The sequence below is a fragment of the Halichoeres trimaculatus genome, unplaced genomic scaffold, assembly GCF_033239565.1.
Source record: "Halichoeres trimaculatus isolate MK-OKI-2021-1 unplaced genomic scaffold, fHalTri1.1 fHalTri1_scaffold_19, whole genome shotgun sequence".
In the NCBI taxonomy this organism is placed as follows: domain Eukaryota; kingdom Metazoa; phylum Chordata; class Actinopteri; order Labriformes; family Labridae; genus Halichoeres; species Halichoeres trimaculatus.
In genome coordinates, this window is record NW_027437197.1 from 17,064,311 (window position 1) to 17,311,733 (window position 247,423).

The window sequence follows — 247,423 nt, forward strand, 5'->3', positions numbered from 1 at the left end:
TCCATCCTTTGATCCTCTCCATGATCTTTTCTTACAATTGCAACAAATGCTTTATTAGTGTCAGCTGCCTGAACCCGTTTGGTAACATTTCGTCATTGGGTACATCTCAAAGCGATAATTTCATGCCTCCTCTCCCCTCTCTCCTCCACGGCACCGAACTGTCCCTAAGTGATAATTGTGCTCGGAGAAGTAGAGAGGATGGAGGAGACTGATCTGAGGAACTATGATCAAGGAAACACAAGAGCTGGATTTGCAGAATTCTTTTTTACTGACAGACACACCCCCATATAGAATATCACTCTCTGATTGGACGCTGCAGCAGCTCAGACTTCTCTTCATGAAACTTTAGAAACACAACTAAGTTTAATGAGAGAAAAGACGAGCTGAAAACAGACACTGAGGATCATTTAGAAATGGGTCATAAAGCTTGGATTAAAGTGTTTGTTGTGAGTTTAAAGCACAAAATACTTAACACAACCATCACGAAATCAATATAACGAAGGATTAATACAGAAAACTAAAATCTAATAATAATATCTTCCTGAAACACAACAGGGTATATGCTAAAATCCTGAGGTTGATTTCAATACCTTTTTAAGACTTTTTCAAAAACCTTTCAAAAAGTTTTAAGACTTTATTGCAACTTTCAGTTGTTGTTGGCATCCACTTTTTAACAGTTGTAGTTTACATTTTACAGAAATTATGTAAGCTAAGGAGAAATAAAGCTTGAAAGAACAAATGAAACTAAAGGCAGGTTTATCGACACTCCCCCAACAAGTAACAGGAGTTATTCAAGGCCAACTTGCTAAAGAAAACGAGAAATTATTTAATCATTTTTAAAATTTAGGACATGTGCTGGAGATTGTGTTATTTGCTTTAATGTTGTATCTAATTTCTCTTGATGAAACTAGAAATGACATTAATTTATAGATGGTGTTTATACCGCTCACAATCCTTATTGTTGTATTTTATTGTAGTCTTTATGTATTTTTTTTTATTTTATTCTTTTTTATATTTGTATTTTTTCTACTGACTCCATCGATTTCTGCTGTTAACGCAGCAATTTTCCACTTTGGGATCAATAAAGTAACTCTATTCTTTTCTATTCTTTTCTTTTTTTGATCTTTATTGGCTGATTGTTTAAAGTTCTTATCAGGGGACAGTTGCAAGGAGGAAAATAAATATTCATGGATATTTTTTGGGTCAAAGCTTGAATACCCATGAAACATAATACCTCATAAAACCACGATTAAGACTTTTTAATACTTTTTAAGGGCCTTAATTTTCCTAATTCGATTTATCAACTTTTAATACTTTTTAAGACCCCGCGGACACCCTGCACAATAAACTGGTTTTATTAACACGTTTCAGAGTTCATGATCAGATGCGCTCTAGATAAAAGATAAATAGGTCATAAATCGAATACTGACGCATTTTACCGGTAGAGTGACTGACAGCTTTTTAAATGCACACAGAATAAACAGAGAGCAGGTTTTCTTAGTAGAAACGTGTTTGTTAAACAGGCACACAAACATGTCAGCTGTAGCTGTTAGAGCTGACTGACAGATGATCCAGAGGTGATCAGCTGAAGCCGTCATCCCTGAAACATGTCGCGTCTTGTAAAGCATCAGAGGAAAGGATGTCCCATTGCTCTAAAAACGAATCTCCTCCATCCTCTCTCCTCTCTTTATTTCCTGGCGTCTCTCTCATGCATCTCTGGTGGGAGGGACTAAGACGCAAACGAACAACGCAAGTGGAGGAAGGAAGGATGATGTCCCTTTGAGATGCACCCATTGTCTCTCTGTCATCTTCTCCTCATAATCTTTGCTGATCTCTCATCCAAATAAAGCACTGCTGCCACCTACAGAGATCAGTTTGTCAGTTCACGATGGACAAGCCAGACCCCCAGCACGCCCTGCTTCAAAACACAATTGATGTCTATCAGAGTCAATGGCAGCCAAAGAGTTAACATACATCGAAAGTGTTCTCCTTCTCGTCTCAAGGTCTGGTCACCCCGTTCCAAAGTTTCCAAACCCGGCCCCGATCTCACAGAAACATGTGTTCAGAGTTGCTGTGAGAGGCGATTGCATGCTGCGTGGTGTCCAGACTCCTCGGCCCCGACCTTGGCTCCATTCATCCGCATCAAAAAGAGCTTTTCATTGGATGGTGTTGTCGTCCCACAGGAGCTGGACTCAAACCTCCCCTCTCTCTTTACTTGGACTTTACAATAAATCCGTGCCAAGGGACAAATATCTTTTTTATACGGTAAACCTTATATAAGCTCACGCTTGGATAAATGATTTTCTTGCAGAAGTTAACCTGACATTTATGATTTGATCCAAAGCACATGTGGAGAACACCTATGATTTGATAGCCGTGGTCGTAAAGTGAAACAATGCGTGATGATTTTTTCTTTTTGTGGTCAGTGGAGTTGACATTCTTTCAATGACAAGCTGAGATGGTTTTGCTTCCCTCTCCATGACAGATGCCCGACAGGAAATGTCACTTCCAGAAAAAAAAGAAAAAAACACACTGTCACTTTAAGGATGCACTTCTCCCACAGTCTAAAGCTCTGATCAGCTTCACTGTGTGCTCCTTCCTCGGTGTTCGTACAGGCGTCACAGCACAGGCCCCTCTGCCCTCATAAACACATCCAGAAGGGAGTAATTATTTCTCAAGATGTGGAGATCGAGGACCTGCCAGTTCATGCCTCTTTATGAGTGTTTTGGCATGACGGCTGGTTCCGCTTCACAATGCTTTTGTTCGTCTTGTTAGAGGAGATGCGTTACCCAGGCAGCCACCCTGCGGGCCATGTGTCTCTGTCACCTTGAGGCAGAGACAAGCAGCGCTGTGTTTTTTCTTCTGCGTTTGCATCCCTCTCTAATAAAACGCTCTGTATCGAGTGTCTCCAAATTAGTAACAGTATTGCAGGTCATAAAACATTGCATCTCCTTTAATCCGCAGTGACACGACCATGCCTGTGTCTTCTAATGCTGCAACATCAGGAATGCATTTCCATTTAATGTGAGGCTTCACAGCCATGTTCGTGCATTTTTGAGGAGACCAATTTGTCCCCAGATTGTGAAATTTGAAGATGTAATAAATCAGGACGTTTAGTGGGGATATAATGAGTGGTTGAAGTGTGGGCTTTGGAGAAGGATTAAAAAAATATGCGCTCTGTCATATGAAAGATTTTCTACTTTTTCTTTCTTGGAAAGGACCCTCTGAATAAATGCCAAGGAGCCGGTTTGTCATTAAAAGAGGCCCCGATAAGCTTTGATGAGTCAGTTCTGAGAGCATAACTGTGTCTAACCTCATCATCTCCCCTTCAGATCTGCACTAAGTGATAAAATATAATTATCCTTCAGCTTCCTACCAAGAAAAACTGAAGAAAATTTATGACGTAATATTTCTGATCGTATCTCCAAATGCACACCTCTGATTTGATTATATTCTGATGGGGAAAAAGAATTGAAGCAGATGCTTTTGCATGACAACTGAGCAAACTATCTGCAGGAGGTCACATGAGACAACTGTAAGCTCTTTAAGGTTACCTAGTGGTGCTTTATTGCTCAAAGTTCCAAATTTAAAGGGGACATATCTTGCTCGTTTCTCCTTTTCACTATGCCAGACTAGGATGCCTGTAAAGCATTTCAGCCCTCAGTACAAGTCATTTAGTTCCTTCATTGCCCCACAATAGCATTCTCAATATCCTCATTTTAGGCGTTCTGAATATCTCGTTGAAACGCTCCGTTTCGAGAATGACCTCCAGTAACCTCGCAACGTCACAGCCCTTTGTGCTCCAATTGGTCAGTTCTATCAGAGGGGCGGAGGGGGTAGAGCCAGGGGGGGGGGGGGGGGGGGGTTTGCAGCATGGAAGTATTTACAAAATCGCCACATTGAATGGAGCAGACTGAGCGAGTTTGCTGTTTGCCAAAACTTCATCGTAAGGACTAATAAAATGGCAGAGTGTAGGATACGTTCTTTTGTATTGGACCCCGAGTCAGACCCGGACGGTTCTGCAGCCCAGGAGGAAGAAAATCCACCTCAACACAGATCATCTCAGGACGCTTCAGTGTGGTGAGTCAAACCAGTACTGTAACACAAATAGTTTATACGTTTATACTCGGCTCTTGGTGGGTGTATCCCTCGGTGGCGGTTGTGTGACTAACTGACTTCACAGAGGAGGAGCTGCTTCATCAGATTACTCCAATAAAAAGAAAGGATCCTCGTGTCGTCACGACGGTCGAAATCTCGCGGCCAACTGGCAATGACCTATTTTCAGAGGCATCAAATCTCGTTCTAGGATATCAGAAAAAATACAATATCTCATTTTTTGAAAATTCAGGGGGTGAGAGGTCTTATTTTCAAATTTAATATATTATATGTAAGTATTAAATCAGGGATCAGCATGACATGTCCTCTTTAAGAATGACACAAGGGAAAATGAAAGTTTTCTTTGTTATTTTTTAATAAAATTCTTACATTTGGTGTGATTAATTGTATTACATGCTGAGATGTGAAGAAGTAATCCACCACAGCATGGAATTAAAGTATCTCAGAGTGCATCAGCATTACTCATACTGCAGTCTACCACAAACTTTGTGCTCTCTGGAGTCAACACAACTGAATAATGAAATCATCACTACTCATCTGCAGAATACCTACCGTTTTAATTATGTTGTAGAAACACTACTGGCTCTATTCCCAGACCCACAGGTACAGATTCAGTCACACAAGATCGGGCTTGGCAAATGTTTATTTTCCCAAATACCAAATAGGACCCCGGGGATATTATGCTTCATTCCACTTTGTCTCTCACTTCAAAGGGCCTGCTGGGCCGACATGTTACACCAGGGCTTACTGCTCCTATGAACAACTACTTCAACAGAAAATAAAAGCATTATACAACATTCGTTGGATATCCTCATAAAGCGTTCTTCATTAAATAAAAAAGAAAGGCAGTAAAAACGCACTTTCTAAAGCATCTCAACAGGGAATGTGCTGGCTTCATCACTACAAACCTCAAAAATCACTCACGATGACAGAAAGAAGCAGAATGACAGAAATGTGAGCTGTGTGTTTAGCAGCATGCTCCTGGCCTCCTCACTACTCCTCAAACAAACTCTCACACTTGCTTAATTAAATCCTCCGTGGAAAATGTGTTTGTGGAAAGGAAAGGAGATATTCCGTGCAGAAAACACTTCTGCACACAATTCATCGCCCTTTGTTTTCCCACAGACGGCGGCCTGTTCTCACTCCAACCCAGATTGTGTCTGTGTTTGTTGGCCTATAAGTGGCTGAATTTATTTCCAAGCAGTTTTCTTTTTTTTCTTTTCTTTTCGGTGGAAGGCTGGGTGGATTTTTTTATTTTTCACACAGCTGTGAGCCGACAGCCAAGCAGAGACATCGACCGTACACATAGTTCAAATACTGGAGGTGTGGATTCCTTAGCTGACAATGTGGTGGGGTTTTATGACATTAATGACTGGAGTGTCTGTATTAATGTATAATTAATTAAAGATTGTGTTTTTGGTTTAAGTTACAGGCATCTCAACCTATAATTACTCATGTCTCCAGAAAATTCCTTGTGTATTTTAAGAGTACTGATCAGAAGTTTGGTCAAATTCCACTTATTTTACTTGGGATGAGAAGTTTGCAAATGATCCGCCTTGAAACAGAATCTTAATGTGAAGGAAACAAACTGGAAAACACGAACTGATCTCTGAGTTTCTCTACAAGTCTGAATTTACAATTAGCTCTCACCAGCTGGCAACAACAGTGAAATGGCTCAAAAAGCAGGACTCTATCCCACATGTTCCCAGGGATGAGAATCAAAAACCGGTTCCTCTTGAGAATGGATAAGAAATGTTTCAATCCATCGATATCATTAGTCTTTATGCTTAACACTTCTCTTATCAATTCTTTACATTATGCTGGAGCTGCTGGACCATACGTCAACTCGTCTGCTGCAGCTATCTTAAGCTTAGCAGATGATAACGGTTTCCCAAGAAAACTCTAAATCAAGATTTTCAGCTTCAAGTTTTACTGAAGAATTTCCACACACAAAATAAATGAACTTCACTCTTTCACAAGAGATTCCTCTTCATACATACTCATGTTGTAAATGTCCTTATTTACCAGAAACAAAATAAACGAAATACCGCTAGCTTGATGCTAACCTTTAAGGGAAATTGCACTGCTATGCTAGCGGTTAGCATATATCAGTATAACTACAGCTTCAGAAAAGAATTTCACAGTTATCACAGTTAGTCTTTGTAAATGACACCGAGAACTCCAAATGTGTAAATACCAACAGGTAAATGAAAGAAAAGTTATGTGCAGGCTCGTGGCTGACTCAGTAACTACGGCAAGGTTCCAAACAACTCATAGCTTTGCTTTAACCACGAGATGGCCTACTTGAGTTAGTAACATACAATAAAACAGTACATCAACATTACGTGATGTGCAATTTTCACTTATTTCTGTACATTACGCCCAGTGATATCCAGATCCAGTGACCAATTTCACATTCGCTTACTTATAAACTTAACTAAATGTTGCTGACACAGAAAACCTGTAAAGTTACTTTTGGTATTGGGAAAATTCACAAGAGGAAATGATAAGGGAATCAATAAAGAATTGGACTGATAAGCAGACTCAGTAAGGGCATTGGTATCAATAAAATTATAAAATACCCATCTCTACATGCTATAGTGTTTCCTGACTGAAGAGGAGCTTGGTACGAATATTGATAGATATCGGCAGCAGCAAGTGCTCAAATGTATCTCCATCCTCCAACTCTACAACAAGGTTGTAATAGTTATCTAAAACGAAACTAAAAACGAAAACTAAAATTTAAGATACATTGCAGTTAACTCAAACTAATAAAAACTAGAAAAGAAAACAAAAACGATAAGTAAACTAAAACTGTATCTTGTGTTCACAAAACTAACTGAAACTAACTAAAATGATAGACAAAATTCCCTTAGTTCTAGTTTTTGACAATATTAATAGCCTTTAGGATTTAAATTAATCCGACACATTTTCCCAACCAATTTTACAACAGTTTTAGGCAGTTCTCAGTGCTACACAGCGCCATCATAGCGACGTATAGGGACGAGCTTGTTTACTGCACTGACTGGCTGTGCGCTGTGCTGCGACGAAACGTGGTGGAGCAATGAATTAGAGCATCTGTAATGGTTTAATTGTTACAGAGTCCAAGTTTTTATTGTATTTGAGTCTGCCTTTATTGTTACAGAGTCCAAGTTTTTATTTATTGAAGCTCATATTAAATTGTTTTTTCATAATTTATGTTAATATGTAATTTATGTCAACATTATTTTATATAATTTATGCTTATATTTTTTATACTAAGTTTATATTATTTCTTGTGTTTAAGGCAGCAGCCAACATTTCGGTATCAGCATTAACTGAGCAGTGAGCGCTATGTTGGACTTGAAAATAAACAGTATAACAAAATATTTACTCTGACCTTTTTGAATCCTGCACCTGGTTAATAAGGTATGAAAAAAATAAAACTAAACTAAAACTAAGCCTTGTTGCAAAAATCAAAACTAAATAAAAACTAGAATGCCTGCTCTAAAACGAATTAAAACTAAACTGCAATGGAAAATAAAATGTCAAAACTAACTAAAACTAAACTATAATGACAAATCCAAAACTATTATAACCTTGCTCTGCAACAACAAAACTGCACTTCTAAGTGGGGATGGGTGCCAAATTAGGTACTTTTATAGGTTCTGACTGAATTCCGTCTGTAGTGCCGAGTACCGATTCATGTAAAATCAAAAGGTACCATGTTAAGGTACCTAAATGCATCTTTGTGACTGTGAGGGTGTGGAAGAGGTGATTTTCCATGCTAGACACAAACACAGCTTTGCAACTTTATATATTGAGAAATAAATATGTTAAATTGAAAAAAAAACTTTGAGATTTTACTGTTTAACAAATTGATATTTATTACCATATAAACACATAAAAAGTATCAAAAATTGGTACTGATGAGTACAGATACCAATTGCTAGGTACTGGGTTTTTTACCGTATTGGTTCAAATGTGAAAGGTACCCATCCCTACTTCTAAGACCCAACACAACAATCTAGCATCAGCATTAGCATTAGAAAAGTAGGCCATATTAACCAGTTTAATTTAAATTACGTTTTGACTCAAATGGTCTCCAAATGCAGCATTAGGAAAAAGCAGACCAAGAAGTAAAAAAAAGAAGATCGAAAGTTTTGTAGAACATTTTCATCGCATGGGAATTATCTGACAACTTTAGCTCAAACGTTATCAAATCAAGCAGCCAACCATGCTGAAGTCTGTTTCATATTTGTGTAGTGTGACTGCAGGCCGGCAGGGGCAAAATGTGCTAGAGTACAGCTGGGTACAGATGGCAAGTATGAATGTGCCCTCAGTTGGTGTTTCATTCTCAGTTGACTGCCTCCTAACTGATAGCAACTAATAAGACAATCCAAAGAAAAACATGTAGGTCAAAAATCATTTTTAATTACAATGAAAAAGAGCAAACATAAGAATTTGTAATTTAATCTTCTTAGCCTTCTTCACACAGACTGAAATAGTCTGACATCAGTTTGGTCTCTGGGATGCTAAATTTTCCACCAGCCCAAACTCAGGAAATGTCACGCTCTAAAATTCCATCTAATCGCTCCAGAACAACTCTTTCGAATTAAAGATGCAGCTACTAGTAGACTACGAAAGAAAAGTGCTACTTTCTGTTAATAAATAATGGTATAAATCTCTCTCATAAATGAGAAGTTTAATGGTTTGACTCAACATTTTTCCACTTCATGTGAAACTTTCATCTCCTGTTCCAAGACTGACAAGCCAAAGAATAAATCCTCCACGCTGCCGTTTTCTTACACTTGTTTCATGCTTTCAGGGTTTTCATGTTTTCCTTTTCCAAACGGGTGATGTGGTAGCTCTCTGCCAGTTGTGATTGACAGATTTCAAGAGGGATTTGGTTGGGATGGAAGGACCACAAGTGCATTAGGAGCGGAGACAAGGTGCCAAAGGCAACACCTGTAATACGAGTTGCGTGTTTCCAACAAAGTAGCATTACAGTCACTCTTAATCTGACCTCTGCTGGAAAACCAAGCGAGGCGGGTCAGTTGAATCCAAGAAATGTGAGGCTAGTTACGCTCTCAGATGCCTTGACGAGCTGTCAGTCATGATTCTGGTGAGATTTATTCACCAAAACAGAGGGATGATGGGAAATTTGTCGTTTTATTCCATGCACTTAGACTTCTCTGGGACTGCAAAGTAAGATGGAGCCCAGTGGAGCAGAAACAGCAGTGGTAGCTCTGTAGAGTGCATTTAATGTAATGAGAAGCAGACAGGGGGACCTCTGTGCTGCTATTGTTGTGCACAGGTTGCATCGGATCCCTGACTCACCCCTCCAGGCTACAGACCCATGAATATTCAAATAGGAAAGGGACTTCCTCTAAACATCAATCAAAACCCTATCTATTCAATTACTGGCTTCAGATCTGAGATGCTCGACCAACAGCAGCTTCTGATGGCAGGAAATTCAGCCCCGTGGCCATGCCTGCAAAAACCTCAACCACGTGGACAATGGATCAATTAAAAACAGCCCTCAATAGCTGGCAGGCGTTCAAGATACAGAGTCACTGGGTGTGTATTTAGTGATTCTGCACTTGGAGGAAAGTCACCAGAAGTTTCAGTCAATTGAAAAAGGATCAAAATACAGCTGAAAAATTGCAGTAAAAAAATATAATCTCCCGTTTTTAAGAGGAAAAATGAACCCAGTATGAAAGTTTAACTCAATTCAATATTTTCTCATAAAGCATGTTGAATAGGCTCAGATTCAAAGGCACTTTCTCTCTCTGAACACATTTCATCCTTGATAAATGCCAGAGGCTTACACCATTCCTTTTGTATGGAAAGGGCTCGAGAAAGCTACAGAAAAGTGAGTGTGTGGGTGTGTGTGAGAGAGTGGGAGGAGTGCGCAGAGATGGGATCAGATACACAAACAGTAAAAAGAGTGATGAGAGCGAGAAACAACAGCTTTGGACACCTGTTCAAAGAAGTTTCTGCCACGAGAAAAATGAGTCACACTGGCAGCGGATCAGTAGATTGGAGGTGTGTCATTTTGCGGCCCCGACATCTCTGTCAGCGAGCGATTACACACACACACACAAATCCACAGATCTCTTTCAACCACAACAACAACACGGCTCAGCCTGCAGAGAAGCTGTGCTTGACACAAACCTATCCCCCGCTAACAAGAGCCAGACACATCAGCCAGAGTGCTATTCTTGGCAGCCAGTCGGTCGTCTATCAGAGACAGATCGTGCAGAGTCCAGAGGGCTGTGAGAGAGAATCTGCAACAACCACCGCAGTGGTTAGTCTTGATTTTTGAGTTATCTTTATATAATACGGCTTCCTTTTCCTGACTTAGTCACACTAAATGAGTTAATCAAGGATCAGAGTGTTTGTTGTTCTGCTTAAGTTGATATGAGCATAATGAAACCATTGAGAAAGTCAACCCAGCCTGTTGTTGATCAGCCTGCTGTGATGCTGAAACATGAAACTACAAAGCTGCTGAGTGGATTTATTTTTTCTCATTTAACATTCTCTGATTACCAAAGTGTGTGCTTCACTGGTTTGATGTTGTTTCAAAAACAAACTGATGCAAATTTTATAAAGAATGGTCCAAGGACCGTATAACTGTCAAAAAAGGGAAATGTGCTTTGAGACATGCTTACCTGGGATTAAAAAGTTACTCCTGGAGCAGCTGGGAGTCATAACTCACTAAGGTGCCCTCGTGGGAGCCAAAATGTGGTAAAATTTCCTCTTGTGAGCAAAACCATGCTAACATGCTCTCCTGATTGGCAAAATACAATGTCCTTCTTGGATGGTGAGAACACGCTTATTGGCTTTTTTCCTGCCCTTCAAAAAGTCTCTTCACATCACTGCAGGTAAGTCAATGCATTGATTGTCCACCAATTCCTCAATGAACATTTAAAAGATGACTTCGGCCACTTTTGAAAAGTTAAAAACTGAAGGAGACTGCAACATTTTTTTTCCAATGTCTATTTGAAGACATGGATTGAACGACTATTTTTGAACCAGAGAAATCAGCCTCCATCACAAGATTCATCACACTTCTAAACACACTGAGGGTCATTTCAAGCTGCTTCTTGTCCCTAAATTTATTGTATTAAAGAGCAAAACTGTCACAAACATGAATCCACCGTCTATCGTCCTCTCGCTAATATCTGTTACATATACCATCAGCAGCATCCAGGAGTCTTTCTAGCACGGGTGTAGAATTGTGTATGGAGTGTATGGACATTTATTTTTTTTCATTTCATTTTTTTTTTCAGGGAAGGAGAGAAAGATGAATTAATTTCAACAAAAAAGCATAAGGCGCCTTAGAAAAACAGTCCCTCCTCGTAGACAACTAATGACTGTAAAACATCATTTCCAACTATTTTTTTCTTTACTGTTAATAACAATCGATTTGTTACTTTCACTTTTCTCAGGTGACAGAAAAAGCAACAGAACTGTCCTGTTGGTCAGACAGCAGTGGAGTGGCAAGGTTTCAGCAACAGGTGATCTTAATTAAGGACATAGTGGCTAATTTAAAAATGGAAAAATGAAAAAAAAAAAAAAAAGAAAAACGACCAAGGCACTCTGAAGTAAAGCTGTGAGTTTATATAAGAAGCAGGCTGACAACGTGTTTAGGATTGACATGTAGAGATGGGTTCAGAATTAGGTACTTCTATAAGGTACCGACCGAATTCTGTCAAAAGAACCAGGTACCGATTCAAGTAAAATCAAAAGCCGCGTTTCCACCAAGCAGTTCGGGTCGGTTCAGTACGGTTTGGGACAGTTTGGTACAGTTAAGCCTGATCCCGTTTGCGTTTCCACAGCAAACTGTGCCCTCTTGTGGTGGGCGGCGTGTAAGCCGGATGCCGAAAGCTGCAGCTGTTAAACAATAGCGTGAAGCCATAGCAGCTAACCCCCGCTAATAAATCCAACAAAGAGGAAAAACGCGACACAGTAAACAAAGAGCATAGATGGAAAACATGCACGTTTCGCCTTCTCTGTGATTGGCATGTAGCTCTTTGATACAAAGTACAATCAAGCTTCATTTCAGAGAAGTCTGTGAGCCGCCAGGAGAAATGCAGCCGCTGTCAGGAGTAAGTGACGATTCTTTTGACCAATCAACAGTCTGCAGTGTGTTGCTCCACCTTCCGAGAGCGGATCTGTTCAGTCTGGCACCCATGCGAAAGGGTCCCAAAAAAGTAGGCTGGCTAGTCTCGGTTTTTAGGGATCTGTCCCAGGATAAGTCAGTGGAAACGCCACAAAATGCGTGCCGTACCGAGACGAACTGAACTGGTCTGCTTAGTGGAAACGCGGCTAAAAGGTACCATATTTAGGTACCTAAATGCATCCTTGTGACTGTGAGTGAGTTGAAGAGTAGGCTGGACATGAACACAGCATTGTAAGTTTATATATTGAAGAATAAATATGTTAAAATTTAAAAAATGTTTTTTATTATTGAACAGATTGATATTTTCTACCACATAAACACAGAAAGGTACCGAAAATTGGTACCGTTGAGTACCCATACCGTTTCTGGGCATCGGTACCGTATCATTTCAAACGTGAAAGGTACACACCCCTATCAGTAGGATTGTCAGTAGTAGTTCTGATTTAGAGATCCTCACTTTTTACTTTGAGATAACTTTAATTAATGCAGCTTTTTTTTTAATAGCCTGGTGGATTAATTTTGTTAACACCAAGTTCTGCTCCTCAATGCTACAAAGCCAGGATAGTACATGTGAGCAGTCGATGCCTGTGTCTTGTTTATCTGTGTATAATTCAATGTTTAATGAAGTTATTTGCACTATAATGAAATATTATCCACTACTAGTGAAGTAAAGTTTAAACATGGGGCGAGTGGTGCTTGTATATGTCCCCACCAATGTCAAAATCAAACCTACGCCAGTGCTGTTTCACCTCATGGTCAGAGTATGTATAGGTTTCTCTATAACTGGAAAATTACTTTGAATAAATACTGCCATAATATTCTGTCCTCTTTTGACCTAATGTAAGACAAACATGTGTTTTCTGGTATGTTGATTCTGACCAGTGTTTTCACTGGTTGAATTGAGGTGATTCCTCCCTGTTTTCATCTCCATGTGAATGTTGGAAATCCTGGTCAGTGCTCACTGGGTGTGATCATTTTAGCTTAATCGGACCACAGTTAACTCAGTTCACTGTTTTTCTCTCCACAATAATGAGAAATATACTAACTTTATCATAAAATGCATTTATGGAGCTTTCATATTGCCAAGCTTTCATCACTCATGTAGCTGTATCACAGAGTGAGACTAAATCTAATAAGGAAGATGATCAGAATAAGTGTTTCTCTGCAGTTCATGACTTTTCCTTATGCTTGGTTTTGTGCCATCCATGATCAAACATTCACTTTGTTTGAAATAAAGTGTAAAAAGTTGCTTTAGCACAAGATTAATTGAAAGCCAATGCAGAAAGCCACTAAAAAGAAGATGGTGAAGTATCGCTGGAGCTGAAAAGAATCTGCAACGCATTAGGAGGCTCGCTGCGCGGAGGAGCAGATGAAAGGCGCTGCCCTTATATTAAAAGAACTGCTGGGGAGGTGAAGGATTCTCCTCAGGAGAAATCAAAAACACTCTTTTCCCACTGGTGCACTGACAATAACTCATCAGGCTGTCAATCCATTTGAATCAAATTACTGTGATGTTTCAAACAGTCTATTTTAAAACGAGAACGACACAAGGTTGAGAGTTGCACGTTATGAAAGCTGTTTTAAATCAGATCTGCACAATATCTCATTGTCTTTGGCGCTTGGCTTTAAAGGAATGTGAAGCAGAAAGGAGATGAGCGCAGAGATGAGCCGAGTTTGAAAACATCACACAGTAACAGATGTGAGAAAGTGAGGAAGAGGGAAACAAATCACATACAGCAGTAAATTGTTTCTGAGCTGAAAAGAGGACAATGTTTGTTTTGTGGATCTTACAGGAACTGTGAGGGGAGGGTTTCAGGGTCCTTCAGGTGCTCTGCTTCAGCCAAATGACAGCTAATGTTTCACAAGTGTCCCCAGTGTGGAGTAATCAAACTTTCAGTAATTAAAACGCCCAAAGTATGCTCTTGCAGTCGTCACATGTCAGTAAAAGAGGCAGAGAACTGAGCCTGGGAAATGTGCTCTGGTTTTCTGTCAGAAGTGATGAAAAGCAGATTGTCCCAAAAAGTATCAGATAAGTAGCTGATAATGTCATCCGTCCCAAAGGTAGGACGTGGTTAGCAGCCACTCGGCATCAAAGCGTGGAAAAAGAGAGATCATCCCTGGTTCAAACCTCTCTAACATGTAAACCATCTGTTTTTTTTCCTCTCGAGTGTCATAAATGTGTTACAGGCTGCACAGGCACAGTGGCCTGTCCTGACTCTGAATCACACCATTCCCTCTGCTCACCTAAATCTCAGCGCCACTCAACACCTCTACGCAAACGGAACTGTTTATGTTGCAAACACGCTCAAAATCACACATGCAGACACACTTTAGACGCGGGATTTACAGTCAAGAGGGTGCCGTTGTACTCCAAGGGTCCGGTCCACCCACTGTAGCTCCATCCCAGCTCAAACATATGAAGTCAATATCTGTTAATACAGACTATTACCCAGAAGAAGCAGTCATTTTGTCATATGCGTCAGTGGTGTGACAGAGACATATACCATGATGCTCTGCTTCACTTCTTCCTCACCCTCTGAGACAAACTAAACCAGGCTGTGCCTCCAAGCACACTGAGGCACAGGAAACAGTCAGACATCACTGAGGTCATAAATCCATGTCTTGAAAGCATTACATGTAGCCTGAATGCATTTTGGTTTTTGGGACAGAAGATATGATTTTAAGAGCTTTTTCATGGTAAATAACTCTGACTATATTACGACGGAGCATTCAAGACACATGGAGGAGGCAAACAAATTGAGAATTGAAGTTCTAAAATGCTTTCTTTTTATCAGCTCCTCTGAGATGCAGCACACTGGCTTCTTTTTTCACTGTAATATTCATACTTTGTTTGCTCTTCAGGGTTGGATTTCCAGTATCAAAAATTACCTGAACTTTCAGTGTATCATGAATAAAATTGAAATACATTAAAAGACATCGATACAAGACATCTTCATCCTGATCTGTGTGACTGCGATGATCACACGTATGACCAAAATAGGATTTTTCAATTGCTATTTTAAAGAAATGTCTACTCTTGTGGTAAATCTGCAGTTTTAAAGCTCTGCCAACTAAATTTAAGTCTTTTCTGACAAAACAGTAGCCTACCTTTAACTACTGAACTTGCCCACAATAGGCTACAAGCTATTGGCAGCTTCCCATGCTCTAATTTGGACAAATTCTCAATAATGTTCTTCTATTTGCACCATGCGGCTAAAAAGCATCTCCGACAAAATCATCCACTTTTTACTTTTTAGGTCTGTGTGCTCACAAATCAAGAACACAGTTAGCTTGCATAAAACATTAACACAAATCATCCTTTGGAGGCCAGACAGAGACAACGGCTGTGTCCGAAATCACTCATATTCACTATACAGTGCACTATATAGTGAATACGCCATTTTGTAGTGCTGTCTGAAATCTGAGTGAGCATGATCATTCACTATATTGTCCACTCATTGTATCCCACAATGCATTTTGGAAAGTAGTGTATCAGTGATGCTCACTATATGAGCAATATATACCATCATGCATTTCGCTTCAAACAAGAAATGGCTGATTACATGTTTAATAATTACTAATAGCATGAAACAACATTAAAATTAGTCAGATAATAGCACTTAGCTCCCTGTTTAACTTTAGGACGAGCCCCTCTCACAACTTTGAGCTGAGAAACAAACAACACGGACGTTAGCCGTTAAACCGTGCCGCGTGATGCATTCACTGGACCTTGTAATTCTTAAACACAGCACAAGTCCCGCGCAAATATATGGTTTATTTATTTTAAAATAACGTGTAATAAATGGTTCTATTATATTTGGCTGTTGCACACAATAAGCTAAATATAATATTATGTATCACTAAAATAAATACTGTTTTGCAGTTTTTAAGAAAAGATATAACTGTAAATCCCCAGCCGTCCGTGAGCGACGCGAGAGTAAATACGTCACTGTCAGCGGCTTGCAAATGAGTGAGTAGTGTCCGAAATGTTGTTTTAATTTAGCTGATTGAGTGGACTCTACAGTCAACTACATCGAATTCACTATATAGTGAGTAGTGAGTAGGGAATGAGTGAGTGACTTCGGACACAACCAACGTTGGTAGCACCGGAAGTAATGCCACGCTCACTCACCCGCAGCGACCTGACACCTGAGCTTCCACAGACAGTCCATACCTCGAATCTGCAGTGACTTCCACAAAGCATCCTTCCCCAGAAAAATCAGTCAGGTAAGCTTAGTCTTTACTTTGTTTGAGAGTTAAGCCAACGGCTAAGTGTCAGTTAACACCGCGACAGGACCTCGCCGGCGATTCTTCCGCACGTGCTACTGTCCCGCCCATTGACCAATCACAATTAGCGAAACTGGTGCCCCCGATGCTGACCAATTAGAGGCAGGTGATAAAAGACAAACAAAACAAAAATGGCTGTCATTGTACTGAACGTATATGAAGAATGTTGTCTCAAAGTGTTGTAGCCTTCATCTCAACTCTATTGGAGTTGAAAATGAAATAAATCCCAAAGTAAGAAGAAGGAAACGGTGATTTAAAAGCTTTTTCAGCTTTGGGATGCCAAATCACAAATAACACCAATTCTTGCTTGATTTTGCCTGGACCACATACAAAACCAATTGTTACAACAAAGCCCTTGAAATTTATGTCTTTAAAGAAAATTGTGTTTTCTCACAAGCACATGTTGAAAACCAAAACACCGTGAACGACAAGTCTGTGAAAGAGTGATGGGAATGCTCAGCAGCATTAATAAATCAATATTGATAAACAGCTTTGCATGATTTTTCTCACATCCAGAGCCATCTTTTTCTTTTTTCCTAATCATTTGTCAGTGATTAAGCCAAAGTATGAGGTCCAGCAGGTTGAACAGCTGTGCAGAGGCTGGCAGAAAGACGAGCAGAGAGTTGAGAGAGTGGTTTACTCTCACCAGCCGGGTCCTCTGTTTGACATCAGGTTTTTTCTTTTTTTTTTTTTTTTCATTTATTTTAATGAGAGCCAGCTGCCAGCCACAACATCAGCATTCAACTTCATACCAGCGTAAAGAAAACACATGAAAGTTAGTGCTTTAAACATGTCCAGATTCTCTGTACGCCACGGGCCACAACCAGCCTGCTCGTCGGTATTACAATCAATGGTGCCTGTGATCATCCACGGTGGAAATGAGCTCTTAGCCTTGGAGCACACACACACACTCACTCACACACAGATTCAAAGACAGAGCCAGGACAAAGTACTGCATATTCAGTTTATAAACACTGCGGTTGGCTGAGCCATGTGCCGGCTTTTGGTTTTGATAGAATTTAATTAACATCTTTATGCAAAATAAAAACAAAATAATGCCATCCTGGTGCTGTTGTTGTTGTGTTTGCTTTATTTTGCTTCCCTCAGGATAGCAAATGGAAAACTTAGCCCACTAAATAAAGTCAAAAGCATAATTCCTTCACTGTCAGCAATAGCAGCCCTTGTATTTTATACTTTATCCTGTCACAGGTTACAGGAGCAGCAGCATGCAAATCCTGCAGGTAGCAGCTGCCTGCAAGCTGTAGGCATTGAGTCAATGGCAGAGTTAGCTTTCGAGGTAAACTGACAGTAATGATGCAACTCATTCACAATCCCCTGGCTCTCCTTCCTCTTGATGGTCTTTATTATCCTCCAGTGTTAGGCAAAAATACTCCACCACTTTCGCAGTTAGCATCTTTAAAGTAACTGTCATACACTTTTGTCCAATTAAGATCAAAGCTACTGTTTTTACCCAACACATTCAACATGTAAAGCTTTCATCTGGACTTTTAATGGCATTTGATCCCAAACAGCCTCAAGAAGATGTTAATGCCGCTCACTTTTCAGTCACAGGTATCAAAGGTGATGAAGCAGACGTGTTTACACATCCGATTATTTCTGTCATTCTAACCCTTTTTCTCTCATCTTATTAACACCTCTGAATTAGCACGAGTTTGAGAGGTTATTTATCGTCTCTGTTTCTGTGCCTTCACCTTGTAGAGTCTTTAGCGGCAGGGAAAAGGCAGAGCCAACTCCCCCCCCCTGACGATATCCATTCCGACATCCTCCGCGTGGTTCCCATCTGAACTCAACCCCTGACCTCTTCTCTTGTCCCTGGGCCTGGGTGCTGCTCTCAAACTCTACCGTCCACCCTCCTGGGTACACGCTGACCTGTGAACTCTGCCTCGCCTCTGAGGCCCTGGCTACCGACCCTGCATGACGCTGACTTCACAGGAGAGGGGGAACACAAAACGGAAAGTTGCTCCTCATCGCTAGTCACGCCTGGGGGGTGCATTTTTATGAAATGTCCTAAACCAGCCAGAGAGCCCTGCTCTGCAAAGGTCAGCTGTTGTATTTTGAGTTATTACCCATGAATTGTCTCATTAACGGCACATTGTGCTTCACGAATGCTTCAGCAACCGCGGGAAAGAGTTGATAGTGTACCCAACTGCCTAACTTCATTAATTAGGAGCAGGTCAGTCAGGTCAACATGTGTTTATTCTCAGGAAGGAGCATTAAGGGGATTAACACTAATCAGAGGGGATTATACACAGCTATTACCCAGCTGGATGGTACTTTCCTGTCTGATCTCTCCACTTTGTTGGCCTGTGGAGAAAGGATGTTTGGTTTGGAGAGAGGGATGTGGATAATGATTCCTCTGGTGGCGTTTTCTTTGTAAACACAAACACACCGGACCTCTCGCTTACCTTTGACCCAGGCTACAAAGAACTCTTAGTGCTTTGAAGACAGTGTGTTTGAGTTTAGAAAGAGGGGGAAATGTAGGCTAAGTTTCATTCTGCAGGTTAATTGAGTGAAGGTTGAGCAGATTAGTGAGTTGGTGTGTGTGCAGTCGCTGTAAGATCGACTGCCAAAGCTCTGACACTCACACAGTCACTTTGAAGAAACACATTAAAATAAAACTGTTAATTAGATTGAAAAGCTGGTTTAATATTTCCCTGGTAACACATCACTTGAATAATATAACCCATCTCCCGTCCAGCTGCCACAAAGTTACCATAGAGCTGAATCAACAGCTCCCAGGCTCGCTGTCAGCTCCGATCAGGAGAACATTATGAGATTTAAATCAGCGGAAAGCTCTCGTCTTGGACTCCATTTGATTGCACAGGTGCATCTTATAAGCTGGTAACCTTTTCTATATGAAAGAATTTTGTTGTGGTGTTATTATTGCAGCTCGGCCGTGTACAATTCAGGATGGCACATCTTTAATTTCATCCAAAATATACTCGAATGAAATCTTTTCCAGGCACGGAGACAAGGAAACCAACCAAATTCCCTGCAGAGCTTCAGAAACTATCTCTGAAATGAAAAACAGAAAACAAACATATTATCTGTCTGTCTTTGGATGCAGAGATGTTTTTACTCTTACATGGTGTTTCTGCTTTTTTTTTTCTTATCCAAGCAGACACAAGTGCTTATCAGGCGATTCACTTTGTCAACAGGAGAGGAGAACTGAGCGGCGGTGGTTGTATAATGTGTGGCATGCATGTTCTCAGGTCTGTCCATATGTTCTGGTCTTCATTAGGCTTCCACTGAACATCTTTGCAGCCTGACAGCCGGATCCTTTCATGTGTCCCCTGCCTGGTTCCCCGATCACCGGAGCCTAACCAGAAACATGCCACTGCCCAGGGCGAGGTCAGATTTCTCACCATCCCGCCGCATTAAAGCAACATCGCCTTCCTAAATAGAGGGGGGAGGAAGCACTCTGGTTATTTTTCATCAGTCTCAAAGACAATATATTCCTACTCATCATATCAGAGGAGAGATGTGGTCCATGTGGTTGTAATCTCAAGGATGCCTCTCACTGACCTGAAACTCACATGAGAGGCCTTCAGATTGTTCAGGTTGCATCCACAAAAGAGAAATATGAAGTCTTTCCTTTTGATTTTTCCTCCTTGCATACTTCAAAGTCATGCTCAGATTGTTGCTATCATCAAAACTTTAATTCCACCCATCCTTTCAGGACTGATGTCATGCTTGCTCCGTCCCCTCGTTGTAAAATGACCCATAAAAGTGGCTTAAATTTGATAAATAGTGATGCATGGCTCATTGCAATGTTAATCTGCAGAACGGGTGCTAAAGGGGTCAGAGGAAATGTGTGGGAGAAACAGCCCATCTTTGTTGAACTCCTCTGAATGGACTCACTGTGTGATTCTCAATTCTGATAGGATAAGAGGGCTAATGTCAAGCAGGAGACGGGTAAATATTTGACTGACCGGGATTATTCGGAGAGCCAAATGAATAAGACTGTTTACAGAAATATGTGTTTTAATCTGAAAGCCATATCCCCAGCCTGAGTCGGACAATAGGGATGTAATGTCATGCAAAGTGAATAAGCCCTCACTGGCCTTGTACCATCTGAGATGAAGCTTTTTCTGCCGACGGCTAGCCTATTATTTAGTTGTTGCATTTTTTCCTCCTTTCTTTTATGTCCTCTGAGACTTGGACGTCTCGCAACATGCCTGAAAAGAGGCTAGAGGCCCTTTTGTTTGCAGGTTTTTCACACTTGAGGGCCATGGTATTCGCTGTGTGTAGAGAGGGGACTGTGACAGGCTGAAAAGGGAGAGGGGCTGGGCTGGCTCGCACAGAAAGGAGCCTTGGCTAAACACTGGCCCGGCTCCTGGAAAAGAGAGAGAGGGATTAGCGTGCACAGACCAAGAGGAACTAATCTCCTGTGACATAATAGAACTGTACATAAACAACGTCCCTGAGAAGTGAGTGGCAAAGCATTGACTGGCTGAAGAGGCTGAGTGTGTGAAAACAAGCGCTCTGAATTATTTGTGGCTCGCTGCAGAAAAAATGACAAGAGACATCAGGTCCAAACATCTGGACAGACAGTCCTCCTCAAAACATAAACCTGTGACAACAAACACACCGCACACCATATGCAAACATAGGATCCAGATGATCAACTTGATTTTATCCATTTTGACATGTTTGAAGGTCTGATTTGACACTAATTAACCAAAACAGGAAACCATGTGTTCCTTGGGAGAAAGCTGGAATCATATTTGACTGTTAGAAATAAGAAGAATGAGAAATAACCATTTTTGGATTAGGATGTTTTCGAAAATGCTCATTTTAATATTGACCATTTTTTAAAATCAGAGTTTTGAATGCAAGATTTGAATATGAAGCACAAAGATGAATACTGAAGCTAAAAAGACAATACAAGGCATTTTTTGCTCACTTTCTGCTCATTTTTCAACATGGATTACAACAGGTCCATGTCACAGTCCACACGCTGAGCTAACTTTTTTTGGTTCGAGTTGTGAACTAACTTTTCAGGTTCCAGGCTAATTTTTTTTCCTGTCTAAACACACAGGTAGGTTCAAAATTAGGTCCAGGAACCAGAACTGGAGCAATACTGGTGTGGAAGCCCTCACAGGGGGCACAGTGAACCTGCGTTGGTTGATGTAGGATACAACTACCGCCAGGGGGAAAAAATGCTGTTGGTGGACACAGGCCCTTAATGACTTTATTTTTGTTGGATTTCATAAAAAGGAGAAGGTCTACCCTAGACTAAGAAACAAAATCAACTCAGTCCAGCGCTGACATATCATGACTGCATGTCCGTCAGTTCTGGGATCCAGTTCAAGATTGTGTAACTTCTTTTTAAACTTTACATGAGCTCATTTGTCTTTCTTTGACAAGTCCATGTTTTTGCTTTTAATTACACTTAAGCCTGACTTCATAGTAATTTGCAGCTTTCTTGTTGCTTTTATATTGTTAGTTAACTCATATTTGTACCTGTATTGTCATTCCATTACAAGTTTGCACATCTGAGGTTGTTTTCAATGTGCGTTATAAGTAAACTTTGACCTAACTTGGGTCAAATCATCTGTAAAATCAACTTAAATGTAACAAAAACAACCACATCTGCAGTTTTCCTCAGTCATAAAGAACCTTTTTAAATCCAACTGATAAAGAATATGAAATAAATGCTCTATTTTTGTGTGTATGCTGCAAGCACTCCTCCGAGGATTATCGTCTGTGTGCTGGAACAGGCTTTCATCCGACATGCACAAATAAGTCAGAAATCATTCCCTGCATGCATAGGCTTAACTCTCAGTGTCACTCTTAGCTTTATTTTCTTGTAAACATTTCCACTTTTCATTTTTATAAGGTTGAGAGGCTGCTGGAGCAGAGGAGGAATTTAATGCTCTTCAAACTCACAAGTGCTCGGAGAAGCGGAGCATTATGTCGAGGGGAGCCCGACCCCAGAGATGGTAAACTCACTCGGGCTGTTGAGCTGGATGACCTGTTTATTTGGACTTGCAGAGCGCATGTCTGGGGCTCCTGGGCCGATCAGTGAATACGCTGTGCACGGTCTGCCACGCTGGGTTTTACAGCCAAAATAAGCAACGGCAACTGCCAAATCGCTGAGCGCTTGGAGGAGAAGCATGTCTATTTGCTGCTCGCTGCAGCTTCAATTAAAGAAGCAGCAAAGAGGAACTGGTTAAGGATTATTTTATTACTTAGCATTTTGTACAGTTTCTACCATGGAAAAATAACATGTAACATAAGACTGTATTTACAATTCCATTTTTACAAAATGTCTTTACAAGATTTTTTGCCGGTTTCAAAAACTTGAGACTTAAACACACAAAAACATACACATTCACACACATCCAAACCAAACTGTAATACACACATAAATAAATATAGACATTCACTGACTGTTCCACGACAAATATTTCTACAGCCAAGAACATGTACAATTCATCGTTTCCACACGAGTTATAATTTCATTAATAAACATTACATATGACTCCCGATATAGTTCTTTGTTAATCTGTTAATGAAATATTGCTAACATAGTGAAAAGAGGTAACACAGACAGTATTTCATGCCAACAGAATGCTAATGCTTGTCATGCAAAACCATTACAAGCTTTTCATTTGAAGCAAGTAATTCATTTACAGGTCAAAAATCAAATGTACTACATGCAACATACTATGCGAAATATTCTGGGTTAGACAACAATGACTTTAGTTACATAATCCATCAGTACTGACTGTTTGCCTAAGCGCCTTTTTAACGGGTAACACAAAATAAATAGAGCAGTTGCTATTTTTATTTCTTCATGAATAAACAATTGATTTACACTTCTTGCATTTCCGAGCATCAATGTTTTTACCGTCTCCCAAAAAGTTGCTAAAGTAAAAGTATTTTCTTGAAATCACCAAATTAAATTTTGATTCGCGGTCGCTGCGATCACCTTGGGTTTACTCTACCTTCTTTTACACGACAGAACTTCCTGGTGAGTTTGGGGGGAGTGTTGAGGAGTTGTGTACGACTAACCGACGCAGAAATATGAGACCTCGCAGCAGAAGAGTCACTGTACAGAGCAACCCGTCAGGTGACACGTATCAGTCAGCAGAGAGGGGTTCAGAAGGAATAGCTGATGTGTTGTGGAGCCTGGAGAGGATGGACCCAGATTTGACGACAGAGGGGGTCAGTTCATGGTCTGGTGCGCTGTGTTTCTGTTTGGTTCCACACATTCCTTCCCTGACAGACAGGAACAGAGAGCTACTGGTTCTTCTCCCAATCGAGGGGTTTAAGCTCCGCTTCAGCTCAGTGTCTCTCTACTGAGGGTTTCTGGTGGTGAGAGTGGTGCTGCCGGAGTCTGGGTCCTTAAAAACACACATAACAGAGAACAACCGTGTGATAAACAACTTTTTAAAGCAGAGCTGATAAAAGTAGCGTTTAGCCTCTTATCTGGGTCATAACACTGTTTCACTTCCTCTGCTTTTGCTGTGCTGAACACCGTTGAGCATCATATCTTGCTGCCTAAGACCAATAAGTTGGCGGAAGAACGGTAATTGGTTTTTGCTGACTGTTTGGTAACCTAAGGCAGCTGAAACAAGCTGTAAACAAAACATGAAATAGTATCTCCTTAAAAAAAAGTCAATACGGTGAAGCTGTGAGCAAACTACTGCCTTCATCCATCCAATAAAAGGGAACATGTATCTGAAGGGGTGTTTCTGGCAAACTAGGGATCAAGAAAATTCAATTTCCTCTCTCATTTCTTTGGTGCTCGCTAGGTCATGATTAATATCTGATTCTTTGGCTGCTTAATCAAGCACTGTGTTCACGAGCTAGTGGTTTGGCTGGGTGAAAGAACTGCAAAGAGAGCAAACAAGAGCAGAGAAACCAAAACAGAAACTTTATCCACGCACAAAACAAAACAAGTCGGCTTACACATGATAAAACACCAAAAAGCAGAAGTGAACTGCTTCAAATAGTTACAGCTCTTTCACTTAAGGCAGGGGTGGGTCATTTAGTTTTATGAGGGGCCACATGAGACACCTGAAATGTGTCAGAGGGTCGCACAATAACGTGAAGTTAATTCTGCTCAATATCAACTTTTGTTGTAATATTGTTGTGATAAACAGCAAAAACAAAAACAATTATTTCATTTTCTAAAACCTGTAAAACTTTATGACCACTTAATAAATAATGTGAGTGTTTTTGACTTGATATTACCTCAGCAGTGAGAAAGATCTAGTCTTGGGCTTGAAAAAGCGCATTAAAATCTGGCTGAATAATGTGAAGGACAGCTGTGAAAGGATCATCAGAGATAGAGGATCTGGATTTGGATATGCTGAACTTTATCACTTGTGAAAAAAAAATTCAAAAGTGACATGCCACTTTAGATGCCAAAGGGCATCTGTGTGGAAATAACATCAAACTTTTCAAAATAAAAGCAATGACCTCACACCAAAGGGCTGGATGTGGTCTGCAGCCCTAATTTACCCAGGTTTGATAAAGGGTGATCAGTTTTTAAGTTCTATCTTTATCGATCTACATTGAGGGAATTTCAGTTTGTGTTGTTTTTGGTGCCCCCTGTGGCCATAGTGATGAGAGCTTTGAGTGTAGTCTATACTTATCCTACTTTCAGAGGAAGTTTGGCGTTTTGGGCATCAACTGGACTGTTTGAAATAAATAACACTGCTGATCAAGAAATAATTTCTTATTTATCAATCTTTAAGTGTATGAATGATGTCTGTTGTGCAGGATGTTACGTGCCAAATTATTTCTGTGCATTTCCACCAAAATTTGTCATAAGATGATTGTTACAGGTTGTTTTGAGTCTTCTGTTTAAACTAAGCTTTAACCTTTAATGTCAAAGTACTGCTTTGAAAACAAACAGACAAAAGATCTACAGTGAGTTGGCTAGTAACAGCCCTTGAATGTTTCATCTAAGTTGTAAAAAAAAATCAAATCCTGCATGAAATCCTCTGAACAGACCCATAAAGGAACAACACCCAGTCCCCGCTGACAGTGACTGAACACTTACGGTGTTGAATGACTGGTAATATGTTCGGGGTCTGGAAGGTCTTGACAGTGGCGGGACCTTCTCCTCCAGTTGTTATGACCTGCACTTCAAGTCTGTAGTAGGTGGACGGCCGCAGATTGGACACTACGAGTAAGTTATGATCCTGCCAAGAGAGAAAGGAAACATGCAATCAGTGGAAATACACCAGAATGTGCGTTTGAATATGACGTGACTTGAATCCAAACGGGCTGTAAAGCAGGGGAGTGTCAGCTGCGAAGCCGTCTTTGCACAAGCCGCAGACGAAAACAAAGACTTTGTTTTCATAAGGCTCACTGTCTCTCTTTTTCGCTGCCAGCTTGATAAAGTGTGCAGTGGGTGGTTTTATTTATAGACGAGCTCCAGAGGCTGGGAGGTGCAGATAGGCGGAACGTGTTGTTGATGGAGCAGATTATGTCAAAGAGCGGCTGTTTTCAGAGCTCTTAGCCAGGATGAAAGAGGTAGATGTAAAGGCAGATGAAAAGGAGGAGGAGGAGAACTTCCAGCAGGACACAACACTTCCTCAAATCTCTCCCTGTGTCTGTCTGCACACCACTGCTTATCACAGGATTCATGCAAAGCGGCCACAACAATCTTATCCTCACATCACCCTCACCTCTGACAGGTGCTGTGAAATGAAATCTGAAGATGGAACATACTTTCCTACTGCAAGGGACAATTTATCGACAATATATAACAGAGCCTGGTCCCTGTGGTGCATAGAAACATTAATCTGAAGTGTTTAAAAGACGCCTTTACTCTATGGCTTTCGCAGACGATTGGAGAGAAAAATCATCAATCTAACATTTAATGAAAACAGACTCACCGGTGGCAGAATCTGGGACTGGGAGATGATGCTGTTAGGAAGGCTGTTTTGTCGGCTTTCGGTGGTGATCTCAGCCCAGGTGACTTGAAAGCCTGTGATTCGCTGATTGGGAGCCACCCGGGACACACGCCACAAGAAGTTGCCAGTGATGTTTCCTTCGTTTATGGTGAAGGACGCAGTCAGGTTCTCTGGTTTGGCCAAAACTTTTGGAAGCACTGGAGCTGTCGGGGGAACCATTGAGAGTTGACAGAGAGGAAACAGATCAGTATCTTGGGAAATTCAAGACTAAGCTGTGAAGATTAAAACAACTCTTAAGGATAATGATGAAAAAGATGCACTCCATTATTTATTCCTTGCCTTAATCAGGGCCAGCTATCCTGTTTCCAGCCTTTGTGCTAAGCTAGGCTAATAGGAGTTTTATTTATATTTTCATTCAACTTTCTGCAAGCAAATCATTTCACATCCTGGACTGTATTTCTCTGCGAGTGCATTGATTTTCTTCCATCATGATGATAATAATACACTGCAGCGTCTGACTGCTGCGTCCACACTAACACGGATCCAACCTCGCTCGATACGCACCTCCCTCCCCGGGGCAGGGGATGTGTTTGTGAGTCTTGCTCCGGATGGTGGCGCAGGATGGGGTGAGGAAGGTGGTGCTCTCGTCCTTGGAGCGTCTCTTCGACTTCAGCATGTGCACAGTGACTTTGTACTTGCAGGAGAACAGCAGGCCGGGGAGGTTGATGTAGTTCTCCTGAGCCAAGAAACACATTATTCAGCCATGATGACTTTGACATGTCACCCAGGTCAGGTCCCACGGAGCTTCAAAGATAATTAAACACACAGCATCGAGGCGGATCACATTCCCACTGTGGACTCGGGAACATGCCCCACATTACAGGAGACTCTGAACACTCACATGACGGGGGTGAAACCACTAATCGTCTATTTAACTTATAATATTAATGATTTTTACACAGCTTCCATATGTTTCACAAAGACAAGACGGTTTCCACGACCAAGCAGTAACGAGATTGAATTAATACGTAATTTAAAAAACGAACAGCTTGTGAGTCCATGTTAATTAGTTCTGTGCTAAACCTTTTACTCATTTCAAACTTTAATCATCTATTGATCCAAACATAAAATGCCTTTCTCATCTCTCCCCTACAAAACAGGAAAGAATCCAGCTGACTCGCGGATTCAGATCTTGCATTTGTAATAAAGAGCCTCTACATTAATGGGCTGTCCCCTGAGAGAGGGTGTGCGTATATTCTCACTGATATGAAACAGCTTTGATTAAAAGTGAATGAGGCGCTGTGCTCACATGAAAGCCCAGGCCTGGAATCCATCCCAGTGATCTATAGAAAAAGGATGTTTATTTCCTAGCAACCAGAGCGCTGGTCCCTGAAGAATGTGTTGATTGCCAGGCCTCTGCCATGCTGCATCAGCCTGAACCCCCCCTCCATCCACAAGACTTCCCCTAAACCCCTGCACCGACCCAGACTGCACCCTCAACAGAAAGCCCCATGCAGGGGCAGTGCTGGGGCCACTGGAGGTGACTGATCCCAGATTCCGGGAAACGCTGTTTAAGTAAATGCACTTTATTGGCCAACACACCACATGGCTGACCACACGACTGACTCATAATATTCAGAACAACAGCCAGTGATTTCAGAGCAAATCAGACGCTTACAGGGTCTAACTCAGCAGAGCGCTTTTCTTTAGAGCCGTCCTCTCTGAGCAGCAGACAAAAGGTTAGGCACGTGCTTTGCATCGCACCGAGCTGCTGATCAGGCCTCTTTCTCTCTGGGTGCACCGCTCTGTGATCTGACTCTCAGTCGGGAGCTGCTTTTACCTGCGTGACAGATTTCTCTGGTCCTCTGGTCTCGTTGTGGCTGCAGTACTCAGGCATCCACTGGACGTGGTAACGACTCACGGCGGGGTCTGAAACAGAAATGACCAACAAAATGACTCATTAAACAATCCAATCTTTGGTTTTGTCACACTGTCTTCAAGTGTTTCAGAAATCAACAATAAGCATGCATCTTGTCTTAAAAACTTTTGGTTTGTGCCGATTTTGGTGCCCCATGTGGACAAATCTTTGTCCTGCATATTGACAGAGGTTTTTCCCAAAACCAATCTCATCCTGCTGTTTTCTAACAATCACATACATCACTAGGGATAAACAGTTTGGTATCAATGCTGGTACCTGACAATCAGTATTGGTACTCAATGGCACCAATTTTAGGTACTTTTGTGTGTGTTTATATAGTAGTACATTTTTTTTTAATTGTAATAAAAGTTCAAAGTTTTTTAATTTTTAACATATTCATTCTTCAATGTATAACCTTGCAAAACTGTGTCTATGTCCAGCATAGAAAATTGCCTACTCTTACACACCCTAACAGTAACAACGATGCGTTCAGGTACCTTAACATGGTAGCTTTTGAATTTATGTGAATTGGTACTCGGTACTGCAGAAAGAAATCAGTCGGTCGGTACCTATAAGAGTACCTAATTCGGTACCCATCCCTATACATCGCCCATTAAGAATATTTGCAACGAAAAATGAAAATCAAAGGTTGTTTTGGCAGCAACATTACATTAACTTAACGAATTACCTTGACATACAAGTGCTCCAGCTAACAAGTTTTTCAAGATTCAAGCTGTTTGTTTGTTTTTTTCTTTGCTTTGAGTCGAGAGCTTCAATTCTGGTTACAAGCCAGCTTCAGATACCACCCTGCTAACACTACAAACGCCACCTTCAAGTCATCTGATTTCCAAGGTACACATAATAAAACTAGCTTATTGCATTAAATTCTATTAAATTTGGGTTTCAAACAATATTTATTATTTAGTAGTACATTTTTCCTATTTAAAAACATAAAAGAATAATAATTTAATAAAATTGCAGTGTTTTGGGGGTCCAGAGCAGATTTATGGCATTCTATTTTATTCCAATGGGGAAAACTGAATTTACATAGGACTAATTTGAGTGACGAGCTCCATCAGAATGAATTAAACTCATAAGTCATGGCACTATTGTAATCATCTTCTACATGGTCTTGGTTTCTTCTGTAGATCATAAGTGGAATCATTTGAGATTATATTTTTTTAGCAGCTTAGCTGAAGAAAAATCTTCACTTTGTTGCTCCTTACAGTTTCTGTTAATTTATAAATTTTAAAACAAGGCGCCCCTTGTGGTGAAAGCTGATTTCACCTGTTTGTTGCTAAAGCTCGCTCTGTTCTGGAGGGTTTTACTGCTTCAGATTTTGGCGTTCCACATCAGCATGTGGAGGGGCAGGGAGCTCCCAGAACAGAGCCATATCACTGAACATAACTCACTGCTTACAGATATTTCATTAAGAAAGCAGAGCGGTGTTACGATGGCAGCGCTTGTTAGTGGAAAAAGGGCTGTAATACATTCAAAGTGTAACTTACAGTGGGAGTTTTAATGTAAGCCGTTTCATCAGTGAACCCTCTGAACTCTAACCAGATATGAAAAGACAATCTGTCAGGCTGAAATGATTAACTGATGAGTATCTCGCAAATTACAACACGCCCTATCTGAGATCTGATATCCCTATCTCCATTATTGATGATCAGGATAACTTACATCTCTGAAAATAAGGAACTTAAAAGCGCATCCTTCGTTATCTTTGCAGAAGTTTATTAAAATGACTTCCCTGCTTCCTAAACCTTTCCGTTTGTGTGCTGACAGCTCTGTTCCCCGACCCAAACTCTTCTGCTTCAACTTAAAGGATTTAAAGTCTCATCTGCGGAGCAGCAGCCCTGGTCATGCTGGGACACACTCGCCTCTCAGCCTCTGACTCCAGCTGCAGCATTCGCTTCATTAATGTACAGTAGCTCTTCCTGAGCTCATCAGCACTGTTTATCTGCCCATCGCCCTCATGTTGCAGAATTTATTATTCATTCATCTGTGTCGCTCGGATATGTGGAATACTTCTCCGATTAATAATTGAGTTATGCTATGTTGGCCCCTCGGCGGGGGCCTGGGTTGTAGTGAGGAGATAAAAGGGGTCCTTTGAAGGCTTAGACACAGATCTGGCAACTCAGAGCCCCTGAGCTCTTTGGAAGCAGAAGAGAGGAATTGCAAGGAAGCAGGAAAAAAATAAACAAGATATGCTCAGGCTGGTCTGTCGGAGACGGGGAGCAGTATGTAAAACATGAAATGGGACATGGAAATCAGGTGGAGAACAGAGCATCAGGGGTGTTTGATAAATGGTAGCTGGAAGCAAGCCTCAGAAGTGCCGCCATGGCAGGACGAGTGCTGTCTATTGTCCGCGCGTTGGGCAGACAGTGATATATTATCTGGGCCGGTGTACAGTACAGCTCTCTTTCGTCTGCTGGAGGGAACCCAGAGCCGGCTGCTTTGGATCACAGAGACAATGAGCGAGAGTTAAATCACGGTTCAGTTAACCTGTCCCTTTAGTCTGTCACACAAACCAGATGTCCAGGGACTCCGACTCTCCTGGCCATCTGCATGTGTGCAGTCAAAGTCAGGGTCATCCCTCTGACTAATGAGTGGCACTCACACACACACACACACACACACACATACTGCAAACAAGACCTGGACCTGGATTAACTCCGCTCTGCAACACTGCCATTCCCCAGCCGCGCTTGATCCTCGTCAGCATCACTCAGCTCTCTGAGCGCAGGCCAAGCTCCGCTAACAGCTCTGGGCCAACTCTATCTTCTCTGTCTCACTCTGATTCAGCATTTGGTGTCTCACCAGGCCTCTCCTCCAGCCAGCGTTTGCATTCTTGACTCTAAGATGTGGAGTTTGGCTGAGGCGATGACATATATTAGCAACATAACATAGACCAGTGAATGGGACTTGACAGGTTACCCTGAGAGCACGGCTTTCAAGGTTTCCATATTTCCACTCTGGTATTAGGGGAGAAGGGCTGGGGAATGGACGCCGCTGGGACAGGCATTCCTTATAGGCTTTAACCCCTTACTGCGCTGCAACCAAAGACCAGTTCTTGTTCCTGATGACATCAGGTCTCGTAAAACAAAATGGGCTGCTTGGACGCGTATGCTCAGGCGAGGATCTATTAAACACAGCTGTCAATAAATCTCATCGCGAAGCTTTAGCTCTGTGTGTTTATTGTTCTTTTTCTACACGGTGGCTCCACTCTAAACAGAGCATGTGCAGGTTTTTACCAATCTTACTCACATTACTCACAGTGCTTCATTTCTCATCTTTACCATCTGATAACACTTTATAAAAAAAAGGATTCTTCCAATGTTTGAGTAACTCAGAATCAGTCACAGCACTTTATTAAACCGTACATGAGTCACAGTGATTGATGGGAATAATGGAGTGCTAATTCGATTTTAACAAAGCTATAAATCAATACAGTAGAAAGCTTACCTCCCCGGTTCTTCCAGTAGACTCGGACCTGAAGCTGGCCATCCTGGTAGAAGGGCGTTCCCACCTCCAGAGGGCCAGACGGGCGTTTGGCCAGGGTCGAACCAAGAGGCGATATCTCCTCCTTCTTTGACTTGAGCGCAGGTTTTACTGAAGAGGAGAAAGCAGAAATGTTTGCTGCTGTATCTAAGACACCAGAGTGGAAGTGATTGTTGTGGCAGCGTAGAAACCAAAACACAAAGGGAATGTTTCTCTGGATGACCACAGCAGCACGGACACGTTCCTGATGAGGACATGTGGTGTGACTGGATGGGTGCACATGGCTCTAACACAGCCAAGGTCAGAGGTGCAAATCCCACAAGAGAGCTCGCAGTATTGAGGCTTCCTCATTGTTTTCTAATCACACAGAAATGAATCAGATCTGCCGTCAGTGTGCTGTCCTGTTATTCACTAATGTCTTGGAGATTGCCTGAAGTCTGATAATTAAAAACTATTGAGCCTTCAGGACGAGTCTTCTCAGTCAGTAGATCCAGGTTTTTCTCTGATTTCAGCCCTGTACTGGATTCTTTTAGGAAAATGTAAACTAGCATATCTGTTCTTTCCCAAGAGTTTACATTCTGTTGTATGTCCTCGTGTTTGTTAAAGTGCCCTGTTCCTATAAAAAAAAAATACTTTAAACTTAAATTTTGTGGAAAAATAACCAAACCAGTGCAACAAGGATCTAAGCTAAGTCAAAGTATAGCCGCAATGACATGCTAACATGCTCATTTTAAGCACTGACCATCTGAATTTGGAATTTTAGCATCTACATTTTTACATTACTTCTACAGATGATGATAATAACAGAGGGATTCTTTAAGTACAGGCTTTAGTCTAAGTTAAAAGAAACTTTGGAAAATCAGATTATTGTGATTTGTCCCTGTAGCAGCAATTTGCCAAAACCCAATTTCTCCAACGAGAGCAACCTATCCAGGAGCTGCGCAGCAATTTCCTTCAAAACCACAAAAGTTAAATCCACGGTGGGGCTTCAGGAAAACTGAGTGGAACATGAACCAGTGGTTCTTGCAGCGTTTAACGTCAGAATTTCAATCAGTCCAAGAGATGTTGAGATATTTCAGTGGAGTACCGGCCGGTGTGACAAACATTTCCAGTTCCTTGGATACAAAGGAGTGACAGGTCTGACAGCTGAGAGATCAAAATAAAGAGAATCAGCACCAGAGCTCACCTGAGTCATTGTTCTGGTTGGTGTTGAAGTGCAGAGATGCCTTGGAGCTCTTCAGACGCACCTGTCCCCAGTACGTCACCGCCTGCAGCTCCACAGTGTAGCTGCTGTTCTGCTGCAGCCCCTCCAGGTCCACCCAGCTCTGAGCCTGCAACGGCACAAAACACACACACATTGGCATTTTGTACCTTACCACAATGTCACTCGAGGCTCCTTTCAAAGCCTTGTCACGGTCCCAGTCACGGTCCCAGCTCAGCTCAGCTCGGACCAACACGGGCCTGTGGGAAAGCCCTGCTTATTGAGAACACATGTGGCGCTGGGGAAGGTATCGTGGCGAGGAGATAGCCTTCAGGGCCCTGTGAGGGAGCCGTGTTATCAGAGCCTCCCAGGGCTTCCTCACTGTGTTTGACTTGCAGCATTCCTCCATCAGCAGGGGCTTGATGAGTTCTTGTTATTGACTGTGGCTGTTTTGACATTCCTCTACCAGCAGGCTGCTTTAAAGCCCCGAGGTGCCAAAGTGGAAACCAGTAGTACATGTGTCAATAGGTGTCTGATGTCTCCCACCTCTATCTCCTCGATGCCACATCTGCTCTGCGTTTCATAAACTAATTCAGGAGAAGACTCTGGAGGTGAGAGTGGACTGCCTAGACTATCTGTCTTCCTGCTTCGCTCTCTAATGAAATGCACAGAAAACAAGTCGGCGGTGTGTGAAAAAAGGTCAAAAATATTGTGAAAAAGTCTCACAAAACCTCTCATACCCAAGATTGAATAAATTTGGTGTGCCAAAGTTTGATTTATGAGGAAAGACGATGATCGCCTTGTATAATTCCACCCATTCAGCTGCGTCTCAACGCATCAACGAGTCATTCTGTATCTAGCGCAGACACAAAAAGAAACAATTTGCAGTACTAACAAAATATTAGTCTGCAAGTTTCCCAAGTCAGGAAGTTTTTCTGAGCCTGTTTGTTCAAGCTTTCATAACAAAACTGTGTTTATCCTTCCTTTGTGATCCAAAAATGGGGTCTTTGTGAATGTGAGAGCGCAAACAAAAGACTGTGAAAACTTTTCTTTCTGCCAAGACCAAATAGTTGAAATTGCTCCAAATATGCAAATCAAACTGTTCCAGAACATTAACAGAGGAAATCAGTTATTTTTTTCATTTAAATACGACATTTATGTAATTTTTAGAGAACATCTGTGTCATTTTTATCCCTGTTCTAGTCCCTGTTAGTTACATAAACAGGCTGATAAAGGAGATGTATACGAGTGCTGTTATATAACCACTTGACTTCTGTGCTACTGAGGTTAAAAATAAGATTATTAAATATACAAATCCTGTAAAAATAGCTGAATTTAACATAAAACCACAGCTTGGGTATAATAACCGAGAAAAGCTTCAGCAGTTCAAGCTGAGACACTTAAGAAACAGACTTTAAGGCTCTGATTTATCACTATAAACAGGGTTATTTATCACACAGAGCGTCTTTCATCAGTTTAAGGAATTAAAACCATCAGGAGCACATTGTTTCAATCAGAAAATGATTTATAGCCTCATAAGTACATGTAAATAAATGCAACTCCCGTTCCATGTTTATCCTTTCTTCTCCTCGTGTGGAGACTTACAGTGATGTCGAACCAAGAGCGGAAGATGCTGAGAGAATCCTGGACCAGACTCTTTAGAAAGGGAGAGGAAGAAAAGAGACAGATCCCTGAGACAGGGTGAGAAGATTACCCCGTTGGTGGTCTTTCTCCTTTTCTTCTTGGACGGCACCATGGACTTTGTGGGCACCGTCCAGCTCCAGAATACTTTGTAGTGGTGAACAGGGATGTCGGGCTCCTCCGGCAGAGTCCAGTTGAGACGGGCTGTGATGAGGCCTTCATCGCCCAGCGTCACGTTGGTGACTCGCAGGCTGGTCGGCGTGGGAGGGGAGGAGGGATCTGAGGACACAGTGAGCAGGGAGGAGATGTTAATACATGTGGAGGACAAAGACGCTTTCAGTGGCAGATTTTAAATTTCCCTGCGAGCAAAGTTTCAGGTTAAATGTAAAAGAAGGAGACAGCTTTCATCAGAGTGCCGAGGCAGACGAGGGGGACGCTGTGTAAAGTAATTAGTCCACCTCTGACAATCTGCCATGACATGTTATGACAGGTGTCATGTCACGTCCATGACAGCGTTCAGCAGGACCGAGAGCTCAGGTCAGGGGTTAACAAACACATGCTGCTCACTTTGGCTCCACACTCAACATTCCTGTACTCTGTGTGTCCACATTAAAGGTGGTTCTGAATCTCCCTGTATGTGCTGTGACCCCGAGCGCGGGCGGCTGCTGATGCCAGACGCCGAACCACGAGGGGATAATGAGAAAATGATCCACGTCACAGCCTCTTTCCTGCCCTCTCCCACCTGAAACACATTGAATCCAACCCTAAAAACACACAACCAGACGCAGCGCTTCCCTCAACCAGCTGATCTAAGATAAACAAGCAGTCAGGTTTTACAAATTGCCCTTAAAAACTGTAGCAGTGCAAAATTGCAATCAGATGAAACAGCCGGGCTGTGTAAATAACAATGGCATGACAGAGCAGCAAGGAGCTCATCAGATCCATGACAGCTCCCATCAATCTATCACCATTCTGGCAATGATTGGCCTGATTGGAGATCGCTTTCCATCCCCGCAGCAGAATCCCTTTCCCACCTGGTGCCTGGCTCGCTCTGACAGCCGTCCAGAACGCTCAGGGGAGCAGATACATGATGGAGGACTGACAAGACGGGTCAAAACACACACCGGCGAGCACTTTAGTGCTTTTTGGATCTGGCACAGGTTTCACAGCATTTGGCAGGAAATGAAGAGGACGTGTGTGAACTCCTCACTGCTAAACAACTACATGTATATTAAAGGATAAATATAAAGTTTAGTAAAGCATGGGTGAAAAGTTAATGACAACAATATTAATTCATAAAGCTGCATGAGTCTAAACTGGCTCCACCTCTACACCCTCTATCTGATCTGGATCACATTCAATCTAACACAATATTACGCTCGCGAAACCTTTAATCCCTGGGAACCGCACAACAATTGGCCGTGGCTTTAACAAATGCCATCTGCAGCACAACGCAGTGATTTAGTGTCACTCAGCTCTGAGAGCTGCAGAACTGCAGCGACACTGGAGATGCCATCGGAGCTCCCTCGCCAGTTAATCTGCGGCGAGGATCTAAAGAGCGTCTCAATTACGTCACTCCCCTCTGGAAGCAAGACAACACTTGCATTCATTTGAAACCTGCAATATCCTGACTAATTCAGACATATTACATTTTATATGGCTGTAAAGAGCGGGGAAACGCCGGCTTTGAAGACAGAAATGAAGATCTGGTTGCTGCTTAGAAGAGAAACGTTCAGCGCACAGTCCCTTCTCATTACTTCCATTCTGCTGGGCTCGGTCGTGAATTAGCCGTCCACTTAGCTCACTGTATAAATGTATGGAAACTTTGAGGGGCATTTAAAAATCACATGCACTTTTGTGTGGGGCAGTTTGAGAAATAAATCTCTTTAGGCTGTTAAATAAAAGTGGTTAAAGGGATGCTCCAAACGTCTTTCAGTTTGTTCAGATAAAATGTCAAATCAGGTTTTAGGACTCACTCAAGTGAGTTTCCACCTGTTCCTAAGTCTTAACCATAACAAATGGAGGGCGTTTGGGTGTCAAACAGGAACTAAGTCACAAAGAAAGGCCACACACACACACACACACACACACACACACACACACACACACACACACACACACACACACACACACACACACACACACACTCTGACCTCTGGAGGAGCGGAAGTGTTTGCTGGGTGCAGTGAAGCCGCGGGTCCCGTGCACGTTGACTGCAGCCACTCTGAACTGGTACCATCTGCTGGCTCTGATGTCGGCCAGTTGGACGCGCTCCTCGGCCGTCTAAAGGGGACAGATGGGGAGGGGGTTAAACCACAGGGGGTCAGGGTTCACTCCGGGTCGCAGCCCCCATGTGAGTGTGCTGCCACATCAGTCATCCGTGTGTTTCTCTTTGCTGGAACTTTCAAAGACGCCACGAGTGCAAGGAATGTGCAAGCGTGTGCAACACTTTCACAGATGTAGCACGTGGCATTCTGGGACATCTGACGCTGTGACGCAAATGTCTGATCAGGACTGGATCTTACAGCCTCATCTGTCATGCTTCAGTGTGTTGGTGCGTTGGTTTCTACCTGAGCCACAGTCTCCCACTCTGTAGCGTCATCCTCGCTCGGGTGGATGCCATAATTCCAGCGGCGCTGCACCACATAGAGAACAGGCTCCACGGAAATGTTGAACTTGGATGACCAGCGGATCTCCAGCTGCCCCGACGGCTGCTCCAAAAACACCAGCTCCTTCCTCGGCTTCAGAGGGACTCCTAAAAGTACGAGCACAGGGGAGGATGCCGTGACAGGAGTTAATACCAGCACTTTGTGGAACATTGTAGTGAACTCAACATGATATTTGTTTTTTCCTTTCTTCTTCTACGGAAAGATAAATGACACCATCAGATCTGGACAGATAGATTTGAAAATGAGACATGACCTCACTGCAATAGATTTAATACATGCTGTGGATCAACAGCCTCATCTTTCTGCCGTGACACATTGTGAGATTTCCTGGCCGGAGTGATGTGTTTTGGTAGCTGCGCCTCTTAGCGATGATACACATAGTTTGCATCAAGCTATGTGAGACTGTGCATGACGTCTTTCCCTTCTCTTCTCTCTTTCAGACGCAAAACACTCCAGCACAAGCTTTCACACAGTATGTACACTTCATTTGCATGGTTGCACTTTGCATCCAGCCTCCCTGATGTGACCATGTGCAATAAATTAGAGATTTATTAAGTGCAAGACTGGGCCAAAGCTCCGCCAAGTCAGACCAACTCTCTCAAGTGGATTTATTGCGTCGGAGACGTAGTGAGTTGTTGATTGAGCGTCGGGCACAGTGATAATGAGATGGAGATTGGAAAAGCAAGTTTGGAAGTACAGGAGAAGGCTGAATCCATCCCACAGTCCTCGATAAATCAACCCGCACTCCAGACCATTACATCGGACCTCTGTCGCAGCCGCATTTTAACGCAGCATCAGGGCTGCCACACCTCATGTCTGTAAACAACATAATCAAGAGTGTGTTTTGTATGCAGAGTGCTTACTTATATTTCCATTCAGTCTTCATGCAGGGCTTGTAAAAATGATTGATTGGCACATATAAAACGCGGAAGATGGAGGAGGGTCTCTGAGCCACACGCATACGGAGCCAGTACTTTGTTTTGTGTCGCTGATAACAGCTTTCTGCATGCTAACAGCTGGGGGTCATTGTGCTGTGGTTTCACAGCTCTACAGTCAAGAGCGCGCGCACGTGTGTGTGTGTGTGTGTGTGTGTGTGTGTGTGTGTGTGAAAACAAAAGTGTCACATTCCCTGCGCAACACGAACACAGCGCAACCGCAGCATTCCTCTTTCACCCTCTGTCTTAGCTCATCTGCAAAAACCTCACACAGATGTATACACAACCTCTTCTGCAACATGTAGGAGGGCACTGAATCCTCTCAGCGTCCTCTCTCCAAAGATAACTTTCAGGTCAGCTCCGCTCCAAGAATCCCAGCGTTCATCCATCGACGGCTGCACATGTTCTGCGCGCCGTGATGTAACTCCGGCTGCACCGTCAAAAGTGTGGCTCCCATTCATGTCTCCATCATGCCAACAATTACACTCTAGGAACATAATTCTCAATCCTCACGCACATACCATCATAATAACGCTCTAATTACAGGTCGAGGAAATCACTACAAATATTGGGATTGTTGCACTGGGGCTTACCGTAAACTTGGGACGAGCTGGTGGACAGATTTTATCGGGCTTGTTATGACAACGTTAAGATACTCTCGCTGGAGCTTAATTCGTTTTGACACATCCATTTCTCACATTTTATTCTCCCCAGACTTCTTTCCTAGTTAGTGCAGAGCAGTGCACTACTTCTGATGAGAAAACACAAACGAACAGAGTGGGATTATATTTGGATGTTTTTCTTGAGAAATAAAGGAAATCTATAAAAAAAAGGAGCCTGACATCTATTTTTATCAGAGGCACACCTCAAATAATGAAACTTTAAATCATCATTACGGAGCAGAAACGGCATCAGGCTCTTGTAGCTCTGTGCCACATCAAAAGCCCAGCAGGGGTCCAGTTCAACAGAGACCCTACACACTGGAACTTTTTCTCCATCAGGGACCTACACATTGGCTGGGGACCCTAACCTGAAGTCTACACACACTCACACACACACACACATGCACATCTGAGAGTGATCTCAGCAGGGGGAAACGCTCCATTTCTCGCTTGTGTTCGCTAATGGCTTCCAGCATCACAGCTCATCGCAGCGAGCGCCGCGTACACACTTTTCGCACACACAGAAACAATTACACTCTCCAAGCCATGAGCGGCTAATTAGACCTTTAACACCGAGCACCGGGACAGGAATCCCATGTGGACTCTCACCAAAAGCGCTGAGTGTAATTCAGGGTAAGTGCAGTGCTGATGGCGTCCCGTCATGAGCTCAGTGTTTGGACTGAATCAGCGGGTCGTCTGCTTGATTTGAGGGTCTCAGAGTACGACGGATGGTTCTCATTCACCGGGTCACCCTATTGAGTTTTTTCTAAAAGTTACGCTCGCTTTCATCTTTCCCCTGATTTACGTGCGGTTCACCTTCTGAGCATGACATGCACCGTGAAGTCCCTCAGGATCTTTCCAAATCAAATCTAAACGAGCTCAGAGTTTAAATCCCGTACTGTACACAGATTAAACATGCTCACAATCACTGCAGCATGATTCAAAGCACACACAGCCATCACTGCTGCGCTTCACAGCTTGATTTAGACTCATCTTCTTCCTCTGCTCTCAATTCAACATCTCCTCAAACTTTGTTATGGCCCCGGGCTGCCAGAAATTGCACTCTGATAGTGTATATAATGTAGTTCCAGCTCCCATCTCGGAGTTCAGAGCCTCTCGGTTCACTCACATAACGACTCAGCACCCTCACATCGTCGACTGCCCAGGGCGGCGCTATTAAACTGTTTCACTGGAGCAAAGACTTTTGGGTGCATCTGTGTCTGTGAAAGCCTGAAGCTCATCCAGCAAATTTAAGACTTTGTGATGTGTGCCAATTTACCGCCAGAAACAGCGTGAGGGATGTGAGGGTGAAGTTCAACACGCAGGGATGGAATCAAGATTTATGATTCTGCGCAAGCTGCCAAAAATAAGTCCTTGTAATCTGCAATTTGCGTCATTGAGATTTAAAATTAATGTTCGACAGAGAGGGATTAATAGATTTTACACAATTATAAAAAAAATTAAGCAGAGTGCAACAGTTAATCACGTTAAAACATGACGTCAAGACACGTCACGAACTGAACAGGATCAAAAGAGATGGAGGATGTACCCGAGATCCAAATGATGAACTCAGTTAATTTGGTCCCTCATGGAAACATTATGAGAAATAATTAACAGAGGAGGTGAGTCGTTAAGGACACGGACGATTAAACGACATTATCACATAACCTAATATTAACACACTTTGCAAGACCCAGTTTGTCTTGGCTTCCTGAGTAACTGCAGACTTCCTACATCGATTAAATGTTTCCAATAAACTTTTTATCATCAGAATGAATCAGGATTTTCCATTTGGGGGACATTTTTCTTTTGGAGGATGAACTTTTCATCCCTTTTTAAGTTGACACAGGGCCTGTGAGCTTGCTCTTCCTTGTTTGTAACATTTAAAAAGCACCAAATACAGTGTTTGAGATAATTTTTGAGGATTTTTACCTTTAGTTAGTTGGACAGATGAGAGTAATGTGCACAAAATCATGTCACAGAAATCAATCCAATGATGGCTCTGAACATGGGGTGCTTACTCTACAAACTGAGCTAAGCCAATGTTTTAAAATGCTGTTTTTTCAGAAAGTAGGGACTTTACATTTGTACCATGTCTCTCTTTAAAGCTTTTTCTCAACCTTTCCTCACTAAACTCTCATGAAACAACTTTTAATATCTCTTGTTTTGGAACAGTCTGAATCTGTGCTCCACACTCTTCTGCTTCAAATTGAAAGAAATGGTCCGCTGAATCACGGGATAAGGCGCTAACCGTGTGAAGCGTGCCTCAAAACTCTCTGCAAAGTAACTAACAACATAAGCTGTGCCCTGCAGTTACACAGAGAGCTCCCACAATCAATCAAATGTGTTTGCTTGGTTGCACCATTTAAGAGTATTTGGGGTATCATTCATCAAAGCAGACTGTTACCGTCAGTGAGCACAGGTTACCCAAAAACCAAGCTGCACTCGAGCCCTGAGGATGAGCAGTTTGTGGTTCCACTTTTACCTTTATATAGATTCTTGGGCATCTGGCAGGTGTGTCCGCAGCCGTTTGAGCAGCACTTCTTCACAGCCGAACACTCTCCATCCTCCTCGCAGCTCTCCACGCAGGCCGCTGCAAAGCCGCTGGCCTTCTCTGGCGCTGGACAGTCGCCTTGCTTCACTCCCTCTACAGACTTCAGGAACTCGCAGCTAGTGAGACACTCGTAGTGCTTCTTAGGGAAGAGGGGCTGAGGAGAAGGAGGAGGGGAAAATGTATGTCAGGTTACTTTTTAAGAGCGACCTGTCTGGCTGCTAACAGGCCGCTCTGTGAGCTAACAGGGATTGTCTTGTTTACATTTCAGCGTGTGACTCAGAGAAGCAGTGAGCACATGAAACAGCTTTGATTCAGTGTTGCTACAGCGCAGAAAGACTTACTTCACACCCTTCTAAAACTTTCCCCTCATTGAATTTTCCCATTAAGCACGAGCAGCTCAAACACTTGAATCTAAGGGTATTTGTGGGTAGTGACATACCTCGCATAAATCCTGGCACTGGTTTTCCTTCAGGTCCCAGGATTCCTTGCAAGGCTCCAGGCACTGTGAAAAGGAGAAGGGTGTCAGTTCTTCAAAGAGGAAGCCACATCAAAGAGCCGCCACTGCTGCCGCTGCTGCGGAGATGTTTCTGAGCTGGCACCACACTCATACACTTCCTTATGAGCAGTCACACCTCTTTCTGTTCGAGATGCTTCAAAAATCTTATACAATCATTCACAAAAGTTAACAGAGGGGTCCATGAAGAGTCACACCCTGCGCGGAGAAATCTACTGATGCTTGGGTTTTGGTTTGCCCTGGCAGATTTCCTTCTTCATGCCTCCTGAAGCGTCTACGCCTCATCCAGCTCATGTCTGGGCCTGATACTCTCTGACACTGGCACCAAACTCACTTTCTTTTCACAGAGAGCGCTAAATAAATGATACAGTTGGTTTAATGTTCTTGGGTTTCCCTTTTTTTTTACCACGTGGAACAAATTCACCGAATGTTTGGCATAAAAGAGAAACTTCAGCAGCTCAGAGTCATGCTGCCAAACATAACGGGATGATAACATTTAGAAATGAAAGTTTACCCATCTAGTCAAACTTCTTTAGGCACTTCTCTGAGCACAACCCAAAGTATCAAATTCAATCAAAGCCAACGTAATGTAACAAAAACGTCCATGCGTGTCCAATAGAATCAAGCAGATGATGCCGCAGGAAACGGGAACGTGAAGGAGCTCGAATCTGAAGCTGGTGTGAAGGAGAGAAGCAGCTCAGTCAAACAGTCCAAACCCTGCCAGGCAGCTTCTGTGCTGCACTGGGAGCAGCCCAAACCACACCAACCAGAGACCTGCCAGAGTCACTCATTCAACTCCATCTAATTTCGACTCCTGCACCGGCTTCAGTCTGAAGACAAGGCACGGCGGTACATTTTCAACACATAAGAGCGCATTCTTCATCGGCCCGGTTTGCCGGTCAGTGGGATGAGGAGGGGGTATGATGGAGGAGATATGGAGATCTGCCATCAGCGGAGGTCGACTTTGGGTTAGAGTGAGAGAAAATGGTCGTGTGGTGTTAAATAACGCAAAGTACGGCACAGCTTTGAATCTGCGTTCTTCTAATAGCCAGCAGGGGGACGCTCAGTGGGTGGCAATACGTATTTAGAGCTTCTGGAAGCAGAAGTTAACCTAACTGTGGTTTACTACATTAGGAGCTGTCCCAGTCCGATATTGATATTGGATATCGGTCCGATATCAGCAAAAAAACAAGTATTGGTATCGTATCAGAATACATCTAAAATCTCCGATATAAGCAGTTTCTGTTACCCATTGGTTAATAATAAATGGGTCAGTTTTTCCTCATACCTGCTGTTGCTGACTACTGTTCTTTGTTTGAATAATATCACTTAATCAAGCCTTTTCTGACATGACAGACATACTACAAAATAAGCTAATACTCAATGCTGCAGTATCGGTATCGTATCAGAAGTGAAAATGTAATATCGGGACATCCCTAACTACATTAATCAGAAAACCACATGCTATTGTCCAACCTGCTACATACTGAACAGTGTGTACTATGGCGAAAAGACGGACGGATGTTTTTTTCAAGGCCGATACCAATACCAACTATCAGTCATCAAGGAAGCTGATAAACGATATTTGGAGTCGATATTCATATTAAACAGCTCCCAGGCTCAGCAGCTGTCTTATAAAGTTTGATGAAAACTCAAAAAGAATTAATAGCTCCCTAAAGTTTTCTACAGTTAGTGAAGTTTTCCAAAATGACGCTGCATGCACCAATCAGATGGTACTGTGGGTGGGACAACGCTACGAACATAGTAGCCACTGCAGACAGAGAGGTGCTGTTGTATTAGAGTCAAAATAACACAGTCTTAAATCTAATTTCTTATTGGCCACCAGATTAAAAAAAAGGCTGATGCCAATATGCCTCAAAATTCTAAATATCAGCGCCAATAAACGGTTCATAATAAAATAACCAGAAAACTACATTTAGAGAACTGCACCATATCAGATAAAGACGACGCATTTAATTATTTACCCGCAGATGTCGCTGGTGTTTCGGTGTAAAGTGTGACTCTCTTAACTGGTGACTCTTGGCCGTTAAACACTGTTACTGTCGACTGAGAGTCACCAGTTAACACAGTCGCTATTAACGCTGAAACACTGGTTGCTCTGTGACGGTCAAAACTTGATAGACGTTGTTTCTGTTGTATAGTCTGATTTCTAAAAACTAACCACAGAACAATCATACATTTTATGCTGATAACAGGTTGAATTGAGTGTTTTAAAACCACTAACTCGTCTGAATGAAGAGAGACTGATAACCCCTCTATAGGCAGACCTTGGTGTTAGAGGGCTGCCCCATAAAGCTGTCAAAAGATCTTTACATGATAATCTTGTCCTCAGAAGTCTCAGGAAGATCTCCTGAAACCAGGCAGCACTGGACCCCAAACCATCGTTGGAATAACTCTGTATTAGGTTGTTGCTTCTTGGGATTGGACAACTCAAACCAGAGCTTCCTAGAGAGTTAAAACTTACCCTGAAAGTCACTTCTAGCACAGAAAAAAAACAAGATCATCAGCTGAAAAGTTGAAACTTGGAATAACAAACAAACAGGCGACCCTGCAGCCGTCGCACCCACACATTCATCCACTCCACAGACAGCACCGACTGTGGAGGCTGCATTTAACACTAAGTTGATGTAAGAATTCTCACAGCTCAGTCAAGGGCAAGGATTGAATTTATGACTTTAATTTGCTCATTAGCCCACTCTGTCATTATCATGCCATTGCCAGTGAAACGTTTATTTGCTTTTTATGGAGTGTGGTGGACGGGCACATGATGAAACATAAACCTTGCTTCTGGAGGAACATGCTGCAATCAGGGCCGCCGCGCACACGCCTGCCAGCACTTGATTCCCCTCGTCTCGAGCAGCGGAGAAGCCTTGTGCAGACGCTGTTGAGCGTTGAACAGCTGGCTCCAGAGAATGAGGGAGGCTGTGCGGGGAGGTATTTTCTTAATTACTTCATAGTAATATAGATATCTCTCCAGTGGTGATATAAAATATTGAGTGCCAGGAGGAAAATTGGACACCTTGCAGAGAGTTATGACAGCTAAGAGCTCCAAAAGAAACTAATGTGGTTTCTGCAGAGCTGATCAGGTGAAACCGCTGCAACACCTCTGAGGTTTAACGTGACATACGAGCTCAATTGCATCGTCCAAGTTATGCATCATCGTCCAGAGCGTCTACGCCGTTCCATCATCATTTGCTATTAATAATGTTGTGACCTTACATCATTCACTCTGTTCTCAGTCGTGTCCTCGTAGGGAGCGGCAGTAGCAGCAGCAACTTCAGCCTCCACAGCTGGAACGATGAGGTGATGAAGCAGTAAGTGTGTGTTGCACCAGCGTCTAAAGGACATTCTGCACATGTTAAAGCCCCCAAATCCCTCTTACAAATCACTGAACATACACACGTAAGCCGGGGGATCAAGCTCATTTTACTCATTGAAAGATCCCTTGTGCATGGGGTGAATGCATTCCTTTGGCTTTTCTTGAGGACGATCCTTTTCTTTTTCTTTCCGGTCCAGCACAATCACAGGAGAAAATAAAAGTCGCTGCTACCTCAGGATTGCAGGCCAAGCAGCATGAATTAACACAGCACATGGTGCACCAAAGACATTGCAACACAGATCAGAATGCTGGCTGTGTGTTTAGTGTTGTCTCACCCCCCAGAGTTTCAGATTTTCATTTTTTCTTTCTCTCTTCTTGGTGAAAGTTTCCAACAAAGAAACTTCAGCTTCAATGTTACCAGCGCAGTAATTTCTTCTCACCGAGCAGTTATATCATAAACGGGACTCTTAAAAGAGATAAGTGTTTGTGCGGAGGCAGTGAGAGCTCCCCACAGGTGTGCTGAAAACCTGACAATCTGTCAGCGATTCTCCCCAGCCACACCCACAACCTGACATTTAAGGAGGAGAGAGGAGGGCTGACGACAGATGTCTCGCCAAAGCAAATGGGACGGCTGGATTTAATTACAAAGGTGCGCTCATCAATCAAGAGCCCTGATTCTTATTTACACAGTTTGGTGATAAATCTAAAGGATTGCACTGATGTTGGGACACAAAAAAGATGCATGGGCAAATGCCAAAACGTAGTTTCTGGGAGATCTTGTGCAATTTTTCATATTGGGATGAAACCTCAACTGAATTACAGGCTGATAAACAACCTCATCAAGGAAGACGTGTTGTGATTCAGGGTTTTATGATTCAACTCTTTCATACCAAATCTGTAAACAAGATGTGAGTCCTGGCTGAAGCAAAGTTCCTAAGTTGGTAACGTGTTCCTGTATCTGAAAGGGGACAAAGTTATTTTTCAAGTTCAGACAAGAGTTTATGTTTACATACTCCCCACTTCAGGATTTGGCATTCCACATAGGCATGTGGAAGGGCGAGGAGCTTCCAGAAAATTAGCATTTATAACTTTTTTGCTTGAAAATAAAAATACTTCAATGAAGTATTACTTTTCAGGAAACCAATACAGACACTGGTATTAAACTTCTGGTATCTATGGTGATATCATTAGCTCAAAGAAAAAGGGATGGACTGATATAAATATTTTGGCCGATACTGATATCCAATATTAATATTGCTGTTATGGCCAATAACCGATATTTACCAATATCAATATTGGTATATCTATTGAAAAAATATTGACTTAGATGATGTGTTGAGGTAGTTCGGAGAGAAAGAGTGGCGTGATCGTGAGACCAACAAACGCGATCAAAAAAGTACATTTTGTCTGTTTTTTGGATCAAAAACAGGAAGAGAGACATAAAAGAAGAGAGGCCACTCTTCTTAGATAGTTTTGGTGTTTACATTGTCATAGAAAACAATATTTTTTGGGTCTTGAAAGATTTTTCAAGATGCTCCAAAAATGACCGGCAACTAATGAGCAAATATCGTCCCACTTTTACACATCGGCCGATACTGACATGTTGAAAAATGACCAACATCGCCCGATACTGATATCGATACCGATATACAAAGAAAGCTTCAAAAACTTTTCTCCAAAATAAAAGACAAATAACATTCTGCATATTAGTAACTGGAGATATCTGTAGTTGAACAGTCAGTAAGAACTGTTGACATTTAAGATTGGAAACCTCAAACTTTTGCACATGTTGCAACAACAAAATCAATTTCCAGTTTTTGACTCTGAAATGCAATCTGTGAAAGCATACTAAGGCAACTGGAGTAACATTTTCAAGTAGACCTACTGATGCTGAATTATTGATAACAAAATCAAATTCAAGATTGAATCAGCTTGGACAATAAAAAAACACACAACACATTCAAAAGAAAAACTTTTTTGTGCCTGTGCCTTCCCATCAGGAGTCCAACAGTTCAGTTTTACTCCCAGTGAGAACTGGGAGCCTCAAACTTTTGCACATCCAGCACTGTCAGTGGCAATTCTAGTGTTTGACTCTGAGATATAATCTGTGAAAGCACACCGTGGAACCAGGGAGGAGAACATAATTGAGCTGGACATAGTGTATCTGCTGGGTTTGGGTGCCAACGGCTTTGTCTCCCTCAAGCAAATCTCTCCTCTTGGCAACCCAGCCACCATCTGTCTGAATAGCATAAGGAATGCATGTCATTATCCTATGAGATGTTAACATATTTCTGGACAAATTTCACCCAAAAAGAAACAAATGGTTTTGCTGGGACGCAAACAAGAGCACGAGTTGCTTTCTATGGACTCGAGCAGTTAGTCCCAACAAAAGAACTTGAGCGGCTGATTTCCCCTTTGTCCCCTTATCTTCGAACCCAATAGTGACACATTCTGCATGGCTAAGTAGGAGCATCCATAGCGCTCTTTCACTCCCCATTTCACGCTGTAATAAAACGCAGCAGTTGTTACTCTGGGGGACCCCTAAAGGCATTCTGTGGGGCCGATGAGAGAGTCAGGCTGAATGGCAGCCAATGCCACAGCCCATCTTCACTTTGTCATGGCTTGGACGAGGTGGGGAGGAAATGGAGGGGGTAAGATGGGGGGTGTATGGGCTGCCTTTCCCCATCATTGGAGCATGGTTCATCAACATCTCCACCCTTCGTTGAAATGCTTACTGGCCCAAGCGAGGCACTGGAATAACATATACAATGAAAAAGTGTTTAGTTTTAGCTAATGAAGCATGAACTGCTACCAGTGCTCAGCGCCCTGGGCTTAACAAAACACAGTGTATACAAAATAAAACATGGGCTGTAGCTCACACAGATGGAGGAGACATTTTTCTCTCTATGTATTTACTCAGTACCCGTTTTCCTCTGACATCACTTCTAAAAGCTGGTTTGTTCTGCTGTGTTTCACTCTGTCAGTCGGCCAGACTTTCTACTCAATTCTGATCAATCTAGACCAAGGATAAGAAAAGAATTTCCCCGGATACCTCTAAATTATGTAGCTAGCCTTAAGCAATCTGTCTTGTCCAGTCTGTATCTCTTATGTGTTCTCAGTGTTGATGTCTGTTTACAGATGTATTTTTAAGCAGTTTGACGTCACCCAAGTGTGAATGAGTTCATACACAGTGAATGTGATTTTTAGATGGTCTATTTTTAAACAAATTAATGAACATTGATGAATTCTTATAGCAATTCACATTGTAAATGCTGATACTTTTTATATTAATTTATGTATTTATTGACATATTTATTGCTTTTTTATGATTCTTGTATTTTAAAAGCCCCTTTGTATATCTTATTCTGTATGTAGTTAGTAGTTACTTGTATTTTTGTGTGTTGTGTATATTGTGTGTTGTATGTTTGCTGTATGTGGACCCCAGGAAGAGTAGCTGCTGCATTGGAAGCAGCTTGACATCCACTATGTGCCAATTTCCTTGGCACATAGTGGCAACCACTTCTTTTATACCTATGGGAAGGTCTGACAGCCAGCAATTGTTGCGTTTGCTCTGAGACCCAAAACTCAGGACACTTTATTGGTTGTTAAAGTATAAACATAAAGATTTTCGTGTTTCACAGGTATTGTTCAATGATTTTTAATAAAATAAGATTGGAACATTGTAAAATAGTATCGGCCCAAATCAGTATCGGCAAGCCAGGCTTTTTACAGATCAGTGATCAGCAAGAAAATTGTGATGGGTGCACCCTTAGTATGATCTAATGGGGATCTGATGAAATGATGAAATAAAGAAATAAATAAAGAAAAGTCCAGGCTTCCCCACTTTGTCTCTCATCTATGAAACCAAAATCTGCCAGATGCCATCCAGGACCTGAACACATCGATCCCAGCCCTGACCGTCACTGTAAAAACCCGAGTGGTGCCCACAGATATTTACAAGGTGCCTTTGCGCTCCCAGGGGAAGCAGCAGCTGCCATCTGCCTCGCTGGCCGGGACAGATACGGAGGAATCTCTGTTGTTGATCATACACATTGTAAATCTCACCTCCAATCTCATTGAGTTATGGCTGTTTTCTGCTGCCCCCGCGCTTTTCACACTCCCAGTGACCGGACTCAATTATTCCAGCAGCTTTCAGCCCTCTGCTCATATCTATCGACCCATCCAGGAGCACGCCACCAGGCTGTGCTCCCCCCTCTATTGAAACGGGCACTTACTTCAGGTGCTCACTCACTTCTCACTCTATTTCACTTTTATTTGGCTGTCGTCTCGCCCTAACTTCCCCTGGTTCTTCTCAGCTTTTATCTGCCTCTCCGTCTCAGTCTCTCCCTCTCTCTCAGACCATGTCCTCTCTAATCCAGATAAATTTGAAAACTCATCTTTTCTCCCTGCGTTGGCCTTCCATCTCACTCTAAGCCCGCCTGATCTTACTCAGAAAATGGATGTTTTCCAAAGCTCTCCCCAAAGTAGATAAATGTGAAAACACCAGGCTTATGTTGCAGTGCAGACAAAGAACAAGCTTTTTATCATGTGATATATCTTTCGCAAACATGGCCAGTGCGCTTTCATTTGCCAGCAATGTTATGAGCCCATGTTTCTGGAGCCTCCAACTTTTCTGATTTTTTTTTTTCCCATGAATGTGTGTTTTCCAAGCGTATAGCCAAACACAGTGCAGGTGATGTCACTGACACATGTTTTGCGTCTTTTGTAAGACAATTGCACAAGTACGAAGAAGTCGTGTAATGAAACATGCCAAACTCAGACTGTTTAAGAAACAAGAACCATTCTCAGGAGGCCTGGATTTGAGAAATCTTGGCAGTTGTAGGATCCAGATACTCTAAATTTGGTCAAAGTGAAGAAAAGGTTTAACAGATCACCATGGCTTTCACATCTGCTTTAACACCCCCTCCTACCCTTTCAAAAGTTATCAAAGAGCCAGATTATTTTTATGCAGTTGCTCAATGCTACTTTTGATGCTGGCTGGGATGAGTTCATGCCACTTTGAGGGCTCCAGATGCCACTTACAATCACCATCCGGGCAGAAAGTGTTGCATACGCTCAATTTCTGCCAATGTGACAATTAGCTATGAAAACAGCAGAATGGAAAATGTCACCAGTGTTGTGAAACCACAAACGGAGAGGGAGTCAAAGCTAAAACTAGCAAAGTTTAAATATAGGACTTTAACCCTGCATTCTTCACTTTGTTCTTAAAGATTTAAACCACTGAAATCTGACATCTGCACCTATTTTTAAATCAAGAAGTCTTTCATATGTCTTGATTTCTATACTTCCTGCTTGGTTATCGGCCACAGAGGCGGTTAGCACAGGTTAACCAGGCTGTATTTCATTATATGCTGGAGCTGTGTCAGAAACAGTGTAAAGTCATATCCTGGAGAGCCTTTCTAATATGTCTCTGACGTGCCGTTAACTTTGAAAGGACTGCAAAAATATAGCGAGTAAATCAGGAAGAAGATATCTCCATCCTGAGCCGTTATGAAGTCTAGACACATTATTTCCTCAACCTCACTCGACCTTTTGTCCCGCTAAGTCTTGGTAGATATCGTGGATTCGGTTTCTGCTGCGCTGTAAATCAGCACAGGTGCGCGGCGAGCAGACAGTCAGGTAGATCACAAAGATTAACAGCAGGCTGACAGGAGATGTGAGTCTGCAACTCTATACGCAGCATGCTCGCTGATAAATATGAAATGAGGTTTTCCATGGAGCAGAAGGCTGCTTATCTAACTGCCACACTTATCAGGAAGAAAAATGGGTGAACGTTTAATTATATTAGAGCTGTTGGACTTATTCCCGGCTGATGTTGATGTTCTTTTTCCTGCAACTTAAGCTCAGTCTGTGCTTTGTCAGGGCGTCTTAAATATTCCTACAAAGTTGTGCTCTGATATTTTGAGGGGTTGGCTTGAATAAAATTATACAGCAGCAGATGCAGAGGTGGGGGTTCAGTGCTGGGATTACATAAGCCTCTGCAAACTCTGCTTCACAGGAGAACATCTGGACTCAGAGCTACGAAAGACAAAGTGTGTTTATTTGACTCCTCTGTTTAAGTGTCCTCAAACAAAGAATCAACACCATGGATTTAATGCTGCTTCTATGATCATGATTTCCTTTACCACTAAATGTCTGCGATGATGTTGCAAAGTTTTTGTAGATTTGGTTAATGGGGTTGATAAACATCTAAGTTTCAAAAAGTTAGACTTTTCTGTAGAGCTGCACGATTTGGGGAAAAGGTGCGATTTGCGATTAGGTGGGAAATATTGCGATTGCGATTGTGCTTGCGATTTAATAAAAAAGGTTGTGTCATGATGAGTCTACAGATTTGCTTGGTTATCATGGAGAAAAATCTGAATTGCATGTGCTGACATTGCAATTGCGATTGCGATATCCTCTTTTGCGATTACGTAATTGCATGTGCTGACATTGCGATTGCGATTGCGATTGCGATTGCGATTGCGATTGCGATAATCGTGCAGCCCTACTTTTCTGGCTATTTTTTGATGGGTTAGACTTTACAGGATTAAAGACTTCCCTATATTGTAGAATCAAACTGCACAGGGACAGATTTTGGTACCGCAGGGATTCTGGTTTCTGTGCGGTGGTTCCTACAAAACGACAAGTGACCACCTCTTTAACCATGCAAAAGCTTGTCCTGCTTCACCTCCGACTGTTCCCCATTTCTTTGTGTTGCTCATATTTTCACAATATTCATCAATAATGTGTTTTATAAAGATGATAAACTCAGAACTTGCATTGGGTTTTCTCCAAGCGGCAACCTCCGGTGGAAGAAGATGAGACAATGCAGAACACTGCAAAAAACTGAAATCTTATCAAGGGTTTTTGTCTTTTTTTTAAAGTAAAAATTGTCATTTTATACTCGATATGAGCCACTTTCAACTTATCAATCCAGAAAAATGTCTTGTTTCAAGTTATCAGAGTACAAAAATGAGGTTTGAATCGCTTGTAACCAGTAAAATAAATCTGCAAATGGAACAAGAAAAAATTGCTTGAAAACTTCCTTGAGACTAGAACAATGTCTTAATTAGAGCTAAAACGATTCTTTGAATGATTCGAGGTACTCGATTACAAAAAATACTCGAGTAATTTTCTCCACCTCGAGGAATCGTTTAATTTTAAAGTGATCAAAGAGTGGTATTTCAAAAAGAGCTGAGGCTATATTAAGAGAGTTTTCAGACCTCTTATACAAAATAGCAACTAGCAACAAATCTAGCTTCTTTTCTGGAGTTTGGAGACTAATCGGTCATTCTATAAAATGGGTCCGCAACATTGTACATGTACCAGGCACAAAAAATGTGTCAAAGTGTGTTTACAAATTTAGGAGCTACCAAAGCAAGTGCTCTTATTGACATGCTGTATCAGAAAAGAGAAAAAATTTCATTAGAAAAATAACTGCCCTAACTAAACAAAAATGTATTTTATCCTATTACTCGATTAATCGATGGGATTGTCAGCAGAATACTTGAATACTAAAATATTCGATAGCTGCAGCCCTAGTCTTAATACAAGTAACTTTTCTCTTGTTCCATTGGCAGATCTTTTTAATGGTTACGAGCAATTCAGACCTCATTTTTGTACTTAAATAACTTAAAACAAGACATTTTTCTGGATTGGTCATGTGAATTTGGCTCATATTGAGTCTAAAAAGGAATTTTCTACTGAAAATAAGACAAAAACACTTGATAAGATTTCAGTTTTTGCAGTGAAGTGCTAAAATCTGCTGTTTCTCAAGTGTCCGCTTGAGGTTGGCTCCAGAAGTACTGGAAGTCACACACCAAGCCAAAAAAAAAAAGTCGTTTTCATGGCAGAACTAAACCTATTTACAGTCTGGTTAAAAAAACGCTCTTGTCTAAAGCGCTGATTTCACTATTGGCACACACTGTATGGGAGGTCAATTTTTTTTTTCTAACTTGCCAGTTTAGAGGATATTTGCTCACCCAATCAGAGGCACAGTACATCTCATGTGACTCATGTGCGCCCTACAGCTGTACTCGAATCCCCTGTCACTTCCAATAAGGCCACTTTAGCCAATCTGCTTCAAAAGTCTGTTTCAGAAACAGATGGGTGATGGGGAGACTATGTCCATTAATTAAACAGTCTGGTGTTTCTCTCAGTGTTATGTTACCTAAACAAGACTTGTTGAAGACCTGTTGTTGATGATGTTATGTTTTTCAACACTAAGACAATGCAGAAGGACACTGGCAGAAACTAACTGCAGATAACTTTTAAATAGCAGTATAAGCAAAGTACTTAAATTCTCCCTCTTTTAGAGCAGGTGTCAGGTGCTGCAAATGATCAGATTCAAGAAGGAGAGAGCCTCGACACCATCGTAACCACTTATGGTGCGTGCTGATTTAGTAATATCTGAATAAAAAAGGTCAGCATTTTCTTGGGCAGCTCAGAAAAACTTGGCCAGCCTGCCGAGGTATCGCCTGTGTGGGAAGCACTGCTGTTTGTAGTCCTGGTGCTATCATCGACAAGCGTTTCTGCAGGTTTTTACTCTTTGTAGAACAAACAGTGGGTGTGGTGAGTAAAGAGGTGGAACACAAACACTCTGTAACGCATCCTGGAGGACTTCAGTGGTCATTTAACGACAGCCTGAGCTTTAAGTAATCTCTCCTGACAGATACCTGCAAGCAAGAGCAGCAAGTTCTCTGATCCTTAATGTCTTTCCTTTACACCAAATCGCTTATCCCTCTTTTTTAAGGTGAAGCATCATGGGGACGCTTTTGGTGTAGATTTGGCCCTCTGTAAGAGAGATTAAAGATCCCTATTAAGATCTGTTTTCTACCTCTTTGGCCTGAGAAGGAAATATCCTGCAGCATCCTGAGAAATGCAAAAAATGTCACTGTGGTTTTGAATACGTCTAGTCGAAATTATCATCTTAAAGTTTAACAGCACAGACTTCTTCAGCATGAGTAATGACACATTTTCCACTTCTCAGAGTGTTTTACGCACACCGAAAATGTTGCCAGCGTCATAATTCCTCCGCGTTTACAACCAACTAAAACACTGTAGCACTCCAGCTCCTGTGGGGTGAGATGAAACGTATACCGTACAAGACTTTCTGTTTTGTTTCTCAAAGCGGGGCTGGAGAGACGGTGAGTAACCTAGCAGGTGGTGTCACAGACATTCTTTGAGCATCACTTTAATTATTAATTTAAATGCAGTTGAGGGCGCAGACAACAAAGAGGCTAAAAAGGAAGAGCTCGGCAGAAAGTGAGAAGAGAAAGGAGGAGGAGCAGGAGGGGCTGTGCATGAATTATACATTCAGCCCACAATCAGAGGTGCCTGCCTTATTTATGAGCAAAAAGCCCACACAGCTTAGCCAGGATTGTGCTTTGTCTGCTGTGGAATGCAATCGGAGTTCACTTAATAGTTAATGACTCTGAAGTTTCACCCAGACACCCCCCACCCTCCTCCTCCTCCTCCTCCTCCTCCTCCTCTGTGAGGGCTCCTTCTCTTACAGGTCCTTTGGCATCTCATGTTGTGGAAGAGTCAAAATTACAGTGGCTGTAAGTGGAGCCGCAGTTATCACCTACCTCTGAGCTCAGTTTACATTTCATGACAATTAGACTCAACAGGATGTATCCATCATGTGGGGTCAGATTGATGATAAAGAGGCCGGCTCTGACGTGGCCTGGGAAAGCCAAACCCTCTGTGCTGTTCTCTGGAGCTAGATCAGATCTGAACCAAACATGACTTACTGTACTCACTCCATCACTGTGAATACTTCTGCGAGGAAAGATCCAGAGACTCAAACAGTGTCATTTCACTGCCCTCAACACTTAGATTTTAACTGTCAGTGCTGTCTGTGCTGGTAACTAAGTTTGACTTAAAGTAAATCACAGTAATCTGGAACAGAGGTTGTACCAGTTAATCAATTCTGAAGATCTCTTCATGTTAAAACTTTATTCTTGCATGAAGATTTTTATTGCACTCAGTTAAGTCAGCAATGTGAGGTTAATGTGCAGCTGTGTAGCTCTACTAGCACCAAGTTGTGATCCTGCTGGCTACCAGAACAGAGCTCAGCCAACGATAACTTTTGGTTTGGACCCTATGGACCAATTTTCAGAGAGTCTGGGAATCAAACCTCCAATAATCAGATGGAGAAATGATCCATAGCCACCAACATAACATGCTCAGGTGTGTCATCCTCTGGGCTCGTAGCTACCCCCTCTTCCATCAAAACAACCAGGTGCTCGTGCTTATTTCGTTATAGGTAGCCACATTCTTCCTAAGAACCGGTTTTGTTTTCCATCTGCAAGGAGCAAAATTGGAGCCATAACATTGTGTCACCGTAAAACGTCAATATGTCACTGCATAGGTGGCGGTATACCCAAGGACACTTGCCACATAAAGAAGCCCACAAAGTAATAATGGAGGGGCTCAAATTTGAAGCATTGCTGCTTCATTTTGACTTCACTTCAAGTTTTAAAGGAGGAAATGCCAACAATGCTTATGGAAACCCTGCCCCCGGCCCCTGACTTTAGCCGCATTTCCACCAAGCAGTCCGGTTCGGTTCAGTATGGTTTGGCACGGTTTGGTACAGTTAAGCCTGATCCCGTTTGTGTTTCCACAGCAAACTGTGCCCTCTCGTGGTGGGCGGCGTGTAAGCTGGATGCCGAGAGCCCCAGCTGTTAAACAATAGCGTGAAGCCATAGCAGCCCAATACAGTTTACCCAACTGATATATCCAACAAAGATGAAAAACGCAACACAGTAAACAAAGAGCACAGATGGAAGACATGCAGCATTTCGTCCTCTCTGTGATTTTCATGTAACTCTCTGATACAAAGTGCAATCAAGCTTTGTTTCAGAGAAGTCTGTGTGCCGCCAGGAGAAATGCAGCCGCTGTCGGGGTAAGTGACGATTCTTTTGACCAATCAACTGTCTGCAGTATGGTGCTCCACCTCCCGAGAGTGGATCAGTTCAGTCTGGCACCCATATGGAAGGATCCCAAAAAAGTAGGCCGGCTCGTCTCGGTTTTTGGGGATTTGTCCTGGGATAAGTCAGTGGAAACGCCGCAAAATGCACGTTGTGGAAACGCGGCTATAGTCTGTCCTTTGCTCTGGCCCAGCAAAGAGTTGGTGCCTGCCAAGCGCCAGTTCATTAGCACCTGGAACTGGTGCTTTGTCAGTGGAAACACAAAGAACTGGTACTAAATCAGGCACTGGCCTGGAACTAGTACCAGCACCACGTCTGTCAAAAAGGGGTAAAGGAGGAGGAAGTGGTGGTGACAGATTTTGCAGCTGAAGGTAGGTACAGGGGTTTACTAGAGGAAGATGGTGCCAGTGTGTAGTGTTAGAGCTTGTATGTCAGACCAGCGCTGCATAAAACATATTAATTTTCCGTTTTTGTCTGGAGGATACTGGTTACTTCAGTTTGACGAGATTCAAAACAAGATTGAATCAATGTTGCCTTCTCCAGCTCATCCTTTCAGTGGCCGCTCAAGCAGTCTCCATCTTAATCACCATCATCCCAAATGAAACCAGACCTGCAGATTGTGTCTTAATGTAGGCCAACAACATGTAAAACATGACACGCCGTCCAAGGGGAGTAAAGCCACCCTAATCCCAGGCTGCCGTCACATTCCAACACTATCTCCACTTGTTTATTTGAGTCTCTGAAACACTTGAAATTCACTAATCCTACTTGGCCTCCTCAGCCTCCACTAACAGCTCCTCCTCAGGTCATCTCTGCAGCTTCCACTTGAGGCGCACATGCACAGGAATAATGCGAAGCCTCATTAGCTGCGTCATAACTTGTTCAATCTGCTTAACGTGATGATTGATTTCTCTTTTATATGGATTTCAAAAGCGGAGAACAAAGAGTTCACAAAGGGAGGGCAGATCTGGGCAGGAAGAGTTTTGGGTTTGTCAGAAAACAAACAGAAGAGCCAGGAGAAGGAGGCGCTTTATATCTGAAGCACTGTGCAGTCTGGAAATCCAAAGTATATCACTCTGCTGGGGGATAAGTCTCTGAGTCAAAGGTTGAAAAAGCTGTCTATCACCGAGTCTTTGACACACAAACATCCTGAAACTGTCACACACAATCTGTGGGATTTATCTGCAGCAGCTTTGACGGAAGCTGGAATAAATTGATAAGCCCGCTCCACTAAGTACATCAGCTTTAAGATTCTTACATCCTAATCTTCCTGCAGTCTATGCCACTCTTGGCACATCTACTTCAGTCGCCATATTTCTACATGAATCACGCAGAATCATTTCCTACTTCAGCATCCTTCAACAAGTCGATACAGGAAAGTTGTGTTTGCAATATTCAGCGAATGCATCCACAGATTGGGAATAAACACTCAGATGACAGCAGATTGTGTCTGTGTGACCGGTCATTATTGCTCAAAGAGGATTTCACAGCTGCTTTAATTACATTAATCCTCCGCCAGAATCAAATCTCCTCTGACAGTGAGAACATGAGGAATCCAGCGATCTGTGAAAGGTTGATATCTTGGAAAACAAATGTCTGGAAATCAAAGACCCCCCATGCTCCGTTGGATCAATAAAAACACAGTTAGGTATGAGACAGTGAGGGGTTTTCTCCATGTGAAGGATTTCCTGGAGCGCTCATCACTCAGAGCGGCGTTCAGACAGATGTGAACTTTCACTACGGCACATCCACAGCCTCCTCTTCCCCTCTCTTTCTCTTTCTCTTTCTGCGGCCACGTCTTTGCTTTTTCTGCTGTGGGGGGTTTTCATTCTCTGCCACCCACCATGTGAATAATGAGCTCTACAGATAGCAGCCAATGAAGCGACCCCCCCTTTAGCCAATGAAACTTAACAACCATGTCCAGATCAGGTCCTTCCTGCTGGGACTGACCAGCTCCTGCTTCACACTCCGCCGCCACCCACACACACACACACACCCACACACACACTGCCTCAAAGAAAGTTCAGGGATGTCTCTTCGCATGATTTCCTTGAAATTCCTCGACAAACGTATGAAATTAAATCAATCAAACCCTAAAGGACGGACTGTTTCTCAGTCGACCCAGACATGTGCTCACTTGACGGATTGCTTTCCAGTCCGGTTTTGCTTTGAGGTGTCGGGGCCGGTAATGTGGCTCACACAGAGGAGGTGAGACCAGCGTCTGGCCTCAACATGACCAAAAGGTGCTTTGAAGTCCGTCTAACAATCCCAGCCATAAACTGCCAACCAGCGCCCACTTTATCACGTCTTTTCAGAGCGCCTCGTAATATACTACCAGCGATGACCACACAAAAGACTTGTAAACTGCATTGACACACTCGCAAAGCTCCAAGAGAGAGTGATTTGTTCAAAGTATGTGCTTTTATAGTCTGGAAAATGAGGCTGCCTATTTATTAAACATTAAAGGTTCAAGTGACCCAGAAAGAAGATCAACCGGTGGGAAGTTGGGCTGTTTTATTTTGGCGTGAGAAAATGTGGGGGTTGGTAGGATGGGCTTTGAAAGACACTTTTGAATGAGACATAGTCGCATTCCAGTGATTGTTCATTCAGCTCCAAAGCCTCAAACATGTGAAGACGAAAGGAGCATGTAATCCAACTTCTTCTTCTTCTCCAGCTGGAGGACGCAGATCGGGGTGTGATTGGTAGAAAAAGAGGCACCTGGGATTTGAAAGACATCACGACTCAAATGGCGGCCAGACAATGTTAGCATGCTCTGAAATGTACACATTCAAGCCAGAAGACTCAGTAACCACAGAGAGGTTGGTCCCAGTGAAGGGAGAAGTACGCTGATTTTTAAAAATGACCAGAACACTCTGTGTTTTAAAGAAAATATGACACTCTCACCCTCGAGGATTTATACACGATGGCCTCAGTCCAATGACTCACAGGCCAACTTATCCAGGCATAATGCACATGTCCTTTCTTCCCTCCACCCCCAAAGAGAAGTTTGAGTAATGAAGCACGCTGCCTTGTTTCAGCCCGACATTTAGCTGCCTTTAAGTCAATCCTAGCATTTGATTTGGAGCCTGGATCACACCCATGGGGAAAAGCAAACCCGTTGCTAATATCAGCCCCGCTCTGAATGTGGAAAGCTCCTTGGCTGGCTCGGCTGCGCTCCTTCTCTCACACACACATTCACACACAAAATCTATTTTCTCTGCTGCGGCAGAAAAAGAAGAACACCCTGGAGTTTAGAAAACTTTCAGGGAGCGGATCCAAACTTCTCAGGCTCTAACAGTAGGGAAGCAAAATGACAAAAGCTCATAGAAATGCTGCTGTTGTCTGTTCCCTCGGCGTCCCCCAGCTGAATGTCTGCTGGTCCACTGTTATGGCATTATAATGACTCCCCAGCTCTCCAAATGCCACCTCGCTCCGCTCTGCAGAGAGGGCAAGCAGGTTAATTACCATCACAATGGGGACACTGAAAGCTGGGCTGACTCTGGTCATTGCAGACGCAATGACCGGGTTGACTTTCTCATTGCAAATGGCAACAGGAGGCTTTGATTTCTGAAAATGCAGACAGATGGACGAGGTCACAGCATCTTTGTCTAAATTATTAGGCAGACCGTCCTCGCATTTTCCCTCACAGTCAGGGGGCTGGGAGGCTCTTTACCAGAGCTCTGGGTGGACAGGCCTTCTGCCCTCACACACTCCCCAGGAGCCACTGCCTTTGTCTCTCTGTTTGAGTGTGAGCTGTTGATGAAGTGAAGAGGCTAATCAGCGGCTGTAGAGCCATTCACGGGGAGCCACTGTACAGCATGGTGCGATTGTTAGAGCGGCCACAATAGCCCTGTGTTTTGACACTCTGCAAACAGGTCTCAAGTGTGTGTGCTGGAGTCATTCACGGGGATGTGAAGTGTGTGGATGTTTGCTTCCAAAATATTGACTTCTGCCCACAAATGAGACCTCGGCAGCGTCCCCTTAGAGGCGCTGTGAATGGCTCAACTAAAACCTAGGATACAATTAAGTTAATTAAATTCAAAGAGCTCTTGACTGACAGACTGGCCCAGCACCACCGTTACACAGCGGCAACACAAACATATCATTATTTTTAAGGGCTTACATCAAATCCAGCCACATTTATTTACAGCTTACAAGCCGGATAAAGAAGTGTTAAGTGACATGCTTGTTATAGCGAGGAGAACAAGAAGTCCATTGCAAAGTTTTTGGACATTTGAAGAGTTTCAGCTGGTTGATTATGGGAACAGTATGCTGGGATCAGACTCACAGCCAGCAAAAAGTCTTTTCTAAAACATAAAACTCTGCTGAAAGACCGGAGGGCGAGTGGAGCCAAAAGGCAATGTTGGCCATCACAGTGGAAAGGAGAGAACAAGTTTTAGAGCTTTATGGGGGGAAAACAAAGCGGGGTTGCCTTATTTAGAGCCTCTAATGCACTTTAAACTTGTCAGAGGAGATTTATCAGAGCTTGGATGACATATTTCCAATCGGAATCTTAGTTGTAGTGATGATGAGATGAGCTGTGAGCGGATTTTGTTTTGCTTCAAGATGCTTCAAAAACCACATGTAGGACTTAAACTCAACCGCTAAGAATGATCAAAAGGATTAGGACGCACTCAGTAATGTGACGAATCAACATGTTGTGAATAACCGCCACGCAGGAGAGAGGAAATAACCCATACTTATGCAGATGTGACAGAAAGCACGGAGCACAATAGCTCCGCTGTATCCCAGGCAGATGCAAATTGCCAAGGAAACAATTTGAAATTCAAAGAGGGAGTTTAGAAATCAAACACACGAGTTATTTTGTTGAAGCAGTTGATACAAGACACTGATTGTGATTAATTTGTACACCCGAATGTGAGGCTGTGTTAAGTACGCACGAGGAAAAAACGCAACCGTTCTTCTCCGAATTTCCAATTAATCATTTCAGTGCTGCGATTGGCTCAATTTGTCAACATGAGCACTAAAGTCTGTTCATTCTAAAGGGAGAAAACCACAAACACACAGCTGATTTGTCAAACCTGGATGACAGGATTCTCTGTGATGAATTTGTTTTGTCTGCGTCCTATTTTGAGCCCTTAAGGGCTAAAAGGATTGAATCCTGCTTTCACGGTCTGTATTTGAGGAAATGAGAGCTTCTGACAGCTACAGAGAGCATTGCTCACATTTCTTCTCATGACCTGGCTCCTCCAGCGTATCATCCTTCTTATTCGAGCTCCTCTCTGTCTACAGTCCATACAGCACCTCTCTGAGGGTCTTGTCAGCAGCTCCAGGAGGGTCAGATAGACTATGTCAGCGCCATCTTTTCAGGGCAGCTGTCGACACCAGCTTTGAATCAACCGTGGTTAGGACAGAGCACAAGAAACACAAACAAGCCCTGAGGGAGACGTACTGAATTGCATTCGAGTGAAATTCCAAATGACAAGAAGAGGAAAACATGTTTTGCTTTTCATAAATCAACAGACGTTTAACCTTTTGCAAATTGCATTTCATTATATCTCATTTACAAATGAGTTTCATAAAAGCAGAAGCAATCTATTATGAAGATGAAAGAAAAGCTTTTTGTCTTCTTCGTCTACATCAAATGCTTTCACAAAGATTCCTGCAGGCATGACAAAACAAGTCCTGTCGTGACTCGTGCACTTTATGTTAGATTAGCCGCTGATAATGAGGCATGTATGTGGCGTGCGTCTCAGACATGATAGATTATGAAAACACGTTACCTTGGAGCACTGCTTGTGATTCTGGCACCACACCAAGGATCCATTATTCTGTAAAAAGAGAGGAGAAAAACACCATTATCGATCAGAGGAGCACCAATCAGTTTGTCAAATGGATACAGAGACAACATCTCGGCCTTTTTGAGGAGAGAAAGTGCTGATCCGGAGCCTACTTCGTGTGCTGAGTGCGTGTAACCCAAGCTGGAAGAGGGGTCACCAGCACCAGGGCCGGGGCAAACCTCTGGTCAGTTTCAGCCGCACATGGTGACCTCAGCTCTTTCTGACGTCTTGTTTGATCTTTCAACACACGTCCCCAAGGTCACCGAGGCGGGAACTGATGTCAGCACTCCTGTGCAGACTGCAGATACTGCCAATTTCCTCTAATTGCTGGGGAAGTGCCACCTTCTGTGATCCAACGAGGCAAACATTTGGTCCCAGTGGTGCCGTGTATTTCCAAACCCTCTGTGTGTAAATATGGAGCGAAGGACCGGTGGGGTAAATGGCTTGTGCAAGTGGTCATTTCCTGAATCCTAATAGGGCGACGAATTATGCTGTCGTTCTCTGCAAACATAATTGTGTTTGGGAGGCGAGTGCAAGGCTAGTGCTTTAGAATAAATGACAAGTTGATAAACATTAAAGAGCTGCTATCACCTAATGTGATGTGCATACTAAGCAAGGGCACTCAGGTCAATACTTTAAACCTGTGACAACAAAACTCATGGACACCTGCAGATGGAAAACAAGTTGGAGATTTTGAGACTTCATTTTTTAGTTGCACTGAAATGAAATTGCAGGAAGTGATCATCTAATCGCAAAATTCACTCCTCTTAAGGCTCATTTTTGGTCTCCTCCAACTCCTCAGTGAGCAGATAGGGAAACAGGCTAAAAGCAGAACAATGAGGATGATTTTATAATTTTCCTTACATGCATGAAGCGAAATTACCAAAAGTAGTAGTTTCTGCTCAATTTAAGGTTCTTTGTGCAAATTGACTACTTATTGTAGCTCGTTTTTGGTCACCTCCAACTCCTTAGTGAAATACCTCACTCTTCAACAGTTGGCTTTCAGTTAGCTTACTTCTTTGTCTTTTACTTTATATGATGTAACATGTTGCAATCACAACTTTTAGGCTTTAAACAGCCTGAAACAGCACTATGGAAGTCAGGACTGAAACACAAAAAGCTATTTTAAGGCTACAAAGTCAGGTGATTACTCAAATAGATTTGGCACTACAAGTTAAATCTGATACTAAAAAATCATTACATCCACACATCTTCATAAATAACAAATTAGAGGTTTCTTACTGAGTTAATGAACTCATTTTAGTCAATGACCTGAATCCGAGCCTCTCTTTTGGATGTCCCTGCGCTTCCTAATGAAAGCAATGAAACATAGGATCCAGCCAAACTTTAGGGGTCTGAAGGCAAAAAAGTCTGTTTAAGTTCAATGTCAAGTTCAAAGCCTTTTCCCACCATGTAATCCAGAAGAAATTTCCCATGAGACCTTGGGAAAGAACTTATCATTAAAGGGTTTAATTTGACATCCAGTACCAGTGAGTGCTTTGCTTTTAGTGTCAAGGATAATGGTCCAATGGCTTCAAAGGAATCCATGATTGTTTGGTCATGTCTTAGGAGAATCACCTCAACGTACAAAAAAAGTGCAGATAAGGATGAAAAATACATCAGAGTGGGCGCCGAGGAGACTTAGAGTTGTTTCATTTGGTACCAAATGAAAGTGGAAATGAGCGCTGAGTTGGCTGAGGACCTGAATGAGCATCAGAACGTTGTCTGACCTTTTTTGGGTAATAGAAACCTTCTTTGCTTTTGGCCAAAATTTGATTAAAATATGATTTTATCCTCTTGGGTACATCAAGCTGTACTGTATCAAATGATTAAAACCCTTTCAGTGCATGCTTAGTGACTTTTAAAATATCCGACCAAGCCAAAGCCTGCGCTGTTGACACACTGTAAATAAAACCTTGACATTTACACTGGCAGCCATCTTCATGGGGTAATTTATACAGATTGTCACAACTCTAGACCGTGTCCTAAATCATCAATCCTGTTTTTTTTGACACCTTTCTTCACCCATCCATCATCAGCGACAGGGCCGGATCCACAAGGAGCTAATTTTGCTGTGTGACAGCATCCCTGCAGCAGAGACGCTCAGCAGGATGTTGCCCCAGCTGTCCAGGCCTGACCCCACCATGTCAGGGACCAACGGGGGAATAATTATAGGTCAGGACTTCATCCCTCTGACTCACCGTGACATTCCTCTGCAGGCTGAACATAATGCAGTGCTGAGGACTGTCAAGGACTCGGTTGAATGAACGCTTTCCAGATATCTTCCTGTGTGACCCAGGTCGAGGAGGACGGGACCAGACAGCGGCGTTGGAGTGAGCGGCGGAGGTGAAGTCGCTGCTTTTGTTGGGAGTCGTGTAAACAGGGGGTTTATCACACAGATACATTATGGCTGTTGTCAGCTGAGAAGGCAGAGCAGGTGGCCGGGGGCGTGTTGTATTGTCTAGACAACTGAGAGGAACACGGACAAAACCCCTTTTATCTCCGAGGATAGCGTTCCACCTTTTGAAAGTGGGAATCTTTTGTTTCCTGCGAGGCTCTGATTTGGATAAAATAGATCTCAGTTTACACAAGTGAGCGGATTTTCTGCTGTATTCAGTCTGCTCTGCATGATTTTCAGCATCAAACTCCTGCTGCTGCTTTGAGACCTTACATTTGTGAACAGGATGCAGTACTTCAAAGGACAGACGGGTGTCTCTGTGTGTCCTTTAACAGCCAAGAGGTCCTCAGGCTACACCAAAATAACTGATCCTTAAAGGGTGAACATGCAGCGCTATAATAAAGAGCCTGAAGATTTAGGCTCTGACTTGAGTGGGTGCGACTGTGTGGTCATCCTGCTCATTAATAATTCACTTTTTATGAATTATTTGACAGGCGCTCTGAAAGTGAGCTAATGTGCTCCACTGGTATCCAATGTTAACATAAAAGGGTGTTCCACAGATCTCAAACAGCGTCGCTGTAAAGTTGTCCCCACTTAGGAATGAAGGCTATTTGTCAAGGTAGCTAAAAGGGTGTAGCAGCAGAGGAAGGCTGTGATTTTACAGACAGGACTGTCATGGTTTAAAAGCATTTACAGGGAGGTGAGGCCAAGCTACATAGACCCCTATTCATCTGCTGTCTTCACTAATGAAAAACTCCACACATGAGACGAGCGCTGGCTGCGGTTTGATTCCACCGCAGGTTATTTAATATCAAAGGCGAAAACAAGGGGGACACGGAAAAACTACTTTCCAATGTTTTTTCTTCCCCTCGCTCGGAGCACAAATCTCTCAGTTAAGATGCTCAGACGTTGCAGCACAGCACATTAGAAATGAATGAGTGGATTTAAAAATGTTGAGTTTTTATTGCTTTGACTGTAATAACAAGACCTCATGGACACACCTTGTTTTTGGCTTCACACGTCTCCACATAAATAATCCACTACAAGACTGATGCTTTCAGACTACATGATTGCACAGGGGTCCCAGCTCGCTCTTAATATTTCAGAGTGTCCGAAGCTAATATTTACGGCTGGGTGTTGCCCTCTGTCTATCGAAGAGGGGTGACAAGTCCCCCAAATGTGGAGTAAAATGTCAATAAATCTGTATTTGGAAATACTATTGCGACAATAAATCCACAGCTGTAATAAATCTGACAACTAATAAACTGCCCTTGGGTTTCCCAACTCTGCGACTCTGTGCTTCTTTCCATTTCACACTCTTTCATAATTGCGTCAATTAGAACAAAATCCCTGATTTGTCTTCTTGATTCAGCCACTTGAAAGGAAAAGACGCGTGGGTGTTCACAACATCTGCAAGTGCTAAGTTCTTCAGTGTTCACACAATGATCATATTAAAGCTGATATGAAAAACAGGGTCTCTAATTCCAGCTGTCGAACATATTAAGAGGACGGTTTCTCTTGTTGGGTAACCAAAATAAGTAATGGTCCATATAGATTACGAGATATTAAGTAGACACAGTAAAAAGTTTTTAAAAAGTCACATCCAAGCAGTTCTTTCTGGCTCTCTTGGCTTTTTCTATCAAGTATTAAATGACCCCTGAAGGATGTCCGAGTTGAATTAAGAGGTCTGTCGTCTCAATCATCGGAGCGGAGCGCGGAGCTGTAATAAGATCTGGCAGAGGAAGCAGATCCACCTGTAGGTTGTGCTGAGTGAGCATGCTCCAGTGTTGTGGCAACAGCACATTAGAGCTTATCACATTTAGCACAATTGGGCACCGGCGTTTAGCAGGAAGGTGACCTCTGCTGAGCACAGGATCGGTAGCTCAGTGTATATCCTCTGCATGCCTATGAGGTGTGATGCTGGCATTTATTGGCAGGGCCAGGGGGTAGAGGGCAGGGAGGAGGAGGGGGGAGGGTGGGGGCCATATGTTTTTGCAGCTGACCAGACCCCCCATTTTCACATGAAAGGGCTGTGCATAAGACACTCCTCGCAGATTGTCAACAATTGCCTTTTCTATTCTTGGACGTGCGCACACACTCGAGCAACCTTTGCTTATCACCAGCCACAAAAATGCTTTTCTCTTTGGACAAACACCTCCCCTCGCTGAGAGCCAGGCAGCCTCAGACTCTCAGGCTCTGCACTCAATTATATCCACTATCAGCAGTATATTAAAGGTGAGACCTCCATCACTTACCAGACATCTCAGTCAGCTCGTGATTTATTCAAATCCCAAAGTTTGTAATATTCTGCTTCAATCTCTTGAACAAAGCCTTGACTCAACACCATTCTTAATCTGCATGCACAGTGCTGCTATTATCTGTTTAATGCAGCTAACAGCATCAATCCCCTCAACCAAGATGTTCATTCACTTTAGAAAAATACCTTCAATTAACCACAAAAGGTGCATTTAGAACAGATCAATAAGTGCTTTCAAAGGAAAGTTAATTGTTGACGACTCAACAAGGAATGCCCTCTGCTGATTAATTATACCCAATTACAAATTTAACTTGCCTCACAGTGTTTCCAAACAATTAGGGATTCATTAATGCACCTTTGGGAGAAGACAAGCCTTGCAAATGCAAATGAAGTGAGTCTAAAGGCGGTCACCAGATAGATAGCTGGTGAAAGGGAGCAAAGGGGAGAAGGATCAGTGACCAGAGCCTTTTTATTCAGGAGTCCTGGGAGGGGAACAGGGTGTCCAGTGGAGGGTGAAAAACAACTTCTGACACCACATACCAAATCAAAAGAGGGATACGGCTAATTTATAGTCAGCTTACAGCTGCAGCATGCAACATGTTTTTGGGGACTGGTCTGCTTTTTTCCTTTGAAGAGAATAAGGATGCATTCATAAAAAAAACAGGCAGCAGAAAAATAACAGTGTTAAAGCTCTTCTCCTTTATGCTAGAAGGAGTATCTTATTTCTTAGTGTGGCAAATGATGAATGGAAATTGGCTCCACTAACAGACATCCTGAACCTCCTGGAGTGTTACAGAAATCTACACATCTAGCAACTAGACAGGGTGACAACTTTGCAAGCAACTCAAGCCATCACATAGGTGTCTGTATCTGCAACTGGTGTTTTCATTTTTCTCCAGTATTCATGTCAGAGATCATTTCCTCCAGAAAACAGAACTGAGAAAGTAATTCAGCTCCACTGGTGATCTGCTGCTGTCTCCTTACAATGGAGAAACAGGTTTGACTCATGAAGGAAGAATCGTCTCCCCAACATGTGTATTCACTGTCGCTTGGAAGCAGCGTTTATTTCTCAATTTTCAGCACATTTCCAGAACTTTCCGAGTGATGGACCACATGCCCTCTCCCCTACCTGTGAGTGCTTGAAGAAAGCAGAGATGCGAGTGATGTGCAGACTGAGGCATCTCGAGGCGCATCTCGCTCGGTAAATACTGGCAGTGAAGAAAGAGTCGTCCTGCTTCCTCGCGGACACACTCCCCGGGCTCGTTAACGCGATAATCCACAAACACAGGCTCACACACACATTCAGGCTCCTGGAAAACATGGTCCCGCGGTTGTGTATTTAATCCCTCCACGGACCGGACAATACTGCGTGCAGGCTCCGCCGGAGAAACTAAAGAAACTTCAATTATACACTGGGGAGGAGTCACGGGCTCACGTGCGCTGCGATTGGACGGTGGCGCGGTGACTGACAGGCACGAGGAGCGTTGAAGCAGGTATAAACTGCAGCATGGTCCTGCTCCCTGCATTAAACAGGAGACGGTTTACAGAGAGCACTTTTTGATGCATCTTAACTTGTGACAAAACCATGATTCTTTTTTGATTCTCATTATTATTATTTTTAATCTTTCTTCTTATCTTGTTCTAGTGTGCATGGTCAAAATCCTTCTTTTTTTCTAAATTTCTATTTTTTATTTTTATTTTTATTAGTTCCTAAGTATCATCTTTTAAATATTTTGATTACTGCATTTTTGTACTTGGTTGTTGTGAGCTCCTGTGACACAACAGTTTCCCAAATGGGGGATCAATGAAGGATATTTTATTCTATACTACTGATGGATGAAGCTGCTGTGTCCACAGAAATAGTCACACTGTCATTTTATTAATCACATTTAAGTCTTAACCCAGATCCATAAAGTCAATAAAATACTCATTTATGTTCAGTAATTAAGAAATGGGCTTGCTGTCTGCTCTCATACTTGTATTCTGGGTCATTATGGTTTTGCATTTGTCTACTTCCTGGTTATTTTAGTCTCTTTCAGTGTTCACTGACAATTACATTCTATTTTATTTAATTATATTCAACTTTAAAACTTTATTACATACAAGATCTAACTTAAATGCATAGTAATATTACACAAAACAGAGATATATCTACAAAAGCACAATGAAATATCTATCTTTCTTGCAGTTACACAGTCTTAATTAAAGATAAGCTGCTATGATAAGTTTGTCCACATCTGGAAAGTCTGAGAGCTCAAAATAAAGCCATAGTATCCTGGCTTTCACTTCTACAGAACAACTATCACACATTTCCCATTAAACACCCAACTACACCTGATTAATTCCCACACTGAATCAGGTGAATAATGCTGCACAGGGGTTAAATAAAAAAATGAAAATGTAATGATGAGTTAAGCAGTGAATCCAACACATCATTCATTCTGTGCAAAAAAAAAAAAACATGTCGTAATTTGTTTGCGTCCCTTATTTCCGTCACATGTTTTTGGCGGTGGCCAGCTTCACTCTTCATAAAAGGCTCTAACAATACACCCAACCATTACACACAAAAGCTATGTACACACCTGCCTTTTAAAAGAAGCAGAAGGGTTAGACCTACTGCCATCTACTGATGACACAACTCCTCAGAAATGCGGAGAAGCCAGGTCCTCTGTATCAAACTCTCACATATGGCCTGGGTGCAGCTTGCCAACATCCCAGGGAAGCCCTCTCTCCATTCAGTTCCCTCACCTCCCTGTTTAACAGTAGCTTGGAAAAACAATTCCACTCAGAAAACTATTAAAACCATCCTGACTGAATTCCTCAGGATGGACTCCCAACTTCTGGCATCACTCCTTAGCCCAAGGCGTGGAGAAAATATGACATGTAGGAAAAGCTTGAAATCCTCGCTATTTATTGGAGTTTAAAGAGTGAGCGTTTAATTAGAAAGTTCCCTCGAGGGGTTTACAAGACACTCCTGCTTTTGTCAGCTCATGGAGTACTTCCCTGAACCCCATTACAGCAGCAGCATAATGAAGTTTTATAGGTGTTGCTCTTAAACTGTGTGCAGAGTGGGAGTGAACGCACACTCACACACCATCATTAGATTTGGCTTGAGTTGCCATCTTGGCTTCAGCCAATTTTAACAATGTGCCAATAGTTTGACTCTAATATGACCATATTAGGACATCCTGAACCGCAGACACTGGCTTTATGATGGGGGTCATGAAATCAAACTGCGAATTCTCCCAGTCATCCTGTTCAGTAAGAAAGTGCAGGCCACTCTAATGAGAGCTCTGGCTTGTTAGTTTCACAAAAGTATGTCCATGCATCATACAAATCACCCCACAGCTCTCTAATGATAAGATGGGTGTGTGTCCATTTCCCCTGGTGGTCTCAGACACACAATGTACCTCGGAGTGAGAGATCCCTGGCTACTCTTAAAATATTTAAACACGGATGTCTGTGTACCTTAAAAACAGCATAATGGCTTAATTTGTTGCCTTATTACAGCCATGTGTGGTGGGTGGGTTTTATAGTGTGCAGTGAAGGAAACACACTGTCTGTGTGCGGTCCTGATGTCTCCTGCAGCCTGTGGGACACGCACTCCTCCGACGCCATGCTTTCATTGACTGGGATAAGACTCTGCCAATTGTGAACTCAGACTATAAAGATAAATTTGGAGTAGGGAATGTTTGCAGGGCTGGGTTTTATCTCTCACACACGTCACTGCATTAATTCCCACCTATCTTCATAATGAGTCACTGTTAACAGCATGTGTTTATGCATGTAAACAGACCTTTGTGAATATAAGCTGACTCATGAGCCAGAAAAGCATTTGCATGAGAAAAGATGCAGATTTTTCCCACCCATTCAGATGATATCGCCCACAAGAAGTCATTTCTACATCTCCAAACACTTCCTGTATCTTCACTGATTCTTATACTCCAATTCTGACGCTCTAAATCATCAGCACAATGCCAACAAAACTCGGAAACAGTATATGCATGCGCTCCATATTTGCTGGATCTCTCCTTTGTTTGCTCCACAGCCTCCTTCCTCCCTCTCTAGTTGTCCAGATGATAAATGACACTGTATGCTGGTGTTGCAGAAGACTGACCGCAATTCCTAGAGCTGCACAAAAATGTGGGGTTTGTGTCACATGACCTGACAAAGAAAAAATAAAAGGCATCTCAAAGACAACACAACCGGTGTCGCTTTTCAGCCTGCATGCTCCAGAGAAAAGGAGGTGTAAGACGATCAAACACGGGGGTATCTTTGATCCTTGAAGGTGCAGGTGGACTTGGTGGATCACGTCTTTGATGTGTGGCAATCCAGATCAGAGGAGACAACTGGCTTTGTTGTGAACACTAGCAAACAAAAGAGGAAGGGGTTAGTTCAGCTGGAAGACGGGCCATGGTATTGATGATGAAGTCAGATATTTTTGTGACACTTTTTTTCTTCTTTTACGTCAGTCAGTCAAGGAAAAAATAGGGTTGCATATTTAAGATCTAAAACCCCTACAGAACACGTTGTTACTTGCTAATACATAAGACAGACAGTTCAAAGATCTCATGTTTGATTACAGCAAACACTATGAGCCTGTAATTCCACCTCACCTGGCATTATCACCGCTTAATCTGCACAAGCTGTGATTTAATATGAATCAAATTTCCTTCCTGATACTGATGCAACCACAACAGCCTGAAGCAAACAAGCTGCCAGCTTCATATAGAAAACATGAGCCTGCTACAGCGATGACATCATTGCTAAAGATACCTGCTGTGGTGTCACCCAGCAGCAAGAGGCAGCAAAAATCCTGTTCAACGAAACATGCATGTAGCAGTTAATTAAACACCTTTTTATCACATGCCAAGTCAAGATAAGCGCACACGTGCAATCACTCCCACTCACACACATTTTCTCTGTTTCTCCATCCTTTTATGGTGCTCAGAAACATGTTATGACAGTCACAGCTATTCAAGCAGCCTTGAATGAAAGCAGTTTATGAAAAAAGTTCAATCCGTCACATTCACTTCGTTTGATGAAGCTGGAGCAACCTGGTTTGCATTGCAAGGTCATTAATTATTCCATCCCATTGGCAGATTTTTCAGTGTATTGATATGTAAGCCACAGATATGTTCTGTGCATCTCTTGAAGCCTTGTATTGATTCCCAGCATCCTCTCTGAATCCTTCATATTACCTTTAAAACTGCACACCACCAACCTTTCAGAGGATGGTTACATCCTCAGAGCGATAGCACGGTGCACTGATGAAACCTTCTCGCTTTTTCAGTCATGCTTTTGTCTATTCATAATTTGGAGCCTGTTCCCCTCCCCTGCTGTGCTAAGGAGAAATCATAAAATTCCCTGTGAAAATATTTGTCTTGTATATGAGGCTGGAAAAACCTTCACAGCACCAAGGACTTCTAAATAGAGTGCAATATTTCCTGTCTTTCAATAAAACAATGTGACATTGTGCAACACAAGCTGGTATTCATGTTTGAATGAGATAAAATCACATTTTGGTTTAGACAGTGATGGTTGACTGACAGTTGAGTGTCCCTCAGTGGTTGTTAGCAGGCGGGTTGACTGCTCCTTTTTATGGAGTGTTTATTTTCAGATGACATAAATAGACAAAGAGGAAAGGGAAGGATCTTTTAAATAACAAAATATAAAAGGCAGAATGTGTGATTCAAATGGAGATGATTTGAATCCCATTAAAGATGTGGTGTGCTATTTTGCACCACTAGGTGGCAATGTGTCCACATACAAGATTCCCCTCACATGTGCTCTGACACCTCTCTGTTTTTCTCACAATATGTTCCAGGAGATGATCCAGCATTAAAACCCAACAATGGGGAATTTATCAGGAGGATTTTGTTCTCTCGTCTGAGGCAAACAATTATCAGATACGATGGCAAGTAGAAACCATTTTGAAGCTCAATGTAATCTCTTTTTTTCTGTATCTGTCTCACACACAAGCAGGAACAGAGACACAGGCACTCTGATTTTATACACAAAGGTAAACACACACGTCCCTTACAGTGAAGCAGGATTTTAACATGTTTTGTAACATAATTTGGTAGGGAAATTCTCACAAAGCCTCTCTGAATCACTTCATTTTACATATCAGATGAAGGAGTGCTTGACATCTCCGTGTGAATGGCTTTTATCAGGACGTGTGCGATCACAGTATGTTCTTTCCTCCCTGAGATACACACAGCATCATTTTCAGACACATGCAAATCTCCCTGCTTCTTTTTTTTCATGAGCACATATTTCCAGAAGGGACATTAAGAACCATGACGGCCGTGTTTAAATGTTATCTCTGAGAGCAGGTCAGGAGAGTGATTTTTAGAAAAAGGGAGATGTCATAATTTATTGGGTGTCTAAGTGAGTGAAGGCCCATTACGCAGCATTATGTTGTTATGACAAAGCAGGAGGATGAAAGAACAGCAGACATGCCCATCCCCCACCCTGTAAGCTAACAGCACAGTGTCACCAGGAGACTCCTGAGAGATCCTTCTGGCGGTAAATCATAAAGTAGGAATGTTTTTAAAATGCCCTCAGGTTGCACACTGAAAGCTAACCACACCCTGTGTTTCCAGTAAAGCTCCCCTGTGTTGTGACTGTGGAGGTGTTTTGATGGAGCTTAGTTACCTCCAGTGCTTCAGATGAATACATTTAGAAATAGTTATTGTTTTGACATCAGAAAATAAAAGAATGGAAATAATCACTCCCAAATCCACATTTATTTTTTGTTTGTCTGTTTATGTCAATAAAAAGCTCTACATAAATAATTTATTACACATCTCTCTCATTAAGAGACGTCACTTCATTACAGACCATGTCAGGAACATTTTTCCCATTGCATTACTCAAAATTGATGGGTCTACTATGAAGCTGCAGTCCCTAGAAAATCCACTTGAGGCTCCAAGAGCCAAGTAAACTTAGCTTCAATTTGAATTCATGCAGCTGAATAAACTTACAAACCTCTTTGGCTTTTTTTATTTTTATTTTTTTTTATTAATGATGTTTGTTGTTAAAAAATTATTTTGATTGGATTAAGGTACAAAGAAAGACATATTAGGAGATGGGGTTATTTTGACTGACAGAAATGCTAGGAAGTAGCAATTTGAAACAACCCTAAAAACATCTCCTATCTAAATCGCTAATTTTACTATCAGTACACTCACTGTAGAGGGGACAATTTTTTTCTAACTTGGCGGTTTATAGGATATTAAGATTGCGATCTTGCCCAATCCAATCAGAGGCACTGCTCAGGTCACATGACTGACGAGTGCCCTATCGCTGTACTCGAGGCCCCTGTCACTTCCAATACGGCCGCTAGAGCCGATTTAGTTCAAAAATCAATTTCAGAAACAGACAGGGAGACTACGTCCATTAATTATACAGTTTCTGTAAATAATAGACAATGCTTTTCCACAATGTAATACAATCTGTTGCAAGAGTCATAAATTGTTTTAATATTTGAGGAAATGTGTTGATGTGCAGTAATCAAATGTTCTTGTACTTGTGCCAAATGGTTAGCTACAGTATTAAAGCATAAAAACAGTTACTGAGCTCAACTTACTGAATAAAGGAGATCTAGGATTTGAGGGGCCAAAAATGGCTGAACACTTTGCCCCTTGATGTATTACAGTAAATGTTTCCACTAAATGAAGCATTCACTCTGTCGAGTAAGATTTCTTTTATAACAGAAGTTTGACCAGTCAACCTATCAATTTAGCTACTCTCAAGAGACATTTTATTCTGATAAATTATGGCACAAGCAAAGAGATCATATACGAGAAAACACACATAAGTGTTTAAAATCATGTTTCAGTGATGACGGTGAGAATGGGAGTTTGAGTTTGTAAAATTTTGAATTAAACCAATTTAACTGTATTTCCTGAGGTATTAGATCAGCAAATTATTCTTAAATACGTTTTCTTAAACAGTTTGAAAATGAAGCATTATAAAAGGCTAGGGCTAAATTTTTCAGATACCTGTCGTATTTACTGAGGTGTTAGGAGAAAGTGATACCAAGCCACAAATTAAACCCTGTAGCTCCTAATGTTGATGAAACAGGGAACTTTAGAAGCTACTTTTGACGTCCTAAAGCTGTTAAAACAAAAAATACAGTTCAGTTAAATATATCCTCTAACGTTTTTACAGTTTGAGAGTGAAACTATAATCTGTCACTGTACAGATAAAGCATTGTAAAGTCAATGACTGCCATTGTGCTGGAGGCGGAGGAAAGGGAAGGCGAGTCTGTTGGATGCCCAGGTCACCGACCCTTGACCTCTGTCCTTAACCCTTGAATCTCTGACATCTGTCTGCTTTTTCCCGCCTCTTCCCCTCCCCCTGTTCTGTCAAAGGAATTTGATCATGGCGGGGAGAGGAATGTGGCTCCCTGAAGTGAGTGGATTTAAAATACAAGATATGACAATCAATCTACAGAAATCTGGATTATTTTATTGTGTGTTTGGGCTTTTATGCTTTGTTTTTTTTATTAAGAAACTGCATTGTAATTTTTAGTTAACTGCTGTTTTTTCTTTGTTAACAAAAGTATTTCCTCGTTAAAAAAAAGAAAGAAAGTCTTTTGTCTTTATTTTCATTCTTTGAATGTTCTGGGTCTGCAGGCTATGACATAACTATGTACCAAAGAAAGCCTGCTGCTTCTCCAGCCAGTGTAAATGACTGGGGTGGGGGAGGGGACTGAAAGAGAGATAGTGGGGGTGGTGGTGTACAGTGTGTACACACGGTTTGTTTTTCCCTGCAACGCCACAAGCTCCTGTGCGCACACACAAACACACAAACACACAGACAAATAGTAAAGCCTTTTCCTCCAGACTGCTTCTGACAGCTCAACCCCTGTGCTCCCATTCTCTTTACAGTGTAAATAAAGCAGCAGGGCTTAGGGAGCTAAATCCAATATGTCAATGGACACCAGAGTACAATGAGGAAAAGATACCCAACTGGATATTCCCCTGCTAGAGACTGAGCTTTCCACGCGCTTCCCCGGCCTAATAACGACACAATAAGAGTCGTGTGACTGGCTGTGCCCTTCCCCCACCCGTACATATTACCACTGCTCCTCAGTGCTGTCTAGAAAGGTCATGTGACCCTCATCAGCTTCCCGGGTTGGGGGAGGGGAGGCAGATTGAACCTGTTCTTTGTTAGGAGGTCAGCCCCAGCTCTATGGCAGGAAGCACTCCTACCGTAAAGCAAGGAGTGGAAGCGCACGAGGCAGTGCAGAGGGATTAGAGACGTCTGACTTGAGTTTAAGGATTAATGCAGTAGAGAGCATGACTCAGAGTACAATACTACGCCTACGTAATATATGCAGCTTCAAACTGCCAAAAGTTTCAAGTGAAAGAAAGAATTACAACTCAGCACTGACTCAAAACTGTGGGGAGTTTGTCTTTACTGTTGTTTATATAGTGCGATTAAGAAGAGAGAGTACAAATTCCAGCAGGACAATGTCTTTTACAGTAAATAAATATCAATGGTTATAGTCTCTCAGGGGAAACCAGCTACAAAGCCTCAGAATTTTACTGCATCTCTATTTGCAGATGATGTTGTCCTTCTCGCTTCAGCAGACCACAACTTCAGGCCGCCTGCGCTGGAGTGTGACGGGGCTGGGTGAGGATCAACACTTAGGTAACCCCAACTGATGGTTGCCAAAGGGGAAAAGTGAAGGTTGAGGGATCATTGAGTGAAGAAATTGGAATTCTTAATGATTTCAGCATAATGGTGAACTGAGGTAGCAAAAATAAGGCTAAACTATCAATATTTTTTCATTTCTAAAACTGTTATTTCAGCTATATTCCCCCTGCAGTTTATCATATGAATCTTTGAGAGGCTAAGAAATTTGATTTGACAAGTACTTTAAGGCTCCTGAATGTAAATTTCCTTTGTAAAGCAGTATAAAAAACCTTGATTCCTCAATATGCGGGACAAAATCTGTATTTATCACAGCATTTCAAAACATCTAAAAAGAATTAAAAACCTAACATTTTGAAAAAGCATAGGATGAACAGATCAACACACAGGGTAATAAATGTAGGTGTTTCATCATGTACAGAGGGCTGAGTGTTTCAGAAAATCCCATCTTTACAGCATCATTTTCTTGAAATGATTTGGCACCCTTCCTCTTTGAAATAAATACAACAATTTACTGTCAAAATGCTGTGAAAGTGTTATTTGGCTGCCTGGAGAGCCGAGCTCACATATCCATTTATCTGGCCTCATCAAATATAGATCACTCTGGGGAAACGCTCTGACAGGACCCTCTCTGAAGCACATGGCCGTAATACATGTGCACATCAGAGATAGGCCGACATCCGCGTGTCCTCTTTGAACTGTGCGGTTAGTTTCATAGTGTCTCATTCACTTTCAGTCAAACGTGAAAGTCAGAACAGTTATCCTTCTTGAATGTGACGGCTTACTGCAAAGATTATGAACCACGTGAACAAACAGAAAGAAGGAAGAAGAGAAACAGTTTCTTTAAACGGTTAATGATACAAAGAAGAGGATGGATAAGGCTTTCCTTGAATGGCATGGACAGAAAACAAACTGTAAACTTATTATTCTAGTCGTCCCCCTGAAGCCAAACTCTGATATTCATCCATCTGCTTCACAGACCACCATTGTTGTCAAAAACTAATGAGATAACGACACTGAGCCCCACAAACAGACATTCCTGTATTACTATAAACGTTGGCCCTGGAGGTTCAATTAAACCCAGGCAAGTTTTTTCCTAATTGTGCCAACCCAGAAACAAAAGTCTTGTGCTGGTCTCTGCTGCAAATTAATTAGAGATCAGAGTAATGCATTGAGACACCAACAAAAAAAAAGGACAATGAAATATGTTTACTTACTTGTGCAACAACAACAGCAATAACATGTTTAGGAATAAATGCACGCCCTCTCCAGTTATCTTTCCATTTACTGCTCAAGCCTGTCCACAGAGCTGACAACCAGTGGGGGGATGGGTGGGTTGCATGTTTGGGTGGTTCTTCAGTCTGAGTCACTGTGTTGTACAACATCAATGTGTCATAAATTCTCTAATTCATGAGGATTAAATGAAAATATACAACACATTTGTATTTGAGTACAAACTATGTTTTTAAAAAGTCCAGAATGATTGATATGAATGCTGTAAGTGAGGTCATATTTGTGCCAGTTACAGTCATTAAATCAAGCCTCACTTGTCCCTGGGCAGTTTTCTGCAGTGTTATGTGCTGCATAATCATCAGCAAACTTTGCTTCTGACCAAGGAAAATGTTGTCCTTCAGTGTGCAATCTAGGAAAATGGGTCAGGATGTTTTTTGAGGCAGGATCGGGCCCTGGATTGTGTTGATTATGTTATTTTGACCTGCAAAAAACATTTTTCACCCAAAATACATTTTTTCATCCTGCATTCTGAAGAATTTACGCACCAGTCTTGTGTTGTAATTTCACAGAGCTTCACTTTTAAACAATTGGCCCACCCTAACAAAAGAAAAATATATGTACCAATATATTTTTTGAAATGTATTGTAATATGATATTGATATATTATGATATACATGGAATAAAATATTGAGGGCACATATACAATATATTATATATTAATGAAATACATTGCAATATATTGTAAAATATACAAATGATTGCTGCTTTCCATATATTGCAATATATTGGAAAATATAAATACTTAATCTCATATATGGGAATATATTACCCAATATATGACATGATATTTTCCAATATGCGGCAATATATTTTTCTTTCGTAAGGGCATGCACAGTACAGATGTAGTTTTGTGAGACATTACTTAGATGTACTTTGGGGATTATCAGGAAAGGCATATGTGAACATATTTCAAACATGATTATTTCAGTGCCATAACGAGTACATGCCTGACTTTGGACATCCCTGTTGCAATGCTGTGCCCACCATTCAGCTGAAGCTGCAGCCACATTAGCGTGTAATGTGTCTTGCGCCTCTGCTGCCTTTAGTACGGTAACCAAAGGAATGTGTCACACCAGTGTAGAGCCGTAATGATGTCAACTTGTTATTTACTTTCCAAATCTGAATGACTGAGCAAGGCGAAAGGAGAATTAATCAACCGCTGTGTGACCAGGCAGGCGAAAAATAGTGGAGCGTTGGGGGGAGGGGAAGCAGCTCACAGGGCAGCAGATAGGCAACATGCTACAGTGTAGCCTGAGAAACTCCACTCACTGCCTTTACTGGAGGAGAAATCAACATTATAAAACATTTAGCGCGTTTATTTTGTTTGAAACATGTTTTAGGTCGAATTGTAGCAAAATGTTTCATTGTTTCGGTCCAGTTTACAACCACAAGGCGTGAAAGCATACAAAACACTCCATAAGGTATTCTTAATGTAAAATGAGCTCTGTCTGTGGAGATAGTGAGGAAGAAGCTGTTTTATGGCCATAATTTGGTATTATTTGACCGAATTGGGGCATTGTGGTAAAAACTGTTATTGTGTTACTATTAAGAGATCAATTAAGCTTTAAGTTTGTTGTGTTCAGTGCTGCACATTTGTATGAAAACATTATTCAGGTTTAAGGTCAGATAGCTTCCTTTCACCCCCCACCACCCCTCTCTCTCCTGCTCTCTGTCTACGTCTCTCTCCCGCTGCCGATCAGCGCCTGCTGCTGTCTCTTTATGTTCCTGTTCTCTCAGTGAACGGTGAAACTCCCCACAGAGTAGCCTGCAGCCTCCTCAGCTACAGAAACTCGGGTTTATTCCAACTTTTAACCGCCAGTTGTGAGAGTGCCCGAGCGAAATTGCTTCGTAAGCAGCGCAAATTAGCCGACAGTGAGTCACAGGCGTTAGAGCAGCGGTCGGAAATTGAAATATGACGATAAGCAAAATGGGAGGAAAGTCGTTGCTGGCTTACTGAAGTTGGAGGTTCTCCTTGTGGAAGAGGAAGAGGTGGCGGCGGACACCACGAGTTCACTCTCACAATAAAAAGGTAAGCGCGTAAAAGTCGAGTGGCATGGTGTAAGTTGCGCTGCTATTTATCCCTGCTCTGTGTTTCTGTGTGGATTGAGGATTTGACTTTCAGAAATGGGTGATTATGGCGTTGATTATGAGGTTACCGGCTCACATAGCTTCGTCACCCCTTGACTCTACACGTGTGTTGAAATTCTTTCTTGTGCCATTATCATTTCGGCACCCATACTACCTACTTTATCTACACAGTGTGCGTAAAAGCTCCAAAGAAACATACTTCACGAAATACCTCCAAGTTTTAGAGGTTAAAGGTTGTCCCATTTTGGGGAATCATTAGGATCTTTGTCTTTATAGCACAGTAGCTCCAGCATATGAGTTGCAGGATCGCAGATTCAGTCATTGTGTGAAAGCTAAGTTAAAAATAATACGTATTTATACCATTATTCAGACCAGGGGGTTGCTTAAGTTTGAAGAGTAGAAGCCACCAGCTTTCAAGGGACAGTTCATGTTACTGTACAACTTCAATGATAAGCTGCTCCTCCTGTAGCTCTCCTAAGGTATAATACAAGGTATAAAGTGAAACAAAACACAGTTTATTATGAAGCTGCTGACTGCACATGTCCACATGAGAGTTCGTACTTTTGGAAAAGGATTAAAAGACACTTCTAACATTGTGATTCTACTCATTCTCCAGCAATAATGAGAGATCCAGCATGTACAGACACTGTTAAAGCGTCTCGCCTTGTTTCAGAGCATCAAAGTCTTCATTATCTCTTCCAAAGACAGACATGAGAGGGATTAGCATGGAAATACACTGCTGTTTGAATGCTGCCTGCTACTCATTCTACTTCAGTGGCCCAAATAATTAATGCCAAAGTGATGCCCTCATTTTCTTGTTGACCCTGTTGTATTTGTGCTCACTAGACTTGGCTCTTCAGAGATGTTGGAGGCATCTTAACAAAAGGACTCATTGGAGATAAAGTGCTGGCTAGACTTGGTTTGAGAAGTCGGCTAATGCTGCCCTTTCTTTTGGAGTCCCATGAAGGATAAGACACTTGATGACAGCCACTAACATATACAAATCTAATTACTAGAGCTCCATATGACTCCAATTGAGATAATTTTTTTCATATAATGTCCCTGAAAACATTGATGCTGCAATACATCGTTATCCTAACTCTTGCAGTCCAGCCAACCAACAATGGCATCAGTGCTTGGCTTTCTGTATTCTTCGGGTATCATCTATAGTTTTGTTTCCTAAATACCATGCGATTCAAATCCTTATTCTGTGTTTTATAGCCATAACTCCATGGATTACATCTGATTATTTTAGTCCCTTATATGTCATTGCCATGCAGTTTTTTACCCAATGAAATCCATTGAACTTAATCTAAACTAAAGTTATAGTTGAAATTTTTTCTCCTCAAACCCCAAAACTTAAGCCATTGGTGTCTTGGCATCCTGGCCATCAAGAAGAATTGAGTCACAGATAACTATTTGTGGATTATTTGAATCATCTCCTTCCTGGAGTAATAAGAAGAGGGAGAAATACCTATTTAATGACCATGTAAAGATACAGATATGAAAAACATATGGCTATGATCGAGATATTATTAACCTACCTCACAAATATTGGCCCAGCCTTATTTTTCATGTATTTTTGATGCTTTCTCATATTATTTTGAGTTATCTTATGTAATAATGGAAGTTTTTTTCTATTATTTAATTGCAAAAGCTTACCAATTTCCTGCAACTAGGGATGAATTAGGTACCAAACTAGGTACTTTTATAGGAACCAACTGAATTTAGTAAAAAGTACCGGGTACCAATTCATGTAAAATCAAGGGGTACCTCATTTAGGTATCTAAATGCATCCTTGCGACTGTGAGGGAGCGGAAGAGTGGGTGATTTTCCATGCTAGATATGTTGACTACAGATACTGATTGCCAGGTACTGGTAATTGGTACCGTATCGTTTCAAATGTGAAAGGTACCCATCCCCAACTGCAACCATTGTCTGGAGTTTGTTTCACATTAGAACCCAAACATTAGAAAAATACAACTGAAAGCTGTGATAATAGTCATGAAGTAGGCGAATCTTTTGATTCTTCGGCGATGAATCAAAAACTTGAAAATCACGACAAATCCCTGATCACATTTATTTGATTTTTTTTAATGAAATGAATAATCAAATATTAAAAATCAGTGAGTCACCCTTAGTTCTGGGAGCTGTAAAGTTAAACATCGTAGGTTGTAGTAACAGAAAAAGACATGATGTAGACGCCTACACTGGCTTGCTGATTGTTCCTATTTCTTACGTCTTGATGTGATCTGAGTGGTCACTGATAGTATAAAGACTCTTCATTTGGCACAACTATTCCCCACATCTTAAAAAATGAAGCTACACCTCAAGCAGCTCCCACGTCTTTCTCCTTATCAGGCCTCCATGGAGCAGGTCTGCTTTGGGTGAAGAGAGAACCACAGCCTGTTTACACCAGCATGAGCACGACAAGTGCACATAAATGATCATGTGACCGCTCAGACGTGTTGGTAAACATTAGGATTTGTACTAAAATGGTGCCTGTGTTGATGGAGACCTTTTTCATTTCAAGCTGAAAACACATTAGTGTGCTTGTAACCTGAAGCTACAGGGCATGCTGGAGATCAGAGCCCCTGTCAAGTACATGAAATTGCCTTTTGCACTCTCTGTACCTCAGTATATTTAGCTTTTGGTTATGTGCTTTGAAGACAGTTCTCTTTGTGTCAGGATCATTTTGTCACAGTGGATTTTTGAAGTGAACATAATATTACAGGTTTTACCCATAGTACCAATCTGAACCCAACAGTTTTAGCAAGAAGAGGTATTTCTTTTTTTTCTAAACCTCCAAACATTTAAAGACTCTCCATTAAAACAATGTCTTGTAGCTTACAGCCACATTACCGTTCCCTTCCTGTGTGTTTACCAGTTTTGTCACCAGAGTCAGCGACTTGAAGCCAACCCCTAATTACTGCAGTTAAAAAAACAGGTTTAGTGCCGTCCATTTAAGGAACAATAGAAGTTTTACAGCCCAAATTGCAGGTTTCAGGCCTCTTTATGTTTTCCATTAAATGATCCCTAAATGTGTTAAAGCCAGTGTGTTGGTAGCTCATTACTACCTCATGTTTATAGCTCAGGAACATGGTCCAATTTTCACACAGTAAGTAGCTTTAATTTTCCCAGTGTTCATAGACTTTCCTGGCTGACATTTCACTCATTTGGTCATAGGTGGACTCAGTTACCTTTGTATGAGTCTTCAGAAGTCATTAATGAATAATCCTGCAGCCGCACAGTTAATTGTCTGCTTCTTGTGTAGTGACAGGATTCAGTGTGTCTTCAGTTTCAGGACTGCAGCTTTCAGTATGCTAAAAATCTTGATTATTCATTCAGACTGTCCTCAAGTTCCTCAAATGCGTCTACTAAAGACGGGGTGAAATGAAGCGTCTAAGAGACATCAGCAAACCTGTGCTACGTCTTGTTTAGACTGAGCGTATCCTGTGCTCATAAGTAGGGCAAGGAAGTCCCTGAGAAAGCCCATGTCAGGCCTGTGATGCAGTAGAGCTCTGAATCAGGCTGTCCAAATATTTCTGTAACAGTATTTATTTATGTAAGGCCAGGGGGGGAGGTGAGCCATTCTCTCCGGCTAAAAAAGAAACACACAGTGTGCATGGGCTTCAGCCCAACATGAGAGAAGTGGTCACTCTTGTTCAAAGCTATCGTTCTTAAGTGGAGTAGTCTTGGATTTGGGGCACCATTCGCCTTTTGTTGTGTCTTGAGACTGTCCTGTCTGTGTGTGTATTTAAATTAAAACAAGTGGGAGGACGCCGCATGCCTTAAAGGGTGTGTTAGATGTTCAGTTATTTCACCGTCTAGCATCTTATCAGTTTCTATTTCTATTGTGTCTGAAACCAGCTGAGCTAATGATTCACTTTCCCTCACTCAAGCATTTATGGGAAACGGCACATGTTCACGTTCTGGCACAAACCACATCAGATTCAGTCAGTGGACTCGAAACATTGTCTTTCCAGTGACAGTAAAAGCACAAAAAGGGCGACACTACTTAATCCAGTCTGCCTCTAAAGCAGGACTTTATTCTACATTTTCCACTCAAGGCTGACTGTAGCACTATCTGTGTTAATAGATGACTGTTGAGGAAGTTGTGCAAGCACATGCATGCCAGAGTGACAAACTATTGAACTCAAAGGAATATCGTTTTTTCCACTCAGTCCGTCCATTCACTCCCTTCTGAGTCAGCCGTTTAACACGGTGTTGTCAGCTTCTTTGTCTGTTGTCTAGCTGTGAAAAATCAAGAAGATGAAGGATGAGTAGTACAGCCACCAAGAAACATTTTCCTGATACAAATGAGTGTAAAAGCTACAAAACACACAGCTGCAGGTTGTGGGTGTCATCAGCCTGGTGTCATTTTAAAACAGTGCAACCTTTGCTGATTTCAGCCCCTTAGTGGCGTTGCTTTCATCACTCGTCTCTCTTTCTTCTTCCTCTTTTCTTTTCTGATCTCTCTCACACACACATTGCATAAAAATGAAACTTTTGGAGAAATAGACTTCAACAAATGCCATGTAATGTTCCCATTACCCTGCTGTAACCACCTCCGTGGTCTGATCAGAGGCTGAAGAACGTCGCCCCACCATTCAGCTTCTGTGTGCTGCACATTTCAAACAAGGTGTAACAGTTGCTTAGATATCCTGCTTTAAATTGGCAACATGGAGTTTAAAGTTAACAATATTCATTCAACAATACTCCCACCTGCTATACTGAGGTAAAAGTCTCATAAATTAGCTGTTGTCTTAAAATGTGTTATTCATGACACTGAAATTAAGTATGTTGTAAATTATGTGTACAGCTACAATTTTCTGTCAAAAGCACAAACGAAAAAACGAAAATATGTCAAGTAATGTCACACAAAACTATACACACTGCAGCTTAAAATGACCTGAATCTGATAGTTTTGCTCAAATGTGACCCGTCTCTGCTGTTTCTGACAGTGTGAACAGCACAGGTCACATTTCAGATGTAATACTGAATTGAATTTGAAGGCCACCGCAATCTGAACATCCAGGTTGCTTTATAAGTACGACTTTGACGTCACAAAATCTGCGCCACAGGCAAAAACGAAGACTGCCAATTAAATTTGCTTCTCCTCTTCCTCCTTCAACATAATCTACTCACAAATTTGCTGGCTACTTCCACAAACTGTTTTTAACATAAGGCTGTTAATGAGATTATCATTAGAACACTACTAAACAATACTAGAAATGGTATTTGTTTACTGATGTTGACGCAGCTCGTAACGCTGCAGAAAGCTAGCCACTTATCACTCATTGGGCTGCATGATGATTTTTTTATGTCGAAGAATGCATTGATCAGTTTTTCTATTGGTCGATTACTCTCAATCATATGCCATATTATTTTGGATCCCTGTTTTACGTGGCCTGTTTAAGCATGCACATGCATGTTTTAGACTTCTGTAAATGGCCATAGTGCTGCCATGGAAGGAGAGTTTATCTTTACACCGTGCAGCGTGTACTTGTTTCACCAGTTTGTTTCTGATAAAATGCTCCCAAACAGTCCTGAGTTGGCTTATCCGAGCACCCTCCGTGCTGTTAGCCATCATTCAAGTGAACTTCTTTTGTATCTGTGAATAACACAGTGGGAGTGATACTGCCCCCAACATTTCCTGTAGTGAACTGCAAGTACAGATTAAGTCTAAGAATATGAGACAATGTAGAAGTGCTAAAATCTTCTTTTTTTCAAGTGTTCGCTTGAGCCTGGCACCGGAAATACTGGAAGCCACATACACACCAAGCCAAAAAAAGCCGATGTGCTTTATTTTATGTTTCAGAAACAGACGGGTGACGTCTGCGAGACTATGTCCATGTCCATGTTTATACAGTCTATGGTTTTTACCAGCCGGTATTTGTTTCACCAATAGTAAAAACAGTAATAATAGTAATGTGTACTGCCCTGATCATCTAGTTTCAAGAGAAAATTGAGGTAGAGGTGAGTTTTGATTCTGTGAGTCTGTAACGATGGCACAGTGACTGATTTTTACATAAATCATTACAATAGCTAACAAACGTACAGAATTTCTTTCATTTCTCTCCTTGCTGTTCTCTATAAATATTTCCGTGTTAATCTTTAAACATAGATACTGATTGTTACAACATTTCTTCAGTGTGGTTAGAGATAAGGTCGGGTCGTATGATTATGTAAACCTGCTGATAAGGTGTCTGTAACACTTCAGGCTGTCAGAGTCCTCATAAAAGGGCAGAAATGAAGGTGAAGCTTTATTATAATTCTCATAAAAACACGGAAATGGTTTCCGTTCATCTCGTCAGCACTGTTTTATAATGTCAAACCTCTTTTGACTTCCAAAAGCTTCATCGCATGCTTGTATTAACCAGCAGCCCCACATTTGCATCAAAGTCATTAAGATTTCTTTCAAAAGACACAAAAAGATTTTTTTTCTCTCCTTGTTCTTTGTTTAGTTCAAAGTTTTCTGTGTGTGCGTGTCCTTGGCCAGACAGAGCGAGTGAGCGTGTTGTTACAGGAAACCTGTGAATTGTGGCATTGACCACACACACTGAGACAGAAACTAAAAGACCATCTGCAGATCAGGGGTGAAAGTTTCACATTCAGTGTTTAGTTTGTCATTTCCTACCTTATGAGGCTTGTTATGTCACACAGCAGTCTGTCTGCTAAAGAGTTTTTATCCATAAACTGTGGATTCACTGGAAAAGGAGACTTTTCTGTGGTTGTCGTGTCCCCAAACTCCAGATCCTCGAGTCAGAATCAGCAGAAATTTGGACACACACGCGCGCGCACATACACACACACACACACACACACACACACACACACACACACACACACACACACACACACACACACACACACACACACACACACACACACACACACACACACACACACACACACACACACACACACACACACACACACACACATTATGAAGGGGAATCTGTGCTGTGTAAATGCTGGGTAAACAAACAGTCCATGAACAGCTTTCGGCTGAGCACCAGTATTTTAGCTCACTTGTCTGCCTTGTTTGTTTGACCCTGATGTCAGATGGAGGGAAGCTCAAGGAGACTGAGGGTGGGGGGGTATTTAGGGTGGCATGAGCAGCTGTTGACAGAAAAGCAGGATCCTCTTGTCACCATAGCAACACTTGTATTACCCACACTGGTGTGTGCTTGTGTGTTTACAGCTTATTTGTGCAATCCTCATCTCGCTGCAGAAAGAATCACCTGGCTGTGGCCTCTTTGTTGACTTGGACAACCTCAAGGACACTCAGGGCTTTTTCTCACCATCCAGCTTTATATTTACATAAAAATAGTCAAAACAGAATCCTGTTTTCTTCTACTGTTTATCCCTCTTTGTGAAACTCGGCTTATGTAACTCCAGCTTGTTAAGAAATACCGTAAATGTGTCAGTTTCTCTTCCTCTCAGTCGTGGAGGCTGCGGTCATATCTGCACTCTCCAAAAACACCCGCCATGTGTGTGTAGTGATATCTTACACCGGTAATTCTAGATTTCAGATGCAACACACTGACGTCTGTCTCCTTATCATGTCATGCAACAGGAAGGAAAACGTCTGCTCTGGCCATGATTCAAAGCGAAGAGATGAATTATCAGCTACATTTTTGTGAACATGCAGTGATGAGAGTGAAATGTCAGAGTATGAATGAGTGAAGTGTATTCATTTAATGCCAAAACATAAAGTAATAGCATTCTAAAGATTTATTCATCATGTCCTCTACTTAAATCATCTGCACAGCATTAGCAAAGAGAAACTCTATTCTGTCTCATACTGAGCATCTAAAGAGCTCCCTGTGTCCCACAGTCTCCCCCACACATTTATTTACTCACTACCCACCCCCACACAGCAGTATACACATGCATGCCCCACAGCCAATCTGCCCTTGTGTGCCTACATGCACATGTGACGCAAGATTAATGCAGAAAGAATATCAAGATCTGGACGTGCCCTGTGATAACCTTGTGACTGTGAAGGTATCACTACACACGGCTGGTCAGTGCTCAGATTGGTGGCACATATAGAGACGTTAAGCACATATATGACCATGTGAAGCACATAGAGATGTGTTTAGCATGCATCTGAGATTTTTGTATCTTTTGGGTCCAAAAGTGGGAGGTTGTGTATCTTTTAGTGTCCTTAATTGAGTTGATTTTGACTCATTCTGAGGGCTTGTGGGTGAATATCTGTGGGAACTGCCAGATGGTATACAGTAAACCATTACAGGATAAGATGTTGCATGATACAGTATGGTATGATATGATGCAGAATGAAAGATTTGCTACTATACTATACCACAACATTAGACACAATAGGATAGGATACAATACAACATGTTCGGTTAAGATATGGTGCAACACGACACGATAAGATACCACTCAACAAGAGATGATTACACAGAAGCATATGTTAGAAACATGATATGTAGAGATGGGTACCTTTCACGTTTGAAATGATACGGTACAGATGCACGGTACCTGGCAATCACTGTCAGTGCTCAATGGTACCAATTTTTAGTACTTTAGTGTGTATTTATGTGATAATAAATATTCATTTGTTTTATTATGAAATCTCAAAGTCTTTTAATTTAACATATAGAAAACAATATATAAACTTGCATTGCTGTGTTCATGTCCAGTATGGAAAAGCACCTACTCTTCCACTCCCTCACAGTCACAAGGATATGTTTGGGTACCTGAAAATGAAACCGTTTGATTTAATGTGAATCGGTACTACAGATGGAATTCAGTCAGTACTAGGGATGCACAATATTATAGGCACAATATCGGTATCGGCTGATAAAAGCTTAAAAACACGTTTATCGGTATCGGCAGATATGAAAATTTCTGCCGATAGGCACAGCCGATAAGGTGCTATTCAGTTAGGATTATTATTATTTTCCATCTGAAAAATAAGCTCCTTAAATAAAATGAAGCACTTCATTTATTTGCACTGCAGAGCTCTGTGTCTGTCACCAGGTTGTTACAGTAGCTCTAAAATAATCAAATGCAACTTGGTTATGTTTAAAAATGCATTGTACATCTAAAGTTCACGTGATCTAAAGAAATTATTTTTCTGTATTTCAATACTGAATGTCTTGAGTTTGAAAAAATGATACATTTCATATTTATGGTAAAATCAAATGTTTTTTGTCTTGTTTTATGTGTGTTTCTTAAACAAATAAGACCGTCACAATAAGAGTAACATATAAATTCCAGTACAGGATAGACTTAGCTTTCTTTACAGTGAAAAAAACAAACAAACTTGTGATTATCGGTATCAGTATCGGCCGAAAGGGGTTTCGATATATCGGCATATCGGATATCGGCAAAAATCCAATATCGTGGATCCCTAGTCAGCACCTATAAAAGTACCTAATTTGGTACCTGTCCTTAATGATATGAGACCATACAAAGCCACATGACACAACATGATCAATTTCATATGATAAGACACATGAATGATACGTCACACAAACGATACAACACCAGAACAAACGACACGACACATCAAACAAAGAGTAAACACATGTATGAATGAAAAATACAACAAACAGACGATACGGCAGCATGACATGACACAATGTATTCGATACCATACAATACAACAGTACACCATGCCATTTGCATGGCACAATATGATGCTCACACATAACAATACGACATACAACGCACATAACAATATGATACACCTGATATATCCTACCAGACACAGGATGAGATAAACATACAATACTGCACAGGATACGATGAGCTGTAGTAGCTATTCCTTTCTTCTTTGTAATTGTGAAAGCTAGCCATGTCTAAACCTCTTTTGCAGCTGTTTCCTTCCTCTAGTTTCACGCTGCTGCCACTTTCTTCAGCCAGATAATTTCTTGTAATGTTACCCTTATCAGCCCCATCACTAGGAGTCATGGAGAAGTGACACTGTGTGTCTTTTATAAATAGCAAACTCATTATATCTACATAATATACAGATGAATTGAATTTTCGCTGTTGTGTCTTAGATTGTTTCACACAGGTATGGATAATGATGTATGTTGTATAAATATGATGACCCATCCATGTTATACATTAGTCAAAGTATGGAGCCTCTGTGCTTCTGATGCTTCTTTGCCAGAGACTGACAGCACAAAGCAACCATAGCAGAAACAAGTACATGCAAATGTGTGGTAGGCGGCCGGGCTGCATGAGAAGCAAATGCATGGATCAGATTTAATAAAGGGAGACAACTGCTGCATTAATTTAGATGCGTTTTGAATTTAGGCTCTGATAGTAATTCAAGTGCATGACATAAGAATACACATGGTGTGAGGAAGTCGTACAGAAACAGAAAGGATTTATTGTGTTGCTTTTAAACATTGTTTTAAAGCAGATAATGCCGTTGTGAAGATGTAATCTTGTTTTGTTGACATTTGCTTTGAAGGATGAATGATGATTTTCTGGCTCTGTTTCATATTTTAACAGAATCATATTGTTGATCATTCCCACATCATTCCAGGTCCCTGTTGCCTGCTTTCTTTTCCATGCAGCTCTCTATATTTGCATTGTTTCGCCCCTCTTTTGTTTGCAAAGCATTGTCCTCATTAACAGGAATTCAATCGGGGACCTCCTCTTTGAAAAATGCAAAGCCGATCAAAGCAGAATGACACCAACAGACCAGAGGGAGTTGTCATTTTTATTTGAGGCTAATGGGTTCAGTAAGAGGGTGGATCTTTGGTGCTGACACTCCCGGTTAGACACCATTATGATGATCCTCTCAGTGATACCCGATGACTGTCACCATCCCCCATTCATTCCTCAGTGAAGAAATACACACGATGCCTGTGTGTGAGCCATTTGTCATTGAAAGAGAGAAAGAAGCACTCTTTAAACTCCTGTCTTTATGCAAGCATGTACAGATTTTTATCTTCATGAGAATTAAAATATTCCAGCACATTTGCAAATCAAAAGGTAGGGGGTTCAGGATTCTTGGGGCCAAATATGAGCTTTTACATGAATCCATCAGAGACAGATTACACTCATAAGACTCGCCCATCTCCTCAGAGGTGTGTTCATGTGCTGGGCGTCTTTGGTTGTAACAAAAACCTGCAGACGGTTGTCTTTGTTGACACACGGTTGGCCACCCCTGGTAAACACAAGGAGTGTTGCCACCCAAAGGAAGCGTGGGAGAAGTGTTTCCCCTGGAGACTGAAGGCTCCCATCCTCCACTGCTCGCCGACCTACATCGAGTGTCGCTAAGTGACTCATTGAGAGAGGCGAAGAATAATGCACAAATGGTTGTTGTGATTACCTGTGTGGGAATCATTATTTATCACTCCCGCCCGCTCCCCCTCCCCCACCCCCCACCCCACTCGCTCTCACATTCCCCTCCCCCACTCTCCCTCCTCCTCTCCCCACCCCCACCCCCCAAGACTGCAGCCCAACCAGAAGCTTCAAAGGCCGGTTTTTACTCAGCAGAGCAGTTCAAGAGAAAATGGCTGCTGTTTCCAGGTCTTGTTTGCACATCTGTCAGGAGGTGACCGTTCAGGAGAAAATGGGGTCCCTGGTGTGCTGCTTTCCGACATCATTCTTCTCCAAACCTGCATGTGCAGGAGACGACTGGTGCTGGAGTTCTCATTGCTCTATTATTTTTGCAGAGAAATGTTTTGTGCAAAATGCATTTAATGCTATGGCAGTGATGGATGAATACTGTGTGCTTTATGTCTTATTTAGAGAGCTGCTGAAGGAGTTATTTGGTGGTTAAATAGTGAAGCTACCCTCTTACAAATGGAGTTTAAATACACAACCAGCCATGAATTGAATGCTTTATTTCAATCAACCTGTTCCTTTTTTTACAGTTGAGATACTGATTGCACATTCTGATCAACCGACTGAGAAATGATGACGAAACTTTTACTATTTCCTGGTTCGTTGCTTGACATTGAATCTAAGACACTCCTGGAATGTGCACACACCTGTGCCACGTCTCTTGGACGGCATTCAGATATTCCAGATATGAATAATCCTGTCATCATTTCACTAATATGAACAGATTTAATTAGTGTGCATGTTCAAACATAAAGTCAGCAGGAAATGGACTCCAGGCTGTTAAACACACCTGTGTAGGGGAAGTGTGAGTCTTGTGTTGGACAGAAATGTGCTGATGAAATGTGACGTGTGGTTGATGGATATAAAAGACTGATAAGTTTGTCCGTGGTCGACCGAGTGTAGCAGTCTGACGAGTTTTCTGACAGCAGCTCTAAGTGATGAACGTTTGCTCCACATGTGGTTAACATGTCATTGAGGGAGCAGTAAACATCCTTCAGTCAACCCTGATGAGGTTTATAACCACAGCATGACTTCTTTTTTCATCCACAATTGAGGTTTTTTCTATTCTCTACATTTTATTGTTTGTCAGCCTCCATCTGTTTACATATGGGGATGGTGAAATTCATGTGGCTCAGAAGAAAAAAAGTCAGGTTGGGCTACTGTGTGAATACAGCGGGTAATATTCAAACTGTAATGTTCTGCAAGTGGGCGGGACTATCATGTAGCTTAAGCCAGGTTTAAACCTCTGCATTGACTCTAGCTATTACAGACTTGAGTACTGAATACTTTTGCATCACTCTTCAGTACACCTCCACACCACACGAGGTGTCGTGCTACATAACCTTTTTGATTTTCCACATCAGTTTTTGTGTGATACCAAAGCAGATACATGTTAGTATTAAGAGACGTTAGAGATGAGTTGAGGAGATGACATATACGGCTAATGTCAAGAAGTGTTAAAACAGGAAGCATGATCTTTCTCAGCTGACCAATCACAGAGCTTGTGGTCTGCATGTCAGGCTATGTGCAAAGGCTTCTGCATTGGTAAACCGCTACGCCAAACTACAGTGGAGGAGTAGAAGCTGAAATAAGTTTAGCCGCTTTCTTTTACTTTGCGGTGTAGATGATGTCACTTTGATGATGTCATTGCCCTGTATCCATCCATGGGTGTGGTTAGTTTTTTCTACTCATTATGTATGGTAGAGCAGAATCTCAGAGTCTGGAGCTCAGATATTTTTGACTGTCACCTTTCATCGTCTCTTTTCGTCATGTTTATCTTTATCACCTTGGTTCTACCATCATTATTTGTTTAGTTATCATCGAGTATTATTTTCACTTTTTGCCTGAATAACATATTGGTTCGTTTTGGATCGTTTTGGATTTTTGCACAATTAACCCTTTAAACTGATCATTGACCTTCCATTGAACCTTATTGGTCGTGTCACAAGAGAAAAAGCTTCACCCAGCAGCTGAACAATTGTTAGACAGCTGCAACTGGAAGCTTTAACACCAATTTTACAATGAAGAACAAACCAGGGTTTGCATTTAACTGATTTCTGCTTCTTTGACTCTGAACTGCTCTTTTTATCACCAGGTCTTTGTTCTATGAACAGGTTTTTTTTTACATGGCTATGAATCCAAAAATAGACTAATTGAGAGAGGATACTTGACATGCACATTTATCCATTAGGCTGGGCAAAGACGTGTTGATATTTCAGGACCTTAGTATCATACAATTTCAGGAGTTTATCTTCCTAAGTTTTGTCATTTTTCTTTCTGGCTGCTCACTCTGGGTATGTTAGAACAGAATGTTGTCACATCAAGAAGAAACACAATTTTTGTTATTAATTTGTCATTGAGAGGTCATTAAATTAAGCTGCTAGTTAAGAAAAAGACAACCACTTCAAGGAGGAGGCTGTAAAGTTGGATGAAGAGATGGACTAAAATTGGATGCATTGACTCCCGCAGACAGAACTGGATCGTAAACAAACTGAATTTTTAATACAATGTCATGTGACAGATCTGTTTGGAAACTGCAGAAGAGTTTATCCAAAAATCTGAACTACAGCACATTTCACAGTTTACTGAAGTGCCCATCCTGTCTTTAATCAGTTGCAGAGGGAGATTATCACCTCACTAACTGACGTTATTGAATCAATTTGAAGCATCTGAGATAAGATCTAGTTTCTGATGTTCGCCACTTCAGCAGCACCGACATTAAAAATCAGCTCTCTGCTCCTAATTGGCTCCCCGCTGCGCCGTGCTTCCTCCAGGTTTGGTTGCTGCTGCAACATCTGGCTCAGACATACAGTTAATGGCTGTGGGACTTTTCTGGTACCTTTACACCGTGCGGGATGACTCCTATTACTATAGCAACCTAAGCCATGTGGAATAGTTGTTGTTTCTGGCTGTGGGGTTGCCTGCAGTGTTTACAGGTTCTTCTGGGTTTTATTTGAGTTAACTGAAAAGCCCTGCTGTACCAGCGGAGTGTCTGTTTGTGTAAATGTCGAACGTTTTTGAGTGTTATTTGAAACGTTTGCACAACTTTTCACAGAAATCATATGTAAGGAAGTTTGCACAGTCAAACTTTGGTACACCTGGCTGAAAAATGTGTTACTGTCCTTAAGAATGCTGATAATGCTTTGTTGTTGTGGTGGTTTCATCCTCTAAATGTATTCTTGCCCTCAGTGATGTCTTCTTTCACCAAAGACTCATGTCCCCAGACTTTGACTCCACTTGTAACTCAAGAGGATAAACCCTAAAGTCCTTGCAGAGGTTAGCATTTTGTCTGCTTTTCTGGAAGCCACATTGTTCGGTCAGAATAGGCTGGGATGCCCAGGGAGCTGTGTAATGGATGGTGGCATTTCGGGCTCATCTGATTGAGGGATTATTGCTGCTGTCCTGCACCGGTGGGACCCGAGCCCCTCCAGGCTGCCTGTTAATTACGTTTTCTAGTTGTTTGGTGTGTAGCTGCAGCTGTCTGGGGAGCAGCGGCGGCCTCGCTTTGATGCTGCCACCCCTTCCTGCTTGTGGAATATGAAAGCTTAAAGAGAAATCACAGCGGCGGTGGTCAAATCAGGGCACAGTGGCCGAGTTAGACAAGCTCAGAGTTGTTTAGTTTTTTTGGCAGAGCTCGGCAGTGAGCTTTAGCCTCTGATTTTGTTTGTGAAAGTCGCATTTGTTGATGTTTTGTGGGGCAGTTTTCTGTCTTTTGCAGGTGTTGCTTGAACTTTAGGTGTGACCTCAAAGGTAACTCAGAGCCTTATCGTGCTATGAATGTGTTTATTTAAGAGCAGGTCTCTGTGGTGTTTGTCTCAGGCATTCATTCTCACACAAAGGCAGATGTTTGGTTATGAAGGAACACAGGAACAGAAGAAGTCAAGGAGCTGATTGACCAGGGGAAGGACAAAAATATATGGTCACCCTGACGTCATGTGTGATTGGATTTACGATACATTGGAGCTGATTATTGATATTTTACTTATATTTATATTTTAAAGACACAAGCCACTACTCATTTATTAATTTTGTTTTTTTTGCCGGCTGCATATTAGAGAATGCACTGATCTAACTTTTCTGGTCCCGATACCGATACCTGGGCTTTGGGTAACAACCAATACCAATGCTGATCAAATACAGGTGTTAAATAATAAGCTGCATGTCCTACTGTGGGATAAGAGTGGTAATGTTTTGAGCAAAAGATATAAAATGGGTATATATGGAATTACTGGAGTCGATATTTGTTTAAACTAGAAGTGTTTAAATGTTTAATAGCAGTTTGGTTAAAAAGCTTTAGAACTTACAGAATTGACAATTATATTGTGAATTTTATACCCTGTATACTTAATCATAGTTTAGCCTTAGTGTCAAGTTTGGACCGATCCTTTCCCACCGATACCTGACCCAGCTGTAAGGTGCTGGATCGGGGCCAATACCCAATACAAGGATTGGGTCGGTGCATCCCTTAGACATATTAAGCACCTTATAATAAGAGGCCGTTTACACGACAACGTTTTTAGAGTGAAACGCGAAAGTTTTGTTGCATTTCAGCCTCGCGTTTACACGGAAATGGCGTTTCAGCCGACCTAGAATGCAAACTTTTGGAAACGGCCTCCAGAGTGGGATTTTTCTGAAACGCTCCCGACACCATTGCCATGTAAACAGTAAGCTGGCGTTTTCAGTGGAAAAGCTGACGTCACACTCTGCCTTGCGCACGCGCATTCAACAGGACAACAGTCCCGCTGTTACGATCGTCGCGAACTACCATGTTGTGCTTGTGCTGCTGAATCTGCTCAAGCTGCTGACTGTCTTTCAACAAAATGTGCATCTGTTGCTCCACTTTTTAACTTAGTATTCCCCAATACACCAGATGACCGGCTCAACTCTACTTCGGTGGAGATCTCCCAAACGCAGCTTCTGGACAAGACATTTATAGCACCATCTATAGGCCTGGCATGCTTTCTACAGCGTTAACAGTCCATCAGCGTTTCCATGTAAACGCAGATTTTTTTCACTGCATTTTCGCGTTTTCAGATGAAACATTGCCGTGTAAATGGGGCCTTAGATTACCTTTAATATGATTTTTGACTCTGCTTGCCATATATCAGGGCCTTGTAATTTGTCTGTTTTTCCCCATACGTTGTTGATCTAAAAAAATTACACTAGCTTTAGTAACAGTAAAGTAAAATCCAAATTCATGTCAATAACTCTGTTACATACAGTTTGAAAACAATAGCAGCAGGTTACTGAGTCCACAAACGTGATGTGCATTTTTGGGAACATATGGCTTCTGATTCAGTCTGTAAACATCAACATCATCATTCAAATTTTTCACATAGTCTAAGTCTGTTGTTAAAAAGAGAAACTTAAAATTGCAAAAATCTGGAATATTGAATTTCAATTTAAAGTCAAATCAGCACCCCAAAAGTCATGAAAGAATCAAATCAGGAGAACAGCGTATTGTCCCAGCCCTGCTCGGTACTGCTCAGTAAGTCAGGTGATGGAGAGATGTAGAGTTGTTATAGGTAGATAGTTTGTGTCAATTCTTTTTTTTTCTTATTCCCTTATCACTTTTTACACTTTATTTGCTTAGTGAGCTTCTTAATGACTGTTTGGAGACCCCTGCTGTAGACAGCAGCATAGTACTATTGACTGTATGTTAAAATAAACATCACATTACATCAGGAGAAGGCAGCAGAATGTTGGACAGAGGGGTAGAGAGGCTACGAGATATGAGCCACTTTCAGACCCTGAAAGAAGATAGAAGAGGCTGTTCTGTTTCTTCATTCTGGGACAAGTGAAAAGGTGGAGGATGCAGTGAAGTCTGCAGAGAGTTTTACTCACTTGTGATGGTTGGACCACTTGCAAGCTCTTTGTGATATTTACTTTACACTATGATGAAGTGGTAGGATTCAGGCACAAATAGTCAGTTTTGCTATAGAATATATTTTTTCTCAATGCATCTTCAAAAGAACACCAAGTGGTGCTGGGAGAAAAAAATCTATGGCTAAAAATAAAAACAAAGCTGCACCGTTGCAGTTTTTTGTCATTATTCCAGCGTGTCTGCTGTGCTACAATAAAGTCAGACTCCATCTGAAAGATTATACCTGGGTGAAAGAGTGAATAATTCATGTTGAGTAACATGTTGGAGCCCTCTGGCTGCGTGCCCGCTGGTAATTGGGACAACACCATCCTCTGTCTATTTTGCTCGATCTCTCTTGTTGCTACGCTACCAAAGGGGAACTTGAGTGGGCCTGGACAGTGTTTGGAATGAGAGTTGGACGGCAGTGCAGTCTTCATACCTGACACCACCCCCTTCATTTCTCTTTGTGTTCTCAGCAAAATGTCTCTCCCATTATCTCCCAGTGGAGGAGCAGATAATAGGGATATGTTTAGTTTATCATGACTCACTCTGGGGCTGCAGTGTGTTTCTTTAAGCCTTTATTCTCAACCTGCTTATAGCTGCTTCTCTCCCTTTTTATACATACTGTATATTTCTATATGTTGACATTGTGTGCGTGGGTGTGTGAGTAGCATTCTTCTTTTTACCTTGCTCTTGCAAAGCGAATATGTGAGCCATTGGGAAATCTCCGCTGTGTTCATCAGCCTGAGGACAAAACAAGATGGAATTTAAAAAAACATAATTGCTTCTTTGTTTCCTCGACTTGCTTCAGTTTGAGACAGTCTGAATTGAAATGTTAACACCATCTGTGTTAAACACCTCTATATGTTAGAAATCACTCAGGCCGAGAAGGTCAGGCGGGGAATAACCTGCGTCTGTAATTCACTGGATGTGCAGTAGACAGGCTTTTAATATCCTAACTGCTTTATCAGGGCACTTTCCATTGAGATGCTTGGCTGGGTCACTAATGGGAAGCACCACTGGGATCTCAGGGAGAGCCAAATAGATATAGACACTCCCATTAAGTAAGGAAGGAGAGGCTGGAGATGGTTACAGTGAGGAGCAGACATGGATTCACAAATGACCCGTCCATTGACATTGTCAGGGGAGGAAATCAGGTGATGAAGAAAGATGAAAGTGGGCAGAGACCAACCAGGAAGGGTTGTTTTTGAGTTTGTAGATATAATTTGTGACAATATCTTGATCTCTCTTTCTGTTTCTGTTTTCCAGGAGTGAGCCCAGCCTTCCATCATACCTCTTCCTTTTCATCAGGCTAAGATGAGTATAACCAGTGACGAAGTCAACTTCTTGGTCTACAGATACCTTCAGGAATCAGGTTTGATCATCTCACTTTCTTAACACTCTGAAAATGGATCCATTGGACTGTGTGATACATGGATGGAGTTTATATGATGTCACGTGTTAGTTACTGCGAGTACAGTGATCCTGTTTATCATGGTCCTCTACTTCCCCTTCTGGGTGAATCTTGCTTACCGAGACATGCCTAGTCCATCCACAGTCCAATTGCCATTAATAGCACCATCTACTAGGGATGTCCTGATCCGATACACTGATCGGTGTCGGTGCCCGGTTTGGCAATTTTTGGAGGATCAGAAAGCGGATTTCATTACTTGATTGGGACCAATACAGTTTTCCCATGTTTTCAGCACCATAACGCTTTACGGCTGCTGTAAATCAAACCACGTTGGAAAGCAATGATTGTAAAACAGCGTCTTGCAACATTTATACAGTGAGTGTTCCTCAAGGAGGCGTCAACAGGGCTCTCTTTAATACAACAAATATGATTCACCATTTACAACAGAATCACCCAACAAGAGAAAGGAATTGGTATCGGATCGATATCGGCAAAACATATCATAAAAACAATCTGATCTAGTCAGAAGTCAAAAAATATGTATGGGGGCATCCCTACTATCTGTGTCGATCAAGCTATGCTTAGTCTGATTTTGGTCTGATTAAGCTGTCTACATGCATTGTAATAGTCTGATCTTGTGCAGTCTGATTTCTTAAGCTGCATGTAAACGTACTGACAGTCAGTAGACAACATGTATATATTATTATTATTACCTTGATCAATGTTGGAAAAGTAGCTCATCTGACCCCTAATTCAGAGAAACGACGTCTTGTTGAAACAGTGATCTGCAGTTTTTGTGGTATTTAAAAGGGAACAGCTGCTAGCAAAATATTGGTGCATTAAATCATTTTTAAAATAATTAATTAAACTTAAGAATAGGCTGTTGATATCTATCATCTTTGACTTTGGGAAGAATTGTTGGTATATTTATAAACGCAGCAGGAACTTGTCAAATAAAACACGTTTCATAAACCAGTTTGATGAAAAGTATTGTTCTTATTAGCTCCCATTGCATGATCAAATATTGTTTCATCTCTTCCATAAAGACAAATGGTTCAGGGGTGATTGTCTGGGGTAAGAATAAGGCTAATCATGCCCTCTAATGCAGTACAGAGTGAATGTCAACACGCTGTAAACTAACATTTGATAAGAACAGGATCAGAGGATAAAATCCAGGCTCCCTGATTTTTACTCCTGAGACTTCTTCTGAAGCTATTTGGCAGAATCCAAGTTACCAGCTGCCAAGACAGATCAATACAGTCTCTGGTGTACTTTATTAAACCCTCAAATGTCACACTTGTTATGCCGGTCTGTTTCTGTGCTGGATTGCTGTTAGCTGTGTTTGGATCAGAGAAGGCTTCTGTGTGAGTGTTTGTGTCGTGTTTGTGTTCATCTCGTCTCTCCCTGTGAAACATGTGGATGCTGTTTTGTTTTTTAGGTTTCTCTCACTCAGCATTCACCTTTGGCATCGAGAGCCACATCAGCCAGAGCAACATCAACGGAACGCTAGTGCCCCCTGCAGCCCTCATCTCCATCCTGCAGAAAGGACTCCAGTATGTGGAGGCAGAGATCAGCATCAATGAGGTGAGGCTGTGACCTTTGGGTGGTGTATGTTTCTGTCCTGCATTTGGAAGAAGAAAACAGCATTTGTGTCTGTAATGGGAAGTTATTACAGCAAATAAAAGTCTAATCATCTCATCATACCTGCTCTGGCTCTGCAGGATGGTACGGTCTTTGATGGACGGCCGATTGAGTCGCTGTCTCTCATTGATGCGGTGATGCCAGACGTGGTACAGACGCGGCAGCAGGCTTTTCGGGACAAGTTGGCCCAGCAGCAGTCAGTGTGCACCATGTCAGCATCAACCTCTGGTAACCAGAACAACGCACCAAAGAACGGAGACGCCACCATCAATGGGGAGGAGAACGGCACTCACAATATGAGTAAGTCACATCAAAAAACAAGAGGTGAGGTGAGTGTGCCACTGCATTCATGGATTTAAATGTGTCCTCATGTTTGTCCACCCTCCTCAGACAACCACAGCGAGCCCATGGAGATGGACGGAGACATGGAGATACCAGCCAGTAAAGCCACAGTACTCCGAGGCCACGAGTCTGAAGTCTTCATCTGTGCCTGGAACCCTGTCAGCGATCTGCTGGCCTCAGGGTCAGTCTTAATTCATGCTGGATGAGTCAATCCACACTAAAATCTCACTTTGGCTTTTCTTTTGTGGTATAAATAACCTCAAATGAGACTTAGCTGACAGTTTGTACTCCAAAAATCTTGATTCTGTTCAGCTCGGGGGATTCCACTGCCAGGATCTGGAACCTGAACGAGAACAATAACTCAAACTCCACTCAGCTGGTGCTGCGCCACTGCATCCGAGAAGGTGGCCAAGACGTCCCAAGCAACAAGGACGTCACCTCACTAGACTGGAATGTAGGTTCTTCATCTCTCACTAGCATCTTTCCTCTTCTCAGATGAGCAGCTGAAGACGGTTAAGTAACATTTTCTGTTCAACAGAGTGACGGGACTCTCCTGGCAACAGGCTCGTATGACGGATTTGCCAGGATATGGACTAAAGATGGTATGTCCTTCATTCTTCATCTGTTTTTTGTTATTACACAAGAATCTGTGGCGTTTGCCTTAAAGACGGATATTGCTTTATTCATTAGGAAACCTGGCGAGCACCTTAGGGCAGCACAAAGGACCCATATTTGCACTCAAGTGGAACAAGAAGGGGAACTCTATCCTCAGTGCTGGAGTAGATAAGGTACGAAGGACACAAATGATGAAATTCTAACTTTGTATGTTGCTTTTTGTACTTTTTCTCCTGCATGGGCTCATATCAAGGCATTCATTTCATGGCATGTCATTTTACACATAAACAAGTTATTTCCTCCAAATTTTTTTCCCAAGGATGAGGACACCAGTTGTCTTTTATCTATTTTAGCCTTGGCAGACCTTCATAATCTTTTTTATGAACCATTTATGCACTGTGTTGCTTCCATTCCTGCCTATAACATCTTGTACTCATGCTTTGTTGTTCTTAATTTGATTTCATAGACGACAATCATTTGGGACGCACACACAGGAGAGGCCAAGCAGCAGTTTCCTTTCCACTCAGGTAAAGCAAGGCCACCGCTTCATTCAGAGCAAAGATTATTATGATGGAATAAACCGGATGATTCATGTTTTCTGTCTCATTATGATCACACCCACAGCTCCAGCACTCGATGTGGACTGGCAGAACAACACCACCTTTGCCTCCTGCAGCACAGACATGTGCATCCACGTATGTCGCCTTGGCAGCGACCGGCCCCTGAAGACCTTCCAGGGACACACGGTAAACAGCTTTCTCTGTGCTCTGTCCTCACACCATGCTCCATCTCTGGGCTTGATTTCTAACCAGTTTAATGTTTTTTATACAGAATGAAGTTAACGCCATCAAGTGGGATCCATCAGGTATGCTGCTGGCGTCCTGCTCAGACGACATGACCCTAAAGGTAAGACTAAATGAAAAAACTAACACTTCAGAGATAAAATCATGGGAAATGGTTTGTATCAGTCACAGTTTTCTGTTTCCTCCACTTACAGATTTGGAGTATGAAACAAGAGTCATGTGTCCATGATCTTCAAGCTCATAGTAAAGAAATCTACACCATCAAGTGGAGCCCAACAGGCCCCGGCACAAGCAACCCTAACTCCAATATCATGCTCGCCAGGTGGGAAACTCTATTTCAGCTCATACATCATTTGTATTAACAGATTTTAAAGGATCTGTTCCTGTGACACTGGACAAAAAAATGACCTGTGTGGAGAGCTAAAGGCAAACTGCAACACTGTTGGTGGCGATTTGATGTGAAGTGAAACTAAAAATCTCTTCTAGATCATAAAAAAGTTATTTTTTCTGACGCTGTGTCTTAAACAACAATCAGGGCTCAAAATTTCTGCCTCACTTCCACTCTGACCTACATATTCATGCATGTGTAAATGTTCCCGCTCAGGAATTCACAGCTCACACTGACAATCAGCACACCTGCCTGAGATCCCATCAGAGATAAAACTGCCATTATTGCTACTGCTCAGACGAACTTCATCATCGAATCATCATCAAATGCCACTGTGGAACGCTGTGTGTGTGTGTGTGATGCATTTTTAATTAACTTCAGTTTTTCTGCATCCATAATGTCGCTCTGAGTTTGCTTTCGTTCGCTGCCAAGGGCACCCATAGGAGCCGAGTATTAACACCTTGTTGAGGAGGACGTGTTAATAGAATCTGTTGAAAACAGATGAAGACTTGAAACGAGACAGGGTTTCAGTTCCTGGCGTCTGTCACTCTGTGTGTTTTTTTCCTTCAGTGTTGATTATCAGTCATTTACACTTTGAGGGAGAAGAAGAAACAACAGGGAAAAGAGACGCAGGCTTCAAATCGTGCAAATTTCCCAACATCCATCTAAATTAACATTTTTGGTTGTTTTTGTATTTCGTCTCTTCTGTCTTCACAGCGCCTCCTTCGACTCGACGGTCCGGCTTTGGGATGTGGAGCGGGGTGTCTGCATCCACACGCTGACGAAGCACCAGGAGCCTGTTTACAGCGTGGCCTTCAGCCCCGATGGAAAGCACCTGGCCAGCGGCTCCTTTGATAAATGTGTCCACATTTGGAACACGACGGTAAGCATCTTGACTAAACATTAAAACTTCAGACAGTAGAGAAGATTTTCTCCTGACTGGCTTTCTTTCTTTGGTTTCAGACTGGAGCTTTAGTGCATAGCTACAGGGGCACTGGTGGTATCTTCGAGGTGTGCTGGAACAGCACTGGAGACAAAGTCGGTGCCAGTGCATCAGACGGCTCGGTAAGCTTCAATGATTTGTTTGAAGAAGCCACAATATTAACATCTTTTCTTTAGTACCTAATTTTAAAACATACTGCTGTGAGAACAGGTAGTAAAGTAAAGTCTTCCCTCTGCCAGGTGTGCGTCCTCGATATGCGGAAATAGCTGCTTTTGAAGAGGAATCCTGGAATGTGCAGCAGACTGCCTTCTTCTACCATCAGCAAACTGAACTGTCACTGCTCCAAAAGAGCCGTAAGGTGGAGTGAAACAAAAGCCCCCACGAGGAGAGAAACCAGACGACTGCAGCAGCTTCTGAGGAGCCGACACCATCCGACTTCAGCACCTTACAGTCTGATGGTGTGTGTTTTATGAAACACACACCCATCCTTGGGTGCGTCCACGTACTAGAGGGTTTCTAATGAGGAAGCGCTGCGATCCCTCCGGGCTCCAGTCCAGCTGTTATCGGGTTGTTAGGGGTGGAGACACAAAGATGACTTTTATATAAAGAGAGAGGTGTTAATGAGATTGGCTGTGAGAGGCAGGGAACTGTTAAAGAAAGGTTGTACTTTTAGAAATCCTCTGAGGAAATGTTACTTTATGTCCAGCAAACAAACTTGAAAGATAAGAGTAACCTCGATACCGAAGCACTGATTGGTGCTCGGCTTCTTCTCAGTGGAGAGTAGTTTGTTTCGAGTGCTTCTTGCTCTCTTTTGGGGTCTTTATTCCACAGATGGACTTGTAAAGGTCAAAGCTGAATGTCCTGCTTATTGGTTTTATCTAACACGTTTAACATCAGGTCAATGAGAGGGGAAAGAAACCCGCCGTGAAACAGTCCTGACCTCGGAAAAACGACCTGCTCGGGATTGAAAATCATGGATAGACGGACAGGATGTGAGGAGTTTACAAAAAGAGAATATTGTCCCTTTTTTTGGATGTAAATTTAAGAATGTAAAGATATGTAAATTAGATTAATACACAGACTTATATACTGTGTATATGTTTATATACAGCATACTTTATCCTGTAGGAGCTCATTAATGGATAGAGCTGTCACGTGATGGGAACTCTTTTTAGACCAACCGCATGTCTCATCAGCTTCTTTTATTATTTGTTTTCAGCTCGGCCAAGCAAACACACACTTCCTTTGTCTCGTTTTTATTTGATCCTTAAAAAAATGGAAGAATCGTGCCTCTCATAATCAGCGTTCAGCGGCAACCATCACAGTCTGACGAGCAGTACAACGTCTCCAGCTTTATTAGCATTATCCCTGGATTATGGCACTTTTCCTCCTGATTTTTTAGAGCAAAGTAAATTCACAATCCTGGATTGGTCTTAAGACCAGCCGTGTGGTGCCAGCTGATCAGATCTGGTCACACTTCAAACGCCTGTGTTGTGTTGTGAGCCGAGCTTGAGGAAAGTCCGCTTCAATCCACTTACTGGGATCTCATGTTTTGGGGGATTTCAATCTGACTCTCCGATCCGACGCTTTGATTTGCCTTGTTTGTCTTGGTCTTTCCTTTTCAGCTGACTTCTCTTGAACAATGTGAAGTGCACTTTTTTGTAACAGTGGATTCAGCAAATGTTCAGATTTTGCTGAAAGTGAAGGGCCAATTTTTTTGTTGACAGTTTTTTCCTCCTCTTTTTTTTTTTTTTTTTTCAAAAGTCACGTTTGGATGTTAACGGGTGATTCATTGTTTTCAGACTTTGTTCATTGGAGAGCCATTATCGTCTGTGTCAGACTGAGAATTGGGCTGTGAGGTTTGTGGCCGTTGTCGGCGTGCTGAGGAGCCCCTGGGTGTAAAACAAGTGCTGTGACAGCTACTATCTCTCTCTGTCTGTCTTACCCTGATCCAGGGTTTGGTCACCTGTTTCCAAGACAAAACGTTGAAGTCATTCAGTGTCTCAAATAAATCACTCTATTTTGATATCAGAAACAGCCAGCTGAGTGTCTTTTTTTCTGCTTTGGTTTGAATTCAAAGGGAAGCGCATTGGTAAAATAAAGAAAGTACCAGAAACAAATCCTTAAGAAATATTTTTTATATTTAATATAGTATAAAATAAATGTGCAAAATACAAGATGGACAGTTGGAGTTACAGCAACTTACAAAAACACACACTCATGAGCTTATTGCTGTGCATGGGGAGCTTAATGTGCAGAACACAACACTAGTGCATTTCTAATCCTGTGAATCAGCCAGGAGCAGTTTTACCTCCAAACATCTGAGGCACCCAAAGGTCAGCCTGCGAGAGTTACTCTGAAGAAAATGTCACATTTGTTTTGCTGACTGATTGTAGTCAGTGGGTCTGTAATTTAGCATTTCACTGTACTGCTGCGCAGACAGATTTTAAAAAAGCTTAAGAAGAAAAACTTTGAATCAAGAATTACACCGATTCTTCTTGTGAAATCTCATGACCAACTCAAGTCCAAGGGGGGGGGGGGGGGGAATCTCCAGCGTACAACAGCAGCTAAGAGGACACAATCTGAAACAAGTAACTGGAAGTACAGTGTCGCAGGAGAAGCAGAGGGAGGTGGCTGTGGAGTCCCCCTCAGCTAGTGCTTCACAGAGTTCTCCAAGGACTCCCCGTCTGCGTCTACATCCTCATAGTCTCGCAGCTCGCCGGAAATGTGGATTTCAACTGTACTAGACTCTGAACCTAGCAAGACAAAATAGGGGGAGATTACTGCACACGACAGCACTGAGACGATCTCTTCATACATGTGCATTGACAAAATGTATTTTGGGAGTTGACCTGTAACTAATCTGTTCCTGCGTTTGACCAAAAACAAGTCAAGGCTATAAAAATGAATGAAAAGCAAAAAATCCTTTAAAAGGTTTACTTTATTTTTAAAAACTTGTCATTTCAGACACACTGACTGGTTACAATAAAAACTGATTTATAGCCTTTATACAAAATGCACAAACAAGTGTATAAAGAGTTTGGACTGCTTTACAAAACCATCCCAAAATACATTTAAAGTATCAGTGATACACGTTCACAGCAGACATTTGTCATATGAAAAGCAGGTTTCACACTTTCAAATAACAGCGTGACTGTTCTTAAGAATTCAGATGACATTAACCTGATTATCTATGTCTTTGCTTTGGTTTTGCAACACTTGAGAATGCCTGCTATGAAAAAAAAAACACGATACCAGTCATGAAAGAGTTTAAAAATAGAGATTTCTAAGGGGCCAATTTGCACATAAATTTTATTTTAGGCATCAGAACACACTGACAAACATGGGTCTCTGAAACAGCTCTTTGATCGGTCTAATGCCTTCTGATACAGCCCAGAGAAGGAGCCTTTGCAACAAGAAGTTGGTGTGTGATTGTTGTATAAGTTAAAGCTTGGTGAACCTGACAAACTGGCAGCCAGTGGAGAATTTACAGAGAATGGAATGCGGCCGGTAATACTGCAAAGAATTTGCCCACCACCATCCTCCTCCTCAAGGTCCAATTCACAAGTCTACAATCTATCCACATGCAGATCTTAAAGGACACTTATCAGTTTACTACGTCGTTCAATTCATGACAAATGTGACACAAATTTCACAGGTAGTGTTCAGCTAACTTCCCAGCACAAGTTTTAGCAAACAGGAGCCGGTTAGGTAACTCATCTAAAAGCAGAATTTATGTCATGATCACAAGAAATTTTAGCACAACATCCCCTTTAAAGTTATCACCAAATCTCAGCAGATGGTGGAAATTGCAACCTCATGTGCTTGTTTGTTTGGGAATTACTCACGTAGAAAGAGACTTATTTTGCACCCATGGTTATGTTTTTGGGAGAGTTTGTCTGTGAACAACATGACTCAAAAAGTTGCGAAGGAATATTGATGAAATGTTCAGGAAATGTTCAAAATGGGATAAGGAAGAAGTGATTAAATTTTGGAGGTGATCCGGATCACTGTCTGGATACAGGAATTTTTCAAAGGGCTCCTTATCATTGTGAGATAGGGCCGTTTTCACCATATGTGTATATAACTCCACCATAAATGGCTGGATTGCTTTGCCAAACAATACAAGACAAGGTCACCATAATTTCTGACAGATGTAAAAGTACGATCCAGATCCTGGCAACATTCTGGATACTTAGATCTGTCAGGTAACAAATTATTGTAAAGGCCTGCAACTAACACTAAATTGTAGCAGGCTGTCTGCTGAAAGGGAGTATAACATTAAAGTCGGTCAAAGGTGTTGCATGACAATCACACTATGCTTGGTGGAGCTCTGTGCTCTCTGAGTGCTTTCAACCCAAGCACACACAGAGGTGTTTGTGGCTTTCAGAGTGTGTTTTATCAGGGGTTGTCTTTTTACTAATCATATAAAAAATGAAACTCAAAGCTTTGTTGGAGAACTGGCACCCAAGTAGCAAAACTCTGCTTGATATGTATCATTAATTCATGCGGCACCAGTTAAAAACAGCGTCTAATCACAGCTAGCTTCAACTGTGAGCAGGTCAGAGTCTCCAGAGCTTTGGTACTTCACTCAATCACAAAATAAAAAACAAATCATCTCAACTAAAAACAAACAAATATGTCTTTGGACCAGTGGAGCATATTCCTCAGTGAATTTCATGCTTTCATCTTAAGATGCAGTCCAGTATTGTCAGCTTTAGAGCCTCACCAGCCCTGATAAACAGGCGAGCTGTTACTGCCACTGTAAGCTGGATTACCTTCTGAGAGGACACTGATGGCGTCTGAGTTGTGCTGTCCGTTACCCATGAGGCTTTTCTTAGCTTCCTGGATGTGACTCTGGTAGAGCAGAGTGGTTCCCACCATGGGGTTATGGCCGGCTGCGTTGGGAGCCGAAGTAGAAACTGAGTCCCAGGCTAGCTCTCTCCTCCTCTGCAGGCTGAGGTCCACGTCGAAGCCCGTCCAGCCGTGGAAGGCCAGTGTGTTCAGGAAGGCTTGCATGGGGTTCAAGATGCCCTAAGGGAGTGAAAACAGGAGATTTTAGGAGCTGGTTTACTGATAAAGATAGTCTTTAATTCTGTTTTCATGTTTTTAACCCACCATGATGAACCACGTGATGAGGGCTGCGTTTCTTATGTTCCTGAAACCGTTGTCGTTGATGTCTGCCTGTACCTCAAGATAGAAGAGGAGGCACTCGTTGATGATGTTTGGAACCCAGCTGAAACATCACAGAAGAAAAAAAGGTTTCAGTGAATCTTTTTTCTTCTTTTCAACATAAAAACACTAAGCTAAAAATAAAACTATGAGCAATAAATCTTCTCTGTGGGGAACAATCGCTCATTCATTGACCTGTATCAAAGAATGGCACATGAGTTTTCATGAGATCGCCTTGTGAGAGTCACATTACCGCAAAAAAATTACATCACAGCATGGTTGAAAAATGTGAAACAGCCAACTGCCAAAAAACATGCACATATAAAGTCGTGAGGAAAAGTTTTAGGCAGGTGTTCCCTGTTTTTTGCCTTGTGCTACCTAACATGCTAAATAACTTCTTGCATGACAACAGTATGAAATTTTCTCATAAAGACAAATAAAGTGTAAAATCATACTTCATAACGTACCAAATAAAAAAGACCAGCATTATTTTAAAGAAGCGTATCGTGATCTCACTGGCCAGCCGTCTCTCGTTCTCGGTGTAGATTCCCTGCCGCCCTTTTAGTAAAGATGTCACTAGATTTGAAGGTGGGAGAGATTTGGTTATTTTAGTGACTGTTTGTGTCTGATAAAGTCTTCACAGAGAGATTTGAGGGTCAGGGCCTGACCTGCAGATATAGTGCGGTTAAAGAAGATAGGATTGGCGACCAGGACCAGCACCATGGGGGCGTATGTGGTGACGTAGTGAGGAATGGCGTGCTCCAGACCTTGTTCACAACTGAAGAAGAGAAACACTGAAGTTAGCAGAGGACATTACAGAGAGAAGTGTGGGTAAGAGACAACAAAGAGTCTTACTCTGAGATGGATGGGTAGTAGAGCATGGCCACTCCTTCCACACACAGCAGCACAGCCAGACCCCACGTAATCATGTGGTAGAGGATAATGGTGCTGATGGGGAGAAGGAACAAGTCATGAGACTGAGCGCACAACTCATGCTGCAGATCAGGGTCTTTTTTTCTTTTGTGCAGGATTCAAGTGCACGGCATGGGGAGAGGGGGAAACACAACAAGGGACTTAAAATATCAGATTTAGAGAGGAATTTTAGACTGTTTGGTGCAGCAAAATGTTTTCTTCCCAAAATATTGCCTGCTGAAAGAACTTTATCTATGGAAGCCCAGAGCAGACATATATCCATACATTTTATTTACTCCATTTGCCTGTGAATTTCATTTCATTTGTTTCCTAAAGCCCTTTGCCCACCAGATGCATATTTTTTGCATGGATATTTCACATGTTATTTATTTTTTCGAACCTACTTTTTTTCAATGCAAACTTTCACACCAGCAACATTCTTTCACTGAGTGAAATTGTGGCTTTTATTTTTTCCGACCGAGGTCAATTTTTCCAAAGTTTCAATTGCGATGAGCACACATCCAACCAATCAAAACACTCACTGTTGACACGTAAACATTCAGCATTGATTGTGTTCATGTCCTGGCACCTGGTTCTTTACATCAAAAGACATGAAAACTACAAAGACAACAATTATAAATACATCGTTTGGATGAGACTAGCTGCGGAGATTGAATATAAAGCCTCTAAATTTTTTGCAATTTCACCCCGTTAATTCATGTCACTGTTGGTGTGCAAAGGCCTTGAAGATGTTGCCTTTGGGCCAAATAATCAGAAATTATATCCCTTAAATTGATCCCTGTTACCTTGAGTTATTTTCTCAAGGTAACGTAAAAAATCTCGAAGGGGAAAAACTGGAAATTACTTTTTATCACTGGAAAACTGAGTTTATAAAATGTATGGATCCATGTCCACATAGGGCTTCCGTAAATTTCAACTGAAACTGGGGAAAAAAGTATTAAATTGACATTAGGTTCAAGATACGTGTACCTGTACATGATATATTTATGTTCTGGTTTAAATGTGTGCTCTCTGTGTTCTTTGGGGGAGTTTGCAGGGTGATTCAGATAAGATAGATAAAAAAGGTGACGCTCAAAGCACCTGATTCCTGCAGATGTTTTCACCACCAGAAAGACGTCCACAGCATAACAAAAGGTCCACCAAAAAGAAGCGCTGAAAAACAGCTGGATCCACAGCTGGAATACAGAAATGAAGGCCATAAATAATGCAGTCACGACAAGAAAGAGTGCGTGTTACAACAAATCATCACTGTTAACCAAGAGAATCAGGATTTTCTGGGCTAATGCATGATTTACTGTAAACAGCACACTATTTGTTCTCTTGTTTGGTCATTATGAGGTCATCCACTGCCTTTAAGTCTACATGCTGCTCACAAAAAGGCTTATTGTGTCACAAGGTGAGGGGCATACGCACCGCACTGCCAACGCAGAAGACCTCAGGCCAGACATCTGTGTTGTTGGTTATGGAAATTTCTTTAATGATGTTTGGCAGGCCGAGCCACACAGACGACCTCACGATGATGCCTGTGGAGGGGAAGACAACACGTGGGTTTATGGAGAGGGGATCAGAGGGGAAAATGAGAGACAAGAAGAGCCAAAACACAAATAAAATATATCAAAGATGTCTTTTTATAAGATTTAGTCAATGAATCCTTAGAGTAACAGGTGTTTAAACTTATGGCATGGGATAAAATAAGAGATCCCACACAATGCACCCATCAGACAGATAAAAAAAAAAAAAAGATGATTGTTTTTTCTTCAATTTCATTAATATTTCTTTTTCTGAAATAAATGACATGACTGGTTTCTATGGAGAATTCTCCAGACAAACAGACTCAGACATATTTTGTGAATCATGCTGTTCCTCACGTGGGGAGGTCATGATTCATCTTTGGTTTTGCAATAAGCAGCCAGAACGACAGACATTAAATGCATCATTTTGAACAAGCTCTATCAAGGCCTCTATTAAAACTTGAAGTCTGTTTTAACTTTCCTGCTGAAAATAGCGAGTTTTAAAAAAGTTACTGTAGGTTTTGCGCGTTTTTTTATTGAAGTTATTCTGCATAGTTCATCTTGTTTTGATTTTGCTCCCCTCTTTTTTCAAGCAAAACAGCAACAGAAGAGTGAAAAACAACACATTCTTGTTCGTAATTTGGTCCATGTTTCTGCAAACACCAGATTCCAGCTCTGAGTTTTTTCCTTACCTGCACATCCCAGAATGTCACATATACTGACGATGAGGAGAATCCGTGAGGAGGAAGCAGGCCTGGGCAGAGGATACTGTCCCAGTCTCCTGTATCCTTTCCGTTTTGGCAGAATTTGTAAAATAGCGAAAATGAAACTGATACTGGCGCTGCCCAGGCTCAAAGCCCCGAACAAAGTGGGCTGGAAAGTGACCACAAACTCAGACGCTGCGTCTCTGTTCGGGCAGCAGAAGGTCTCCAGGCGCGGGGATGCCATGACAGACCGGAGACACAGAGGAGGGAAAGAAAAGGAGAAAGGGAAAGGGGAAGAAAGAAGTGGGCTACGGTGTCAGAGAGAGGGAGGAGAGGGGTGGAAGAAAAGACAAGAAAGGAGAGGAAATGATTGGACCCAACTCCGTGAGAAATCACGGGGCTGAATCATCATGTGCCTCTATTTAATCCCTGAGCTACAATGCATGAAAGCCACAAAGCACTGTTGTGTGTAGAGTGTATGCAGACTAAACATGCTGTTGTTTGCTGATTGATGACTAATATTCTCATCATTTGGCCTGTAAGTACTGCATCTAATCTGAGAATCCCCATATAGTAAATGTGTATAGTGTATAGAAGGTAGTCTTGAGCAGAGAAATACAGTTGGTTTGTTATGAATTAAAAAAGAGAAAGTCTACACCTAGTGAAATCTTCAATTAGCTGATCCAGCTGGTTAAAGCATCACTGTGTGAGGTTTTAATCTCTTGTTTTGAAGCTTTCCAGAGCCAAACTCTGATAGTGTGAAACATCAGCTGTGGGAGTCACTCCTGATAACCCTACAGCTACACGAGGACACACACAGTTTGGCAGCTAATGGTGCAGAATGATGACCCTCTGTATTTACTATTGTCATGTTAAATTTCTGTGTCCAGAAATGGAAATCTTCTCTGCAGCTGACGTCCAACACGGCCTGGTGTGTAAGGTCACTTGCAGCTGCATGGACACAGATCTGAGCGTTTGAAACAGATTTATTTTGGAAACAAACCATCAAGGGTTTTCTATAATTCAGCACAACACAGAGGGCATTCATTCAGCGCGTACAATGGCATTCTAATCCATGTGCACCTTCTCTGACAAGGCACAAAGTCAATCGTTAGAGGGCTTGTAGCCTGCTGCCAGAGATTAACAGCTCCCTGAGGAATACAGTCTGTATTGACTGGCTGTTTGTCTGCCCTCTGCTGCTGCTGCCCTCTGCTGGTGTGAATATAATTAGATTGTGGCCCTTAAAACAGCAGCTCAAGCTGGTTGTTTACATCAGAGAACAGCAGCGTGTGGGATCCACTTACACTTTATTTACCTCTACATCTAAAAGAAATCAATATCCAAGGAAATTTTCTTCCAATTCCTTAGATTCTTCAACTATGATCACTTTTGGCTGGGTGGAAATTAAAGGTTTGAATTCAAGAACACTGACTCTGATTATAACATTGTGAAAAGATGTTTTCTTTTACAGCAGGGGTGGCCAACCTGTGGCTCTTTGCCTTTCGGTGTGTGGCTCTTTGATTCACTTGTATGAGCAGTTATCTAAAATATTAATATAGATTGATGTCAAAGTTGGGACCAGTATTGATCAATACTTTGGTGATGAGATTGAGATTGATACTGAAGTTTCAGTTTCTTTTCTCTACATGCACTCCTCTTATTACTCATGTGCTCATAGCTATCTATCTCGATAGATAGATAGATAGATAGATAGATAGATAGATAGATAGATAGATAGATAGATAGATAGGTAGGTAGGTAGGTAGGTAGGTAGGTAGGTAGGTAGATAGATAGATAGATAGATAGATAGATAGATAGATAGATAGATAGATAGATAGATAGATAGATAGATAGATAGATAGATAGATAGATAGATAAAGATCAAACTTTGTCTCTTCTGCAGTAGAAACAGAAATGTGTCTTTGACACAGCTCCAAGAATTTAAACATACTTACAAACAATAAATCTCGCTTTGAACATTGGAAATGTATTGATTTTCATTTTATGCTATTTTGTTCATGTGTGAGAGGAAGTGCATTTGTAAGACCACGTGTGTGATGTGGCTCTTTGTAGTACCATGGTAATTTTTGTGGCTCTTGGTCTCTGACTGGTTGGCCACCCCTGTTATACAGACTGTGCCTTAAAGCTCCTATAAGGGATTTTCAGTTGGTTATGAAGCAGGTTGAAATTAACATAGATGTCTCAATGTTTCAGATGAAATAAGAGCATGGCCCTTTGAATATAGACACTTTTAGGTGTGATATCTACTCTCTTAGTATGACTGTCACAGAGGCGTAGTGATATGAGCGAGTCAGCCTGATGCTGTGCTGGTGTCAGAGGCAGTAACTGAGGTGCTACAGGGGCGAGATGAGATCAGTGAAGTTAAGAGAAGTGTGTAAGGTGTCTTGTTGCATGTCTGAGAGTATATATGTTTGTGTGTTTTCACATCAGGCCTTCAGTGCCTCAGCTACACCCTGTAATGCAATGTGATGAAATCACACCCCACCAAACTGTTGAGCTGACTAGACATGGGTAAAGAAGCAGGATTGAAGGGGGCTAAACAGCTACACTCTTCACACTGAGCTAATACCTCCATTTATTGGTGTTTTTTGAGTACGGATGAATAAATCAGCCACAAAACCTAAATTGTGTCCAAACCAGGCCGTGAACTGCTTTCTTTATGAGAATCAGGAACCTCCAATATGCAAATGTTTCTTGTTTAGTCAGTACACACAATCAATCCTACATTACTATAAAACTTTAAGTTGTACTTCAAACCACTCCGAACTCGCTATGATGAAACTTTATCTTAAAACTTAACTACAATGGAAAGTTCAACAAACTGAGAAACTTCCTCTTTTGATGGATAAACTAGAAAAGAGGCTTTAGCTGAAAAGCTGTACAAGTAAAATTTGACACCATGACTTTTTGGGGGTTGGAGTGTGGAAAGGACCTAAAGAAGACAAGCTTTGTACAGACATGTCAGATCAGATCTAAAGTAAACATGCAGGTATGCAACTGACAAACAAAACGAAAAAAGGGACATTTCTTGTAGTTTTAAAGTTTTTGTTAAAAAATGTCACACCCCTTCGGAGGCTGTTAAACACCATGGCGGTGATGTCAAATATCTCAAAGCTGTTTGATCTAATATTTAAGTTATGTCTGGTCAATCATTTCTGCAGAGTCATCCTCAGTCAGGCACAGAGAAAACAAACACTGCTTTAATTATAAATCCAGGAAGTCATGGCCTAATTTCTCAAACCCTCTCCCCAAACACCACCCGTCTCTGTCCGCAGAGGATGGGTGTGACTGCACAGTATCAGATTACACACAGACCTGCTCAACAGGCCCGTCCCAGCTCTCCCTCCTACAACCCCGTCCTACTCCACCTTCATTGGCTGAGGGCAAACCGTTGCTCTCGACCAGCCTGTTTCCTGCATGGCAGAGACTTTTGTCTCAAGAGGAAGTGACATCACTGCACCCAGAGCTGCTGCCACAGATATACTGAAAACAGATGGAGGTCTAATGGCTTTCACATGATTTCTGACTCCTCTCAGAAGTCGTTTTTACAGAGAAACTGCAACAAAAACGGCTTCAAGCAACAAAAATAGGGGAGGAGAATGTCTGCTGAACACAACGGGACTTTGCAAGACTCTACATGTCAGAGGGGGGCTGCTGTGTTCTTCTCCAACCCTCTGATGGGCGGTGAGTAGATGCTCAAAGTCACACATTGTTGTTGTTCTCACACATATGAAACTAAACTGTGACGTACTGTTTCTTTTAACATGCACTTAGACTCCGAATCAGACTGGTCTCTCATTCATGATGCTGCTTTTAATGGACGCCTCCTTGCTCTGCAAAGACTCATAGCTCAGGTAAAGTTTCACAGACTGGGTTAAGTCGCTAATGAACACATTTCATTTGTTTTGCATGAGAAAAACATCATAATCTGATGAGCTTTTGAGAGTATTGCACTCAGAGGAGTAGTCAAGTGGATCCTTAACTGTGTTATGTGCTCTGCTTGCAGGGTTCATGTGTAAACCTGAGCACTCTGGACCAGGTGACCCCCCTTCATGGAGCCTGCATGCGAGGAAATGCTGCATGTGCACAGCTTCTGGTGGAAAACGGTGCAAACGTTAGTATTCAGTCCACCTGGAGCGTGTTTAATCTGAGCCTTCTTCATTATAATCCCTGTGTTTGTGTGGCTACAACCATGTGAATTATTTCTGGGTTTAACTCTGTTTGTGCATGTAAGTAAGAGATTAACCCAACACACTATCTGCGTATGTATCCATGTCAGGTGAATATTTCCACCCTGGATGGACAAACTCCTCTGTCAGAAGCCTGTGCTGGTGGTCATGTCACCTGTGTGTCCCTGCTCCTGAAACACGGAGCAGACCCTGTAGGGAACAGCCAGACCAGCTCTCCACTCCACAGGGCAGCAGCAAAAGGTCAGAGGTCACAGTGTGCTGCATATGCTCGGAAAAATCTTTGCTCACTCTCACACTTTTTTTTTAAGCCTCTAAAACGGAACAAAGGAATCCAAAACAAAAGAGCGGCTCAGAGAAACGTCTAATGTATTCAGAAGTAGTCCGTGTTGTTATAGCCTTCAAAGTAAAATGATTACACATTCTTCCCAGGAGAGTCTGAGTGCGAGCAGATTTCAAAGAAAACCTTTCAAGTGCATCACGTCTCGTTGTGATGGCTCCGTCTAGGTCACTCAGAGTGCATCGAGAGCCTCGTTCAGCACGGCGCAGATGTGGATCATCACGCCAACCAATCGGGTTCTTCTCTGCATGTGGCCTGCTCCAATCAGCAGCTGGGTGCTGTGAGGACGCTGCTTCGACTTGGTGAGAATCCTTCTGAGTAAACTTTTAAACTCTCCAGTAAATGAATTCTTTGAAGTTGATGAGGAGACTATCAGCTGTGGTAATACAGGAGACTTGTAAAAGTTTGTACATCAGAGCTCCAACAGGTGGAGACAAACCAGACACTATTTGTTGCAATTGTTTTGTGATAAATAAATTAGATTTGTCTTCTTCTTTCATGTTTTGGGTAAGAATTATCATTTCTAAACCCATTAGGGCCTATAAAACAACTGAGAGTGATCCATCAAGTCCATTGGCGTGACTGTTTTTCCCCTTTGGGGTCACAGGAGACTATCCCAGCTGTCACTGGCCGTAATGTGAGCACCTCATACCTCATCATCCTGCTCTCCTTCAGGTGCTGCTGTCAACACTTCAGCGTCTGGAGACTCTCCGCTGCACATCGCTGCTCGTCTCTCCAGCCCTGAGCTGGTGTCTGTCCTCCTGGACCACGGGGCCGACAGCTCCCTCAGGAACTCAGAAGGCAAACAGCCGCTGGCCCTGGCAGCTCCCAACAGCCTGGTGGAGAGGCTGCTGAGACAAGCAGGAGGTATTTCATCCAAACTAAACAAGTAGTGGGATTTTTCCACGGCCTTTACACACATCAGGGCTGGTGCCTTCAGTTAATAATGAAAACATCTCTCTGTCATGGCCTCGTCCTGCTTCAGGAGCGTGTACTCTGAAGCAGCTGTGCCGGCTGCTCATCAGGAGGACTGTGGGGAAGCAGAGACTGGGTGGGATTCAGGACATCCACCTTCCCTCAGGACTGAAACACTATCTTCTGTACCAAGCACACCCTGTGGAGGATTTGATGGACTGAATGAGTCTGTGCATTTCACTCCTCAGCCAGCAGGGGGGGTGCTTACACAATGTACATCCTGGCTCCTGAAGATACTTAAAGATAATCCTTGTGTGTGACTGACCTCTGTGCACAAACAAGCTCACAGGGTCAGTCTGGACTCTCCTGTGAATACTTGAAGCAGGCTTGTGTCATTAAAGTTTGATTACAGTTATATGTGTTTGATATGAAGATAAGAGCCAATAAGGCCTTTTTGGATGATGAATAATTGATGCAAAATGAGCAATATTTTCTATATCAGAAGTTTCAATATGAAGATAATATTGTTGAGTGTGTTATCAAATCTCTGGTGTATAAAGTTTTTTTTTCTTACAATAAACTTACTTTCAAATGATATCTTCTGCATGAGTTCCTGGAAATTGATTTTTTTTGCAAAAGCTTGAGGTGAACAGTGTTTCTATTTGTTTATCCAGTCAGAACACAAACAAGTTCTCTGGATTCAGAAACATGAAGACATGCATGGTGAAGCCGGACTGCATGACCAGTAAAACAGCCGTTTTAAACATAAAGGGGACTTCTATGAAGCTGAAAAACTTCTTTTAGTTCCTGTTGAGTTTGGCGCCCCCTGTGGACAAAGCTGTACCTGGATGTTATATTTTTCTGGCAGAATTTTCACTCGCATGTCAGAAATTTCTTCCAGAAAATATGAAAAGAAAGGAAAAAAGTGTTATAATAGCATGCATCTACTGATAACTCCCACATTAGAGGCTGAAGATTAAACAAGAAGTGCAACTTAGCATTAAACAAAGGAAAATTTTGTTTGGAAGATTATTTTTCTTCTGTTGCAATCTTCTTTCTTCTCAGAAATCAATCTTACACCCTTGGAGAGACTGGTGATCTCCCTTTTAAATAGAAAATGGAGTGACATTTGTAAGAAACGTGCATTTGTGCCAAATCTTTTCTGCCGGTGCCAACATACACTCACCGGCCACTTTATTAGGTCCACCTTGCTAGTACCAGGTTGGACCCCCTTTTTCCTTCAGAACTGCCTTAATCCTTTGTGGCATAGATTCAACAAGGTACTGGAGACATTCCTCAGAGAGTTTGGTCCATATTGACATGATAGCATCACACAGTTGCTGCAGATTTGTCGGCTGAACATCCATGATGAGAATCTCCCGTTCCACCACATCCCAAAGGTGCTCTATTGGATTGAGATCTGGGGACTGTGGAGGACATTTGAGTACAGGGAACTCGTTATCATGTTCAAGAAACCAGTCTGAGATGATTCCAGCTTTCTGACATGGAGCGTTATCCTGCTGGAAGTAGCCATCAGAAGATGGGTACACTGTGCTCATAAAGGGATGGACATGGTCAGCAACAATACTCAGGTAGGCTGTGGACTTTAAACCATGCTCAGTTGGTACTAAGGGGTCCAAAGTCTGCCAAGAAAATATCCCCCACACCATTACACCAGCAGCAGCCTGAACCGTTGATACAAGGCAGGATGGATCCATGCTTTCATGTTGTTGACGCCAAATTCTGACCCTACCATCTGAATGTGGAGCAGAAATCCAGACTCATCAGACCAGGCAACGTTTTTCCAATCTTCTATTGTCCAGTTTTGGTGTTGCTGTGTGAATTGTAGCCTCAGTTTCCTGTTCTTAGCTGACAGGAGGGTCACCCGGTGTGGTCTTCTGCTGCTGTAGCCCATCTGCCTCAAGGTTGGATGTGTTGTGTGTTCAGAGATGCTCTTCTGCAGACCTCGGTTGTAACCAGTGGTTATTTGAGTTACTGTTGCCTTTTTATCAGCTCCAACCAGTCTGTCCATTCTCCTCTGACCTCTGGCATCAACAAGGCATTTTGGCCCACAGAACTGCTGCTCACTGGATATTTTCTCTTTTCGGGACCATTCTCTGTAAACCCTAGAAGTGGTTGTGTGTGAAAATCCCAGTAGATCAGCAGTTTCTGAAATACTCAGACCAGCCCATCTGGCACCAAGAACCATGCCACGTTTGAAACCACTTAAATCACCTTTCTCCTCTTTTTCTGTGTACATGCATGAACAAAATCTGCATACAGACAAAGGAGGCCTGTGCTAGTGAAAGTATCTTGTTTTGCAGTTGCTAAAAACAAGAGTGTAACGTGATGGGTTTGTGGTTATAAACAGGATGTGTTGATATATCTCCCTCGTGTATGGAGGATATATTTTTAAAAAGACAAGCACAGCGAAATGATAGGGAAGAAAACATCACATGAACACTTACTCTGCTGAAATAAGGGATGAAACTACTTTTAGATTTCACTTATTGTAGATTATGGGATAACATGAGTCATGCTTTCTTGCTCAGTTAGGTCAAGGACAAAGGATGAATGGTACCCCAGTTTTAGTTCCTGCAGTGATCATCTTATGAGCAGAATTAAACCAAAGCAGCCAGTGTTTTATCTGGGTCACCACTTCCCAAATCAAGGATTTGTGATGTCCTCTTTGATTTTACGGTGATCATTTGTTTTTCCACAGTCTGACCCATGTAAGTGCAGAATAACGCTCCCTTTCTTCCTGATTCCCTAGTTTAGTTCACACAGGTTACAGAAACATGAAGTGTAAGAGGGCTGCTTCTTTGGTGATATTTCTCAAGGTTCAACTTTCCTCAAGATCTTGAAAAGTAATGTTAATGGAGGATTTCTTGCCTTTTTAGTGTCAGAAGTAACCGCTACTTCATCCATCCACACCTTCATGCTCTCATTAACTTCCCATCAATCCCTCCTTCACCAATTTCCCTCTAGAACTAAATCATCGTCCCCTCAAACATCCCACACGAGCCTCAGGGGGGCCGACCGCACATTGAACCAGGCTTCGATCTAACTAGCGTTTCATGTTAAATCAATACAGTGGAGGAGCTTCTGAAGCAGCTGGGGAAACTCATACAGTATCCTCTGTTTGTAATTACTGACATATACACAATCAGGTAGGACCAGTCTTTCTGGTAATCAGTGTCAAATGAACGGCAGAATTTATTTCCCTCCACAGTGACTGATGTCGGTGTTTTGCTGTGTGCACTGCAGCGTGTTGGAACAAGTTCTCAGGTTCAGTCAGGTGCTGTCCGGCACTCTGATGCACTCAAAGAACAGGCAGCCTATGTGTGGTGCCAAAGCTTTTACTTCTCCTCCCAGGAGGCAAACACTCCATTAACTTACATCCTTTTTTTTTTTCAGAGCAGCACTCACTATGAAATGCATTTCTCTTAAAGGTTGGATTGGAACAAATGGTGCAAGTTTTACACCCAGAAAACATGCCTCCTTCTAAGTATTCAGCTCCTTCCACGAAATGGTTATAAATAGAAGTTTGAGAGTCGAGATAATGAAGCCACTACAACAGAGTGAGAAACAGGAAAACAATGCAGTCCCTTGGGAATAAACACTTTGTATCAAAGTCTATAATAAAGGCAGGATTAGTTTGTTCGTTACAGTGTGAGTCATTCCAATCATTCCTCGCATGTGAGCAGCCGCCACCTACAGCGGAGAAATCTGCAAATGTTGATCCAGACACCCTTTTGTGTGCACACATCTAATAACAGAGCGTGTGCCTTCTTTCCTGATTGAGCCGAGCCAGATCTTGTTTTAGATATCAGCGCTTTCTACAAAGCCACAAGTGGGCCGCGCCGTGTGTCTTTGCACTCTGCAGTAATTGCTTTGGTATTTTTAGTTTGCTGCTGTCGGGGTAATTAAAACAAATAGAGGAGATAGCAGAGATGGAGTCCTCCTGTGGCACCTTGGTCCGGGCGAGGAGAGGTTTTAGGGAGGTCGTACACAGCCGTGTTTTCAATGAGATACCTCTCAACTAATGAGGGATAAAGATGATGCAAAACATGACAATTGAGGGACACAAAAAGTGACATTCGAGGATAAATATGACATTTTCAATCTTCTGCTCCAAAAGCTAAGAAAGCAAAGTGAGGTAGATTCACAAAAGTTGTTTATTTTATAATCTTTAGCTTTATACATTATAAAAAAATGTTCATAATGATCAAAAAATATTTTTTCCTACATGTTGTGTGTTTTACAATAAATACAGGTTTATTTTACCAAGACGTCTTAAAAAATACACAATCGATTTGATATTACATTATTAAAAGTTATTTCAACTGTCAAGTGCCAAAAAAGAGACAACTTCAGCCTCAAAGCAACGACTCACATGTTCCCTAAAGTCAGCACCCCTCCCTGAAGGGACAGCAGCCTGTGAAGGGGGAAAAGGAAAGGAGAGGAGAGCACAGGGCGACCTTCTCTCTGGTGGTTGGCTTTTCTCCTGCTGGAGCCGTCTCTGCAGCTGTCTGTCTGTCTGTGTTGGATGGAGGAAGCTGCCTTGGTTGGTCAAGAGGTGCCCAGCAGGTAAAGACAATGCAGGTTGAGCACCACGAGGACGAGCACCAATGTAACGAGAACCTTCTGCACCCACAAACACGTATTCAGCTTCTGCTCCATGCGTGAGCTGCTGGCTATGATTCGCATGAGCTGGGGGGATGAAAAAAAAACACAAAAACAAAAAGTGGTTCACTGACCGGGTTTATCAATCTAACACTCTCGCAATTACAGCCGCGGCAACAAATTAGATACACAGTAAACTCAAGGATTAGCTTGGCGTTTGGGGAATATGTTTAATCTGTTTTTAGCTGAGAGTTAGATGAGACAGTTGATACCGCTCTCATGTCTGTGTGATAAGTGTGGACCTGGAGCAGGGAGGCAATAAGCTCATTTCACATTCAGACTCCAAGCAAGGGAAGAGATTTAGACTGGCTTTCTCCTGACTTCTGAAATGCACTCTAGCAGCGCCGCTGAGGATGTAAACAGAACTGGAACAGAGGCAATTTGTGGTTTAAACGTAGCTTAATGCAACTGCTAGCGCTGTTCTCTAATCAAAGGCATAAAAGCCAGAAAAAATAACTTAAAGTAAAACATTGAAGCAATGGAAGGTAACAGCATCAATACATCCTTTGTAGCAAAGATAAACTAGCATCATTCACTCTCCACAGAACTCACTGTTGTGTTTAACTCCTGATGTTCGTTGCTCCCCGTCTCCACCAGGCTGTTCTTCCGGGGACTCACTGTTGATTTTGCACTCTCCAGAACATGACAGCGCAACCTGTAGGAGAGTCACAGTCTAATGAGCTGCATCATTAGGAAGCAACACGTAGCCGCTGATGCAGCTGGATGAGGCGTACCTGTGCTCCATGATCTTTGTTTTTGGGACTTCTTTCCAGAACTGTGCAAGCTCCTGTGATCCGGCGTTGTCCATCTCTGCAGCCATGACCAAAAATCTGTCCTGAGGAGACGCCTGAGAGCCTGCAGGGCACATTCAGAGACAGTTTAGACCAAAGGAAACATATATATATATATATATATATATATATATATATATATATATATATATATATATATATATATACACGTGGGTGATGACATTGATACTAAAGTTTCAGTTTCTCTTCTCTACATGTGCTCTCAATCCCTCATGTGCTCATAGCTTTCTATGTATTTTGATAGATAGAAAAATAGATAGATAGATGTAAGATGTGGCTCTTTGTTGTACCACAGTAATTTTTGTGGCTCTTAGTCTCTGACTGGTTGGCCACCCCTGAAGTAAGGGATTGGCTGCAGTGTTTCTGAGTGAAAGCTGCTGGTGTTGACCTGCAGTTGACACTGTAATGCTCAAAGGCTGTTAAATGTTTTCACTCGCACAGACAGTCAAATGTTTGATGCTTTGTTTTGGGATTCTTTAGGCACGTTTGAAACATTTTTGTTGGAAAAGAAGAAAAACAAAAAAGTTTCTGCTGGAACTTTGAAATGCTAAGAAACTTCAAGTCAAACCGGACTTGTTTGAGGATTTGCTGTCAGTGAAGGGTGCAAGTAAAGTGCAGTACCTCCATGTAGGGACACGACTATGTCGACTGATGCTCCCGCCTCACAGGTGCTGCTACTTGGCTTCACTCTGTACTTCTCAGGTGCTGTGGTCCGTACCTGTGAAAGGACAAGAGGCAGCCTTAGTTAAAGTCTTTCAACTTGGGTAATAATGAGCTATGAGCCCAAAAATTGTAAATAACACGACAGCTTACTACAGATATGGGAAAAATGCTAACACAGTGATTCAAAAAGCAGGGAGGTCTTTGCCAAAAAAGCTCCCGGCCAACCAAATGTTTTTTAAAAGTTTGAGGTTGCTGCAAGTAGGAAAATTTATTCTTACAGAGACAAATGCTACCCAGTGAGAGAAGAGTTTCACAAGAGAGCCACAGCCTGAAAGCACCTACGGGCATTAAATCTGTCTAAAAAAATCAGACTGGGTGTGAAAAGCACATTTCTAGCCCGCTTGCAGGTAAAAATGCTTACATGCCACAAATACTGAATCAGATGATCTCAATTTATGACCACATGTAGTTTCACAAATCAAAGAGAAGTGACTGACTCAGCAACCCAACCTTTAACAAATCCAAACTGTCATTGATCTGGGTTTTCATTCTAAGATAGATCACCTTTTATTCTCTTTCTTATTGCCCTCACACTCACCTTGAAGGCCACTTGATTTTTGGTCACATTGCTCAGGATAATGAGGCTCTTTTTCTCAGTCTCTCCAGAACCAAAGCTGAGCTCCTCTGCTGGGCTGAAAGGAGAAAGAAGAAAAACACACACACACACACACACACACACACACACACACACACACACACACACACACACACACACACACACACACACACACACACACACACACACACACACACACACACACACACACACACACACAAAATGATGAAACAAGAGAGCAGCAGAAAGCTGTCTGGGTGGAAACCAGAGGCTGAGGTCTTAAAAATACAGTCAATTTGTGCATTCAAGTAGAGATACAGCTGCTGGAGTTCCCTTTAGGTTCACAGTATGCTTTGTTGTTTCTGTCTTACGTAACCTATCGATAGAAGTCTGCTGGAGTTTTTTAGCCTTTCTGTCTTGGTACCTGTAGCTTTCCCCACATCTGACACAAAATTAACTCAATCATCATTTGATTGTAGTTATAGTTTTTGCAAAGACACTAAGCTTTAGTCAATTTCACAAACAGTCCATTAAACTTCTGACTATATTTCTCTGTCACCTTTCCTCAAAGCCTCAGACATGCTGAGATCTTTGATCCATACAGATCTGTGCCGTGTGTTTGGTCTAGAAAAGGCTCACCTAGGAGCTTTCAAAGGCGACGGGAGGATTAAAAAAAGCTGTATTCAAAAGTTTAAAGACGAACCGAAACCAAGTCGAGTTATGCTCTTTTCCTCGTTTTTAAAAAATAATAATAAAAAGGAAGAAGGGCTTTCTGGGAAATATCTTCTCCATGCCAGTGACTGGACAGACAAATTGGTTTCTGTGTTTGATTGACAGCAGCTGGCAGAGAGAGACCCAACGAACCAGTGCTGGAGTTTGAGGTTAGGAGACAGACTTTACATTGTTAGAGGGTGAATGGAAAATCTAACAGCTATGACCTATGATTTCATATTAATGTTAAAAAAAACTAAAAACACATCTTTATATTCTCCTTCTTCTGATATGATGCCACATTTTTAACAGGCCGTCAAATCAATGTTATATTCTTTTGTAGAGGAATGACTTCTTTTCTATTTATTTGTTGGGAAACATGAATCAACTGGAATAGGAATTTCTGAAGAAACTGTGCTGTTCATACAGGAGGCTGAAGCAGCCTAAGTTGATTCGCTAATGCAGACTGCTGAAGATGAGTGAATTGTTGAAAATCTTGGGTTTGGATCGGCCCAAAAATAAAGAGCATTTCCGCAAAGATCTCAGGATGGCTTTACACATGATTTTTGCTTTATATGGAGGTCAAACAGCTCCAAATCTGAACCCAATCTGGACCGGATGTAAGTTCAATTTCCATTCAGACCAGACGATGATGAAAAGGTTTGAACGAGGCTGAAAGATGAAATTTTGAAGATTCTGCATTCATTTGAATGGGAACAAAACAGTGAAAAAAAAATGAAATGTCTCTGAAAGTTTTTCAGTGAAAAGTGCAAATGTCCTGAATGAGGTGAATACTTTGAAGTTGGAACAGTTTGAATTGTTAAAATTTGTTGAAGGAGTAGCAAAGGGAAAAAGTGGGCGGATGGAAAAGATTAAAAACCAAGAACATAAGCCGTGAATGCATTCACAACAATAAAGCTATCCAATCATATTCTCATTAACTTTTAAGTTTATAACAAAGTGAAATTGTCATATAATTCACAGGCAACAAAATTATACTGAAAAATATCTGAACTTTCAGCAGTCACCATACTGTGTCAGTGTATCATTCGTTCATTCCATATCCTTTTTAGAATCCAAAATCGGAAAACGGATAACAACTTATTTCATTTCTTGTTTTCAAATCAAAAATCGGCCTATATTTTTCACTGTTTTGATTTTGTTTTGAAACTAAATGTAGAATATGAGAGAATGGAATTATCATGGATTTTTGTTTTATTTGTTTTTGTATCATTTTTGGTGTGTTGGAACTTCTTTGACTTTTTTTTTTCTCAGGAAGGTCAGCCAGTCTCTACCAGGTGATTCCATTGATGGGTGAATTGAGCGGCACGATAGCTAACGTTTTACAGTTATTAGTTAACATTTTTGTCAAGGATGACCGAAACGTCTGACTGATTGCAGAGCATCTCTGGACACCCATCTCCTGCAATGTCTCCGAAATATCTGTGTAGGTCTTACCAGCTATGAACAACTGCTTAATGACATCGGCGTATTGTTGTAGTGCGGCCATAGTGGTCTGTTTATATGTCACTCAACGTATATCGCCTTTTCTATCTCTGTGAACAGGTTTCAAGATCCGGGCGGTTAAAGATTGGCCTACCTGAGAAAAAAGTCAACAACTCCCGGGTCACAACACATCGAAAATGATACAAACCAAAAACGAATAGAACAAAAATCCCATGATAATTCCATTCTCTCATATTCTATTTCTAACTTCAAAAACACAATCAAAACAGCAAAAAATAGGCCGTTATACGTTTTCCGATTTTGGATTCTAAAAGGGATATGGAATGAACGAATGATACACCAATAATACTGCAACGAAACTCCAGATGATCCCCTTTTGGCTTACATTTCTTGAGTCTCGCATCTTTATTTTCGTTCAAATGAAGATGAGATTTTTGCAGACAAGCTAACTCCTAAAGAGTATGTGAAAGCTTTTCTTCATGATAGGATGTTGTCTGGTTTTAAGTTGGGTCAACATCTGCCCAGAGTCATGGCTTCCTGCAGAAGTGGGTTTGAGTGAGATGACTGATCGAGAAATGACGCCCTGACTACCTTCATCTGACATGCTTATGGACTAAAAAAGTGGAACCTCATAAAAAGAAACAAAAGCTGACTTCTCTTTTTGTTCAAAGAGGATGGAAGACTTGATACCCTGCAGTTTTATTTCATTTGAGATGTACATCAAAAAAAGCTCTTCTGAGTAAATCTGTAACCTCAAACAAGAAGTAACACACTTTCCTTAATGTGACCTTAGATTTAAGTCTGGACTTGGTGTTTTCTCTTATCAGGTTTGTGACACTTAAATTAAGCTTTAAATAGTTTGTGATCAGATAAATGGAGCCTCAGTTGCACCAGTTTTCATCGCAGACCTCTACCAAGAAGACACTTGCAAATGTCTTACAATATCAGCCTGCTGTGTACAGAGCCTTTCATTGATGCCGCCTGGCTGTGCTTCATGGACCAGAACTGCTCTGAACAAAGATATATTTCCTCTTTTTATGTCCTTTACTCAGTAAAACAGCTGTAGAGTCAGGCGCTTGCTTGATCTCAGAGTCTTCAGGCTCGGGGAAACCTTCGGCAAACATAAGATCAAAGCCCCCTACTCCCCTCCAAAGCCCACAGCCCCGAATTAAGGCTAACGCTGCTCAGAAATATAATTGCGTTTAAGGCTCATTTAAATCTGTTTATCACTATAATTCACAGCCCAGAGCTGTCAAAACCCTCACATCAAAGCAGTTTCTCTGAGAAAACAACTCGACGGACTGTGTTGGTGAAATTGAAGAGCAGTATCATACAGTATGTGAAGCGCCGCCGTTTATTTACCAAAGGAGAACCCAGATCATTTCATACCAACACAATTCAATGAATACTTAATTTAAAACACAGTGTGGTTGTCTCCACAAGGAAGAGGTGGCTCAATAATCAGTATCTCTCACTGAACTATTGATTTTTGGCATGCTTAAGTCCTGCCCATGTGTGTCCAGATCAATTAGGCTATAGAGGAACAAACACATCAATAATGACTGTAGGCACCAAGTCGATAGTTGAAGAGAACATTTTGTCAATAAGTGCAGTTCAAATTTGTCTATTTGCATTTGGACAAACACGTGGTATCAAAAAAATGGTCATAGTCCAAACTTTCATCAGAGACTGACTAAATAGATAACATGTCCTTAACAACAAATGTGCAGCAAATGAAATTTTGGAAGAAATGTTTTGGAGTGCTTGAAAAAAAGATTTCAAGAAGTGATTTCTGAACCCTCTTTCTGTCATTTAAGCAGAGGAACTGATATATGGATAACTGTCTTTGGTGTGTTGTGCTGCTTTTCTAAGTTTGTTTACAAAAAAGGTTGCTGCTGAGTGATCTCTGGAATCCTGCAGGGGAAAAAGTCACTCCCCCCCAGGGTAAACTCCGGCGCTTTTCCAGTTTTCCTCCAGGGCTACCCTCTGCAGCCTTCTCAAACAAAACCTAACAGTCATGGAGACGGTGACAGAGTGTGCACCTGTGGTTCGAGCTGCCACAGTCGAGTGTTTTTACACAGCAGCCAAATGCCTCATTGTAGCAGATCCTCATTTAGAGAAGAGGTGTTACATGAAAAATATCAATCTACAGTAATTTGATAAAGTTACAAACAGCTGTTGCTCTGTTTAATTGCATGCTGTTAATAAAACAGTCATTTCCAAAACAGCTGGTCTAATTATTATCCAGGTTTGAACTGATGCAGTTTTTGTCTTCAATCAGGATGATCTTAATTGTCAGAAAATTTTAGTTACACTAGCAAAGGCCAAAAGCAACACCTCAATTTCCTCGCTATAGCAAACCAAAGTGAAGCCTCTTAGTTTTACTAAACATTTACTGTGAAACTGAGACTCAAGACAAATGAATAGGCACAACTCCAAATGGCTGCTTTATTTCAGCACACATCTCTGGAGGGTCTTCACTTACAATCCAAACAAACTATAGCTCCTAAAGTTGCTAAGCTGACTGCAAACAATGTAGGACAGAAAATGAGGTCTGGAAGCTGTTTGTCCCCAACTACTTGCCACACCAGAAATACTGTAAAGTTTGCCATCGCCTCTAGAGGCATATCTGATCATCAGGTGTCAGGTTTCAAGATGCAACAACTGAGACCCTTGTGTTGTACCAAATGTTTGTGAAAAAGGCAAACAAAGGATCTACAAGGGTCAGTATGAGTCATCTTCTGGCTGCACTTTATGCCAGTTTAGAAAACGTACAACAAATAGAAAAGCACTCAGAGAGCACAGACCTCCACCAAGCATACTGTGACTGTCACTAACACTTTAGTCCTACTTTAATGTTATACTCCCTCTCAGCAGACTGTCTGCTACAATTTGGTGTTAGTTGCAGGTGTGTATGATTATTTGTTACCTGACAGTATCCAGAATATTGTCAGGATCTGGATCCTACTTTTACATCTGTCAGAAATTATGATGACCTTGTCTTGTATTGTTTTGCAAAGCAATCCGACCATTTATGGTGAAGTTATATACACATATGGTGAAAACAGCCCTATCTCACAATGTTAAAGAATCCTTTAAAAATGTCCTGGATCCAGGTGGTGATCTGGATCTCCTAAATCCACCTCCAAAATTTAATCACTTCTTCCTTATCCTATTTTAAAAATGTCCTGAAAATTCCCAGAAGATCTGTTTGTTACTTTTTGAGTTATGTTGTTCACAGACAAACAGTCAAACTCTCCCAAAAACATAACCTCCTTGGCGGAGGTAATAAACCAACCTAGAACTGAGTTTGACTGGTCACAAGTGTGAGTTAATGGCAATATTTGTTGAGATATTTTCATCCAGACTTGAGTACTTGATCATCTGACCCACCAAGGCTACCCACAGGGCAGAAATGTTGAAAAATGCATCGTCTGTTTTTGCAGAATTTTCTAAAACAGAGCTCCTTGATTAATCCCAATCTGGAAATACTCTAAATGTGAAAAACAAGCTTTGTGTTATGACCACACAGATAACCAGGGCGACAAACAATTAGTCATAGGAGACGTTGGTGAATGCGTGACCAACCTCACATCCAGCAGAGGGCCTTTGAAGGTGGTTAGTGGTTTCCTGGCCCCTTTGGTCCTGGTACTTGTTTCTCCTTTATCATTGTCCTCTGACCTCAAACTGTCTTCCAGAAAGTTCACCTGAAACACAAAGAGCACGTAATTAGTGGAGATACTGAGAATACTGATACTGTAATCATGCGACCAAGCCTTATCTGTTCCTTTCTTTGAAAATGAAAAGTGCGACCCCTGCCCTTTACGCAGAGAGCTCTCAGTTAACGAAGGTTTGACAGTCGTCTGTAATGATTAATAAAGGGTTCTTGGGCTGGAGGTAAAGGGCAAAGTTATCAAAATAGAATCTTTCTTGGAATAAAATCCCCTTTTTTTCTTATACAGAGAAACCCCCTATGATGATTGCGCCTGACCCTTGTTCCAGTAGCCTTCTGAAGGAAAAAAACAAGCACGTCCATTAGAAAATATAGAAACCCAGAAAAATACCCATCCTCGTGACTTTTTACCAAATATAGAACCTTGAATGAAAAAAAAGCCCAACCTAGCCTGAAGTCATAACATCCCACACTCATGGATGTGTTGACTTCAGCAAAACATGCACTAACATCAAGTCCGATCACAAGACTTCACAACAGCTGACAGGACGTTGTGGGAATTGTGAAACTCTGCGAACATATTGGATATCAAACGTAAAGTAGGCGAGTTTTGGGGGGAAACAGATGCTTTTACTGTGTTGCTGACACCACGTCGTTTAAAAGCAGTTGGGAGAGAGTGAGCGCATCATGGGATTAAGTGGGGGAGGTTAAAAGTGAATGAACTCTACATGTGATTGGGACAATGGTGACTCAGAGGGGAAGTGTGTCAATTGCTGTGATAAGCAACTTCACATGTCATCGTTACTTAATGGCCAACTGTCATGCAACTGGCACAAAGAAGACATGGAGAGATAAAACAGCTGCTGATGAAATGTTTTCATTTATTTGTCATTTGAAAAGCAGGATTCACACAATCAAATCATGACGCAAATTAAAAAAAAAAAGTAAAGCAAGATCAAGTCTTCGGATAAAAATCAAACTTTGAAATCAAAGGCTTCATTGAACAGATTTCAGAATCAAATGTACATTTTTTTAGTGAGAATCATCAGCACTACATCTGTCATATTAGTAATGCTCATACAAAATTATTATACAAATAAAAAACAAAGTATACTGCAAGTTTTGAAAACTTTTTCAAGTTTTAGTGAAATAAAAAACAAACACTTTGACTTTATAATAATAAACAAAGGCAAACAACAGACCAGAACAAAATCTGAGAACTTAAACATGATCTCGAAACACTGCGTTTAAAATATGAAATTCAAAGACAATGCAAAGATTAGTGATCTACTTAATATAAGGCACATCTATAGAGTATAAAGTATACACATAACAGGTGAGAAAGCTGTAGGATCTACAGCATTAGCACTCCTCAGAATCAGTCCTGGTTAAGGAGAGGGTTAGAGGAAGAGGCACGGGCGGCTTTAGTTAAAAAGTAGCCTCAAAGGCGAGGAAAGTTAAAGACTTAGTGCTAAGGGTTAATGGCTTGATCTACTTCATTGTAAGAGTAATTATCTCAGAAGCAATTGCTTAGTGTCTAAGCTTTGAAGATGAAAAAAAATCATGCTGTCTTAATAATGGGCGGCAGTGATTGTGCGACTTGTTCTCTTTGAGTGTTCGGTGTTGAGATGAAACTGTGCAAAAGGTAGGCTGCATCCAGCCTACATCCCCTGGTGACAAAGTCAGAAGCTTTGTGGTCTCAAAACAGTTCAGTGCGATTTGAGGGTCGAATTGAAATGTCAGGCCCAAGACAGGTCAGAGTCAGGGTGGTGACGGCATCGGTAGACTGCGAGGGAGGTGCACTCACAAAAAGTCCTGAGTCGCGCGAGTGCACCTGCCATACCAGCCTGCAGATATCTTCCGGACACTGATCTCCACGTGTGGGTGAGACGCTACACTCTCTTACCACCACCAGCCCTTGTTTCAAAACAGAAAGAGAGGCAATTAGCTTCCTGAAGCCATCAAGCATGGTGCTGCCTGGAACCCAGAGGAAGTCAGGTGGGGGTGGGTGGTGATCGCCGAGGGAGGGGATCTCGTTTAAAAGAAGTGCTGCAGGATGTGTTCAGACAGGCTTGAAGTTTAGACAGGTTCTTACATTGACAGTGTGGTTAAGTTAACAAGTGAAGTTCATTAGGCCACTCATTTCTGTAAACATGAGGATACAATGCTTACGTAATCCCTGTTGATTAACCTGTGTTCTAACGCTCCTTTACAGCCCTCTTATCACCACCACTCCTTTAATCTGTTTCCAAGCACCTACTGCATCTAATTTCATGTGTGATTGTTTTAGATAACCTCAATTTACTTTGCAAACAAAGCACTACGACTTCCATACAAAGCAGCAATCTATGAGAAACTTCTTGGCTGCACTTTTGTCTGAAAGGTGAGGTGTGCGGAGTTTCCAGACAGAGTCGTAACATCAGGGACTTTCCTTTAAATGTTTTGATATCCAGTCTAACTAAATGGACTGTTGTGCTCATTAAAACACAGTCCTTGGGTTTAGTATGCGCTGATAATCCTCTATTAGAGAGCTATGCACCTCCTCTCTGGAGTTGTGCAGGATTTCACACTCATAACATTACAGTAAGACAGCGAGGTTATTCTATGTTGAATCATTTAAAGTAAGAGTCTTAACAAAGAAGTGGCTGTAGATCATTGTTGAGAACAACTGTTTTTTTTTTTTCATCTCAGCTCTGTAAATCTAAATCTGTTGAGCATGACCAATGTGTTATTTATTAACAATGAGGGCAGTGTTGGTTTTCTGGGCTTAGGAGGCTCATGGGAGTAGCTGTGGGTTACGCAGCTCCGCTCCAGCTGATACAGTTTGTGTCCTGTGGGCAGCCAGGCTTCAAAAAACCCCTGACAGCAGCTACAAGAGTCACAACAGCTATGTCCTTGTTTTCACGTCAAATGTAGGTTAACCCCAAATCTGCTGCTCCTAGACCGTAACAGCAAAACAACTAATCATCTGTGGAGGAAAGCTGCAATACCACAGGTAAACAAAAGGAAAGAAAACAACACGTGCAGATATAATGTGCAACAAGTTTTCCTCTGATGGCAAGAAAATCCTGAGATGACCCCCTTAAAGCCCGCCATCTATTTTCATGCAGGCTTTCTGTGCATGCTGGTCGGCAGAAAAGACGTTAAACAGATTATGAAGCGAGGGGATGGATTTTCCTGTAGGGAGGAAGCAGAATACGTGCTATAAACTGCAGTCCTCACTGCAAACAGATCAGTTTTTGGTGACAGTGGGGGAGAAAGAAGAAAGGTTGACAGCGGCTGCAGATATATTCAGGATAAAGCCTGTGGGGTATCTCTCTCTCAAGGTTAGGAAAAGGAAACCAGCTACAGCGGGGGAGAGCTTAAGTAACTGACTCAACAACCCCTGTGGACCAAACGAGAGGCTGAGAGGATGAGGGAAGCAGAGAGCTGGCTGTGGTGCTCCAGCTTTGTTGGCAGGATTTAATTGCAGCCTCAGACATTAGGAGTCACCTTCACTGAGACAATGAGCAAGAGCTTACTGTCTGCGAAATCAAGGCGTTGTTACCAGTCAATTCAGAGCAGTCTCTGCTGAGCAGTTTGATTACATGTGGTAAGCTCAAGCTCGGCTTAAAGAAAGTGAGTTAGAGACAAAACACACAACATCTCTGACCACAGAGCACCTCATCTGGCGGTCACTTGGCTCAATGTTACACATTAGCAGCTTAACTGATCACGAAAACACAGCTCCTGTTAAATACATTAGTTTGAATTGAGTCATTAATTTTACAAACAAACAATTAAACCAGATTAAGTCATTTAGAAACCTTTTCTTTTTTCCTTTGCCAAACTGGAAAAAGCAATCCAGGCTTAGATTGAAACAAAGTAAAATTGTGCACGAAGCTGAGGAGATCATCTCCATCCTGAGAGGATTTCATAATGACTACAAAAAAAAGATGGAAACCTGGAAGAGAAGTTACCTTTTTGGGCTTTACCGCAACCTCAGAGTTGAAGCTGGACTCAAGAGTATCTTTGACCTCCAGTTCACCCTCTTTGCTCTCCACCTCGTCCTCGCTCACAATGGGTCCGTTGTCACAGATCGGCGTTTGGAAGTCGTCGTCAGGGAGAGGAGGGTAGCTGTACTTGAAGGGGTCCTGGAATGAGGCCAGAGAAGTCACATCATTTGAAATGAAGGCAGTCATACTGAGCATTACTGTCACATCCAGGAAAGTCTCATGGCTTGTGTGTGGATGTATACAATGGTAGGGATGATAAAATCGTTTAGCAATTTAACTAATTTTCATCATTCAAACAAGTGATTAATTCAGATTCATGACCTGAAAAAACCCTATCAAGATTTCTTTACAAAGAAAAAGAAACAGGGATGAGCATTTTACAACCATGAAATACTATGCCCACACCATGAATGTCAGCACAGACTAAACACTACTCAACTCAGCAACAACTTTTCACACTGAAAGCTGCTATAGAAACTGGTAATACCGCTCATTTATTTGATATTTAAACTTATGTAAGCAGTTATTGTCACTACCAAAGTTTCTTTAACTGTCTGATGAATAAAACAAGTCACTGAAACGTACCGTTCCACCCATGTGAGCTGGCAGATACTCGAGACCAATGTAGGTCTGAATCTCAGATTTGGATGCAAACTTGAGCTTGCTGATAGCCTCAGGACCCAACCACGACTTCACAATCTTCCACGCAGCTGAAACGGACACGTGTATTTAAAACCAGGAAGTTGGATTCTGGTATTTCTATGAAATGTTGATCCAAGTTCATTTGGACGGCTCATTCTCACCATTCATGATCCAAGGCATATCCACAATGATCATCTTGGCTGGAATGAAACACAACAGACAAAATTAAAATACAGATGTAAGAAGTAAATGGATATTTTTTGTGCTTTCTAACTGGTGGTATTACGTACATAAAAATTTTGGATAGTAAACTTTGAAGCAGTTGATGATGTACTTCACAAAATCCATGTCCTGAAAAACAAAGTGGAAAAAAGCAAAGAGTACAGATCAATATTTATTTACATATGTTTACATCAGGCTTCTGTATGAATAATGTTTTAGTTTAAAAAATGATCTCATCTGTCATTAGTGACACAATTCACAGACAATCAAAATCAATGTTGTCATCGTACTTTGGACACTTTACAACCTTATCTTTTAAAGGGGAAAACCTTCCTGAAAATAACTAATTTCTTCAGGTGAACATGGTAATTAAGCACTAAACTGTGTTAAGTTAATCACAATCATCAGACAAACACCCAATAGGTCAACAGATAAAGCCTCCTATATCCTGCATAGGCTCTATAATGGGCTAAAACCTTCATTGCTATGCAGGAGACTCACTCCCAGAGTCTTAATGAGATCATACAGGCTGCACTTGCTCAGGCACCCAGCACAGTTCTACAGGCTTCCAAAAAACTGCTTCCCAAACCGATCTTTCTATCAATGCTTCTTAAATTTTGGTTGCGTTACTGTCTGTTCAGCCTTTGTTGGTTTATTTTGTTTTAAAATGCAGCATTTCTCCAGGAGAGAACCCAGCCACTTGCTGAAGGAGAGCTGCATCGAGCAGCTAACGTCTGCGACACTGTGAGTCTGAGGATTAGACAGTCCTCTCGAATTGACCAACAGGATTTAAAGGTTACTTTAATCTCTGAAGTGTAAAACCATTGAAAAGCACCAGTCCCGGCTAGATGCCAGCTCTAACAACTAGAAATATGAGGACAGCATTCCAACAGTAGTCACGGCAGGATAATTTTTCAGTTCGGAGAGAAGTGTTAAAATGTCTGTTAACTTGTCTTTGAGAAGTCAAACTGTTTGAAACTCCACTATGAGAAACTCACTATATTACTGAGTCCAGAGTCTGTCATGTCAAACACGACAGTGAGAGGCATTCCAGGTTCTTTCTTTGCATAGCGCTCCAGCCAGAAGGCGACATACTTCTTCTTATCCTGGATTGTTTTTGCATCCTTGACATGAAGCTTCACCTTGAACCAGACTACACACAGAAAACACGGATCAATTATTACAGTGATATCTACATTTTTTGTGGGGCTCATATCTTTTCTGACAGCAAGAAAGACTTAGATGTAAATGTGTTACATTTAAGGCCACTGTAAACCTTTAAAAGATGTAGTTTTGTATAGAAAAGTACGTACAGAGCTTATTGCCTTCCTTGTCATAGCCATGGAGGTAGACAGCACCAGTCTCAAACATCCATCTGGGAATGATGCTCTCGTTGAGATCTGAAACAAGCAGGCAGACACATGTCACACTGTTGTTACCTTTAGCATTTTCTCTATGATGAATATAGTTGTGATGTAAATGTGGTAATACTAGCTGTAAAGCTATTTATGTGTCAAAATTTCATCATACCAGAAAACATTTGTTGTTGCAAGCACCAAGTAAAACTGAAACTGTGCTAAACTTAGATGTCAGTTGAAACATGACTAGACAGCATTCCTTTCTAAGTTACAAGACAAAGTTTCACATATTTTGCCTCAGTTTGTCAGAGAACCTGTTAGTTGACAGAAACAGCTACATTCATCATGAACCCCTTTCACCAGGTGAATAAAAACCCAACAGTCCCTGATGCCCTCACATGATAATGACCTAAATAAATGAAATTTCCTCCAAACAACTGTTAACAAATTGAATTTGTTAGATTAAAGACAAAACAAACAAGTCTGGGAAACTCCTCAGAAAACACATACAGTGGGGATTGTATTCAGGGGTAGCCTATGCATACGGCTCTTTCAACACACAAAGCCACTCTGTCTGGATCCATCCCAGAGGAGCACAAAGACAAGCACAAATCTGTGTTGCAAGCTTACAAACATCTCAATTTGGGGGTTTAAAATGTTTTTGTATATATATATTTTTTTTTTACCAAAGAGAGATTTGGTATTGAACTCCTATGCTAATTTTGCAAGAGATAAGAACACAGCTTCATAATCATGATAACTTTCTCTTGTATCTTTCAGGTCCTGATTACAATTTGACCAATTTTAGATCTGTTTTGCTAAGAAAAGTTTTGGAGTGTAAAAAAACATTTAATATTTGAGAAATTGGCACTTTTGATGTGAATAGGATTTTTTAGAAAGAGATTTCATCAAGGAAAGAAACAAAGTGTTCTAGTGCTGGTATCCAAGTTAGGCATGTATGTTTGAGGGTGCACAGCCTGTCTTATTACAAATTATTCAGAATGACTTCTTACCATTCACACCAAACTCCTTTCTCCATTGAAAACTGTCATCAATCATTTTCAAGGCATCATCAACGACATAGATCCTCCATGTGAGGTAGCCTTCCACCAGATCATCATCTTTTTCAAGCCTGTCCACATCTCTGGAGTCATATTTCTCTGCTGAGTCTGTAAACACAACACAAAGGTTCAACCACATGACATTTACTTCAAAGAAGGTTAAGCACAAGGCTTCACTTTCCTGTGTTAAAAAAAAAGTCCTGTGAAAGTCATAATGACTCCATTGTGCTGTAAACCTAAATTAAGTCAGGTCATGACGTTACACCCGCGGGCTGTTTTACTCTAACTTTCACCATGTGTCAACACAGCTAATGTTAGCTGGTTATTTGCTGGAGCTTATCGCTCGGGTCATGATCAAACTGACAAGGTAAACAAACAGCAGACCCAGTGGACAGTCAACAACATATAACTGTAATTAAAGTAAGGTTAGCTAACCAACAAAAGAGCCTATATTCACGAGCGGCAGCTAAAGAGCGAATTACTCTCAGCTTATCTGTAATAACTCTTTACCTTGGAGGTACTCATTCTTGAATCTCAATCTCGTCTCCTCAATTTTCTTGTCAAGGTCCTGTCAAATGAATTCATTTAGGTTAGATACGTATTACATTCAGACGTAATAAAGTGTAAAATTGCTGAATTAAACTAAAAAGATACCTGTGCTCCTTCGTGTTGCTCAAGTTCAGCCATATTCAACTGCACCCGAGTTCCCTTCTGTGTGGTAGTTCCTTGTTCAGCTAGCAAGTTTAGCCTTGCTTGTGAGCGCTGGATGAATCAGTGCAAAATGTGAAACTGACGTCCGAGGCTGGCCATTTTGGCTCCCGCGTTAGCCCCACCTCTCCGCTTTGTTTTTCTGTTTGAGTCCAACGAACAGAGGGAGTGTTTAAACACACTCGGGCTCACAAATGAAGGAGTAATCGAATCATTCGTGCTATTTAACTACGTGAATAGGTTTTTAACAACAAAACACTTCAGTTTGGCGTCATCTCACCACTGTTTATCAGCTGTCACCCATAATGCACTTGGAGTACCAGGATGTGTTCAGAAAGAGCTACATGGACACTGCATGTGCATAAAGGTATGGAAAAATATGAGAAAAGTTTGAATATTATGAGATATTTAGTTGGAGGAGAGTGGATATATGACGATTGTGTACACGTACATTTAATAAATATTAACAGACATTAAACATTTTAATAGAAAACACTTGTGTTACAGTGCTACAGGTAGTGTAATAGTTGACATAATGACAAAAGAAACCACATATGATGGACAACACGTCTTCCGCCTTTCAGAAGAATTTTATTTACCTTTATGTTATGCTAAATATGTACATATCTTTTTTCTAGCTTATTTCTTCTTTATTACACTATTTAATGAGTTTCTTATCTTATCGCTAGATTGATTTATTGGTTGACTTCACTAGAATGAAAGTAAAGACCATAGTTAAAACAGGATTAAGAGGTTGAATTTCAATGGCTTATTGATGACATGAACAATAAAGCGACAATACTTTGATTAAAATTTGGACATACAGGATTAACCGGTACATTTTACACAATAGCCAAGTGCAATACAAATAAGTTGTGAATTTTGTGGGCAAGAGGAGACAGTAGAGTATGTTATTTTAAACCCAAAGAACAACCCACAGGAGTAAAAGCAGACTTGGATATTGTAGAAATAATCCAGCAGAGTTCTTAAAATGTATGTTTTTTTTTTTTTTTTTTTTTTTTTTTTTTTTTTTTTGGTTTAATACCTTAGACAGCTTAAACTCAGTGAGAAAATGTAAGTTATTGTTATGCAAATGTTGTTATTTTTTTTTTTTTAATTTTTACTTACTTTGATTCAATACCTTGGACAGTTTAAACTCAGTGAGAAAATGTAAGTTATTGTTAGGCAACATTTTTGATTAATTAATTTTTTTTTACTTACGTACAAACCTACTTACTACTGAGAGAGTAGACGAAAAGCTCAAAACTCCATACCAATAGGTGGCGGAAATGAGCTGATTGTGCGCCGCCACTAAACTCCAACAAAGAAGAAGAAGAAGGAAGCGTTTAATTCAGTTGGCGCGTACTGCACATGTCGGAAGTGTCTGACTCTCAAAGTAGCAGTGACTTTCTGCTTCCATCATTGTCATCCATGTACATTCTGAAGCGTCAGTCATTAATTTATGATCCTGAAAGTTAGAAATACCCTCTCCCGGAGCTGTCAGTGCGGAATAATTGGTTGTGTCAGGAACCCGAAACTTCTTTAGTGCGAAATGGAGAGACGACTCCAGGAAGCTGTTTGTCGAAAACCCCTCCGGCTTTCCCACCGTGGAAATATAATCGTGTTTGGATGTAAACAAGCGTCAGACACAAATGAGGGCGATGTAAGTGAATTATTATTAAGCTGCCTCTCATTTCAACGAGAAATCAGCAAGTTCGTGAAGTCGGCTGTCATCAGCGGGGGAAACTCGGGACGAGTTGTGAAATGTAAATGCGTCACAAATGTCCAGACAAGAGTCACTTCTCCGTGTGTTTTTCTGATGAAGAAAAGTGAGGCAGGTGAGATCTTCCAGTACAGCCTGCTCACACTCAGCACTAACCAACTGGAGCCCTGCGTTGAGTTTAAACTGTCTTATGAAATAAAGGATGATGTGTCCATCTTCCATGGCCCCACGGTGATGTGGAGCCATGCTGGTACTGTCTTCTGCACATCTCCACGGGCTGGAGAGGTTAGGCAGGTACCCGTTCAGTTGTCCCATTGTGTCTTTGGGGAGCTACCTTTCCTTAATGACAAACTTTTTATTCTTGGACTGCAAAACATGTCAGAAAGTTTCTCCATTAATCAGCTCACTGGGAAAACCTTGGGATATTTTGTGGAAAGTGGAAACGTGTTTGATGGCAGTATGATAATGCCTCACCCCTACATTTGCATCACGCAGTGCATCCTAGTGCTTTCTTGTGATAAAGAAGAAAACATGTTGAAATCTGCTGTGGTCGCAGCCACTTCAAATAAGCAGCTAGTTTATTTTGAGAATGGGACAGTGAAAGACACATGTCAGCTCCCCTTCGAAGAACCTGAAAACGTACAGGTGTTAAACACAGGTAGAAACGGCTGCCTGTTTGTCGTATCCTCTCACCAAGGGCATGTCTGTGCTGTTTGGAGGGAAACATTCCAGGTAAGTGTAGTTTTCTAGTGGCAGTTTGCTGTTATTTGTAACTTTTGTTGCTCTACTTTCAGGTTGTTAGTTTTCTCACCACATTGAACACCCTTTCCAGATCGCTTCCCAGTGGTCTGAAGTCAGCTCTGTCCACGTGGATGACTTTATGGGATGTGGAACAGACCAGATGCTGTTGATTTTTAAGGATCAGAGCATATCAGGACAACTCGTGGAAAATTTCCTCCTCACTGACCTCTGTGGTATTAGACATGCTGTAAGGCACAATTATTTACCACAGCTTCACATTTGCTACACTACTTAACTGCAACAGTTATTTATAATGCAGTGCTTTTGTGTCTTGTGTCCAGAATTGCCCAGAAAACAGAGCACTGAGGACATCTCCACCACCTGAGAACTATTTCCTCACTCTTCAAGCTTTAGAGTCCAGACTGCAGGTGGGAAATTAATGTTTTTTTTGTTAAAATAATTATCTCCTGATGGTGTTGACATCAAGGTTATAATAGTTAACTAAAACAAAACTAAGAACAAAAACTGAAATTTAAAATACATTGCAGTTAACTCAAACTAATAAAAACTAGAAAAGAAAACAAAAACGATAAGTAAACTAAAACTGTATCTTGTGTTCACAAAACTAACTGAAACTAACTAAAATTAAAGACAAAATTTCTTTAGTTTAACAATATTAAAAGCCTTTAAGATTTAAATTAATTCAACACATTTTCCCAACCAATTTTACGACAGTTTTCGGCAGTTGTCAGCGCCAAACCGCACTATCATAGTGACGTACTGGGACGTGCTTGTTTACTGCACTGACTGGCTGTGCGCTGTGCTGCGACAAAACGTAAAGGAGCAATAAATCAGAGCATCTGTAATAGTTTCATTGCATGTGTGTCTGACTTTATTGTTACAGAGTCCAAGTTTCTAATTATTAAAGCTCATATTATATTGTTTTATATAATTTATGCTTTTATTAATTTATTTAATTAATTTTAACATTATTATATATAATTTATGTTTATATTTTTATATTAAGTTTATTTTATTTTCATGTGTTTAAGGCAGCAGCCAACAGTTCAGTATCAGCATTGACTGAGCAGTGAGCACTATGTTGGACTTGAAAATAAACAGTATGACAAAATATTTATTCTGACCTTTTTGAATCCTGCACTTGGTTAATAAGGTATGAAAAAACTAAAACTAAAACTAAGCCTTGTTGCAAAAATTAAAACTAAATAAAAACTAGAATGCCCGCTCTAAAACTAATTAAACCTAAACTGTAATAGAAAAAAAATGTCAAAACTAACTAAAACTAAACTATAATGACAAATCCAAAACTATTATAACCTTGGTTGACATTAATGACAACTCATTCCAAAGCCTCTTCTTTTCAATGCATCCTGTCAGTGATGTATGTTCTGTGTCATTCAGAGTGGACTGACAGTGCTGCAGGAGCTTCAGAGAGAGAAGAGAGTGAAGGAGAGGGTGCTGCAGCAGTCGCTCCAAGCCCTCGCTGGTGTTGTCTCAGAGAGAGAACCTGTCGTCACATCACCTGAGCAGGTACTGTTTACAGAGGAAAATGCTCACCCGTGAGTTTCTGCCTGAAACAGCCTGCTGCATTATTGAGCAAGTGTTTTTAAAGGGCGAGCTGAGTTTGAGATAGAAATTGTGCCACGGCTATAGTGCTGGAACAAGACTCCTCATGACACTGTTACAAGAATAAATGCATTTTTAATGCCTTTATTTTAGACATGTTAAAAAGAAATAAAACTAGATAAATAAAGGCAGTAGAAAATGTCAAACATTAAATGTTCAAAAAGAAGAATGGTGTAGTTCCCCTTTTCTCAACAATGAAGCTGAACTCTTACAGGTTTCACGCTTGAGCTGTTCCTTAAATCCACCTCTCAGATTCTGATTACCTTCTATCATTTGAGGAGAATTTTTAATGTATAATTTTATAACAAAACACCCATTGAAGTCCCTTTTAAAAGTAGAGAGTCATTAACATTTTTTTAGGAACATTTAGAACTGTTATTTTCAACAACCACCATCTGCTAAGCTTTGTGTGGTCTCCTCAGCACAGAGCTGAGGCGACCATGGAGTAAGATTATAGCTGTTATCAGATAGTGATAAGACTCCACAGTGAACCAGAGAGTCTAATTGTGATCTAATGAATAAATGTTACATTTTTTCAAAGTCAGCCCAAGTGTTTTCTTTTTGTGCATTTTCTGTAAAAAATGGTTCATATTACACAATCACTGTTTCTCTGATATGAATATATGCATGATGTACGATATGGTTTTGTGGCATACCAATATTGCTGTTTCTGGAACAGGCCCTTCACTGTTTGATTGGTTGTCTATTCTTGGATGTAAAAGTTTTTTCTTGTTGAGCTCTCCTGGGAGACTATATGCTTCATCCATAGGGGCCTCACTGTAATTCTTGCTGCTGTAGCTGTGTTTTTTTTCTCACTGTATGTCCTCTCTCCTCTCCCTTCAACATTCCCCGTTTCTCTCCAGCTTGCCGTCTCCGATCCATCACAGCCAAAAATTCTGAAATCTTTATTATCCATAGTCCCACCTACCTTCTCCTCAGTTGTTTAGGTTTTTGTTCCTACACTTGTCACTCATGTTGGGAGGTTGTCAAATTTGAAAAGGCATCTCCCGTGAGGCTGAGGCTGACAGTGTCCCTCAACTAGAATTGGGAAAACAAGACCAACCGCATGCACTGAAAAATCATTTCCCTTTCCTCCATGGTGTCGTTTTCAATGCTTTGTTGATGTTTTGTTGCTAACCCAGAACACCTCAGAGTCTAACTGGTGGCCTCACTGATTGTTCTGTGTTTTGACAGAAAGTAAAACTGCAACAATCCCTTTTCTGTAATAACCTTTAAGAAAGCCTGCTGCATGCGTACCTAATGGGCTGCTGTTCAAATTGAAATGCCTGATGTAAACTGCTATTGCTGTCAATGCTGTCACACACTTGTCATTGCTGATTACAGTCTTTACGCTCTCTGTCCAGGAAGGCCTGGCTGCTCTGTGGGACTGTGATGATGAGTCAAAGGATGAAGGCTCGGATGACAAGAAACAAGACATGCCACCAGTGTCTTCAAAACCTCAAGTTGACAAGCTGTGGCATCGCATCGCTGAGGAGCGAATGGTTGTGGGAGTGATACTAACCACTGACAGCTCTGTGTAAACACATTTTTGTATTTTAATTGATTTTGTCTTTCTAAAATTCAAACCCCTTCCTCTGATCACACCATTGTTTAAAGTCTTAGTTCTGAGTGTTTTAAAATGCTCATCCATACATTAGTCAGGGACGGTTCATCTGGTAAATGGTTCTATGTTGAAGACGTGCAACTTCATAGTTTTGTCACAAATGAAGAAAGACTGCAGATGAGCTGTCAGGCTGCATAATCATTCAACTGGTTTGAAATGATTTGTTTGTGTCTCAAATTGGTCTGCTACCAACTGAAGGTCAGTTAAATCATGATACTGACCTGGTGGCTGAACCGTGGGTGACACCTGTAAACAGTGAAAGTTATGACAGGATATAAACACAAGGTACAGTTATAAAACCCCACATTTACTCAAAACACAATGCTTAGAAATAAATAAATAAGAAAAGGTAGGAGAAATCACATCCAAAGGGTAAACATCATTAAATGGTAGTTACTGCAAAAAGTCACATGGTTTCAAAAGGATGATGTTGAAAAACAAAGTCTGGAGTTGCAAAAACAGATGTTCCTTGAGCGTCCACTGGAGGCATCAAACGGCGAGGCTCATAGGTCTGTTTGATTAAAGCTCTCATACAACCAATGTTGCTCCCAAGCAGGCGTATTGTATTTAATTCTGTGATTTCTGATCTGATATCTCGGTGTCCATGTTTCCTCTAGACCCATGGCTGATGTGAGTTTATCCATCCTGACAGAGACCGACCAGTGCTCAGCACCTGCCGTCATCCAGACCCAGAGCCAAATTCTCTGGCTCCCAACCCCCTGCTCTTCATCTCCCTCCTCAGCTCCAGAGCCTGCAGCCAAAAGAAGCAGGCGGCACAGTGCGAGCAGACCCAGTGATCTCGATACACGCAGACTGGCTGTGACTGCTTCGACCACACTGACACCTTTGCTGAACTCTGGCTGTGTCAACTGTCGTGTCTTGCTCCATTATGTCCAGAAAAGAGATGCCTTCCCCCTTGTGGGCAACCAAACACAGGCTGTCCTGCAGTGTGGTCGTGTTTCTTTGAGAATCCACAATAAATTACAAACCAGATTGTTGAAAAACCCTGAACTAAAAACAGGTAAAGCACTAACATGCAGCTTGATGTGTTAAATTTGACACATGGATTTTCATTGATTTCTTCTTTTTGTACCCAGATGAGGCTTTGGAGGACTTCCTGAGTCTGATGGCTGCGTTGGATCGCTGGGTCTTCCACATAGACTCTCCAGAATACAGTCTGGGTGCTTTGGAAGGCTGGATTCAAAAGAGAGAGGGCTGTAAACGGATAGAAGTGCACCCTCAGTATCTGCTGATAAAGTCTACTGAAACATCTGCTCCCATGCTGCTGCACTGGCATCAAAAAAACCCATTTCAGGGTGAAATGTCTGTCCACTCCACGTGAGTCATTTTACACACAAATAGAAACAAGATTGCTGTGGTGCTGACCTCACAGTTGTAGGTGTGGATGGTCTTTAACTAGCTACTCTCTTGAATAATTCAGTTTATGTTAGAGAAGCTAAGGAAGAAGGCAAAAGAAGTGGGCACTGCTTGATTTATATTTATAGATTCATAGTTGACATGACTTTGAAGTATACTAGGATGCACGTCTGAGTGTTATTCCTCTGAATATCAAAGTGATTAGGATTCTCTGGCAAGTAAAGCGCTTAAAATGACGGATTCTACGAATAGACCAAGCAGGTAGGCGGGTAAAGCAGCTGAGAGAAAACTCAAATGAATACAGAATTGTCAACAATTATATTTGAGTCTTTTGTGATGTGCACATTTTTGGCTCTCTTACATAATGTATGGTTTTGTTTTGCAGGCAGTTACAAATGCTCCAGTTCCTCGACTCACTCCTGGCTCACCTCCCCACATCCTCCTCTATCTGGCCCATCAAAGGCACAACAGGACAAGAAGCAGCTCAAATGTTTTCCTTGGCACTTGAAAAAGAAGTGGCGAAACTCAGAGAATGTGTGTCATCTCTGCTTTGTGATGAAGAGAAGGAGGAGGAGGAGAGGAAGAGCTTTGGAAAGGAGGAGAGTCCTGATCCAGGCTGTGCTCAGGGGTTACAGAAGGTCAGAGAGATGTGGCAGAGGGACGTGGAGAGGAGCAAGATGAGGTTGAGCCCCCTGGTGGATGTGGGGAGGTATCGAAGCCAGACTCAGAGCATGTTCAAAGTCCAGCTTGATGCAGATTTGGCAGCTCTTTTAGACACCCAGAGGACTTTGTTTAGATAATATGCTGCAGATGTGCTTAAAAACTCCAAAGCCAAGTGATTATTTTTGGACGTTTAGTAAGAGCTGCCTGGCTTTATGTGTTTGCTGTCTGCTCTATCAGACGGTCTTATGGGCTCTTACAGCCGTAATGATACTGATGTTCAGTTTATGCTTCTGTTCATGTCCCGTTAGACCGTCTGACTTCAAAAAACACTCTTTACTCTCTGCTTCTGCTGTGTGCACTTTAGTAAGAGACAGAGAGATGCTTTCATGCTGGAGTGTGTTTAAATGAAGACAACAGATGATGGTGGAGCGAGGGGTTATAGATCTGCGAGGCTGGAGTTGACTGAAGGCTTTTAGTGATTTTTCCCCTCACGGTTCAGTTATTTTCTGGGGAAAATGTATATGAAAACAGCCATTTTATATTTTCCGCTCTGATGCCACACTGACTGTCAACAAGTTTAAATACCATTTGTTCAAGTAAACATCAAACCCTAAGAAGAGTTTGGCTTTACTGATTGCTCCCAGAGATCTTCCTCTGTTCTCGTTAGCGTTCTTTTTCATGCTGTTTCATAGCCTCAAGACTCCTCAACGTAACAAAAACAAGGCTTCAGTTAGCTTTTGTTGGTATATTCTGACTACTTTTTCTGGCAATAAAAGCATCAGCAATCTTATTTTTTCCCCTTTACCTCCCTCCCCCTACACACACCCTTCATACACAAACAAACTTTGTACCAGCAGCAATAAAAACACCTGTCACCTCCAGCAACAAAGAAGAATTGTGAATCCAGTACCGTAAATAACCCCAGCAAATGACCAGGGAGGAATGGATCACACGTGAAGACGATAATCTTTTTCTCCGTTGCTCTCTTAAAGCCCCAGCTGCCACCCAGAGCAAAATATACTGTTTGTCATCCTTTTATTGCCCGTTAACTTCTATTGACTCTGAGTGCTGGGAGAAGGCTGCGGGGTTTATACTCACTGCTGAAGTCCCCTCACTTTAATAGGAGCTGAAAGTGTGGGGGATAGATACAGTTTGTGCTGTTATGAAGCAAATCTGACTGAGAAGAAAAATAAATACATTCAGCATACTGAAATTTACCTGAATGTGACATATTTACTGCACAATTGTCACAACTTTTATTGCCTGCCATCTGCTACCAATTTGGCACTGAAGACAATTCCTGTCAGGCAAAAACATTAGGTGACTTTCTAATGAATGAAACAGGTTTGAAAAATCATGATCACCCAAGAATATAAGTAAGGTGTTACTATTTCTTGCAGTTGTAGCTTTAGTATCTATTATTGTATTTTTTCTTAAGTAAAATCTTACTCCAAATCTGTGCCTTTTCTAATCTTTTTGACTAAAGTATTTCAGTTTACTTTCTGTCCACTGATATTTTCTAAGGTTGACTGCAACATAATTTAGAATTAAACAAAACTGAATATAAAATGTCTTATTTATTAATTAATTGTCAATATACATAATCATTTCTCTTATTGAAGTGGCAGAGTTTTAGATTTAAAATCAGTTTTTTTTTCATCTTACTATAAAATGAATATTTTTTTTACTAGGGATGCACGATATTGGATTTTTGCCGATATCCGATTTGCCGATATATCGAAACCCCTTTTGGCCGATACCGATACCGATAGTCACAAGTTTGTTTTTTTCACTGTAAAGAAAGCTAAGTCTATCCTGTACTGGAATTTATACTGTTACTCTTACTGTGACGGTCTTATTTGTTTAAGAAACACACATAAAACAAGACAAAAAACATTTGATTTTACCATAAATAAGAAATGTATTATTTTTTCAAACTTAAGACATTCAGTATTGAAATACAGAAAAATAATATCTTTAGATCACATGAACTTTAGATGTACAATGCATTTTCAAACATAACCAAGTTGCATTTGATTATTTTAGAGCTACTGTAACAACCTGGTGACAGACACAGAGCGCTGCAGTGCAAATAAATGAAGTGCTACATTTTATTTAAGGAGCTTATTTTTCAGATGGAAAATAATGATAATCCTAACTGAATAGCACCTTATCGGCTGTGCCTATCAGCAGAAATTTTCATATCTGCCGATACCGATAAACGTGTTTTTAAGCTTTTATCAGCCGATACCGATATTGTGCCGATAATATTGTGCATCCCTATTATTTTACTGCTGTTTTCTTCAACAAGACTAATGAAATAAGCTTTTTTATGCTGAACTGGGCTCTTCACTAGTATCAGAGAATGTATAATTGTTTGAATGACACTGACAGTAGTCCAGTTTTATGTTTCCTACATGTCTGGATGACCTTTCTCTTCACATTTGAATCACGAATTTCACCTTTGGTAAAGACATCCATAATGATGAATGGCACTGCTAAGCCGTGTCTAAATCAATGCTGTGTGATGAGGGCACTGGTCTGGTCTAAGCCTGCAGTCGACCATTATTGATTTCGGTCCGACGGTTTTCTCTGCTCTGGACTCTAGAAGTCAGAGAGTCAAACAAACATAGTCATATACTGTCCACAATTAGATGTTCTGCTCATTTGTTTCAGGAAAAACCAACAAATTGGATCCAGTGTTCAGGGTCTACTTGGGATAAGAGGCACAGATCAGTTGATGGTGCAGAAAACTGGCTGAGAGTTACAGGCAGGACAGTGGCTGCAGGTTGGATTTGAACCCAGGCTAGAGGTTTAACTTCATGGGGTGTGCAACCTTTCCGCTCAGCTGCTGTTTTCTAATACATTTACAGGTTTTTATTTTTATTTTTTTCAACATGGAACCAACTGATCTCAGTATGAAAAAGCACATGCTGGCTGATCATTAACAGGTCTTTCCTGTGCAGATCAATACTCACAGCTAGAATATGATCAAACAACATCTTTGCCCGTCTTGTGTGCACATGGCGGACATTCCATATATAGTACAGGACAATACACACACACACACACACACACACACACACACACACACACACACACACACACACTCTGCCTGTCTGTGTGATTCAGAGATTGCCATGCAAGCATAATCCTCTGAATAAACCCAGAGAGAAGCAGAATTTACCGCTGTTATTATAACTTTAACACTCCCCAGACTGATGGTTCATTTACTCTCATATTTAGCATTAAGAGACACAATTTTGGTAAAAATCATGCTGCAGTGTCCTTAACTCCATTAATTTCCCACTTTTCTTTCACACTGGCCCTCTCAATTGCTGTGCAGTTGCTATAGCAACCCCCATTTCTTGCCTCACTCAGACCTCACAAAGCAGGCAGCCTAAACCTTAATGAATGATGGAAAGTTGTTTCCCTCCTAAACACAATTAGAAGCAGCAAATAATAATCCCCCCCACTCACACACACACTCACACACACCCTCCTCTTCTCCTTAAGACGTCGTATTGGACTTGATTGCATGACGGCTGTTGCTTGCTCACATATTCAAACAGGAATAATAATGGCCGGTGATGTAAGGCTGCAGCGGTGCTGAAACGAATGGTACTTCCATGTGAGGATTAGTATAATTGATTAGTCGGTAATCCCTGTGCAATGAGCATTTAAAAAGTAGTTGGATGATTTGTGCAGCAGCCCCAATAAAGCTACCACAGGATATGAATTTTAAGTCTTGCAGAGTACAAAGATACATCAATACCTGCAGTAAAGTAATGAATAAGGGGATGGTGAAGGGCTATCAATTCAATATTAAAGCACTTTTAAAATGAGAAACTTACAAAATGTAGTGACAAGCAGCACTGCAAGAAACATATAGCTAAAGCAAGAGGTCGGGCAGAAGGATGGCGACAGATGAGGGCTACAAAATAACAAAAACTGGAATCTAAGAAAGTGTTCAGTTGTCTTATTAGATTTTATAGAAGCTACGTTCACCTGCCAAGTCTCTAAAATAATCTTACATTTATTTGTGATCGATAGAAATTTGACCTTAACTGCTTAGAAAAACTCCAAATGGGGTAAATGTTTAATTCTTGTATTTACACCTGTTTTAAAAAAAACTGACAAGCAAAATCTTCTAACCCCATTGGCAGATTATTTTAGTCTTTACAAGTAATCAGGCGTCATACTTGTTTTAATATCTTGAAATAAAATGGCTTTATGGACTTGTCAGCTGAATGTGGCTCATATTAATTTAATAGGACTATTTATACTTAGAATAATCCAGAGACAGTTGCTTAGATTTCAGTTTTTGCGGTGCAGATACTTATCACCATAATTGCAGCAGTTAAAGAAAAGAAAGAGAAGTTAGAAATTAAAGTTAATAGAAGATATCATTTGCCAAAGCTGCCTGTGTTTGATGAACTACTTTGATTCCTCCTGTTTCTTTAAGTATGTAATTTTGGTTTCCTGTATCTCTTAACACGTCAGTCACATGTAGAACATTTTAACAAAAGCGTTTCCTCTTTTCTCTGTGAACACCATACCTGTGTCTTCTCTTTCTCTGGCAGGTTTAAGCCCCAGCTGATGAAATCTCTATGCTACAGTGTGAAGTCCATTATCATGCATTAATGGAAGCCCACTGTCAGATCATATCTGTCACCTCAGGCCACCCAGCGACCCATGCCGTCTGTCATCACCCTGACTTATGGACACCCTGAGAAGAAGAGACTGTGTCCTTTTCTTTGATCTGATTCGAGACCCGGAGAGAAGCACATTTTTATGTGTTATTTCTGTCTTGAAAGGTATCCATCTTTTCATCTTTTTTCTGTGAGTAAAAAGCAATACCAGTGAGTCACCTCTTCAACAAAGCCAAAGCTTCATCTTTGTGCGTGACAGGAGAAGTGAAATAAAGTCAATATAGTGCACAGTCAATTTTATTGATGTACAGACCAGTAAATTACAGCTTTTCTCATGGAATAGCATTCAAAAAGGAGTTCTTCACCACAGTACATCAGCAGTGTGAGGACCAGTAGCTGCTCTGTAGTATGACTGAAAACAAACACGCCATGTGACGAGGAAACAGTCCACAGCGAAGGCTGAAGAAGTATACAGAAAGCTTTTTTTATAACCCTCCTTCCATTACGATAAATATTTCATCTGACTACATCTACAAAAACATAGTCTCAAATTCTAAAACCAAACCTAGGATACCTGGAGTATTTACCTGGATTATAAATGATTCATGAGGATGTTGGCAAATGTGAATACTAAGTAATGCAGTGCATGTTCACAGTTTGTAGGCCCACTTTATACCCCTTATTGTGTTTTTAGAATGAAAAACTGTGATTTTTATAACATCTTAATAAACTTACATTAGTTTTTGCTGACATCAGTTATCCATTAATATGAGTTATACAATACATTTAGAGAATAAAGGAAACAAGAAATACCTTTGGATGTCTGCCCACAGATAGAAAAATCTTGTGTTACTTTCAGTTCTGTAAGACCGCTGAACAAGAGGAAATTCTTGCAAAAATAGAGAAGGAAAGCGTTTCATCTCACCAAATCTTGGATGTCTAAGGCCTCCAGTATTTCAGAAAAAGCAGTATTTAATTTCCAAATCTAGATTTACATCACACTCATGCCTGAAACGTACATGTGCTGCTGCCTGAAGTCTGAAGGATGTGTTTGTGTGTGTTTTTTTGGAGTGTATCTTTGAAGCTTTGTATTGTAAAAACAGAGAGGAAGTGCCATGTAAATAGTAAGATATAAAACAGTCCTACACATCCTTGATAAGAAATACCCTTTGAGCTGTGACAAAATTTTGAGGGTCCAACTACGCTACCTTACTTTTACAAATCCGTGGAATGTGTCTTTGCTCCTTGGTTGTAACGAAGCCAAGGCAGGATTGATTTTTAAAAAAAATCATTGGTCCATCTTCTCCAGCATGTTACTAAGCCTTGAGTTAAAACCTATTTTCCAGATTGAGTCAGGAAATATTACGCAGCAGTACAACACCAACAACGTCCCAAAGCTGTTCATGTAATCTGAACACTCCACATTATCCCTGAAAGATCACCGTGATGCCTCTCAGTGCACAGTCTCCCATCTCATGTCACTGTGCTGTCTGAGAAATGAGAAGTACATGTTAACCTCAGAAAAAAAAGAAAAAGTCTACTTTTTGTGGATGTCCTCATGCCTGATGATCTTGTAGGTCACCCAGTAAAAGACGTTAAAGATGAGGAATGCCAGAGGAAACGCAGCCCTGGAGATTGTGTCTATCCTCTTGGCTCTGTCCACAAACTTTTTCTTCATGGTTTCTGTGTCCTTGGAGACTGACGGCTGAGGGTTTGGAGCCGGAGCTGCGTTCTTAACAGCTGAGCCATCCTTTGTTGGCAGACACTGACTTGTGTTGTAGCCAGCAAAATTAAAGCGGCCTTCATGCATGTCTTCATCCTGAAAAAAAAAAAAAAGACATGCACATGTGGAACAGAGCTGCAGCATTGTGTCTTTACAACCACTGGCTCTGTGAACCAACATGATACGAACACATATGGATCAAACATCCTCTCTAAATACACTGTGTCTAAAAGTTAGATGAGCAAACAGCAACCTTGTAAACTTTGAAAGCCCACCTTGTGATTCCTCCTTTGTCTTCGCCTCAGGCGGAGGAACTCTTTCTGTTGCCTGGAGACAAAATTAACCCCAGCATATTCTAGCAATGCAGCAAATACAAAGAGCAGACACACAGCCATCCAGATATCAATGGCTTTCACGTAAGAGACCTGGGAGAGAGAAAACAGTTTTCTTTTATTAGATCCCCCAGGTGACGGCATCAGCTAACAGTTCAAGTGGAGTATGAAGGTGTGCATGGACTAAAAATATTGGTTTAGTATTCATTTCAGGCCCTTGGTCTGTTAGATCTACCTGCTTTCTTAACCTTTCTTTTTATGCCAGCTACCTGGGGCTTCTAAAATGCTGTAATTATAATTAGTGTTTGCTAACAAGTGTATCAGAGCTGTCAGGAATGTCGGTGATGGCATAAACTCACACAGTAGGAAACAACTGCTGTCTTAATTAGCAACAAAATGGCAGCAGCAGCTATAGTTTGTACCTTTAGCGCTGGGTTTGATCTGTTTTTTGAGACAGAGAGGGGGAAGTTGAAAGCCTTTCCTGCTCATCAGTGAGGCCGGCTAACGTCATGACAGCTGATTAGCATGAGAAGAAAACAACTCAGCTATTTCAGGGCACATAAAGCTTTTTGAGTTGTAGTTGTCTTATACCGAGACTTCTCTTTAAATATTTATCAGCGTCTTTTATGAGAGAATCTCTGACATGGTCGAAGTATTGGATGTGCTGATTGATCATCAAGATGTGCTCTCGCTGCGTGTAGCACCCTTCATTATTTGTGCATGGCAATTTAGTCTGATTGAAGATAAGGAAGCGCAGCCTGCTGTAGCTGCTGCTGGAAATGTAAACAAACTGTCACTGCTTGATGTAGATCATACTTATGGTGCTATCACGTCTGAAATGAATGTTCTTTGACCTTTAGGAGGGAATGTGGATGATTTCACGCTATTATCTCAGAACCTCCAACAATATAACAAATCTATCCTACAATTTTATTCAATGATTGCTGGTTTGCCATCTTTTGATTTCTGTTTTTGTTTTTAAATGTGCTCGAAATCCAACTCTCTTCTTCATCTGTCAAATATTGTCAGCACATAATAGTTACAGAAGAACAAATACAACTGTCAAATCTAAAAAAGCCTGAATGCTTACAGTAACAACAGTAGAAACAGAGTTTTATGCTAATGTTGATTCTCACTGTCAGTGTTGCTAGAAGTGACACCAACACATCACTGAGGAGAATATTTCTCTTTGATTTTCCACATTTTCTTAAAACACAAGTCAGTCTAGATGTACACACATATCTGAGTATTTTTCCAGCTTTCCTGATTCTCTTATTTATTCAATCCTTCCTGTTAGTTTTCCCTAATACTGCCAGTTTTATCACTGGCCCCCCAGCCTCACTGATAACTCAAGTTGTATTTGCACTCGCCAACTTTCACTGGTGTCCTGCCAGATTGGCTCCTGCATTTTGTAAAGCCTGAACCTCCAGCTGATTGCTTTATTTACCTGCCCAGTGCATGGATTCACTGACATTTTTCAGAGCCAATACCAAATACTCTAATAAATCTCTTTGCAGATGTAATATGTTTTGTTAATAGCAGTTTTTGGCCACCAAAATGAGATATTTGCAATTTTCTGACCTTAACTGGCAAAAACAGCACAGCATTCAAATGAAAAAGCATAGAAAAAAGATTGAACACCTTATTTATTTATAGTCTTTTCTTCTACTTATAGACTCTAAACAGTGCTTTCCTGTTCATTTTTAGCAATTGCATACAACCATTGCTCACTTCATATCCCTCTGTCTTCAATGTCATCCATCAGATCAGAAATCCAAACCTGTCTCTAGTATGAGACTCCTCACCTTTGGCAGAGAAGCTCTGGAGCCAGAGCTCTGGGTGGTCATGGTAAGCACAGTGGTGATGCCCAGCGCCACTCTAGCAGGAGCAGCATCCATATTAATCCAAAAGGACACCCAGGAGAGGATGACGATGAGAAGGGAGGGGATGTACATCTGGATCAGGTAGTATCCCATCTGTCGCTCCAGGTGAAAATTCACTTCTATGCAGGTGAATTTACCTGTTTGACAGCACAAATTCAGCTTACAGACTACAAACATCAGCTGTTTTTATCATCAACATGCGTTTTTGTGTGTCTGCTAACCTGTGTTGTAGTGTTTTGTACAATAACCCAGCTCCTTCTCTTCTCTCATAATGAACTGAGGCAGTGTGAGTCCATCTGATACCTGTACGGCGCCGTTCTCCAGCCACTCAAACACCAGGTCATTCATGGTGTAGCCAACTACAGACAGAAAGGTAAATATGAATAAATATAATAGATATACAATTGAAACTCTTGAGGAGACAACATTTTATTTAACATCAAGTATTTGCCTGTGATTTTGTTAAAATCAGACTTGAATGAGGAAACTATCATTCCACCGCTCTTAAGATTATTTCTTTTTTTTTTCAGGAGTATGACACTTACAACTCTCCAGCTGCATCGTACAAGTTTGGACATCCATGGGGAAGTTCTTCAGATCCATCGGACAGGACAGAATGAGAGTCAACCTACAATGCAGACAAAGTTGTACAGTAAGTTTCATCAAACAGACGCTTCATTCAGTAAGAATCAGATGGACTAATTTAACCTTTCTCTTGTAGTTGGACACATGAACTGGAATAATGTGCTCCAAAAAATTAAATCACATTTGGTCCCCATTCTTTGGCAGTACTGGTGCGCAGTACCCTCTGACATTTCATGCCTTTTGGACTGAACTTTGGACATATCATGTTGGATTCCCTTCAGCAGGTTCCTATCACAGTTTCATTACTACAAGGTATTGTTTCTGTGATGCATTGTGCTCTGCAGTCCTCTCTCTGTCTTTTCTCTCATGAATGGAAAGAGTGGCTAACCGCCTTTCATCTCTCCCGTCGACCTGCTCAGCCTCTACACCTGAGCACCGCTCAGCTCCACAAATGGACTCAAAATTGATCCGCTGCATGTCGCATCACAGCAGAGAAAATTGAATGCGGTGTGAGATTGAAGTTGTATTGAAATGAAATGAAACATATTTTCATATTTTGTTCTGAGTTTTGCTCAAATTTTAGGCCCTTAAAAAAGTCATCCATCCTGAATGGGTTGGACCTTTCGGACTTGTCCGCAGTGCTTTTCCAAAGACCCACATTCTATATTCTGCAAAACCGAGATGAAATGAAGTCCCACTTCTCTTTGGATTCTCAACAATGCCCGTGAGATTAGCTTACATTCTTCCAATCACCGTTCCTTTATTGAAAATCTACATTGCACATGGGGATGTTCTGTAGTTCAGTGAATTATGCCATTTCAAAGGAGCAATCATAATGAGATAAAATCCATTTATAACTGTGTGTTTTAAAGCGTGGCTCTTTGATGTTTGAGAGGAAATGTGAGAGAAGCAATAAGTGAAAATGGCCTCAGGTGGTCTATGCATCAGGGCTTTAGCTTCCCTCAGCACTGATTCCAACCTTCTGCCTTGAATTCTGACTTTGTATAAGTCCAAATTGCAAATTCAAAGAAAAATTAGCAAGACAAGTGATCACATTTGCCCCTCATTTGCCTAAATGCTTCAAAAAACACCAACATCTGTATTTCATGAGTTTATATTTTAGAATTTCTTGGCAGTAACAGTTGCTCCAGCTTTTCACCTGATACTGTAGAGAACCGTCCCGTCTTTGAAGATCCGCAGCAGCTTGTTATCTGTAGTCACGTCGTGGAAATTGGCTCCTTTCTCATTGGCGAAGAAGAGGTCGGGCTTCCATATGGAGTCCAACATGGAGGGGTCCAGGTCCAGGGAGGAATCTGGGTATTTACTATACGCCAGCCGAGGGTCATTCCACTTCTGCCGCAGGAAGATGTTCACTCTGTAATCCTGCGGAGAAGACAAGCAGCTTTGCATATTTTAAAATTCAACGATGAGGGTTATTAGTAAGCATGCCGGCTGTCATCGATGATATTTTTATGCCATATATCCTCCTTTGATGAGGAGAAGTAGAAAATTGCATCTGTATGCACAATTCTTCATGATTTTTCATGTGCACAGAACAATATTAAGAGAAAGCAAACATCTAGATTGACTTTAAACTGCAAAATAACTGTTCATTAACAATATCATTAACACTTCTATAACATGAAAGCACAATATGGCAACAGGTATGATGGAACAATGATGAAACAGATTCTAAGCAGTCATACCTAAGTTTCAAACAGATCTTTTCACAGTTAGGATGATTAGCTTATGATGTGTGTTACATTCAGAAAACTGACCTTTGAGTAACTTCTCATATTAATCCTCATTATGCAGAAGTCATTATAGAAGCTACTGATGAGTTTATAAGATGTAGTGGCTGATGAGGAAAACTCTGGCAGTGCGTTTAGTGGTAAACTGAGCCTCACAAAGCTCAGTTGCTCACTGTAATTGATATGTCATGATGATGAGAGAGCCTTGTGTTGTTCGACGTTTCATCAGCGTATTGGCGGTTCCAAATATTTGCCTGCGTGTCTAAAGGCATGTAATTCCCTGGCAATCTTATGAGCTGCAGCTCCTGCACAAATTAACATCCTTCATTCATGATCTAAGTGGTTATTATCACTCATTATGAATCCTTTGATCGTGATGGGTTTCAATGCAGCCTCACAGGTTTTATATTTTTACCCCTGAGGCACATCGCTTCACACATCACACACTGCGGATAAGTTTGTTAGAAATACCCAGCCCCCTTCTCCCAGTTCCAGGCTGCTTACTGGTTTGGATTTACTTTATGAATTATTAAAGCCGGACTAACACATGCATAAGAGGCAGAGCAGAAAATACTAGAGCAACAAGCCTCAGTCATTATCACTGTGTGCCACATGGACCCGCCAATAAGCTCCTTGATGGCAAAAACAAAGTACACAAACAAAAATAAACAACAAAACCAGGATGAATCTCTCTTTACTCCTGAGCATGTTTCATCACAACATTTCCAACATTTGCAACACTCAACTCACCATTGTAGTCTCTGCTATAGAACCAAAGCTGTTGATAAATATGTTGCAGGTAACATTAACTGGTGGACCTGCAGGTTGAGGGATAGATAACACATCGACACATAGAAGTATCAGACAAAAGGCCGAAAGGAGAGGACTCACCATAGTGGTTTCTGTCACAGAGCCGAAACTGTTGATAAAAATATTGCATGTAACGTTTACGGGGGGACCTGTGAAATGGAATGACAATGACATGAGAGGAAAAAGGCTTAAAGCACATCAACCATGGACGCCTGGGTTTGGAGGAGAGGAGGTGTTTTGTGCAGATGGTGGCAGGCAGATGTGTGACTGTGGAGATCTGCATGCATTAAAACAAGCTCTGAGAGTGGACATGTTGCATGCCCTGTTAGGCAAAAGATTTCATTGGATGTGTTAGTAGAATTTGAAATATATACACATCATTGCATAAGTATGCATCCTCCCTGGATTTTTACACATTTTTAAGAGTAACCGTCAGAAATTGAAAAGTCTTATTTGAGATTTTAATTGTTGGGTTAAAAAAAGGGCAGTGTGAGAGGCAGACGTCTGTTGGCTGCATATTTTTAATCAAATGGGATTTCCCATCCGAGCACTAAAAACTGTCATACCTTTATTTAATATTCTAATCTATATTGTGGTACATTTCATACTTGTTTATTGGGGAAGTGAAAAACAAGAGTTGATGTCAAAAATCTGCTTTGAACTTGTTAAAACAACATGTTAGATGTTTGTTTGAATATCAAGTTTGTATTTCTGTTTATGTCATAGTATTTTATATGATATTTGTTATCAATTTTAACCAACAAAGAATCAGCCACATTAAATTATCAAATGGTATAACTACAAAAGCATGACAAATATTAAATTATTCACCGTCCTAGAAGTTATACAAGTGTACTGATGGAATGAGTGGTTTGTTGTGAAATATCATCTCAGAGTATATTCTAATATTTCATTTCTAAACTTGATAGTATAGGTTTTCTGTCTATGCTGTAGACATCGATGTTTTCTCTCTATTTTTTGGGCCAGTTGGTTTAAAAACATTTTGAATTTATTTTTTTACAGTGTAGTAGACTGGTAAAATCATATTCATAACATTTTTTTGGGCAATGTCAGATTTTTTTTATTTATGAGAGCTATTGGTGACACCAATTGACATTTATCACTTACACATCTTTCGCCCTATTACAAACAAGTCCAGTAAAATCTATTTCAATTTGCAGTTGTAAAATGAAAACAAGGAAAGCTGAAGAAGGATGGATATTAATGCAAATTTTGATATATTTGTCAGTGATGTTTTTAGATATCCAGCAGTTGTTAAATGCACAGGGATAATGCATGCAACTCAACACTGATTTAAAATCATGCAGCTATTTAGTAGTTAAATAGTTTTCTAAGACAGACAAAAATGCTGTTGTTTGGGGAACCGTCCATCACTTCATCAATAATGTTCATAATTGTCAGTTGCAGCTGTGCAGTTATTTCTTAATTATAGCATCAAATGGGAGCATTTTGCATCCTACATTGTGAGTAAAAAGTACCCAGCATGCTCTAATTAGCAGTAAAATGTTGTCTCTCATAGTGTGGCCTGCACTACTACGCATACTAAGTTTTTTCCATTCAAAGTCACAGCAAATATTCTTTTCCCCTCCTGATAAGTGTAAGCCCTTCCCAGTGCCCTTCCCCTGTGCCTCCCTCATCAATATTGCATGGCACTCTGTGTGTTAATATTTGCCTCAGTTTGTCGTCAGGTAGCTGCATTTAACAGCAGAAGCAGAAAAAAATAAAGCAGCACCACCTCACAACAAACTCAGCACGAAAAACTAGGTCAGCCTTCAGAAAATACAGTTCAACACGCTCTTCAAAGTCTGACTCGCAGGTTTGCACTGAGAATCGTCTGTTTGCATCGCGGTGGATTCGTACAGAAGTGTTTGTTTTCCAGCCATAAGATGCTATCTGGAGCTTTATCTGGCCTTGAATACAAAGAGAATGCAAATGGAAACAGCAACACTCTGCTTTATTCCTTTAATCCATGTTTGCTCATGCTCTTATTATTAGCTGGAAACAGTTGCTTTCCCATCATCCCTCCCCCTGAAAGAAGCACCTGCCAGTTCTGCACAGCACGGTTCTCCTCCCATCTTAAGCCCATTCCAGCAATCTTGTCAACCCCCCCCCCAGATGGAGAGGCAGGATCTGGGCCATGTGTTTGCTGAAATCCTGCCGGCCAATCATGCGCTACACCGCCTGGCTGCTTCAGCAACAACTGGAGTCCCCAAACTCCCTGACAAATCCCAGCCCCACCTGACCCAGTGGGTTCTGGCCCCGGCCCCAGCAGGCTTGGCCGGCCCCTTGCCTTGCTCAGCTCTGTTCCTGTGACAGATGCTGTGTGTGTCCCCAGCATCACAGCAGTAAGCAACACAGGAAGTCAGTCGCCTGCAGCTTTGCCACAGGGGCACAATCCATCATTTGGCCTGTCACGGTGGCATCCCTGTGATACCTACAAGCCTTCTCGCCTTTGTTTGCAAATGATCATTGAGTGGAGATATTGATTCTCTGGCATAATATCACTTTTTAGTGCAGACAGGTGTAAAAGAAGTTAGATTCTGATGTAACTCAAGCCAGGAAATCACATTACTATCGCCTGATGTGATGGATTGTTCTTATCAAAGAGACAGGCTGCTAGAATCAGATAACAGTAAATGGCCCTCCAGATAACCAGCAATGTCAAATTAAGCGTTTTAAGGGGATGGAGACAGGATTCATGCACAGCACATCACATATGGGAAAAGTTGGTGCTTCTGTGATTTTGTTGTAGAAGTGATAATTGTTAAGTTAAGACTCGCTGAGTGGTGGACGAACCTTTAAAATTCGGTCTAATTCGTGCGTCATACCCGGAGGTGCGACCCATGAGTGAGTCCAGAAAGTCTGATGGAGACATGTTCGAGGATGATCTGGAATCGTGCTCCTTGGCATCCACAACTCTGTAACACACACACACACACACACACGGACACACACGGACACACACATTGAGGGGGGAAATCACTTTATCAGACAGAAGTCGCGCCTGAAACCGGGATTTAAACCTTATCTGTCGCCTAGCAGCTGCCCGGGAGTGATGGGCAAACGGGGTGGCTGAATGCGTTAAGGCGCACACATGAATCAGACGGATTCGGCGCGGTTTTGATGTCCTGGTAAAATCCTTTTAAGCAAAATAACTGTTTTTCTGTCCTCCTGTCCAAGATTGTTATCCAAATACCCCTAGAGTCTGCAATTTTAATCGAATCATCGATGCGATGTGACTGTTGTGCCGTAACCAAATAAACTGTGATTCCTTTACGTGCGTAAAAGTCGTGGTAACATGAATGTCGTAAATGGTGTAGCCTCTCAAATACTCTCAAAATAAATAGCTGAATGCAACACGACTTCACAGAAAGCAGCAGTATGCCAATTACAACTTAGTCTACAGAAATAAATCCCTGTCCATTTGATGTCGTTTTCTCTGTTAAGCCTGCGATCAGTAACGTTTTATAAGTTAAAAACGGAAACATTTCTTTAAACATGACATTAATCTAGAAAGAAAGAAAACATGCCTACCTGAAGTTTGTCTCCATGATATATGTTAAAAAAGCAGCCAAAACTTTAAAAAAGCAGCGATTCATTCCCAGTGGTTTTCCCATGTGCTCACTTTTTTATTACTCCCATATGTTTACATTGGTCAAAAACACATAATCCAAACAGGGGCTTCGTTTGCTTCCTGACCAGATTGTGGGCGTTTGGGTGCTCTTCTGTCACACAAAAATCCAAGAGACATTCCTCAACGCAGCCACAGATCATAGTTGAGTTTCACGAAACTCCAACAGCCAAATTGGTCGAAGCGGAGGTGATGAGAAACATCGGATCTGCAGACGGACTCGAGGAGGTGAAACTCCAAAAAACGCGTCCGCTGGAAGCCTCCTGTCCTGGCACAGAATGTGGAGCTCTCTCCCTGAAGCCAATCCCGTCAGCCGGTGTTGTTACTTGTGAAATGAAATCTTCGCAGGTGGAGGACCGTCCTCTGTTGAGGAATGGGAGTGGAACGCCTTTTTTTTCCTCATTTCAGCACTTGGACAGCTCCCGGCTCCGTTACGCGCAAGCGCAAGACTTAAAAGTGGTGGACGTGAGTTGGTTCTTAATAAATCCAATAAACGAGAGAGGTAATAATCAGAAAGACGCTCAAACAGTGAATTCAGAGGCTGTTGCATAACGAAAGGTGTCAGTTTTTAAATGTAACAGCTTTTCCTCACGAGAGGGCGCGCGGCTGCGCAGCCGGATTAACTGACTTTGGAGATGTTTCATGTTCTGCCAGTGGCTTAATTAAGGCTCTTCGGATACTGTGGGGAGTCTAATGCAAATCTGCATCCTCTGCTGAAAATGCGAAACGAACCTACTTGTTATAAATTATTCGAGGATGCGCGTTTCAGCTGCAATAAGAAACAAACAGATTTGTTCTGTGGGTGTTTAACAATACTGTTGTCTGGGCTGCTCTGACGTCGATGGCACTTGGATTTATTTTTTGGCACATTTTTTTTTGGGTGCCACCTCCATCCTCTCACTGATATAAAAAAGTGTAAACAAAGGATGCACGAGCCAGAAGCCGCTGGGAGTGTATTTGGCACCCCAGTTGCCCTGGAAACAGATTTCCGAGGCACATCATTGGAAAAGCTGAAAGGTTGGCCTCCCAGAGCGAGACGGAAGAGAGCTGACTGACTGACGGAGACGGCAGGAAATGTACTACAAGCTGGCTGAAGCCCAAGAGTGGTGAAACTGGAGGTTTAGTAGGCCACGGCACACATGTAGTGATTATTATTCAATATATATGCATATTACCTGCTGGTATTGATACAGGAGCTGCAGAGTGAAGCTGTGAGTGGGCTGAGGGGCCTCATGAATGAGTCATTCTGCATGAACACACAGGCATGTGCTGTGGAGGACACAGCTAAACTTAGAGTTGGGAAAAAAGTATTTCATTCACATCACATGGAGGTGATGTGAGCTTACTTTCAGCACATCGTGTGCCTAAGTCCTGTGACAGGCTTGGTGCAATATTACACCTGAGTGTCAGCATCACCTTTTTCTTCTCTTTGAGTCTGAAATTAAGCCACACTGTGTCTCACTGAAGCGAGTTTGTGGCTCTCTTGTTTTGCTCCTTTTGTGTCATCAGAGGTCATGTGCATGACATGTACGTTGGTTGTTTAACCAACTACTGGATGTATTAAATGAGTTATTTACCGATTAGGTCATGCATCCATAATTAGATCTACTGTCAAAAGAAAACAATAAAAATAAATCTTCTGAAGTTGCTTTAATGGCCCCATCTTCTCACCTGTTACAGCCACAAATCCTCTTTCCAGGTGAGCCTTTCCTCCCTGTTTCTGCGACAGCCCCAGTTACCTTGTCTGTGTAATGACAACCTGCTGCAGCTTCACTCGGCCATTATCTCCCATAAGGAAAGACTTTGGGCCAGGTGGGTCACATAATTAAAGGCGAACAAGTGCCATTAAAGGGAGCTGGAGCTGCACTGTACCCGCCTTTTCTGTCTGTGTGAAAGGAGAGAATAAAACAGAACAATCCTTCTGACAAGAACAGTCTGTCTGTCTTTTTATCCAGTGGTTTTTCACAGAGCTGTTCAAATTAAAGGCTCAAGATGGGCGAAGGCGTTATTTTTAAGCTGCCCACACAGAAATTGAAGAGATTGGTGGCTATAAACTGCCTGGGAATTAAGGGTTTTACATCACGAGGTTCATTGTGTTGTCTAAAAGGATTTTCAGCCCAATTTTTGACTTTGAAATCAAACCAGAAGGTTTTAATTGAACACCCTAAAATAGTAAATTTACAGGTTGTATCTTACACAGAGGAAGAAAGTGGTATCCAGGTGGCTGCTCCATGAAGTTGAAGCCCTTGTCATTGATTCCCACCAATAAGAGAGGAGTTGTGGAGCGACTGGAGAGCTCAACAAATAGGCTTTACCACCCTGATGCTCATGTGCACTGGACTGGAGACAATTGAGCGCTGCAGAGTATCTATTGCTCCATCGATTCCTTGTATCTTTATCCCACTTAATGACTTTTTCGCTCTATAATTCAACTCATGGAGCTGATCCTGGAGCCCAGCAGGAGATCCAGGGGAGTAACTTGTGGTTGAAGCTATTTTTGAAGAGACAGGAAAACATGCCGGAGGAGGAGGAGGAGGAAGAATGCAAAGGGACGGATTTGTGAATTCTCTGAAGCCACAGCAGCGAAGACACTTACCATAATCTCTCTGTTGCAGCAAATGAGGCTGTTTCAGGGGTCATGTGGCATAAAGGAGAATGTTAGGAAATGTATGCACACATCCAGGCTGCAATACAGGCTCTTTGATTAGATATGCACCTGGAAAAAAGAGAAGGCAGACGGTGAATTTATCATACTGTGAGTGGACTGTCTCTTACCACTGCAGAAATGCTCCTGAAGGAGTTAAGGAGCCATGTGAACCACAGGTTACAGACAGCCTAAATGCCCAGAAGGATGCTGCTCCTCAGGTCATGTTTCCCCTCAGGCCAATCAAATGGAGCAACACTGGTCTTCACTAAGGGCTCAGCTGTCAATCACAGCTTCCCTTCATCAGTGGGAGACAGCCAGAGAGCCTTTCTCCATCACTGAGCACCGAAAACCTGCTGATCCCTGAGTCCAGACCCCCCCCCTTCACTCTCAAACCCTGCACATCCAAACAAAACAGCACAGCGCAGGAAACGTGCGTCGTATTAAACGCTCATGTTCTCTTTGTTAAGCAGAAACAGTGAATCCATCATGTTTCACTCTGATCTGCACGTCAGGATGTCTCTCCTGAGCTCCAGCTTTTCTTGTGCACTCACCCGAGCCTGAACAACACACACACCCGCTCACGCACACACACACACACTTCTCCCTGGCCAGTGTCTGCGCCATGTTGACACTGGCTCACAATCTATTTCTAGCTCGCAGGCTTGTCTTGCTGAGTGCTGTCACTAGAGCTGTGCTGCCGTCAAAGTGATCCAAGGATATATTGAAGATTGAATGCAGTAACAATTGCTGAACTGGTTTACTTCAGTGTTTTTTTTCCTTTCAGCTGAGCTTAGATGTATGTTAGGGGACCAATTACACACAAGAGGGACTGTGGCAGAGTGGCAGCACTACTTTTTCAGATATTTATGTGGGAACTAATCTCTTACTTGCAGAGTCTTGTCTTGAATATTTATGCTCGTTGTTATTCCACGAAGACCTTTAGAAACTTTTAACGCAGCAGGGTGTTTCTCATCAACCAGGTCTGTGAGAAATGTTTAAATGTGTTAGAGCATGTGTGGAAAACATAAGACATGATGTGCTTGCAAAAACATGTCTTCATGGAAGTGACTAGCATGCAGCCTGTCAGATGGAGGAACACATTAAGGACGACTGACGCTGTCACACTCAAAATGGATTCAGTTTAAAAGTAAGCGGCGTGCTGTGATCGGCAGGCTTGTCTGTGTTGTTCCCTGCTCCAGATGCGTGTTTGAACTCTGGAACCACCAACAGGTGGAGTGATACATGTTGAGTCTGAGATGCTGTTTGGAAAAGCAGCCTCAAGCATCGGTTTTCTTGAATAGACATCCTCCATGTCTGGTTCCTTTCTCTCACTTCAAACTTTCGCTGAGGATTGAAGGTTTACTTTATAAACAGCTCTGCTGCAAACATATTTACTCCCACTGCCTCAAAACGGAAACCGTCATTATTGTTTTCTTGGATTGTGATCAACACATTCCTGGCTTGGGATCTCCTTCAAATGAGCTTATTTCTGTCAGCTTGGCTTGCTTCACAAAATCCAGTAAAAGCATTTCTCACAGATAAAATTCTGTTACTGAAAACCAAATGAAACACTGTGATGCCCCATTAGACCCCCATCGTGATGCCGTGGACATGGTGTTTTGACCCATTGTTTTGGGTAAGCCTGCCAAGAGGGACATCATAAGTGTTTCCTGTCTGTGAAGCCAAGAGGTTTAGAGCTCCCCCTGTTGACTGCAGTTAGATCATAAACCCTGCCTCCTCCAGTTGACAAACCAAACTCTGGCTTGTGCAGTTTTTTTGCAATGGATTAGCAGAATCATGGAGGAATGAGCAGAGGAAATATCACAAACACTAACAAAATTCATAAACCTTTAATAACCACAGGTGTGTTCTTTACAAATTAGCACGAATATCAGTTTTCTAAGATAGTGTAATGTGATTAAGCAGTGATGGTATGACATCAGTCCCTCGGCTCTAACTCCTCTGTGTTTTTTTTGAAAAGTGATTATATTCATGGCTTGGCTACATCAGCGCAAAATGTTAGCTCCCAGAGAGGCAGTCTTCAGACTCCAATACCCACAGAGTAGCCCACTTAATGCTGTTTCTAAAGACTGATTGTGTGTCTGAGTTGGCCTCTGTTGGACCATGATCCATTAATTAATGAGGAAATTTGTGCAGTTTGAAAAGCATAGGACAACCCTGCCCCACCCTGATTTATAATATGAATGATAGACTTTACCTGATTAACTCTTGGTGATACCTTAAGGTTGAATTCAATGGATCATCCACTGTATCTTACTGAATAATTAAAAATGTTTATTTTGAAAAAAACAAAAGAAAAAAAAAGCAAGAAAAAACTCGTCAAACAGAAGTTGGAACATAGAAACTTATTTATTTTGCAAACAGTTTCAGATGTAAACAAAAACAAATTGTTAAACCATCAATCTAACTTTTTTAACATTTTGAAAAGGGAACATAAGGAAGAAAAACGTATCATTTTTCATCCCTTCTTTATTGTTAATTGACGAATAAAAAAAGGGAAAAATCTAGTCAGCTAAACTATGCAATGAATATAAAATTAAGATAAGATATAAACTAATGTACATACCTGTATGTATGTATATATATATATATATATATATATATATATATATATATATATCATACCATATAACATTATATATCGTATCTTTCTCTTTTGTGTGAATCGTGAGAAGATGGGAGGAAGAGTGATAGAAAGGCCATATTTTGCCATATTTTCTGGAGAGATGTCTCACCAAAAGACGCATTTTTCAAAATCAACCAGCTTTGAGTCTGAGAAAATAGTGACAGTGTGATGGACTCTTTGGATTGAATAAAATCAGGAAACGATTTCCAGTTCCAGTATTATTTTAAGAAGTGACTCAAATGAGAGCTCTGAATCAGCTGACCTATTTTCACATGTCCTCAGCTGTTAGCAAACTGATCCTTTTTACTCCAAAAGTACCAGAAATTATATGAGAATGAAGTGATGTGCCTCTGCTGTCTTATAAAATCATCTAACTGTAATGTTAAAAGGTTTTATCTGCTGCTATTTAGTTATGATTAATAAATTATTACCTTAAACCCCGGCAGATCCTTATAAATGGTCAGGGAATTTATTTAAAATAGTTCCAGTGAGATTGATTTAAAACACCCTCAAAAAGAAGTCATTTCGTAGAAAGATTTCAACACCCCCACTTCATCAGATTTGCCCCTAATTTGGACTAAAAATCTCAGGCTCTTCTTTCTGGATGAACAGGATGTGAAGCTGTCAGATACCTCCGTGATGTGCAGAGACCTGACAGCTTTCAGGTCTAATGTGTGTGTCTTTGGGAGCGCTCTGCTTTCATCAAGTCATAGGTCGACTGAACCCGCTCTGTGTGTGAACAGTTAGCCGTCTGAACCCATGAATATTTTACTATACCCTTTCTTTCATTCATTTCATTCAAAGACGTTCTGCTTTGTGACTCTTAAATAGGAATAAAAAGTTAAATCAGATCATTCAGGAGACGGTCAATTAGCTGAGGGGCACATGAATGAATTTCATTATCACAAAAAGGAAACCAGACACAATCAAACCGTGTGTGAGATGAAGTCTGATTTTCTACAAGTTCATTAACAAATTTCTCTCACAGTGACCAGACTCTGAAATGATTAGAGAAGAAATCAGAGCTTTACTCAAACCCAACTTTTCCCCAGTGATGGAAAATCCTGCTTTAAACTCGATGAATGCAAAGTTATTTCCTCCCGGCTCATTGCCATGGGAACTGAGCTGAAACCCCTCCATCTAAGACAGCTGATAGTTGTCTTCTTCAAAAGACATCTCGTAGCATTCACCGTATGAGGGAGAAGACTACAAGAGAGTTAGATAAGCAAATTAACTTGAAGATTTCAATCATTTTCTTTACTTTCAAAAGACGGAGCGGAGGAATCACCGCTGGAAACACAATGAGACGCACAAAAGATCCTGAAATGGAGCGTCTGAAGGTGTTTAGAGCTGTGGGAACAAGGAGAGATCTTGATATTAGAAATAGTGTCATGTCATTTATTATCTCATTTGTGTTCATGTTTTCTGTGTTTGTTGTTGTGTTTTGCACTATAGGGCAGCCACACTAAGGATTAGATGTCAGGAAAGAAAATTCTCAGCATTGATAGAAATATAGTGGAGTAACAGTTCCAAGTTCCCCCCCAATTTGACCATTGATGCCGAAGTGTGTCAATAGCCACGGTTACACGAAAAGTTTTTCATCTTTCCTAATGGAAACTTTCTGAATGACTTTTCAAAAACAATAGTATACATGGAAAGGAATATTCCAATCTCTGATCTGCATGCTATAATCAAACAGAATAGTCAATGGGGCATGTGCAAACAAATGTAAACAAATTGAGGAACGTCTTTTGTTGCGTCTTATGTCAAATCTGAGCATGCACTGAAAGAACGCATCCTGACAACTTTCCATTTGAGTGGACACATGATACCTCAATCGGTTTGGGGAAAGGAATATTCCACCCCTGTGAAACCGATTAAATGTGCATTCAGAATGGCACTTTTCTTTTGGAACGAGGTGTGTACAAAGGTTAAATTCTTTCTGTTAGAACAAATGAACCAAATGCAAGCGAAATATTTGGGTCCATGTATACATGGCTACTGTCATTTTCTACTCACAATAAAAATATCAGTGTTCTCAACATTTTCCACTTAAATGCTAGTTAACAACTTGGACAAAGATTTTGGTTTATAAAAAATAGTTTCCAAGTGGTTCCTGTCGCATTACTATGGATAGGTACCGAATTAGGTATTTTTATGGGTACCGACCAAATTCTGTCAAAAGTACAGTAAAATCAAAAGGTGTCATGTTTAGGTGCCTAGATGCACCTTTGTGATTGTGAGGGAGTGGAAGAGTGGGTGATTTTTTATGCCGGACATGAACACAGCATTGCAAGGTTATATATATTGAAGAATAAATATGTTGAATTTAATTTTTTTTATATTTCATTATTAAAAAGTACAGAAAACTGGTACCGTTGAGAACCGGTACCGATTGCCAGGTACCAGGCATTGGTACCGTATCGTTTCAAATGTGAAAGGTAACCATTCCTACACATGACATCATCTGCTTCCTGCTCCTTCCAGTGGAAAACATGCAAATTGTCTTAGGAAGAGGCAATTTTCATGCATTTCTTATGATTTCCCCCCAAACAAATTTATAACTATTTAATCATTTAAGTCTCTAGAGTAACCCTCCACCAAGAAATTGTACCTGGGATATGTATTTTTTTTGTTCATGGGCTTATTTCTGAGAGTGGCAACAAAAGTTGCCGGTGGGCACATAGCTGGTCGAAAACTAAAGACAAACACTGCTAGCAGCATTGCTCATAATGTGATTATTAGGTGCAATTTTCTTGAACAACATATAATCACCAAAGCCAATGCCCACACCTACCACTTCCTACCCCCACACGCACAAGCACACCACCTTTTTTAAGATTTATTATGACTATATTATTATTATTTTTAATAACTTCATTGGTATTATAATTATTATTATTGCTATATAATTATTAGGTGACCTAGTGACAAGCTGTGTGACTACCGGCAGCAATTGTTGCCAGTCATAACGATGCTATTGTCCTCAAAACAAAGTTCAAAATAGAAAAAAATAAATACACAACATGATTTGGAGATACCCTACTAATAAAACTATATATGCCTTAAAACTCTGAAACAATCTGGGCATAAAAGGGTTAATAGTCAGTAACAGCACAGCTACTTTAAGATGTACGTCAGTGTTGTTACTTTGTAAGTGTCCACCTCTGGTCATCATTTAGGCTTTTAATTCCTCTGTTCATGCTTCAGAATGAGCATCTACCTCCAAAAGGTCAACCTCCTTATCAGCTCTCATATTCTCCTCCAGAGCAGCACGACTGAAGATGAGTGCATGGAAGAAAAAGGAGATCTACTGCCAGAAGAAGGGTGAGATATTTTTAAATCACCTTCCTCTCAAAGCTCTGAAAGAACTAAAATTGGCAGAGAAAACATTTTGACACCTCTGACAAAAAAATGCCTCAAAGAGTTTATAAAGAGCATCTGCATCAGTCTTTATGTATATATTTAAATGATGCTCCCCACTGTGTCAGTCTTTGTCACAGGCTGTCACATTTTGCTCTTCTCTCACCCGTCTGCACCGTTCTCACTTTGGAACCATTTTTAGATCACTGTGGGGCAGTAAACACAGTTTCCATGGAAACATCACCCAGACACACATTGATAAGCGGATTGGAGCAGCTGTATTCCTCTGATGACGAATGAAACCTCAAAAGCTGAGAGGGCTTCAGCCGGAGAACGCAATTAAACGCTGCCAATATATACTGGAAGAGGGATCCACATGAGCAGAGGAATCTGTTTGATTTCTCATTATAAGGCTGATAACAAACGACTCTTATCGCCTCGTTTTTTTCTAACCTAAAGCACCCTTCTGCTCTGCTCAGCTGTGCCCGACAGCCACCCAGCGGGGCCTGCTTCACTGTCTGAGTGGAGCTGCAAATGGGCAACAATTTCCAATTAGATTTCACTTTACAGAATGATATATTGATCTGCGTGCAGCTGCTCTCATCAAGCTGGAGAGAAACAATCAGGCAGAGTTTAATTTAGCATCAGTCAATATATAGAGGGGAAAGACGACAATGAATTTAGGGTGATTTTTTAAAAGAATAAAAAGCCTAAATTGATTGTTTTTAACAGAATATTCAATCAGTGCTCACTCAGAAGTAATTCTTAAAAACAGAGCAAAAAAAGCTGGGTTTTAACTCCAGAAAAAGAACGGGGATCATCTGAGAGAGGTGTACAGAGTCTGAAGTCTTCCAGCGTTATGTGCTGAGACTCAGCTGTTAGGAGACAAACTTGGTCGCAGTGCGGCTGATGGTGTCGTGAGAGAAGCTTTGCCTGAGAGCTGCGTGTCTCCCCCTCTGTGGCTGTCATGGTGCTAAAAGGCCGGCGCAGAGTGTACAGAGCACTGACCTCAAAGACCAGACTTTCCTGATGAACTCTGAATATCATTCGCTTAGTTCAAGGAGAAAAACTTAGAACACATGTAGCTCCTTTTGTAGTCACTGCTGAGCTTGTTTTTGTCTGAAAACCTGTGATAAAGCACACACACATCTCAGAGGTCAGCATGTCTCATTCTCTTGCAATGCTGAATGTGGATCAATGTGTGTGAGACTCAGCGATGAACTCGATCCCTGCTGGCTGTCTGATGGGTCTGTTTTCTAATGAAACGGGGCCCCCAGTGGAAATAATGACACTCTACTGGCCCTTAAATGAGCCTCTCTCTTTTACTATTGGTCTTAGGAGCAGAAAAATACAGAAACATTTAATGATACACAGGTGCAGTGTAATGAAAAGCCATTTCATGCTGCAGAACAACAAGACAGAGGGAAAATTAGAAGTAGATGAGACAATCAGCCTCTTTGAGAGGTCATGTACTGAACTGTAAGAGAAGAGTCAAATATGGGGCTCTGTGAAATAAGTTTTTCAATAACCTGCATGTTGAAATAATTGTCTGCTATTAGCAGGTCAGAAACAGACAATCTACTGTTATTTCCCTGAACTGAAAGCCCAATTTCCCCTGATACGAGAGGCTGCAGGCGAGAATCAATACACAATGACATAAATGACACATTAAAGAATACAAATTGTGTTGCGTGCAGATCATGTTACAGCACATGACAGCACACAGGTTCCATGTTGTCGAAGAAGATGAACGGCTTTCTAATGGGGCAGGTTTGTCCATATCACGCTGACGTAGAAGTGGCGTTGCCCTCCAGCTCTTTCCACACCATTTCCCCTGAAAAAACAAAATGCAAGAAGTGTGACAGCGCAGCGGGAGGGCCTGGAGATGAAATCCATTTGGCAAATGAGTAATTACTCGAAACAATGACAAGTAGCTCACAATCTGTAGAGTATTAACACACACTCACACACTCACTCACACATGACTTAGAGGACTAATGGCTCCTGTGAGAGAACTGCCCTGTTTACTGAAGTGAAAGTAAACTAACATTTAAACAGAGGTTAACCAAACCTGTGTGTGAATGAGATATAAGATGATCCTTCTGCCCCTAATCAGTATCGACACAAAGAGACGGCGGTGAAATTATGTTGAGGGCAATCAGTCTTTTAATGGACCAAATGATCCATTACTGCAATGTAAAGCTGGAGTGTTCAGTTTGACATAATTACCACTGGGGGTGGTAATAGTTTCAGAGGTAATAAATATTTACAGAACATGTGCTGAAGGTCATCTATTGACAGAGTCTTTGAAATATTGATTTGGTGACTCAATGTACGTTGAACCCAAAGTCAACACGTGTTGATTGCTTAATTGCTTGTTGCATGACGTGTTGTTGAGCTCTTCATTCGTCTTTTCTGTGTTTGTGTTGTTTCTTTCTGCTTTGTCTTATCATTTGTTAATATTTTTTATTCATGCTTGTAAAAATCAGGGAGGATAATTCTGGCTGTGCTTCGTGCACCACTGTGAATAAATCATGTTGTTGTTCCTAAGGGGGCCGGATGAAGAGTTCACATGTTCTTCCAGTGCATGCCTCGGTTTCCTCATGGTGCTCCATCTTCCTCCCACACTCCAAACACTCCTCAGGTAAATTAGTGTCTGTAAATTGTCTGTAGGTGTGAGTGTGTGGCTGGTTAGGTCCGTGATGGACTGTTGACCTGTCCTCTCTCACATCATGGTAGCTGGGATTGTTTCAAATATCACATGACCATGGACAGAATAGTGGTAAAGACAGAGGATAGATGGAGCAAAGCTCTTATTCTGAGTTATTTTAAAGCCAGGTTTCAGATGAAAGCTACATTTAATATAATTACAACATGCTCACATTTTGGCATCCCAGTTTATGTAGAAATTTCTGTTGTACACTTATTCAGAGAGAATTTTTTCATATTGTATTATTTTTATTTTGGGAAGGCTTGGAGCTCTATTTTTCAAACCTGTATTTTTCTAATAGCTGAATATTTTATTTATTCATTTATTTATCCATCTATCTATTTATTTATTTATTTATTTATGTATTCATCTTTATTATTATTATTATTATTATTATTATTATTATTATTATTATTATTATTATTATTATTATTATTATTATTATTATCTTTATTATTTATTTATTTATTTATTTATTTATTTATTTATTTATTTATTTATTTATTTATTTATTTATTTATTACCTTTTTTCAGTTCAGATCTGAATTGTCCCTGGAAGAGAAATTTGATTTGTAGCTGTGGACACAAAAACACAACAGATAGATAAAGGACAGTGCAACCCAACCTGATGAAATACAAACAAACAAACAAACAAACAAACAAAAAAACCACTGTTAGTTTTAAAAAGTTTCACTCAAATGGTATTAAGAGTTTAAAAAGGATAGAGATGTAAAGCAAACACACGAACACACACACACACAGACCTGTATGCAGACACATGCACACACACTCAGTAGCGTGAGGAGCAGAGCAGCTGCATTGAGGTGATACCATTCACGCAACATGTCTCTCCTGTCACACACTGAGATTATAATTTCCCCCAGGTACACTTACTACTTCTTAATCTGTCGGGTGACATAAGAGGAATCCTCTGGAGAAATTTCACTTTCAACATTTGTGATGTGAAGAAAAAAAAACTGTCATAAAATGACATTTTTAATTGATAAATCCTCCTAAGCTGTAAACAGAGTGATGGGCTGTATGAGTCATCTACATAAAGCCATCTACTCATACCAAGGCCCACTGAGGACAGATGAGTGTGTGGGCCAAAACAGATACTGGATTTTTATTAATTTGAGAATAAATGTATCTGCCAACCTCGATCCACGGGTTTAGCAGTTCTAGTGCTGTAATCTAATAGTGTAATAATGAATTCTGACTCATGATGTTATAATAAAATGTCAGCAGGCGCTTCGAACAACACAATGACATTTGTTTTTGAAAGACACAACACAAGATCGATTCAGAGAGCAGAGCTAGGTTTAGATTCAATGATAAGTCATGTAAATACCACTTACTGGGGCTATGAATGTTATTAATCATTACATCAGTAACAAGCCAACACTTCTGCCTAAACAGAATCTTAATTTTGACGTCGGATCAGGCACAGAGGAGCTGGTTTTAAAAGACATGTTACAAACAACAAAGCTTTGTTCTAGATAGAGCAAAAACAGTCTTAAGCAGGAAGACAAGAAACAAGCTAAATAATTCCCTATTGGTAAAAAAAACTGTATAAACTGTATTTAGTAAAGATTTTTTTGGAAGATCATAAGATTTAGATAGACAGATGAAGATTTATCATTCAGGACCTTTTTATCTCCGCCAAGGAGGTAATGTTTTTGGGAGAGTTTGTCTGTTTGTTTGTTTGTCTGTGAACAACATAACTCAAAAAGTAACCAACAGAGCTTGATGAAATTTTCACGAAATGTTCAAAATAGGTTAAGGAAGAAGTGATCAAATTTTGGAGTTGATCCAGATCACTGTCTGGATCCAGGATTTATTCAAACGATTCTTTATCATTGTGAGATAGGGCCGTTTTCACCATGTGTGTATAACTCCACGAGAAATGGTCGGATTGTTTTGCAAAACAATACAAGACAAGGTCACCATAATTTCTGACAGATGTAAAAGTATGATCCAGATCCTGGTAATATTCTGGATACTAAGATCCAGAATATGAAATATGTACTGGGTCATCATAGTTTTTAACACTGCCAGGAAACAAATCATCGTACAAATCTGCAACTAACACCAAATTGTAGCAGACAGTCTGATGAAAGGGAGTATAACATTAAAGTAGGACTAAAGTGTTGGTGACAATCACAATATGCTTGGTGAAGGTCTGCACGCTCTGTATGCTTTTTCACTTTTATTTTGAAGAACTTCTTCTTGTGTTGGCCCCTCAAAGATTTATCCACTAGATGGCAGCAAAGCATGCACCACTGTTACAACTGTTGCCATGAGTTCAGTTATTGAAACACAAAACCTGCAGCTTTCTTCTCCATGAGCCTAAACTATTTGATTTACTTGGATAGATTATTTACTGTCATTTGAACCCTGGTTTCAACAAATGATGGGAGTGGTGGAGGAATTCAGCTGCAGTTTACACCAATATCAGTGAGATGTTTGCTTGAAAAGATTAACAAACTGATGCAGTTTCAGCTTTGTCATATTTCTGTAATCCTGCTTTTGTTGCTCATCCAGGAATACTTAAACATTTAAACACAGTTGATGGTTTTTAAAGATGTATCCATATTTTATGGTGAGTAGAGTAACAGATTTGTGGTGACCCAATTATCTCTGAAGGCAGAGTCACGGGGGTGTGCATAGTTGCTCTTTGTTTTTCCATTCCCGAGTTAAGTCTGTCAGTTGAGTCCTCTAAATCTGACCACTCCCTGTTCTGTTCTCTCCTAACACCATGCAGAATGAAGTGCAGGGGACGTAACACCATTTAAAACTGATTTTCAGACTCCAAGCGAGTTCACCCACAGGGAACAGAAGTTTTTTAACATTTTTCTTTTTGCGCTTGAAGAGATAACTAGACTGGATGTGACTTCCTGCTCAGCTCCAGCTGTGCATAGAGTTGTTTTCTTGTGACAGCCCCTCAGCCTGGAGCCCAGGGGGTTATAAATTAGATGAGCTCAGAGCTGCTTATACGTTCATCACTCCCCTTGACCTGCTGGAGTCGGTCAACAACAGAGCACTTCTGCTGTTATGACTCACATGGTGATGTGTTTTGTGTTTGTAAAACCTCCAGCTGAGACTTTATCATCCAAGACATGACTTTTTATTTTCTTAAACTCCACCAAGGTCTCATAAAAGATTAAATAATCAGAAATAGTCTGTCAGGGAAGAAAAACATTGGTTAAAAGCTGCAAACACTTACATGTTTTGTCTATAAGTAGAAGCATGTGGTTTGGAGTTTTATAGGCGAGCAGAACGGATTGAAGTATTTTGATAGGCCTTTGTGGGTCGCGGTAAACAATATATTTCCTCTGTAGATGGCAATGGAACATTATTTTCCATTCTTCTTCTCAAATACCAAACCAGATGTTGATTCCACATGAAGCTGGTCGTGTTTTTCACTCCACTGTAGGTCTGAGTCTGAGGGAAAGCTGCTTTCTTTGTTTCCTTTTTTATTCTATTTTCATGTTTTCTGCCCTCATGAATGACACAAATAAAGCTTGTGATAAACCCCAACTCTCATTCTACAACTACATATGTTAAAGATAAACCCCCTGAACTCTGGGAAGGTTGTTGAAAGTTTAAGAAAGGATATTGGCATCAGTTACAGGGAATCTTTGATTACAATCAAAGAAGAGATCTAAAGAGAGCCTCAAACTTCTTCTCGAACACGAGCTCTTGAGGGAGTTCTCTAAATGTCTGCTGTAACTGATATTTGCTGAATCATTTCTCAACATCTGTTTACCCAATGAGAGAGAGGAATGTGGAAAGACTGAAGTCATCAGCTCAATTATCTTAAGCACAAACTCAATGCAGGATTGCACATCAGCTGGTTTCCCAACGCCTGTTCTCTTGTTGTGAAACTCTTTCACTGTTTTTTTCATCACTAACAAGAGCAGGATTTATTTTTGTCGTTTAAGTTGTATTATAAAACGCCAACTCAGTCTGATGCCAGCTTCACTGAGCAGTCCTCACACTGCCTCTCATTTTGAGCCCATTCACACCGTCTGCCATTTTCTCCTGGTCTGTAACCATGGTGGCTGTTGTGTTTAGTGCAGCTTTTCTTTATGTGCAATTACGCACCGCAGGATTACCTCAATTTGCCTCTAATGCCTACCATCAGCCTGCTTTTCTGTGCTAACGCTTAATGAGAAGCATAAATGAGAGGGGGAAAAATAGCTTTTATAAATGTTTGGCTTTCAACTGGGGCTCCTTTATTTCCGTTTTAGCAGAAAAAACACAGACAGAGACAGAATTACCAGGTTTGAAGCTTTCTCTTTCCAGATATTTGAGATATTAGTTCACAGATGTTGAACAATCAATAAATTCAAGGCCTGAGTAATTTATATCAGCTTGTTTTTCAATAATATGATGTAAACTATCATAGTTCATACATCACAGAAAGAGAACTTCCTCACTCTGATGGCCACAGACACAGAACAACATTTTTATCTCTTTATAGATGACTCTGCCGTATGCGCTCTATCTCGTCTGATGAAAACGCTCCCTCCAAACTGTTTTGTTTTGCCATGGCCCACCCGATTAACAGTTGCATGCCGGCCCGCTGTCTGCCAGCTGCTGTGCCTGCTGTAACAGCCAGCACAGTGCTGGAATGTTCCCATGCAGATCCTCTATTCACACACATACACACATAAAAACACACACACACACAAAGTCAAAAAAAGCAAAGCAAAGAGTAGATAAAGATGCACAATAATCACTCAAAAGACACAAAACTGTACATAGAGATCTTTGCACATAAAGAAAATAAACCTTGCATCAGTGAAATTAGAAATACTGAGAAGGGGGGGAAACCCAAGTAAGGTGAATGTGACCAAAAATAACACAGAGAGAAAACAAAAACAGATTTAATAGATGTGCAGAGTGAGTTAAAAATAAAAGACACTCATATTTTTTGGGGGAAACGTGGTAAAATTGTCTTTATGGTGCTGAAGTTGAACATTTAAATATTTGCCTTTTGGAGACTTTGTGTTTGCCGTGTTGGGCAGATGCCCTGTTTGTCCATGAAGCGGCCCATTGAGAGCAGCCACTTGGCCAACAGTGAAAAGACGAGGTGGGATTAGGGGGGGCTGGGAGCTCCTTGGATACTGGGTAGCAGCACACTGGTTGGATGGATGGATGTTAGTTTGCCTGTGGAGGTCATGTATTGGTTTTTGGTTCAGTGTTTTCTGTACCGTGTTTGATGTGTTGGACTTTTGACTTCTGTCTTGTTTTTTTCCCTTGTGTTTCCTGTTTTATTTGTAGTTCTTACTCCTCATTAGGGATGGGAATTGATAAGAGTTTGTCTGTACCGATGCCCTTATCGATTCTGCTTATCAATCTGGATCTTAATTGATTCCCTTATCAATTCCTGTTGTGAGTTTTCGCTGTACAAAAAGTAGCTTTACAGGTTTTCTGTGTAAACAACATTCAATTGAGTTTATACTATAAGTGAATAAACTGTAATTGGTCCCTGAGTCTGAATATTTCTGGGCATAATTATACAGAAACAGGTAAAAATCAAACACAATGTGCCGTTGATGTACTGTGTTGTAATATATTAATAATTCAAGTAGGCCATCTAGTGTCTCAAAGTGGTTATAGCAATGGTTTAAGTTGTTTGGAAGCTTTCTGTAGTTACGAAGTCAGCCATGAGCCTTTCAATTGCCTGTTAGCTTTTGACATTTGAAATTCTCATTATTTTTTACAAAGAGTTGATGTGATATGTTTCTGTGCTGAGAGGTTGGAATTCTATTCTGAAGCTGAAGTTATTCTGATGTATGCTAACTGCTAGCATATCAATGCAGTTTCCCATTTATGTTAGCATCAAGCTTGCACTATTTTCTTATTTTGGTAAATAAGGTGATTTATACCATTTCGAATGTACTGAATATGAATCTCCTGAGAGAGAGTAATGTACATTTCTTTATGAAGTCAGTTCTTCAGTAAAACTTCAAGCTGAAAATCCTGATTGAGAGTTTTCTTAGGAAATGTTATCTAACTGCTAAGCTAAGATAGCTGCAGAAGACTAGTTGACGAAAGTCCCTGTGTTTTTACACTTCATTGTCTTGTCTTCCAGTGTTATTTCCCCCCTGTGTGTTTCTTTTTCAAGTTTCTTTGAGTTTGAGGATTTTTGAGTTTTAAAGTCCATCTTTACAAAGTTTAAAGTCAGAGTTTTGTGATTTTTAGACTAACATACAGGACAGCAGAATTAATCCAGCCTTCATTCGTTTCTCTTATCTGTTACTTCTTATTCAAGTCACAAGGCTAAGCATCTGTTTCTGTAACAGAGCAAAACCTTGAATATCTGGGAAGGCTGTTTGGCACTTGTGGCTGTTCTGAAGGTATGTCAGGAATCCTTGACGTCTCTTCTGACATCCAGATTAAAATTTTCTCCATCTGTTGGACAATAAAAAAGATTTGTAACCCATTTCCTGAGTTGGAAGTTTGTGCAGATTTCCAGGAAGATGAAATTGTGCTTCAGTTGAGTGAGGGGAAACTTATTTGAAATGCAGTCAAAAGGCTCTTGATCAGATTCAGATTTCATCAGTAAAAACGTGTTTTTATTTGTCTTGTGTTGTGTTGTGCTGATTGCAGAGCCCAGTGTCTGAAAGAAGATGATTTAATCCTGAGAGCCTCTGCCAACTTCGCACAGCTTCCGGTGCAGACAGCAGCAGGAGATAAGTGACATCCAGCCATGGCTTCCTCTTTGTACAATCTGACTAACAGCTTGGGGAGCAAGAATGGAGCAGCAGGGTAAGAGATAGAAATTACTGTTTGCATTTGTCTGTTCAAGAGATTCAGTTTGTTCCTGCAAAGAGCAAATGCACGCTGAGACACAAGCGGGTAAAATCCAACTGTAAGCAGAAACCATAGGCATCAGATGCCACATTCATGCAGCCAAAACTGTAGTGCAGTTCAGGATGGACAGTGACATATCTGGCAACCTTCTTTCCAATCCATCACCTCTCTCAAAGTTTGAGCTCAAGTTCATCCCTCCAGATGAAGTGATGAGTCGAGTGACCTGTGAAACTCCCCGACGAGTGCAGGGAGGAGGGGTTGAGAAGGCAGGGCAGCCCAATCCAGCTCCGTCCTCCCATCAGTAATCCCCCTCTGCGGTGACGTCACGCGGGCTGTCTCCAAAGGGACGCGGAGTTGCGTGTGTGCGCAGCCAGGCGGTCAGTGCGCATCCCAGGACGCAGCATCGGTGTAGCCGGGGCTCAACTTCCAGCTGATCGAGGAACTTTGAAAGCTTTTGGAAACTTAAAAAATGGGTGAGTTAGACTCCTAAATATATCCATTAAAAGTAAGAGACGGATGTAAACATTTTCGCCACGACAGCACGCTTTAGCACTTTGTTATTGTCGCTTTAACTTTTCGATGCGCGCCGGTTGTTTTGGCATAAACTTAAAGGAAACTAAATGTAGCTCGTGTTGCAGATATAGAGCTGTTTACCTGACCCGGATCCACGAGAATCTGTATTAGAGCAGCCTGCTGAAGAAAGCGATTAGAGAGATTAAGTCTATCAGGATTCCTGCAGTCACTCACTCTGTGAGTGTGTGGAGGTGTTAAGAGGAGATCAACTGGTGCCTCTCTACTGTCTCATATCTCTGTTTCCACAGCTCAATCATTGTTATCAAGTGTTCAGATTTTTATTATCAGTCCTTATTGAGCAGTATTAATCACCAGACAGTGACTGAGTTGTCATGCAGGGGTGAAAGGTTGTTTTCCTGGCAGGGGGATGACTGAAAGTTACTGGAATCATCACTAACAAGCAGCACATTGCATTAGTCATATTCTCCATATTTAAAGCCTGCATGCTGGGTTTTATACCAGAGTTTGTAATTGTCATGTGATGGGTTAAAGCTGTGACTGTCCCATGTTTAAATCACTCCCAAGTGTTGACCATCTGTGCTCCAAAACCTGAGGGGGGAATGAGACACTCTTTAAAGTCTCTGATTGGGATGAAACGCAGATTTCACCTCTCATCAGTCTGGGGATTTTGATATTGAGTGCTAAAATGATCCATAAAGATTTGTATTGTCTCGGTTTTGGGCTTCATTTTGTTAGTGATGGTGCAGCTGAGGCCAGTGAGGAACACTGTGTGCGAATGTGTATCAATGCTCATTAATTCGCTCGCACAGAGGCGTCTTTGTGCTCCTAATTTGGAGCCGCTCCTTTGTGCGACTTCAGTGGCTCTTAATGTAGGGAGAGGGGAGTTCACTGAATTGTAAGTATCAGAGCGGATACCCTGTGAACCCGTTCCCCACAGACCCTCATTCACTGTTTCATAGAGGATATTAGTCTGTGAGTGCACTGACCACTATCTAAAGATCGTTGTCTATAATCAAAGATCCTCTATTGCACTTTTTGTGTGTCTCCTTTTAATGTGCTGTGGAAAAAAATCAATGAAAAAAAAATGGATGAGCTGTGTGCTCATAGTAAACAGGATGTCTTGTGGTTTCAAATGTCGCTCAGAGTTTGTCGAACATACATCTGATCAGATTTTACACTGACCTCCTCCTCAGCATGTTTTTCAGGCATCCTGCTCCGTGGTTGTGTTGTTAAACGCTTTCGCAGTGCGCTGGCCTCTTTGACGGATGTGGGAGGAAAACTTGGCTTGAGTTGCGGCGACAGCAACTCATTTTCTACAAATATCTCACTCTGTTCTTGGTGTTAGTCTTGTAACAATTACCCAGTTACCCAAGGGCCTTCTTGATAACCAAACACAGGGGAGAACCCTGCTGTTTCTGTTCTGTGGAGATATATTTTAACACTGAGCCAAACATCTGAAGGGGAAATGTTGGGCAGCTGTTGTTTTCTTGCATGTGATGTTTATTTTTGCAAGATAAGTACGACACGCTACACTCAAAGTGTAATAATCTCTCATGCAGATTGTCACCCTCCAGCTACGGAGGAGGAATCTGTCAAACATTAGAAAAAGTTTCATTTTTTTGCTAAATTTGTTGGCGGGGCTTTCAGAAACGTGGAAAAACAGTTAATGAAGTCTGGAAAATCAAGCATCTTTTTTCATATTTTTACAGACACTATTGAATTATGTGCTCAGCATTATAAAAAAAAACTGCCCCATGACAGGAGACTCAGCCAATCAGATGCAGCAAATTATGGACACAACAGTGAAACACAGTGTGTGTTGTTCTTATGAGAGCCAGATCCAGATCGCAGAGGAAGAAAGGGGAAAAAAGAGAGGAAAGATTTCTTTTCCTCATGGAAACTCATGAACCCTGTAGTCTGAGTGTTGTGCTCAGCGTGGTGGTCTAGTGGAGAAAGCTGGATCCAAATGTTACATCACTGTATCACTGCTTTTGATTAATCTGAGAGTTAAAGAGAGAGCTAAACCAGGCGTCAAACGTTATATTTTAAGATAAACTTGTGTGATTGACTCGGTCCTCCTGCAATCCATGAACACACAAGTTGGATTTTGTCCCTTGTAATGATTTTTACATGTGCGCCTGACTCTTCCGTGCTTTTTTTATCTGCACAAGGATGTCTGGATACTGTATGATTATTTCTCTCGCATGTCAGCAGAGATCACTGTGACACACACATCTGGTGGAGAGTGTGTGTGCTGTGACCCCACATCCTGAGTGTGAGGGGAGGAAAGACCCCTGACTGCTGAGGGTGTTTTTTCACTCATGGAATCAACAACGTGTCAGCTAATGACAGAGATATAACAGAGAGTGTGACATGTTTCCCCCCCTCCTCCTCCTGGTTCTCATTGACTCATGGCGATGTTATCCTCAAGAGGCAAAGCTGTGGGTCATGTGCAAACCTCTGTGCCCAAGAGGGGACGAGAAACACACAGGAATGTCAGAATGAGTCATGGATGGAATGATCACAAGAGAAATATCTGTTTGTTTGTTCCAATCAAAGCTTGGTAACAACATAAAGATGCCTCAGCGCTTAAAATAAGTGCTAACCTTTGAGAACAGATCCCACATTCTTATGTCGCCATCAATAACCCTGAGATTACTTCTCGTCTTCAGATTGTGATCATTAATTACAGCGAATATCCCTCCATAATGAGGTAGCTGCTGTCAGAGTTGCATGATTTCTGGGCCTCTTTCCATCTGGCAGAAGATATGACCGAGCATCTTTCGTAATTAAGCAGTAGATGAGGCCCTTAGAGAACTTTTTTTGCAACCGTGCAGCGTGGAGAAAATAGACCCCCTCTTCGTCCAATCAAGACTTCATTCAGATCCTGCTTTGCTTCCTGCTCTATTTCGTTTTCTCATTTCTCCTTCCCTCTCTCATCCTTGTCTTTTTCTCCTCCCTTTTTTTGTCTCTCTTTAGCTCTGCAGGTCTGCCAGAGCACTCATGTTAATTTGTTCAGCTTAATAACTGAGACAACAAAGCGGTCCATTGAGCATTGTGACTTGAAATGATAGGAATAGAAGTTCCTGAGCGGGGATGCTTGTTCAAGCATGCGTCTTGGCCGTCACTTTTTTACTAAAAGCCCATTCACAGTCAAACAAGAAAGGATGTGAGTGTGTGTATGTGTGGTATGACATTTAGATGTCTGAAAATACCCTATATGTAAAAGACCACAGGCCTTTTAGAAATGCACAGGAAGCTTGGTATGTCAGAGATACAATCTGGCCTTTCTGGTCTCTGCCTGACTTCAGAACAACACCCACCATTTTCAAGGTTAAGCTGCCAAATTCATGCATAATAAGCTCCATTTTTTTTCAATTTTACAATATGTTGGCATGCATGCGCAGCGGGGATATTTGCCATCTGTGACTGTGTTTTGTTCACAGTCAGATGATTGTTCCAGAAGACCTGTGGGAAATAAAAGGTTGGGGAGAGCAACATTCACTCACTCATTCAACAGGCATTCAGCTCCACTGCAGGATTTTCTGCTATCTACTGTAAACTACTGTATGACCTCTTTGCTACAGCACCAAAAGCAAAAAACGGCACATGAGCAGGGAACATTGATTAGATAGTCAATAATGTGACCTATTTACTCTTGCTGCTCATTGGTAGATGGGTAAATGGATCACACTGAAAAGTTTGGTCTTGCTGCACAAAATGATCTCTGTGGTGGTTCATGAGCCAACCCTTTGACGGCTACTATCTGAGGACTGTATAAAAAGAAGGATGACATCGTAGCACCCCTAAAGTGAAGCCAAAAGATTTAAAGCTCCGTCTTCTGACTGAGTGAAGTATTGTTCATAAAGCCTGCCTCCTTTATTTGTTGCTATAAGTTAGGGTATAACAGCCAGTAAGAGGTATATCTGTGCAAGGGGTCAGTGGATTGTGGAGAAAGAAAATTTGAAAAAAAGTGTTGTTGAAGTTTCTATAACCACGAATGTCAGCTTCAAACAGTATATGGCATTATTTTTGTAAAGCAAGAGGAGGCTGGGATGTGTTAATCATCTTTGTACAGAGTCTGTGGTTGATAAACATGGTAACAAACAAAAGCCACATGTACTATTAGATCGGATACAATAGGAATCAATACGATAGGATAGGGTCTGATAGAATAGGACATAAGATAGGAAAGGAAATGATACTGTAGGATAGGACACAAAATGATACAGATAGATACAATACATACAGGAGGTCAGATACGGTTAAAACAGTAGAATCAGGTATGATTGGATGAAATAAGAAAGGAAAGGATACAATCAGGGACATGGTAGGATGTGATAGGATAGGGTAGGATACATTATGGCAATATAGTAGGATAGGGTAGGACAGAATACAATGGGATGAGAAAGAATACGATTTGGTAGGATGTAATATAATACAGCATAGTAGGATACAATAGATACAAGTGATACAGTAAATAGGATAGGGTAGGATAGGATGCATTAGGATAGGAAAGGGTATGATTCAGTAGAATACAATGCTGTAGGTAGGACACAGTACAGTTGGAAACATTATGGTGGGAAACAATGAAGAGGTTACGTTATGGTAAGATAGGATACAAAAGGATGCTCATACTAAAACATGAAACAGTTTTAGCTGCCTCCACAGTGTAAATAATAGGAATGGGTACCGAATTAGGTACTTGTATTGGTACCAACCAAATTATGTCTGTGGTACCGAGTACTGATTCATGTAAAACCAAAAGGTGCCATGTTTAGGTACCTAAACACATCTAAGTGACTATGAGAGAGTGGGGGAGTGGGTGACTTTCCATGCTGGGCATGAACACAGAATTGCAAGGTTATATATTAGATTATTAATATGCTAAACTGAAAAACGTTGAGATTTTATTTTTAAACAAATTAATGTTTATCATACCACACAAACACAAAAAAATTCCGAAAATTGGTACCATTAAGTACCGATATTGATTGCCAGGCACTGGGTATTGGTACTGTATAATTTCAATTGTAAAAGGTACCCATCCCTAGTTACTAATAAACAAAAACAATAAAACACAATCCATGTACAAAAAGCAAATGTGTCATAGTCAAAGTTCATATGGGCCATAGTTTGGCTTAGACCACTTTGACCAACAGGTGTCTTTGCCTGCTGTTGGTCACACAACTGTTGCTCGTCCCCTTCATCCCCCACCTAAGCCTCAAGCCTGCCCCTTGGATCAGATTTGAAATCTTTGCCTGGATAGATTTGATTCTTCATTCAGAAACCCAAAGTTTTTATACATGTGTTGATATTTCCACGCTCTGTAATCAGAGACAAGTGGGGGTCAGTTAGTTAGGAGGAACAAGTACAAGTTTTGCCTTCATGAAAAGAATCATCTGGAAGCTTTATGTGACCACAGCTCAGATGCAAGAGTTTTTAGGTTAGATGAGAATCATTATTAGCACCCTCAGCTAATTTCCTCCTAAGATCATGTGTGAGGAGTGAGAGCAGAATGCATTAGTCCGCCTTTCAACGGTGGGAGCCTGCAGGATTGAGCTGTTGGCTGAGTGCCCGCTGAGTGTATTCAACCCTCCACAGATAGCTCTTTGTCCTCACAGCTGCTAAACAACCGTAAGACAAAAGCATCTGGGGTACCCCTGCACACCAGTGAGAAATGTTCACCATATGAAGAGCCCTGCCAGACAGCCTGAGACCATTTGGACGCAGCCAAATGCTACGCTTGGGATGAATTAAGCAGGAGTGTAAATGAATCGCGGTGTATGACTTGGTCTTTGCCTTTATGCTCAGGATTATGAGAAAAACCCAACTTTTGTCACAAAAACAAATCTCAAGGGACTTTTTCCCTTCACAGCATGTTGTGCTCATTTAAGATGTTTCAGGAAACGCACATGACTCATGATGTTGTGATGTGGCGCTGCATGTGACACAGTGGAGTCAGAGCTGGAGGCCTCTGGACACTCTCTCTTTCTCCCTCTCACCAGAGAATCATTTTCCTGCTCAAGAAAAAAAGGTTTCCAAGTGAGAGTTTGCATTGTCTGCTTATTATCCTCCAGAGAAAGGCTCCATCGACAGGAAGAGGCACTTCTGCCAAGCAGATGAAAATCTGCATAGCTGCGCTTTAATAAAGCGACAGCTGCAGGAAACCCAATAGCTGAGGGAGGTGTTTTGGGGAGTCTGTTTGCCTCACTGACAGACTTATTGGGGAATTAAAAAGATTGATTTAACTTTGACTAAATTGTTGGAGATAAAACCTCAGTACCCATGCAACATTGACTTATTTGTGATGTCTTTTCCATTCACACATGTTTGAAAGCTTGTGGGTCAGCCATTTGCAGGTTAGCCTCAGAGGAAAGGAGAAAATACCAGCTTCCAACAGCTTCAGGGGAGAGGAAATCCCAGATGTTCTGTCTGAAAAACACGTTGACCCTGTAACCACACACAGACTGAAGCAGAGATCAGTTAGCAGTGTTAATATCGCTGCTACACCACAGAGAGGTCTCACAAGTCATCTTAGCTTTTGACCCCTGCTCTATGGGAAAACAATACCGTGACAATAGAGAGGCCACAGCTGTAAATGGAAAAGAAAGGTTGGGATGGAGTGTACAGAGGAGTGTGTGAAAGCTTGTGGTTGTGTGATTTAATGGATTGTGTTTGTTGTTTCCAGGCAGACTTACGATTCTCTCCATAAAGACAAAATAAGAGCAGCATGTCCCAACCATTGCCTACCAACTGCAAAAGTTGTGTTACCCAGCTTTCTAATGTATTAACAGGCTGTGTTAAATACTTGAGTCTGATTGGCCGGCTCCACGTAAGTGTCTTGCTCACCCTGTCAAGGTTCTGATTAGGGCTGCACGATTATCGCAATCGCAATCGCAATCGCAATGTCAGCACATGCAATTACGTAATCGCAAAAGAGGATATCGCAATCGCAATCGCAATGTCAGCACATGCAATTCAGATTTTTCTCCATGATAACCAAGCAAGTCTGTAGACTCATCATGACACAACTTTTTTTATTAAATCGCAAGCACAATCGCAATCGCAATATTGTCCACCTAATCGCAAATCGCACCTTTTCCCCAAATCGTGCAGCTCTAGTTCTGATATGCCTAACCACCTGTTCACTATACTTTACTGTTTCGTAATACTGATCTGAGAGGTCTGAGTGTTTAGCTTCTACTTGTTGACATCATAGACTGTAAGGTGAAGTAAAACCGTAAACTTCTGTTATCATCATATTATCTAACTATGTGGCTAGTTTTGGTAAGCATGCTTGTCTAATAGGCTAAACAACATTGACACTTTCATACTAGTTCCTGTACACCAATCCTTGTGATGGCATAAGTTTAGGCCCTGTTTTCCCAATGTTTCATCTGAAAACACTACAATGCAGTGAAAATAATCAGTGTTTTCACAGTAACGCTGAGGGAATGCTTTAGTACGCATGCCAGGCCTTTAGTTGGCGCTTTAGTTGGTAGATCTCCACCTAAGTAGAATTGGGCTGATCATCAGGTGTATTGGCGAATGCTAAGTGCTAAAGTGGAGCAACAAATGCACATTTTGTTGAGCAGCACAAGCACAACATGGTAGCCAGCATCGATTGGAGCAACTGTACTGTTGTATGTGCTTGCACTGAAAACTCTGGCTTACTGCTTTTATTCGCGAGGCCGAAACATAACAATACTTTTGTGTTTCATCCCAAAATCGTTGTTGTGTATACAGCTCTTTAGTTTAAGTTACAGATCACTACAAAGAAACTTCAACCATGAGCAATGGTGGTGACAGCAGCAGTGTTAAAAGTTGACATTTGTCTCATGTTTATTTGAGGCAACTTTACAAAGAAATACGTTTTTGGAAAGGCAATCCTGAGATTGGTAGCAGCTTTAGATCTGGAAATTGCACTCCCCAAAATTCTAGGATGAGTTTCTCTTCTGTGATTGTTTTTGACAAAGTTGATAGAAGAGGTCTGGCCTCTTCTTGATTTAGAGTGTTTGGTGATGGGGGAGGAACACTGACAAGTGCTGCAGTGTTTATGACTGTAAGTAATCCTGCAGTGAGCTTCCATGGCATGAATTGGACCAGGCATAGTATCAGTTTTATCCCTACAAAATCCATAGCAGTGGTTGTATGTGAGTCCTGTACACAGTTTGCATCAAGTATTTCCATCCATGCAAACATGTGCGTCATTTGATCGATGCTGTGTTCACAAACTGCATTCCTGACCGTGTAAATGTTTAGACACTGATAATGATGAAGTGACCGCACCATCCCACATGGTGCCATAAATGGGCTCTACTTTGCACACTAGATGCTCCGTAATGTCCACATTGATGGACAAAATGTCATCACCGTGTGTGCTGTTGGAAATCCGCCGATCAGTGCTTACAGCAGTAAAGTAATGGATTGACCCACTCTGGCAGAGGTCAGCCAGGGTAGAGTGTTCACCAAACGCTGAGAGATTAGCTTTCGTTTTACTCTAAGTGAACGGTATTTGCCACTTATGGTTTAGCACTTAGTCTTCGTGTTTTCTCCTCTAATGTGAGGAAAAACACGTCTGTGCAAAGGGGGGAGGTGTCAGGTTCACGTTCTTTCATTCAGTCTTTTTTTCCAGGATCCAGTGGCTTTGAGACAGGGGGCGAGAAACTTGTGGAACAATGGCGTTAAAGTGATCCTGGTCTCCTCTGCTCTGTTGTCATAGTGCTGCTGATGAATCCTGACACGGTGGGGTCTGGCTGGCTGCTGCTGAGAAACGAAGGTTTCCACTCCTTCTAATGAGGGGTGAGCCTGAGGGGGGGTTGAAAAGGGTGAAGTCTTGAGGTCAAGGGGTGAGAGGTTGGCAGCAAGAGGAGGAGGGAGAGGAGAGGAAGGACAATAGAAGTGACGAGACGACGCAGAGAAAGAAACTCCAGCAGCTGGGGGAGACAGAGAGGAGGGTGAGGGGCTGGTCTTCATGGGAAGCAAGCCCAAGATGAGCTGGAGAGTCTGGTCTGATGTCCCTATGTCTCTGTACTTCATTATACCTCCATTGTATGTGTGCAAGCAGTCCTTCAACCCTGTGTTTTTAGCCATTTTAGCAGTCATGGTGTGAGAAAGTTTGAGTTGTGGAGGCCCACGCTTCATAGCTTTATAACAACTTTGGGATCAGGACAGGAAGGGAACAGAAAGGAGACAGATATGTTTACAGATAGTAAACAGTAGATAGTAGTAGATAATATGACTGTTGGAGGCCATGCTAACATAAATATGAAGTTCTTAAAGCTCTGCCTTGGTCTCTTCCTTTTATCAGTGGATCCCATGACTGTACGTGGAAAATTTCACAGAAAACGATCAGTTGACTCAGTTCCACTTTGTAACATCTTTCAGTTCATCTTTCTGGTGTTCCTAACTTTCCCCTACAAAAGAATCACAGTGACAGTTAGCCTTTAGCTGCTGACTACAGCAGAACATTTAGTCTCTGAACAGATAACTTTGACCTTCAGCTTCTGAAAACAAAAACTGAGCTAAAAAGAAACAAAGTTTGGCCAACATTCACGTCATGGCCAAAACTGAAACTCTGCTATACGAACGGTAAAACTACTTCAAAGCTGCAAGATGTAGCTAAGAGAACTAAGGTTACAAGTTACTTATATTAACTCAAAGGGCATGCACCAATCAGCCTGAAAGTTATGGCCACTATAACACAGATTATCTCTGCCACCTGCCAATGGATGGTCTATGTTAGTGAGCAAGTTTGAAGGATGTGATCCAAACTGTGATGGCTACAAAGATGGGTGTGATCATTTTCAAACTGCATGCATCACTTAGGGTGTTTCTAATCTGCTGTGGTGAGTTTCACCGAAAGTGGTCAAGGAAGGAAAACCAATGAACCCTAAACAGGATCATGGGTGGCTAAAGCTCACTGATGTGTGTGAGAAATAGAGACTGTTCATGTGGTCTGATCCAACAGAAGAGCTACCGCAGCTAAAATGCTAATACTGGTACTGAAAGCTCCTATAATAGACACGTGAACATCAGGACTAGTCAATGCACTTAATAGAGCATGTGCCCCATGTACATGTCCTCTTTTAAGTGATCCTGTTGCAACAAGTGCTGCGTTCCATTTGTACTCAGAAGTCAGAATTTCCGAGTGGGAACACCCTCCGAGGTTGGAAATTCCAACTCGTAAGTCCGAGCACCACCCTCGAGTTCCCAGTATGAAATTCCGAGTTCAGGGGCAAACAGTAACTAAGCTCCTGTTAGATACTTTTTATAACAGAATCTCTGACTAGTGTTTATCGCAAAAAATCAGCCGTATAGTATTATTTGATGTTTATATACAGAAATACCGCTGTTATGACAAGTTTTTCTGACTTGGCAACTGCTGAATAGAGATTACGTCATTCCAACTCCCGACAAGTTGCAAGGCCCCACCTCACAATTCCAGAGTTAGGTTTTTTTGTTGAGTTTATTTTATTTTATTTTATTTTATTTTATTTTATTTTATTTTATTTTATTTTGGTCAATTTGAGCATAAAAACTTATAAGCACAATGAAGTGAAATGATCAAATGTTGAGTTTATTATATTTCTGCATTAACACCAAACAGTAAAAAAACATCAAAACAAGAAAAAAGTAATCAACATAACAAATAACAAGTGAATCCCAAAGTTTTGGCATCTAATGCTGAAGTCTTTGTACTAGGTATCACAGCACACCTTCAAGAAAAGATGCTGCAGATTCTACTAGGTAGCAAAAAATTTGTGATGATGTATTTAGAAATGAAAGACATAGACAGAGGGACATCACAGTTATCAAAATGTACAAATAATAACCTCAAAAGAAATGTCACAACACGAAGCATGTTTTAGCAAAGTTTAAACATTACATGAGGCCTCCAGATCAACATTTTCCATCAATAATAATGTCTCTTAAGGTTTATGTATTCCAGATAAACCACACAGTTTTTTTCCCGCAATTTACAACATAAATGTATTTAAGCCCCTTGCTTTTTTCTCGCAGGCACATTTTCAAAGGTAGCTGCAGATTTCATTACCCTCCACCTCTTGGCAGCTCATCCGCTCTGTATGGATTGAAAAGACAGGAGGTCATTATGTAGCATTATTCTAACTGGATAATGGAGAGGTGTTTGCTTGCAGTATTTCTTGGCGTCTTTGTTGGCTCCACAATATACGAGTGGCAGACCACAAACACTGCCAAGACAGATCCAGACCAGAAGTAGTATCAGTAAAATATTTAGTGCACAGTGGAGGGAAATAAATACTTACACAACAACGTTTGCTTTTCTCTGATATGGCAAAAGTTCACGGCCTTGTTTCTCTTCCTCTTGCAGTGTAACTCTCTTTGCACTCTGTTCCAGGTCTCTGTTTGGCATTAACTTCCTCATCTGACTCCAGAATGGAAAGTATAAAATTCTTAGACTTTAGGTTTTGATATCGCTTTGGGTTTTTTGTCCAGCCAAGCCATGATGGCAGTTTCCAAGGTGCTGTACGCAAGGAGGCCCAGATAATGTGAAGCATGTGTGGGTCTCACTCTCTGTGTAACCACAGTGGCTGCAGAGGTGCCAGACAGTCAGAGCTATCGTGTCATTTTTGGAGGAACAAGACGGTCTGAGTGAGTGTTGCTCCATTTCCAGACCTGACGCGATAGTAACACTAACATGCAATTAGAGAAGTGCTGAGTCAGATACCCTGGGCATTGTTTGGTCAAAGACTTGTAATTACACTCAAGAGGGGAGGCTCGATATGAATGCGTTCAATGGAAGAAAGGCCAACACATTATATATGGATCTAATGGAGAAGGCTTGGCAGAGTTGGATTTCTTCTTTCAGGCAGAACAAAGTCAAAGTATTCTTCTTGGAAACAATGTGTTGGTCCATGTGATGAGTACTTCCTCTTCAGAGTAAAAAGCTGTTTGTTTTTAGGTTTTATTCTTCTGGTTGGATAATTACAGGTTTGTGGATGAGACCCTTTGTTAAAAAGATCCCACTCAAATCAGAGCTGGTAAAGAGGAAGCAAAGTTCTGCCCACAGTTTGAATATAGCTGGGAGCTCAACCTCTGGAGCTTCTTGTAAGATTTAATAAATGTAGATTTGTCAAAATACAAGTGTAGATTCATACTGTGAAAAAGTAATCATAGAGATAATACGGAGCAGTTTGAAGTCTGTTGAACTCACTCAAGTGATGTAGCCTAGGTCAGGTATTATCTATAGACTGTATATAGAGTGGACAGTGTGGCTCCACCATTTACCATTGTACGGTTTTGAAGCCAAAATACCCCCGTCACAGGCGCCACCATTGTAGCAGTTGTGCAGCCAGAGTCTGCGCAGTAGAGACAATGAGGGATTCTGGGAGAATCTGAGTGGAGCTGGGTGACAAAAATAATATATATTTTTTTCTTCTTTTGAGAGTCTAATCACTTCCTGACTCTACCTCCCGACATATTTTACAATCCCTGAAAAAAATACTTAACAACGGCAGCTGTCAATCATCGCTAAATGTTACATAAAGCCTTGTTTTTAACCACGTATAACTAATGGAAACAAACTTTTCAGAAAAAAAGAGGACTTAAATACAAGACAGCCAAATGATATCTTCAAATCACCCCAACAATCGGACGTGAGAAACATTTCTACGAGGAGTATTAATTTTTCAACCTATACTGCAGCCAGCCACCAGGGGGAGCAGTTTTTGTGGAGACCTCACTTTGAGCCGAGCAAGCAGGCATCCATTTTTTTTTTCAGTCTATGGTATTATCAGAGTCAAGGTGTGGAGTCAGAAACAGTGTTTTTTTAAAAAAATGTCAGTGCTTTGTAACTTTTCTACACTTTGTCCTTAATGAATATTCAGTTTGCTTTATTTCCATATTAGAAGTATGAGAAAAGTGCCAAAACATATAAGACTGATAGATAGTCATACTTTTGACCCAAAGCTGCTGCAAGCAAAATAGAGCAACTGTTTTTAAATTTAAATGAGCGAGCACTGCTAATGAAAACAAATAAGTGAAACGGAAAATGAGACATCACGTATCAGCATGTTAAAACGTGAATTTGTCTGAACCTTCACTGTTTGCAGCGTGATAATACAATAGAAAAAGACATTAGATTAGAGGTAAGGCGTTCAGTTTTTGCCGCCATAGTGGTAAAACACATATCGATGTAGTTAGTTAATGTTATTACTCTGTTACCCACTTGTTGTTTACCACAGATCCCATTTGTTGGGGTGAGCTGCCACAGGGAGATTGCATTCTGGGTAATGCAGTTCCAAGTTTTGGCCCCAATGATTCCTGGATTCTTTCTCAGCTGTCCACACACTGTTCAAGCTAACTAAACCTGTTTGATGCTGTTGGCAGCGATACAGACCTCTGTAATAGAAGAGAAAACTTTGAGGCACTTGTTGAAGTTCAAGTTTGAAAAAGGAAAACTTGTGTGATGCCAAAAAAAGAATTAACTGCCTTTCAACCTTTGCTCTGTTACAACACTGAGTTTATCCCAGTTCTCTCTTTCTTGTTTTTTTCTGCTGTGTAAACAACAAAGCTTGAGAAAAAGACAGTTTTCTTAGTTTTAATGTCCTGACAAGGCCAAGCAGAAAGCACAAAGCTCATTATAAGTCAGCCCTTTGTGGTTTTCCCTTTCTCTGTCCACATGCTTTTCTATAATGAATGAGGTCAGTTAGGATATTCATATTTTCCACTGCAGGGAGGACATTTTTCTTACGAAACAGGGCTCTATGGATCATGTTGCTTGGATTGGAAGTAAAAGCTGATGTCAGAAAGAATGTTTGAAAAGAATTGATGTTATTTATATTGCGATGCTTTTTTGTTCTGTAGATTTGCAGCAGAAAATAGGACACAACTGAATGGATCCGTGTAATGGGTTTGTGGTGCGCTGCTCTTGTATACTAATCAATGATCTGGCTTCAGTACAACCAACATGACAGCAGATGACCTATGAAGATGTCCTGCATTTCAATCTGGGCCACCATAGCGCGTAGAAATGCTTCACACTGACCGAAACAAATCACCCAAACTGTGTTTAGAAGAATCTCAGCCTCAGACGTTGTAACACGACACCAATCACTGTCCAAAACAAGAGTGGGGAATGTTACAGCTTTTTCCATGAGAGCTGAGGAGTAGACTTTGGCCCTAATCGTGTGTCATACCTCATACGGGCAACACCACACACCCATTTGGCTGTGCCTTGATGGTGTGGTGACTCTTTCTTCCTCTGTTCCAAAGTGGTACTCAGGCCCTGGAATAGACCTGCGTCCCTGAGAACTCCAGTGGGAATTCATCAGGGTGCAGGTCTTTACGGGTGATTGAACACTGAGGAGCATTCAGGGCCCCCAGTCTCACAGCGTGAAAGGTTGACCCACAATGAAGCCTCCTTCATTTGTATACGCTTCATCATCATTCGGATTGTGTCCTGGAGTAGGGGAGTGGCTCTGCTTCAGCCCTGGAGTTTAGCATGCAGGACTCGGGCTCTGCCTCCTGTGTTCACATGAGTATTCCCTCAGATATTCAGCCTTTCTGGTAAAGCTAAGCCCAATCATTATGAGTCTGACAGAAGCTTTTTCATGTTTGCATTGACTATCAAGGCTGTGGCTGCATTTGTTTTGATTCCTTCTTCAGCCAGCTTGTTGCTTTTAATGTAACACTTCATGTAAGCTCAGCTGTCTTCAAGGTTTCTTCACACAACAGGGTTGTTGAGGAGGAAGCATCAGGCTTAAAATTGATTGATAACCTTGTGTGTACAACATTCTTCATAAAAATTATGATAGGGGTTTTAACTTTGACACGACTAGTTCCTGATGAAGAAAACAGTGAGTTCTTAGTTGGTAACGCTCCTGCATGCGTTTTCCTGCTGTGTGCAAATTTAATGTTGTCTTGAGTTCATTTGCCAAGGAGTGAGACATCTTGCATCCTTAGAATCTTTGCTGCAAATGGCAACTTCAAAGCAACAGGTAAACCAAACAAAACACAAAACTTTACTTTTATTTACCGTTTCTATCGTGAATATAGTTTGCAGCAGCTGTTTGACTTAAAGTTTATAGACAATGTCCAACTAGATTCATGCATCATAAGTTTTATACTCTGACACTTCGTTTTTCCAACACAAGTTGCTACATCAACTTTCCTCTGTGCTGGAATTTAGAGGTATAAAACTTCTAGATCTTATTTACATATTTGTGTCTATTAGTTTATTAGTTTTTATTCATGAATAGATAAAAGAGGAAACATGTTCAGAGTTTCCTTCCACATGTGGGCAATAAACAGAAACACGTCCGTACTCTTTGAAAAGGCTGCAGATGGTGTTTGGTCTGTTTTGATTTTGTTGTTCATAGTTTGTAATTTGGAACCAGCTCTGTGTGGTTATATGAGCTACATAATGTATCAAACTTATTTCTTTTGGGACTTCTCTGAGGCTTTTTAGTTCAACTAATGAGTAAAAAAAAACACAGCTACCCCTAAATCAGAAAAAAAGTTTGTGTAGGAAAACGAGCTGCAGCTCCTCACATCACAAGGACGTCCTCTCTCCTGGTGTTTAACGGGGCTGAGGAGGATCAGTGCAGCATTAGTTGTTGTGGGATCCCTGCTAAGTTCACTTCCCTGACCCCTGAGGCTCCCCTCCCCTGCAGATCCCCCCTCCTCTCTGAGGTCTGGTATCCGTGAGAAGACCCCACTCCAGCACGGCCCCCCTCCTCACTGCTGAAAGGCCTTTCTCTCATTAGCATGCCCCTGGGGCTCCCCGGCCTGCTGTTGCCAAACAAACACAGCCAAGATCTTCTTCGCTGTCTCCTCCACTGTCTGTTTCTTTGGTCATCGTTTGCACTTCCTCATCCATTACCTCTCTCCCTTTTCTCCTTCCATCCTTTGATTCCTCTCAATCTTTAATGTGCTTTTTTCTGTTGTCCACTTCTCTGTGGATTCCTCATTGTCACGTTGTTTCCAGCGTTGTTTGTACAAACCCCGAGGACGCCGTGTCTGCTCGTTCAGGAAATGTCCTGTGTCCTTTTTATGTGAGTCAGAAGCCACCAGATGGGAGGAAGAGCGGCGGTCAGAGGTTTGCTAATGTATGCAGCAGAGACAGAGGGCATATGGTGCAGATCAGGAGATGAAGGGCACACATTCCCCCCTTTTCTCAAACTGTGGTCCAAAGTGAAGTAGATTTTCAGCCACTCTGTCAACTGTAGTGAGGGTCCTCCACTCATCTGAGTGCAGCCCCCTCTTTTGATATCAGAAACCTGTTCCCACAAAGCACTGCTATTCTGTGGCTTTTTTTTTAAGCTACCACACTGCAAACAGTGCTGGTCCAGAAAAAGTTTTGCGACACTTATAAACGATGCCATATTTTCTGTTTTGCTGCTTTGTTTTCATTAGCAGTGTTCACTCCCTTTACTTTTTCTTCTTCTTCTTTATGTACATTGAACACAGCTGCTCTGTTTTGGTTGCTGCAGCTTTGGGTCAAGGATAAAACAACTTGAGGAGTTTTTTGTACTTCTCTTAGAATATTTGCAGCTCAAGTTTTCAAGTTGCAATCTTGTCTCTGAGAAACAGTGACACCATTTGTACTCCCTTTTTAGTTTATGCTTCTTCTTCTCTGTGACTGTGGATGGAATACCACCATCTACTGTGTGGCTTGTTAATTTGTTAAAGAAAGCAACTTTTGTGAGCTTTTTGATCTAAACTATGAATAATAATAACAAATTCGATTAGTTATTAATTAATTAAAATGTGAACCACATGTTTTTTTATTTATTCATATTTTTTGAACCAGAGAGCTGCCCTTTTTCATGCACTAAATATCGTCAAATTATGATATTGTAACACCAAAGGTATGCACACATGGACTAGGTTTCAGATATTTTCCAAAAGCCTCAGTGAATGAGTCAAATAATTTTCTCCAGCAAAAAAAAAAAATAACTCAATGGCCAGAAGGAATGTAAGGAAAATAACTGATTGGAGACTTGTATCACTTCCTACTTTTGTGTAGGATCTACTATTAAAGTAGCATTTGAGTGACTTCTGACTTAGAGCACCCACTACAGTCCAAACAAATCCCCCCCTGACAAGACCTCTGCAAAACTGCTCTGCCTTTGTAAAGCAGTATGACACCAAACAAGCAAAGCAGAGGAGAGGGCAAGAGAAAGAGAAAGATAGAGGGGAACGCACAGGGAAGGGGAGAGTGAGAGTCGAGCATAAGGAAGGAAAAAAAGAGAATCTTGCTGAAAGGAAGCATTTTTGTTGGATGGGAGAAAAACAACCATGGAAACTCCATCAGAAGAAAACCAAGAGCAGAGGCAGGACAAAAGAGGTACCAATGAGCGCTCACAAAGAGCCGCTTCACTTCTTTCTCTTCACTGCTCGTGTTTACTGGGGCTTTAACCTACTCCAGGCCGCCTGGTTTTCACTCCACACGAGAGTCTGGTAGATTTCACTCAACAGGTGTCATTTTTAAACATCAGCTCAGCGTTTAATGCATCGATTTGTTGATATTACTGCAGCTGTGAAGTAACACCCTCTGAGCTGCGTCACGTTGTTTGCTCTGTGATGTTATTAATTGAAATAAGAGGGGTGTGTTTAGCAGATGTCACTCCTGCAGCTGGAGGCACGCTGTGTAGCCGCTGGTCATCATCATGCTACTGTCACTTCTGAGGACAATGAGCCTCCTGCAGGATTAACAGCACATCCATCAAACCTCAGGGTGCTTTTCAGTTGTTTCTTTCAGGAGAGATGAGCGGGGGTGGTAGGGGACCAGTGATGATTTATGAGGTGAGTGAGGGGCTTTCAAGAGAGAAGATGAACAATCACGACATTACCCGTCACAAATAGCCCTGAGGAGTGTGTACACTAAAGAGAGAAAGGATCATTTACTCACACACCTCCCTCTTGCAGGAATCATTGAGCCCTAATTGCTCTTTGATCTGAACATCTATTTCAGGTGAAAAATTGAAGTCAGACAGGCACTTCCCTCCCAGAGGGGTTTTTGGGTAAGCGTTTCCTCGAGTTATATTGACTGATCTCAAAATCGATAGTTTTGTTTCACAGTCAGACCTCTGTGAGGAGTTCAGCTCAATTTAATACCTGTACTTCAACATGACATACAAAGTAAACCAGATCATCATGGTAAGACAGAGGGGGAGCCTCTGCCAGCCTGGCTCAGGGAGGAGAAGAAGGTTAATATTTGGTAAATACTTTTCAAACATCCATAAATGTTAAGCAAAGAGGGCTTAAATTAAAAAAAAAAAAAAAAAGATGTTTATTACAGCAGCTTTAAAGCCTGTGTCCACAACTCCACTGACCTCCATTTCCCTTGGTCATTATAAATCTTTTAAAATGGCTAAGTTCACTTTAAAATTGCTCAAATTCAATGAAATTAAATGTCCAAAAATCTGATAGAGTCTGACTGTAGCATTAGCAGCCGTTAGCAGACCTGGAAATAGTAACAGTTTCTCCTCTGCTTCTCTGTTATTGACAGATGTCTTGCCTCTCCAGAATTTTTAAATTGTTATTGATGTAAAATTGGTGTTTGTACAGTTATAAACTGTTTACAAAAAATATGTATACTGAAGGTAGGGATGCACTATATATCAGCATCAATAATGACTTCAATATCAATATCAATATCGATATCAATATCGGCCGATGTGTAAAAGTGGGCCGATAATTACTCATCAGCTGCCGGCCATTTTCAGAGCATCTTGAGCAATCTTTCCAGACCCAAATAATATTGTTTCCTATAAATATGTAAACACCAAAACTACCTAAGAAGAGTGGGCACTCTTCTTTTATGTCTCTCTTCCTGTTTTTGATCTAAAAAACAGACAAAACATTCTTTTTTGAATGCGTTCATCTGGGGCGTTCCATCCATTGATCTTTTCCAGTGTCATCTTTTCTCATGATCCCGCTGCTTTTTCTCTTTGAACTACCTCAGCACATCATCTCAGATTGTTTTTTTTAACCTATATTGATATCAGTAAATATCGGTTACCAGCCATAACAGCAATGTTAATATCAGATATCAGTATTGGCCAAAATTTTCATATCGGTGCATCCCTAACTTAAGGACATTTTTTCTATCAAAAACTAAGGGGAAGGGGGAATGTGGGAAACACTAAACAGATTTCAAGATTGTAGAAATGTCGAACCAAGGTAATCAGGCCAAAAGTGTTCGGTTCACGGTGATGAAAAGTTGAAAAAAGCAGTAAACCATTGGTTTATGAGGCTGAAACCAGTGCAAAATGAGGATTTCAAGAAAATTTGATGACATCCTTACGGTGGTTTTAACTCAGAATAATAAAACCTAGAGTTTCATTATTGGACTGCATAGTTCAGATGTCTCTCAGCTGTTCCTGTTGAACTGAGAAGTTTTAGCTGTGGCCTGTGAAACACCCTGAGATTCAGTGTGGGATCTGACTTGACTCTCCCATCATTAACTTACCCATCACAAGGCTCATAATCACATGTTTACTCCTCTACTGTTCCTGAGCACACAATTCATGAGCTATTATAGCCATCATTGCCTCTTATTGTCACTGAACACACACAAACACACAAACACACACACATCTCTCAACTCACTGAGTGAGCTGTAGTCAACAGCTAATAGCTGACAGTCTAAGTTTCCGTTGTTAGAAAGGTAAACAATGAGACCACTTTCGATCTATTTGCAGGCTTAGATCTCTTCAGTCCCTCGAGAACCGCCATTACTGCCATTAAGGCGTTTTTAAGTATCGCTCCTCTCGAAGTGGGGAGTGTGGAAAATGAGACTGTTTCTCATAAATGGTGTTTTGGCAGCTCGCCCCAATGAAGCAAACAACAACAGTTTAGCATTAACTGTAAACACACACACATCTGTTTGCAATGAGGATGGATGTTTGATTAGGAGAGGAGAGGAGGGGGTAACGTAGGGCTGGAAGGCAGTTTGGTGAGCTGGATTCAGGAATGAGATGAGGTGCAACGTCTTTATCACACATTGTGCCCAAGTTTGTTTATTTGTGTTTGGATTTAGTCTGTATACCGTACACATACTTTAGCTCTGTGTGTTTGATTATTTGGTGTTTGAATGCGTTAGTCTTGCGTGGGATACTGCGTAGGAGTGGGTGTGTCTGGTATTGACATAAAATTAGACACTTAAGATATCTGGTGCTCACTGGATCACATCTGGTTGATATTTCTCCATCTTTTTTATATTTTCATGAAGGGTCCCAGCTGTTGGAAGAATTCATCTCTGCTGCGTTGACAGGTTGTGTTCATTTGATGACTGTGGAGGGTGGTGATGAAGCAACGCCAGCTGCAGGGTTTAGGGGGATAAGTTTGAGTGATGCAGGGCTGGATTAAGGTTTTCGAGGACTCGGGGCAAAATTTGCAGATGGGCACCTCAGAGTCACCCCAGGTCCTAGAATAAAACAGGCACGGTCAGCTGCCCACTGTGACAAAACATGACAAAACATCACTTCTTGTTGGGTACAAATGTTAGTTGTGTCATTAAAGGTTTGTTAAACACCTGACAGTTATGTAACTAGCTTGTACATGTTTTCTTGTATAGGCTTGAAAACAACAATCAAGACACAGTAGACCTGGCAGTTTAGGGTTCTGGCCCTCAACACTTTGTTTTTTTTAGGCACTAGATTTAAACCTCCCTTTGTTTTCTAGGAATCAAGAATTTGTCAGTCTTTGATGGTCTCTTTTAGTAAGACATTTCTTGTTATTCATTGGAGGATTTCGTGCTTTGACAAACAGCGTCCCCTGAAGAGCGAAGTGGCTCTTTATGGCTCAGCTATGTGCTGTGCTGGAGGCGCACACAGGATGGAGCTCAGCGGTGGGCTTGTCCTGGGCCTGGAGCCTGCAGGGCCCGGAAGAGCAGGACCGTGGTTCACTGCGGCTGTGAATGGCCCCTGAGAGTCCAGTGTGATGGACAGTCTGGGGCAGCACACACTGCCTCTTTGTATCAAGGCTTCTTGGACTCTCTCTGTGTCTCTATTTTCCTCCTCGTGATCCCACTGTGTCATTACAAACAGTTGCTAACTTGTCTGTGTTCCCCTCGTTCTGTCTTTATATTTCACTCTCCCTCTTCTCCTCTCATTCATGTGCTGCTGCAGCGAGCTGGAGAGGCTTGAAGTGGTTAGAGTTCTAACCAGGAGTATTACTCAGGGAGCATGTGAATGTCATCAGAGGGGAAAAAAAGTCCAACGTGATTCTCATTTATGATCCTCCACTCTGAACAAGGCAGCAGGATCCATTTAGTCCGAGCTTGTTGTTTAGTGTCTTCACCGTTATCCCCTGTGGAGGAGGATGATTGCTGCTGAAGTCTGACCTGCAATATCCTGTTTGCTCTGAAATCCCACATAGTGCACTCAAAGAAAACAATCTGTACTTTGCTGTGTGGTGGATTTGCTGACACTGGCTGGCTTACTTGTAACCCTTAGATACACATTACAATGTCTTCTGTGAAGCTGGCGCTGTCCTTCAGTCTGTGTAATTAATCTTTGAACCAGACTTAATTATTTAAAGAGAGGCAACATAAAGTATTTATCTTGGTTGTAAAGGGCCATGCACAATAAATGTTGCGTTTGCCACTGATGGTTCAAAGCATGTTTTCATCCACAGGCCAATCAAGTATTCTCTGAAGGAATTAATTTTACAGCTGTTTAGACAGAATTCTAAATTCAGATTAACTGATGAGTCTAACACTAAGAACTACTCAAACAGCCATAACAAAGCACAATTTGTTCAACATGACTAAACATAGGGTTACAGTCCGTGGGTAAGCAGTGTGAAATCTTTTGTGACGCTAACATTAGCAGAGCTAGCACTAACAGCCTCTTTACAGGTTAGTAAATAATTAATAATAAACTTTGTTAATAAGTGGTGGGAGAAAAAAAATTGAAAATCAATATATCTGGATTTTTTGTTTAATATCAAAATTGTGATTCTGTATCGAATTTTTTTTTTTGATTCAAATTCAAATTCTTCATTTTAGTCTTTGTTAATCAACTGAATTGGAAAAAAAGTTACCACTATTCTCCAGCAGAGGAAGAAATGATTCCCCTTGACTCACGTGATGTGCATCTTATAGGAAAATATGGCTCCTGATATAGTCTGTCAACTTTATCATTATTTAACTTTTATTTTATTCATTATTTAACAAAAAATCGCAATTTAAATCAAATCAGCACTCCAAAAAATCATATTAGAATCAAATCATGAGAATAGCATATGATCCAAGCCCTATTGTTTATAAAGCAATTTTTAAAACTTTAAAACAATCAAAACATGAAAGAGAAAACAGGAGAAATGTGATGAGGAAAATATTTTTTATTAAAAAAAAAAAAAAAGTATCAGAGGAGAGTCATAAATACAGATGCCAAAAACCACCACCAGATGAAAAACATAAAATAACAGAAGGACAAAAAATAAAATATTGAAACACTAATGAACAGACAAAAAGTCTTGTCTGAGAAGGAACAAAAGCAGCATTTCAAAGATTTAAAACACGCTCAGAAAACATCTCCTGGAAAAGCACAAGGATAAAAATGTGTTTTCAATAGATTTTTAAAAGAGAATAAATAAAACTATTAATAGTTTGTTTCCCAAACTAGATTTTTTTTTCTATGGAGAAAACCAGTAATTAAAAGTTGGTTTAACTAATCTTTCAACTTTTCAAAAGCCAATGTTTCTTTATTTTGGAAAATAAGACAGATCTTACCATTAATTGTACAGAAAGGCGACAACGAGCCCAGCACAGAAACCCTTTATTGACCCCTGAAAACCACAGATTGTAATTTAGCGATTATTTATTTTTTTTAGATTTAATAGGAAAGATATAATATGTTGTTAAGAAGTGTTTTTAAGATGTTGCTTCTTGGATCTTTTGAGCTTAAGAAGTACATTTTCTGGCTGCTTGTTTGTTCCCTGACTGCTGAGCGATGCAAGTGGACTCCTGGCTTTCTTTGGATGATCAGTCCAGTTAATTCAAATGAAATTTAGTTTCAGTGGGTAATTCCCAAATATTTGATTTCTTCTTCCACTCATAATCCATCCTTTTATCTCACAAAGAAGAAGTGAAGATGTAAAAGCTGCCAGCATTGAGCTCAAAGACACCACACTAACTTTCAGGAGGACTTTCCTGCTTTGATCCCTGAACTTAATGAGACTGGTTTGATGTTGGTGCAGACTGCTCGTCATGTTGTGCTCTGTGCAGGACTACCTAAAAGTCCTGTTGGTCTCTGAAGTCCTGTCTGTGCCTCTCATGTCTAATACCAGGACTAAAGCTTTCACAGAGGCTCTTTGTGAACAGAGTCATATTCTTGCTAATAGCTGAACCTTGTCAGTGGGTCTGTCAATGTGCCAGTGTTTTTCCAGTCGGCCAGAACCGTGTTATACTAACCTGCCAACATGTCTGAACCAGCTGTGAAAATACCACCGTGGATTTATTGCGTTATTAAACATAACAACCTGAGAGTGACATGAGGTTTCTCCATCCAGAGGTTAGACTCAATCTGAATGGATTGATCCTTCAAAAGCAAACCTCTCCTGTGGGATGGACGCTCATCAAACAGATGGTGTATCGATCAGATTGGTGGCTTTCAAACATAATGTACGTTTTTTTTTCTCTCTAAGTGCTGCAAGTAAGAGAAGTATGGCAGACGCAGGGTTGTCAGTCTGACCTTCTCCAGGACGGGAGGCGGGTTTCAGAGTCAGTGTGAGGTTTTAAAACATGTGAGGCATTTTATATATTCAGTATGGACTCCCCCAGAGAAAGCTTTTTCAACATCACATCAAATCACATTTAGACAATCAAGGCGGAGTGGCTGTCATGATGATATTGTTTTATCCAGCACTGAGCTGTCAGCTTTGGACGGCTGATCTAATGGGAGAAGTGTCACAATGAGGCATGGTTTGAAATTAAAAAGACACAATAAGTTGAGCAGCCATGCTTATTTTGTCTTTGACAGTGAGATTAGTTCATTCTCTAGCAATATGACAGTCTTTATTGCTCCTTTATTAGTAACAAATGTTGTGCAAAGGATCTAGAAACAGAGATAAACCCTCCACAGATAGAAACATCTCTTCCAGAGGCCGAACCCTGAGAGCGAGTTGATTAATGGCGAAGATACAGCAGCTACTGGATCATAACTTCCTGATAGTGTCATCCACTGCAAGGGTCCTTTAAACGGACTGTATTTACTTTGCATCTGGGCTCAATATCCTGTGGAGCTTGGAGCTCTGACTCCCAGCAGCCCACTCACCCTCCCCTTCGTGCTCATCAGAGAAATGTGGGCTGTGGTGGAAGTTAGCGACTCTGCTGTGGGCACATTCATGGAGTTGTGGTGAGCATGCTGCTATGGCAACTCCTATTCAACCAGCATGGGACAAAAATGTTTTTATCTCCCTGTACTACACAAACAGACAGGATGACTGCTGAAGTGTTGGCCAGCAGCAGTATTTCAGTTTAATTTGCTTTGTCGAGGCACAAACATGGATGAACTTTTAAAATTCTCACCTTAAGCTTCTCATGCATGAATATTTAACACTAATATTGCTGCCCTTACAACCAAAACAAGTATCTGACAAACACATAACTGTCCTGTGTAGCTCTTTGCAGAGCTCTCTGTAAATGTACATCCATTACTCCTGCCAAACTCTGTCACATTCAAATATTTTGATCCACATTTAATACAAGTTATCAATAATGTGTACTTCAGATGCTTTGTGACATGTCAGGGCTTTAAAACATCACCAGCCATTGACCTTGGTACCCTCTGATTTCACAACATCCTGTCACACACACACACACATGTGGGTCTGATTGGGAGCACGCTGTGGTTTGTTTGCATGCTTCCACAGACGCTGCATTGTGATGACGGCCTTTGTTTCATACAGCACAGCAACACATCAGGCCAGGCAGATCCATCTGGGTCACTTCATTCTTTCACTTTGAGTCGCCATCGATTTCCAATCCGGCTTGGCAGGCAGACATCCAAAGCTTTGACCTGCTGGATGGCCATTAGTGGCCCGTAAGAGCAGTGATGAATTGTCAGATGAAACATTATAGGCAGTGAAACCTCAGACTCCTCGCGCTGAAAAACTGTGCTGGTGCTCCAGATCGCAGGAAGCGCGGCGCATCAAGCGTGACTGCAGAGGAATTATATGAACTTTGTCTTGAACAGGCTTGTCTGTATTTTGTGTCTGTGTTTCTTTGCAGCAGTGAGGACTTTTGGTCCTTAGATATCACACCACTTTTGTAGTTCACTCTCCTGAAAATCATACCCACTGAAAAACAACAAAAAATCACGAAGCTGCAGGCTGGAAAGCTGACGGAAAGCTGTGAACCAATTTCAAACACCATCGAGCATAGAACGGGTTATATTTCATCTGATATTACAAAATCCTGTCTCCTTTTTATCCAAACTTTCTTTGGACAAGCTCAAAATTGATCACACTGGCACTCAACATAATTTGATCCAATCAGAGGGAAAAGATTATCCTTCGACTCCATCCAAACAGTTCTTGCAAATTTTTAGCTGATGCAGTTTGTCTAACCAAAAGACTGAGTTTCTGGACCCCAAAGATTTCCCATTTTCCTGCCTCATTATGATGCCTCACACATCCCTACCTACTGCATCCACTTTTGTCTGCTGGAGGCTACACGTGTTTTTTTCTGGATGCCATTAAATTCTTATTTAATACACACTGCAAAAATACTGAAATCTCATCAAGTGATTTTGTCTTATTTTAAGTAAAAAATGTCTTATTGTACTCCATATAAGCCATGTGCAATTTATCAGTCCAGAAAAATGTCTTGTTTCAAGTTGATTTAAGGCAAAAATGAGGTCTGAATTGCTTGTAACAAGTTAAAAAATCTGCCAATGGAACAAGTAAAATGTTCTAAAATATTGCTAGAAACTAGAATAATGTCTTCATACAAGTAACTTTTCTCTTGTTCCATTGGCAGACTTTTTTAAACTTGTTACAGGCAATTTAGACCTCATTTTTGTCCTTAAATGACTCAAAACATGTTTTTTTGGACTAGTCAGGTGAATGTGGCTCATACTAAGTCTAAAAAGACATTTTCTTCTAAAAATAAGACAAAAACACTTGGTTAGATTTCAGTTTTTTGCAGTGCATGTACATATTTTTTAACTTTATTGCAACAACATCAGGCGTTGAAAATTGCACTCGATGCATAGGTACAAAAAAAGTGTAGTTCCCCTTGTGACCACTTGAGGCTGAATGCAAGTTCCAAGGATCCCCATTAACCCCCATGATTAAACACCCATATGTAACACCAACACTTAACTAGCTCACTGCCTGGTTAAATTACTGCTTTAGGTCTATGTAGCTTATTTTATTTTATCAATACCTGATTTCTTTGATGTCACATTTTTTGGTGGCTGTGTTGACTGATAGGTAGGCAGGATGTACTTCATTCTGCTGAGCTCACTTCCTGTTTTCCTGTATTATTTAAATTAGGAGCTGATTTTTGCCCCAGAATCTATCAATTTTATCTCTAAGTGACACTTTTTCCTTCTCATCCACAGGGTGCTTCGAGTGCTGCATCAAATGTCTAGGTGGGGTGCCATACGCGTCTCTGGTGGCCACTATCCTCTGCTTCTCTGGCGTAGCCCTGTTCTGCGGATGCGGTCATGTTGCTCTGACTGGCACCGTGTCCATCCTGGAGGAGCACTTCTCCAGAGTGACCAGTGATCACGCCATGCTGACTGACATGTGAGTGTTCTCAAAAGCAGCAGTGTGTGTGTGTGTACTACGCGTTATCACAGCATCCTGAAAAACTCTATGATCAATAAAACATGATGGATCAGTTTCACCTTAGTTTCACTGTGAAGATGTTTTATACGACACAACTAACAATAAAAAGAGGCCTGAATGTAAGATGGATACCATTTCAGTGAGGCTGACGCTATTTTTAGCTGACATGTTCACTTTATCCCTGAAAACAGTCCTAATATGGACCTTTGTTTTTTGCGGTGCATCCATTAGTGCGGACAATAAAAGAGGAGCGACAGAGACAGCGCTGCACATATGTTTTATGTTGGAGCACATTTGGAGTGCTCTGTTTAATTTAAGATGTCTACAGGGGCAGTCTGTCTCTTGGCCGATGATTCCCAGAGACAAGCATCACCTGTTAGCTCCACATTTGGGCTTAAGAGTCTGTCCTCAGGTCTCAGAGAAGCTGGAACACAGCTTCATTCATCTGTTCACGATTAAACAGAAAACACAGGTTACTCATGTTTAAAGACTGCATCCAAAAAATAATTATATGCAGTGATTTTCCACAGCAGACAGTGGAAGGTCATTCTTCGTCTTTACCTGACATTTTTTCGTAAGCGAGTGCAGGTGTTACATAAAGGAGCATACCAACTTGTTTGGCTTTAAAACTCACATGTGTGACATTTCTCTCTAACAGAATACAGCTGATGCAGTATGTCATCTACGGCATCGCTTCCTTTTTCTTCCTGTATGGAATCATCCTGCTGGCTGAGGGTTTCTACACAACCAGTGCCGTAAAGGAACTGCACAGCGAGTTCAAGACCACCATCTGTGGGCGCTGCATCAGTGGAATGGTATGTTAACGCGACCACAGAGCTGTGTGTGTGCTGGACAGAAAATGAACAGCTTTAGTAAGACAAAGAGGAAGAGAAGGAACACAATATATATTTTATAAATTGAAATGTGCACTTTTGTTAGCTTTTGATGCTAACGTGTCACCTGTGTGTCCTCAGTTTGTGTTCCTCACGTACATCCTGGGTGTGGCCTGGCTCGGTGTGTTTGGTTTCTCTGCTGTGCCAGTTTTCCTCTTTTACAACATGTGGTCCACCTGTGCCGCCATGAAGTCCCCTGTGGTCAACATGACCAACATCGACTCCATCTGTGTGGATGTCCGTCAGTACGGTAAGAGGAACGCATTCCCTCAAAGAATAACTTGTTTGGCTTCATGAGTGTCGAATCAGCAGTTAGTTTAACCATGTGAAAAACTAAGAAAAGTTGACATGACCTGGGGGAGAAAACCTTACAGAAAACCCTTCATTTGCATAAACAGATTGAGATAAACAAAGGATAAAGATAAAGATCTTGTCTGCTAGGGACATCAAAATTGATGCAGATGTAAAGGAGCTTTCATTTTTTATAAACCTTTTTTTTGTAGTGTCAGAACTGACAGAACCAAATGTTATATTAACTAGAAAAAGCACTCAGAGAGCGCAGACCTCCATCAAACATATTGTGGTTGTCACCAACACTTTAGTCCTACTTTAATGTTATACTCCCTTTCAGCAGACTGTCTGCTACAATTTGGTGTAAGTTGCAGGTTTGTACGATAATTTGTTTCCTGACACTGTTGAAAACTATGATGAGCCAGTACATGTTTCATATTCAAGATCTTAGTATCCAGAATATTGTCAGGATCTGGATCATACTTTTATATCTGTCAGAAATTATGGTGACCTTGTCTTGTATTGTTTTGTGAAGCAATCCGACCATTTATGGTGGAGTTTTATACACATATGGTGAAAATGGCCCTATCTCCCAATGATAAAGAATACCTTAAAAAAAATCCTGGATCCAGACGGTGATCCGGATCACCTCCAAAATTTAATCACTACTTCCTTATCCCATTTTGAACATTTCCTGAAAATTTTATCAAGATCCATTTGTTACTTTTTAAGTTATGTTGTTCACAGACAATCAAACAAACAGACTCCCAAAAACATAACCTTCTTGGTGGAGGTATTTAGCAAAATGTGCCATTGTATTCTTTCAACAACCTCTTAAACCACCTTCAAAGTTCTGGTGGAAAAAAAAGTTGGGGGATTCTTGGGGAAAAAAAACAGAAAAAAGAGACAGTTGTGAATCCATGACAAACACTGATATGTCATGGGACAGGCTATAAAAAAAACCTGCGACGACTGGATTCTCCTAAAGCCGTTACGCTATTGCAATCACAAATGGATATTTTGTCAGGTGTGACAAGATTACGATGAGATAACTGATCCTGATGGTAAAGTTGGTGAAATGCTCCTTTAAATCTTGGTTTATGAACGGCAAAAAGTGGGGTACTTAATGCTTCGGAGACATCAACTCATTTTTCTCAAGTCCTACTTTCTGACAGAAATGACGATAACATGCTGTTGATTACATTAACTCAAAAAAACGTTTGACTTCTCGTGTTGCAGGAATCATCCCGTGGAACGCCACACCAGGCAAAGCCTGTGGATCTACGCTAGGCAACATCTGCAACACCAATGAGGTAAGAGACTGTTTCTTTGAGTCATGCACACACATCTTAGATGAGAGAGGATAAGATAAAGATAAGTTAAGATATACTTTATTGATTCCCGGAGGGAAATTCATGTTGTTTGAGGAGGAGCAAGGCGTGGAAATCACTTTCGTACTGACTGTTGCTGGTCCTCTTTCCAGTTCTACCTGTCTTATCACCTCTACATCGTAGCGTGCGCCGGAGCAGGAGCCACTGTGATCGCTCTGGTAAGCCTCCCTCCACTCTTTCTCCATCCTCTCCATTTAGTCCATCTCTGCACGGTTTGTGTCAGCTGATCATGAGTCAAGTGCTCCTCTTTTCATGCCCATATGGTTAATGTAACCACGGCGAGAAAGATCACACTTCTTCAGCTCCCATTTGCTCTTTTACCATCTGCTAAGACGCACACTTGTGTTAACTCTGTGTGGGATTGAAGAGGGTGAAGTCTGGGCTTGATTTCTCACCTGTAATCAAATTTGAGCCATTCTATATGTTAAAGGCTGTAAATGTATTGGTCACATCACTAACTGGTTAAAGCACATGACGACGAGGCCACCGGCATGTTCTCTTACAACCTTTTCTGTTCTCTTCCACCAGCTGATCTACATGATGGCTACCACTTATAACTTTGCTGTTTTGAAGTTTAAGAGTCGAGAAGACTGCTGCACTAAGTTTTAAACTGTTCTTAAAGGCACAGTGCTACATTTGGGGCTGCACTGGGTAGAGACAGTTTTCCACTGACAACAAACAAACTAAAAAAATGAGAATAGACAAAAAAATCAACATCTCTTGATTAGTGTAAATAGCTGATTGTATGCTTCCTTTAGCATTTGGTATCCAGGGATATTTGCTTGACTGATGAAAGTTGTCAACAGATTTTGGGGGGTGGTGTTTGGTTTGTTCTGCTTTCCTTCACTCTCACTTAAAGGAATGTGTCACCATCAGATTTAGTAGAAATGTGCACTGCAACGATTCCTCAACAGTGTTATTTATATTAAAAATGTGCAAGGAGAATTATTTTTCCTGCACAGACACATAAACTGCATGAGTATTCAGGTTAAAAAGAACAGTATTAAGGCGTGCAGTATTTCACCTCAGCCGTACATAACTGGACGAGCATCAGTCGACTGAAATGCGATCCTGGAAATGTAGCATGATTTTTGTGCAGGTTGTAACACAGAACTTTAAATCAGAGCTGATAAATCTGAAGTCTGACTAGGCAAAAACACAGCAAGAGATGCTCTACATCACAAGATCGGTGGCTAAGTGCCTCCACCTTTTACTCCTCATTTCTTTGCCTTAAATTTTGGTCCAAACCTTTAAAACCACAAAGTGTTACAACAGCAATATTAAGTATTATACAATTTTTCTTCAAAATTAGATTAGTGAAACTAAAAGCCTTCCTCCACACTGTGTTATTCTGATGAGTATTATGAAAAGCAGTGGGGTTTAATCATAGATTTAACTGCACGTACGTAGCACAGCACACTCTAAAGGCTTAGGCCAGTACGAGGCCCTGAGGCTCACTTTAATTCATGTATATTACAAAAAAAAAATCAAACCTTCTTCTATTTTAGTGTAGATTAAATGTATTTTTTTCTATATTGGCCGATGCTGGTATAGCCTCAGCTCTGAAGCTGTTTTGTTTCATATATTTTCCTTTTATTCTCTCTCAAAGTGCCGTTAAAAAGCCATTTGTTGTTATCTTAACACTGAGCCTGCATGCTTACATTTTCAGATTCTCTGATCTGTGTAGACTTACTTATATACTCCATATTACATATATTTAATTCTCCTTTAAGTTTTTCAAGACTGTAGCTTTTACTTTCTTTATAAAATAAACAATCTTTGTTTACAAAATTACCCTACTTGGTCTATTTCTTGTAAATCTTGCACCGATATACAAACGCTGAATGGGAAAGGGTCAGATTTATTAAGTCACCTGCTTCGCACTAACCTTGAGCTTTTTACCGCTGCACAAAACTCACACTCACGCATGACCTCTCGCTTTTGATTCTCATGTTTTCAAAAGTGTCATGTCTGTAGTATTTTGCACAAAAATGTAGTGATAACTCCAGTTTCAGTGATTGTAACAGTAATGTTACAAGGATTGTTTTTACTTTTTGGTGTGATAAATCTCTCCTTTTGTTTTTAAATCTTAACTTCATGTTTGTTTACTGTAGCTCTGACTCCTGTAGCTTGCTTTGCATCTCTGACATGCTCACCGGCCATCCACCTCACCCTTCTCTTCCAGATCCACTTCCTCATGATTCTGTCAGCAAACTGGGCCTACCTTAAGGACGCCAGTCACATGCATGCCTACCAAGACATCAAAATGAAGGAAGAGCGGGAGCTACAGGACATCACGTCTCGCTCAAAGGAATGCCTCAATTCCTACACATAAGGATAAAACACGCACGCACACATACATGTAAAAACACACACACTCACTCACACACACACACACACACACACACACACACATACATTGTGGCCAAACACTGCCGGCTCACTTTGGACCAAGACTACGCTAAGCTAAATAACCTGCCACCTGCCTTGACGCTGTGCAGTACTAACCAGGCTCCTAACAAACTAATGCATCAGTGTTGCTTCCTCTGCTAACTCGAGGCTACTTCACAGAATTTCATTTATACTTCTTTCTTTTTTATTTTCTTTTTATGATGAAGGGAAAACATGTTCTGAAATGTGATGCTCATGTAGTTTTTGGTTTTCTCTGACCCTTTTATAGCCAGTGAAGCTTGAGACATTGCACTATTCTTACATAAGAATGAAGCGTTTGTTTTACAGTGTTGCTCTGTATTTTTTTTTTGTGGACACTTTTCAACAAAGGGAATTTAACATGTTACTTACTTGCATTTTTTTTTATCCACAACGCAGATGAACACTAAGCTACATAAAAAGGCCTTATGTACAATCTGAGTAAGTAGTCTGTCACCGCTCGTTGATGCAGTGATGCGTCATTTTTAGTTTAAAGCTCCTGTGAAGAACTTTTAGTTTGTTCATTTTGGCGCCCCCCTCTGTGGATAAAGGGATTCCATCCATGAAAACTTGCTCCTTGATTGTTGTTTTTTTTTTTTTCATTGTAAAGTGGCAGTGTCAACACATATTGTTTTTGCAGCGTGCTGTTACCCACTCTTTGTGACAACGTCAGCGGTCAAAGATACTAAATTTAACAACGTAGAAGTTATAAATCTTTCTCCTGATGGTTTTATTTGCTTCAGTAGGTTATAAAAAGGTACCAATTGTAATTTATTTTTGTTTTAAAATTTCTCACAGGACCTTTAAAAAAATACATTGGAGCTTTAATGTTGCAGAAAGTGGAAAGTCTCAATCTTAGTGATAGTTCCTGTATTGCTAATTGGTTCCACACTCTTAAAACTCTGCAAAAGACCCTCAGATCATTCATGGCCTACATCAACACTACCTCAGATGTGCAATCGAGCCTATGAACCAATTTCCAGAGGATCAAAATAACTTAAAACAAATTTTTAGGGTTTAAAATCCCACTCTGGCAGTCAAAACATGCACCATGATGCATGGGTCAGGGTTTCACACAGTTTTTAATGTTATGCACAAAGCCGTTAGATTAATTTGCTTGCTTGAAGCGGGCTGCTGCCAATAATGGGCAGGCAAAAGTTTGGTCCATCAAATGAAGGAAAGCTCTCCAGGATGATTGGAATTTTAATGCACTTGATCTTTCTGTAAAACATGTGAACTACACTTTGTCCCATGTGCTGAGGTACGTAGGAGCTGCAGAATGTTAAAGTGTGAAAATGTAAACTTGATATAAGTCTTGATATTTTTTAGCGTTTTCTTACTTTCAAGATAAACCACCTAATTTTTTTTTATAATTGCACCTGTTTTTATGTGCAATTGCTGTAATGCTGAAATAATTACACGTGTAATCTTTTATTATCACTAGCTGAGTTACAGGGATGTTTCTGCAGTGACGTGTGATGTCCAGTCCTGATACTGACATCAGTAGTAGGCAGTGTTTGCCTGTTTCCTTTTTTCTAACTGAATTAAGATTAATTTGTTGTATTTAGCGATTTAGTTCTAGGCTTTTTTTAGGTTCTTTTATTCAAGTCAGAACTACAAGAGTCGAATATTGTTTTGTCGCCTGATAGTTAAGCTGTTTTCTATGAATGTCAAGGGCTTCCTCCTCAAACACTGAACTTTGAATTCAACTTCCAAATCATTGAAAAAGACACATGGCAATCTCAATGGTAAATTTAGCCAAAGTATGAATGCCAATGCACTCTGGGAGATGTAGTTTAAATCCTGCATTGTTCCCTGTAGGTTAAATAGCCACTGAAGTCATGGAGGAACATCCTGTCTTTGACAAAGTTTTTGTTGAATGAACCAAAAATAAGGCTGCCTAATAATCACCAGGAGGACAACAATCTTGCATCCTGTCTGACTGGAAACCCCTTTCTGACATTATTCCACTGGCCTGTTGACTGTTTTTATGAAAATAAAAAAATGGAACAAACTTTTGGATGTTTCTGTTTTCTTGTGTGGTCACTTTTATTTACCTTATTACAGAGGAAAAAAGTAAAAAATAGTTTTAAAAAATCATACAGTAATTTACAAAACTGCTTCTCATGTGTTAAAACAAATCTATGGACGCTTGTGAAATTCATCCGTTTATAAAAGTCTCCTTGGGACGACCAGCTCACCAGAAATCATCTTCGTCCTTTTGTGAGTAAGCTGCAATGCTGAGAAAACAAATGAAGTTAATTAGGTAGAGTCTCAAGGGACAAAAAGAAAAACCGTTGCTAAAAAAAGGAAAATATTTGAGTTATCTCATCCTTAAGACAACATAATTCCAGGAAAACACAAAACAAAGAAAAGACATTAAATGTTTTTGGACGAGGATTATGAAGGCTTATACATTTATTAAACTTTTCTATCAAACTATGAATGTTACCTGTCATCTTTTCCCTCAGACAAACTCTTCACCTCTGGGCTCGTGTGTCCGGCCTCCTCTCCTTCAGGGCTCTTTAAAGAAAAAGAGAAACACTTTTAATCTTTTAATGCTCAGACCAGATGCAGAGACTACTTCCACAGGAGTCTCAGGCAGACCTACCTGTACACGCTGCTTCTGTCTCGCTTCCAGGACCACCTTCATGTATTTCTCCAGTGGATTTTCACTTTCAGCTTTCTCTTCCTCTTCCTCATCCAACTCTTGCTTCTGCTCTTCATCTTCATTCTTTCGCCCTTCTGCCTCTTCTTTCTCTTCTTTCTCCCCTGTTTGTTCCTCCTCTTGCAAAAGCTTGAGAAACAGACAGTCAGCTTCAGATTAATAAGACATCTTTTTATTTTTAGACACAGGTGGCAGATTTCTGATTTCAAAATCGTCTTTACTGTTTCTTTCTCAAGTCGTTCAAGCTCCTGCAGCTCCCTCTCTCTGGCTTCCTCTTGCTCCCTTTGCCGTCTTTCTTGTCTTTCTTTCCGCTCTCTTTCCCACCTCTGCTCCTCATCCTCTTCCTCTTCTTCTCTTTCAGACTCAGCAGAGGTTTGTTGGGCTCCTGTCAAAGTGTAAATTTACACGTCAGATTGAGCAGCTTTAACGTGAGAGTAAAATCAGATTCATACAGTCAGAGGCTTTACTGTAAAAGAGGTCATTCTCATCATTCAGGGTGAAGCGTCTGTATTGTGGGGGGGGGACTAACGACTCACCCGCTTGGCCCTGTGAGTCTTTGGGGTCTTCAGGGAGGTCTTGTGGGCGGGGGACAGCGGGGCTGTCAGGGGCCTCCTCGGAGAGAGGGACGACAGTGTCCGGGAGAAGCTCTGGAATGTGGCCGGGCTCTGGAGGGAAGACGTGCACAAAGAGATCTTTTATTCCTCGCCATAATGCAACAGGGCCAGAGGACCGGCACAGAATACATAATCAGCTGCCCTTCATCTTCACCATTGTGCGGGGCCACTGAAAGGACACTTTGGAGGCTGGTCACACACTCATTAAAAAACAGCCATTCTCAAATCCAAAGCCTCCAAACCGGATATACTCAGTTTATGCCGTGCAGAGATTTTGATTAAAAAATGACAATGGAAACAGAAAAAAACAGAAAAGAGCAATAATTGAGTCTGAAGTGATCTGTGTGGATAGATGAATAAATTACATAACAAACCTTTTTTTAACCCTCTTCTGCAACTTTTACAAATGCAAGACAACTCTTCATCTGAGGATTCAAAGACTGGAAAACATCAAAATTTTGCTTTTATGACAAGATGCCATAAGGGATGTATTTGTTTTTTGCTCTGTGTGTGTTCTCTTTTGGGGAACTGTTCTTTGCCATGAGGGTTTGTTGTCAGTAAAAACAACATGAAAAGAACCATAAAGAGAACTTTGAGCAGCTTTAACTTCTGGTGTTGTGGTTAGAAACTGCAGAAGATCTAAGCCCTGTTTCCACCAACCAGTTCGGTTTAGATCTGTACGGTTTGGTGCGGGTTGGCTCGGTTAAGCCTGGTCCCACAGCCAACCCTGTCCCCTTGTGGTAGGTGTTGGTAAGCCAGGTGCTGATAACCGCGTCAGCTAAATAATAGCGCGACACAGTGTACCCTGCTGATAAATCCATAAAGAAGAAAACCGCGACTCAACAAATAAAGAGCGACTATGGGAGACATCCAGCATTTCGCCTTCTTTGTGATTGGCAGGTGGCTCTCTGTTACCAAGCCCAATCAAGCTTTGTTTTTTAGAGAAGACTGTGTGCCATGAGAAGAAATACAGCAGCTGTCACACAGTAAGTGACGATTCTTTTGACCAATCAACGGTCTGCAGTGTTGTAGCTCCACCTTCTGGGATCGGATCAGTTTAGTCTGGCACCGCTACGGAAGGGTCCCAAAAAGTGGGACGGCTTGTATTGGTTATTTGGGGATCTGTCCCAAGATAAGTCAGTGGAAACGTTGTAAAATGTGTGTCATACTGAGACGAGACAAACCGGACTGAACCTCTCGGTGGAAACGGGGCTATGGACAACATTAAAAAAAGTTGTGATGTTTCACACAACTGACTAAATTAATTGTTTTAAAAAAAGTTCAAATGAACAAAGGTGAAATATGTTTTTGTGTAAAATACCAACTTGTCTAAAGTACCTGTCAGATTCCCTGTAAGATCTTCCAGGTTTATTCTCTCTGGCTGCGGGGAAGACTCCAAGCTGGAGACAACAGGCTGCAGCTCAGGCGGACTGACACAAACAATAACGTAGGGTCATTAGTATTCATCATCTCTGTGTAACAGTGGATTCAAATGATGTCGTGTCCTTGTCAAAGTGATGCCAGGTGGTACCTCGTCTGGTCTCGTGCTGTGCTCTTGAGCTGAGGACAGCGGGGTGGACTGACCTCAGAGGAAAAGTCACCTGAGGTTGCCACCTCGTCGTGGGGGGCACGATCAGGCTGTCTGTCAGATGGCGGCTCTGGGGAAACCATCGGAGATGCAGCTGAGGGAAAGACTAAACATTAGTTGATACTCTGAGTGCAGTTTGTGTGCTCTGGCAATAAAAACTGCTTCATTATTTATTTTGCAGTTAAGAAGTTGTTGGATCTAATCCTTTTTGAAGTGCTTTCACAGGGTAAATCATTTTTTGAGAATACCTTCAGGGATTTCTCTCTGAAGCCTTTTCCTGGAGGTGGGGCGCGGCGTGGAGGATAGACGTCTGGAAGGAGAGCTGCCTCCATCCTCTCTCAGAAACATGGGCTCAGTCACAGAATGGAGACTGTGGTCGGGAAAAACTGGGGACTGAGGTTCCAGAAAGGTCACTCTGGGTTGAGCAGGAGGTTCGGTGTTGAAGGGTGGTGAGTAGGGGGCTCTGGTAGTTTGTGGTGACAGCGGTCTGTGTGCGACCTTTGACATGTGTGAGTGGTGGGGGGCTTGTTTTGGAGGGGAGAGAGCTCTGGTGGGGAGCATGTGTGAGACAGCAGAGCGTACTGCCCTCTGCTGGTAGTTCCTGTAAGCTTCCTCCAAGATGTCAGCCTCTCTCTGCAGCTCCTGGATACGAGCCTTGGCTTCGGCTACCATATCCATGTCTGAGTCAGGCGAGTCGCTCCGAGGCATCTTGCGTCGTCCGGCACCTGCTTCACAAACACCTTCATAACCCACCCTGGACTTCAGCAGAGCTCGGTCCACATAGATGTCAGGGGGGACCAGCTTATTGGGACTGAGATCCAGTATGGAGCGATCGACAAGAGAGGGTTTGGGGTTACGCAGCACTTCGTTTTCAAGAGCTGCCGTTGTTAAAGGAAGTGGAGAGAAGAGGAAAAGGCAAAGAAGGGGAAAGTTGAACACTAATACTGAAGAACAACCACCGAAAAAGAAAAAGTTTGCCACACATGCAATCACACTTCTGTTTTTGCAGGCAAGAGTTACAAAGGATTACGGAGTTCCTCTTTTATAAGGTTTGATCTATGTCAGATTAACATGATACAGGAAAGGAAGCTGATGTATGAAAAGAAGAAGTAAAGTACACTACTCAACTAACATGCAGATAAATGGGGTACCTTGCTGAGTCTGACGGAGCTGCATTTTCAGATCCTCAACATGGTTACTCATCCACTGAGCCTTCTCCTCACACTGCAGCAGCTGCGCTTTCAGCTGAGCGCCCCGCTCCACCTGCACACAACAGCACATAAATCTATGAGTTACAGCGTGTTTGCAGGGAAAAAGGATTTCAGTGTAACGTATGAAAACTATACGTCAAGAGGATTTAAGGGGGAAAGCCCCAGAAATTCCCTGAGGTGAGAGAAAAGTGTATGAAAATAGGATGAGCACATAGTTTCCCACGCTCTGTGAGAAGCAGCCATATCACTGACCTCACTCTGGAGCTGTGCCTGCAGCACCTGTTTCTGGTTGTCGAAGTCTTCCTCATCCAGTCTGCGAGCGCTCTGCAGCCTCCGGAGCTCCATCTGCAGAGCCAGATGCTCTTTGGATGGCTTGCCCAAATCTGAGAGACAGGTTATCAAAGTCAGGGCATAAAACTCAAAGGGTGACATTTTAAACCAGCTGAAGACTTTTTAATTGAGAGTTAAATCATTGAGAGCCCTGGTTTTTGATTCTTGGCCATATTAGGGTTGCATGATATATCGGTATCAATATAAGTATCGGTTGGTATTGGTCATTTTTTTAACATGACCACATCGGCTCATTCGCTGCCGGTCATTTTCAGAGCATCTTGAACGATCTTTCAGGACCCAAATAATACTGTTTTCTATGACTATGTTAACACCAAAACTACCTAATAAGAGTGGACTCTCTTCTTTTATATCTCTCTTCCTGATTTTGATCGACAACACAGACAAAACATCCTTTTTTTGATCACATTTATCTCAGGCGCTCCATCGTTTGATCCTCTCCATGGTTGTTTTTTCTTACGATCGCGCCACTCATTCTCTCTGAACTACCTCGACACATCATCTCAGATTGTTTTCTTTAAACCAATATTGATAATGGATATTGGTCTCGGCCAAAATTTTAATATTAGTGCATTCCTAGTATGGATCTGAGTTACGTGACATGAGGATTGACACCACGTTGCTGCTCTTTGTCAGCAGAGAGGATCCAGATCCATAAGCCCACTGCTCCCCTCCTCACCCCCTAACAGGAAGAATCCTGTATTCCCTCAGAGAGAGGTCAGACTCTGGTTCCATGCCATCCCTGCTCTCCTTCACACCATCCTCTTTCTCTCACTGGTTTCTTTTTAGAGAAAGAGGTCTGCAGGGCTACAGACACAGCACAGAGGCCCCACATTGGCAGGCAGGACACATTCAGAAGGACTGAGCGGAGCCAGAAGCAGTGGGACAGACTAACATGAATGCTTCACGGTACACTGCATCTCCCACAGCTCACGATGACATCAGACTCTAAATGCCAGACAGGACAACTTCAAAGAGTATCTTAAAGTGCTGAAATGCTTGGTTGATATTCAACATCTCATCCACGTAGAATCCAGTTATATAAATCAAAGTTGCAGCATGCTACCTGCATGCAGAAAGCGGGTCTCCTCCTGGGCCTCCTCCAGCTGTTTCTTCAGCAGCCTCAGCTGACCCTGCAGCTCTGATTTCTCTCTTTTCAAGCAGGGATAGTCACTCATGTTATCAAGCCTTTCTCTTAACAGCTCCTTCTGTTGGGTCAGCAGGGAAATCTGCTGCTGTGCCGTATCGAGCTCGGCCTAGAAAACAGCAGACGAGACTTAATAAGAAGAGGAATCACAAAACGCTGAATCACTGTGAGTTTAGTCAGAATGTCTTTGAAATAAAGAGGATGTAGAGCACACTGTTGGAGGGTGGGTTGCTTTGTTTACCTGCAGACGTCTCAGCTCTGAGCATGCTCTGCTGTGCTCCTCGAGTTTGGAATTGATGACTGCTGATTCTCTTTGGATACGATCAGTTTCCACTGAGATCAAAAGAAGGTAAAAACAATGAAAGCATGGGACAAAAAAACAGACAGTTGCTTTGAAATTTCATGAATCACTCACCTTTATTCCTGTTCTCACTCTCTGTTAGTCTTTCAGTTCTCCTGTTGAAGTCTTCCTTTAGCTCCAGCTGGTACCTGATTCATTAATTCATCAGCAAAAATAATGACTGCATCAGTCATGGTTTTGAATTAACATATTACAGATTAAAAATCATATTCTCACGTCTCTAACTCCGAGGGCCAACACTGAAATGTTGTGAACAACATGTAAAAATGAGACCACATATTTGCAAAAATACCGTGACAGGTCATTCTTCAGTTTTTGATCATATGTGTCCTCCATCGTCCTCACAGCCAGTTCTCTCCTCCTCAGAAGCTCTTCAGTGGTTTTGACTTTGTCCTCATGGATTTGACAAGTCCTATCATCAAACAAACATCCATTATTTTCCATAAAAAGAGGTCATCATAAGAGAGAAAAGCAACAAACATGGCTGCTTACTTTTCGAAAGCCTCCGTTCTCATCCTCAGCTCATTTTCTCTGTTCCGCACCGTTTCAATCTCTTTCAGCACTGATTGTCTCTGCATGTACACATTTTTCTCTTCAATCTAAAGACAAAAAGAAAAAAACTCAACATCAGAAACAGAACAACACTTTGCTGAGTTTCATACAAAGAGTCCACCACACCAGAGCTGATCTACCTCTTGTTGTCTTTGAAGCCGATCAATTGCGTTCTTCTCCCGCTCCATCAGTGCCTTGGCTTTCATTTCGTACGTCCTCTCCAGCTCTTGTTTCAGTTTATGGAATTCTTTGTGAAATTTAGCTTTTTCTTCCATCCTCACTTTGGCAATTTCTACATCTTTAAAGTGCAGCATCTTGAGGAAAAGAAAACAGACATTAAATGACAAGTAACCATAAACATGTCTGCAGCTGTGCTTAATAAATTTCTATAAAATCATAAACTGTGATATTTACCTTAGTGTTCATTTCTGCTTGCAGCTGTGCCTCAGTTTCTTTTCGATATGCAGCCAGCTTTGATTGGAATGAAAACCCTCTGTCCGCACTGTAATCGATGCTCTCATACTCTTTGTCAATCATTTTCATTTTCTCAACTGCAAACGGAGAAAAGGCTTGTTAGAAAATGTGTATGAGAAGCATATGTAGGGAAAGAAACATCAGACTGATATAATCATACCAAGAGACTCTCCACAAGTTCCTGTGCTGGTCGTCTGAGTGTCAGCATCATGACAGAGGCCGTGCATATGAGGGTCTGTTAGCTGTGTGAGGAGGCTGATCAGGAACCCTGAGGAAAGAGATAATATGTTAAGCCAATGTAACAAGGAAAGAGGAGGTTTTTATTAAAAAGAAACTGCATCCTGCACATACCTTTGTTGTTAGCTTTGTTTGAAGACTGTGAAACACAAAAACACAGTTACACTGTTATTATTCATGTAGATTTTAGAAAGGTTTAACTTAAAAATATATATATAATTGCTTACCAAGGACCTGTAAAGGGATGATTTTTGATTGATTTTAAGAAGCTGAATAAGTTCTTCTTTTGTAGAGACCTGTCATTAGAGATAAGATACCACAAATTCCAAGATTGCAAGGATTTTCTTCAGAAATATTCCTAAAATATATAAATTATAAACATGCGCACCTTGTCTTTAGAGAGTCCACTCTCAGGGTAAAATACAGAGAGAGTGTATTCATATCCAGAGGTTTGGAGATGATTGGCTACTATGCTGTTACAGGCTGAAAGCAAAAGAGGCTCAGATTTTTGTGATGGTGGTCTGGGGACTGGCTCTCCTCCTGACACAGGTGGGTGTTTTAACTCCTGTATGAGCTGATTCCTCAGCTGTGTCTGAATCAGATCACAAGACAACAGACATAGTTAAGAGATTATTGTAGTAGACTTTGAGTACAAGAACAAAGGATATGAGGAAATCTTACTTTGAGTGTGTCCAGTACACCTTTATTTTTGAAGGTTTGATAGAGTCTTTTCCTCAGCTCATCTGGGGTTAAAGCATCTTCTTGAGATGACATGTCTGCAAAGTGTTGTTTTGCTGGATCTGCGAGAAGTGACAATATACAATATACAGTACAGTACGTTTAGCGAACGAAAGAGCACAAACTTCAGCTTTCAAAGTTCTTTAAACACTCTTACTTGGTATTAGACCACCATCGCCTACTGTCCCTTACGACCAATATCTCCCAAAAGCAACGAACATGACGACCAGAAAGCGTCCCTTTGGAGGAGGCGTGCCCGTAACATTTAAAACCGTCGGCGGAAATGACGTCAGTAGAAATAAATCTATATTTTAATTTCGACAGCAAAATTTTAAACATCTCATTCTTGAATACAACAACGTTAAATTTGAGTAACATTTTCTACATCTTTTACTGGCAGAAAAATGTTTTAAATGATTGTTCAGTGAAAGACGTCTCCTCACATGATTGTGTCGTCATCTTTTCGCGACTTCTCTTGAGCCTTTTCAGGAAGCAAAATAAAGAGTAAGCTACTCGGTTGTGTATAATAATTAAGCCCTTATTTTCTACTTCATATTATTTTATTAATGCTCTCTCAATATTCATTACATAAACATTTGTGTCACAAGATTTTAAAAAACCTAAACGACGCAAGGCTACCTAAAGCGGCCGTGCAAGTCTTAGGCTAACGCTAGCCTGCTAGCCTGGGGAATCTCAAGCCCATAAGAAATTGTTATTTTATAGTAGTTAGATTTGCCATTCATTTTATTTGGCATTAATCGTTTTTGCTAAACTTTGGGCCTTCAAAGAACAAGGGAAACAATGTCTGGAAGTTTTTATTTCGTTATGGTCGGTCATCATGACAATCCTGTGTTTGAGATGGAGTTCCTGCCAGCTGGAAAGCCTGAATCAAAGGTACTATGGCTTTATTATTAATGCAGAAGAAAAGAATTGTGTCTCATTTTCATGCAAAAGCCATACATAACACTATGATGTCAGGGAATCATTCGTTTTGTTTTGTGAGGAAAAATGTCTGAGTATTTTTTTTAACATTTGTTTTCTTCCTCACAGGATGATCATCGCCACCTGAACCAGTTTATAGCTCATGCAGCTCTGGATCTGGTGGATGAAAACATGTGGCTGACCAACAACATGTACCTGAAAACTGTAGACAAGTTCAACGAGTGGTTTGTTTCAGCCTTTGTCACTGCGGGTCATATCCTTTTTTTCCCCACATTCTCATCTTCCTCTTTGACCCTTCAAATGAAGTTTCAATGGTGCAACATTTCCAGATAACTGATAGTAAACTGTACATACTCCTGTCTGCCAATTTTAGTACAGATTTGAACAAAATCAAACACCTTCTAGTCTGTCAAGCATAAAAAAAGCCTTTAAAGGTATTGGCTTACATTCTGAGATGTTGACATTGTCTATTTTCTGCCGTTTTAATTTTTGCATATTTAAGAGATTGAAAAGATTGTTAAACAGTTGTTAAACACTCCTCCCCTACAACCATCATTCTGTATTTAACAATTAGCTGCCATGGCTTTATTTCCTTTAACTATAACTCTACATATAAGATTCATAATGCTGCATGATGTGCGACAAGAAGATGGCATCAAAAACTTTTTTAATGATGTTTACGATTTATACATTAAGGTAAGTTCTCTCTTTCACATGACTTGGTACTATGGATGAGTAAACATCGTAAGTTTTTGTTCTTGGGTGTTTGATTAATTTTATATTTTGTTTTCCAGTTTGCAATGAATCCATTCTATGAAATCAACGCACCGATTCGCTCTACAGCATTTGAGAGGAAAGTACAGTTCCTTGGAAAGAAACATCTCCTGAATTAATCACTACACCCACAAAAATGTTATTACATGTCATTGGTCCAAGTATATATCATTACTTCTTTCTTTATGTCTATGTGTTTGTCTTGATTGTTTGAGGAATGTTGAAAATATTTGACGCAGATGTGAATTTTCTATTAAAATAATTTCTTGTCTCAGTATAAAGACTGGATTTATTGCAGAGTTCGTAAATGCTTGATTTGATCATTGCATTTCATGCTATAGATTTATTGCAGACATTTAATAATAAAACTGTTTTTCATACTTGTTTATGGATTCAGTAATTGTTGTGGAAATAAAGTAAAGCAAAATGGACCCACTAAAGTTCAGTGCAAACTAAAGTATACTAAATACCAGAGCTTTCACAGACATTTCTCAGGGTTTATTCATCATTTGGCATACCAGTAGTCCAGCTTTGAACAGATGTGAAATCTGAATGAGAAGCAGTTGAGGTAAATAAATGTTTCACTTTGTTAAATATTAAACAGTGGGGAAAGACTTTAAACTGTTCAAAAAAAGTTAATATAGTGCTATAAAGATAAAAACAATCTAAAACAAATCCAACAAAAAGAGAAGCATTATTCCAATAATGACCATTATTTGTTGATTCTGTGAATCTTTTGTTAAAAACAGTTACAAAATATAAAAGTTTCCAGAATGTAAGTACATTGTATGCCATGCATGTTATGGTTGCTTAAATATGTATCTTCCATTAAGGATCACGTCCCTCAGTGCTTCCAGCATGTAGCCTTTAACTATTCACTATGCAGAATGTGCACAAACAAAACCTAAAGGTGCAAAAATTACAACAAGCTTCAATGTGTTAGTTACACAAAGTAGTGCCTCAGCTACTTCATTATTCTCAAAGATAAGGTTAATGGGCTTTATGAAAACAGTCACTCCTGTCTGCATTATCATTGTGTTTGGGAGTAAAGTTCAGATGCCCTGTGACAATTTTGCAACTGAAGTAGCACACATGATGACATTTTTCAAGAGTCACATTATAATTTGCCTTCATGACAGAGTGGAACAATATGATATTTGAGATGAAGAGGAACTTCAAATTGATTAATCAATGAAATATTCTTCGTTTTTTATAAATATACTTCTAGTTCCTAACAGGTAGGTACCTATTGAGAACAAAAGACATGCCACTGAAAAATGGCAGAATCGAGCAACACATTGATTTCATTTTCCCTGCCCTGGACTGAATATAGTGTTTTCCACCTTTTAAAACAGGTGTCCAAATATTAGCATTTTTCAACCTTCAACAGTATAGTAACCCATAAAGCCAGTAGCATCACTTGTTTAAATAAGATGTTACTACAGCATACACCTACAGCCTCACCACATCACAGGCATAAACAGCAAAGTAATGTTAGCGATAACTCCTCAATGTTATCAGCAGCAAGCGCCAGCAGAGCGAGGCTTTCTGTGGAGCTTGACTGTGTCTGTGGGAATGAGGTGGTCCGTTCTATCATCCATTGCCAGCACTCTACGCACAGCTTCCTCAAATGCCACAGCTACATTGGTGGCATCTTTAGCACTGGTCTCATAATACGGGTAGTCCCCATTCTCCTGGCACCACTGCTGAGCCTCCTCGCTTGACACCTGCCTCTCTGTCACGTCAAGTTTGTTGCCCAGGACTACAAACGGGAACTTCTCCGGCTCCTTGACATCCGCGTAGTAGATGAACTCCTTTTTCCAGTTGCCCAAGTTGAGAAAACTCTGGCTGTCATCAACACTGAAGGTGAGCAAGCAGCAGTCAGAGCCGCGATAGAAAGGAGTCCTCAGGCTGCGAAAACGCTCCTGGCCAGCGGTGTCCCAGATCTGCAAGGTAACCTGTTGGCCATCTACCTCAAGTTCCTTATTGAGGAATTCTACTCCAATGGTGTGGAAAAGGTGTGCATCAAACTTGTTGGTAACGTAGCGATTCATGATGGAACTTTTCCCAACACCACCATCACCTAGCAGGATGACTTTCAGCAGGGACGTCTTTGTTGACATGGCTACTCACTTCTGATTGACCACTTAAAAAATTTACCTAATGGAGAAATGAAATAGATAATAAGTACAAAATCAAAACAACAATTTGAAACCTGAATACTTCTTATTTTACTGTATTTTTAAGGGGGTGTCTTGAGTAGTTTTTGTTGTCTCACCCCAGATTGACTTTTGCCTCCTGTACTCGTCCAGATCATGTGCTGCTGTCTCTGGTCCTTAGTCTCATACTCATTTATTTTATGTTGATGTAAGCAGCCATGTAGGTAACGTTTAACCAGCTGTGAGAGAGTGATAAACAATCAGTCTCCCTGTTAACAAATGGCCCATGACAGTAGTTACAGTACAGGAACACAAGCTAATATCGTTTACGACACGTTTTATGCAATGTGAGCACTCTGACAAAGTAGACGGATATTACTTAAAACATACACTGTTTGAAGTATTAAGTTACAAGCTTTAACATTCCATTTATGGTTGAATGTGGTTCCATCACATTAGCTTTGTGTTAGCTATGCTAGGCTGATATCAAAAAGGAAAACAAGGGAACAGAACAGGACTTAAATATAACATGCTAACTTAGCTAGCTCACGCTTACTTGGATGTAATTTTGTTAGGAACGTACCTGGCTGCTGCAGCGTGAACGAGGGAAGAATCCTGATACATATGTTTGACAGCTCTTTTATTTGGTGTGGCTACGATAACATCAGGTCGCACTGCTTCCTGGTGAGCTCAAAGGGGTGCTGCTAACGCCAACGACTGCTAACGAGCAAGCTAATGACACATTTACAGACTACGGTCATGTGATCTTGCCGGTGTTCTGTTGAATAGTGCCACCTAAGCAAATATGCCGCCCAGAACAGATACGCGCATGCGCTACAGTCCCGGTAATCAAAGATATATTATTTTTCTCGTCATTTTTTTTAACAAATGCCCGTATGTATATATTCCGACTGCACACAAGGGGGTGGGTTGTGGCGTTGAATTGTGTTCCCGTACTGGCAGAAGTATTTAATCGGGGATAATGATAAACTCTGCGCGGAGGCATTTTCACCAAAGCTGCAGAACTCGACAGAACACCGGGGAGAAGCAACAACCAAGCGAAGTGGCGACTTTTCAGGTTCCTACAACCTTTTTACACAACACTGCTTCAACATACTATCAAAAAAATCACGGACCTTTAAAACTGAATCCAAGTTGATAGTTATTCACCTTCAAAAGTTGCCATTTTAATTGCAGTTGTCACTGTCTCCATCGCTAGCTGCCACATCATTTGCTACTCTGTTCTTTTCACGCTTAGCCACCAGGTAGCGACATTTAGCTGGAAAATAGTAATACTAAGATGTCCACTGAAGAGTTGGAATCTACAGTCTATGGGTTGAATACATAGAACACTACATAACAGCAAAGACCTCTACTTTTGTTGATGGATTAATTTTCCTAAACTAACCAGCACCATCAGATTCATCTTATTTGCATATCAGTCACATTGTCATACATGATGAATAAAGTGGGAGTAGACAGGGTTATAAAAACAGATTTAATGTAATGGTACGTTGAAATGAAAGCAAAATTTACAGCACTGATACTCAAACCTACCGGCCTTCAAACGTGGTTGAATTTCAAATACAACTCAACCTAGGTTTCACATTACGTGTCAGAGATTATTTTTTAAGTAAATTTCAGCAAATCACACACACAACAGATGACTAACATAACATAACACTGTTCAAACTGACTAACAGACACCTTTTCCTGAGATCTGTGTCATCTGGATTATAGGAGACTACTTTGAATATTTCAAAACAATGTAACAGGATGTGCTGATGAAGCAGCATGCTCCATAAAGTAAAACATGCATGTACCTTTTATACATAACAGGACCATGTACCTATGAGAATGTTGTTAAAGTATGACCAAGTGGAGAACTTTACAGACAGGAAACATGAATCTTTGACATGTGTCACTCTAACTTTACATCCTTTGTGAGGATCCCTTAAAAGATGGGGCCGTCATCCTCTTGGCATGGCCCTGACGTCAAAACAACGTTGTCCAGACCGATCTCTCCTCCAACACCTTTCCCACGCTGAGCTTCAAAGACGATCTGAAAGACAGTCATTGGTACCGTCACATCCTGAGGCTGTTGTTGCTCGTACTTTGAAAACTATGAGAGTTGTATTACACGTCCACATCCCTTCTTTACTTTCAATTACAGTGCTGGTTTGAGTCTACTTTCAAGAATAATTTGCTTTAAACCAGGTTGCGACTTACAGATTCTGGTGCCACCTCTTTCCAGGTCACAGTAAGGAGCTCTGTCTGCCAGGCCTGGTCTCTGCTTTGACTCTGCTCCCACACTGGATAAGGGATGTTATCCAGCAGCACTCTGAGAGTTCCCACGTTATGGCCTACCACACGATAGTCAAAGGTGAGGCAGAAGCTGCCCTGCTGGGTCCGATCGCTGAGGAGCAACTTTAGCCTGGCAACGTCATCCTGCTCACCTACAAGACCGCTCATGGTCATGTAGTACTCTGGACTGGCTCCTGAGAGAGCAGAACACTGAGGTAAGTACATTTAAGTGCATAAAACGGTTCAGTCTCAACCTGTAGAAATATCTTTCTTACCTTCATTATGGTAGGCTACAATCCAGTCCATGTCATCAGCCTTGTCTTGGACCCACTCACAAGCACCCTGATCAAAGTTGCAATCCATGATGAACTCTAAAGAGTAAAATCACAGCATCACATCAGCACAGGAGTCAAATAAATAGTCATTATAAGATAATTGTAGAAAGTGGTATTGATAACCTTCTTGAACTGGTCCAAGTTCAATTTCTTTCACTTCTGTGGCCGGACCGAACACTGATTCAAAGTCCTCTGAAACTGTTTCAGCACATCAAAGAAGAAAGAAATCAGTAAATTCATTTCTTGGTGAATTAATGTTAATTTGCTGATTAACAAGGTGAAGTTAGCATCAGAAAATGCAGTGTGATTAAACTGCATTAACAATATATGTTCTTAAAATCCTCCACAAAAATCCTCCAAAGATTTTCCCAATGAAACAAAACCAGAAAAAGCTTTTTAACCAACAGGTGTAGACCTGCCCTGCTGTCACTCAAGTCTTGAGATGAAACTACAATTTAGTACTTCAGCCCCCACAACTATTTTGAAGCTCTTGCAGCAAACCACTCCCATGAGACAGCCAGAGGAGTGACAGCTGGGGTTATTGAACCTGCCCAGCCTGAGTGGTCTAGTGTTAAAGGGGTCCTGAGTGCTGATGACAGACTTTCTTACTGGGAGTCAAGTCTGTTTGCACAACAGCTGTTTTGGGGAAAACATAATAAAAGGCTTGAAAGCTTCGTAACCTCCCACCGTTCCTAACCCCACCACCCCTCCCTGGAGGTGGGAAGCAGACCCAGGATGGGTTTTATCCCTGGGCTCTCACATGCCGACTGAGTAAAATTCCTTCCCGGAGGTGATGGATGTCTCGGGGCCTGTCTCCTCTTGCTATCTGAGTTCCTACACACAGTCGGGTGTTTCCATAAAGATGGAGATTAGTGGTGAAAGGTAACCTCATTTATGGGGTTTTCTCAATGAGCTGCATACCTCTGCTTGAGCACACTCTTTAATTTTTATCCAGTGAACGGGTTCGAATCTGTTTCTGGAATAAACATACAGTAAAAACACACATCTCAGGTGTGAGTTACACGTGCTGCAAGACATTATGGTATAGTTGACAGGAGGACAATTGTTCTATCCTTTTTCCAGGGAGGCATCATGACAAAGACATTCCTGGTAAATCAGATGTGTCTCTGAGCATGTTGTTGAAAAACGATGATTTCTCAGTTGAAAGGAGCATAAAACCTTCCAGGGTGAGTTATGGGGTCTAAGGGGAACATGAGGTTGACAGGGGACATGAACAAACAAGCCGCCTTCCTTTTGTGGTCGATGGCCCACACTTTTTGAGTGCTGCATGAATGAGTTCTTTGAGTACTTTAAGATAACTCAGCATTTTGAATTTGTTTGAGAACTGTACCAGAGGATCTTGGTCCCTCTACACACATGCGATACCAAAGTCAGGTTCCTGGAGATCCTAAATTTGACTCATTTGTCTTTTACTTACTGGATGCTTTTCCTGTTTCCTACTGTTGATCTATTCTGAAATCCAGAAACTGTGCAGAAACAAGACCATAATCTCACTCTTTGTATGGTAAGTGCATCATGGACCACCCAAAATGCCATAAACAGACTCCCTGCTCCATTGCCAAACAGGAGTAAACTTACTGAAAACATCTCCTCTTGGATTCAGCTGGTTGTCTTCCGCTTCCTCCTCCTCTTCCTCCTCAGGAAACTCATCCCCCCCTGTCTCCTCAATCTGGGAGCCAACATAGACCTCTCCATCATAGTCAAACGGCTGCTGACGGATCCTGGGAGGCGGTGTGGCGACTGGTTCAGGGATTACATTCTTGATGTCTTCATTGTCTTGCTTGGGCCTCACTGGGGAGTCTGGGATGGCTGCAAGCAGGAAGAAGAATTAGAGAAGACATATGGAAACACATTCATGAGCAGGAAATACAGTATTTTACAAGGATCTCGGATGCGTTTGATGATTGTTGTCATCTATTTTGCAGCTGCTTGCACTTGATCTACTCCATGCAGCTGAAGCATGACAGCAACATATAAAGCACATAACTCTATCAGTGCAAAAGCATCTTATCACATCTATTCTGGATGCAGTCATGCTGAGGATTCCAGGTCTTACATTAAGCTGTAGACATACAACACTTTCAGCCATGAGCATGGGAGAGAGTTTGAGGAAGTGATCTTGACAGAAGCTACGAGGGGAAAAGAAAGGGTTGCAGGGCAGGTAGCGAACGGCGGAAACAGAAACTTGGATCCACACGATCTCACCATTCAGGAAATCATCTGCACTTCCTTTGTCTCCATCCCACGACCTCTGATAAAACGGCTTGACTACAGAAAAATAAAGGCATCAGAAATCCCTCGCCTTTTCTTTTTTATGCCTTTTGGCTACAGGAGGCTTCACCTGTTGTTTTCTGGACCTGGCTCAAAGAGTAAAACACAACCTGTCCTTTTCCTTCCACTTCAGATTGTTGGCTAACACACAGTATCATATTTACACAGGTGTGTTTTCAATCTGTGGCTCTCTTTTGGTAACATCTGTGAAAAGGAGTGCAGTGTGGTGGCAGGAAACTGCTGTTAGCTGAAGTTGAAAGAGTCCAAATAAAATATATGGTTGTAAAACTGCTTCCGGCTTTCAGCTGGTGAAAAGCTTAAACACAGCTTTTTAAAATCTACTATGAATGGCAAAAGACATCCCTAAAACTAACCAGTTCACAGTTCTGTGTCACAGTGCTTGGATCTCACCAGAGCATTCAAAGCCATTGCCTCTGAAGCCAGACTTGCACCTGCACTTGTAGGATCCCGGAGTGTTCAGACAGACAGCATGGTGGCTGCACTTGTGGGTGTCACTTACACACTCATCGAGGTCTGGAATTGGAAGAAGCCTGTTTGTACCCTCAGGAGAGGAATTCATCACAAATGTTTCACCCCTGGAATAAAACTGGTTTACCTTACCTACACAGTCATATTTGCCGTTTACGTATTTCAGGTCGTAGCCATCCTGGCACTTGCAGTAGTAGCTGCCGAATGTGTTCACACACTGTCTGTTGAATGGGCAGAGGTTCTTCCCGGTTACGCACTCATCGATATCTGAAGAGAAATGAAAGAGGGTTGATTTAAGGGCGGATTTTAATGGTTGCATGACTTTCAAATGGCTCATTTCCACCTCCTGTGGACTGTTTCCTGTTTTTGTGTTGATAATCTCTTTGTCATGGAGTCATTTTCTGTTTTTAAGATCAGCAACAGCTTCATAATCTTTGATACGCAGAACACTGTTCATCATCGTGCTGATTATGGGGATGAGCCACTCTTACTTTTTAATCATCGCCACTTCCAAAAAGTTGAAATAAACACGGCTTATCTTTCGGCAAATGAAGCCAATGCAGGGAGTGCCCCCCCCAAAATAAATAAATAAATAAATAAATAAATAAATAAATAAATAAATAAATAAATAAATAAAAATAAATTAATTAATTAATAAATTAAAAATAAAAAAATAAAAAAATAAATAAAAATAAAAATAAATAAATAAAAAACTGCAAGTCCCTAAGTGTCCACTTGACGGTGGCTGCAAATGGCAAAAAGAGTCCCCAATATGTTAAAATTCTTATTATTGCAGCAAAATCAACCATGCTGTTATCTTGTAGCTCATTTTTAGATCCACGCACACTGTATAAGGAGGTGATTTCTTTTTAATAGATACATTAAGTTATTTTAGGTCAGCATTTTCAATATGGCGACCAATCACGGAGCTTCAACACTCCCACTCAGACACCAATGGTTGATATCACAGGTTGACACGGGCTTGTTGTGCTTAAACATTTGGAGGGAATTTGAGGACATTACAGTCCTCTCATATTTCCTAGCCTATATTCATCCTCCAGTGTTTATGTTTTCATGTGTTCCTATTTATTATCTGCGGCTGAAAGTCTGGGCCTGCAGCCAGTCGTCTGCGCAGCCCAGACTTAAAGATTGCGTCTCTATGTTTAGCTCAGGCTCAATATTAGAACCCGCTTTATTCTCCCGTGGTTGAAGCAGCAGATGCACGTCTCCTGAGGCTTCATTACAGCGGTACTTTCTGGATTTCTCTGCTGTTTGGATTTGTTGGATCTATCTCAGTCCTGAGTTAAATGCTGCAGAACTATAATATTACTTCCCCCTTGTGATCACATTGTCAGACCGGCTCTTCCAGAGTTCAGGCAGTTTTGTGGGAGGAAATATCACTTAATTGCATCTCATCTGATTTCCAGGCCTGGTGTTTAAAAGCCACATAACAGAGTCATTACAGACTTGTTCTGCAGTTGATCTTTTTACAGCCTGCACCACAGTTTTATCAGTTTTTCACTCTCCTAACATTTTTCTTAGACTTGTTTCTTGTCATGTTTGATGTTTAATGTAATATATTGGTATGTGATTGCAGTTCTTTACCTACACAAGTCCTCTCATCTTTCGCCAGCTGCAACCCTGCAGACGGGCAGAGGCAGCGAATCTCCCCCTGAACTTCCTCACAGCCGTACTGACAGTGAGCAAGAGAGCATGTCCTGGAATCTGCAAACACACACAAAAAACATACACATTTAAGAAGTTAAATCTTAGCACTTTTGTTGTCTCATGAAACAAAGCATGATTTCACATACTTGCACAGGATCCATCAGGCATGAGTGTGTAACCATTGAGACAGTAGCATTTGTAACTCCCATGGCTGTTCATGCAGCGGTGCTCACAGGGACGAGGTTTCAGGCCACACTCGTTCAGATCTAGAAGAAAGACTCAATTAATCTTCAGATTCTAAAACTCATAAGGGATTTAACCCACTGAAACATACTCAGAAGTAAATAACAAAGCAACCCTTCGGCTAGAAATAAGATCTTTCTCTTTGACCCATGGTTTCTAGACCCTCTTCGCCAACCCACCTTGATTACACATCTTTCCGGTGTATCCAGGAAAACACTTGCATTTGTTGGGGCCAACACACTCCCCATGCTTGCAGCCGTGGTCACATTGAGCTGGTAAAACATTCAGAATGAGGAAAATACCACCACAAATGTCAGTGGTTTGCGAAAGATGGATTACTGTCAAACCGCACAGTTCTGCTGTGCAGGAAAGGGTTTTCAATCCAGGGGATCTTTTTCAGCAGAGGAAAATATGTTTGATGGAATGGATAACAATAGCTAAATCTGGACTTTTCTCACCCTCACACTGTCCTCTACTGTTTTTCTTCCAGCCGTAGCAGCACTCCAGTCTCCTGCCATAGCGACAAACACCTGCTTGGTTTCCAGTAAGGACTTGTCGGTAGTGCCTTTGTAGAAGAAGAGAAGAGCAGAAGAGGAGATGTGTAATTTCACTGCCTGATGCCTGAGCAGAATGTATTGCTCATAACATTTAATGCAAAAAAAAAAAATCTGTAAGATCTCTTTGCAGCCATTTTTTCCCTCTAACTTTGGTGCCATGGTGTTAAAAACAAACCAGCGTCCCCTCACAGACTTGCTTAGTGATTAAGTTGGGCTCCCTGTGGAGCCACAGCCAGCTGACAGGATGTAAGCTACAGATGGAGCAAAACACACTAATCAGACACTTCCTGCGCTGCATATAGATACCTTCTGCACAAACACATGTTCTCCTTTTTTTAACTTCACCTTGGTCTTCACCTTCTGCTTGAGTCAGAGCAGACTCTTGTGTTGCAGTCAGTCAGTAAACTTTGGATTGAATTAACCTACAGGATGTGTAGATTATATTGCATGTGTTTATTTTTAACTTGTAAATTAAATTAAAATACTTTAAACATTTATATTGACGTCAGAATTCCCATCCAAGTTAGGTTTCCGAGAGTCTTTCAGCGACATCTTCATAGTGCCAAGATCTACTACCCCAGATGTTTATGTGTCAAAGGGTTAGCATCATATAAGCCGCCTCGGCTCCACTGAGACCAGAGGAATCTGAGACTTGATAGAAAACAACCAGAATAGCCCACACGAGAGGGGCTCTTAAGTGTGACAGGTGCTCCTGGGTTGAACACAGTTGCTGAGCCACATTTAGCGAACCCACTGCCATAGCTCGTGTCTGCAGTTTGCCATACCGGCTAAAACAACAGTCCTCCCTGTAAAGATTTAAAGCACATAACTGAGTGCAAAATAGAGGGGTTCATGTTACTCATTAAGCCCCGCTTAAAATGCAAGCATGTGGAGGAAGTAGCTGCTGGAAGTGGTGGTAATCCTTCTTTTTGGTCACGCCAAGCAGGTTAAGGGTATGCCACACAATATTGTTCCTGACACTGTTATTAGACAAATCTGCCTGACACATTTCTGGTTAATCTTTCACTTCTTGACTGTAAAAATCTTCAACTTTGATTTAACACATCCTACAGCTTTCATACCACACTGTTTTTAATACTCTGTTACTCTAAAGCGTGGACTTACCGGTGGGTTTCTGCGCTCCCAGAGGAGATGTGGAGCAGCAGGAAAAGAGCACTGACCAAGGTGAAGTGCTCCATGTCTGTGAGCAGCCAGAGAGCTTCTTTTCCCACGGGGGTCGACTTTGCTCGCTTTGAGTCCCGACTATTCCTCCTGGGGCTTTACGCTCATTAAAGTGCTTAAACAGGAGCAGGTCTTAGTAGATCCTCTACACCAGGCACACCGGATTTCATGTGTTTCCAGAGCTCACAGTCCCTGCAGGGGAAAATAAAATAAAATCACTCACTGCCTCGAATGCTGCTGCAGCTTGACTCCCTGGCCCATAATATGCCTCCTCTTCTACTTCTCTGAAATTCCAGAGGTGGGTTGACACTCTGAAATGACACTGCACCAGGAGGGATAGGTTGTGTCTCCTCTGGAGGTAGGAGTGGGTTTGTAAGGGGGGTGGGTGGGGATATGTTTAGGGGTGCTCCTCTCTTCACTGAAACCCAAGACGTAAGAAACTCTTCCTGTGGACCATTCAGGAAAATCATACTGTTACAAATCCAGGAGGAACACAACAGCTTAACACGCTTTAGTGGCTTCATGTATGAGGGATAAAAAGCCTTATTGGCAAATTGTGGAAGTCAGACATGCATAGGCCTGTTATTAGCCGCTCCACTGCTCTTTGATGTCTTCCTCGCAGGTAGCACATAAAGTTTTCCTCTCTGACACTCACATACTAGCTCCTAGTTCTGCTATAAACACGTTTAATGAGTTAAAACACTTTCAAAGTCAACACAGACATCTGGTTTTTATTCAATAAACCTTTAGAGAAACAGGCTGGTGACATTTCTGTAGGAGTTTCAGGTTTATGTTTGTATTTGTCGTTGGAATCCTTTATGTTTTGCTCTTGTTTTGGTTTCTTATCTTTAGATACGAAGATGGTTTGAGATGAGAAGGATGTTAGAAATATTTGTTAAAAGATAATACTGTTGGTAGGCTGTGGGAACGCAGAGGTCTTTGTCCTCGATTCCATATGAAGCACATCCTAAATGCTTTTCCAGGAGGAGGATTGGGAAGTTGAGTGAGTTTGGTTGCTTGGAAAAACTGTAGCGGTTACCACAAGTATGCAATAAGTAACAATGAGCCATGCTGTTGGAATAAAAAATGTATAATTTGTCAGTATGACATCAATTTTTTTTTTTACAAACCTCTGAGAAGTATCCTTTACAATGATTTCTGAAGCCTGACCACTGGGCTTTAAGATAAAGTGCATTTCTCTGTCTGTTAGTCTGTCTGCCTTAATGCAAAGACCATTCTGACTTCACCTTTTGGGAGCTTAGTTGGTCACATGGGTCTAAGTGGTTGGTCCATAAGGACCACCCAGTAGCCTGAGTTGGGTGAGGAGTTAAATGCAGTAATTGGAGGTTATTTGTCTCATGTGACATTAAACCAGTTTTGTGTTGAGGAAGTTCATGCTAAGTGCTGTTTAAGTCATCACCAATGATTTTAGTTCACTGAGCTTTAAGGAGAGAAGAACCAGTCCAACCTGAGCAGCATTTTTGTTGTGGCAGAGGAAACCACATATGTGAGTTGAAATTTCCTTTGAATCAGTTTTATTACATTTTGAAGGTATAAACTTACCCAAACATTCTCATCCTGTGAGTTTTGTCTGAAAGCAATCTCAAAAATGTATCACATGGGGATGATCAGCTTAATCCAGGAACAGGAGATGACATAGGATCTGTGTTTCTGCCAAACAATAGTTTGTTGTCTTGTTATCTGTTCAGTGTCAGGCTCTAGCCTGTGTTACTTCACTGAACAAGAAATCATTTGTTAGCGCACAGAACAGAACAGCACAGGACATGACATGATGTACTGTACAGCAGCTGTCTTCTGGCATCATTTTCTGTATTTTTCCTTTAATATAAGCATCAGCCTCTCACTCCTTTGGTGCTCAGTGTCTTCAACAAGGATTTTGATACTAACACAAAAACCTGAACATGTCACATTTTTACAACCTGGAGCCCATGCTTGAAACCTTAGAGGTGTTTCTGTGCCATTGTTCTCACAATGCTAGCTCCATCTTCAGTCTGAAGGAGAGTTTGAACATTTAGTCTTTGTTACAATCCAGGGTCCTGTGGCTTTTAGTGTGGCTATAAAATTTCAAAATACTCCAAAGAGAATTAAAAGAAAAAAAAAAAAGAAAAAACACAAACACTTCATCTCTTTTTTTTTTTTAATATTCTTTTTTTATTGACTTTTAAATTTTAAATGCACAAATATTGGAGCAAAAATAAAAATAGACATAGCAAAAAAGAACAAAATAAATAAATAAATAAACAAGATAAAAATAAACACACTATAAATTAACAGAGCGCACCACACTGAATATAGAAATAAGTAGATGGAAAAGAGAATGAAAATGAAAAGACGACAGGAGACAGGTAATCGAAGAGCACATACAAGAGATAAAAAAGAGCACACAGTCCTTGTCCTTCAGATACAGATCCAAGTCACTTTTTCTGTAAGAGAGAGTGCAGTGGTTCCCAGATCCTCCAGAACTTGTCTGATTTTTGATTAAGGTCATGAGTCAACTTCTCAAGAGGAATAAGAGCAGAGATCTGTGAGATCCACATGTTGACTGTAGGGGCCTGGAGAGTAAACCAATGCAGCAAAATACATGTTTTAGCCAGAAACAAAATAATTATAAACAGAGATGTAGTGTCTGAGTCCGAGGAATTGTCGTGAGCATAGTTTAACAAACAGAAAGAGTGACCTCCTGGATTACAGAGAGAACCCCCTTTCAGAAAGTTTGAATGTGGTCACATGACCAAAAAAAGTGAATAAATGTACCTTTATGAATGTCAAAAACTTGATCTTTAAATAAAATTCTAGCAATTAAAAAGTACACAAGGTTGTTGAAATTTAAATAAACATTAGTGTTTTCTTTCTGTGCAAAAAAAAAACCTCTCTTTACTGACTCTGAATCACGTTATTGTATTCACAAAAGCTAAAAGTCTCTTTGATGGTTTTGGTTTAATGCATTCTGCATCACTCTGAAAGGAAGCTCAGTTGTCAAATGGAATTTTACTAGACTGTAAATTCTTTTGTTTTGACTCTTTTCTGCCACTAGAGGTCGCCATGTGTCTGCGGTTAATTTGTTTGTTTGACGACAGCAGCTCATTTTCTGCTTCCTGCAGCTGAAAACACAACATGACATGAACGGCTGAATGGAAATGATCAGTGCTGTTAATGTTAAAGAGTTTTTAGTGTTTTAATTCGTGGATTAGCTTTTGCTTCTTTAACTCCTTGTGAATTCAAACTGTCTTCAAATGATACAGCACTTTCTGTAATGCATTGCTAATCTTCAGGAAGCGTGCTTCACCACTTCCTGGAATTCACTCAGGCCAATCCTCTGCTCTCTCTTTAATGGCCTCTAATCCTGCGTACATGAGTTGATGGAATTATAATTTGGTAATGCAGTTGATACTCAGATTACTGAAGTTTTACACTCAACCCTGTTAGCGTGGGCCACAAGTATTTGTCCACTCAGTGTCCCTCACCGTGGCCCCTGGCACAGAGAGCGAGGCTTTTACTATAAAAGGAGAGACAAGGCTGATGAGTAGTTATTTTGAAAGTGATGTGTGTACACAACCACATCCTGCCCTGAGTGGGAGATGCGATGAGCAATGAATGTGCTGCACAGAATAGTTAGTGCTGTGAAAATGTGCCACTGCTTCACAAAGACATCAGGGTACACTGACTAACCTGATTGAAAATGTTTGGATTTCAAAATAAGTGTGCTGAAAAGTAAAATCGCAAATGTGCAACAATCTTTTGTGTATGTACAACTTTAAAGCTCAAGAAGAAAACTTTCTCCGCTCTAGTGTACATTACAGTCTGTGTAAAGAGACTCAAGCTGTGTGTAACTTTTAGGAGAATGGTGCAACAGCTCAGGAAAGGAGCTCTGACTTCCCCTTGCAATAATAGACGTGTCCTTGAGCGTGGGTGTGAGCTGTGACTGGTGCATTATTTGTTCCCCTGCTGTTCACGTTTAATTTGAAGGTTTGTCAGCAGAGAGGACAGAAATAAGGAGATAGTTCGGATGACTTAAATTTTACTTAAAGAAAGCAGAAAGTAAGAGCATTATTTGTCTAGAAAGAAAAAAAACCTTGTGATCATGTTTGTGTTTTAAGCCTGAAGTATCCAAAAGAGCACCTCCTCTCAGGTTTCAGTCGTCCTTTTACTGACCCAACTCTCTCCTCTTATAATTTGGACCTATAATTCCAGGTGCTCACCCTGAAACATCTGCTGCCCACAGATTACACAACAAGAAGCTGCTGTTAGGGGAGTCTGCCCCCCTTCTGCAGCCACAGGCACTGAACCTTCAGGGATTCATGCTGTCTGCCTGATCCCACTAACACTTTTGCATCCTTAACATGACGCCTGTGACAGTCCAAAGCAGGGACCTCAGCCTCAGCTGTACGTCGCCCACGCTCCCCTCATTAATAATGCAGCAGACACGGCTGTGTCATGCTGTGAGGGTGCGTTTGATGGGGGAAGCTCCAGACATCTCAGGAGGGACATTATTTATTAATGAGCTCGACTGGTCAGAGGCTTTTTAAATCTGTCTCACTCAGAGCTTTAATGTTGACCGCTCAGGAGCTCGAAGAGGAAACATGAGCTGCTTTGTTGGAGTTGCACCACAGCCTTTAACTGTATCATGCTGACTCTACAGTTATCTAAAGTTTCTTGATGATTCATTCTCCTTCTTGTGTGGTGTATGTGACACCATCACATACACCACATTATTTAGAGATGCTCTCACGTTTGTATTATTTTATATTCCATCGCTTTAAATCCGTGGTTACTTAAAGTGGAACTTCCTCTTTCTTGCCACATGACTGTATCTGAATCTATTTCCCTTTAGACAGCCTCTTGAATCAACCCCCTGGAAGATGAAACGACTAACTTATTTTAGTGGCTCAACCCCTTTTTAAACTTTTCTAACTTAGTTAGAGAATGGTAGTTTTAGTTTGAGCCATGATAAGTGCCTAGTTTAATCCTTTATTCTTAGCAGATACTTTAAAACACTGGTTCTTGTCGAAAGTCTTTTGCCCCTTCTGCAGCAACAGTTTGCGTTGTTCTCTCACATCTGTAGTTCAGTTTGTCTCAAGATCCCACAGGTCAGAGTTGAAATCACTCCTTTATTTTCTTTCATTTGAGAGGTGCATGCTGGGTATAATTGCACAAAGAGAACCCATTTCACCCTGATGCTGTGATCATATGAAGTGCATGCCTAACAGGATAAGACACGCTGGAGTATCACTTCCAACCCTGACCCCGCATGTGCACAAGACTTTTAATGTACCTGCATGGTTGTACTGGGATTATGAGCTCATGAGATTACATATAAAATGGATTTTCTCTTATTACAGACTTGTGTGGGTATCAGGACAATGAAAACAACCAGACTTCATTTCCTGTTTGGAGTTAGACGGAGCTTTGTTGCTGCAGGGATACGCCGAGGAAAGCTCAGGCATGCTATTTTAAAACAAACTCGTCAATATTGTAGCATAAACTGTCAGATATGAGTGTTTTATCTCCAAACATACTTCTTCAACGTGTGATTTATTCCCTCCGTGTTATGTAACTTCAGCTCTGTTCATACTTGCATAATGTTTAGGCTCCATGCAAACAGGAATGAAGCTCGTACGCTTCACCTACAAGTTCCTCTACAGCGCTCAGCATGAAGTGGAAACAGCCCGCCGCTAAAAAGGAAGAGAGAAAATGTCATAAATAGCAGAAGTCAGAAGTTGCTGCTGAAAGACTCTGAGCCAGGCTTTGTCTGCTCGCTGCGACCCAATTCTTGCTGCGCACACACACGCAGACATCTCTTTCTCAAGTGATTATCCACATTAATTAAGAAGAGATCAAACCTAATCTGAATGCCATTGCTTAAGTCGCCTTATTGCACAACAATTTCCAGACAGCTACAAACCTGAGCAAAGGAAAAAAAATCAGTGAAGTGGGGTTACTGTGCTTGTGAGCAACTGTTCCAAAATGTGAAAAGATCAGCAAGGACCTCGAATGCTTTGCATTCACTCGAGACTTGCAGCATCTTGCAGAAGCACTTTGAAGTGAGCACATTCCTCAGACAGTTTTCATCACGCTGTCTGTGTCTTTCTGTCAGGAGAACATCTCATTCAGCTCTGAAATCATTTCATAAAGCAAGTTTGCAGGATTCAGACATGTATGTGCAAACTTGAGAAAAATATGTTCATAAATCACACAAACTAAACACATGTTTCAAGCACGCTGTGAGTCTGTGTGCTTCTCTTGGTAGGATGCACACATTAACGTGACACATTAATCACGCTGTGCTGTGCTGTGCTGTGCTGTGCTGTGCTGTGCTGTACCTTTGCACAAAATGTTCCACACTGCTTCCTTACGTTCATCACGAGCGGTTGAAAATCTTGGCACATGCAGTCACATTCTGATGACATCAGTGTCAAACACCTCGGTATGTACCCACACCTAATGAGAACAGGCTACAGGGCTGTTTCCAGGCCTGCACCCTTAAAACTTAAACACTAACATGTCTGTACGTTTTTTGTTTTTATGAATAAATTCCAATTCTGAATCCAGCTACATGGAGCTGAATCTTAGGGTCTGTTAAATGTAAGCACACAAGAGCAGAGAGGATTGTTTTGCATTTGCATTGTTGCACTGCAGCTCTCCAACCACTTCCTGTTACACACCTTAGAAACTTACGGGTTGAGACAAATTAGGCTTCTGTAAAATCAAACCAAACACTGAGCGTATGATAATGCTTTCTTCTCTTATGACTTGAACACTTGTAAAATATCATAGAATGAGGTCAAAAAGTGAATTCATTACAAACAAAAAACAAAACAAAACAAAACAAAAAAACAAAACAGAACACTGCACATGCTCATTTGTCACAGAGGTGCTTTTTCAGGAAGTGACACATCTGCCACTAAATGGTCACTAAATTAAGACTGCACTCTGGACATGTACAGACATTTCTCAGAATCAAACAGCTCTGTTTCCTCACACATATCGATACTCAGACCAGACTTTGACTTATCATTTAAGCAAAACGTTAACCTCATAAACTTGTGTGGTTAACGCTCTTCTGACCACCTCCAGCAGAGATAGCTGCAAGCGATAAAATCTTGTGCTGCATCTTTGAATTTTTTGGCCCATTGCCTTAATAGCTGTGTCCCTGAAGAGGTCAAATACATTTACTTGTATGAGGCTGTGCTGCCCATATTGCCAAATGTGAGGGCTACTTACTCAGCATAAGACCAAGGACAAACAGGATCAAAATCCTGTGTTTGCATTTTCAGGTTCTACCTTTTAAATTCCCCTCAGCTCAATGAAAATGCTGATTTATCACTGTCCTTGTCTCAGTTTAAGTATAAGGTGTTTCCTGACTGAATGTGTCACTCAGAGGTTAGTTTCAGTTTCTATTTTTTAATCTTTCTTTAGATTTCTTTTACAAAGAGGTACATTTTAAGCAAGTTTTTTCTAGCTCTTAAAAACAACTTAAGACACTCACTCTTCATCACATGATTCCTGCCACTCAACCTTCAAACTGCCGTCTCACTTCACTCTGCTGTCTCTCACTTCCTGTCTTTTTGTCACACACCATCTCTGTTGTCATGCTATTTCAAACTCTCACCCCTCTCCTGTTGTTATTTTGTGTTAGCACCTGAGCTTCAGCCGATAAAGGTGTGAATCCTACACGTTAAAACACATAAACAGTTTACATGAGAGCGCTGGTGCTGAAACGGTTCATCTCTGTTGCCATGCTCACAGCTGGTGAGCTGCTGAGCTTCACCAGGGTGACTCTTGCAGCTGAAAGGCTGCATGCACATGTCACATTCAATCACTCCTCTGCATCCGGGGCCTGTGCACTCAGGTCACATCTGCACGGCTAAATGGAGAGCACAAACATGCAGAGCAAAGGCCAGAAAAGCAGAAGATGTGCACTCCTTCTACTTGGACTTAAGCTGCCTTTGTTTAACCAAATGCTTAACAGTTGTCACTTCCTTGTTTGGTTGTGCCTGTATCGTGAGCTCTAGTTGTGCGTTTATGTGACGGCTTTTTGATGAGGACTTGTTGGTGATGTGATAAAATAATGCATGGGGCTATAACCAGGGAATTTAAAAATCTCAACTCCAATACCAAATGTTGTGGCAGTGTAAAATGTGTTAGTGTTTCCTCTTATAATCAAAATGTATAATTGATGACAGAAGAAACTGATGTCAGAAACACATTTTTAAGGAACAGTTAGGCCAAACAACAACTCCTTGAGGGACTCTGCGTGAGAGCATGTGGGCAAATGATTCAAAATCATTTCATAAAGATGCTCCTCAGCATGAAATTGCACAGGATCTGAGAATCTGATCATCTCCAGAACGTGATCGTACCAAAAGATCTAGAGAATCTGAATAAATCTCTGTACAAAGTGGGTTGAAGATCATGGCTAAAATTCAATCCTGGATGGAAAAACACAAGAAGGAAGGCCTCAAACTACAGATTTAGGTTAACATCACACTTTCAAAACTCCAGACATCAGTCTTCTGAGTCCCCAAACATGTGTTTGAAACGAGTTACTGGCATCAAATTTAAATCAATACGATTTCCAGATTTGGCATTTGAATTTTTTTGTTGATTTTGCATTGATTTCTATTAAGTTTTGTCTTTAAATGTTTTTTAACCACTGCATTTAGTTTTCACCAACTTTTACCCAGCATCTCAACCTTTCAGAATTTGAGTTGTGCAAAAACTGGAGAATAAAGTTTTAATTTGCAGGTTTTAGGTTTTGTTACATAACCAGAATTACATATAGATTTGTTCCAGGAATTTGGACTCGTGACCTCTCAGCATTTCTAAAATCCTAACTACTTATTTTCCTGGTGTTATTTTGGTCTTAACCTGTTGAACTTGTTGCTGACAGTTCTTCCACTGGTGCATTGTATGCTGAGAGAATTCGTTAGTCATGTCTCTGTTACATCCAATTTTCCATAATCTGCTTAATCTGCCTTTTCTATAGTGAGGAAGTTCTGCTTTTATATAAAATTACCCATGAGGCCTTTGGGTGGCCACCCTAGTTTTGTATTTCAGAGGGAGTGACGCCATTGGTGAGGGTGTTTTTTCTTTACCTTCACTAAAGCTAAGGGCTTGGAGAATCAGAAACAGGTCAGACGGCTGTGTCTTATTTACTCTGCCTTTGTACCGACTCTGTTCTCCAGGTTTCGGATTCCTGTGCTAGATTTCAGATCGCTGCTTCACTTTTCCTGTCAAAATCTGCACATAGGAAGATATTTATGTGTCTGTGCTTGTTAATACTATAGATGTATATCTCCCCTCTGAGACAAACTCAAGACTGGTTCCTGGGAGTATCTTTGTCACACATAGCAACCGTTATGGTGTGTCGCTGGATTGGCCAGCTCACACCCTCAGCTTTTGTGTCTACCTATCACACAATAGCTGCGCTGCTTTTTCCCACCATGGGTATGATAAAGCAGACAAAGATGAATTGTCCTTTCCTTGGTGCTTACTGAATGAGGAACATAAAGAGGCTGAAACTCCCCACACAGATGAATGAACATTTTTGTTCCAGCTGCAGCTTTTTGAAATCACTCATATAACCCTCATACAGATATGTTTCTTTGATTTCTTGTATTACAGCTTCTCCCTGTGATGATTTTTGCTAACTTGTTCCTCTCTTTGGTCCATGTCAAAAGTGTAGAAGAAATTTCGAGTTGATTATCTTAGCAAAATAATAAACATGGAAACAACCTCTTGCATTAAAAGATCTTTGGAGGAGCTAGTTTGAAACAAATACACTGTTGTGTTGTAGTGAAAATGCTAGAAGTGTGAGTTACTCTTAAGATGTACAAGAGTTATAAAAATCAGCTTGCAAACGGTGCTTGAAACTTGCACAATGGGGCTTTTAAAAATGTGAACCCCGCCCAAACATTAGGGCAAGCTTGGACAGGTAGACTGTTATGACATTTCTCCAGAAGATTCTTTGTCCTGAAAACAGCTCTGGGTAGTTCGGCTTCACTGAGCAGCTTTTTTTTTTTTTCTTTTCAAAAGTTAAGCCTCCAACACTTTATTTTTAAAATTAAGAATAAAGACTGAGACGCATTTTTAAGGGTTATGTTAAGGATTCGTAGAAATCATTTAAGAAACATCAACATGTTAAGAAACTGAAGCTGAATTTAGTTCCTTAGATCTTTTTTCTCACACTGTGTCTTACCATCACCTGCTTGTTGGGACGTCAATAAGTAATCAAAAGCATGTAAAGCCTTCACCATCACAGCAGGCTCTCTGATCATGTGAAAATGTGTGGAAATTGCCTGTCTGCTGCCATGGAAACAGAGCACAAGAGAGATAGACCTGTGTTCAGCTTTTAGGGCTGAACATGAGGAAGGAGCCCAGTTTCTACAAATGCGGCTGTGAGACCCTGTCACTTCCTTCTGAGGGTAAAAATAAGAATCTGCACAGACAAGACTTGTTTTTCACTCTAAAGTTTTTCCTGTAAATCAGACAATAACATGCTGCTTAATGCCTCTTTAAATGGTTATGTGGTTAGATTTTCTCTCAATGTTCCTCCTCCACTGGGATAATGTGGTGAAGAACGCTGCGTTTGTCAACAGAGCTGTCAATCAATCATGTTTTTAACATCAGATAATTAATCAAAACTACACTTGGAAATAAATCAGCATGATAAGAATAGCTTAAATGGCAGAGATCACGTTTGGAAATAAATTGACTTGGATTTTAGTTTTTATTACTGTTTGATCCATGTTCCATCTGTTTGCATTAAGGAAGTGGGGCTTATGACCTACACTGTAGCCTGTCAATAAGTAGATGAGCTTTAAATCAATGGTTTTAATAGTCTGTAAACACTTGAAGTGTCCTTTTTAACATACTGTGCATGTAATCTTGCAAAAGTGTCTCACGATGGGGTCCTGGTGTTGCTTTGTTGTTTAGGTTGTGTGTCCAATGAAGTGAGCCCTTGAGTTAGTGGCCCAGTTTTAATTCTAACATGTGGCGCCTTTCCTGCATGTCAGCCCCCACTCTCACCCTGCTCCCTTTTTTATACACTGTTTTCACCTTTCTAAATGAAGGGGGAAAAAAGTTACTTATTTTTTTCTGGCCAGAATTTTTTTAAATAAGACTCAAATCTTGTGTTTTTCCATGCTGTATCATCCCACTCATCACACAATGTTGTCGTTTACACACAGTGTAAGGCCCCCCCCCCCCCCCCCCCCCCCCCCCCCCCCATTGGAGAGCATCTTCCCCCACTGTGGTCTCATTCTCAGAGCGCATTACGTACGAACCTACAGCCTGCCTCAGAGGCATCTGTGTTCTTTGGTGGTGGGCTGCAGTCAATCTGAGACACACAGCCGATCCAGAGGGTGCCCGTCACAACACTGGCAGATGGCCTTTTGGTGCCTTGAGCCAAGTTGACCACAATCAGCTCTTAGTGTCATGTCAGTGGCATTTGCATTCCTTTTCATGAGCATTTATCAGATCTTAGCTGGGAAGAACGTTATTTGCAAGATTAATTTTAAAGCAGAGGTAAAGCATGACATCAGATTTAAGCTCCCCATCAGTTCTTGCTTTGAAGTATCCCAGTAATTATGCTGCTTATTTGAGCTGCTGCCTTGTAAGGATCAATCTGTCTAAGGCTGAATCTCACTTATCCATTTTGCAAAGGTTGCAGAGTAGATGTAGCAGTGTCTTGTCATGCATAGTATTAGCCTCTGTCCTCCCCAAAGTACCGCATTGTTATCAGACACCAAGGAGCTCTTGTGTGGCCAGACTGCACATCATGAGGATGATGGGAAGAGACGAGGGAAGGGGGCAGTTGACATCACAGATGTGTGTAAACTTTGTGACCTTTTGTTGCTTGTATAGACAAAATAAAAGTCAACAAACGTGCTTCTTTCCCATACTAAAAATGACTTTAGATTAAATATGGCCTCATGGGAAAGAGGAGCGATGTGAATATGTGCCAATCCCTCTGCAGAGCCTATTGTTGTTGTTACAGCACAGCTGTTACGGTCTACCGCCACACTGCAGTTACATAATCACACACACATACACACACATACAGTTGTGGTCCTGGTATGGCAGAATGGGGTTGAACAGGTTCTGTCTTCTTCTTTTTTCTCTCATTTAGTTTTTTCTCAGTAGCCTGGAAATAGTGCAGCCTTGTCAGTGCTATGGTTCACACATTCGATGAGATCACTGAAATCTTAAAGTATGCCCTCACAGTGTTGCACACTCCTCTATAGTAAGTTAACCCTTGAAACTGTACAGAAACTTATTCTTTAGAAAGCAACCTGTGCACACATTAGATCTGGATTGACTGGAGTGTATGAACTCAGATTATAATCATCAACCCCAGGCCACTTCAGGTGCAGGTTTATACAAGTAGATTGTGGTTACAACTCTGGGCATGGGAGGACACCTGGTTGATAGCTGATTTACACACCTCAGGTAAACTTAGTGACATAACCTCACACAAGTTTTTACATTGTGCAAGTCTCCAGCTTCGACTTGCAGTCTAATTAGACAAAAAAAAAAGGTTGATCAATCAATTTAAAATAAATCTAAATCCTGAACCAGCACCTGAGGCCCTATTGACAGGATGTGTCCTGTCTTGTCAGACAGAAGAGATAGTCAAAATCTGCCTGCTAGTAGTTTTCACAGTAGGAAGCAGCTGTAGCTACAGCTGGAGGCAAGCTGGGGAGGGACCGGGGCTGAAGTCTTGCTCAGGCTTGGTGCAGCTGCAGAGAATGAGCTTTTGGGTACAGGTTCAAACATGGCTGCTAGGTTGGTTAAAGCGGGGTGTGAAACTTGATATTGCTCCCAAACCTTTCATGCATGGGTTTGCCTATAGGAATATATTTTTGGAATGACCAAGATAGTGTCAAATTTAGAGATGGTGCTTTTTCAGAAGGTAAGGAAATGAATTTCAAAGTAAAAAAGTAGCCCCTAGTTTACCTCTTTAACCTATGCTTTGAGCTATAAAATCTGGGCGTTTAGCAACTTATCTATCAAGTGCACGAGCAACCAAGTTCAGATGTGCATTAGATTTAGAGATATAGTTTCTAAGCCCATCTACAATTAGAGCAAGCTATTTAAGGTGTAGATGTGTAGATTGTCAGAGCTTTTTTTGGTCATTTAACTTGAAACAGAGCTGCTCAAGATTAAAATCCAAATAACTACAAAGCAGAGACAGTCAAGTCAGTTAACTTTTTTTTTATTTTGCATATT

General features: G+C 41.2%; 12 protein-coding genes and 1 long non-coding RNA gene across 15 annotated transcripts; 6 read left to right on the top strand and 7 right to left on the bottom strand.

Moving 5' to 3' along the window:
* The first annotated feature begins 16,213 nt into the window (after window positions 1–16,213).
* On the top strand, window positions 16,214–19,960 carry LOC141808536 (uncharacterized). Its single transcript, XR_012599914.1, has 4 exons — window positions 16,214–16,253; window positions 16,422–16,510; window positions 18,290–18,630; window positions 19,833–19,960. It is a non-coding gene; the product is annotated as an uncharacterized LOC141808536 (long non-coding RNA).
* A 2,806-nt stretch (window positions 19,961–22,766) lies between these two features.
* Window positions 22,767–68,188, bottom strand: anos1 (anosmin 1). The gene is made up of 14 exons (XM_074695569.1): window positions 67,927–68,188; window positions 62,086–62,133; window positions 41,993–42,055; window positions 41,485–41,707; window positions 37,304–37,488; window positions 36,887–37,016; window positions 34,807–35,012; window positions 33,078–33,222; window positions 31,856–32,002; window positions 28,310–28,398; window positions 27,034–27,205; window positions 26,452–26,672; window positions 25,611–25,752; window positions 22,767–23,943 (listed from the first exon to the last, which is right to left on the bottom strand). Exons 1-14 carry the CDS (start codon window positions 68,116–68,118, stop codon window positions 23,885–23,887), a joined length of 2,022 nt encoding a protein of 673 aa, XP_074551670.1. The 5' UTR covers window positions 68,119–68,188; the 3' UTR covers window positions 22,767–23,884.
* A 10,752-nt stretch (window positions 68,189–78,940) lies between these two features.
* tbl1x (transducin beta like 1 X-linked) lies at window positions 78,941–105,237 on the top strand. Its single transcript, XM_074695078.1, has 15 exons — window positions 78,941–79,788; window positions 98,326–98,431; window positions 99,909–100,054; window positions 100,192–100,411; window positions 100,502–100,634; window positions 100,766–100,907; window positions 100,992–101,055; window positions 101,144–101,241; window positions 101,535–101,595; window positions 101,693–101,814; window positions 101,900–101,974; window positions 102,066–102,193; window positions 102,977–103,142; window positions 103,223–103,324; window positions 103,442–105,237. Exons 2-15 carry the CDS (start codon window positions 98,374–98,376, stop codon window positions 103,466–103,468), a joined length of 1,542 nt encoding a protein of 513 aa, XP_074551179.1. The 5' UTR covers window positions 78,941–79,788; window positions 98,326–98,373; the 3' UTR covers window positions 103,469–105,237.
* A 374-nt stretch (window positions 105,238–105,611) lies between these two features.
* gpr143 (G protein-coupled receptor 143) lies at window positions 105,612–111,769 on the bottom strand. Its single transcript, XM_074695389.1, has 9 exons — window positions 111,511–111,769; window positions 110,721–110,830; window positions 110,388–110,482; window positions 109,230–109,322; window positions 109,043–109,152; window positions 108,842–108,950; window positions 108,321–108,438; window positions 107,981–108,236; window positions 105,612–105,958 (listed from the first exon to the last, which is right to left on the bottom strand). Exons 1-9 carry the CDS (start codon window positions 111,764–111,766, stop codon window positions 105,855–105,857), a joined length of 1,251 nt encoding a protein of 416 aa, XP_074551490.1. The 5' UTR covers window positions 111,767–111,769; the 3' UTR covers window positions 105,612–105,854.
* A 3,338-nt stretch (window positions 111,770–115,107) lies between these two features.
* Window positions 115,108–117,207, top strand: LOC141808666 (ankyrin repeat and SOCS box protein 9-like). The gene is made up of 7 exons (XM_074695338.1): window positions 115,108–115,227; window positions 115,318–115,397; window positions 115,550–115,657; window positions 115,823–115,973; window positions 116,238–116,372; window positions 116,746–116,937; window positions 117,056–117,207. Exons 1-7 carry the CDS (start codon window positions 115,143–115,145, stop codon window positions 117,205–117,207), a joined length of 903 nt encoding a protein of 300 aa, XP_074551439.1. The 5' UTR covers window positions 115,108–115,142.
* Window positions 117,208–121,152: 3,945 nt separating this feature from the next.
* On the bottom strand, window positions 121,153–137,913 carry mospd2 (motile sperm domain containing 2). Its single transcript, XM_074694458.1, has 15 exons — window positions 137,546–137,913; window positions 137,402–137,459; window positions 136,844–136,999; window positions 135,786–135,872; window positions 135,471–135,625; window positions 134,541–134,601; window positions 134,412–134,450; window positions 134,194–134,318; window positions 133,573–133,746; window positions 129,529–129,647; window positions 123,745–123,838; window positions 123,105–123,201; window positions 122,406–122,526; window positions 122,224–122,326; window positions 121,153–121,698 (listed from the first exon to the last, which is right to left on the bottom strand). Exons 1-15 carry the CDS (start codon window positions 137,576–137,578, stop codon window positions 121,558–121,560), a joined length of 1,563 nt encoding a protein of 520 aa, XP_074550559.1. The 5' UTR covers window positions 137,579–137,913; the 3' UTR covers window positions 121,153–121,557.
* Window positions 137,914–138,914: 1,001 nt separating this feature from the next.
* On the top strand, window positions 138,915–146,829 carry fancb (FA complementation group B). Its single transcript, XM_074694457.1, has 8 exons — window positions 138,915–140,054; window positions 140,155–140,310; window positions 140,405–140,491; window positions 141,486–141,614; window positions 143,075–143,247; window positions 143,952–144,355; window positions 144,432–144,672; window positions 145,097–146,829. Exons 1-8 carry the CDS (start codon window positions 139,152–139,154, stop codon window positions 145,509–145,511), a joined length of 2,508 nt encoding a protein of 835 aa, XP_074550558.1. The 5' UTR covers window positions 138,915–139,151; the 3' UTR covers window positions 145,512–146,829.
* Window positions 146,830–150,316: 3,487 nt separating this feature from the next.
* Window positions 150,317–161,513, bottom strand: glra2 (glycine receptor, alpha 2). 2 transcript variants are annotated; one of them, XM_074694387.1, is made up of 9 exons: window positions 160,666–161,513; window positions 159,928–160,049; window positions 157,051–157,259; window positions 155,709–155,932; window positions 154,510–154,592; window positions 154,186–154,323; window positions 153,887–154,101; window positions 152,025–152,174; window positions 150,317–151,845 (listed from the first exon to the last, which is right to left on the bottom strand). In XM_074694387.1, exons 1-9 carry the CDS (start codon window positions 160,746–160,748, stop codon window positions 151,564–151,566), a joined length of 1,506 nt encoding a protein of 501 aa, XP_074550488.1. In that variant the 5' UTR covers window positions 160,749–161,513; the 3' UTR covers window positions 150,317–151,563. The 2 variants fall into 2 exon arrangements, with proteins under 2 accessions (XP_074550488.1, XP_074550489.1); XM_074694388.1 differs by having other exon boundaries at window positions 157,051–157,118; window positions 160,666–161,488.
* Window positions 161,514–179,279: 17,766 nt separating this feature from the next.
* On the top strand, window positions 179,280–211,958 carry gpm6bb (glycoprotein M6Bb). Of its 2 annotated transcripts, none has more exons than XM_074694389.1 (7): window positions 179,280–179,427; window positions 206,053–206,239; window positions 206,940–207,096; window positions 207,256–207,424; window positions 208,705–208,778; window positions 208,949–209,014; window positions 211,042–211,958. In XM_074694389.1, the coding sequence occupies exons 1-7, from the start codon at window positions 179,424–179,426 to the stop codon at window positions 211,189–211,191; spliced, it is 807 nt and encodes a 268-aa protein (XP_074550490.1). In that variant the 5' UTR covers window positions 179,280–179,423; the 3' UTR covers window positions 211,192–211,958. The 2 variants fall into 2 exon arrangements, with proteins under 2 accessions (XP_074550490.1, XP_074550491.1); XM_074694390.1 differs by lacking the exon at window positions 211,042–211,958 and adding an exon at window positions 209,385–210,650 and having other exon boundaries at window positions 179,283–179,427.
* Window positions 211,959–213,303: 1,345 nt separating this feature from the next.
* On the bottom strand, window positions 213,304–221,496 carry ofd1 (OFD1 centriole and centriolar satellite protein). Its single transcript, XM_074694384.1, has 23 exons — window positions 221,385–221,496; window positions 221,171–221,289; window positions 220,878–221,081; window positions 220,717–220,785; window positions 220,604–220,628; window positions 220,413–220,520; window positions 220,193–220,329; window positions 219,919–220,092; window positions 219,719–219,825; window positions 219,519–219,638; window positions 219,281–219,354; window positions 219,107–219,198; window positions 218,785–218,974; window positions 217,620–217,750; window positions 217,308–217,419; window positions 216,405–217,034; window positions 216,100–216,250; window positions 215,907–215,998; window positions 214,491–214,619; window positions 214,176–214,339; window positions 213,898–214,083; window positions 213,739–213,809; window positions 213,304–213,526 (listed from the first exon to the last, which is right to left on the bottom strand). Exons 2-23 carry the CDS (start codon window positions 221,261–221,263, stop codon window positions 213,484–213,486), a joined length of 3,102 nt encoding a protein of 1,033 aa, XP_074550485.1. The 5' UTR covers window positions 221,264–221,289; window positions 221,385–221,496; the 3' UTR covers window positions 213,304–213,483.
* Window positions 221,497–222,016: 520 nt separating this feature from the next.
* On the top strand, window positions 222,017–223,316 carry trappc2 (trafficking protein particle complex subunit 2). The gene is made up of 4 exons (XM_074694392.1): window positions 222,017–222,121; window positions 222,278–222,421; window positions 222,779–222,865; window positions 222,964–223,316. Exons 1-4 carry the CDS (start codon window positions 222,029–222,031, stop codon window positions 223,060–223,062), a joined length of 423 nt encoding a protein of 140 aa, XP_074550493.1. The 5' UTR covers window positions 222,017–222,028; the 3' UTR covers window positions 223,063–223,316.
* A 977-nt stretch (window positions 223,317–224,293) lies between these two features.
* Window positions 224,294–225,895, bottom strand: rab9a (RAB9A, member RAS oncogene family). The gene is made up of 3 exons (XM_074694391.1): window positions 225,686–225,895; window positions 225,222–225,341; window positions 224,294–225,103 (listed from the first exon to the last, which is right to left on the bottom strand). The coding sequence occupies exon 3, from the start codon at window positions 225,064–225,066 to the stop codon at window positions 224,461–224,463; it is 606 nt and encodes a 201-aa protein (XP_074550492.1). The 5' UTR covers window positions 225,067–225,103; window positions 225,222–225,341; window positions 225,686–225,895; the 3' UTR covers window positions 224,294–224,460.
* An 827-nt stretch (window positions 225,896–226,722) lies between these two features.
* Window positions 226,723–234,346, bottom strand: egfl6 (EGF-like-domain, multiple 6). The gene is made up of 13 exons (XM_074694460.1): window positions 234,116–234,346; window positions 232,892–232,998; window positions 232,613–232,705; window positions 232,337–232,456; window positions 232,128–232,247; window positions 230,655–230,789; window positions 230,445–230,567; window positions 229,968–230,030; window positions 229,341–229,571; window positions 227,865–227,939; window positions 227,682–227,777; window positions 227,332–227,600; window positions 226,723–227,164 (listed from the first exon to the last, which is right to left on the bottom strand). Exons 1-13 carry the CDS (start codon window positions 234,187–234,189, stop codon window positions 227,057–227,059), a joined length of 1,614 nt encoding a protein of 537 aa, XP_074550561.1. The 5' UTR covers window positions 234,190–234,346; the 3' UTR covers window positions 226,723–227,056.
* Window positions 234,347–247,423: the final 13,077 nt, after the last annotated feature.

Coding starts and splice junctions, on each gene's coding strand:
- anos1 (XM_074695569.1), bottom strand. CDS start 68,118: ATGTTTTCCAGGAGCCTGAATGTGTGTGTGAGCCTGTGTTTGTGGATT. Junction 27,206..28,309: donor CAGAGAAATCTGTCACGCAG/GTAAAAGCAGCT, acceptor TTCTTGGCTCAG/GAGAACTACATCAACCTCCC. Junction 23,944..25,610: donor ATTACCAGTCATTCAACACC/GTAAGTGTTCAG, acceptor TGTGTTTTTAAG/GACCCAGACTCCGGCAGCAC.
- tbl1x (XM_074695078.1), top strand. CDS start 98,374: ATGAGTATAACCAGTGACGAAGTCAACTTCTTGGTCTACAGATACCTT. Junction 100,635..100,765: donor AGCGATCTGCTGGCCTCAGG/GTCAGTCTTAAT, acceptor GATTCTGTTCAG/CTCGGGGGATTCCACTGCCA. Junction 101,975..102,065: donor CAGACGACATGACCCTAAAG/GTAAGACTAAAT, acceptor CTCCACTTACAG/ATTTGGAGTATGAAACAAGA.
- gpr143 (XM_074695389.1), bottom strand. CDS start 111,766: ATGGCATCCCCGCGCCTGGAGACCTTCTGCTGCCCGAACAGAGACGCA. Junction 109,153..109,229: donor TACTACCCATCCATCTCAGA/GTAAGACTCTTT, acceptor TCTCTTCTTCAG/TTGTGAACAAGGTCTGGAGC. Junction 108,951..109,042: donor TAACCGCACTATATCTGCAG/GTCAGGCCCTGA, acceptor CTTCAAATCTAG/TGACATCTTTACTAAAAGGG.
- LOC141808666 (XM_074695338.1), top strand. CDS start 115,143: ATGTCTGCTGAACACAACGGGACTTTGCAAGACTCTACATGTCAGAGG. Junction 115,228..115,317: donor CTCCAACCCTCTGATGGGCG/GTGAGTAGATGC, acceptor ACATGCACTTAG/ACTCCGAATCAGACTGGTCT. Junction 115,398..115,549: donor TGCAAAGACTCATAGCTCAG/GTAAAGTTTCAC, acceptor CTCTGCTTGCAG/GGTTCATGTGTAAACCTGAG.
- mospd2 (XM_074694458.1), bottom strand. CDS start 137,578: ATGGCTGAACTTGAGCAACACGAAGGAGCACAG. Junction 137,000..137,401: donor CAAGAATGAGTACCTCCAAG/GTAAAGAGTTAT, acceptor TTGTGTTTACAG/ACTCAGCAGAGAAATATGAC. Junction 123,839..129,528: donor GGCCCTCTGCTGGATGTGAG/GTTGGTCACGCA, acceptor TTCTCCTTTCAG/CCCAGCAGAGGAGCTCAGCT.
- fancb (XM_074694457.1), top strand. CDS start 139,152: ATGGAGAGACGACTCCAGGAAGCTGTTTGTCGAAAACCCCTCCGGCTT. Junction 140,055..140,154: donor TTTGGAGGGAAACATTCCAG/GTAAGTGTAGTT, acceptor CACCCTTTCCAG/ATCGCTTCCCAGTGGTCTGA. Junction 144,356..144,431: donor AAACCCTGAACTAAAAACAG/GTAAAGCACTAA, acceptor TTTTGTACCCAG/ATGAGGCTTTGGAGGACTTC.
- glra2 (XM_074694387.1), bottom strand. CDS start 160,748: ATGGGAAAACCACTGGGAATGAATCGCTGCTTTTTTAAAGTTTTGGCT. Junction 157,260..159,927: donor AATTAGACCGAATTTTAAAG/GTTCGTCCACCA, acceptor TCCATTTCACAG/GTCCCCCCGTAAACGTTACA. Junction 155,933..157,050: donor CTATAGCAGAGACTACAATG/GTGAGTTGAGTG, acceptor TCTTCTCCGCAG/GATTACAGAGTGAACATCTT.
- gpm6bb (XM_074694389.1), top strand. Junction 207,097..207,255: donor GGCGCTGCATCAGTGGAATG/GTATGTTAACGC, acceptor GTGTGTCCTCAG/TTTGTGTTCCTCACGTACAT. Junction 209,015..211,041: donor GAGCCACTGTGATCGCTCTG/GTAAGCCTCCCT, acceptor CTTCTCTTCCAG/ATCCACTTCCTCATGATTCT.
- ofd1 (XM_074694384.1), bottom strand. CDS start 221,263: ATGTCATCTCAAGAAGATGCTTTAACCCCAGATGAGCTGAGGAAAAGA. Junction 220,786..220,877: donor GTGGACTCTCTAAAGACAAG/GTGCGCATGTTT, acceptor CTCTAATGACAG/GTCTCTACAAAAGAAGAACT. Junction 215,999..216,099: donor ACAGCACGAGACCAGACGAG/GTACCACCTGGC, acceptor TGTTTGTGTCAG/TCCGCCTGAGCTGCAGCCTG.
- trappc2 (XM_074694392.1), top strand. CDS start 222,029: ATGTCTGGAAGTTTTTATTTCGTTATGGTCGGTCATCATGACAATCCT. Junction 222,422..222,778: donor CAGCCTTTGTCACTGCGGGT/CATATCCTTTTT, acceptor ACTATAACTCTA/CATATAAGATTCATAATGCT. Junction 222,866..222,963: donor TTTACGATTTATACATTAAG/GTAAGTTCTCTC, acceptor TTTGTTTTCCAG/TTTGCAATGAATCCATTCTA.
- rab9a (XM_074694391.1), bottom strand. CDS start 225,066: ATGTCAACAAAGACGTCCCTGCTGAAAGTCATCCTGCTAGGTGATGGT.
- egfl6 (XM_074694460.1), bottom strand. CDS start 234,189: ATGGAGCACTTCACCTTGGTCAGTGCTCTTTTCCTGCTGCTCCACATC. Junction 230,031..230,444: donor CAATGGCTTTGAATGCTCTG/GTGAGATCCAAG, acceptor ATTTTTCTGTAG/TCAAGCCGTTTTATCAGAGG. Junction 227,165..227,331: donor AAGAGGTGGCACCAGAATCT/GTAAGTCGCAAC, acceptor ACTGTCTTTCAG/ATCGTCTTTGAAGCTCAGCG.